At 39.9% G+C, this 288,358-nt stretch overlaps 2 protein-coding genes across 2 annotated transcripts; both read left to right on the top strand.

The window, feature by feature from the left end:
* The first annotated feature begins 102,737 nt into the window (after positions 1-102,737).
* On the top strand, positions 102,738-143,580 carry LOC137503164 (zinc finger protein 26-like). Its single transcript, XM_068230639.1, has 5 exons — positions 102,738-103,257; positions 103,342-103,761; positions 103,846-104,197; positions 104,350-104,585; positions 143,468-143,580. Exons 1-5 carry the CDS (start codon positions 102,738-102,740, stop codon positions 143,578-143,580), a joined length of 1,641 nt encoding a protein of 546 aa, XP_068086740.1.
* A 687-nt stretch (positions 143,581-144,267) lies between these two features.
* On the top strand, positions 144,268-227,859 carry LOC136886626 (zinc finger protein ZFP2-like). Its single transcript, XM_068230640.1, has 6 exons — positions 144,268-144,344; positions 197,419-197,471; positions 197,996-198,075; positions 226,417-226,662; positions 226,966-227,075; positions 227,160-227,859. Exons 1-6 carry the CDS (start codon positions 144,268-144,270, stop codon positions 227,857-227,859), a joined length of 1,266 nt encoding a protein of 421 aa, XP_068086741.1.
* Positions 227,860-288,358: the final 60,499 nt, after the last annotated feature.

The raw sequence follows: 288,358 nt of genomic DNA on the forward strand, positions 1-288,358 counted from the left end.
GAGCTGGAATAACCAGGCCGTAGACATTTGTGAAGACTCCTCTGCCATTATATTCCGTTAAATATGCACACTGCTCATTCGAGTCAGTGCCTCAGAGTAGGGATTGAACAGCTCGAATGCTATGATGAACCAGTGCGTTATGTACCAGTAGTATCAGAAAATTTATAAACCAGAGGAATAGCATGCTAAAGAAGAAAGTTATATAACTTCCCAGCTACTTTCCGCCAATATTCAGCTAGGCTGTTACACTCGATACGACCGGGCGAGTTGGCCGTGTGGTTAGGGGTGCACAGCTGTGAGTTTGCATCTGGGAGATAGTGGATTCGAACCCTACTATCGGCAGCCCTGAAGATGGTATTCCGTGGTTTCCCATTTTCACACCAGACAAATGCTGGGGCTGTACCTTAATTTAGGCCAAGAACGCTTCCTTCACACTCCTAGCTCTTTCATATCCCATCGTCGCCATAAGACCTATCTGTTTCGTTGCGACGTAAAATAAATTTTAAAAAATACTCGGTACGCAGCAGCAATCCTATCTATCGGAGATGGGTGGCAACAGAAGACACAAAGCACGTCACAACAAACAATGGTCAATGTAATGTTATTGTTGATCAATTGTATGAGCTTTCTATATTGTAGCCCTTCACATTTAGTTTTTTTCCGACTCTGCTATATTAGGGCATCTTATAAAATTATTTATACCGTAGACTATAGTTCCTTATTCTCCGAATTTACATACCTATTTTCATTACATTCTTAGTAACAAAAATCCAAATTCATGAATATATCTGTGATGATAGCCGGTACGGTAACAATATATAAGGCATAAATGATCGGAAATTTAACACTATATATAACTTTAGTTATGCAGTATTTATCGATACGACCACTATTAACATACATATTTGAGAATTAAATTGTAGGCCTTCCCCTAAACTACCATCTCACTCAGCGTGCGTAAAATTATTTATGGCCTAGATTATAGGGACTTATTTCCCGATTTTGCAAACCGCTTTTCAGGGAGATGGGACCTCTAATAAATATTTGAGAATTGAATTTTAGGCCTTCCCCTAAACTACCATTATTCTCAGCAAGAATACAATTATTTATAGCCTAGATTGTAGCGACTTATTCCCCGACTTTTCTTACCGATTTCCATTAAGATACGACCAGTAATAACAATAAATATTTGAGAATTAAATGTTAGGCCTTCCCTCAAACTACCATTTCATTCAGCGTGTATAAAATTATTTATGGCCTAGATTGTAGCTACTTATTCCCCGACTTTGCATGCCGATTTTCATTAAACTCTCTTCAGCGGTTTTCTCGTGATGTGTGTATATACATGCAACTGCGACTTTGGTGTGGGTCACAGACATTTGAGTGTGATGCTGTGATACAGACAGACATTACGGAAAATTAAAAAGTGCATTTCCTTGTTACTGTGGTCATGACTGATAAAGAAATACCATCCTTTTTAAATTCTGTTCAATGTAAAGAAAAAAACCTCTTATAGATTTGAGGGTTAACCAGTTGTCTTTTATCAAACTCATTGGTATAATTATATTGGAATTATAGAGCTGCTCATTAAGGAAGAAAATCAGGGAGTGAGGAGGAAATGACTTCTTCTTCTGACATTTTTCCCACACCTGTGAGGTCGTGAGTGCGAACTGCGTCGCACATGTGGATTTGGCCCTGTTTTACGACCGGATGACCTTCCTGACACCAACCCTATATGTTGTTGTTGTTGTTGTTGTTGTTGTTGTTTGAGTCATCAGTCCATAGACTGGTTTGATGCAGCTCTCCATGTCACTCTATCCTGTGCTAACCTTTTCATTCCTACGTAACTATTGCATCCTACATCTGCTCTAATCTGCTTGTCATATTCATACCTTGGTCTACCCCTACCTTTCTTACCACCTACACTTCCTTCAAAAACCAACTGAACAAGTCCTGAGTGTCTTAAGATGTGTCCTATCATTCCATCTCTTCATTTCGTCAAATTTAGCCAAATCGATATCCTCTCACCAATTCGAATCAGTATCTCTTCATTCGTGATTCGATCTATCCATCTCACCTTCAGCATTCTTCTGTAACACCACATTTCAAAAGCTCCTATTCTCTTTCTTTCTGAGCTAGTTATCGTCCATGTTTCACTTCCATACAATGCCACGCTCCACACGAAAGTCTTCAAAAACATCTTTCTAATTCCGATATCAATGTTTGAAGTGAGCAAATTTCTTTTCTTAAGAAAGCTCTTCCTTGCTTGTGCTAGTCTGCATTTTATGTCCTCCTTACTTCTACCATCGTTAGTTATTTTACTACCCAAGTAACAATATTCATCTACTTCCTTTAAGACTTCATTTCCTAATCTAATATTTCCTACATCACCTGCCTTCGTTCGACTGCACTCCATTACTTCTCGAGATCTTCTGCAGTCTCAGATAAAATAACAATATCATCGGCAAATCTCAAGGATTTGATTTCCTCTCCTTGGACTGTGATTCCCTTTCCGAATTTCTCTTGTATACCTTTACTGCCTGTTCTATGTAAACACTGAAAAGGAGACGGGACAAACTGCAGCCTTGCCTCACTCCTTTCTGGATTGCTGCTTCTTCTTCTTCAAAGCCCTCGATTCTTATCACTGCAGACTGATTTTTATACAGATTGTAGATAATTCTTCGTTCTCGTTATCTGATCCCTATCATGCGGCCAGTATCCAGTATTCGGGAGATAGTAGGTTCGAACCCCACTATCGGCAGCCCTGAAAATGGTTTTCAGTGGTTTCCCATTTTCACACCAGGCAAATGCTGGGGCTGTACCTTAATTAAGGCCACAGCCGCTTCCGTCCCACTCCTAGCCATTTCCTGTCCCATCGTCGCCATAAGACCTATCTGTGTCGGTGCGACGTAAAGCAATTAGCAAAAAAAAAAAAGATCCCTATCATCTTCAGAATCATGAATAGCTTGGTCCAATCAACATTATCGAATGCCTTTTCTAGATCTACGAATGCCATGTACGTGGACTTGTCCTTCTTGATTCGATCCTCTAAGATCAGACGTAAAGTCAGTATTGCTTCACGTGTGCCTACATTTTTTCTGAAGCCAAACTGATCTTCTCCCAACTCAGCTTCAACTTGTTTTTCCATTCTTCTGTAAATAATACGTGTTAAAATTTTGCAGGCATGAGATACTAAACTTATGGTGCGGTAGTTTTCACACCTGTCAGCACCGGCACACAAGAACAGGGGTAATGATACCCAACCTACTGAGGCTTATTCAATAAAGAAACAGGACAATTACATGGCCCCAAAATACCAACTAGAGTGGAGGCGTAACTTGCACTCCTGATACACCTTTTTAAAAACCTATTTGGCTCTAGGCCGCTTATGCAAGGGCTAATCCCATACTAAGGAGGTGACACGATAGGAAAATTTTATTACATTATGAAACGAAGAAAAACGGTTGTGAAAACGTGGTCACCTCAAAAACAATATGAGAGGGAGCTCGAGAGGGTTAGGCACTCTCTATCCCGATTTGTAGTTAAAGAGATGGAATTTTATACCGAGTGTCTTTTACATTTTAAAGGAAGGTTACATGATAAAAGTTTCGAACCTGCCCCGAGGGTTAAACTGCTGAGCTAGTAAGCAAAGAAGTTATTAAAAGGCCATTACCTGATGGATGAACTGCTGCCCGAAGAAAGAGGCGCTTCCCGCCCCCTGCTACATAATCACACTAGGAAAGATGTTACTGAAGTGGCCAGGAGACAAGAAAATCGGCAGTTTATATATCCTCGCGGAAAATTCGAGACGTTTCATGAATGGGAACCAACACCCCCAACAACTTTATTGGCTAGGATCAAGCAACATATCCATATCGGAGAAGACACACATTATTGGTTAGAAATTAATTAAAGAAATTCGGGATTGGCTAAATTCAAAACAAGCGGAAAGAGAAGGGTTACACTGCCAACCCAAAAAATGACTGAAAGAAATTTAACAAAGAACAAACTTATGAACACAAAATTTCTCAAAAAACTGTGCTTTCACTTCGCACCAGGGTGCACAATTGTAGTTCTTCAGTAGTGCCATCTAGAAGAGAAAACTACAGAGAAAACAAATATAAATCGAAAAAGACACTGTTCAGAACTCTTCAAAATTTACAATAGTGACATCTTCTGAGAAACTTTACAATTAACATGGTGGTTAAAGTTCAGGCTTCCTCCAGTAGAGGAGTTTCAACAGGCGCAATGTTCGGCGCGGAGGTGTACCGCCCGGTACAAACCTCCCCCCCCAAAAAAAAAGTGCCTCCAAGCGGTAACACAGAAGAACACGAGATTTTGTTTTAAAACAAGGTTCAAGTTATGATGTTGATGTAAAAATTAATTGCAGAAGGATTTACAAACATGTTTTCTTAAATTGGTTGGATCCAATTTCAAAATTCTTTGTAGTAGCTTTTGATGTAATGTCTTTATGCTTGTAGTAGTTGAATACAGAAGGAAAAACTTTTAATTCTTGAAAGGAAAAAAAATTCTAAGTCCACCAAATGATGCAGTTGAATCCAAAAATGTAGTAATTGTTGATATGAAATGTCCATGTAGCTGATTAAGTATATTACTTGAGGGCGAGACCAGCCGCAGCAGCTTGTGTCCAGAGGAGGCCGCTCGGACACCTCAAGTACCCTGAGATACCGCTCTCCCGCACTATGAGAGGGGTAGTGGTGCTGAAGCACGCCGCACACGCAGCGAATGTTTACAGACCGCGGGCAAGTTGCAGGAGGTGCGCCGCACATCAGCCTTGGCCGGGAGGAGGGCTCCGGCTCGCCGTACACTGGTTGACCTCACTGAAGTAGATCGGGCCCGTGCTCTTCTCCAGTAGCGGCACGGCGCCGCGCGGCTGCGGGGGCAGAATGTGTTGGACCAAAATAATTTTCGGGTACAGTACTTGTGGTGGAGCTGAGGGGCCAGCGGCGTGGAAATATTTATCTCATTTTAATTAGCCACTGTGTGTGGTCGAGCAGGAGACGGGAGCGTGGTAATGGCCATGGCAAGGACAGGATAGCAGTTTAACTGTTAGGGGGAGGTTGTACAATGAACATTAGGAAACAAAGAACATAATTCCAAGGGCAGAAGGCCTCAAAATGAAACCAAAAATATAACCTTCAGATTTCTTTCAAAATGTAACAAGAAATAAAACGAGCTAAGTTAGTGCGGAAATTACACAGGTTTCACCTGGGACAGGTGAACCCTAAATATCCTCTCGGTGGCTGGATTGCTTAGCAACAACGTGACCGGCGTGAGAAAATCTACAATTACGCACGGCCCATGAAATCTGGGGGCAAGCTTGCCCGCGGGAACAAAGTTCTTGACCATCACCTGGTCACCTACCTTCAAATGGGTGGGTCTCCGTCCACGATCTTATCATTCCCTAACCTTTTCATGAGACACCTTAAGATTGGCTTTAGCCTTCCTTCAAAGATCTTTAATATTATCTGGATCTATTGTCTCAGGTAGAATATCACTAAGAGACCAATGGTTAGAGAGCGGCGTGTTGGGTACAAACATGAACATCAAGGAAGCTGGAGTAAACTTATGAGATTCATGAACCGCCGAATTCAAAGCAAAAGCTAACCAATGCAAGGACGTGTCCCACCTAGAATGATCCTCGTGATGATTGGCAATAAGGGCCGACCTCAGATTACGAGTGACCCGTTCAGCTAGAGATGGTTGAGGATAATAAGCCGAAGTAGTCACATGAGACAGATCAAAACAGAATTTACGAAAGAGATTGGATGTGAAAGCTTTAGCATTATCAGATACAATATATTGACACGGACCGAAAGAAGCAAAAATGGAATTTAAACAAGTAATGGTGGACTGAGTGGTAGCCAGATTAGTTGGAAATAACCAAGAAAATCTCGTAAAACCATCTACACATACAAGGATGAACTTGTTGGCGTTCCCCTTTGACAGGGGGAATGGTCCTACGTAATCGATGTAGAGACGTTCCATTGGGCGTGATGCTTGCTGAGAAGACAATAGACCTACCTTGGTGGACATGGTGGGTTTACTAAGCCAACATGATTTACAAGATTTTACTAATTCACGGATTTCTCCGTCCATACCCTTCCAGATGAACATTTCACGAATCTTTTCTCGGGTTTTGAAGATGCCTAAATGCCCCACCAATGGGGTCTCATGGGAGTACTTGAAGATCGTTGGTACAAGAACAGCTGGAACTACAACTTTCATTTTTTGATCATGCCTCGACGGGCAACATAAAACACCATTCCTCAATACATAAGGGGCGACATGTTCCCCCGAAGAAAGGGTTTCCATGATCGGAGCCAGCGTCGGATCTTCACGTTGATATTTTTCAATATACCTAAACAACATGGGAGCATCAGTCAGAATGGCATTAACCTCAGATAGTATGGACTCGGGAGGTGAAGAACCATAATCCAGATCCGGGGTCTCTACATCATTAGAAAACATACGGCTTAGTCCGTCAGCCACCACGTTTTCAGTACCTCTGATATGCCTAACATCAGATTGGAAGGCAGAAATTCGGATGGCCCACCGGGCTATACGACCAGTACAACGCGGCCTACCTAAGACCCAACTTAAGGCTTGGTTATCGGTTTCCAAGTCAAATTTGACATGTTCCAGATAGAGACGGAACTTTTCTAAAGCAAATAAGACTGCCAAACCTTCGAGCTCATAGATGGAATATTTGGCTTCTTGAGCCGATATAGTCCTAGATGCATAGGCGACGGGTCGCCTCCCTAGTTCAGTCTCTTGGAGAAGGACTGCAGCTAGCGCCGGCGACGACGCGTCGGTTTGGACGATGAATTTCTTTCAGAAATCGGGCATGGCCAGAACAGGGGCGTTACACAGAGCTAATTTGAGATCTTCAAAAGCGGCTTGTTGAGAAGGTCCCCACTCAAATTTGACGCCTTTCCTACGAAGTAAGTTCAAGGGCGCCGCTCTATTGGCGAAATTTGGAATAAATTTCCTGAAGAAATTCACCATACCAATGAACCTAGCAATACCTTTGATGTCCTTGGGAGGCTTGAAATCACGGATGACCTGTGTTCTAGAGTGATCGACTGCGACACCATCGGGTGACACAATATGCCCTAGGAATGACATGGAGGGCTTAGCGAAGGCAACTTTGGACAACTTCACAGTTAACCCAGCCTTACAGAGGCGATTGAGAACTTCTTCCAGATGATCTAGATGTTCTTCGAAGGTCTCCGAAAATACGACGACATCATCAAGATAGTGGTACAAGTACTCGAATTTGATGTCGGAGAAGACCCTATCTAGCAGTCTAGTGAGTACAGCTGCTCCCGTGTGGAGCCCGAAAGGTACGCGGTTGTATTCATACAAATTCCAATCCGTGGCAAACGCTGTAAGATGTTTCGATTCTTCAGCCAGTGGAATTTGATTATAGGCCTGATTCAGATCCAATATGGTAAAGAACTTAGCCTTCCGAAACGGTGAAAAACAAGAGTGAAGGTCTGGAAGGGGCACAGATTGTAACACCACCTTCCGATTGAGAGCCCTATAATCAATCACGGGCCTGAAGCCACCTTGGGGTTTCGGGACTAGAAAAATAGGCGAAGAATACGCCGACTTAGAGAGCCGAATAATACCGTCCTTCACCATCTGATCAATGATTTCTTTCAGCGCCTTCTTTTTAGGTGGAAATAGCCTATAAGGTGGGAAATGGACAGGAATCGAATCCGTAACCTCAATCTTATATTCAATGAGGTCTTAACACCAAGAGTATCCGAGAACACCTCTGGAAACGACTAACACAACTTACGAATACTATCAGCCTGCTCCTCAGGTAGATGGCTAAGATCTAACAACATCTCATCCTGGGTATGCGAAACAGATGAACATGATACAGAATTACATTTCAATAAGGTGATTTTACAATTAGAAGCAAATTTGAATGTGCACGACTTACTTTGAAGATCGAGCACTAGGCCAGTATGGGACATGAATTCGGCTCCCAATATAATGGGGCAAGAAGTGCTTTTACCACAAACAATATAACTTTCCAAGTAAATTTAGGTATACGAATTTTGGCATACAGAAAACCAAAAGTTTCTAATGGAGAGGAATTTGCGGAAATATATTGAACCGAAGTCGAACAAAAATCAGGAAGACTACAAACAGTTTTCAATTTGGAGTACCATTCAGCCGAAATAATAGAACAAACACTGCCAGAATCTAATAGATCTGTTACAGGTTCATTATTTAATTCAATTTTGAGAAAAGGCACAGGTGCGGGGGTATCCGCCGCTATCCTAAGATATCCTTTGGGACCTTCGAAAGATAAATTTGAAGCCTGAGATTTCCCTGAAATTGCGATGTGTTTACTTGGGGCTGAGCCTCGGGAAGAAGGGTTCGCTGACTCAGCCGAAGCCCCTAGTCACTTATTATTATTGGCCTTGGTAGAAGTTGCACCAGAAGTTGAGCAGGAGGGAGTGCTGTTAGCATTAGGGCAGTTCTTGGCAATATGTGAAAACGCGCCGCATTTAAAGCAACCTTGAGATGACCGTGCTCCATTCCTTCTCCCACAAGACTTGATCAATGGACATGTATTGCGAAGATGGTCAGGCGACCCGCAAGCATAACATTTACGGGGTGTGATGGGTCGGCGAGGTGGAGGCCGAAAACTACTAGAGGATGGAGGGGGTTCTTTCGCGACACGCAACGTATCGGCGTATCTGACTCCTTCGGCTGAGACAGCCATAGCCTCTAACTCAGCGAAAGTTTGTGGACGCGACGCAAAACACAAGTATGATCTGTGAGGAGGTGAAATACCTTCTACAATAGCCTGAACAATTTGATCTTCAGGTAAATGAAGGGCAAATACCCTAGTATAGAACTTGATGGCTTCTATGAAGTCCGCCAGGTTTTCATCAAGTCGCTGCACTCTATAATAATACTTCTGAATTAGAGATGACCTAGCTCGAGCTGGAATAAAATTAGCTAACAGATGGGCGTGGAAGTCTTCTATGGATGACTGTTCAGCGATTGCCCTAACTATCTTGTCGGAGAGAACACCAATTGCATAGGGATAGATGATTTGCAAAATCTGACAAGCAGAAAGAGAAAAAACAAGGGCATGATCCTGGAATTCAACTAAAAGCCTTAAGAAACCAATGTCATCGGTTGTGTAGTTAACAGAAAACTTAGAAGTACCCCTAAGTAACATAGCTAATGGATGGGGTAAACTGCTGAAACCACGTGACATAGTAGAAAGGGTCTAAGTGGGGGAGAAGCAGATTCCGAAGGTGCCCTATTTAACACAAAGGGTGGAATGGACGTGCGACGATCGGACTCGGTTCCTAATGGGGCAGATGTTCGTTGTGTAGTCGCCTCAGTACAACTTCCTTCCTCTTTAGAGGAATCCTCCACACTTACAATATTTACTACCATAGGTTGGTCGACTTTACGGATAGCAGGTCCAGATAACAACTGACTAACTTTACTAGACATTTGGGGCAAGTTTTCGGCAAGGGCACTAGCTTCCTTACCCTGAAGGTCATTTAACTTCAGAGACAATAGATCACACACCCTATTATAAAAGTGGTACAACCTAGCCTGTACTCTTTTGAGTTGATTAGGAGATGGATCACTTACTTCAAAAAAACTAACTACAGATGCTAGCTCAGCAGTATTATCATTGATCGTGGAGAGAGCGTCGTCAATCTCTTTCTCTCCCAAAGTCGGGATGGTAATAGGCAAATCAAGGGAATCTTTTAGCTTATTGGAGTCGACTGCAACCGTGCCTCCAGATTGAACGTTTCTGAGAGATAGTTCATAGATTAATTCCTCTTTACGCAAATAGAAAGGATGGAGAACCTCGTGAGGGCCGGACATGATGACAGAAAATTGTTAGAAAGAAAAGTAAAAAAAATTCCAGCAACTGAGAAAATTGTTAGAGTTCGAATCAAAGCAATTTTTAGCCGTCAAACGGGGCTAAATTGAGACCCATTCAACCACGCTCTGCTACCACTTGTTACGGAGTTATCCGTGGTAGTTAGAGGTGAAAGAAGGTGCTGGGATGAATAGGTCTCAACTTACGAAATTAAAGTTAATTTAAATTTTAACAAAGGTTATATTTGCTTTTCAAGATCAAGAAATGACAAGTATGACAGGAACTCAGTTATATATCAACAAGTTAAGAACGTACAATTACAATTTGTTAATGGACTTGGGCTTCGAGTCCTCCAGACACACAATCCTTGAACAATGAGCCCAGCTTTACCAACGTATAAGGTTCAACAAAGGGACAAAAACCCCAATCATACCAAGGAGCACTAGCTCCCAATTACTCAGTTAAGCCTGCTCGAGGCACACAAAAACCAAATTTGAGAAAGAGCAACCCGCTCTCAAACTTCAAGTCAATGCAAAGGCCACACCAAACTCCACGTTCAAGCTGCCCTACGGGCACCCAAGAACAGGGGTAATGATACCCAACCTACTGAGGCCTATTCAATAAAGAAACAGGACAATTACATGGCCCCAAAATACCAACTAGAGTGGAGGCGTACCTTGCACTCCTGATACACCTTTTTAAAAACCTATTTGGTTCTAGGCCGCTTATGCAAGGGCTAATCCTCTCACAACTTAAGGTAAATGTCAAGAGTGTTAGCACGACCAGGGATAAAATAAGTAAAAGGACTACTTACGAATTATCCCAACAAAAGGCCGTCGCTGACTGAGGAAGCTCTGGACACAAGAGGCCTAGCGAATCAACTAAAATAAGCTTAATTAACTAATTGTCTGAAATAATAACTCAAATTAAATTGATCAAACAAAATTTAATTAGGTAAATAATTTATGAATTTTCGACCTCAAACTAATTAACAAAAATCAATTACCACTGCACAATGAACATGAACACCATTCAGAATAATAAATTAAGGATATCAATTGAAAATAAATTATTTTAACACTGACTCAAATTGCCAGGAGGTAGAAAATCTTTTTGAAAAATAAACAAACGTAGACCAATAGAAGATTAAAATCTTAAGACAACTATTATTGAAAGAAAGCTGAAATTTTCCCTAATGAATTTCTCGGTTACTCCAGGGCTGCATTAAAATTAAATCAAATCGAAGAAAAAGCATAACTTCAGTTAATACCAAGAAATCATTCGAAACATTGACATAAATCCATAAATAGGATAAATAACCCTAATATTCTCCAAGGAACGGTAGCTTAAACCAAATGAGTTAATCAAACTCATCAGAAAAACCTTCCACATGCACAAAGATCCACACCAAAATCAGCTGAAAATCAAGTTACCAATAATAAGTCGATACCCAAATGTCAAATTCAACACGGCATGGCCACGGTAAGTTTTCATTCTGTTACACAGAGTGTAACAGATGACGAGCACCGAAATCAAAACAAGCACTTGAAGTACCGAGGAAGTCATTAGAAGCCCTACATTAAAGGCACACTGTTTCTCTATTAGTAGCCCGACATTGGCTTGAAAATATTATAATAATAAACATAACTTGTTTTGTGCACCAAACCAAAATTAACTAAAGTCAAACAGGTAAACAAATGCCATAATAACCATTACAACTGGAAGCCCGAAAATATTACCATATTACAAGATTATTATGAGGACCTGTCTTAGGAAGTCAATTTCTTTTAAAACCACATGCAGAATTTCAATTTTCAGGTTAAATATCTCCGCGTATTAACACTATTAACTAATCCATTCCTTGGTAGCTTAGTTCAGTACAGAAGATGGATGCAACTTACTTACGAGGTCGAAGGAAACAAGATATATTAAATATTCTAAAAGGATAACCAAATGTTCAAGGCCTATCGCCTAGATGGACAATCCATCACCCAGGGTCTAATTTCGAGACCATCTCCTCTTCTTGCATCATGATGTTGTACTCTTCTTAAGGCACAATCAGCAGAGAATTGGTTCCAGCGTCTTCAGGTTAAGAAGCAATAATCAGAACAACTGCTATCTGCATTGTCGACTGACTACGACTGAGAAAACTTCACATCTAGCGCCCAGATAGCAGCACAACTTAGCTACCTCGCTGCTTAAATTCCAAGTCGACCGCTAGATAGCACACCATCACCAATTAGAGAAAGTCCATGGAATCCAGAAGTTTGAATACACGGTAGGCCAGACAAGAAAATAGACACATAACCAATATGCATCGTACCATCGCGAATAATAATTTTAAATCCATTACAGCCTCCTTCTCGAAAGCATCAACATGGGGTGGGGTATAACAAGCAGTCATAGATTAAAACCATCTGTTGTCTCAAGAATATATGTAAGAAAAGTTCCATCTTCAATAATTTAACATAAACACTTCTCTAGGTGACCAGAGGTATACTTGGGTGATGCATAACAGGGATACAGACCACTCGCAGTTGTTTAGTGTTCAATTAAGTCCTGTTTTAACGCGCAATATCATCAGCACGCCAATTTTCCTCGAAATGTTCAGATAATACCAAGGTTACTAAGGTAATCGAAGTTCGCATAATTACAATAAATTTTCAGAGGCACAACCTACACAAGAAGACAGGTCTTACAATGTTTTAAACATAGCAAAATTCTCATTTGAAATTAATTCCGGGGCTACAATTATAGGGGAAGACAAGACTTCATGAGTGATAACCATATTACCACATAAATACCCCAAAAAAGAAACACAAGAAGAAGAAAGAAAATAGAAAAATAATTTGGAAAACATAAGCCTCTACGAGAAATAAGTCAGTGCAACAAACATTAGATAATTCTTTAAGTAACTTATCGCACCAATCGCTTTATCATCAGTTACTTCCAATCAGTACAGAATACAACTGCAAGAGGCATAAACAGAGTATCAAATCACTCACGATAAATTACCACATCAAGGTAATAGTAGCGAATAAATCAATACATGAATAAAGATAAAATTTTAACAGACATATCTGTGAAATCAAAACCCCCCTATCAATAGATGATAAACCTTTTTTAATTTTCAAATCATTTCTTGGCTTAAATTAATACTCCATTCACACAGCTTCAACTTCCATAGGCCTACTACACATATACTCATTCCATGTAGTAGGTGAAAACAAGAAACAATTATAAATAGAAGGATACTGAATAACACGTTTAGAACAGGAAGCTAAGCAAGAGTAGAAGATATGAATGTTTAGAGCAATGGTAAAAGGTTAATTACAGTTGGAGACATATGTACAATTCAGATGTAGGGTACGCGTAAGGTGGGTCATCAACAACCGAACTATCAGCAATTACCAGGCAATCAACACACAATATCAACACTTACACCGGGATAGAAAATGACCAGGAGAAACACCGGAGACAAACTAGCCTGTAAACACATAGTCCAACTACAATCTCCCATATGCAAGTAGAGGATCGATGACTGCAATACCGACTGTACAAGGAGAATAATCCCATACTTATTCTTCTACATAACAGAACGATAAGTTACGATACCAACGACACTAATGCAGGAAAGGCTCCATTAAAAAAAAGCGCTAGACAGGCAGGTTAATCGAAATGAAAATTAAGATCGTAGGATTAACAAGATGACTTCAGAAGAACGGGTTATGGCAGAGAATATAAGAAGTTGAACCAAGAACAAGACGACAGTCACCAAGGTACCAATTAGCTAATAAAAATTCCCAAAAGAGTTGTAGATGCATAGATTAGTTCTATTTAAATCCCACTCGACACCAAGAAATCACATCAAAGGTCATGTCCAACCTTCTCTTGATGTCCATCGAAAACTCCCCCAAACTAGATTACCACAACAACAATCCAACACCACTCTAATGATTACCAGTGCCGATGTGTCAGCCACAAGGGTAAAGGACATACAAATCCTCGACAGCATCCCACAAATCACAGAGTGCCCACCCAATATCATTACAACAACCGCAATAACCACCATTATGACTTCAGAGGAACACAGTTACCTCTCAACGAAACCATAATGCCACCCCAACATAATTCCCAAAATCAAACCCATAATTCCAAACTTCACCGATACACAAGGATCAGAAACCATACCATAAGGTCAAAAGGATGTACACTCCTTAGGTCATGAATCCTATATTACCCAAACCAAAATCTCACAATAACCCATGAAGCCGACGAATTCCAAACCTCTAACATGACTCTACAACTCTACACCAAATCAGTACAGCAAAATAGGTTTAAATTTCCCTAAAACCCTCAGCAGAGAGAAAACAGTGATGTACAGGCAGGATACTCGACTGCAATTCAAAATAAGGCCACCCGATTACAACTTGCATAGGCTCAGAAGTAACGCTTCAAGATTTAACGGACCACCTACCTTAGTAATTCACATGCCAAACCAAATTAAAGAACAGCAACAAGAGATTCATGAAATAAACGCGATGTATACTGAGAACCAAATTACTTCAAAGAAAAACGTGAAGTTCATTTACCCCAAAAAATCCATTCTTCCCCAGAAACCAAGAATTAAGATACAGTAAGAGCACAAGGCTCATGCACACAGCAACCAGTAACTCTTCTCCAGCTCCGGGCGACAGGATTTCATCCAATTAACTTCACTCGGATAAAGGCAGAGTATCCAATATCCTCAACACCTTTCCTCAAGTTTTCATAACAAAACCTTTAAGACCCATAGCTCCAGAGAAACACATTTTTCTTATTATCACCGCAAGTAAGTACCCAGACAAGGAAAAATCTCGAGATTACAAGATACATCAGAAATTTTACTGTACTACGTTATGGAACGCAAACACCCAACATAGGTAATTAAAATCATAGAATTTTTCTAATAGACACTATATCAATACCAATATCACCAAAAAAAATGTTTTAACACGGAAGGTTCTCTTATAGACCTCCATCCTGCACACCGCTGAATCATACTACCAAGGCCACATTACCAAAACTGGGAACCACCTCAATTCTCAAATTTCAATCTCCCACCACAACAGGTTCCAATTAAATTCACACCGATCAGACTTAACAATGATAATAATAACATTATTTTAAACTTCCATCCATTGATCACTGAGTATTAATTTCACAGATTTCCCTACTTAAACATGATGAAACATCTAATACAGTCTTTCTTACATTTGTCCACTTCAACAAGATTCATACTCACCAAGGATGAAAATTATCAAGATACACACGCCCCAATACATAACTTCCCAACCTCCATATGGACAGCACAATTTCCGCACTTCCATTACCCATTTTAATCAAACAATAACCCGATCCATTATTACCAATCACAAATAAGATTTTGAACTCAACCAACCCCCCACAATATATCCATTCGCTTTCACTTGGGATAAATGAACTCTCCGAATCCTTTCCGCCACAGGATCACTGACAAGCATAGATACAGGGCTCAAAAACTGCAATATCGTACAAGGTCCCTGAAATCTAGGAGCTAATTTTGAAGTAAATTTATTTATAGCCTTGCTGACAGGATAACATTTTACGAAAACTTGGTCTCCAACACTTAGCTTGGTGGGTTTTCGGCCTTTGTCATAGTTCTTTCGTACCTTTTCATACGACACAGCCAACCTCGTTTTGGCCTCATCCCACACCTTTCGCACATCGCGAGGAGTAGAGACTTCAGGAAGCAGTTCCTCAATTCGAAGGAGATTTGATAGAGGAGAAAATGGAACAAAACTCAACATTAATTCCATAGGAGTTTTGCCCTGAGACTCATGAACAGCAGTATTAAATGCATATGACAACCAATGAAGACAGGTGTCCCACTTGGTATGATTCGAGTGGTGGTAAGCTATGAGAGCAGATTTTAAATTTCTATTCATTCTCTCGGAATATGATGGATTGGGATAATATGGAGTAGTGGTCACATGGGAGATGCACAAATCAGACAAGTACTTCCTGAATAAATGACTAGTAAACCCAGCAGCATTGTCAGATACAAGAAACTTAGGAGTTCCAAAGGAGGCAAAAATAGAATTTAAACAAGAAATAGTGGACTGCGAATTGGTCGATCTAGTCGGGAAGATCCAGCAAAACCTGGTAAACCCATCAATGCACACCAATGCATGAGTATTTCCTCGACTGGAACGTGGAAAGGGTCCAACATGATCGATAAACAATCGCTCCATAGCTCTGGAAGCTTGAGTCGATGACAACAACCCCGCACGTTTGTTTAGATTAGGTTTACTAATGGCGCAACTTTTACAAGACTTAACCATGGATGTGATATCCCGATCCATGTTTTTCCAAATAAAGAACTCCCTTATTTTTGACCTAGTTTTGAAGTTTCCCACGTGTCCACCAACAGGACTATCATGGTAATACTGAAATATGACAGGAATTAAAACCTTGGGGACAACAATCTTTATCCTTTTATCATAACGAGATTGACAACAGAGTACCCCTTTCACCAAGGAATAGGGTTTGATAATTTTACCAGAATTAATCTTTTCCAGAATTTCCTTTAACTGAGGATCATCGTTTTGATGCAGAGCAATATCTTGATACAACATTGGAAGATTAGTCAAGATAGAATTCACATTTACCGAACCAACTTGAGGTACATTCTTCGCTTCCAAGTTTTCAAAACCATCCTCCTCATCAAACATGCGACTAAGCCCATCAGCGATTACATTTTCCGTTCCACGAATGTGCCGAACATTAAATTTAAAAGCAGAAATTCTCAGCGCCCACCTAGTTAGTCTTCCAGTTCTTTTGGGTCTTTTCAGAACCCAGGAAAGAGCTTCATTGTCTGTCTCTAAATCAAAATTAACGTGCTCCACATAAACACGGATTTTCTCCAACGAAAATAGTACCGCTAAACACTCTATTTCATAGACAGAATATTTCCTTTCCAGAGGAGAGAGAGCTCTAGATGCGTAAGCGATAGGACGTCTACCCATTTCCGACTCTTGCAATAAGACTCCTGCAATAGCCTTGCCTGAGGCATCAGTCTGGATAATGAACCTTTTATTAAAATCAGGAATAGCAAGTATAGGAGCATTACTGAGAGCTCTCTTCAAGGTTTCAAAGGCTCTTTGTTGAGGGTCTTCCCACACAAATTTGACATTCTTTCTACGTAAGGAATTCAAAGGGGCAGCAATTTTAGCATAATTCGGAACGAATTTTCTAAAGAAATTAGTCATACCAATGAATCTGGCAATCCCTTTCACATCTTTAGGTGGTTTAAAATCGTGAATAGCTTGAGTTCGTGCATGATCAATTGAAATACCCTGTGACGATACTATATGTCCCAAGAAGGAGATCTGAGATTTGGCAAAATTGGTCTTGGAAAGCTTGACAGTTAAACCTGCTTTCTTCAATCTTTCAACTACCTCCTGTACTTGCTTGAGATGATCTTCAAAATTTGCAGAATATACGACAAGATCATCAAGATAATGAATAACGTACTTAAATTTCACATCCCCAAACACAGAATCCAGTAATCGAGTTAACACAGCCGCTCCCGTCGAAAGCCCAAAAGGTATAAACGTGTATTCATACAGATTCCAGTCAGTGGCAAAAGCAGTGAGATGAATAGATTCCTCATCAAGAGGTATTTGGTTGTATGCCTGATTTAAATCAAAGGTCGAAAAATAATTAGCACCATGGAACCAAGAGAAGCAAGTATGCAAATCCGGTAGGGGCACAGACTGCATGACGATCTTACGGTTCAACTCTCTATAATCCGTCACTGGCCTGAAACCTCCAGATGACTTGGGCACCAGAAACATCGGAGACGAGTATGGAGAGATAGAAGGTCGAATAACACCATCCTGAAGCATCTTATCGATGATTTTCTTTAATTCAACCATCTTAGGTGGTGATAACCTATAGGGCGGAGATCTAATAGGAATCTTGTCCGTAATATCAATGTGGTATTTAAGCACATTAGTCAATCCCAATTTATCAGTGAAAACTTCAGGATACCTAGCACAAAGATCACGAATTTTACGAGCTTGATCGAGAGGCAGGTGATCAAGATCTAATTTATTACCTTCGCTTTCCTCAACATCCTCATCCAATGCACAAGCAGAATACCCTTGAAACACTACATCTTCATGAAATTTGAAAATTCTATTAGGAGAAAAATTTGAAACTAAAGTTCCTATCTTGTAAATTCAAAATCATTCCAACCTTGCCCATAAAATCCGTCCCTAAAATTACTTGATAAGATAAATCAGAAGCCACGAGACAATCTGTTTTCCAAGTAAACTCGGCAATTCTAATTTTGACAGATAAACAACGTAGAATTCTTAATCTGCCTCCATTAGCAGTCACACAATTAAGTTTAGAAGTCCTAATTTCAGGTAATTTGCAACAAACCTTCATCCTCGAATACCAAGTCTCACTCATAAGTGACACAGCACTACCGGAATCATTCAATCCCAATGCAGGTTCGTTATTCACTTCAAGACAAATGGTCGAGGTTTTAGAAACAACATTACTAGAAATACCTAACATTCCCGGAAAAGAACACTCATTATTCACATGACCTTCAACCGACCAGCTCTCATTATCTGTATTGGGCATACCACACGGTCATTGAAAATTACTATTGTTTACCTTAGGGCACTGCCTTTTCATATGTGACTTAGATCCGCAAACATAACAACTACCATTTTGTCTACGACTCAATGTATCTTTTCTTCTCTCGGAAGGGCAATTATTCCTCAGGTGATCTCTAGATCCACAAGCGTAACATTTTTTGAAGGAAGAAGAAGGCACAGGATGAGCGGAGACATTGTTAGTGCGAAATGAAACACAGCGAGGGGGATACCTAGTGTGCCGGGATGCATCTCCATGTTTTACATCCTCGGCAAATGTACAAGCTTCCTCGAGTTCTGCAAAACTACTCGGGCTCTTAGTCAAGGATAAAAAGGACCGATATTGAGGAGTAATGCCTTTGATTATACGAGCTACCATCTCTTCTTCCGGTACCATGATTTTAAAAACCTCGCAATAAAATTTCAAATCCAAGACATAGGCCAATAGATTTTCATGCAAGAACTGCGTCCTATAACAATGTTTTGGAACCAGACTTTGTAACGCAAGGGACGGAATAAACCTTGCCAAGATTAACTCGTGAAATTCATTTACACTTAAATTACTGCTAATAGCCTTAGAAATTTATCTTTTAAGAACACCTTGACAGTTGGGAAATAACACTCTAAAAATCCCCAGAGCATCCATGCAATACACATCAGCCCACTCAGATAATTCTACCAGAAACCGCAGGAATCTAATGGTTTCGTCAATGGAATCTACAGAAAAGGTCATTACATTTTTGAAAAGATCCTTAATAGAATTGGGAGCTGAACATGACCTAATCAACAAAGTCTCAATCGCAGGACTAAGTCCACAGCAATGAGATGAGGACGGATTAGTGACGGTCTGAGAAGTAATTAACTCATTAGTGGCACCAAGGTTGTTACCTTCATTAGTTTCAATCTCATCACTTAATGACAACTGACCAACCTTCTTCATATTAATCATAAAATCGAGTTCAACCGAAACATTAATTACTGAAGTCAACAACGAAGTGCACTTGAGACATCAATTCACCTTCAGGTCCAAGAGAAATCAAATCTTGCACCCTGTTAATAAAGTGATTGGTACGGGATTTTAATCTTCTCAATTGGTAATCTGATGGACTACACTCTTTTAACTGTTTTATAAACACTAATAATTCGTTAATAGAACTGGACATTGCATGCACTGACTTACCCACGTCGATGCTCATGTTACCTTGATTTACAGGGGAATCAAGGAAGGCCGGAAGCAAGTTAACATCGCCTTCCATAGAACCAGTGGACACCAAACCCCGAATATCGAGCTCGTACAACAGCTCACCCTCAGCATTCTTGGCAACAACACGGCACGTGCACTCATATTGATATGAAACAGAAAACGCCAAGGTTAGCACTCAACACAAGCCTGTCTTTCCCTTCACAAGTTTAATTTCCTAGTCTCAGTTGACTTATTATTTCAGCCAAGGTGATATCAATGGTCTGACGAAATAGCCAACAGTCACAAAAAACAAGAAAGAAAAATATGCTTTCACAAGATATCAGAACGTAGCTGTACAGAAAACCACGCAATCTGATACCAAACACACTCTCACAACATAAGGTAACGGTCAAGAGTGTTAGCACGACCAGGGATAAATAAGCAAATTTAAAGGAAATACTTACAAATTATCCCAACAAAAGGCCGTCGCTGATTGAGGAAGCACTGGACACAAGAGGCCAAGCGAATCAACTTAAAATAAGCTTAACTAATTGGCTGAAATAATAATTCCTTGATCAATTTAAAGAAAAACTTTAATAAGCCAAAATCATTTAAGAACATCTGACCTCCATAATAATAATTTAAATTTCCGAGCAATTAATGAAAGAAAAATCAATTCAAAATTATAATATTAAAATCAAGTTTTAAGAATGAGCGCTGAAAATCTTCCAGAACAATAAATCAATGTAGTTCAGTTCAAAATTAAAATGCTAAAACAATCCAAATCATTTAAGGTAAGTACCACCTTCCAATCTGTAATTCAAATTCTGATCCCTTAAGTAATGGGAGGTCAACTCAAAATAAGAAAACTTGAATCAAATATTTCAATATGCAGGCTGAAAACTTCTCCAATGGGTTATCTCGGTCACTCCAAATGGTATAAGAAACAGTCATAACCCACAACACACATTACTTCAGAAATGAGCCAGAAATAATGCAATGACATGCAATAAATCCACAAGTAGCACCATAATAAAATATCCTCAATGAACAGTAACTTCAATTAAATCAGTCACACAAGAGTGAAGAAAGGTAACCAACACGGGCAAACAATCCTTCCCAAAAATCAGATGACGGTCAAGACATAATAATTAGCCGACACTCATGTGTCAGACACAAAGGAGCAACGCCCCCTTTACGTTTGCATTCTGTTACACGGTTGGTGTAACAGAGTGACAACCACCATGAACAAATCCCAACTCATGTACCGAGTAATTCATCAGAAAAGCCTTCATCCTAAAACTTATTCTTTTCCTCTTACTTGCTCGGAAGAGCTTGAATATATTTAAATAATAACATAATTATTACGATTTAAAGGAGGAAATGAAGTTAACCACCATAAGCTTAAGCAGACACTTCGTATATGGTAGTTAGTTGGGAGCTCCGCAACGTAAATATACTTTTACTAACATGGAACCTTAAATAACAGCATTAAAGGAAACATTAATATCTTTCATACACTCGAATTGAAATCCCAAAGGTATGAGTATTACATAAAAGTATTACATAGATATGATGAAGTCCAGATTTTTTTAAATTCCTAAAAATTTTAAGCTCGAAAAGTCCGAAAGATCAGCTGTAGAAAATCTCACATATCGTAGCGTTTAGTAGTGTACATGTCTCTTAACACAATAATTAGCAGCCTTCGATGGGGTAGGTTAACCATTATAGATATGCTTGAAGCTACTTACAAGGTCAGACGCAAGAAGAAATGAAATCTCTTTAAGATAACAAACCAGTTCTTCAGGCCCTTACGCCCTGATGGAGAAATGGTTATCCGGGATCAAATCCCTCAATCATTTTCCTTCTCTTCACGGATAATTTATCCTCAAACCAGGACAGAAGCGTAGTTTTCAAGGCGTCTTCTTCCAATTCAGCAACAAGAATTAAAAAAAATCTGCTATCGATTTCATTAATGACAAGCCACGATCACCGGCCTAGCAGGGTTAACTACTTCCCGGCTAGATAGCAGCACCGCTTGGTCACCTCGTACGACTGGTTCCAACTCGACCGCCAGATGGCTCACCATTACCAAATCAGAGAAAGTTCAAGGAATCTTGAGATTTGAATTCACCGTGAGGCTGACAGTAAGGGACGCATGAATAAAATGCTGAACAGATCGTACCATAGCGAGGAATAATTCTAAATCCATTACAATTTATATCACCTAACAATTTATTTTAAATATATTTTCCGGAAGATAATTTTAAATTTATTTTACTAGCATCAATAATTCAACGTTGCATTCTAGTTTTCCTATGACGTGTGAAAGAAAGTTCCACTCTATGCATACGTCATCTCACTGAACCCACTGTCACCCTCATCCAAGAAGTTCAACTCTTGTTCTATTGTTATCCGCGTGACTTTCAATTTTAACCCTAGGAATGCCAACCTTATTTTTAATGTTATTGTATACCAACCGGGGTGTGCTTTGTGACCACCACTTAAAGTCAAGTCCCTGGGAATCTCTGATGTTTATTATTGGAGATATTTACCAACGTATTTTATATTCCTTACAATCAACTAAAGAGATCATTATTTCAACTTGGTAATATTATCAGCTGTCAACCCCATAAATAAACAGCTGACTGAGCTATTGTTAAAATAAAAATATTTTCAATGTTCTACTTTCAGTCTGTTGAATCATTTCTATGCGTTTGGCGGTTAACGGTTTTGGAACTCTGTTTCTCTGTGTATCTCTTGCATGATGGTAATCCAGCTCGTTTTCTTATACATTCTTATACATATATTCTCAATTGCATCTTTGTTTTCACTAACTGCAATATCACTGTCGTCACCTTCGGAAGAATTAGCTATCTCGGAGAGTATTCCAGCATCCATCAGGTGCAATGCTCTTGGAGAACACATAGAACTATCCAGTTAGTAATGTCTAGTAGCAGTCAACAAAGAAACTATTTCAATTTTACTGTGAGTAGCCAACAACGTTATAAATCCGGCCAAAACTAAGTATGTGGTGGGGGTGGGGATTACTTCTTACTTACTGATGTTTGAATGACTGTGCCGCCTTCAGACGGTAAAAATTAGCAAACCTACTACACCATTCAGAGTCATTTTTGGTTGGTAACTATAAACAAATCTTACAGCCTTTTAATATCAAGTTTAAAAAAGAACAGAGCAAGAAATAGCAGGTGGTGGGCACAAAGTACCCCCGTTAGTGTTACAGGGGTTAACTATAAGAAACGACCACGAATCCAGACCTCACCGTTGCTAATGAGATGTAAAAAATATACAGTAAGATAAAATAAACCCAGAAAAATAGAAAAGGTACAATTTCAGCAATAGTATTGCATATATTTGTTATTTGCTTACGTACCACTATCTACTGTTCATTTACAGTTTTCGGAGATGCCGAGGTGCCGGAATTTAGTCCCTAAAGACCACTTTACGTGCCCGTAAATCAATCAGCATTGGTATGACGTATTTGAACACCTTCAAATACCACCGGAGTGAGCCAGGATCGAACCTGCCAAGTTGGGGTCAGAAAATTCAATGGAAAATATACGCTCGGAGAACCATGTAACAAAGTCAAGAGTGTGAATTTAAATCGTTATTTGGGGTCCAAAACAGAGAGATGTTAATCCGTCTAACGGTATCCCACATGGTCCTGTGGTTTACACTATCAAAGGCTTTCTGATGACCAACTCCTATGCTCTATTTATCATTCAAGCGCATATTATTAATGATATCTATCCTAAAGCCAGCTTGAGTTTTAGACAATTAAGTTTCTAATCTTCGTTGCATGATCTTTAGCAACACCTTACTAACATGTGACATTAAGACAAGCGTACAGTAGTTTGTGCAGTCCAATAGTTCGCCCTTTTGGTATAGGAACGTAGATGATGGATCGTTTCCAGTCAGTGGGTATTGTTGCAGTTTTCCAGTCTGCTGACATAATACTCTTAAAACTTTGACCTAACCTTCTAGCATAGCTTCATTTTGATATTAGAGTGATCTCAAAGCAACTGAATCAGATGTTCCCGTTACTGATTTGTGTGTATCTTGCGATGGTATTGGGCACAATCACTTTATGATGTTTCATCAGTCATCAGCATTGACACTGGCAGAATACTTGATCTGCCCTTAGAAAGAATGTGATAGTGTAGAGGAAGAGCTGAAATGGCAAAGTGAATATAAAAATATCTGCTGTGCAAATTAATCCGGTTCCAATTGTGGGATGGAGCAAGCTGGGATGAAACTTATTCTTCAAAGAAGTGTTGAAAAATATGGAGTCAGGTATGTGAAATATCTTGACGATCGTGACTCAAGTTCGTTCAAAACTGTCTTAGAATGTGAACCTTATTGCCCAGATTGTAAGATTGTAAAGCCAGAATTTGTTGGGCATATTCAGAAGATAATGTGGGGAAGATTTTTAAAATCGAAGGAGGTACTCAGGGGTCAAAAAATTGGAGATGACAAGTCTGTACGAGGTAATAATAGGCGTACTGATAAATAAATACTTACTTTGCAGGTATATTATGGGAGGGCTCTAAGAGAGAAGTATGGAAATGTGACGGATATGCAAAGAACAGTTTGGGACATTTATCTTCACAAACTGTCAACTGACCAAAATCCTGTTCATAACCTATGTAATATTTCACGGAGTAAATTCAAACAAGCTGAGCAAGGTGGAACTCCTTATTCACACAAGCATAGTCTACCTGAAGCTGTCATGAATGTAGTAAAACCTACCTTTAGCGTTCTGGCCAATCCAATTCGTTACAGAACTGTTTGCGTGGCAGAACTCAGAATCGTAATGAAATATTCAACTCCCTTATATGGACGAGATGTCCCAAAACCTTATTTGCCTCTTCAAATGTGATCAAAATAGCAGCATATGATGCTTGTTTAATGTTTAGCAATGGAACTGTCGGCAGGATAAAGACTTGAATAGACTAGGATTGCAGCCAGGAGCTTTCACAGTGCCAATGCTAAAGGGCATAGATGACAGTCGAATTGCTACAGCTGACTCTACAATGATGATATTGTAAACTATTGCTCATCAAATGAGAAATTCAAATAGGAAACAGCTGGAGGAGGAATATGGATATGGTCTGCACTAATTCATTAGATGAATCGTAAAACATTATAAACAATCTCAAAATTATATTTTTGTTAGTTTAATGTACCTTTCCTCCCAACGTTTTTCGAGATACTGTGATGAAACCTGGTATGTTTCTATAAAACTTTGAAGAACACTTCGCTCGTCTAGATAAAGTTCTAAAACGCCTGTGTAAAGCTGGATTGACAGTCAAGTTGTCAAAGGTACCTTTCGCTAAACAATCTATGTCCTTCATGGGCCATACTGTGTCACCTTTTGGAGTTTCGGTCGATCATTCCAGAACTCACACAGTCCGTAACTTCGAGCCCCCTAAAAATGCTAAATGGGTTGCCAGATTCATCAGCGTGGTGAATTCCCAAACTTCCCTAGTAGGATGGCACCCCTAAACGTTTTCCGCAGGGAAGTTGTACAGTTGGAATTGGCTCAGTTGCACCAAGCTGCGTTTGAGGATCTGAAATTAGCTCTGGGTAACGCCCCGGTTTTGGCAATGCCAGATTTCTCCAAGAAGTTCATTTTACAAACAGACGCATCTTCAACTGCGGTTGCGGCGGTTCTTAATCAGCAATATGAAATCGAAATGCGGACAATTGCCTATACGTCTAGAACCTTGTCACCTCAAGAGGCCATGTACTGTATACACGTGTTAAAATGACTGGCCGCTTATTTGCCTTCGAAAAATTCCATCTTTACTTTGAGCACGTTATATTTTAATTGGAGACCAAAAATCAGGCTCTGAGTTGGATTTTGTCTGTGTCCTGTTGTACCGGATGCATTACCCAATGGTCAACTGGGATTTCAGCTTTTCAGTTTGACGTGCGACACATTCGAGGGTCCGAGGACGTAGTCGCAGGTGGCTCAAGCCGAATATTTTCCGGCGATTCTAATTCTGTTGATCCCGAGGCAAAATTATTTTACTTTTAGCACTATTTTACTAAATTATTGCAAGTTTTAGCAGTATTTTACTAAATATTTATACTTTTAGCACTGTTTTACTAAATTATTGTACATTTTAGCAGTATTTTACTATTTTCAAACCACCTAGCATAAGTGCAATTTCGACTGATACCTCTTTGTTATTTCACGATATAGCCAAATACCGACGTGGAGATCCGGTGCACGCTCCTCTTATGGAAACCCTTTCTTCTGGGGAACATATCGTCCTTTATGTTTCGAGGAATGGAGTTCTGTGTGCCCATTCGAGCCACGATCAGGAGACGAAAATTTTCGTTTCAGCTGTGCTAGTACATATGATTTTCAAGTATTACCATGAAACCGCATTAGGGGGAAATCTAGGCATCTACAGAAGCAGAGAGAAGATAAGAGGGACGTTTATCTGGAAGAGTATGAATGGCGATAGTAGGGAACTGGTTTAAGCATGTACGGTAAGTCATGTATGATTAGCAATCCCACGTTGTCTACCAGTTAAGGACTATTGTACTCACACCAAGCATCTCGCCCTATGGAGCGATTGTACATGGATTACGTCGATTAATTCTCTCAATATAAAGGGAGTGGGAATTAATTCATTGTTGTGTTTGTGGATGGTTTCACACGGTTCTCATGGCTGTTTTCGACTAGGCTTGCCACTACTCGGTCCACTATTTCTTGTCTCAGTGCTGTTTTGTCATCTTTTGGGCCCGGTCACTATATTGTTCCTGATAACGCTAAGCCGTTCCTCTCTAATTAACTTCGTATGTTCCCTTTCGATCTCTCTATCTCGCATTGCACGACGTCTGCGTACCACCCACAACCATCTCTAGCTGAGTGGGTTAATCATAATCCTCGACCTGCCCTGGTTATCATTAGCCTTTAACTCGGCCGTTCATTAGTCGCAAAAGTGTATCCAATTTCTCTTATGTTTATGTTTGTCCCAAAAACTCATTTGTCAAATTCGTAGTCGATCAACGAGCTTTTGCCACAGGCAATAGATCCTGATAATATCCGGGATTTATGGAGAAAAGCTAGAAATAATCTTAAGGCCTCTCATCAGAGAGTAAAAATGAGGTATGACCGTGGAAAAAAACCCACCATTTAAAATCATTGGAGATCAGGTAATGGTTAAAAACTTTGTTCCCGCGGGCAAGCTTGCCCCCAGATTTCATTGACCCTGCATTAGCCTTGATTTCCTTACTCCTGTCAAACTTTCCGGGAGTAACGCGGGAAATAATAGGATTTTAGGGCTACACCTGTGTCAAGTAATACCTGTGTGAAGGCATTTTCTTCTTCAGTATATGCCACCAAGTGATGATGTTGCTGATTTAAATATATTTCTTTCCTTAGTATCTTATTAGTTTAAGATTTATATAATCAAGTTAGAATAAGGAGACCTTCTGCCCCTGTTGGCTGTGCAATATTGTATGAATTTAAGTTACATCCTAACCTAAATTTCATTTTTTCTTTAAACCCTTTTTTGAAAACCTTCCCTTCAATGATTTCATTACCATTCTGCCATTAAGGACCCTGCCTCTAAACCTGTGTCGAAACTCCGTGCACTATCCCTCCAAAGTTGCCAACCGTACCTGCACCACATGTAACACTGTCTGTGAGTACGTTACAGTTGCCCCAAAAATCAATATTACAGTGCCATACTTCCACCTGAGGCCACGTCGTATCAATGAGCGAGAGATGCCGGCGCGGGGTATGGACCCGCCTCGTTTCGGCCGAGAGTCCGGCTAAATTGACTCCTTTGGGAGTATCATCCTTTGGAGTGGCTTGGATGCTGGACTCCAACCGCCCACTCTATCCTTGGCCCGAACAATGCTACTTGGTACTTTATGACCATAGCCTTGGTTGCTCCTCAAAATATACAGGAGGATGATATCTCAGGGTACCTTTGGGGTCCGAGTGACCCCATCCTGACATCGTCACCGGCGGCCGTTCTTGCCATCGACTCTGGACGCAACACCCCGACCTTCTACTACTTCGCAAACACTATCTAAGCTACTTTACTTGAACAACTAAACATGAACGGCCTCTCTATCAAGTGATACTCCAACTTTTACTTTTATCAAAAATTATGTACGGCAAGATTCAAAATTTCAAAGCTGTTCATACCGTGGCAAAACCTTAGGGGTACCGGGGGTGCACCTTCTCCGTCCAGTCAGACTGTGTGCCTTCTATAAGGCCATCTGTGTCATTGAACTTGAATTAATGTTATGCAATACACTTGGATTTTCAACTATTAGATGTCTCTACCATCGGCCTAAGTGTCCTCCCTGCCAGGATTAAAGATAATTTTTGTATATTTTCTCTAGCCAAATAAATTTTGTTTTGGGGTATGTACAAGCATCCAGCCTATCTGTAAAGAATCCTGGAACTTCCCCTCCAGATACTTTAAAAGCTGAGCGCTATAAGGCCGTATTGTCATTGTCATGGTTCCAGTTCATTGTGTGCGGCCTATACTAAAGTGGCAGATGTCGCAAATCGACGTTCAGAAGGCCCAGCAACTCAAGGTAATTGCAGAATTTTCTTAACATATGAAAGGATTCAAAACTCTTTTATTTCATGTACATTACTAAACCTGGTTGTTTAAATGTAAAATTTTCGCAAGTCTAGGAATCTGTTTTATTCGCTACTGGGAAATATATCATGTAATGGGACAAGCGGGATTACCCTCTGTTGACTACCACTCAACTTGGTATGAGGTTGAGTACCACTCAACTCGGTATGAGGTGAATAAAGTTTCTTATCCCCTAAAATTATTAACAGATTTCGGTATTTAATGTTTATCATTTATTCTCCCCGGCTTAGCCTCTGTATGTTGGGGCCATAAACCCACTTAGGGTTTTAAGAGTTTTCTACAAGGAGCGCAGGTTTTCGCCTCCATGGACTTTGTTTTTCCCCGATCGTTATCAACCTTTTCGTTTTTACACCATAGCCATTTACTATGGACACTCGTTGCCCCTGTTTATGTTTCCGGAAACAAATGAAATTAATTGAGCAGAAGTGACTGTAAATACCTCATTTGAAGATTGCCATTGTATAACCTTCTGCGCTATAAGAAAGTTATGCCTCTGAGTTTGGAGCTCATACTCTTAGGTTATGGAAGTTAATGGATCAAACCTGCTATTATAAAATAGTGTAACTGTTTCAGAGCTTATAATTCTCTTCCCTCGTATATTATCATCCTGATAATTCTCTCTACTTTTGTACCTGATTTTGGACTTTATGCCATTGTTGTTTGGAACTAACGAGTTCATTTTTGTATTGTTATTGTTTTTTCTCACATGTTAAATAAGAGAACAAGAAGGAAGGAATACAGTTTCAAAATTTAGGGCATTATATTATAATCTTGTCAATTCCTTGTCCATCCATTCAGCCCAACACCTTCCTACACCTCTGTGATGCACGGTATTTCCGGAATAATAATATTTGATGGCTCATGATGTAGGTTACTGCAGTCATGTCCTAGTTCGTGAAGCATGGGCAACAGCTGAGTGGCCTAGTAAGTGGTCCTGAGTGTCGGGATACCAGTTGGAATGGAACAGGTGTGGATCCTCAGACATATTCTGTGTAATGGCCCTTCTTACGCTCATGCGGCTAGGACTACACAATCCACCGGTGGTCCCTAACCCATTAGAGGAAAGATCCTCACTTGGACTATGTGTAAGTAGGGTAACATTCTGCTTCATGGATTTACCAAGTTTGGTACGTTTTAAGCAAGCCTCGGACCGATAGGAGTAATGGAGCCTCACTCTCGTTTGACAGGCGAGGTTCTCCTTGCAAACAACTTGACGGACGAAATGGAATTCGATGGGGAGCTATCAATATTTACGGGGCCTATGGAAGAAAGAAAGTAGAACTCGCTGAGTCAGAAAAGAGGATGCATCTGGATGTACTAGGGGTAAGTTATATTCGGGTAAGAAGAAATAACGATGAAGGGACAGGAGATTATAAAGTGTACTTGATTTGTGTTAAAAAGGGAAAGGCAGAGTATGGGGTAGGACTGTTTATCACGAATACTATTGTACGCAATATAGTTTCTGATAGGCATGTAAATGAGCAAACGATGTGGGTAGATTTGGCAGTTGGAGGAATAAGGATGAGAATTGCCAGAGGGTTTTCACCATGTGAGGGTGCATATGAGGATGAAGTTGACACGTTTTATGAAATATTGAGTGACATCGCAGTCAGGGTCAACAGCAAAGATAGGATAGTGTTAACGGGCGATACCAGTGCGAGAGTTGGGAAGAGAACTGAAGTATTCGAAAGGGTGATTGCTAAATGTGGAGAAGACATGGACGCTAATGGGAAAGGGAAGCGTTTGCTGGACTTCTGTGCTAGTATGTGTTTGGCAGTTACGAATACATTCTTTAAGCATAAGACTATTAACCGCTACACGTGGGAGGCTAGGGGTACCAAATTCATAAAGTAGACTATATATTAACCGACTTCAAATTCAGGAAGTATGTTAGGAATGTACGAGTTCTTCGGGGATTTGTCGGTGTTACAGACCACTATCTGATCTCTAGTGAAGTAAGTAGGAGTATCTCAAGGTTCTAGGTGAGAGAAAGTGAAATCTGTCTGCAAACTAATAAGAGTAGAAAATCTCCAGGACGAGGAAATTAGACAGAAGTACATAGATATTATTAGTGAGAAGTTTCGAACAGTGGACTGTGAGCAGTTTCAGGATATAGAAAGAGAATAGGTGGTATACAGGGATGTTGTAGTAGAAACAGCAAGGGAACGACTAGGAACAACTGTGTGTAAAGATGGGCAAAAGCGAACATCTTGGTGGAATGATGAAGTGACAGCAGCTTCTAAACGTAAAAAGAAGGCTTATCAGAAATAGCTCCAAGCAAGGGCCGATGCAGACATTGAATTGTACGTAGAAGAATGAAACAGAGCGAAAGAAATTGTTGTTGAATCCAAAAAGAATACCGTGGGAAGATTTTGGTTATAACCTGGAAAGGCTATTTAAAGCATTAGGGGAAACCTTTCTGGGCAGTAATAAATAATCTTAGGAAAGGAAGGAAAAAGGAAATGAGCTGTGTTTTGGTTAATTCAGGTGAACTCATATTAGATCCCAGGGAACCACTGGACAGGTGGAGGGAATATTCTGAAAATCGTCTCAACGTAAAAGGAAATCTTCCTGGTGGTGTCGTGAACAACCAAGCTCATGGGGAGGAAGAAAATGATGTTGGTGAAATTACGCTTGAGGAAGTGGAAAGGATGGTAAATAAACTTCATTGTCATAAAGCAGCAGGGATAGGTGAAATTAGACCTGATATAGTGAAGTATAGTGGCAATGCAGGGATGAAATTGCTTAATAGAATAGTAGGATTAGAATGGAGTGTTGGTGAGGTACCTTCAGATTGGAGAACAGCAGTAATTGCACCTATCTATAAGCAAGGGAACAGGAAGGATTGCAACAACTATCGAGGTATCCCGTTGATTACTATACTAGGCAAACTATACACTGGCATCTTGGAAGGGAGGGTGCGTTAATTGGTTGAGAGGAAGTTGGATGAAAACAAGTGTGGTTACAGACCACAGAGGGGCTGTCAGGATCCGACTTTCAGTATGCGCCTGGTAATTGAAAAATATTACAAGATGAATAGACAGTTGTGCTTACGTTTCGTAGATCTAGAGAAAGCATATGACAGGGTAACGAGGGAAAAGATACTCACCATACTGAGGGGCTAGGGAGTGAAGGGTAGATTATTAAAATCAATCAAAGGCATTTATGATTACAATTGGTCTGCAGTGAGAACTGATGGTAGAATGAGTTTTTGGTTCTGGATACTTACAGGGGTTAGACGAGGCTGTAAACTTTCTCATTTGCTCTTCGTAATTTACGTGGATCATCTGCTGAAAGGTATAAATTGGCAGGGAGTGATTCAGGCAGGTGGAAATCTAGAAAGCAGTCTGGCCTCTGCTGTCGTCTTCGTCTTAACGGCAGATTGTGCCAAAAGCCTGCAGTCTGAAGTGTTGGACCTTGAAAATAGGTGCAATGAGTATGGTCAAATAGCTTAATATGATAATAGTGGAAACTCCAGCGAGAAACTGGCGACACCGCTTCTGCGTGCCATCTAGCGGTTCGAGAGGCTAACTACTCTTGCTACTGCTGTCAGCTGTGTACGCCAGAAGTGAATTATTTGTACTTCAGATAGTTTTATGCTTGTTATGCATCACGATTTTGGAAATGGCAGGAAGAGGAGTTATTTGTGCTGTGCATGGTTGTTTTCATTACAGAAGACAAAGTGATTGCAAGCCGTTTTACAGATTTCCTAACAACAAAGTGCTGTGAGTATAGGCCTACCTGTTAATGTTTACGTGCCGGTATTTTTTTTCTATTCATGAGAACATACTTTCTTTAAAATATTGTTATGATTAAACCTATGAATTTAATCGATTTTTAGGTGTACTCAGTGGGTGAAGAGCAGAAGGGAAGATTTAGATGAAAGGTATGAGGGTATGTTTAGCCACCAGGGTCCTCAGCCATTCTGTAGCTTCTGGAATGCTAGTTTATGTGTCATTCAATTCTTTGCAATCAAGTGCTGCAAACACTGCAGAGTTTATAGAAATGTGTGATATTTTGTCTGATATTTTTAATTCTTGAAGTCTCAGTAGCCCCAAAGAGTACAGGAGACCCTTAAACAATGACTCAGGGCATATGAAAAAGCTGGATGAAATTTGTGATTGTCTAAAACAACTCAAAGTTTTGAATAACCGCAAAGGCAACCTTCTCTGTATTCAGGGTTGGATAGACAATATTTCTGCACTGAAACTGTTGTGGTCTGAATTATATAGTGATTATGGTTTTCATTATTTGCTAACAAGGAGGCTCACACAGAACTGCATTGAAAACATTTTTTCCATCATCAGAGCAAGAGGAGGTAGCAATGTAACTCCAGATGCAACAAAATTTCGCAGTGCCATAAGGAGTGTTATGATAAATCAATTGATCTGTGCTTCTGATGACAGCAATTGTGAATCTGATGTTGCAGACTTTCTACTAACTCATAATGATGTGATGAAGTGCAAGTTTGATGCTAATGTCACTCGACAGTGTGAGTTAAGTGATCAGGTAACTGATTATGACTATGATATAATACAGGAAAAATGCAGACAATTATGTCATGGGCTGGGCATGTAGCAAATTTTTCCATGCTGAGTGTAGGGATGTATTGTCATCTTATGATAATGATAGCCGCCTCTGTGGTGTAGTGGTTAGCGTGATTAGCTGCCACCCTCGGAGGTCCGGGTTCGATTCCCGGCTCTGCCACGAAATTTGAAAAGTGGTACGAGGGCTGGAACGGGGTCCACTCAGCCTCGGGAGGTCAACTGAGTAGAGGTGGGTTCGATTCCCACCTCAGCCATCCTCGAAGTGGTTTTCCGTGGTTTCCCACTTCACCTCCAGGCGAATGCCGGGATGGTACCTAGCTTAAGGCCACGGCCGCTTCCTTCCCTCATCCTTGCCTATCCCTTCCAATCTTCCCATCCCCCTACAAGGCTCCTGTTCACCATAGCAGGTGAGGCCGCCTGGGCGAGGTACTGGTCATACTCCCCAGTTGTATCCCCCGACCACGAGTCTAAAGCTCCAGGACACTGCCCTTGAGGCGGTAGAGTCCGAGGGAAAAACCGAACCTGGAGGGTAAACAGATGATGATGATGATGATAATGATTATAGCATGGGAAAAGAAATGAAAAAGTATGACAATTCTAAAATTATGTTTCCGAATATTTGTGGGGGAAAGTTAGATGCTAAAATATCAAGAACATTTGAAGATAGTTTCTTTTTAGTTTTTGTTAGAAAGCAAAGATGGGATTAGAAGAAAATTAAATGACAGGTTTTTGTCATTGATGTAGGCTTATGTAACAGCTGTGTAAAATTACTGACTGACAAGTATTTCAAAGTCCTTATAAAGGCACATGTGAATATAACCTATGATTCAACAGTGAAAAATATTGCCTGTAAAAATACCAAGTTTAAAAAGATATTGCATGTGTGATTTGCTCTTGAAGACTGTAGGCCCTAGTCATAACATGACGATCTAATGTTTTAATTTGATAATACATTTGTTTTATTCTTATCACTGGTTCATTCAGATCAACATCCACCTTTTTCCTTCCCTATATTATGTTACAAGAACGACGCAACGTCTTAAAATCAGTATTTCGTTGAGTTGGAAGTCGAAATGTGTAGTGTTTGAATGGCGCGTTATGTTAGTGTTCCCTGCGAGCCGCTAGATGGCAGCACTACAAGCTGTCGCCGCTGCTCTGCGTGCTAAGTGAGGAGAGTTTCCACTATTATCATATTAAGCTATTTGGTATGGTATGACAATTAGCCCCTCCAAACCTAAATTGATGTCAGTAGGTAAGAAACTCAACAGAATTGAATGTCAGATTGGTGATACAAAGCCGGAAGGGGTAGGTAATTTTATGTATTTTTGTTGTGTGTTCCCCCAGGATGGTACGGTAATATAGCAGGTAAGTGAGATTGAGTCAAGGTGTAGTAAAGCTAATGCAGTGTGCTGGCAGTTGCGATCAACAGTGTTCTGTGATAAGGAAGTCAGCTACCGGACGAATCTGTCTATACATCGGTGTGTCTCCAGACCCTCTTTGCTTTACGAGAGCGAAAGCCTGGTGGACTCAGGATATCGTATTCATTAGAAGTAAAATACATGAAAGTAGCGAGAATTATTGCTTTTACAAACCGGTGGGAACAATGGCATGTAAGTTCACGGAACAAGCAGATAAAGGCTAATTTATGAATGAACTCGATGGACGAAGCTGTACGAGTAAACCGTCTTTGGTGGTGGGGCATGTGCGAGGATAGGTTACCTAGGAGAATAATAGTCTCTATAACGGAGAGTAAGAGGAGTTGAGGGAGACCAAGATGATAATATTTTGACTCATTTTGTAACAACTTAAGGATAAGGGGTATGGAATTAAATGAGGCCACCTCACTAGTTGCAAATAGACGATTGTCGCGACGTGCCGTTTTGGTATTTTCACAGAGGCTTGCAGACTGATCACTGAAGGACATAACGGACTATAATGGTAATGCATGTATATATGTATAAAAAACCGTACAATTTTATTTCCCTTAGTGTACGAAGAATTGGATCGTAAAGTTCCGTCAGTTGATCCCTCCTTCCATGGCTGTCCACATACGTTAAGACTTATGGACCTGCTTTCGTATTCTTTTTTTCACCCGGAGAGGTTCCGGTTCCTTCTCTCTTATACATCCTCTTTAAGCCATTGGGACATTGCAGCCATTGTCGCATACTACAATTGTAGACATTACGGATATGTTAAACTACAACTCTCCCCACAGTTGTGTATTTTGGTCTATATGAGTGTTACAGTGTGATGTATTACAAGTATTGGAACTGGGTGATATAACAAGCCCATTCACATTTCAAGCAAAGCAGGAGAAGTGTCGCATACTCTTTAGTTGTCAATAGTAATACATCCTTTTCTAAATTCAGCATGTTCTACTGACTGTTGCAAATCAAATTTGTTCTTCAAGAGTTTGTTTCAAGTGATTAAACTACATTCAAACACCCGGTTTTGTTTCGAAGTGGTTGGAATGTTGTTATACAAGGCGCGTAATAGGCTATTCACCAGCTTATACCGTTCAGTGATTTACGGACTTTCTTCATTGAGGAATTGTTATTTCTATCATTTTACACTGTGTCCACAATCTCTAACGTACTGTCGGTAATGTTCAAGTTCAATCATTTACTTTTGCTAAATATATAGATTTCAATTGAGAATATTATAAGTTAATAATAATCTTTCTCAGTTCCAGCATTCTACTAATTTTTACTATTTAATGTTATTAATTTTATTAAATTTTTATTTTTAATTAAGCATTAAAAATGAGTACGCATATAACTAGCTTGCCTTTTGAAAACTGCCAGCCTGTGCGTTGAAAGTGCCCGCAAGTTGTGTGTAGTAGCAATATATATCTACATTTAGTGAAATGAGGATTTTTTTCTGAAGAGCTACGCAGATGAAGAAATGCGGATGGTAGTTTCAGAAAGAAATTGCAATATATAGTGTGTAATTTTAATTATTGCTTTGCTGTATTATTTACCTTTATTTGCAATTTTATAGTGACGCTGTGAATGTTGAATTGTTCTTTACACTGTATGCTGCGACAAGTGGCATTAGGGTTCGAAATCTTGAGAGGTTTCCATTTAGGATATCTGTATCTTGTTATATAGCCTAGGTGTTGTTATGGAGATTCTTGTGTATCACATCATTATCCTACAGCTACACTGCTATCGGGTGAAATGAATGCTCTGAGGCACTACTCGAGGTATTCAACATAGACAATTTTCGTACCACGTGGGGAATAATAAACCGTTGTTGGTTTCAAGGATGATGTCCAGATAGGGGAGGAGACTAATGCCAAATAAGTATTAAAATTTACATATGAAAACAATGACATTTACAATAAGATACAAGGTTGAAAACTAGAAAAGCGGCTAGAATTGATAATATTTCTGGGGATATACTAAAGACTATGGGTTGGGATTAGTACCATATCTGAAGTACTTATTTGATTATTGTTCGGTTGAAGGAGCTATACCAAATGAATGGAGAGTTGCTATAGTAGTAGCCCCTGGGTATAAAGGAAAGGGTTGTAGACATAAAGCTGAAAATTACAGGCCAGTAATTTTCACATGCATTGTTTATAAGCTATGAAAGGCATTCTTTCTGATTATATTAGATATGTTTGCGAAATTGATAACTGGTTCGATAGAAGGCAGTTCGGTTTTAGGTAAGATTATTCCACTGAAGCTCAACTTGTAGGATTCCAGCAACGTATAGCAGATATCTTGGATTCAGAAGGTCAGATGGACTGTATTGTGATTGACCTGTCTAAAGCATTTGATAGGGTGGATCATGGGAGACTACTGGCAAAAATGAGTATAGTTCAACTAGACAAAACAGTGACTGAATTGGTGGCTATATTTCTAGTAAATAGATCTCAGAGAATTAGAGAAGGCAAAGCTTTATCTGACCCTGTAATAACTAAGAGGGGAATTCCTCAATTCAGTATTATTGGACCTGTATGTTTTCTTATATATATAAATGATATGAGTAAACAAGTGGAATCATAGGTAAGGCTTTTTACGGATGATGCTATTCTGTATAGAGTAATAAATAAGTTACAAGATTGTGAGCAACTGCAACATGACTTAGATAATGTTGTGAGATGGACAGCAGGCTGATAAACGGGGTTGAAAGTCAGGTTTCGAGTTTCATAAATAGGAAAAGTCCTCTGAGTTTTAATTACTGCATTGATGGGGTGAAAGTTCCTTTTGGGCATCATTGTAAGTATCTGGGTGTTAATATTAGGAAAGATCTTAATTGGGGTAATCACATAAATGGGATTGTAAATAAAGGGTACAGATCTCTGCACATGGTTATGAGGGTGTTTAGGGGTTGTGGTAAGGATGTAAAGGAGAGGGCATATAAATCTCTGGCAAGACCCTAACTAGAGTATGGTTCGAGTGTATGGGACCCTCACCAGGATTACCTGACTCAAGAGCTGCAAAAAATCCAAGGAAAAGCAGCTCAGTTTGTTCTGGGTGATTTCTGACAATAGATTACCGTTACAAAAGTGCTGCAAAGTTTGGGCTGGGAAGAATTGGGAGAAAGAAGACAAGCTCTTCTACTAAGTGGTATGTCACTTAGTTTACAAAAGGAGTCTGTTTATTACCCCATCTATTCAATACAATTAATACCACGCTTTTTAGTTAAATAATCATAGAAATTCTAAATTTTAAGGGGACACGTTTCACCCCTTCCTTTATTGGGCATCATCAGCCTTATTTAATCTTAAAACAAACATTATTTAGAGGACTTTGACATTTATGATTTATAAAAATTGAACTGTGTTTTCCTAAGGTTAAAAAGACTAAGGAATAGTATGATGTTGAGACATGACATATACAACACATGCTAAGATCATTGTAAACAATTTTAAAATCTTTGGCCAAAAGAATGTCATGTAAAATTCTAAAACCAACTCTTGTCTGGAACTGAAGTGGATCTTCTTCGTCAGAAAATTCGAGCATATGTTAGCTTGAGGCAGTGGTCAATACAAGTCTTCAATAAACTAGATTGGTTGAAACGTTGAGGTTTAATTTTGTTTATTTTTGCGAACAGGAGGTAAAGAATGTACGCCAGGAGAGAAGGCGAATGTTTTAAATTACCTTATTAAGTTGGTTGATCCATAAATTACCATAATATAATCAATGCAAAAAATATGTTGATATGCTGGTTGATGCTGCTTTTGAGACGAGTATATCTGGTATTTGACAGGTATATTTGACTGTTTCGTGAAAGTGTAGTCCCTCTAGAAGATGTAGAGCATCGTGGGAAAGGATGTGGTTATACTGTAATGAAACAAGAAAAAAGAGTGTTTAAATCGTATGTTAATATCTAAGAGTTATGTATTATATAAAACGGGTATTTACTTATTCGCCGTAACTATGTATATCTTAGTGTATTAGCAGCGTTATTCTGTCCGGAATTCCTACTCTTCGTGTTGTATCGATGCGGTAGGGGAGGAGAGGAAGATTGAGGGGAAGGTTAAACACACACCGTGATACACGCCTATCTTTTTTGTTTCATTACAGTATAACCACATCCTTTTCCATGATGCTCTACATTTTCTAGAGGGACTACACTTTCACGAGACAGTCAAACATACCTGTCAAATACCAGATATACTCGTCTCAAAAGCAGCTTCAACCAGCATATCAACATATTGTTTGCATTGATTATATTATGGTAATTTATGGATCAACCAACTTAATAAGGTAATTTAAAACATTCGCCTTCTCTCCTGGCGTACATTCTTTACCTCCTGTTCGCAAAAATAAACAAAATTAAACCTCAACGTTTCAACCAATCTAGTTTATTGAAGACTTGTATTGACAATTGCTTCAAGCTAACATATGCTCGAATTTTCTTACGAAGAAGATCCACTTCAGTTCCAGACAAGAGTTGTTTTTAGAATTTCATATGACACAAATTTTCCTTTTGACAAAGATTTTAAAATTGTGTACAATGATTTTAACATGTGTTGTATATGTCGTGTCTCGTGGTGATGATGATGCTTGTTGTTTCAAGGGACCTAATATCGAAGGTCATCGGCCCCATGTCATATATCAACATCATATTTTATACCTACTATTCCTCAGTGTTTTTAACCTTAAGACATCACAGTTCAATTTTTGTAAATCATAAATATCAATGTCCTCTAAATAATGTTTGTTTTAAGATTAGATAAGGCTGATGATGCCCAATAAAAGAAGGGCGGGACATGTCCCCTTAAAAGTTAGAACTTCTATGTTTATTTAACCACATAACGTGGTATTAATTGTATTGAATAGGTGGGGGTAATAAATATACTCCTTTTGTAAACTAAGTGTTTTCAATATCGAACAAAAATGAGAGTGATGGTTTGTAAGAAGTGGTATGTTCCGAGCTGTTAGCGGAGAGATGGCGTGGAATGACATTAGTAGACGAATACGTTTGAATGGCGTCCTTAAAAGTTGGAAAGATCACAATGTGAAGATAAAGTTGGAAAAGAGGACAAACTGGGGCAAATATTCATTTGTAGGAAGGGGAGTTTTGGATTGGTATAAGTTACCAAGGTAGATGTTCAATACATTTCCAGTTTCTTTGCAATAATTTAAGAAAATATTAGTAAAACAACAGATAGGGAATCTGCCACTTTGGTGACTGCCCTAAATGCAGATCAGTATTGATTGATTGAAACTGCTAAACATTTAAACCAATTGTTTGACATGGAACTCCCTACAAGGGGCGCTCTGGTAAACTCCACTCGGTTGTGTCATTAGACGTGACATGCACAGAGAAATAAAGAAAGGACACTTAAGTAATTGTTGATGGCATAGCTCAGTGCAATGAGCTGATAGGACAATTGTATAAATTTTGGTTTTCATATCAGTAGAATTTTCTTCATTTTCCATTTCCAGTCTTTTGCATTGAAATGTGAATCAAGTACCTCCTCAGTTTTTCTCCACCACTCCCTTCCTTCCTCGAATATTTTTTCTACATTTACTCCATTCTTCTCTGTACTCTCCTTACTATATCCATTCACCCCTTTCTGGGCATTCCCTGATGTCTTTCTCCTATGACTTTCTCTGTAAATACTTAATTTGGTACTCTATCCTCTTCCATTCTCATCATGTGTCCATACCATTTTAGCTTACGGGACTCTGTCTTGCCTTTCAGTTCAGGGAATCCAATCCTCTCCCTGATGTCTATGTTTCTGACTTTATCCCTTCATGCCCACCCTATTATTTCTCTTAAGTAATTTCATCTTGGCCTCTTGCATTCTGCTTTCGTCATGTTTTATTGTTGTCCATGTGCCTGATGCATATGTCAAAATTGTTGTGTAATACATTGGGTGTAGAATTTTCTCACATGCCTTTCCGACGTCCCAGTTACAGACTATACATCTCACACATTAGTAAAACTCATTGGCTTGTTCAATTCTCTTTCTAATTTCTTAGTTTATTTTCCCATCTTCTGCAATTATTCTCCCCAAATACTTGAAGCTTTTTCCACAACTTCTAATGGTCTTCCATTTACTTCAATATTCCCACTTCCTTCTCTATTACCTCTCGACACCACTACTATCATACACTTTTCCACACTTATTTTCATTTCATATTCCTCTATCTCCTGATTCCATACAGTATCTTGTTCTTGTGCTTCCATTTCATCTTCTCTGCATATTATTGTGTCATCTGCAAAGATGCCTTCTTGGTTCCCATTTTTTGTACACTTTTGTGGATTTCATCCATGTCTGAAGTGAAGATTGGAGGGGATAAAAAATATCTTTCTGAAGTTCTTTTTCTAGTTTCAACCAGTTAGACTGTTCCATCGTAGTATTCATAATACTTACTCACTTATCGTTCATGGCTTTTATAATTGGTTCTCTCCTCTCCCTGCCTTCTTTTTTATCAATGCATCCGAGACCACTTGCCATGGTATACTGACATATGCCTTCTAAATATTGGTAAATATCATCACTGAATCCAGCCTAAATTCCCATCTTTTCTCCATCACATTGTTTAGGTTCACAGATTGAAAAAATTGAAAATTATATTTACACTGAATATGGAGTACGACACCATATGGAAGTGAAACATAGATAATAACTGGTGCCAAAAAAACAGAGTTGAAGCCTTTGAATGGCCATGATATCAGAAGTTCTTGATGATCAGATGGATAGAACATGTCTCAAATAAAGGTGTACCGGGCGGTACACCTCCACGTCGCTAATTTAAAATGTGCGCCAGTTGAAACTCCTCTGCTGGAGGAAGTTTGAACTTTATTGACGGTATTAATTTTCAAGTTTCTCAGAAGATGTCACTACCTGGAAATTTTAGAGTTTTTGAACTGTGTCATTTTCGACGTATTTTTGTTTTGCTTGTAGTAAGAAATGTGAACTTTCTCTTCTAGAGGACACTACTGCAGATCAACAATAGTGCACCCTAGTGCGGAGTGAAAGAACTATTTTTTTTGGAGAAATTTTTATTTCAAAAGTTTGTTTCTTGTTAAATTTCCTTCTGTTATTGTTTAAGTTGGCTGTATACTCCTCTCTTTCCCCTTGTTTTGTATTTAGCCAATCCCGAATTTATTTTATTAATTTCTGACCAATCGGATGTATCTTCCCCCAACTTGAATATGTTGCTGTATCCTACCCAATAAAGTGATTGTGGGCGGGTGTTTTCTTCCCTAAAACGCCTCGAACCTTCCGCGAGAGTATATAAACTGCTGATTTTTGGGTCTCTGGGCCACTTCTGTTCCATCTTTCGGTGTGTAAAGTACATAGCAGGGGGCGGGAAGCGCCTCTTTCTCCGGCAGCGGTCAACAACCAGGTAATGGCCGATTAATTACTTCTTTTCTTGCTTGCTCAGCAGTTTAACTCTCGGGGCGGGTCCGAAGTTTTTCCATTATGTAACCTTCCTTAAAATGTAAAGAAACTTGTATCTATTCTATCTTTTAAACTACATATTGGGATAGAGAGTGCTTAACCCTCTCGAGCTCCCACTCATATTGTTTTGAGGTGAACTTATTTTCTCAACCTATTCTTCCTTAACATTATGTAAATTTGTTTATTTTCTAAAGTCACCTCCGTAGTATGGGATTAGCCCTTGCATCAGTGGCCTAGAGCCAAATGAGGTTTTGAAACAAATACATTAGGAGTGCAGATCGCCTCCTCTCAATTTGTTTCTTTAGAGGTCATTGTAATTACCCTTTTTCATTTAATTGACCTCAGTAGGTTGGGTATGTTACCCCTGTGTCTATGTCCTGAGAAGACAACTTGAAGGTGGAGTTTGGTGTGGCCTTTGAGAGGCTTAAAGTTGAGAGCGAGTGGCTCTTTTTCGAAAATTGAGTGTTGTATGCCTCGTGGAGGCTTTTCAGTGAAATTTGGAGCAAGTGCTCCTGAGCATGAATGGGGTTTTCTGCCCCTCTGTTAATACTTATTTTGAAGTAAGGTTGGGCTGATTGCCCAAGCATTGTGAAGTCGGGGCGCGAAGCCCAAATCCTGTAAATATTGTAACTACCTTTTTTGAACTTGCTACTCTGTACCTGCCATGCTTGTTATTTCTTTATTTTGAAAAGAAAATATAACCTTGTTAAATTTTAAATTAATTTTACTTCCGTAGCTTGAGACCTGTTCACCACCCCGCTCCTTCTTTCACGCATAACTACCACTTAAACACTGTAACAAGTGGTAGCAGAGCGTGGTTGAATGGGTCTCATTTTAGCCCCTTTTGACGGCTAAACATTGTTTTGATCCGAACTCTAACCATTTTCTCAGTTGCTGGAATTTTTTGAGTTTTTCAAAATTGTTCTGTCATCATGCCCGGCCCTCGCGATGTTCTCCATCTTAACTATTTGCTTAAGGGGGAGTTGATCTATGAATTGACTATTAGAAATGTGCAATCTGGAGGCACGGTTGCGGTAGACACAAACAAGCTTAGAGAGTCCCTTGATTTGCCCATTTCCATCCCCACCTTGGCAGAGAAAGAAATTGACGACTCTCTTTCCACGATCGTCGAGAATATTACTGGGCTAGCATCTGTAGTTAGTTTTTTTTTGATGAAAATGATCCTTCTCCTAATCAAATTAAGCGTGTGCAAGCCAGGCTGTTTCATTTCTCAAATAGAGTTAACGATCTGTTGTCTCTAAAGCTGAATGACGTTCAGAAGAAGGAAGCTAGTACCCTGCTTGAAAATATTTCTGAATTATCTAGCAAAGTCACTCAATTGTTAACTGGGGAGGTTCCTCCCAAAAGCGATCTACCCACCACAGTGAATGTAGATAGCGAGGAAGAGCCTCCTAAGGGAGAAGTAAATAGGAAAACCATCGCTGCTCAAACAACCTCTGCCCCATTGGACGAGTCTGAACGCCGTGCATCGTTGAATAATATACGTTCGGAATTAACTTCCTTGCCATTGAAACCTTTACCTACTATGTCACCCGGGTTTAGCAGCTTGCCTCATCCATTGGTAATGTTGCTCAGAGGTATCTCTAAGTTTTCCGTTAATACCACCAGTGACGTAATTTCATTTTTAAGATTTCTAGTTGAATTTCAGGATCATGCCCTTGTGTTTTCTCTTTCTCCATGTCAAATTTTGCAAATCATCTATCCTTATGCAATTGGTATTCTCTCTGACAAAATAGTAAGAGCCATAGCCGAACAGTCATCTATTGAAGATTTTCATGCACACTTGCTTGCAAATTTTATTCCCGCCCGCGCGAGGTCATCTCTGATTCAGAAGTACTATTATCGAGTACAGAGATTGGATGAAAATCTGGCTGATTTCATATAAGACATTAAGTTTTATACTAGGGTGTTTGCCCTTCATTTTCCTGAAGATCAGATTGTACAGGCTATTGTAGAAGGAATTTCACCACCCTATAGGTCATATTTGTGTTTCGCGGCGTGCCCGCAAACTTTCTCTGAACTTGAAGCGTTGGCCGTCTCAGCGGAAGGAGTGAGATACGCCGATTCCTTGCGTGTCGCGAAAGAACCCCCGCCTTCTTTTAGTAATACTCGGCCTCCACCTCGCCGATCAGTCACACCTCGTAAATGTTATGCTTGCGGGTCGCCTGACCATCTTCGCAATAAGTGTCCACTGATCAAGTCTAGTAGGGCAAATAATGGAGCTGGTTCATCGCAAGGCTGTTTTAAATGTGGGGCTTTCTCACATATCGCCAAGAATTGCCCAAACTCAAATAGCACCCCCTCCTGCTCAACTTCTGGTGCAAATTCCACCAATGCCAATAATAAAATGTGACTAGCGGCTTCGGCTGAGTCGACTAATTCTGCTTCCCAAGGCTCAGCCCCTGGCAAAAAGGTCGTGAATTCAGGGAACGTTCAATTTGCAAATCCATCTTTCGAATGCCCCAAAGAATGTCTTAGGATTGCGGCGGATACCCCCGCACCTGTTCCTTTTCTTAAGATTGAGTTAAATAACGAGCCTATAACCGCTCTATTAGATTCAGGCAGTGTTTGTTCATTTATTTCGGACCAATGGTATTCAAAATTGAAGTCTGTTTGTAAACTACCTGACTATGACTCATCTCCTGTTCAATATGTTTCGGCTAATTCATCTCCATTAGAAATTCTAGGTTCTGTACAGGTCAAAATTCGTATTTTTAAATTTACATGGAAAACCAAACTGTTTGTGGCTAAGCACTTGTCTTGCCCCATCATACTGGGAGCGGACTTCATGTCTCACACTGGTCTTGTGCTCGATCTCCAGAGTAGGTCGTGCACATTTAAATTTGCGTCCAATTGTAAAATTCCCTTGTTAAAGTGTAATTCTGTATCATGTTCATCTATTTCGCCTACCCAGGATGAGATGTTGTTAGACCTTAGACATCTACCTGAGGAGCAGGCTGATAGTATTCGTAAATTATGTCAGTCATTTCCAGAGGTGTTCTCGGATACTCTTGGTGTTACGGACCTTATTGAATACAAAATTGAGGTCACGGATTCGATTCCTGTCCGTTTTCCACCTTATAGGCTATCTCCACCTAAAATGAAGGCTCTGAAAGAAATCATCGATCAGATGTTGAAGGACGGTATTATTAGGCCCTCTAAGTCGGCGTATTCGTCACCTATTTTTCTAGTCCCGAAACCCCAAGGAGGCTTCAGGCCTGTCATTGATTATAGGGCTCTCAATCGGAAGGTGGTGTTGCAATCTGTGCCCCTTCCTGACCTTCATTCTTGTTTTTCATGGTTTCGTAAGGCCAAGTTCTTTACTATCTTGGACTTGAATCAGGCCTATAATCAAATTCCCCTTGCCGAAGAGTCTAAACATCTTACAGCGTTTGCCACGGACTGGAATTTATACGAATACAACCGCGTGCCTTTCGGGCTCCCCACGGGAGCAGCTGTACTCACTAGGCTACTAGATAGGGTCTTCTCCGACATCAAATTTGAGTACTTACATCACTACTTGGATGATGTCGTCGTATTTTCAGAGACTTTTGAAGAACATCTAGATCATCTGCGAGAAGTTCTCGATCGCCTTCGTAAGGCTGGGTTAACTGTCAAGTTGTCCAAGGTTGCCTTTGCTAAGCCCTCTATGTCATTCCTAGGGCATATTGTGTCACCTGATGGTGTAGCAGTCGATCATTCTAGAACACAGGCCACACGTGATTTTAAACCTCCCAAGGACATTAAAGGTATCGCCAGGTTCATTGGTATGGTGAATTTCTTCAGGAAGTTTATTCTTAACTTCGCTAATAGAGCGGCGCCCTTAAACCTTCTTCGTAGGAAAGGCATCAAATTCGAGTGGGGACCTTCTCAACAAGCCGCCTTTGAAGATCTTAAATTAGCTCTCTGTAATGCCCCTGTCCTTGCTATGCCTGATTTCTCAAAGAAATTCATCGTCCAAACCGGCGCGTCGTCGTCAGCAGTAGCTGCAGTCCTTCTTCAAGAGACTGAAGTAGGGAGGCGACCCATCGCCTATGCATCTAGGACCTTGTCGGCTCAAGAAGCTAAGTATTCTATCTATGAGCTCGAAGGTTTGGCAGTCTTATTTGCCTTAGAAAAGTTCCGTCTCTATCTTGAACATGTCAAATTTGACCTGGAGACAGATAATCAAGCCTTAAGCTGGGTCTTAGGTAGGCCGCGTCGTACTGGTCGTATAGCCCGTTGGGCCATCCGTGTTTCTGCCTTCCAATTCGATGTCCGGCATATCAGAGGTACCGAAAATGTTGTTGCTGATGGACTCAGCCATATGTTTTCCAACGACGTTGAGAACCATGAACCGGTCGATAGTTCATCTCCTCCCGAGTCCATGCTATCTGATGTTAATGCAATCTTAACAGATGCTCCCATGCTCTTTAGGGATATCGAGAAATACCAACGTGAAGATCCGACGCTGGCTCCGATATTGGAAACCCTTTCTTCTGGGGAACATGTTGTCCCTTATGTTCTGAGGAATGGTGTTCTATGTTGCCCTTCGAGGCATGATAAGATGATGAAGGTTGTCGTTCCAGCTGTTCTTGTGCCTATGATCTTCAAATACTATCATGAGACCCCATTAGGGGGGCATCTTGGAATCTTTAAAACTCGTGAAAAGATTCGTGAAAGGTTCATCTGGAAGGGTATGGACGGTGAAATCCGTGAACTAGTAAAAGCTTGTAAATCTTGTTTGCTCAGTAAACCAACCTTGTCCACCAAGGTAGGCCTTTTGTCTTCGCATCAAGCGTCGCGCCCCATGGAACGCCTGTATATTGATTATGTAGGACCCTTCCCCCAGTCAAAGGGAAACGCCAACAAGTTCATCCTTGTATGCGTAGATGGTTTCACAAGATTTTCCTGGTTATTTCCGACGAAGCTGGCTACCGCTCAGTCCACCATTACTTGCTTAAATTCTATTTTTGCCTCTTTTGGTCCGTGCCAATATATTGTGTCTGATAATGCTAAGGCGTTCACATCAAATCTTTTTCGTAAATTCTGTTTTGACTTGTCCATCTCTCATGTAACTACTTCTGCTTATTACCCTCAACCATCTCTGGCTGAACGAGTTAACCGTAATCTTAGGTCCGCGCTTATTGCCTATCATCATGAAGATCATTCCAGGTGGGACACGTCCCTGCATTGGTTATCTTTTGCTTTGAATTCGGCGGTTCATGAATCACATAAATTTACTCCAGCCTCTTTGATGTTCAAGTTTGTTCGCAACACGCCGCTCTCTAACCTCTGGTCTCTGAGTGACATTCTACCTGAGACAATAGATCCGGACAACATTAAAGATCTTTGGAAGAAGGCTAAAGCCAATCTTAAAGTGTCTCATGAAAAGGTTAGGGAAAGGTATGATCGTGGACGGAGACCCACCCCTTTGAAGGTAGGAGACCAAGTAATGGTCAAGAATTTTGTTCCCGCGGGCAAGCTTGCCCCCAGATTCCATGGGCCGTGTGTCATTCTCGATTTCCTTACGCCGGTTACGTTGTTATTAATCTATCCAGCCACCGAGAGGATATTTAGGGTTCACTTGTGGCAGGTGAAACCTGTATAATTTCTGTGCTAACTTGCCTCATATAATCGTGAAAGGATCATGAAGGTTATATATTTTTTTTTGAGTTTTCACCTTTAAGGCATTCTGCCCCTTCTATAATATTTTGTTTCATATGTAAGTTTTTTGTAAACCTTCCCCGCAGCGTTAAACTGCCATTCTGTCCTTACCACGGCCATTACCACGCTCCCGTCTCCTGCTATACACACTGTGGCTTGCTTATATTAAATGCCATGGATATCTGCACGCCGCTGGCCCCTCAACCTCTCCACCAAGCCTGTGCCCTCAAAAAAGATGATGGTCCAACAAATTCTGCCGCCTAGTTTTAATGTTTCAGTGCCCCCGCAGCCGCGCGGCGCCGTGCCGCGACTGGGCTAGAGGAAGGGCCCCCTCGACCCCAGCGAGGACGACATGTGCACGGCGAGCCGGAGCTCTCCTCCCGGCCAAGGCTGATGTGCGGCGCACGACCTGCTTCTTGCCCGCAGCCTGTATATGTTCACCGCGGGCGCGGCGTGCTTCTACACCACTGCTCCCCTCATAGTGAGGGCGAGCTGTATCTCAGGGTACTTGTGGGGTCCGAGCGGCCGCCTTTGGACGCAAGCTGCAACGGCCGGTCTGGCCATCCAACTTAATCAACATCAACTACATGGACAGTTACTATAAGCAATTACTATACCTGAGAATTCAACAACTATATCTGGTGGACTTAGAAAATTTTTCCTCCACTTTAAAACTAAAGTTTTCCTTCTCAATTCAACCTTCTACAAACATTAAGACAGTACTTCCGCTGTTACTACAAGATTTCTTGAAACTGAATCAAACCAAATTAAGAAAATCTTATAAATGCTTCTGCAATCAATCTTATCCACATCATAACTTGGACCTTGTTTCAAACAGATTTCATGTGTCACCCCAGGAGGAACTTTTGGGGGGGAGGTCTGTACCGGGCGGTACACCTCCACGCCGCTAATTTAAAATGTGCGCCAGTTGAAACTCCTCTGCTGGAGGAAGTTTGAACTTTATTGACGGTATTAATTTTCAAGTTTCTCAGAAGATGTCACTACCTGGAAATTTTAGAGTTTTTGAACTGTGTCATTTTCGACGTATTTTTGTTTTGCTTGTAGTAAGAAATGTGAACTTTCTCTTCTAGAGGACACTTCTGCAGATCACCAATAGTGCACCCTAGTGCGGAGTGAAAGAACTATTTTTTTGGAGAAATTTTTATTTCAAAAGTTTGTTTCTTGTTAAATTTCCGTCTGTTATTGTTTAAGTTGGCTGTATACCCCTCTCTTTCCCCTTGTTTTGTATTTAGCCAATCCCGAATTTCTTTTATTAATTTCTGACCAATCGGATGTATCTTCCCCCAACTTGAATATGTTGCTGTATCCTACCCAATAAAGTGATTGTGGGCGGGTGTTTTCTTCCCTAAAACGCCTCGAACCTTCCGCGAGAGTATATAAACTGCTGATTTTTGGGTCTCTGGGCCACTTCTGTTCCATCTTTCGGTGTGTAAAGTACATAGCAGTTGGCGGGAAGCGCCTCTTTCTCCGGCAGCGGTCAACAACCAGGTAATGGCCGATTAATTACTTCTTTTCTTGCTTGCTCAGCAGTTTAACTCTCGGGGCGGGTCCGAAGTTTTTCCATTATGTAACCTTCCTTAAAATGTAAAGAAACTTGTATCTATTCTATCTTTTAAACTACATATTGGGATAGAGAGTGCTTAACCCTCTCGAGCTCCCACTCATATTGTTTTGAGGTGAACTTATTTTCTCAACCTATTCTTCCTTAACATTATGTAAATTTGTTTATTTTCTAAAGTCACCTCCGTAGTATGGGATTAGCCCTTGCATCAGTGGCCTAGAGCCAAATGAGGTTTTGAAACAAATACATTAGGAGTGCAGATCACCTCCTCTCAATTTGTTTCTTTAGAGGTCATTGTAATTACCCTTCTTCATTTAATTGACCTCAGTAGGTTGGGTATGTTACCCCTGTGTCTATGTCCTGAGAGGACAACTTGAAGGTGGAGTTTGGTGTGGCCTTTGAGAGGCTTAAAGTTGAGAGCGAGTGGCTCTTTTTCGAAAATTGAGTGTTGTATGCCTCGTGGAGGCTTTTCAGTGAAATTTGGAGCAAGTGCTCCTGAGCATGATGGGGTTTTCTGCCCCTCTGTTAATACTTATTTTGAAGTAAGGTTGGGCTGATTGCCCAAGCATTGTAAAGTCGGGGCGCGAAGCCCAAATCCTGTAAATATTGTAACTACCTTTTTTGAACTTGCTACTCTGTACCTGCCATGCTTGTTATTTCCTTATTTTGAAAAGAAAATATAACCTTGTTAAATTTTAAATTAATTTTACTTCCGTAGCTTGAGACCTGTTCACCACCCCGCTCCTTCTTTCACGCATAACTACCACTAAAACACGGTAACAAAAGGGATAGTCAATCAGCTAGATGAGAGGAGAATGTTTTGAGAGAATTTGATCCTGAGAATGAAAATTTTGATAGAACAAATCTCAAGGAGCTGTGATCTTGTTCACTTAGTTTTGACGCTAATTGCAAAGAATATAAAGTGTAGGAAGGGAGCCTCCTTGGCTCAGACGGCAGCGCGACTGCCTCTCACCGCTGGATACCGTGGTTCATAACTCCATGTGAGATTTGTGCCGGACAAAGCAGTGGCATGACAGGTTTTCCTCCGGGTACTCCGGTCTTCCCTGTCATCTTTCATTCCAGAAACACTCCCCATTCTCATTTCATAGCATCTATCAGTCATTAATAAATCACTTTGGGAGTGGCAACCCCATCATACTAATAGCCTATATCTTCTTCATTCATTCCATCCCTGACCCGGTCAATGACTGGAAAAGAGGTTATAGGTTTTCATAAATTGTAGGAAGATTCCAAGATATTGACCCAGGTGATCAGAGTGATATGCAAACGGAATAGTCACTGAATTTGCAAGAAGTTTTGTGCATTTCGATCACAAGCAATGCACGTTGGATTTTTAATAAGAAAGGTCATCTTGTTGCGGTTTCAGTTCCGTATAAAACTGTATGTTATATACCTATTGATACGATATATGGTGTCATATAATACTAGGGGTCCTTTGACTATGATCCTGATATTGACAGGTATGTTAACTTATATTTCCCATGGAAGTGATCACTGTTTTAGAAGTTGCGTAAAACTAGACATCCTTAGCTATTATCGAAGTATCAGGCATAGAAAACTTGATGTCCTTAGCTTTGATCACAATATCAACAGTCATGTCAAATTTTGAGTTCTTCAGTATGATTATAATAATGATGGTCATGTAAAATTACAAGTTTGTTGCTTAGTCTATTGACAAGCAACATAAATAGCAATGACATCAATATGGTAATATATTTTTCTGGCTTATGTTTCAGTTTAAGGTCATTGGAACTAATCAACAATCCCAGTACCTTCTAACTACTTCAGTTGTAGTACAAAATGAACCTGGAAGTAAAGATCAAAGAGGAACCTCCCGGGCTTGAAGGAACAACAAATGCATCACTTGTAAGTCTCATTCCTAAAATTGTAAGTCTCATTCCAGATAACATTTGAGGGATCAGAATTTTACCCTTAGTAGTTCAGTAAGTTTGGCAGGGGCATAATTTACTATGTGCTTCCCCGATATTAACACCAGCAGTCACCATTTGCTGCATGGGCATCTAAGCATAGTACGACTCTGTTTTGTTTCTCTGTCTGGGAACACACCACAACGTGCTAAACAAAGCTGCCAACTCTTAGCAACTTAAGGTTGGGGTTGGATTAGTCTGTACTTTTTACTGTCAGTATCGAAATTACTTTTGTTTAGGGGATGCACCTCTTCTATTTTCCCCCACCGATTATAATAGAGGATGGTTGGCCCATTGTACTGATTTTAAAACTAATATTCTCCAACACTACTGCACCACCATTAGCACCACGTGTTAAAAATTATTACTCCTACCATAATTAATGTAGAAGAAGTTAAATCACAAATCATTTGTTAGTGTTTTTGAGATGATATGCCAGTCTGCTAAACCAAATATCAACACAGGTGTGATTATTCTTGGTTATCCTCACATCCACAATGTGCTGGAAGATATTATGTGTGTTAAAGAAAGAGCAGATTTGCCTATGACATGTGAGGGATAAAATAGCTCAAAATCTGAATATTTATTATCTCAAAATAAGTATTTTGCTCAGGCGTTGAATTCATTTAGAAAGGCAGAGTAGTGATTAGCTCATTTTATTCCTCAAATGCAGGTCAGCCTATGCTACATAGAGAACAATGTCTAAGGGCTCTAGAATGCAGGATTTCTGAGAATAATTTCTTAAGGCACTTAAGGCACATTAAACAGAGTTTTTCTTTCCTCATTTTCATTATTTCCCTGTGCTTTTTGTGCATCCTTTTCATCCATTCCTTAGTTCAGCTACTGTTTTCTTCTATATTGAATGCATTAAGTTTGTATCTTGTAGAACTTGATACTTTAATTCACTTTTAGTAGTAGGTTAACTTATATTAAAACGTGAGCTTTTATTCACAGTCCCTTCCCCCCTTTAATGCTGACAAGGTTTTATGAATCCAAATGAAAAATTTAAATATTTTGTTGTAGATCATAAAGTATCTTCTGAAACTGAAGATGTACACTCCAACACTGCTGACTCTGCACTGACAGTGTTCTCATCCCCACAGTTCTTCACAGAATGCTACATAACATGCTTGCAGTAGTAAAATATTTCATTGCTAGTTGCTTTGACTTTGGGCTTCATCACATATTTTGCTGTTATATGACTGTCATAAGTCTGCTTCTTTCATGTTTATGTTTCTTCATTTTATACTTGGAAGCATTGAAATATGCTGTTTGAAACAGAACTGCCTTAATGGTTTATGTAGCCCCTGTGATCTCAGCAAAACCAGAGTAGAGAATATGATTCCATTATTTCAAGTTATTTTAATATGTCTATAAACAAACTCTATGCTGAGAACAAAAATTTATTTAGAACAGTTGTAACGTTTCTAATTGGTTCACACAACTTTTAAGATTTGATTGATATGATTGTACATATGAAAACAGTTCATACAATTTAGTGTTGATGCGTATGGCTGCTTCCTTCCAAATTCTGTGTGAGATGGCCCCAATTCCATCCCTGGTATTATATCTTCTGATATGGCTAGAAAATATTTCGCATTTTATATTCTGTTCTCAGTCTCATCCTTTCTCTGACATAAGGAGTGGGCAAGAATAGTAACACCATTCTCAGGACAGCCTTTGGTTATAACAGTTCTCTGCTGGTAGAAATCTTTCTTAAACATTAGTGAAATTCTGAAAGTAACTGTGATACTGGAAATCAATTAACTAACATGCTCATTTGTTAGTGACTGTATTTGTAGATGTGTGTTATGAGCATACCAAATATATCTTATTTTCCACAGGAAAATTTTGAACACGTATCAGAAGTGATAGCTCTGAAAGAAGAAGTTAAATCGGAGTTAACAGAGCCAGGGTCATCGCAGGAAAACTCTCTTGAGGTAATGTACATAATTTGATAAGCCATCATCAGGAAATGGAAATGGGTAGAAAATTGCTCAACAGATACCAGGGTTTGATCCTTCATTTCAGGGCACATGATTGATAGTCCTACAGAAAATATACTTTTTTATGAGATTGACTGTTTACTTACCTAGTTTTCAATTTTCCTTTAAGTTGTTCCACAACCTTGCGTTGTGATTTGTGCAGCAGTTAGGATTTTTCCAAAGACCTCTATTCTATTCTATTCTATTCTATGTTATTTGGGGTCTGCTATCATTCCTACTAATACTTTTGAATTCGTAAATAGTTTTGAACACAAGGTAGCTAAAAGATACATTGTATTGTTACTGTTACATGATATTTTACTAGTTGATTCCAAATGAAACAACTTTGTTATCTTATTGATTATATTAATTATTGATTTATAGATAATTTGTTCATACAAGCTGTAGGTTATATGCTTGTTTACTGTCAGCATTCGCTTGTATACCACACACATTGCAGTCATCTCTTGGGAAGTGAAAAATATTGTTATTCTCCCTAATGTGGTCTGTGGTGTTACTAGTCCATTTTGACTTATAATATTTGTACCGGGAAGTACACCTCAACCCCGCACATTTCATAGAAGTGCCTTAAGGAACACTATCTATCGAACAAAACTTGAAACTGCTAATGGATAAAGTAGTAATCAGAAGATGTCACTACTGAATAACTGAGTAATATTTTATTTTAAAGTTACCTAAACTGACTGGATTTCCTTGTTTTTTTTGTGTACATCAAGAAGTTTGAACTTTTCTCCATAGATGTCTGTACAAAAAACTGAAGTCATGCACTCTGGTGCAAGGTGTAATAATTAACGATTTAAAGAAGTCTTGTGTTTAAAGTTTTCTCAACTAAATTGACTTGCATGTATTTTGATAGTTCATGGTTTGCAACACTTCCTTCTCATCCTGTCAGCTTTGGAGTCTGGCCAATCACAAAGTTACTGTATTTATTTTTCAGCCAATCATAAGCTTCTTGTATCTCCTTGAGTATCCAATAAATTGAGAGGGTGTGGTCGGATTTAGTCTGATGCCTTCTCGAACCCTGCCCTCGGGTATAAAAGCCGCAGCTTTTTCTAGTTACCTCATCTAAACTCGTGAAATTTCTGAGTGTGTGTGTTAATAGAGGAGGCGGTGTTCCTAATTGTTCGGCAGGAAATACATCAGCCCAGGTAAAAGCCACCAGTTTTCTATCTCTCTCTCTATCTCCACAAACTCACCCGAGGGGTGGGTTCTTATATTTAACTATGTAACCATGTGTTTTCTATAATGTAAACTTTCTTTCTGCTAATGTAAAATTTCATAGACTTAAACTGTAAATTGATGAATAGAGAGTTCTTTACCATCTCGACCATGATTTTGTAACTTTTCTTTCTCCTGTAAATCATTCATTAACTTCTCTTTCGAGTCACATCAGTAGTGTGGGATTCCCTAGCCTCTGCATCATCGGGCCACAAGCCCAAGTAGGATTTTAAATCTTGGTTTTAAAGGAGCGCAAGTGTACGGCTGCATACATTTTGAGTTTGGGCCAGTATTTTATCCTGTTCTTCTTTTCCACAAAGGCCCAGTAGTATGGGTAATAGATACCCCTGTGTAAAGGAATTGTAAATTTTAGGTTGTGCCTAGAGAGGCAAGAAATTGTAAGGTATGTGTAGTGTTGCCTTGAGTAGCCTATAAGGAATTGGGAGCACAGCCTCCTTGGTTGAATTTAAAGAGCATGTAAACTCTTTTGTGATAATGGTGTAATATTGAGTTTGGCCTTCGGAATGCTGTACGTGTAACCTTTGGAGCAAGGTGCTCTTGAACTGTATCTTGGAAGATATCTCTCCTTATCTAACCAAACACAACCTTTGTGACGTTGTAAACTTGTAAATTGGAGCTGGAAGCTCAAAACTTGTAATTTCCAAACCTTGGGTTTCTATTCTTGTTTGCTATTTTGTACCTGACATTTTGTTCCTTCACCTAGTGAAAATTTTTGTTAAGTTTGAGATCTGAAAATAAATATAACCTTTATTTTAATGTTTATATTAATCTTTGATATAATTCAAGTCGACACCTTTTTTCACCTCTCTGCGTTCCACAGATAATCTCGGAACAATATTACTTCAACATGCAATGAATAGATAAGCAATTCAAGAGTTATCTTGCCCTTCTGTTTCATACTTTGTAAGGGATAGTGTTTGTGAATAGGGCTAGTAATTTCACCGTTACTCACCTGAACTTTCGTTATGTGAATGAATTCGTCATTACCAGGATACACATTTGATCACTGTCATCGCCCACTTCATAGCATGCGTGTCATCTTCTTTCAGTTTGACTATGTTGCTATGGGATATTTCATTGCCCATTTATTGAGATATTCGTTTCACCATCTCTTCCGGTAGTTCTGGGTTAGCTGCTGAAAATATAGCCTTGTGGGCAAGGTTGTGATGGGAGAGGAAGTATAATCATGATCAGAGATTGTAGTAATTGGCTCTCCTATAAGGAAATGGGATGTTGTTAGGTAAGAAGTGTCAAAAGGGTCATCATTTAGCTTTGGTGAGGGTATGTGAGTATGTGTTGTAATAATGGTCCCTTCCTTGTTGGTGAAGGGATACGAATCCATCACTCGTCTGAGCTGATATATCAGACTCCTGACAGCTGCTTCCCAGTTTCCACCAAAGTGTGGTGCTGCAGAAGGGATGAAATGCCACATGAGTCCCATGCCTGCAATTGTGTGAAAAGTAGGTTTTCTGAGGGTTGTTTTGTAGAAAGGCCTTGATTTCTGTAGCTGCTCCAAAGAAGTTTGTCCCGTTATTGCTGTAAATATTCAGGAGTTGACCTCTATGACAACTAAGTCGATAAAGTGCGGAGAGAAATGTTGTTGTGGTGAGATCAGGTATCATGTCTATTTAGACAGCCTTGATAGCTAGGTGGTCTAGTCTTGTTCAATTTCACACGATCTTTTACAAGAATTGGGCAAGCATAGTCTATGCTAGTTTTAACAAATGGGTATGTCAGGGTTAGAGGCACCATTTGTGTATTTTGCATTAATTGTTCTGAGTTATCTGCATTCAACTTAGAACACTTGAGATGTGTATGAGTGTGGCTTCTTTCAGTCCCCCTTGCTGATGAGATCATAAACTTTTCTCTCAGTGTGTTGAGTGCCAGTATGAAATAGTTGAAGGTGTTCTGCCATCTTAATTATATTTGTGAGATGAAGCAGAATTTCTAATGCTTCCACTCCACTATTATTGGCGCATTGTGCAGTCTTCCACCAACATGAAGATGGCTTTCTTGATGTATGATTGGATATTAATAATAATAATAATAATAATAATAATAATAATAATAATAATAATAATAATAATAATAGTAATAATAATAATCGTATGGCCTCAGCTACAGTGTGCAGACATTTTGATTTGACGCCATCTGGCTGTCTGATCGTCAATTTTGACGTTCCGTTTTACTCTAGGCCCACTAGATGGCAGACAGAGTAAACCGGATCTCTCTTGAGCGTCTGTGGCTGAGATTTAATTAATTTTGTTGGGTAAATACCAAATGTATCACCAGAGATCTTTTACATGCTGACATCGTATGACATGGAGTGTCGAATGGACTTTTTTCTGCCCTTCAAAAATCCGACTAGCTCTGCCGGGTTTGAACCCACTATCTTGCGATCCAGAGGCCAACACTCTACCATGATAGTTTCCTACACAATATTAGTCTAACATTTGTATACAGGGTTCATCTCCAATACAATCAGTGGACTTTAATTTCACTCCATGGGTTGTTTACAATCTCAGGTAATTATATGTTACAAATCTCATGACTGGTCCATATTGAAATGTACATTAATTCAACAATGTTACAAAAGTTTATTGCAATCCATGTATTCAGTACACATTGGGTTCTTAATATTAAGATTTTGATCTTGTCATACTAATTTAAGGGGACATGTTTTGCCCATTGCATGGGCATCATCAGCCGTGATCTCATTCTTAAAGGATAAAAATCACGATCCTGATCACTCTAGTCAAAGTGTTACATAGAGGAACGTGTGTTATAATTATGAGGAGACTTGTTGTAAGTTCGCAAATGACAATTTGCACAATTAAGACATGTCTAAATTCACAAATTCCAATTTACACAATTAAGGCACGTCCAAAAGATGTTTGGTGAAACGATGTGAATATGTGTTATGAGAGTGGTCCATTCTTTGTTGGTGAAGCGATAAGAATCCATCACTCTTCTAAGGTGATATATCAGACTCTTGACAGCTGCTTCCCAGATTCCACCAAAGTGTGTTGCTGCAGGAGGGATGAAATGCCGTGTCAGTCTCATGCCTGCAGTTTTGTGAAGAGTTCGTTTTCTGAGGGTGGTTTTGCAGGAAGGCCTTGATTTCTTTAGCTGCTCCGAAGAAGTTTGTGCCATTATCGGCGTAAATGTTCAGTCTACAGCCAACAGCGCATAAACTCAATGCTCCGCCCATCTCCTCTCCTCCACCAAACCCCCTTCCCTAAATGCCACACAGATACAATACAAGATGTGCAAGTGTCATTTGTTCTGATGGTGCAAAGGCAACTAGTTCACACCAGAAAGGTCGAGGGGGTAAGTAAATATATACACAGTGTTTTTCGTCAAATTTAACCGTTATTTCCTAATCTTGAATATCTTTCTACTCTCCTCTTGTTAGAGATTCTTTACCACACATCCCTCAATAGTAGATTTCAACATTGAAACCATACAACATTGAAGACATACACGGCAACACACAGTCGTGAACACCTTTTCACTTTTATAAGAAAATACAGGTTTAACAGAGTGTCGCCCATACGGGAAACCGGGGAATGACAGGGAATTCAATAAATAGCAGGAAATCCAGGAAATATCAGGGAATTCAGAAAAAAACTCAAAATTCGTTCTTCTGCCAGATGAAATGGTCATACAATATTTATCCGTTAATAGAAGCACATATTTCAAATTTTATAAAATTAATCTTGGGCATGTCTTTTGTGCCAGGAATAAATTGTAAGTAAATCTGAATAAACATTAAAGAAAACAAGTGTGATCTCGAATGTGAAGTAACCAAAAGCATCAGTAACTATATGGATAGGCTATGGCAAGCAGTAGTGACTATGATCGATCGATTGATCGATCGAATTTTCAATGATTTGATCTGCTTACTATTGTATATTCTGTGTTGGGGAGTTGCAAGGCCTATATTGTGTTCTCAATTTTCTAATCGCTTAAATATATTGCTTCCACAACAAAATTTGCTTATAGACAAAATGCCACAACCCAACGGATGACTGTTTACTTTGAAATGACATGTGCGATGGTCACTACCTCGTAAAATGTATATACCGACAAAAAACACTGACTGAATGCAGGAAAGTGTGAAATTCGCTGAAACTGAATTCTCAATTGAGTGCTCATTATTATTATTATTATTGTTATTTTTTATTATTATTATTATTAATATCATTAAAATTATTAAACGTACTGGTGTATTTACACCTTGTGTAAATGTATAATGCATCGGGACACCGTTCGGGCCGTGAGTTTCTAACCCATCTGTTGAAATGTTTGGTGACGGACGTGAGTGAATGAGGCTCCACAGTAATCAACTGATTTGAAGGTGTTATACAGCAGTGGAAGTGATAAAAACTTGCAGAAGTGTTACATTTGTATATACCCACATGTTTTGTCGATATTGACCTTCCTTTTCTTCCAAATTTTCATTGTAAAGAAAATGGCCCACCGAAACAACGGATTTGGAAGCACAGCCACTACCAGTGCTGCCAACATACACCGCCTCGTGAAGTGTGTGCTGGACGACTTCATTAATTCAGAGAGCTTCCTTGAAAAAATTGTGCAGGCCATTTTGACACGCATAACAGAAGTGGTCATAAAACAACTTGAAAAAAGTTCAAAATTTAATATCAGAACATTTTCAGAGTTACCTAAAAAACTTGATAAGAAGGAGGCAGAAATCCGCAAACTGAAGGAGGTATGGATGCCAAGTGTGATTCATTGTAGCAATACAGCAAGAGAAGTAATGTAAGTATTTTCGGCATCCCCGAATGTTCGAACGAAAGCTGTGATGAACCAGTGCTGAATGTGTGCAAAGCAGTAGGTGCAGATGTTAGACTTAATGGCATTGATAGGTGTCATGGAGTAGGACCTCGATTACCAGGGAAAATGAGACCTATCGTAGTGAAATTTTTGTCTTATCGCTCATGTCAGGATATCTTCACTAGGAAAAGGAAACTGAAACGCTCATCCATGAAATTCCATGAAAATCTAATGGCTATCAGAATGTCCATCTTGAAGATGGCAATCCAGCATTTTGATCGTACAAACACTTCGTCTTAGTCAGGAGACATCATAATCAAAAATGCTGACGGGATGAAATTAAGAGTGTGCCAGTTAATGGAACTTCCTATGGCATAAGCTTCTGTTGCAGTGCTGCCTTATCACTTGGCAATATGAGTCCACTCCCATTGTTTTTCGTAAGTCACAGCTGAGAACGTAGTTTTTTTCAAGTAACTTTATCTATGTATCTAGCTATCTGCCTATCTATCCATTTACTGTATTTATTTATCTATTCATCTAAATATTTATTTGCTTATCTCTCTCCTTATCCTACCACCTGTCCACCTACTTACCCTTTTTATTAATTTTCCTAACTGGTTCTAACTTAAGTCAGGCCTCCATATTACGTCCACATAGATCTCACATCAATACTACGTACAATAAGCTCCTACTTGTGTATCCTGTATGCCTAATCTGTTGTTGCACATTATCATTATTATTATTATTTTTATTATTATTATTATTAATATTAATATTATTATCACTACTACGGGCAATTTCACTATCTAAAATACGTTAATTGCTGACCATTCATAGGATATAGTCGCATGCTGTGTTCTAGTTAATTTCATTTTAGTAATTGGCAATGCATACCACAAACAGCTGGATTCCATATGACCACAGCAATACTTTCCCTTGTCACACTTCCCCTTCCCAACCCATCCCTTCAACCTGTCTACCTGCTAGTCCATTGACCCAATCCCCACTCCTTGAAGCTGCAACACACATTCTCCAGTCAGCCCTAAACAGACATAAAAGCGCACTTCACATATGTCACCTTAATGCCCAGAGTTTAGTTTCTCAAGCTCGTATACATGAACTAAAAGCGATTTTCATATACTGTCCTTTGATATAATCTTATGCAGTGAAAGTTGGTTCAAAGTCAAATATCAGGCTAAGAATCTGGAATTACCTGGCTACTGCCTTCTGAGGAATGAGAGACTTGGCAAAGGGAGAGGTGCGGTCTGTGCTTTGTCTCTTCGTACTTGAAACCTCAAATTATCTGTATCTCCTCAACAGTATGTGCAAAAACCTGAGTACATGTTCATAGAGATACAGGTCTCTACTGTGAAATGCTTAGTAAGTGCTGTATACAAGCCGGCTAAAGCTTGCCGTCTGAATGACTTAGAGACAGATCTTAACAGAACATATGTACAAACATGTTATAATGATGGGAGAATTCAATACAAACCTTCTAGATTCATATCGTTCCAAAACCACCCATCTATTGAATATGTTTTTGGCATGCGGTATGGCGATCCTCATACTTTCTCCCACTCACCACACTAAAACTTCACACACACTACTGAACCAATAGTAAGGAACAACCCTGACAGAGTATTAAATCATGGCCAGACATCTCCTCCCGGACTGTCAGCCTATGACATTATCTTTATGTCTTACGCACTGCAATACCCCAAACATAAACCTAAATATGTGACTTACAGAGACTATTGCCATATTGACATCGAAAAATTATTGAACGACGCTATTTCGATGCTGTGGCAAGAGATAACTCATAAAACTAACATTGACAACATGGTCAACACTTTCAATAACATGATACTACATATTTTGACAAACACGCCCCTCTATGAACAGCACGCATCTTTAAAAGACTCCTCCGTTGATAAAAAATATTAGAAGTAATGATGGCCAAGCGGGATGCAGCTCATATGAAATATAAACATTACCCTACAGAGGAAAACTTTATCTATTACAAATGACTATGTAATAAAACGACTCAAACAGTAAGAAACGCTCGACTATCGTACACCCATGACCTTATAAAACCTGACGTAAGACCCGGTACCTATGCTAGTCAATCCGACAATTCGGACTAAATAAACCGGACAAGTTAGACGATTTGGAGTTTTCTGTTGATGAATTCAATAATCACTTAATGTCTTCCCATGTTCAATTAAACGAAGATGCAAAAGAAAATCTTTTGAGTGCAAATTACAACCTACTACCCATAGGCAGAGACAAATTTTACTGTAGTTATGTCTCACCTCTGCAAGTGAAAGCGGTTTTCTTGCAAATTAAAACTAAATCCACAGGGGTGAACAACATATCCCCTCCGTTGTTCGCGGGGTGAGCGCGGCGCTCACTTTCCTATTTAAAGATGTGCCGTGCGAAGCTAAGTAGCACTATACTTCTTAATCACCGAGTAGCTGACTTTTGGAATGTTCTGAGCAAGTCCAACAATGTTTCAAGGTGCAGCGTGACTTTCATTACCAGCCAGGCAACCGTTAATGACCGTTAAGTGAACGAGTCGCTCACCCGCGACCATTGGCATTACATTTTTTCCAACTTCCACATTATTCCTATCATATTAGCCTACAAGTCATGAATCAATATTTCATGATTTGTAATTGGTTATTAGAGGAATCGGATGATGAAGCAGTTCTCTTAGCTGAATGCAATAATGAAGATTCTGAGTACTCAGATACAGAGCAACCCGCCAACAGCGATCACGACAGCGCATCTGATGTTTCTGTGGACGAAGCCGTTCCTGGTCAGCCAGTCGAGCCTGATCCTCAATACGTTGGTCGTAACAACATTACTCTGTGGAATATTCATCCCTCTAGCCCCAACAAACGTAGGAAGGAAAGAAACATTGTGATTCATCCACCAGGTGTCACACGTATTACACAGAATGCGAAGACATTGTGGGCGACGGATGGGACAGCTACAGAAATATTTCGCGTAGTGATGTCATACCGGAGATTTTACTTACTTTTGAGATGTCTCCGATTTGATGATGCTCAGACGAGAAATGAAAGGAAATCCGTCGATAAATTGGCAGCGATACGAGAAGTATTTGAGGGCTTTGTACAGCGCTGTAAAGTTTGCTATTCCATAGGAGAGTAAGTCACCATGGTGTTTGCATAATTATGTGTATTCTGTTTCAATGAATATTGTACGTAACTTAACCTGTCAACAAAAAAGTAATTAAAGAATAAAAAGTATCAAAATTAAAACAATAACACCAAAAATAATAACAATAAAGGCCTCAAAATCATATTACATTAATGCTGAGCGCTCCGCGACCAGCGATGTTAAGAAATGAGGCGCGACCAACGGAGGGATATACATTATAATGCTAAACAAAATTATCGACACTATTATTCCGGTATTGACATTCATATACAACATCTTCCTTCAAAACAGTGTATTTCAAACTGTCTGTAAAATGGCCTTGGTACATCCTTTACAAAAAACAAAATCTCCTAGACTAAACAGTGACTACAGACCTATTAATATACTGTCTATAATAGCCAAAGGACTTGAACACATTGTGCATAATCAAATCACGAACTATCTCAACAACCACGACATACTAGACCCACACCAGTCAGCTTTCCGACGAAATCACAGTACATGTACTACCTTACTAAGCATGAGTGATGATATAAGGCAGGCTATTGATAAGCAAAGTGCCGGCCCCCTGGTGTAGGGGTAGCGTGCCTGCCTCTTGCCCGGAGGCCCCGGGTTCGATTCCCGGCCAGGTCAGGGATTTTTACCTGGACCTGAGGGCTGGTTCGAGGTCCACTCAGCCTACGTGATTAGAATTGAGGAGCTATCTGACGGTGAGATGGCGGCCCCGGTCTAGAACGCCAAGAATAACGGCCGAGAGGATTCGTCGTGTTGACCACACGACACCTCGTAATCTGCAGGCCCTCGGGCTGAGCAGCGGTCGCTTGGTAGGCCAAGGCCCTCCAAGGGCTGTAGTGCCATGGGGTTTGGTTTGGTTTGTTTGTTTTTTATTTATAAGCAAAAGCTGACAATTCTAGTATTGTTGGACTTCAGCAAAGCATTTGACTCTGTAGACCATGAGTTGCTTCTACCCAAACTTTATCGCCTAGGGTTCTCCTACAGTACTCTGAAATGGATGGGAGCCTATTTACGCGAACGTCACCAAAGTGTCGTCAATCAGGGTACCTTTTCTTCGTGGCAATGTATGAAAACAGGTGTCCCACTAGGGTCAACCCTAGCTCCCTTGCCATTTTCTGTCTATATCAATGACTTAGCTAAACAACTGACACATTGTAAATGTCACATTTTGCTGACGACGTACAATTGTACATCCATGCAAAACCAACAGACGTTTCGAAAGCAATCGAAGAAATTAACATTGATCTAGAGGCCATAAGCTAAAGGTCTTCCCAGCATGGACTTATTTTAAACCTAAAAAATCCCAAACCATAGCAGTTGCCCACTCAAGACTTATTTCCACTAATTACTGCATGTCCACTCCTGATGTATGAGTTCAAAAGCAAGCTTTACTCTGAAAAGTCTCGGAGTGATCATTGACCAGCATTTCTCGTGGATGGATCAGACAGTATCTGTGAGTAGACTATTTTTTGCAATGCTGCACATATTGAACAATTTCAAATTTACTTTCCCCATTCAGTTCAAAGAAGAAACTAGTTGAAACCCTCATTCTTCCAATATTCGATTATTGTGACGTAGTTTACAAAGGCGCGAAAACCGAGCTTCGGGATAAACTACGATGTGCACAGAATGCCTGTGTAAGATTTATATTTAATCTGCAATTTTCAGATCTTTTTACCCAGACTTACATCGACCTCGGATGGCTACGCCTTAAAGAAATATGCAAGCTGCATACCCTAACTTCATTGCATCAAATCCTTACCTTACAATTGTATGAACAATTTCATAGCCTTTCTGAACACCATGATAAAAACACCAGAGCGCTGAGCTCGACATTGCTCGCTATTCTAAGCAAAAATCTTTAACCTACAATAATTCCTTCACTGTTGTGGCCAGCCGTAAATGGAAATTCCTTCTGCAGGAGGTCAGAGGGATATCAAACCGAGCAAGATTTAAAAGTATGTGCTCAAAATATCTCTATGAAACGAGCTTGTAGTGCGACAGATTTCTTCTTCTTCACCTTCTTCTCCTCATCCTGGCCTTTCCTCCTCCTCTTCTTCTTATTCTTCTTCTCTTCTTCTTATATCATTCATCAGTAGTGTTAGAGAGTACTCAGCTGTTGTTCCCTGCATAGTTAACCTTATCCCCATCCTCATTTTGTAATGTTTTTCGCCAACAATAAAAACACGAAAACTGTAACATTTGTTAGTGGGTTGGATTCTCCAAATTATTATTATTATTATTATTATTATCATCATTATTAGTGTGTGTTTTTATGGTACTTAATAGTTGAAAAGCCGAGCTGAGTAGCTCAGACAGTTAAGGCGCTAGCCTTCTAACCCCAACTTGGCAGGTTTTATTCTAGCTCAGCCCAATGGTATTTGAAGGTGTTCAAATACGTCCGCCTTGTTTCGTTAGATTTACTGGCACATGAAAGAAAGCTTGCAGGACTAAATTCCTGCACACTGGCATCTTGAAACATTGTTTGAAGCGGGGATTTAAATTTCTGCACTTAGCAAATTCATTGCGGAGCTGAGTAGCTCAAGCGGTTAAAGTGCTGGCCTTATGTTTCTTATTGTGCGTGAACGTTGAGTATTCAGCATGAAAGCAGTTTTGTTCTTCAAAATTATTATTGCAGACTTTTCAAACTTTCCAGTGTAGTTAGTAACACGTAAAGAGAATATTATTATTGCCCCCGCCCCCCCCCCGTGAAAGGAACTCGAATTTGATGTGTTTCAATTACACAAACAAGCTTTTAATGTACAGTCATTTAGTTAGCATCCTTTTTTCTTGCCAATGTAAAGAAGCCACTGGTTCGATTCCTAGTCTGGTCGGTGATTTTTAATTTCTTTTAGCTCGATGGTTGTGTGTATTGAATCCTTTAGCTATTATGATAGTCAACAGTCCAAGGGAAAGTGTGCTGAATTTGATTACCCGGTGGCCTGGGGATTTTTTAATTGCTCCCTGCTCTAATGTTAGGTGCCATGTGATGTAAACATTTCAGCAGGAAATTACACATCTCCAGGTTTCAAATCTGCAGCCCACAGTTCGATGCGCGAACAATAAACTTTGTATTCCCTGTCTTAGCAATTAAGTTACTTCCAAGTCTGGTCAACTTGCTCGTACCGCCAATGTTCTTTTTCTAAGATGTGCATGCTAGGCTAATTGCAAAACAGTAAACTTAGTATTTCATGTCACAGCAAATATTTCCAAGTCTAATCAGAATATTCCTACAATCAATTTCATTTTTGCTGAGACGTACATGTGTCACGACCTTACTTAATACAAAATGTGTTGCATTCTCTTTCCACATTCAGTTAACATAGTTTGTGCCAATCGTCCACACTTAGTCTTCAGTGAAAGAAAAGCTTGTCATTGACTCCGGGTCAGGTTGAGGTCTTTCAACATTTTTTCTTCTTATGAACTTACGACCTTTAGTTTTGAGTCGAAGTTAGCTCCAGGTTTGAGAACCCAAATCAGCGATTGTTTTCTTTGCTCAGAATTAGAAGTTTGAATTTTTGGAGTTAGATATTTGAATAGCACTTCAGCTTTGGGTCCAAGCGTGCTCCATGTTCAAATCCTAGTATTGCTAGTGATATTTCCTTTGAATCTTGTAACGCTAAACTAGGTGCTTCAGTGAAACACATAAGCTGTTAATGTACAGTCATTTAGTTAGCATGGTTGTTTGTTTCCCAAGTAAATGAGTCCCGGGTTCAAATCCTAGTCGGGTCGGCGAAATTTTCATTTCTTGTAGCTCAAAAGTTGGGTGTTTCTGTACTTAACACACAATAATTTAGTTACTATGGTAGACAGCAGTCCAACGGAAAGATTGCTGAGTTAGATTTCCAGTCGGTGTGGGGAATTTTTTAATTTCAAGCAGCTCAAATGTTAGGTGTTTAGAATTAAATAGAAACTTTCAGCGGGCAGTCATTTACTTAGCATGATACTCAGCAGTCCCAGTCACATGTAGTGAACATTTTTTTGATGTTCTGAACGCTTAAGTTTTAATCTCTTAAGTGATATCAACAATATTATATTTCTAGAATTCTAGAAAATGTTTTTCCGTGGTTTCCCATTTTCACACCAGGCAAATGCTGGGGCTGTACCTTAATAAAGGCCACGGCCGCTTCCTTCCCACTCCTAGCTCTTTCCTGTCCCATCGTCGCCATAAGACCTATCTGAGTCGGTGCGACGTAAAACAACTAGCAAAAAAAAAAGAATTCTAGAATAAGTCTAAAATTCAAATTTCTGAGCTCGAATTGTTACAATAAACATTTAGAGTTCCAAACGCTAAAAACCAGCAGTACATTACGCAACAACATCTGTGACTCTGCAGCCGCTCAGCTTGAGGACCTTGAAATAGCTTTATAGAGGTATGTCCCTATGAATAGTGCACATGTGTTAAACCTTTCACCATCTCCACAGTCCCATACCATCATCTTGTTCCACATTCAGATCTGAGCGCTAGACCATACCTCATTCCCTTTTGCCCTTTAGTTTGTAGCCCTTTTGGCCTTTTGCAGTCACTCAGCTCCATGACCTGATGTCAACTTTCCGCGTTATGCCCCCATGAATAAAGCACATGTATTAAGCTTTACACCATCTGTCTTGTCTTTTTAAAATAATGTGAATGGCCGCCATGCACTACGAAGCTCAGCTCCTAAAGCCCATGCACCATGTCTCATCTTGTCTAGTTACGTTAAGCCTGGGGTTGAATGTCAAACTCGAGTTTGTAACGCCCTTGTAAGGTTAAGCCAGGCAGCTAATCCGTGCTTGATAGCTTAAGCCAGCACTCTTGGACATCAAACTTGAGTCTGTAAAGCTAATGACCTTGTAAGGTTAAGCCTAGGGTTGAGTCCATGGCCTGTGATGTTAGGCCTCGAGTTGAATCCATGCATGTTAAGTTAAGTTTGCATTCTTGGCTAAGCCCTACTTTTCAAATACCCCCACCCTCCAAATGTTAGGTCATGTGAGGTTAATCATTTTAGTTAGGCATGATTATTACATTACGAGTGTTCTTCATTATTTATTGAACATTCGAGAAGTTATGTCTCTCTCGCTATAAGAATCATGATCGAATAACTAGAAGAATGATCACTTTAGCACATTAAGATGATTTGTCAATCTATCTTCCCACATTATAGATGATAGCCTAATAATGGTTTAATATTTGCATTAATTAGATACGTTTCCTTAATTAGACAAGCTTGGTGTTGTTGAGTGAGCACAGAGAGTGATTTATTACCTTAAACTGTGCTGTTCGCTTCATATGCTCAATAATATACTCTCCATAATGCAATATTGGTTGCTACTTCCTCACTGTTCATAAATATGAGCTATCATTCCATTCTGTCACTTAAGAAGGCTAGGCTATTTCCATTGAGCACTAACCGCCTTCTTAAATAGAGCATCGTATGTTATTAAAGCCTATTATTAACACTCCTTCATTTACATCCACGTTCATTACTTTTAGCATAACTTACCTTTATATCATAAGTTTAGTTCCTAATGTACATAAGTAACATTTGGGTGACAATTTATACTTCATTGATGAAATTATGCAAGATGAGGTGTAATATTATGTAAAAAATGCACAAAGGAATGCACCGTATCCATCCCTGTTAGTGTTTTAGGTTCTAAGTTAAACAAATTGGTCTGTGATTTTTAACACTTAATTGTTAGTGCACTACGTTGTTAATGAAATTCAAATAATAGAACTATTACAATATCAACACATTTCAACTCTTAGAAGTACACTCATCTTCATAAACAACAGAATACCTTGAAAGACTAGAGGTAGGAAGTTCATATTCACAGGACATGTTCATTAATATTTTCTGCAGAAACGATTAGCATTTCAGTACCCCAGGTTCGGCATGTGCCCCGTTGCCTAGTAGGCGCTGAGTCCTCCAGGGGCACTGATAACTTATTCCATGTGTGATGGCATCAACACGTATAAGGCACAGATGTGGTCCTGGGTTATAGTCATCCATGCTGCATTCACCTGGCTCCACAGTTCATCTTTGGTGGTTGGCATTGGGTCAGAGCTCCATACCCGTCCTTTCACCATATCTCACACATTTTCAATTAGCGCCAAGTCCGATGATCAGGTGGGCCAGGGCAACCGTCTGACATTCTGTGACAACAAGAAAGCACGTGCTCATGCAGCGACATGTGGTCGCGCATTGACCTGCTCAAATAAGGCGTCTGGGGTGTTGTGCAGAAAGGGTGTGGCTAAGTTCGCAGGATGCCATTCACGTAGGTCAAACTGGTAACATTGACCTGGACACACACCAACTCTGATTTGTGATTGTACCCAATAGCACCCCACACCATAACGCCTTTAGTTGGCGCTGTATGTCTTGTGTGAAAGCAGTCAGTGTGATGCCTCTCCCCCTGTCTGCGGCGACCCAAAATGCGGCCATTATTTTCAAACAGAAAGGACCTGGATTCGTCCGAAAACACTATCTGCTGCCATTCCTGTCCCCAGTGACGTCGTTTCATACATCATTGCAGTCTAGCATGTTTATGCACATTGGTCAAAGTTAGGCGGAGAAGTGGAAGACGCGCTGGTAACCCATATCGTAATCAACGGGGACGGATTGTCACTCCTGGTAGTGAACGATGTGTTCCACTGTTCCACTGTTGCGCCAGAGCCGAGGAAGACGCAAATCTGTTCTGCAATGCCATCCGGATGAGGTGTCGATCTTCTCTGGTTGGTGTGACCGGACCCATCTCGTTGTGATCTACGGCCTTCTATGAACGTTCTGTACACAACCGCTGCACTGCCGACACACTTCGCACACAAGCTGCAATTTACCAGATAGATGTATCACGTTCTCTCATGCCAATAATTCGCCTTCTTTCAAACTCACTAACTTGTCAATACTTTTCTTGCATACGTCTGCGTGGCATCAGGCACGTCTGCTCAAGTCACGCTGATCCATTACCTTTGGTTTATAGTGACAACGAGAGCCGCAGGCACAATTTACGAGTCCGTGGTTGTGCGCAGGGATATCGATGTGGACCTTGAACCTGAGGATCGGCATGTTTCAAATGCTAATCGTTTCTTCAGAACATACTAATGCATATGTCCTGTGAATATGAACTTCCTATTCCTAGTCTTTCAAGGTGCTCTGGATTTTATGGACATGAGTGTATTTCAATCATTCACAAAATTTACCAACACCAATAAGTAGATGAGAAGCGGTAAGAATCTGTAACAACACAAAATAATAGAAGATATTATTTCAAGAATAAAGTCCTTCTGAAAAGGAAATTAATATTATAAAGGTTCTCTACCTTTTATGATGGAAGTTGATTAAGTCCTGGCTGGCAACGTCTCACGATTGGTCCCTTTAGCACCCTTTAGGGTGTTGTGGGATCTCCCCTTTTAGTGGCACATTCCGGAAGTAATATCCCTTGCAAGGTGCACCATGATGAAAGTAGAGATTCCTCTTGCAAGCGGCATGATGATTCCCCTTGTTCACGTTTTGCAGGCTTCTTGTAACAGTAGGCTTCCACTCACACACATATACACATACTGACACATACTGAAACTAAAATGGCACATTAATATGTGTTCCAACCATGCCTATTTAAATGTCAGTCGACACGTAACTTGCGGGTTCAGATGATTTGCACACCACATGTGTTCTGGAATTAATATTGTAGTGGTTATGCCGCGCAGAAGACGAAATAATGTGTTCCCTTTGTAAGACATCACGGCTAATAAACGACGTTTGGCATTGAATATCTTGTCGAATTATAGTCGGAAAGCGAAGTGAAGTTGTGCTTTAAAGTAGAGCAGTTTGAAAACAGTAGAGTAAAATCTGAGTAAGTTGAGCGTCGGTTTCACACTGATTTTATCAGTCCTCAGTCTAGAAGGTTTGATTAGTAGGAAACCAATCATACATTTCTTCACGTCTTCTTATAGTATCATGGTTCAAAACTGGTCTTGTGAAGAATTCTGAAAGCTTGCCGGGCGGTGTTAGCCTAAAAATTTTTACTGTTCATATCTGTCGCATGTTAACCTCCTGACCAATAAGAAAATAGGGACGGGTCGCCACACGACCATGCAGCTATGAGCTTAAAGGCGAATTTCTCCAAGGTTATCAGATCTTGGCCTTCACCAGAGCTGTTATAAATGACACATTGACCGAATTAAATTAAGCTTTTGCGGCAATCTCAATTTTAACTCCAATTATGCCATTTTCGGGTGCAGTGTGTTGTAGATGAAAGATTTATTTCCACAGTATATACTGCTGTATTAATTATACAGAAGTATTAAAAGTGCATTATTTTGATTTATTGATGCCTTGTTGAATTAGTAAAATTGGTTTGCAGAAATCCTGTGTGTGGTGTGAAAATCGCATTTTCAGTATAGATTGTTGTGTAGAACTTTAAGGTGAAATTATCTGTAGACTTGTACAGTGCTTACGCAGTGTCATTCTACATTATTAACAGTTAACTTCTCTGAGATGCCCAGCTATCGTTTAGCTGTTAATGTTAATACTATAATTGGTTTTACAGTAAAATAATGATAATAATTACATTTACTATTTCTTAATTGATATTTCACCCATGTGTCATTGAAATGTGTTTGTTCCAACCCAGTCTCCTCATTTTGGAGACAAATTGACCCGTGAGTATTTCTCTTTGCCCAGATACATTTGATGCATGATTCCCGTTTACAGCATATACCCTGCAATTTACTAGTATTTTCGTACACTTCTCTGAGTATTAGCTTCCAAATATTCCATGCGATAATTCTGGACGTCGGTTTATCTTCACATAAATTCGTACTTTGTTTCTTAATATGGATAGATCTGTGTTGATGTAGGACAGTCAAAGTTCATAGAACTATTGTGATAAACCTTTTTCTTGATTGTTGTCTCTTTTCCTTTGTCCCTCAGTGAGAGACTTTGCTTGTTGTATCGTTGGAAGATGAGGCAGTTTAAAGAACTCATTATCAACTGGCTGACAAGCTTATTCAGTGCCAGAGTTGACTCTGGCTCTGTTCCCAGTCATTGGGCTGTAAACATCCTTGTGCCTATTTTTGAGCAAAATGACGATTCAGCAGAATGTGCAAATTACCATCCAAATTGCACCCAATTGTACATGAGATGATCTTTTAGAGTAGCCTTCATTATTGACTGGGTGAAATCGCCGGCATTATTGCTATACAATGCATCTTCATTAAGGGTGTTGGAACAACTCATGCAATTTTCACTGCCAAAATGCTAATTGAAAAGCACTGAGAGCACCAGCCGGCAGTGTACATTGTCTTCCCTGATACTGGAATTACTTTCAGCCGTGTTACTACGGCTTGTTGCTGTGTACGGTGTTGAATGTTGACAGATTTAGAAAGGTATGAAGTAGCAATTACACAGCATGAGAATGTGTATACTACATTAGTCGGTGGGCATCGCAGCTGTCACTCGTGACGCATAGGATATGTCACCAATGGTATGATCATGTCCTTTTGCAGTACCTGACGCAGTTGAGAATTTCACCTAATCCTTTGAAATTACTTTACAATATCCACTATACTGAACATTGAATGTAATACACAAAAATTTTAAACTAGAAATGCTGCTGGGATGGGTAAAATTTCTGGGCATATACGAAAGTCAGTTCTTTGAGATATTGATTAGAGTATGTATGAAACAGCTATACCAGATGAATGAATGCTTAGTATAATAGCACTCTGTGTATAGAGAAAATGTGCTAAACTTAGGGCTAGTAATTATACAATAGTCGTCTTGACTTGTGTTGCATGCAAGCTCTTGGAATGCATTCTTTCTGATTATGTTATACACATTTAAGAAATTACCAACTGGCTCGATATAAGTTAGTTCAGATTTAGGAAACACTATTCCACTGAAGCTCATCTTGTGGATTCCAGCATGATATAGCAGATATATTAGATTCAGGAAGTCAAATGTATCACGATTGACATATCCAAGGATTTTCTTAGGGTAGATCTCGGGAAACTACTGACAAAAAATTAGTGCGTTCGGGATAGATAAAACAGTGGCTAAATGGGTGACTATAAAGATATGGCCAAATTATTAAACATAAAAAATTCGAGAATTGAACAGATAAGATGTTACCAATTTTAAAGTTGATGACATTAGCACTTTTTATGCACCCCCTTAGCTTTCATGAGCGACTTGATTAGACTGGGCATACCCTCAAACAGTATTTTACACTGACTCTTTAAATCGTCATCATGACACCAGATCTGACCGAGCTTCTCAATCAAGCCAATTTCTGTCGTTATACTTTTTTGGACTTTTCTTTGCTATTTTTAAGGATATTCTACGGGGTTCATGTCTGGACTGTTTCTAGGCTTTGTTCTTGCATAAAAATCTTTTCTTGCATAAAAATAAATTCACTTTGGCCGAATTACTCTTGCACCTGAGCTACCAAACGGGTTCTTAATACTATACTGTTCACGTCTCATAGTTCTTCTACAATATATAATCGTCCACAGCCATACCAAAAAAACACACTGCAGACCATCACTAAAGTTGGATGCTTCACTCAATCTGGATGGAATGCTTCTCCTTATCTTCTGACATATTGACTTGTCTCTTCTATGACAGGAAATACCGATTCGTCACTAAAGCAAACCTGAAATAAATAAAACAAATAAGCCTAGCATTATATGCAATAAGCTGTATGGTTTAAAAGAAGAATTTCATACATTTACTGTGCTGTACGGTTACATCACTTAGATTGGGTTATAATGGAATAATGAATGGTAATTTAGGAATTACAGTAATTGTCATGGACTTGCCTGTTTCCATTCATCAGATGACCAATTCTGGAGAGTCGTGGCACACTGGAACCTCTTTACAGCCATAGCAGGAGTAAACTTCGCTTTGCCTTGAGGTCATCTTGCTTTCATTCCAGCATTCAACAGCTCTCGCCTCAGAGTCCTGGCTAATACAAATGACCCATACTCTTCTAATTTCTTACGTAAATCCAAACTAGTAACCTTGCGGTTGTTTACTGACAAATTAATCAGTTTTTGCTTCCTCCTTGGGGTTGGTTTCTTCTTCTGCACACAGTTTCCAACACGTTGTTGACATTTTGTCTTGGGCCGATGACTTTCGATGTTAGGCCCCTTAAAACAACAAGCATATCAGTAGTATAATTGGACAGTTCGGCGGCCTCCGCCGCATCCTCCGCCGCCTCCTCCGCCGCCGCCCGCGGGAAATTTGAATTTTGGCGGGAAATTTGAATTTTGGCGGGAGATTTAAATTTGTAAACAAAGCCACGTGCTTTTTGACAGCTGTCATCGACAACAACGCATCGCTAACCTCACTGCTGCCATCTTGACGGGCCTAAACCTCACTAGTGCCAACTTAACCTCACTAGCGTGAGGTAAACAAAGCCACGTGTTTTTTGACAGCCACGTGCTTTTTGACAGACAACAACGCATCGCTAACCTCAGTACTGTCATCTTGACGGGCCTAAACCTCAGTAGTGCCAACTTAACCTAACTAGCGCGAGGTAAACAAAGCCACGTGCTTTTTGACAGCCACGTGCTTTTTGACAGATTTGTAAACAAAGCCACGTGCTTTTGACAGACAACAACGCATCGCTGACCTCAGTACTGCCATCTTGACGGGCCTAAACCTTAGTGGTACCAACTTAACCTAACTAGCATGAGGTAAACAAAGCCACGTGCTTTTTGACAGCCACGTGCTTTTTGACAGATTTGTAAACAAAGCCACGTGCTTTTTGACAGACAACAACGCATCGCTAACCTCAGTACTGCCATCTTGACGGGCCTAAACCTCAGTGGTACCAACTTAACCTAACTAGCGCGAGATAAACAAAGCCACGTGCTTTTTGACAGCCACGTGCTTTTTTGACAGCTGTCATCCGCCATCTTTGAGCACTGTGCTGCCCTCTATATCGTAGTAGCTGCAAAATTCATCACCTGTCATCGGCAGTGCTGCCATCTTGACGGGTCTAAACCTTAGTGCTACCAACTTAACCTAACTAGCGCGAGGTAAACAAAGCCACGTGCAGCTGTCATCCACCATCTTTAATCTATAGAGCACAGTGCTGCCCTCTTTAGCTACTTACCTTTGAAATGCGGTGGCGGATAATTTGAAAAATGCTTTTTTGACAGCAGCCATCTTGCATCGCAAACCTCAGTGCTGCCCTCTTTAGCTAGTTACCTGTGGTTTCAGGCAATTCCACATGACAGCAGTCATCTTTAATCAAGAGAGCACCGTGCTGCCCTCTATGTGGTGGCGGCAAATAGAAAAATTCTACATGCTCTTGTTTGGAAACAAACTCACGCGCTTTTTTGACAGCCGTCATCCACCATCTTTAATCAACAGAGCACAGTGCTGTACTCTTTAGCTAGATACCTTTGAAATGTGGTGGCGGCAATTTGAAAAATTCTATGTGCTCTTGTTGGGAAACAAAGCCACGTGCTTTTTTGACAGCTGTCATCCGCCATCTTTAATCAATAGAGCACTGTGCTGCTATCATGCGGGCAATTTCGTCAGCTGTCATCCGCCATATTTAATCCAGAGAGAACAGTGCTGCACTCTATGTGGTGGCGGTAAATTCCATGTGCTTTACAAACCTATGTGCTTTTCTGACAGCTGTCATCCGCCATCTTTAATCCAGAGAGAACAGTGCTGCACTCTATGTGGTGGCGGTAAATTCCACGTGCTTTACAAACCCATGTGCTTTTCTGACAGCTGTCATCCGCCATCTTTAATCCAGAGAGAACAGTGCTGCACTCTATGTGGTAGCGGCAAATTCTACGTGCTTTACAAACCTATACGCTTTTCTGTCATCCGCCATCTTTAATCTAGAGAGAACAGTGCTGCACTCTATGTGGTGGTGGCAAATTCTACGTGCTCTTATTTGGAAACAAATTCTACTCACTCTTCAGCTGTCATCCACCATCTTTAATCAAAAGAGCACCGTGCTGCCCTCTTTGTGGTGGCGGATAATTTGAAAAAATTCAGCAGCCATCTTTAATCCAGAGAGAACAGTGCTGCCCTCTTTAGCTACTTACCTTTGAGGCGGTTAATTTGAAAAATTCTTTTCGACAAGCAGCCATCTTTAATCCAGAGAGAACAGTGCTGCCCTCTTTGTGGTGGCGGTTAATTTGAAAAATTCAGCTGCCATCTTTAATCCAGAGAGAACAGTGCTGCCCTCTTTAGCTACTTACCTTTGAGGCGGTTAATTTGAAAAATTCTAGCTGCCATCTTTAATGAAAAGGGCATCGTGGTGCTATCTTGCGGGTAATATTTTACGTCACAGCTGTCATCCACCATCTTGTATTGCTAACCTTAGTGCTGCCCTCTTTAGCTACTTACCTTTGACAAGCTGTCACCCGCCATCCTGCATCGCAAACCTCAGTGCTGCACTCTATGTGGTGGCGGATAACTTGAAAAAATATTTTTGACAAGCAGCTATCTTTAATCAACAGAGCACCGTGCTGACATCTTTAGCTACCGCCATCTTACATCGCTTACCTCGCTGCTGCACTCTATGTGGTGACGGTTAATTCGAACAAGTTTAATCACGCACCGGGCAAGCTAGAGTAAGCACGTGCTGTTGTGATGACATCATCATGCATGTTTAGACTTGTCCGTTTTCTTAAGAGTAAGTCGATGTAAAGGAATGTGGTAGCGGTAAATTCGAACGAGTTTAAACATGCATCGGGAAAGCTAGAGTAAGCACGTGCTGTTGTGATGATGTCATTGTGCATGTTTAGACCTGATCGTTTTTCTTAAGGTAAGTCGGAGTAAAGCAATGCAATAAGTACAACATTTTTGAATGCGATCAAATATTTATTTACGAATGTACTACAACAGTGTTCGTTTTTTTTTTGCTGCTGATAAGGTTGGTGTGCTTCTTAACAACGTATGCTTCTGAAATGCCTCCTGCAACATTCAAATTAAACAAAGCATTTAGAAATATATTATACTAAGTATGTTATGCTTTACAGAGAAGATCATGTACTTCTTACCTTGCTGTTATTCCTTTTCGGAATCATCATCATCATCATGAAGTACTAGAGAAAGTTCATTCATACACTGTGTACAGTGTTCAATCCTCGGATTTGGTCCATCCCAATCATCATCACCATTTTCTCCTAGATGCTTGTAATGTCGTTCACAAGTTCTGCATAAAGCTACTTCGATTGACATCTTACTGTGTAGAGGAAGGATGTCCCAAAAATTATGTACGTAAGAGGCAGCGTACGTATATAAAAATCCTGGTGGTAAGTATTGAATAAGATGTTTCGGCATCGACGATCTACGTTTATAGAACATCTTAATAGCCTCACTCACTCGTGAAACATAAATAAGATGTTGCGTATGAGCATGCAAACAGCATGCACATTTACAGTTTTGTTCCATAGCGTACGATGTCGAAGCACACACTAATGAAAATGATAAAGATCTATTCTTATTTATAGTCTCGTAACAATATTCGTTAGCGGATGGTAAGTAACATCACTCATATGAATAATAAGACAATAGGCTGCTGTGTTAGCAGGAATGTTTTCAGATGTTTCAAATTCTAAACGAATATCAACTGGAGATTCTTTTATAGATTCTTCATGATAAGAGCAGTCTATAACTACAATCGGTGCTTTATTTTTAAATTCTTGAGGTGTAAATAGCGGACGATCTTCTTTCTGATAATACGATGATTGAAATTTACAAAACATGTCATAGAGCATCCCAAACTTATTTTTCTCAAAGTTAATGTCGATGTTTTCGTAGGGATACGTAATTCCATTGAGATATAGTCTAACGTGTCTTAATTTGCAGTGATCAAACAGTGAGCTATCTTTTTCGTGATTGAATTTACGATTAGTTTGAAATCCAAAAATAATGTACAAGGGCTTCTCAGTAAAACGTGATGTTTTAACAGCCCAGATATGCTTGTTTGTAGGTGGTAACACAGGATATTCATGCAGCTCCCAACTTCTAAAACGTATAGGTAATGGTGTATCATTTTCTACAATCTTGAGCAATCGAAGTTTTTCACGATCAGATAAGGTTACATGTGGGATCCGCCACAGTATACGATGCAGTGTTATTTTCGATTCTACAGGTGTTTCTACTGCTTTATGAGAATTGTAATCACTTCGTTCACGGATTAGAATAAGCTCTTGTTTTACGTTGATTATAATACGTGTAAAGTCTTCTGCGAATCCAAAAATATGTTTCAGTGATAACATACCCGTAAAAGTTCCATCCTCATTAATCATCCAGTTGTTAGTAGCTTTTGGACACCATCCAGCCATCCGCAAAAGATTACTTTCTTCATCACAGAAAGAAGGGTAGAGTTTCATTGCGCTTGTAATACCAACATTCTTCGTTCGATCTATTTCAACATTATTTACTTCATATCGCGCTTCAGAAAAGAGAAAAGCTAGAGCATGGTTGTTTAGTTGTGAAGTGCTTGGTCCACTTCCATCAGACTTTTCTAATCGTCCTTCAATATAGAGGTAGCTTTCGTGTGGTAAGGTGTAAACATCTTGTTGATTAATAATAAAATGAATTTCATCATTGTTATTTAATCCAAACGTAAAAGGTTGATAGGAATGAAGCTCACTTCGTACTACACCTTCACGACTTTCTACTGTATTCGTAATGTCTAGCATTTCTTCCATTCTGTTGTAGTAGTGTATATCCTAAATCTTGGAGTATCTGCTTATGGGTATCTGTTAACTCGATGAGTCTCTGCACACATGTAGTATGCCTTCGGAATGTACACCGTGTTTTATAGATGGTTTTCATACTGGTTTAAGATGTAGTTTGTAAGCTACGTACGCGTGCTGATCTAAATGAATAAGCTGATTATGTTTATTTACAAGTCTAAGAGTAATGTTGCTAATGTGTTTTACAGACACAGGATGATAAGGAACTACTGCTGGTTTCTCACAAATAGTATATCCACGTTCCTCTGTAACAATAAAGTCGTGCAGGACGTGCGAAGGTTGTAGATTACTATTCAAGTCTGTAATAATATTACAAGTAATGTTCACATTATAATCATCGAAGAGTTTTATAGGTTGATCAGACTCGTAACGTACGTTCGGTAGGAGCTCCCTCGATGAAAATCCAAGCAGTGGACCAATCGAATCAGGTTGTGATTTGAAGTCAATCTTAAATGATGATTCAAAAACACATTTATGCGTAATGTTGCTTATAGTGATTGAGAACTTGTAATTATGATTACTAAAACTATCTTCCCCAAACTGATCAATTAACGTACTTTCAATATAGTCGTGAATATCATCTACTGTATAACTACCTGAGGGTAGTGTTAGCACATACTCATCGTAATAGAACTTATTTAAACCATCACGCACATTATAGATTTTATTGTAGCTTTCAAACGATACTAGTCCAAGACTATGCGGCTGATAACCAAGTTCGATTGGCGGATTAAAATAGACGGTTGTTTCAGGTCCTTCTCCACGTACAGCAAACGTTCTTTCACTGTTCGTCATCACGTAGACACTAATACACTTTCTCTACTGTCTGGGTTTGATATAAGAACATAAGACATAATCGTCCGCACATGCGTGTATTAAAGTTTTGCACACAGTTTTTATTGTAAACAATGTCTGCACTGCTCCCGAAATAACGTATGAGCTCAAAAGGAGGAGGTAAATCTCCATAGCTATCAAAATACCATACTTTAGATTTACGTTTTACATAAGCAACGTAATGAGTTCCAGGTCCACGACTGTCGTCCAAGTTAATTACGGCACTTTCACGTTCACGTGGACGTGCTGGTAGTTGATCGCGCATATACACTCCTCGAAAATAATGAATTCCTAGTTGTTTAGCAAACGTAAAAACTTCATCATGCGTTAGAGCTCGATATGGCAGTGCATTCAGTAGACGTTTTTTGGAGAAATGTAGATACCAAGCCCTTTCTTGTATGGCGCTAGCTTCATGTTCACACCTTTGCCTCGTAACGCAATTGCCTCCATCGTCTTGTTATGACGTTCACTCTCTTTCAACTGTTGTTTGGCTTCTTCTACAGCTTTGACAGTTCTCGCTACAGCACTAGCACCACCTAGCAATGACCCTAAAGCTGCTAAGCCAGCAAACAGCGCAGGAAGAAATCCTCCTCGTTTTGGTACAGGAATAATTCGCGCACGTTTACTAAATATTGCTCTGCACTTTGGAGAAATTCTCGCTCTTGCTGCGCGTAACGCCTTAGTAATAGCTACACGAGGATTGTATTCCCCTCGAATAGCTTTTTGCGCAGCCTTTATAACATCTTTCCATCCAACAGTTTTTACTTTCTTCTTCTTCTTCATGTCGTTTGGATATCGTTGTTTCACCATGCTGGACACGACTTTACTAGTCAAGAGCAAATCATAAACTAACCGTTGCCTCTTGTTTCGTTTAAGATATATATTACTATTACGTACTTTATGATTCAGTTATCATGAAGATTATAAAGCAACAAGACGCGCTACCTGTTACCGACATTGTACCACATCTCTTACCTAGTTCTAGTACAACTACAAGAAAACGTCATGGAACGTTGTTTCCTTTTACTGTTCGATGTATTATATCAGGTCCGTCGGGATGTGGTAAAACAAATCTTTTACTCACACTTATTACTTCTGTAAATGGTGTACGCTTCGAGAATATTTACGTTTTCGCAAAGTCACTCTATCAGCCGCTATATACTATTCTACAAACTGTAATGCACGATCTAGTTAAAGATGGAATAAGATATTTTAAATTTAATTCACATGAGCAAGTACCATCACCAGACGATGTGCTTCCTAATTCTCTAATGATATTTGATGATGTCGCAACAGAACAGCAAAACGTTATTCGTGCATTCTTTAGTATGGGTCGACATAAATATGTTGATTGCATCTATTTGTGCCAAACCTATTCTCGTGTGCCTAAGCAGTTGATACGCGACAATGCAAATGTTATTGTGCTTTTTCGGCAAGATGAGCGCAACATGCGACATGTGTATAACGATCATGTTAACACTGATATGACATTCGATGACTTTAAACGTATGTGTGCTAAATGTTGGTCATTACACCGTTACAGCTTTTTAGTTATTGATAAAGAAAGTGATGTACAGCATGGACGATATCGCATGGGTTTCGATCATTTTATATGCATTAACACAGAATTACAGTAACTACTTGATTTAAAACCACCATCATGTTAACATCTAGCAAGGAGATCACAAAACATATCATCCAAGCTCGAAACAATATTCGACGGAAATTTAAAGAGCTTAAACGTATTCAAGCAGACACGGATTTATTTTTAAAAACACAACTAAGTACACCACTCAAAGAAATTTTTAATTCTACTTCATTACCGCAGTCTACTTCAAGTTTTGCTTCTATGCAAACATCATATCATAAAGAGAAGCATGAAGAAGAAAAGCATGAAGAAGATACGGAAGAGAAGAAGCAGGATGTAGATCAAGAAGAGGAAGATAAGGATGAAGAAGAAGAAGAACTTAATGATGCATCACCATCTAAGCGTGTTGAGTTTTTAACTACAGATGTTATTGCAGAAACACCTACTACATCGACGCAAAATCTACCATCTTTGTCTGAGGTTATGATTACACCAGAGTATCGCAATCAGTTTAGAACTTTTATTCAAGATACCTATGGATCTCTCTTTGCACCTTATATAGAAAAACTTTTTACAGGACAAACTGACACTACCTATGGTATTCGCTACGAAGATGACTGTTTCCGGATAGGAAATTCAAATGTTAAGATTAATAGCAACAAACTCATAGTAAAAGGTGTTACATATAAACCTACGAAAGGACTCTTAGAACTTCTTTTCTCACGAATACCTGACAAGGATATTATTTTACAAGATGATCTTAAAAAGTATAAAGCAATACTTTTTGCTACTGATGCAACACGACGTAATTACAAGAGAACAGAAGCTGTAAATGCGAATAAGAGTTACAAGTATCGTGAGTTTATTTCTAAGCTGTTTCCGTCTGCACGTAGTCTAGACGTTATCTACAAGCCTTTGTTGCCGTATGTGGATGTAAGATACTGGAATGACCCAAACTTACTCGTTGAACGATTACAACTTTTAAGAGCATCGCAAGAGGCTGGTCACACGGGTCACGGATCAGAAATTCTAGAAATAGAAAGAGAACTACGTTATGCCGGTATTATTTTGTAATGGTTCGTCAAGAGAAGATCTCACCTGTAAAGGTAAACATCGCACATGAGTTACATAAACCAGCACGTCGCACCTACTGTCGCAGACGCGTTATTACACGAGGAAAAGATGATCTCTGGCAAGCAGACTTAGTAGAAATGATTCCATATGCTTCTAGTAATAAGGGCTATAAGTATCTACTTACTGTTATCGATGTGTACTCAAAGTTTGCTTTTGCACAACCCGTGCGTTCTAAAACAGCAGCTCAAGTTAAAGAAGCATTTAAACATATTGTTGAAGAATCGAAACGCTGCCCAAGGCTTCTTCAAACTGATCAAGGTAAAGAGTTTTACAACAAGGATTTTTCTTCTTACCTCAAGTTACTTGGCATTCAACACTACTCTACGTTCAGTAATCTCAAGGCAAGTGTTGTAGAACGCTTTAATCGTACACTCAAAACAATGATGTGGCGAGAATTTACAGCGCAAGGTTCATATCGTTGGATTGATCTGCTACCTAGACTTTTATCTACCTACAACGATACACCTCATCGCACTATCGGAACAAAGCCACGTCTTGTTACAAAGAATACACCTCGTCTAGATGCTATTCATCTTGTAATCAAAACAGCTGATCCACGTCGCTATCGCTTTAAAGAAGGTGATTTCGTTCGCATCAGCAAACACAAGTCTATCTTTGCAAAAGGATACACACCTAACTGGAGCACTGAAATTTTTCAAATCAGAAGTGTTAAGCTTACTAATCCAGTTACGTATTTACTTCGCGATCTCAGAGGACAGCCTATTGAAGGTGGATTCTACATCGAAGAACTGCAGAAAACAAAATATCCTGATCACTATTTAGTTGAACGTGTTATTCGACGTCGTGGTAATAAACTGTATGTTAAATGGCTTGGTTTTAATAACAGCTTTAATTCATGGATTAATAAAGAGGATGTACTTTAAATCTTATGTGTGTTTTCTTTTAATCCTCTACGTTTCCTTTCTTCTAAGTCACTAGGACATGCTGTAGGATTAAACAACACCTGTAATATGTTTTGACAATTCATATTTATTTTAGACTATATACATACATTTTTATCCTTTGTTTATGTTACGGTCTTTGACACTCAGTTTTCGTTTTATTGCACCAACAACGACAAGTGCTGCTATATTCTTCTGAGCAGCTAAAGCACTAGGTAATAACACACACACACACACACACACACACACACACACACACACACACACACAGCATAACTTTACGAAGCAGATTTTAACAGCTACACTCTATGCAGGCAGCATGTAACTACGTATCAGGCGAATGTGTTCTAGGGCCGCAGGGGGGATGAAGCACGAAGAAAAGAAGATCAATCACTCTATTGATGAGTCCACGCCCAACATGCTTCCTCATCTTTCTCCCAGCACGTTTCTTCACCTTTTCCTTCTTTACTCTCTCCACAGCCATGATAAGTGTTTATAAGCGAAGACAACTCGTTAGTTTTAGGTCCGTGATACAGTTTAATTAGTTGACATGTACGGCACTGTCTCACAGAAGGTCTTCTAGCTAAACTCACGTGTTCATGATGTAAACTACACGTTTGAAGCTCTGACAAAACAGGATCTTGAGTCCACTCACGGGGCACCTTTTCCCAAATCTTCTTTACAGCATTCGCAGCTACATTAACCAAAAATGCCTTTGGTAATGCATTTAGCTCTTCTTCAGTAAAAGTGTTTAGTTTCTTTTAGCATGCATAAAACTTTACGATCGCCTTTTCAACTGCGTTACACTTAGTATCTGTTAGAAATGACATGATGTCTTTACTCTACAAATGTTTCTTTTACACTAAGGTTATTTCGACACTGCACTTTACATATGTTGTTCACTTCCCGACATGCACTGCGACACAACCAATCAAAGAGCATACCTACATGTTGTAAAGACTGTTTACTTGTTTCTCTGCTATGCTCTTTCGGAAGAGTTTTAAATGATGGGCACCCCAATTCATGCATGTCGATAACTTCACATGATGATGGTAGAAAATCACGCAACCATTCTTTCTTTTCACAACCCTTTAAAAGAACAAGATCTGCTCTTGACAAATGTGCATTCATCATTAAAGGTAGAAAACGATAAGGTATTCCTTTTTCTTCCCACTTCAAACCTAAATTGTTTTCAATCCACTGAGTCTGCTTTTTATCTTCATCTGTTTGCAAACAGTAAGGGAACGGTGGACTAAATACTAAACTAACAAGTTTTGGTGCCCACAACACACTGCAATCTAACACAGCCACCTCTTTAAACACAAATTTGTTTCCGTTTACTTTAAAGCCTTGCACATCAACTATTAATGTTTTCGTCATGTTTGCACTCTACACTCTATCACTGTTTCTCGAAGACTAAAGCTTTTAGTCAACGAACGGGTTTAAACATACACAATGACATCATCACTGCAGCACGTGCTTACTCTAGCTTGCCCGATGCGTGATTAAACTTGTTCGAATTAACCGTCACCACATAGAGTGCAGCAGCGAGGTAAGCGATGTAAGATGGCGGTAGCTAAAGATGTCAGCACGGTGCTCTGTTGATTAAAGATAGCTGCTTGTCAAAAATATTTTTTCAAGTTATCCACCACCACATAGAGTGCAGCACTGAGGTTTGCGATGCAAGATGGCGGGTGACAGCTTGTCAAAGGTAAGTAGCTAAAGAGGGCAGCACTAAGGTTAGCAATGCAAGATGGTGGATGACAGCTGTGACGTAAAATATTACCCGCAAGATAGCACCACGATGCCCTTTTCATTAAAGATGGCAGCTAGAATTTTTCAAATTAACCGCCTCAAAGGTAAGTAGCTAAAGAGGGCAGCACTGTTCTCTCTGGATTAAAGATGGCAGCTGAATTTTTCAAATTAACCGCCACCACAAAGAGGGCAGCACTGTTCTCTCTGGATTAAAGATGGCTGCTTGTCGAAAAGAATTTTTCAAATTAATCGCCTCAAAGGTAAGTAGCTAAAGAGGGCAGCACTGTTCTCTCTGGATTAAAGATGGCTGCTGAATTTTTTCAAATTATCCGCCACCACAAAGAGGGCAACACGGTGCTCTTTTGATTAAAGATGGTGGATGACAGCTGAAGAGCGAGTAGAATTTGTTTCCAAATAAGAGCACGTAGAATTTGCCGCCACCACATAGAGTGCAGCACTGTTCTCTCTAGATTAAAGATGGCGGATGACAGAAAAGCATATAGGTTCGTAAAGCACGTAGAATTTGCCGCTACCACATAGAGTGCAGCACTGTTCTCTCTGGATTAAAGATGGCGGATGACAGCTGTCAGAAAAGCACATGGGTTTGTAAAGCACGTGGAATTTACCGCCACCACATAGAGTGCAGCACTGTTCTCTCTGGATTAAAGATGGCGGATGACAGCTGTCAGAAAAGCACATAGGTTTGTAAAGCACATGGAATTTACCGCCACCACATAGAGTGCAGCACTGTTCTCTCTGGATTAAATATGGCGGATGACAGCTGACGAAATTGCCCGCATGATAGCAGCACAGTGCTCTATTGATTAAAGATGGTGGATGACAGCTGTCAAAAAAGCACGTGGCTTTGTTTCCCAACAAGAGCACATAGAATTTTTCAAATTGCCGCCACCACATTTCAAAGGTATCTAGCTAAAGAGTACAGCACTGTGCTCTGTTGATTAAAGATGGTGGATGACGGCTGTCAAAAAAGCGCGTGAGTTTGTTTCCAAACAAGAGCATGTAGAATTTTTCTATTTGCCGCCACCACATAGAGGGCAGCACGGTGCTCTCTTGATTAAAGATGACTGCTGTCATGTGGAATTGCCTGCCACCACAGGTAACTAGCTAAAGAGGGCAGCACTGAGGTTTGCGATGCAAGATGGCTGCTGTCAAAAAATCATTTTTCAAATTATCCGCCACCGCATTTCAAAGGTAAGTAGCTAAAGAGGGCAGCACTGTGCTCTATAGATTAAAGATGGTGGATGACAGCTGCACGTGGCTTTGTTTACCTCGCGCTAGTTAGGTTAAGTTGGTAGCACTAAGGTTTAGACCCGTCAAGATGGCAGCACTGCCGATGACAGGTGATGAATTTTGCAGCTACTACGATATAGAGGGCAGCACAGTGCTCAAAGATGGCGGATGACAGCTGTCAAAAAAGCACGTGGCTGTCAAAAAGCACGTGGCTTTGTTTATCTCGCGCTAGTTAGGTTAAGTTGGTACCACTGAGGTTTAGGCCCGTCAAGATGGCAGTACTGAGGTTAGCGATGCGTTGTTGTCTGTCAAAAAGCACGTGGCTTTGTTTACAAATCTGTCAAAAAGCACGTGGCTGTCAAAAAGCACGTGGCTTTGTTTACCTCATGCTAGTTAGGTTAAGTTGGTACCACTAAGGTTTAGGCCCGTCAAGATATCAGTACTGAGGTTAGCGATGCGTTGTTGTCTGTCAAAAGCACGTGGCTTTGTTTACAAATCTGTCAAAAAGCACGTGGCTGTCAAAAAGCACGTGGCTTTGTTTACCTCGCGCTAGTTAGGTTAAGTTGGCACTACTGAGGTTTAGGCCCGTCAAGGTGACAGTACTGAGGTTAGCGATGCGTTGTTGTTTGTCAAAAAGCACGTGGCTGTCAAAAAACACGTGGCTTTGTTTACCTCACGCTAGTGAGGTTAATTTGGCACTAGTGAGGTTTAGGCCCGTCAAGATGGCAGCAGTGAGGTTAGCGATGCGTTGTTGTCGATGACAGCTGTCAAAAAGCGCGTGGCTTTGTTTACAAATTCAAATTTCCCGCCAAAATTCAAATTTCCCGCCAAAATTCAAATTTCCCGCGGGCGGCGGCGGCGGAGGAGGAGGCGGCGGAGGATGCGGCGGAGGCCGCCGAACTGTCCAATTATACTACTCATATCATCATCACATTTTGTCTTCCCGTTATCTTCACATTTTAAAATTCTACTTACAGATTGCTGTAGTATTTGCAATCTAGAAGCTATTTCTTGTTGTGATTGACGTTTCTCAAGAAATAGCTCTCTGACAATGCCTTCCTTGGCGAAAGGTCTCTTCGTCTCCCCATAACCTCAAATTTTGACAGTTCTCTAGAACCACTCTTAAGAAATATCAACTGAACTCCTGAATAGTATCAATAATACATGTAATTTACAGAATGTACAGTCTTAATAATAGGTCACATTATTTACTTCCAAACAGCAACAATATGCAGGTAATAAAGATAAACAACAGAACATGCTCAGTAACAAAAATGACACAAAACCATGTGAATAATGAAATTGCATTGTGGTTCTCACTGTAGCCACTGTATGAAAAACATACAATAGTGTGGACCAGGATATCCCAAGTGGAAACTTTGCCTCCAAACAAGTTCAAGGATTAGGCTATAAAGGTCGATAGTTTACATAAAGGTAGAAATATAACTTTTACCATCAAAATTTGGCCACGTCTGGTGTATTTCTACAAAATAGGACTCAGAGCATTAGAGTAGGTGAAGCTTTATTTGATCCTGTAACAATTATGGGATTGGGTCCCACAGGGCAGTATTATGAGACCTTTATTTTCTGATATATTAAACAATATGAATAATGAACTGAAAAAAGTGATGAGGCTCTGTGTAATAAATAAGATTCAGGATTATGACTAACTGAAAAAGACCTTGACAATATTGTAAGATGGACATCGGGCAATGCTATATTTGTAAACATGGTGAAAAGTCAGTTTCTTTGTTTCACATATAGAAAGAGTCCTCTCCGGTTTTATTATTGTATTGATGGGTGAAATTTCTTCATGGGGATCTCTGTAAGTACCTAGCTATTCATAATAAGGATATAGCTTCATTATGGTAATCATTTAAACATATTGAAAATAAAATTTACAGATCTCTTAATATGATTATGAGGTTATTTAGGGGTTGTAAAGGAGAAGGCATATAAATCTCCAGCAAAGCCACAATGAGAGTGTGAGACCATCACCAGTATTACTTGAGTAGAGAACAGGAAATGATCCACAGAATTATCTCCATTTCTTGCAGGTGATTTCTAACAAAAGAGTTGTGTTACAGAGATGTTGCAAAGTTTCAGCTGGGGAGACTTGGAGAAAGGAGACAAGTTGTTTGATTAAGCAGTATATTCTGAGATGTCATTGGAGAGATGCCTTGGAATGACATTAGTTGATGAATACATTTAAGTCATGTTCTTTAACTGTAGGAAAGGTCACAACATGAAGATAAGTTTGAATTGAAGGGTACAAATTTTGGCAAATGTTCACTTATAGGAAAATGATTTAGTGATTGTAATAATATGTTTCATATATTTGCACAATCTTTTTTCTATATAAACAACCAACAGCCCTAATTGCTGTTATTTGATTGATTCATTGATTGATTCATTCATTGATTGGGACATTAACTGATTTATGCTTTTGGTCTTAATGTGATGTACAGATGGGGGATGATGGATATTTCTATGCTTATGATTTAAGCATTGTCCACTTGTTGGGAAAGTGGTTATTTGATATTACAGTAAAGTGTTTTTGGAAAGAAAGTATATAGGAACATGGAAATGAACAAGAGGTGACAAGTCAACTCATATGTAGGAAGATGGGAACAGGGCAGTGTGAATATAAGAGGATGAAGAAAATGGCTAGTCATTGTGGAATTAGGGATCAACAGAAAGAGAAACAGAAGCAAGGAATGGTATTGGGTAATGATTCGGAGATACTGCTTACTATTATTTATTTTCCTAAAATTGTACATGTTCACATACATGTATGTGTACATATACTCTGCTGAATATTCACAAATATGTAGGTGATTTTAAATTTACAAGTTTGCAATGTTCCTCCCTTTCTATGCTACTGTGTTTACTGCTGTTCAACAGTGTGTTCCTTTTCATGTTCTTATATCTCATCAATTGTTTGAAAATCAGTGCCAAAGGGACTCAGGTTAAAACACAGCAGGTCATTGTGCAAGTTAGGTTCCAAAAAGGGTAAAAAATTAAATAAGTAAATGCAATGTAAATTTTAACCTAATAGAATTTGTATAGTATTATTTGAAGTAGTTGCACAAGTGGTATGTGTGTTGATTATGTTTGTAAAACAGAAAACATTATGAGTAAGAGTTTGTAAATTCTATACATTTATTAAGGATGAGCTGTGTGCTTAATAGAAAAAAATAGCAAAAATTGTAGAATACTGTTTTTAGGAAATTGTCTTCTTCTCTGTCCTTTTAAAATTTAGTGCTTGATAATAATGTATTTTTGTGTACCATTTACCACCAAGGTAGACACCTCTCTTGCATTTCATGGGATTTTCATTTGATTGTTCCTTTCCATTATATATTTTTTAAATGGGGGATAAATTAATTATACTCTTCTTGTGCCACTATGAAATTTATTTTCTCAGGTGTTTCTATTTTAGGCCTATATAGTTTTATTCCTTACTTCTTTATTCTACTTGTCTTATTTCTTACTGACAGCCTTCCGAAGATACTAAGGAAGTATTCATAGAGGAACAAACTGATGATCAGCTGTTGCCATACATCAAAGGAGAAACAAAGTACGTACACTACAAGTCCTATACAATATGGAATATGTTGTACCTATTCATAGTTGTGTTCAGTATTGGTTGGTTTATCTCCAGAAGTGGCCATTTTCATCATTTCAATCCTGTCTTTACAAGGTTACATTTAAACACTAATATGTGAAAATTCTATTGGTTAAAATTATCTAAAATATTCAGGAACTTTAAGGTCATATTTAATTTTCCATCATGTACTCGTAGTTTTATTCAATATATATCTACAAAAAGAATCTCTGGTAAAGCTAGATATTTTTGAAGTGTATTTGTTTACAATACCTTTAAGCAACCATGAAAAAGTGTTCTTTCTTTCACTTTCTCTGCATCATTTGTTCATCACATTCGTATCATCTGAAATGCTATCTGAAACTATTGCTTCCAGATATTCTGAGTAATATTTTTATACGTTCATGCCAACAGTGACACACAGAAAAAGCTATACTTGTAGATTAGAAATTAAATCTTCTAATTCGAAATTGTTAAGTTTTATGTACATTGTAAACAATAAATATTTCAAACTAACATAATCAGTTTCATTCATCAATATAATGATGGCTCAGTTCAATAATGTGATAACTCGAAGAATGTCATTTTGAAATTATTTGGTTAGATTCCTTTTTTCTGATCATTTCTGTTCTCTTGTGTGTTAAGTCAGATTCCTCCATTTGTGGACGCCAAAGCAGATAATGTGTTGTAGAAATGAAACTTTGAGGTCAGTTATACTACATCTTCGGTATCATAGTTTTCAAATAAAACTTGTGCATTGTTGTAAGCATAAAAAATTGTGCTATAGATTTATGGTCATTCCAGTGATGTGGTCACACTTTCTGATTCATTTTAGTGTTCGTTGTCAGTCAGGTGCTTCTAGTGTTATGATTGCAAACATACTTACACAATTAGTATTAACTAATAAAATGGACAGGTACAAGTGGAATTTTAAATTTGTTCAGGTTGCCTAAAAAAATTCAGAATTCTTCAAGTAAGTGAATTTATTACCTCATAAAAGTTGATAAATAGGCGGTACATTATTGCTTCACGTCCGTAGGTTTACCCTCAAAGTGCCCTACACGTGACCCCCGGGTGGTGCTAAGAAAGCAATAACTGTTGCTGCTGGACCTATCTTTTTTAAGATCCTCCAGCAATAGCAGAAGTATTTCATGGAAATGGCTCTTCTCAGAGCTACCAGACAAGAAACATCGTACCTTTCATCCATGTTTTCGAGCTTAACGTAGAAAGCATCAGCAGAGCGAAATGTGACTACCTATCCAAAGTTATCCTGAATAATAATATAGATGTTGTGGGTATACATGAAATCCATACAGCCGATGAAGAAGAGTTTCCGAAAAGGGGCGTCATTAATGGTTTCACAGCTCTTGGTGCAACATATCACAGTGCACATGGTATAGCTACTTATGTTCGTAATAATATCCAAGATGCCTCACTGCTCTTTCAAATAGACGAAGACATCCATTGTGTTACTGTGCGAGTGGCACATGTTACTATTTTTAACATTTATAAACCCCCAAACGCACAGTGGTCAGGTACCGTACTCCCGACTGCTCAACACCCTGCAGTTTATATAGGCGACTTCAACAGCCATCACGAACTATGGAAGTACTCCAATAACAATGAATGTGGAAATAAACTCGTAGAATGGACAGAAATGAATAATCTCCACCTGATTTTTTACCCAAAAGATCTTGGTACTTTCCAATGAGCTGCATGAAATAGGGATTTCAATCCTGACTTGTGATTTGTTAGCTGCAATGAGGCAGGACAGCCCTTACATACCAGTCGTAAAGTGTTAAGACATTTTCCCCACAGTCAACATGGCCCCATTGTAGTGGACATTGGCATCAAAATTCCTGTTGTACGGTCAATACCACATGCTCGGAGGAACTTCAGAAAAAGAAACTTTTCAACATTCACCACTGAACTGGATAAATGTGTTCGGTGGATTGCTCCCAAGCACAATTACAAGCGTTTCGTAGATGCAGTTATGATGGAGGCTAAGAAGAAGAGTATGTCATAGAAAAGAATACATCCCTGGTTGGAATGCAGAGACTGATGCACTCTATAACGAATATCTGCATACTGGTGATGAAGACATAGCTGATGAACTTCTTTCCGGCATGGATACTACCCGGAGAGAACGGTGGATTGAAACAGTGGAGAATATCGACCTAACTCATTCCAGTAGAAGATCTTGGGGGCACCGCAGAAAACTTGGAGGAAGGACACATTTGGTGAAGGAACAGCCTGGAGTTACTCCGGATGAAGTAGCATCTCACATCGTCACAACTTGCCAAACTCCGCCGGGGTGAGTGGCTCAGACGGTTGAGGCGCTGGCCTCTGACCCCAACTTGGCATATTCGATCCTGGCTCAGTCCGGTGGTATTTGAAGGTGCTCAAATACGTCAGCCTCGTGTCGGTAGATTTACTGGCACGTAAAAGAACTCCCGCGGGACAAAGTTCCGGCACCTCGCCGTCTCCGAAAACCGTAAAAGAATAGTTAGTGGGACGTAAAGCAAATAACATTATTATTAACTTCCCAAACTCCATCAGATAAGAAACATACCAAATACATACGGCGCCAGCTCCAAACTCTGGAATCAAGAACACCACGCACATCAAGGTATTCACAACCGCTTACGGTGCAAGACATCAATGCTGCTCTCAATGACGTTAAACCAAGTACAGCTCCAGATTTTGACGACATTCATCCAGAATTTCGCATTCATTTAGGGAAGAATGCAAGAAGTTGGCTGTTAAGGTTTTTTACCGACCTTCTACAGAACAGACAAATCCCGGCAGAATTCAAACGAACGAAAGTGATTTCCATCTTGAAACCAAGTAAGCCTGCCAATGACCCAAGCAGTTATAGACCAGTTGCCCTTTTTTTGAGAGGCTATTCCACAACAGAATCAGCGCAACTATTTTTCAGCGTATTACAGTTGATCAAGCTGGATTCAGGCCAAATCGCAACTGCTGCGATCAAGTGCTTTCACTGACATTCCACTTGGAAGCAGGTTTCCAGAAACAACTCAAGACCTCAGCTGTATTCATTGATCTTACAGCGGCATTTGACGCAGTCTGGAGGGAAGGATTAATTTACTTGCTTCTCAGAATTGTACCCTGTAGGACCATCGTGCAGGTTATAAGCAATATGCTCGATGACAGAAGATGTCGAATGTGTATGGGAAATAGTACGAGTAGAGAAAGGAAGCTGAAAAATGGATTTCCTGAAGGATCGGTACTGTCTCCCCTACTGTTCAATTTGTATATCTGATCTCCCAGAAATATCATCACAAACATTTTGTTATGCTGATATCATTACACTAGCTACTCAAATTCGAGACCTTAGTGTGACAGAAGAAGTGCTACAAAGAGACCTGATTTCACTTGAAACGTACTTCAAGAAATGGCAACTGTGTCCTAACCCTAACAAAACAGAAGTGTCATGTTTTCACCTGAATAATCGCCAAGCTGGCATTAAACTTCACATACGTTTTTGTCACCAAGAACTTCGGCATAGCAACTATCCCATATATTTAGGGATTACACTTGATCGCACACTATCTTACAAACAACATCTTATGAATCTGTCCAGAAAGCTCAAAACACGTAATATTATCCTTCAGGAATTGTATGGCTCAAATTGGGGTTCATCAGCAAAGACTTCATGATCTTCTGCTTTGGGACTGGTTTTCTCGTGTGCTGAGTACTGTGCACCAGTTTGGCTGGATAGCCCATATACAAGACTAATTGATACTCAACTGAATGCTAGCTTGCGGTTAATATCTGGTACTATCCAGTCCACATCCCTTTATTGGCTCCCAATTCTGTCAGGTAAAATGCCACCTGTTTTAAAAAGATGAAATGCTACCATCCGAAAGTTCAAGAAGATAGACATGAACCCTCAACTGCCTGTTTTGGATGATATTCCTGTTCTCAAGGTAACGAGGCTCGAGTCACGACATCCATCTTTGCATGATGCTGTCGCATTGGCTGATGGGAATTTTCACCCTTTAGAAGAATGGAGAAGTCGCTGAAAAGTTGCCACAGACAGTTCCTTACACAACATCTTTTCTGGTGAACATCATCTACCGCGTATGATTTGGTCCACTCTGAATCGGGTGAGAACAAATCATTGTTGATGCAGGGATGCCCTTTATAAGTGGAAATATATCTCATCACCAGAGTGCGACTGTGCATCTCGGCAGATGATCCCCATATTGTAAGTGAATGTACACGACGTTCCTACACAGGTAGCCCGAGTGACTTTTTGGAACCAACAGAGGAAGCCATACAGTGGATCACTCAACTGGACATTCTGCTATAAAACATGTTTCTTGTCTGTGTATATTTGTAAATACTATATATTTGTATATATGTATCTAACTTGTTGCCCTATGCTAATAATAATAATAATAATAATAATAATAATAATAATAATAATAATAATAATAATAATAATAATAGGTAAATAACGTAGTGATATAATATTATTTCAAAATTGTAATTATTGTCACTGACCTTACAAAGTACCACAAGTGTATGTCCTGTTTTAAAACATTTAATGCAGTAGTGTTTTTGAACTGTAGTTGTGACATTGCTAATTAATTTTTTGCTGTCACACCTTTGTTGGTTACTGTGTGAAATGATCTTTGATAATCCCTGGGAAATGATTCTATAGTCTCGGATTGGTGCTCTTAACCAAGCCCTTGTATCAGCAGGTCATGCAATGGCTAGTCGTAGCCTAAGGTTTGACTTCAAACAAGATTTGTGATGGAAACTACGAATTCTGTATGGTTTATTTGATTTTGTGAGTGGTTAGAGTCTTCTCGGCTCTTATGTGATGCACTGACTTGTTCCTACTGTACTTTCACAACTAGTGGCAAGAAATATTCATGTCGGTCCTCAGAACTACCCAGTACCAGCTCACACTCTCTGTTTCTTTGTAATTCATATGTAACAGGACACAATAGGCTACGTTAGAGAACAATCTTGTGTTATGACCACCAGTAAAAATGTTGCTTATGAACCCTTTTCACACACAAAATCATATTTCTATTTTTGATGGAGTCTAAATTAGCTTTCTACTTTATAAACATATTTTGTGCAGAGACCAGCAAAGCGACATGCATTTTATGTGTCTTCTTTTTTCTTGGCATATATGTCAGAGGACAGTCCATTGTCTACGTAGCTTAGTCCATTTTACATCATAGATTTTAGATGCTTCTGAAGGATTCAGTCGACCGGATCTTATCTACTACTTCCCACTTTGTTTTATATCTCACCTCAGGCGCTATTGTTTCCTCACTCTCATTTCAGCAATCTACAAATATCATGCCGCAACTTAAATGACTTCCTTTAAAATGTCTAAAGTATTTGTCATGCCAGTTGGGTATTGAATTACATAAGAAAAGATTTTAAAATTCATAAAATTTCCTAATTGCTTACTTGTGGAAATACACGTATTTCTGAGGTTACCAATTAGTGTTGAGATTACCTTCCATTTGTGGAGAGACACATCGTCCTGAGCTAGCTAGTGATGAGGCTTACTTCCGTTTGTGTAGAGACACATGGTCCTGAACTAACCACTTAGTTATGTGGCTTCCTTCCAGCTTTAGAGTGTTGAGTGTCACATGGCCCTGAGCTGACCACTTTGTGCCACACCTCCATGGTCTTCATATTTATAGGCGTGATCGGAGTGAAAATAACAAACTGATTAATATGATCGTCTGCTGTCTATGACGTATGTATGCAGAAATATGAATTGCAAAATTCTATTCAGGCTAGAATACACTGACGGACTCCCCTCTTGTAGGTAGTGAGACAGTATTACGGATTTAAAACTGCTTTCCCAAGGAACGGTTTTGATTTGGCCAATTAGCCGTAGAAAACAGTGTCACGTTTATATTCTCAACTTGGATTTCTCCTACTTGTAAACCATCATATTTCTTAAATAATTAATTTATTCTCTGGGACTTGCTCTCGGTACTTAACTGTCATTCTGCTGTGTGCTGCCATCTGTTATGGTGTGGTCGAAACGTGACCTCGCCTCCGACCAATCAGGGAGCTCCTCGCCATCTTTTTGAACTGCTCTCTTCCAGCGGGAGTAATCGGCCATTATGAAATGAGAAGAAGCTTGACCATGATGGAGGAAGGACATGCTACTCACTCGCTCCGGCTTTTGGCCTTAACGCACATTATGGATCCGACATAATATATTAGTGCGATGGCTTTCAGCCATTCTAAAGGTTTAATTTTTAAATTTTGAAGACCGTCCTCCTTTCTGCAGTAAATGCAATATTTTGTGATATAATTACGTGAGTATGGAGCAACTGACGCTTTGATGTTACTACAAGCCTGATTCTGCAACTGTAAGTTTCTTCTTCATTTAAATTGAACTTAGTCGCCGGAGACCGGAATGATGTTTTGGAAAACATGCCCTCTTCTAGAACTTTCGTGTGTTTAAGACCTTTGAAAAAGCCATAATGCTAGTTGTTGGTTCAAAAATTTAAAAGGGAGTAACTGTTCAAGTTTTTCGGGTTTCCTCTGTAAAAATTTATATATAGTATACATATCCTAATGATCTGGATATGTGTGGTATGAAGGTGTATTACGTTTCATCTAGTTTGGGAAATTATGAAAAGTTATGAATATTATTAATGTGGAGTTTTGGGAGATAAGGTGTATCTCCTCTATATGTACTTCAAAGGAACTCTACCTCTTGGAAAGGTTTTAGGACCATGTGAGTTTTCTCCAGAGTATCAGAAATTTAGTTTGGGTCTCTTTTAATTTTATTCCTGCTTTTCCTTTTATTTTTTTGTTGTAAAATGTAAATGAATGAGTTTTGGAATTTTCGGGTTCCTTATGTTTCGACCATTGTTATGCTTTTGCTTTGTGATTGGTCATTGCCAACTCTTGATGGCGAATGTTGGTTACAATAGCTACTCTGTAGGGATGGTAGTGGTTGGTTTTGGGATTCTATCGCTTTTGTAAATATTTTATTTTGGTGTCTGTGTGACTTTAACACTTTATCCAAACTTTCTTGACTTGATATTTTCCCGGTTTGTGTTTGTTCGGCTGTCTTAACGTCTGTTTATTCTACTTGTGTTTATGTCGCTCGAGACGTAATTACCCTGATCCCCTTGCGAAAGCTCCATGATCACACTATCCGAACGAATATAATAAGTTAAATGAAAGTAAGAGTAAATTAAGAGAAAACTTGTACTTTGAAGGTCACCCTTTGTAAAGCACCCCAAAGGCACTACTCACTTAAAGTAATTATCATGTAGTCATGTACCTTTTACACTTATTTCTGGTTGGCCGACCTCAGTTTTTCAGGAGTTTTCCTCAGTTGTTAATTACCTCATATTATTGTTTGTTTTTCTCTTCTATGGACGGTTTTATTTAATTTTGTTTTTATATTTAAAAAAGGTTGTTCTACTTTGGGTATCAAGATTAAATTATTTTACCTTCTTAAAGGTATGTTGTTGTTCTTTCTTTCACTTTTTGGTGTTGTGATGTCCAGTACAGGGGTTAATTTAAATTATCCACGGTTTGTTGTGACACTTCTCCACTTGTTAAGGTAAGTTTTTCTTGTTCTCTTGTTGTTGGAAGGAGTGTATAGTGTCTGATTAACCTTCCACTTATTTCTTACAAACTGGTGCTGTTGTGTAACTGCTAGTTCATACCTTGGGCTGGCCGTTATGGTTGTTGTTGTGGTGTTTGGCAATGTAACGGCACAGTACTCATAGAATTTCGCCGGATATTCAAACTGTCCTTCCCATTTAACACAGATATACCCATTTTTTACTTTGTTGAGTTATACATTTTTCTTCACAATGCATTTATAGGAGTCACTTAAACACGAAATCGAGAAGCTTTCAGCCATTCAAACACTATTTTGTGAAAATACGTTTTTATAGATATCGGACATAGGCTTTAGGGGAGAAAATTTGAACATACAATAAACTAATTTGAATGTTAGGATGTGTAAAATATCCTTTGCACTCCATTTTTGTAACAGAATATTCATCAGTCTGCATCTGGTGGCAGGGTCCGGTGTTGTGGTTCATTGACTCCAGTTAGTTCGGTCTCGGGCCATGTCTGCATGCAGTCTTCCAACTTTCAGGCCGTTGTGCACTTTATCAGTCTATGCTGTTTGGTTCGTCCCTAGCGCCTCTTTTCACGGACTTTCTGTGTAATACTCTGACTTTCCCAATGTATCGTCCTCTACACGCAACACTTGCCCAAACCAGCGCACACGCCTTTCCCCAATTTTCTTCTGGATCGCTGCAATGCCAAAACGTTTTCTAATAACATCATTTGAAATGTGATGTAGTCTAGTTATGCCAGCCTTCCACCTAAGCAACTTCGTATCCATGATGCATATTTGGCGTTCTACCTCTAGAGCTGGGCAGCATTCGTTGCCGTAGAAAACGACAGGATGGATATCGATAGGACAGATATCAGTTCTGTAGAACTTAGTTTAGAGATGGCCCTTCGTCCAAAGTTCGGAAGGGCGCCTGTTGTCATTCTCCACTTCAGTCAGGCTTTGTATATCCTTAAGTTGACTTCAGTAAGTTGGCCATAATCATAGATTGTGGAGCCAATATACTTAAATATCTCTACTCGTGCTATATCTTCAACGTCAACATGCATGGTTCCAACTTCTCGACGATTTAATGCAATGTATTCTGTCTTGTTCTTGTTGAGGCGCGGGGCTTATTGCGCTAGTCGATTGTTCCAGTCTTCTGTTTGACGCTGCAGGTCTAGCTTATTCTCTTCAGCCAAATGATATCATTTGCTTAGAGAAGTGTCCATGGTATTGGACTGCGCAGGTTTGTGGTAATTATGTCCATCACAAGAATAAGCTGCAGTGGTGATAAGCCGGGGCCTTGATGGACTCCTACAGTTATGCGGAAGTCATGAGACGCTCCTGCGGCAGCTTGAACACAACTCATTTGTTCTTTGTAGAGCAATTATACCCTCTCAGCAAGGTGCTCTGGAATGCCATGTACTTGTAGGGCTGACTGATTAGGTCATGAAGTACCCGATGGAAGGGCTTCTAAGGGTCCAGAAATTTGTCATGAAGCCTGTTATTTTTTTCACAGTGTTTCTCAAGTAATAGTCCGGCAACATGGGTTTCTCCTATTGCGCAACAATTTTACACAAATCCAGCTTGGCTTGTTGTATGTTTGGCTAAATCGCTAATCCTTTTGTCGAAGATTTGTTGTAAGTCTCTCGTTGCGAGGCTCAGAAGTATGTTCGGGCCGTGATTAGAAAAATCGGCAGGGCTTCCCTTATTTCTGAATTGATACTCCGTCGCCAGTCTGTTTGTTTATGACGTTCTTTGATGATTTGGCTGAAAAGCTTGCTTTAGCCACACTGCTGCATCCCCCCATTGAGAGAAACAAAACTCTGCTGGAAGATAATCGGGGCAGATGGCTTTCCCTGATTTCATTTCCTTCCGCATAGTCTGGACTTTAGTGACGTCATTTTCCTACGTTGGACCTTCCCAGCGGAGGTGATTAGGATTGGTAGATACGGAAATTCCATGATTGAAATGTTGTCAAAATAGTTCCGCCAGTGTACTCGCGCTTCCCGCCTGTCCAGTAGCAAATCGTCTGTTTCCTCATTGATGCCGTAAAAACGTTGGACTTCTGACGTTTTGCGTTGGCTCGATTCGACTAGCCGTTAAAATTCCGCTCGAATTCGCGCATGTCATGTTTCACATATAGACCTGCCTACCGGTTTGATTTTGTTACGGCAAATGCCTCCTTCATTTTACGAGTGGCTACCTTGTAGGCATTCCAACGAGCAAGAAACTCGTGGTACAGCTGCTTCTTCAACCGTACTGCATATTTAACATCTTCATTCCTTAGCCATATGTCATGTTTAATCCTTCGTTGTCGTCGCCCTGACTGAATTGTTCCAGGAATAGAGCGAGAGGCGTCTTTCAGTTTAGTCCGGCTCACTTCAACTATGGTGATTTGTGACTCTGTAACTTTAGCAACGACGTTAGTCTCCTTCTTCAGGGGCAACCATTTGATCCCAATTTGTCTATTTCCTGTGAAGTATTGGGCTCTTGGTGACTTTATCCACAGCTTAGATGAGTGGTCGTTGTTGCATCGCAAGGATTTAATAAGGGACAACTGTTATCTCTAGAACATCTCCGAGATTTCACTCTCTCACAAGGATGTAGTCAATGCGAATTGGATGGGAGCCACTGTAGTACTGAGTAGATGAATATCACTCTTTTTGAACCGTGTGTTTGCGATGATCAGTTTCTGCATAATCGCGAATTTGTTGGGCATCTTCGTTCTTTTCGCTAGTCCATGAACGGCATGGACTGTTTGTTATTCTTTCCTCGGTCCGACACGTCCATTCAGATCAGCGGCAGCGATATGATAGTCAGCGGTCTTCTTGTCAGGCAGTGCCCAGAACGCATCTTTGGTTTCCATGAGCACGTCAGTTTGTGGAGCGTTGCTGTGAAAAATTGGAATTTCCTTCTTTCCCCAGTGCGGATGAGTTCCATCAAGCGATTGTCAAACTTTTGCACCTCGGAGACTGAACCGACAAATTTAGCTGATATGACAATGTCAACACCATGAACTGTCCTTCGGTTTCTGTTGTACACCAGTTAGTAACCACACCTCTTTTCACATGACTTTTCTCCAATCCATCTTTTTTTCCGCACCTCTCAGGTGCCTACAAGCCTTCTCTCAAGTGCAGTCGCGTATTCGTTACTTCACCCAGGCATAATTCAATGATGGGATACAAAATGGGGGTACTAGCATGGTTAGCCGTCACAGCCCGTGCGACGGTAACCCTAGCATACTTTTCATGCTGACTGGGCCCTGCCAATGCGCGTCCCTTCCAGGGGCTGCACTAACCTTGGCTCCGATACCATGAGAAATATTTCTGTAATGATATAACGGTATTATTTTACGGCCGGCTTGTCTTGAGCATTTTAGAGCTCATGACAGAAGGGAGTAACGCAGCTCCGGACATGGAGAACAGTTGCCTTTTGCAGCCACTCCTCTAGAGAAGAAACGCTACCCTCTTTTCTGCATTAACTTCCAGAAATTTAGTGTACCTCTTCCGCGACCTGGTCCCTACTGAACGTCTCCGTCTCCGCCAAAGTTGCCATTAAAGACTTTGTACATGTTTGGTACGCGAGAGCTTTTATATTTTGCTCAAGTTCATCGGCAGGCCAGCGGGGAACGCGTATCCGTCACCTGGGACGTGCCACGAGTTTCAGCAATATAGCTGGTTCGTATAGAATATTTATCAATGCAAAATGAAACATTATTTTACTGAAAACTAATTGTGAACCTGATGAATTACTTGTCACAAGAATCACGTATTCACGTAAAGAAGAAGGGTTACAGACGTTTGCACCTTTGCTTGGTGTGATATGCCACAGAACGCATGACATACCATCCAGTGTCGTATTTTCTGCCCCCTGTTGTCTAGTGGTGTCAACATCAATATCTTGTTTGATGATCAAGAGGTTTAGTCTGTCATATCTGGAATCAATGTCCCCCTTTCATTTGTCCACTTATTTTCTCCAAAGAGTGCAGTAACAATACATGGTCGAGCCTCCCATTACTTTGCTTGTGAGCGAGTCATGCATTCGACTGGGCCATGAGAATTCATTTCATACAGCATAAATTGGAAAGTACCTGTTCATGTTACGATATATTTTAGCCTGCGTGATCGTTTTTCCCATGTGGCAGTTGTAAGCGGATCTCACCTATAACCGTTCTTCCGTAGAATATGTAGAACTACTCTGTGGTGGGGAGACAGGCACAGAATTGGATGCTATCCAACTATGTTTTCAATCCACTAAAAATAATCACGTTGCCGGTGAACTTTTGAAATAAATAGAATAACATTCCTTCCTTTACATAGCAGCAATATCCACTACAGTGCAATTCAACGTCTTGTCATCTCGAATTTTGGCTCAAGCCTTTGATTTTCATGCTCCTTCTATCCGGATTGTTAAAGTAATACTTGTAAGAATATTCAAGGGCATGATAGGTTGCGTTTGGATTCAAAATCAGGATATTAGAACATTGTAATAAAACGCTACCACCAAAGCCATATTCTGTGTTGCCTTCATAATGTCTATAACAGCAGTGTCTTGAGGACAAAAGACAGTATCAATGCTAGGGAGAGAGCCGTCGTATACTTGTTATATTTCAGCTTTTCCAGGATTTCATCAGTATTAGTGGTTTCCGTGTTAAATACAGCAATTAAGACGTAGAGTGATGTAGTACATGGTAGTAATTATGAACGTCCTTGTATAAACCTACCGTCCTATATATAGGTTGGCTATGTTTGATTGCACATCAAAGATACATATTTCGGAAAAGCGACACAGTGACATAATAAAATGCTATAGTGATATGATAACAATGTACAAATACAATATGTATATTTGTGTGACAAAATAACATTCATAAAAAATTAGCCATGTTTCAACAGATCTTGCTGAATGTCGGCAAACGTTCTCAACTTTATTAATATCTACAACACAGACATTCTCTCAGACAACCTCAAGAACAAGGTCGTTTAAAAATTTATTACTTGCCTGCGACAAAGCGCAGAGTGGTTCAACAAGATCAAGACTCCAAAGCATATGCCGTTCTTTATGTAGGAGAACAGACTACGGATTTCGGTAGAATAATATGTGCTGGATTAAAGAGCTTGTATGAGTATTTACACTTTTAGGCTGGACCACTTCTCATGCTTTCTTCAAATGAGGTCTATTAACTCGTACATTTCTAAACCGTGACAAGTTTCTTGCGCGTGATGTCGTGATTAAGAAAAAACGCAACACATTCTCGTTACAAGTGAGAGGTTTTGAATTTTAACCTCAGATGATGTTTACTCTCAGGAATGTAATGTTTATCAGTAACGAGCTCTCTGCACTGGATATCAGTGATTGGAATGTTCAGTAGCAAATCTCCTGTATGAGAGTTGTAGTGGAGTTGGCTGTTGAACTATTGGTCACATGGTTTTAATTTGTCACTGTAGATCGAGACCCGAGGTGAGCTATAGAGATCATCAACCTCCGGAAGACGGATCAGGTAGTTTTAGGTGTAGTGTGTGCAGTGACATCCTGGCTGGGAAGTTGGACCTCTTGCGACATCTGAAGAGACACAAGGAAGATCGACCCTTCAAGTGCGATCACTGCCGAAAGGTGTTATGTAGCCGAAGCAGTTTGTCGGAACACCTCAGGATCCACCCGCTCCAAGTGTGCGTATTATCTGATAAATGCTTTACAAAGAGGAAAATGCTGACAGAGGACACGCGATTGCATACAGGTGCGATTATAAACCAATGCTCAGTATCTCATAAAAATTTCAGGAAAAGGCCGGACGTTATGCGGTCCCACACAGGCGAGAAGCCATACCGCTGCAATGTCTGTAGCAAATCATTCATACTGAAAGGCAATCTCACCAAACATATGCGGACCCATACAGGTGAGAAGCCAAACAGGTGCAGTGTCTGTGGCAAATTATTCATAAAGGAAGGCAGTCTAACCGATCATATGCGGACCCATACAGGCGAGAGGCCATACAGGTGCGGTGTCTGTGGCAAATCCTTCATTCAGAAAGGCAAACTAACCGATCATATGCGGACCCATACAGGCGTGAAGCTTTACAACTGCAAAGTCTGTGGCAAATCATTCGCAACGATTGGCATTCTAACTGCTCATATGCGGACCCATACAGGCGAGAAGCCATACAGTTGCAGTGTCTGTGGCAAATCATTTATAAAGAGAGGCAAACTAACCGATCATATGCTGACCCATACAGGCGAGAAGCCATACAGCTGCCATGTCTGTAGCAAATCATTCATACTGAAAGGCAATCTCACCAAACATATGCGGACCCATACAGGTGAGAAGCCATACAGCTGCCATGTCTGTAGCAAATCATTTATACATAAAGGCAATCTAACCGTACATCTGCGGACCCATACAGGTGAGAGGCCATACAGGTGCGGTGTCTGTGCCAAATCCTTCATTCAGAAAGGCAAATTAACCGATCATATGCGGACCCATACAGGCGAGAAGCCTTACAGCTGCAATGTCTGTGGCAAATCATTCGCAACGATAGGCATTCTAACTGCTCATATGCGGACCCATACAGGCAAGAAGCCAAACAGGTGCAGTGTCTGTGGCAAATCATTTATAAAGAGAGGCAAACTAACCGATCATATGCGGACCCATACAGGCGAGAAGCCATACAGCTGCCATGTCTGTAGCAAATCATTCATACTGAAAGGCAATCTCACCAAACATATGCCGACCCATAAAGGTGAGAGGCCATACAAGTGCGGTGTCTGTGGCAAATCGTTCATTCAGAAAGGCAAACTAACCGATCATATGCGGACCCATACAGGCGAGAAGCCTTACAGATGCAATGTCTGTGCCAAATCATTCGCAACGATAGGCATTCTAACCGCTCATATGCGTACCCATACAGGAGAGAGGCAATACAGCTGCGGTGTCTGTGGCAAATCCTTCATTCAGAAAGGCAAACTAACCGATCATATGCGGACCCATACAGGTGAGAAGCCATACAGCTGCCATGTCTGTAGCAATTCATTTATACATAAAGGCAATCTAACCGATCATCTGCGGACCCATACAGGTGAGAGGCCATACAGGTGCGGTGTCTGTGCCAAATCTTTCATTCAGAAAGGCAAATTAACCGATCATATGCGGACCCATACAGGCGAGAAGCCATACAGCTGCAATGTCTGTGGAAAATCATTTATACATAAAGGCAATCTAACTGATCATCTGCGGACCCATACAGGTGAGAGGCCATACAGGTGCGGTGTCTGTGCCAAATCCTTCATTCAGAAAGGCAAATTAACCGATCATATGCGGACCCATACAGGCGAGAAGCCATACAGCTGCAATGTCTGTGGCAAATCATTTATACATAAAGGCAATCTAACCGCTCATATGCGGACCCATACAGGAGAGAGGCCATACAGGTGCGGTGTCTGTGGCAAATCCTTCGTTCAGAAAGGCAAACTAACCGATCATATGCGGACCCATACAGGCGAGAAGCCTTACAGGTGCAATATCTGCGGCAAATCATTCGCAACGATAGGCATTCTAACCGCTCATATGCGGACTCATATAGGCGGGAAGCCATACAGGTGCCATGTCTGTAGCAAATCATTCATACATAAAGGCAATCTAACCGAACATCTGCAGACCCATACAGGTGCGGTGTCTGTGGCAAATCCTTCATTCAGAAAGGCAAACTAACCGATCATATGCGGACCCATACAGGCGAGAAGCCTTACAGGTGCAATATCTGTGGCAAATCATTCGCAACGATAGGCATTCTAACCGCTCATATGCGGACTCATACAGGCGAGAAGCCATACAGCTGCCATGTCTGTAGCAAATCATTCATACATAAAGGCAATCTAACCGAACATCTGCAGACCCATACAGGTCTGTGGCAAATCCTTCATTCAGAAAGGCAAACTAACCGATCATATGCGGACCCATACAGGCGAGAAGCCATACAGGTGCAGTGTCTGTGGCAAATCATTCATAAAGAGAGGCAAACTAACCGATCATATGCGGACTCACACAGGCCAGAAGCTATACTGGTGTTATGTCTGTGACATATATACAGCAAAGAAGGTCCCTTTAACATTTCAGATCAGAACACACACGAGTGCTCTGTTTTGCGATAAAGTGTTAAGAGAATCATTTAAGTTAACCACGCACATGTAAACCACACTGGTGAGATGCCGCACTCCACCGTGTTTCTTGGCAAATCGTTCGCACGCAGCACCACGCTGTCGGTTCACACGGGCGATACGGCGCACGAGCGTCACGTCACGTCGTGATTAAGCCGCACGTGATTTAATAACAATGTTATTTTGCTTAACGTCCCACTAACTACTACACAAGTGTCCGGAGTTCCACAAGACCTCCAATTCCGGAGATGTAGCAAGGCGCATGCGATCGCACACAGCAGAGAAGTAGTAAGCTCTTCAGCTAGAACAGCACTTTTTCTGTGACCTCATAACATACATCGGGGAGCGGTCCATCCTTTTATACCATTTTCCCTGAGAGAGAATTTTCAGGTAAAATAATGCTAGGTCCGTGTACGAAAAGAGCAAAGGTCATTTCATGAATTATCTCCTCATCAACCACAGATATATACAACCGCTTGTTCTCAACCATGGACGACCCTTCTTATGTTTTCGGACCAAAGTAGAAGTGTGCTCATCAACAATCGTTTGGGAGCCGTCCAGGAATTAATTCGGATGAACACGGAAGGATCCTATGACAAAGAAAACTGGTAAAAGACTAAAAGCGCATGAAAGAAGTATTCAGACTTATGAATAAACAATTCAAGGGAATTAGCAAGTGCCGAATCAAGTCATAATACGACGCAATTTAAGAAATTGTTGCTGAAACCTGAGCATATCTGTGCTCCCGTTTCCTACATGTCGTGTTTTCTTTTAATTATGAGTAGACCAGTAGCTCAAAACTGTACATGCTCCCTCGGCACTTGTACGATAATATTGTGTCTGTTAGCCGGTTCTGAACGCAAATTGTAAGTTCAACTGCAGTGCCCATAGCTATTCATGAATGTCACGTAATTCTCGAGGGGCGTCTTTAAGTAGGGACTCGTATGTTGACAGCTGCAGTATACTTTTCTCCATTTTAGTTTACCTGGGGCCAGTTAATTGGCCTCTCTCTTTTCTCTAACGGGGCCACAAGGAAGTTACTAAATATCTCTTATATCTCAACGTTGCAAGTGTTGAAGAGACATAGTGAGCAATGAACCCTTTTCGTCATGTCAAACTGGTGTTTGCCTGTTCCAGGTCTTCAGCATGAATTGTTAACTCTTGTATCTCAGGGGGTGTTAATGGCTCTTCGTCACTTCCAGTCATGAATATTGGGGTATCAAGGAAGGCCTACATAAATTAAAAGCCTACATAATCTAACTATTTTATTCAATAAAATACAATGAAAAATGATGGCGGGTTTGTTAACAAATATGGCCATAAACAGTGTTCTGCGGTCAGTGATATTAATATAACGCTGCGGCTGGACGATTTCGAGTTGAAATTAATATCCACCACAAAAAAGTCTGAAGGGCTATTCACAGAAAACCAGTTTATGGTTAACTAGAAAACAACATGAGATTCAATCTGCTCAGCTCCATAAACGACTGTGCGTTATGCATCCGATTTCTCGATCGTCTAAATATGAGGAAGTGTTTTCGATACCTTTTCAATTTAGGCCATCCACTGACTGTCCATCAGCATAGGACGAGATACCTGGACCCTCAATGGAATCTGAGAAACGTCGAAATGTACATCACTGAGCTATCATGGTCACCCACTATATTAATGTTTAAGGTTGAGGACCAAAGTGACCTATCGTTGAAGTTAATGGAATGTGCGTGATGACCACAGTGAACCTCGAAACAAGTGGACTTCAAGTGCCAGTGAATAATAGCGTAAAATTATCCAACATAAAATAGTGTTATTTGTATTGACTGAATGATGTTTCATGAACCGAAATAATAGGTTGAAGTCAGCGATTGGAATAAATTCATGAAAACCTGTGAAAAGAAATTCTGTTAACATTTAGTTATAACCTTCATTCAAATCCCAAAATAAACTCGACTCATCCGTAACCCTTACATATTTTAGGTCACGGAGTTCAACTGCATCCACTTATAGTCCTGCTAAAATATAAACACACAAAATATTACAACTCCTTTATAAACAACATGGCAAAAATCATGGGTATCCCATGGACTAATGGCAGGGTGCTACTACACCCTATGGAATACTATGTGGTACTGACTCATTGTGTCAAACAAACCTGTCATCTAGGAGCAGTTGGCTAGCTACGTAATTTCACGATCCTAGCATGGGAGAGCAATCCCAAGAATCCCTTCCATGCACTTCAACCACCATCCTGCTTTCCACTGAAGGACACGCCATCGGCAGTCCTTAACACCTAGCTACACTACGAATATATCAAGAAAAGGAAATCTTAATATCTAAGGACAACCTTCTGACACCAAAGTAATTATTTAAACGCTCAGTGGCAATACGAACTATGACTGTGTTATGGAAACATCGAAACTAGATTACATAGTCAAGTGTTCGGGAATGTTACTGAGAATCCACTCTTGTCATTTGACTATGCAGTAGAATTGAAATTCAAATTACTCCCCATTTATTGTAACATAAATAATGTTATAACACGGGCCTCTATTTCCTAAGAGGTTCCGCCGCATATAAATGTGAACACCTGTTATCTCGTCAAGCAGGTTTATACCTGCCGCTCTCCACTGGCTTACACAAGTGAGCAAACCGATCTCGCCACGGATGACCTTTTACTACAGCACAAATCTTCGTCCAAATCCTTGTATTATCACAATATATCGGTCAACATTATTGCCATCACGAATAATTTCAAGTCTAATGGGATCTGTAGATTTTGATATGCATTTCACTGGTACTAATGGAGTAATTGGATGAACAAAGAATCCCTCTGGATATACGAACTTGTTCTGTGTTCAAACCATGGACCTTACCATATTTCAAAACACTCTGTCCTGATTTTTCCCTCGAGCATTTTTACAAAGAAACCTCGGCATTATCTACACCATTACCTCTGGAGAATCTACTTGGAGCATGTCTCACAAACTGAGTCGCATGGTTTCATAACTACATGGACAAATAGAACTTATCTACCACCGACAGTTATGGACAGTTACGAAGTTTCTCACTTCACTTTGAAACACAATAGTCCAGACGCATATGACACTGACTTCAACATAGACCCCAAACCTCAATACACCGAACCCCGAGCTATCACCTCCTGACAAATGTATCGCAGACTGACACTTCACAAAAAAGCATACCACATGGATGGTAACTATTACTCATTCCATTACTTATTATTATTATTATTTCAAAATGTTTTGCCCCACTAAGGAGCGTGATTGTACTTATTTTGCAGATGGTTGTGCTTTCTTCTCTTGCCAGAGTTTCTTCCCTCTTTGTTCTTTATTATCTGTTCTTCCTTCTGTGTAACTGTGTACTAATCATGGGTTCTCAGCAAAATGATGTTTGTTCACCAACGTTCTAAAGCTAGGCGTGTCCCATATAATTTCATCTGGGATGTTGATTTCTTGAAGGTCCTTTTCAATTTCGATTATCCAGTTATTCTGACTTTAAGCGAGGAGGCATTATTAAATTTTTTAGTGAGTCTTTCATCATCTATTCTTTGAATATGGCAATCAAACTTCAATCACCTTTTCCAAAGATTGTATCTGATATTTCCTCAATATGTTGATATAATTCCGGAGACCTCCTATTCATCCACACTCCTATGCATACTGGGCCATGGTTTCCCTGAGGACTTCCCTATCTTGTTTTTCGATCATTTTAGATAATGATCTTTCTCGACTGATCAAGGTTTCTGACGTGTGTAATGTTTGAGGCTTAATTACGGTGTTATAATGCTTTAATATAGCGTTGCTTGATACTGATATTTAGTCGTACTTTTCCATGTGGTTCTATGGCCTACTTGTAATATAGAAATCTCTCTCTGTTTTCCTCATGATTTAATGCAGATTGTTGGATGATTTCCCCAAATATTTGAAATGATTTACCTGAGTTATTTTGCGAAAATGAGTTACCAGATTTTGTTTGTGTAATTATCGAGTAGATCCTCCCATGTATTGGGTTTTCTTATATGAGTTTTAGATTCGTTTTAGATGCATTTGCACGAAGTTTTCCAGGGACTGAATTCATTCCTGCCTATTGTTGGATAAAATAATGAGACCTTTTGTGAAGGCCGAACATTTGATATGAATTTTATGATTAACTAGCTTCACGGAAAGTGTCTTGAGGCAACCTCAGATGCTAAATATCTTAGTTATACTGCTGAGATACATTAAAATCGAACTCTCCCCTGTCTTCAACTTATTAGCGTTATGAAATCAATTATTGTTATTAGTATGAGATAATATTTGTAAATATTATTTGTTTTAGTGATGTAGCCACACGCCAAATAAATAAATAAATAAATAAATAAATAAATAAATAAATAAATAAATAAATATTGGAATTACTGACATGTACAAATTAGAAGTTGACCAGAACTTTCCAATTTGCATACTCAACTGATCCTACGTCTGTGGACATAAAATCTCACAAATTAACATACTTAAAATTCCTCTAAATTTCACTGCTATACTGCAAACATGTTCCTCATTACGTCTGAACAAATTTTATGAGAAATGCACTCAATCTAACGTCCCATCCTTAAAAAAATATGAATAAATGTCGGTTATAACACAGTGACACTTCTACCATACGCAAGCATCGTAAATTTCTACTTGTGTCTTTTCAGCACAAAAATTAATAGCTGAAACTGTGATAAACATCCACTAAAATATTACAAGGTCAAATCAGACCTACACATAGCAAAATACACCATACTACGTTGTAGAAGTTACTATAAAAATAATTTCGTGTGGCTATTTCTAGCCGAGTGCAGCCCTTGTAAGGCAGACCCTCCGATGAGGGTGGGCGGCATCTGCCACGTGTAGGGAACTGCGTGTTATTGTGTTATGTGTGGTGTGTGAGATGCAGGGATATTGGGGACAGCACAGACACCCACCCCCGGGCCATTGGAATTAACTAATGAAGGTTAAATTCCCCGACCCGGCCGGGAATCGAACCCGGGGCCCTCTGAACCGAAGGCCAGTACGTTGACCATTCAGCCAACGAGTCGGACTGTAGAATTTACTGGAATACACAGACTATATTTAACTCTTATCAGCTCCCATTTTCTGCTCAACTTCGTCCTCTGTATGTACAGGTTTACTGGTTTATGTTACGCAAGTTTTCATAATAATATTTTGCACTTTGATAATTTTATTTCTATTATTCACTTAATTTTAAGAATCTGAAAGACAACACAAAATATATAGCCTTGCAATTTACTGGACACTCTAATAATATGCATTCAGGAAAGTCGCCGAGACTAGAATCTTCGCCGTCCAAAAATCAAGGTCATGTGTTTAGTGGTTGAACACCCTCAGTGCTATCCAACATCCAGATCATCTCCCGTGATGACATTGAGACTCTCACAGTAGAGCTCAATCAATAAGCCACCAGTTACTGTATTTAAATTTGTGGAGCCTTCCAGCATCAACATGTGAATTTTTTGGTTGGTGACATGAAGAGTCATAATACAACATGGGGCTACCCAGGTACCGAAGAAATAGGAGAGGCTGGCGTAGAATGGACAGATTCGTGCAATCTATTTCTACAGCATGATAACAAACTTCCAGTATCATTCAACAGTGCGAGATGCAGGATGGATATTATCCAGATATTAAATTACAGTATCTGCGTAAGCAAACACATATCTCGGTTTTCAGCGAAATCAGTGGGGCAAACAATCCCTCATCGTCCTGTTATATGCCAGATATATGCTGCAATCTGACCGCAGACAGTTCCTTTTCATACATACATCTTCATTACAGACTTTTATGCCTTTCATCGTTCAGTCTGCGACTCTCTGTGAATTTACAAAACGCCACCACAAAATTCTGTTTGCAACTAGTTCTGTGGCCTCGTGTTAGTTCAGTACATCTTACCTTTAAATCGTTAGAATCTGAGTGCCTTTTCGAAGATGATGTCATTTTAAGAAGGCTGATTGGGGGAAATGTATTATTTCACTGCACGAGAACATTTTGAATATGGAGCATTTTCCTTAATGTGATGATTATGTAAATATCGTGAAATTTTCCTCGTATCTCAATTCGCTGACGGTGAACACTATATACAAAAACTATTGAAATATTGAGAAACTATCGTGATCTCTTTGACAACGATCATTTGAGATCCGATCCCGTCCAAGCTGGGGAAGATTTCTTAAAAGCGATATCTAATAACAGGAGCGATGGGGACACTGATCTAAGGAAGGATAGCCAGAAAGGCTGGAGGTTTCTTAAACTTCTGAGTTGTAACCAACCAGTTACAGAGGGTCATGCGAATGTTACAGCTAAACAGATTGCCCACCAGCTCGTGGAAAATGGTAAACCTCACCAACATACTTCAAAATGTTACGGTCAGAAGAATTAGAGTCTAGTCTTCTTATGCGGCTTTTCTGTATGGCAGCCATTGGCAGTTGTAAGAGCGGTAAGGGAGTGGGGACACACGACGTCAAGTAACAGCAGATTATCCACGAACCTACTACGCTGCCGTAGCATGGGGAGAGGTGTTACTCCCACGTGCTGCGTCCCAGGTGGCGTGTAGGGGGTTCTTACCTGGCTTTCCAGTCGACGTGAGCGAAATAATATAGCTCTCGCGGACCAAACACACAGATCTCTGTGCGTGGAAGACGAGACCAAGGGATGCTGAATTTTGAACCAAATTACTTGTGCTTAGTTCCACTATCCTTGTGATTAGTACCACAAACTGAGGAATACCATGGGTCTGTTAGAGGATCACTGTGTATTCATAGTACCCATCACTATGACGGAGGCTAACCCTTTGCCTAGATTCGGTTAGAGGATCCCAGGGAGATAAAAGAAGCTAACGTCGCTCGGGTGTTTCAGCATCTGGTTGTGGAAACATGGGTGTGCGTTCCGAGGAACTCCACCGGATAGTACGAGTCCCAGAGATTTGTACAACTATATGACGAACACCATGGGTTGCGTTCCATGGAACATCTGAAGTCTAGGTTTTATCTCTCATCAGTACCCACTATGTGAGGAAAATAACGGGAATGTACGGGTCCCTCAGATTAGTAACACAATGTGAGGGATACCATGGGATGGTACGGGTCCCCGTAATTAGTTCGCACTCTGTGATGAACATTACGGGATACTACGGATCCCTGTGAATAGTACAAATGTGTGAGGAGCACCACGGTATAATACGGCTCCCTATTATTAGTACCGCCATATGAGGAACACCAGGGTATAGTACGGGTCCCTGTGATTAGTACCACTATGAGAGGAACACCACGGGATAGTACGGGTCCCTGAGATTTGAACAACTATGTGAGGAAGACCATGTGCTTCGTTCCGAGGAGCACCACGGTATAGTACGGGTTCCTGTGATTAGTTACGCTATGTGATGAACATCATGGGTCCGCGTTGCATAGAACACCACTGGTCTAGGATTCACCTGAAATTAGTACCCACTATGAGAGGAACACCACGGGATAGTACGGGTCCCTGAGATTTGAACAACTATGTGAGGAAGACCATGTGGTTCGTTCCGAGGAGCACCACGGTATAGTACGCGTTCCTGTGATTAGTTACGCTATGTGATGAACATCATGGGTCCGCGTTGCATGGAACACCACTGGTCTAAAATTAGTACCCACTATGTGAGGAACACCACCGGATAATACGGGTCCATGTGATTAGTACCACTATGTGATGAATTCCAGGGGTTTGCGTTTTGAGGAAAACCACAGGTCTGCCGTTTACCTGTCATTAGTACCACAATATGAGGAACACCATGGGTCCGCGTTGCATATAACACCACTGGTCTAGGATTTACCTGAAATTAGTACCCACTTTGTGAGGGACACCATGCGCTTCGTTCCGAGGAGCACGACGGTATAGTACGGGTCCCTGTGATTAGTTACGTTTTGTGAGGAACATCATGGGCCCGCGTTGCATGTAACACCACTGGTCTAGGATTTACCTGTGATTAGTACCCACTTTGTGAGGAACACCCCTGTATAGTTCGTGTCACTGAGATTTGTACAACTATGTGAGAAACACCATGGGTTTTCATTCCGAGGAAAACCCCGGGATAGAACGGGTCCCTGTGATTAGTACCCACTTTGTGAGGAACACCCCTGTATAGTTCGTGTCACTGAGATTTGTACAACTATGTGATGAATACCATGGGTTTGCGTTCCTAGGAAAACCACGGGTCTCGTTTTCTCCTGTCATTAGTACCACAATGTGAGGAACACCATGGAGAATCACGGGTCTGGGATTTACCTGGCATTAGTACCCACTATGTGACGAACACTACGCGATAGTACGAGTCCCTGAGATTTGTATAACTATGTGACGATCACCGTGGGTTCGCGTTCCCAGGAACACCATGGGTCTGGGGGTCACCTGTCATTAGTACCCACTATATGAGGAACATCACGGGATTGTACGGGGTCCTGTGATTAGTACCACTATGTGATGAACACAATGGGTTTGTGTTTCGAGGAACACCACGGGTCTGGGTTTTATCTGTCATTCGTACAACTATGTGAACCGCACGACGGATAGTACTGTTCCCTGAGATTTGTACAACTGTGTGAGGTACATTTTGGGTTTGCCTCCGAGGAACACTACGGGTCTGGGTTTTACTTCTCATTAATGCCCATTATGTGAGGAACACCACATGTGTGAGTTTTACCTCTCATTAATACCACAGTGTGAGGAACACCGCGGGATAATACGGGTCCCGGTGATTAGTACCAACTATGTGGGTAACACCACGGTATAGTACGGGTCACTGTGATTACTATTCAGTATGTCAAGGAATACCGCGGCGTAGAACGGGTCCCTGTGAATAGTACCCACTATGTGGGGAACACTATGGTTTTGAGTTGCCTATGGGTTGCGCCCTTTTGTGTGGAACACCGAATGTTTACGTTATTTTCTAGAAATACCGTTCTCACAACATAAGGTAAATGTCAAGAGTGTTAGCACGACCAGGGATGAAATAAGCAAAAGGACGACTTACGAATTATCCCAACAGAAGGCCGTCGCTGATTGAGGAAGCTCTGGACACAAGAGGCCTAGCGGATCAACTAAAATAAGCTTAATTAACTAATTGGCTGAAATAATAACTCAAATTAAATTGATCAAACAAAATTTAATTAGGTAAATAATTTAAGAATTTTCGACCTCAAAACTAATTTTTTTAAAAAATCAATTACCACTGCACAATGAACGTGAACACCTTTCAGAATAATTAATCAAGGATATCAATTGAAAATAAATTATTTTAACACTAACTCAAATTGCCAGGAGGCAGAAAATCTTTTTGAACAATAAACAAACGTAGATCAATAGAAGATTAAAATCTTAAGACAACTATTACGGAAAGAAAGCTGAAATTTCCGTAATGAATTTCTCGGTTACTCCAGAGCTGCATTAAAATTAAATTAAATCCACCAAGAAGCATAACTTCAGTTAACACCATGAAATCATCCGAAACATGGACATAAATCCATAAATAGGATAAATAACCCTAATATTCTCCAAGGAACGGTAGCTTAAACCAAATGAGTTAATCAAACTCATCAGAAAAACATTCCATATGCACGACGATCCACACCAAAAATCAGCTGAAAATCAAGTTACCAACAATAATTCGATACTCAAATGTCAAATTCAACACAGCATGGCCACGGTATGTTTTCATTCTGTTACACAGAGTGTAACAGATGACGAGCACCGAAATCAAAACAAGCACTTGAAGTACCGAGGAAGTCATTAGAAGCCCTACATTAAAGGCACAATGTTTCTCTATTAGTAGCCCGACATTTGATTGAAAATATTATTATAATAAACATAACTTGTTTTGTGCACAAAACCTTAATTAACTAAAGTCAAGAAGATAAACAAATGCCGTAATGACCATTACAACTTGAAGCCCGAAAATATTACCATATTACAAGATTATTATGAGGACCTGTTTTAGGAAGTCAATTTCTTTTAAAACCACATGCAGAATTTCAATTTTGAGGTTAAATATCTCCGCGTATTAACACTATTAACTAATCCATTCCTTGGTAGCTTAGTTCAGTACAGAAGATGGATGCAACTTACTTACGAGGTCGAAGGAAACAAGATATATTAAATATTCTAAAAGGATAACCAAATGTTCAGGCCTATCGCCTAGATGGACAATCCATCATCCAGGGTCTAATTTCTCAACCATCTCCTCTTCTTGCATCATGATTTTCTACTCTTCTTAAGGCACAATCAGCAGAGAGTAGGTTCCAGCGTCTTCAGGTTAAGAAGCAAAGATCAGAACAACTGCTATCTGCATTGTCGACTGACTACGACTGAGAAAGCTTCACTTCTAGCGCCCAGATAGCAACACAACTTAGCTACCTCGCTGCTTAAATTCCAAGTCGACCGCTAGATAGCACACCATCACCAATTAGAGAAAGTCCATGGAATCCTGAAGTTTGAATACACGGTGGGCCAGACAAGAAACTGGACACATAATCAATATGCATCGTATCATCGCAAAGATTAATTTTAAATCCATTACACTGTGGTTCTCCTTTACTAGCGATAGGTACCTTTATGAGGGGCCAATCACCTAGATTTTCGACCTCTTTAGACACAAAGCATAATCGACTCAAGAATGTGCTTTGGAAGCAGCTCCTTGGTCAGTATATACCATTGTTATAAGTTAGCTTCTGGATAGGTGCGCCATTTCGGAGCGGATCCGCCGATTGTTTTAAGTTCATAATAATTGTTCATCGTCGTGTTTATATTTGTATTCGTAGGATTGATTATTGGAATTCTTCTTAATGTTTAATATTCGAGTTGGATCCGCTGATTATCTTGGTTTCGTATTAGTCCATTCATTATTCACAATCAAGATATGAATTCCGGTCAGAGGTTGAATATTTGGACATTTAAATTGTTTTTACATTTCGTATCATTAGGGGCCAAAGAGCTAGATGCTAGGCCTCTTTAAACAATAATCATCATCACATCACGAAGATATGGAGTATACTTGGCTAATTGTTACTCACGTTGCAGTTCCGTCATGAGGAAGGTAATCACTATACAGCTCAGGAGATTTCTGGGTGTGGCTGTTGTATGTTGAGTGCAGATTGAAGTATGTATAGATGGCCGAGTAGTAAACAGTCCTCCCTCTGTTATACATAACGGAAAGGCGAGGTAAGCTGAGCCACAGCTTGTAGGAACACGTCATTCCACTCGACGGCCACAAGCGTTACCAGATTCCCACTTTCACGGCAGTTTCACTTTGCTACATCTTCAGAGCTACACCGACAAAGTGTTTTATGTTTCCTTTCAGGTAAATTTCTTGCCGCTTTGGATTGCTCTTCCATTTACTGGATGCCACACCTTCAGTACTCTACCGACCTTCATACGGACCGGATTCCTGGGAATGCCCCGCTCAGTTTCCGGTGGGACATAGGCAACTACTAACGCAATTCGACCACGGCATACAGCCAGGACACCGGCCGTGAAAAGCTGAACCGAGAGTCTCAAAGAGATCAGAAAGCTCTGGAGCCTAAGGAGCAGGCAGTGGTGAAGTGACTGCCCGCATCACTAAGGACATCTTAAAATATCTTCCTTCCAACATATTTACACAAAACTCTAAATTCTCTTGGTTTCTTGCCTGTAGCTCCACATCTCCCTTGCTAGTGTCCTGGCCAGGCATAGTTCACCATCTTTCGGGTCCCAACGTGTACGCTCTGGATGCGCCTCAACTCGCAATGAGAACGAGACGCCCCGGGAATGCGGAGCCGCACAGCAGCGCGACCCATCTTCCCTCGGTCCGCACGAGGCGGGACCTTCACTTTCATTGCGCCTTTAGGTTTAGTGTCAACCCAATGACTCGCGCACATGTTAGACTCCTTGGTCCGTGTTTCAAGACGGGTCGTGAAATTAGCCGAAGCTTTTGCACCGCTGACGCGAGTCTAAAAGATTCTTTTGTCCGAGGCATCCCCAAACCAACAGCTGAGCGGGGCCGGAGTCGGGCCGGGGGTCCGTCGTCCATGCCACGCGCCCTCGCTTGTCAGGGGCTGGACGTCTGCCCCGAAGGGCGTCAAATCAACTCCGCGCACACACACACACACCGTCGAGCCGTCGGCCGGAACACCTGGGGTCTGTCCGACGAACACGCCTTGCGTCGCGGACGAACAGGCTACACACCCAGGCCTTAGACCGACACCCAACGGGTCGCGACGTCCAACGAGGGGAGAAGTGCGGCCCACCGACCTCCCCACCACTACCCGGCCGAGTAGAAACCCGTTACCATCCTGACGCCGGATTGCTCCGTGCAGGGGGACAGACCCATCTGGCCAAAGCAGGGGAAGAGGCGCGGATAAGGCTTGAATCTCCTCGGTTGAGGTATTTTCGGGTTTCTCACGTTTACCCCCGAACGGTTTCACGTACTCTTGAACTCTCTCTTCAAAGTTCTTTTCAGCTTTCCCTCACGGTACTTGTTCGCTATCGGTCTCGTGGTCATATTTAGCCTTAGATGGAGTTTACCACCCACTTACGGGTGCATTCTCAAGCAACCCGACTCTAAGGAGAGATCCTCCCGGAAGCCGCAGCGGTCTCTACGGGCCTTGCACCCTCTGCGGAGCGTGGCCCCATTCAAGAAGGACTTGAACTCGCCGCAGGTTCCCGGTTAAGTGGACCCTCCCAAACACCACATTTCCCGGCAGGGTGAACCTGCGAGATTCGGTGCTGGGCTCTTCCCTGTTCGCTACTAAGGGAATCCTTGTTAGTTTCTTTTCCTCCGCTTAATAATATGCTTAAAATTCAGCGGGTAGTCTCGCCTGCTCTGAGGTCGTGTTTGGCTTGTGCGTGTCGCACAAAATGTTCGGTCGCTGCACACACAGCACACACTTCCGAGCTTGGTCGCGTGGCAAGGGCGGCGAACCGGCGTCAGCAGACACAAAGACGCTGCGCGGACCAACCCTCCCGTCTCACACACTCTCAGTGGTGGTGTCGACCGGTCCAGCTCCACCGGGGTGAAGCTCTCTTCAGGAGACGCGGCGGCGGCCGTGGCCGCACGAACCGCGACGCTCCCACCCTTCGAACGCAATGTCGCGTTCAGTTTTAGCAGCCGACCCTAAGCCAGGCGTGGTCCGGGAACGGAATCCATCGAAATGGTGCCTTAAATGAAGACATCCAATTTTGACACAAAGTAGAGGCCTATTTCAACCAGGACCGATGTTCCTATCATAAGGGTATTGCTGACTTAATTTGACGATAAAGATCAGGGGGCTTGATAGCCTATTATCATTGTCGCTGAGCTGGCTGCGGTTGGAGTTCTGGTCACGGAATTCGGGAGTTATACGAAGTACGTCCAGAAAGTAAGTTCCGTTTGGTAATAAAATTAAATTGTGTACAGATACAGAAAAAATATTTATTGCACAAAATTCCACAACTCTTAAACTACTTTTCCCCATAACTGCAGACATTTGTCATAGCGGGGCACACGTTTTTGTATACCTTCTTCATAGAAGTTTGCCGCCTGTGTCTTCAACCAGTTCTTTCAGCACTAATTGTAAACCTGCGGCTTTCCCGGATCTTGTCATCAATCGCGTGAACCAGTTCTTCTGTAACCAAAGATGGACGCCCACTTCGTTCTTCATCGTGCACGTCACTACGTCCTTCATTGAACTGTCGGACCCACCTTCTCACCATTGAATCACTCATCGCATTTTGTCCGTAAACGTCGCAAATTTGCCGATATATTTCAATTGGTTTCACTTTCCTAGCATTCAGAAAACCAATCACAGATCTGATTTCACAAGCGGCGGGATGTTCAATCAACACCGACATTGTAAACAAGCACAACAAAGCGTACGTGGCTGACAGCGATCTCAAAATGGCACACGCTTCTTCTCCTTGATACAGAGCGTCTACCGTGCATGTGCGGACCTGCGATCGCAGCGCTGCAGCGGAGATAAATTGAAACGGAACTTACTTTCTGGACGTGCCTCGTAAAATGAAGACATCCTCTGGTTCGGATTCCACATTACACTAGAAACCCTTGGTCATGATCAATGTATATATGTTCATGAAAGACAGGAAGTTTCCTTGCAGAAGAGACTAATTCATCTTGGTGTTGCTTTATTCCCAGTTGTCCAGAGACTTCTTTGGTTACATGGTAAATTGACTATACTATATGATATTGGTCTGGATGGAAAATGTATACGAAACGTTGCTAACCTGTATTAGCATCAGTTCGCATCTCTTAAGGTTGATAACACCAACGCCTGTGCTATTGAAATAAAGCAAGGCTCGGTTATAACTCCACTCCTCTTCAATAACTTCTATGAAAGGGTGCTTTTCTGATATCAGTATTGTTAAAGGAATCGTAATAAATAATCTGCCATATGCGGATGATACCCTTCGGTTTGCAATAAGTGCTGAAAGTCCAGAGATATTAGCGAGCTGTATGGTCAAACAGAGTTGTGCGTTTAAACACGAAACATACTAACTTAATGATCGTAAGAAAACATGTAATTCAACCTATAAACTTAAGAGTAGCGGGCACATCACTAAAGCAAGTCCAGTACTTTAGGTCTCTCACCTGCGTACTTGATCACAGCTTGAGCAGCCCTGTTGAAACTGGGTCCAAAGGACTGCCTTCAAGAGATTTATTAAAATCCTCTGTAACAGGGACTTCATTTTCTCCGTCCATGTTTACTTCGGTGTTGTGTATCTCCTGTCTTACTTAATGTTGTTGAGGCCTGAACACCATCCTTTGAGATGTGAGGCTACAGTACTCCGAGCTGGAGGTCACGTACAATATCATTCAAAATTATGAGGTAGTGCAGTAGTTTATACGTTTAGAGAATTATAAGTTAAAACCAAATCCATCAAAAACCCAGATCCATGCTTTTCACGTGAGGAATGAAGAAGCATCTTGAAACTTGCAGGTCAAGTAAGTGGGAGAGCTACTGGAACACAGTGATACACCTATGTACCTGTGGCCACACTTTGCAGGTATCACTGCGCCAACTCCGAGGCAAAATTCCTCTCTCACGATGCTTTGACATGATCAGGCAGGGCTGCTCATCCAGCTCGCCTGAAACTTGCGAAACTTGAATAGAAGTTGCTCCGTAACTACGGAGAGCCCTGGACGACGTGGAAGTCTTCAAAGAGAGTGCGAATTGCGACAACGTAAAGAATAACATCCACCTGATACTAGTGCTCATATCTGGCACTAGGCAGCACCACTGTAATATGTATAATCTCTCTTGTAATTTTTACTGTATTATGCGACTGACACAAATAAATAAATGACCTCCTTCAGTTTATCTCAAAGATATACTTTAAGGAAAGAGGTGTAGGAGAAGAAGGAGAAAATCTTGGCTACGGACTGTACGAGAATGGTATGGACTCGGTACCCCAACTTGCTGAGGACAAGGGTCAGATCGCCCCGATGACAGCCGACATATGATAAGGATATTGTAGAAAAAGAACAAGAAGATGAATCATTGCTAGATTTATATTGTGAATATATATGTACAACGTAGAATGGAATAAGCCTGAATTATTCCTCCTCGTGTGGCTTAAATACTGTTTTAATAATAGACATGGCCTAACAGTCACTGATGAATGTTTCATACGGCACAGCGACACACGGCGCACTTCCGTCTCGGAATCCAAGAGAAACTGCTTCGCGATGGCGTGGTGGAACATGAACCACGTTTCATAGCTAAGTCTAATTCACGGACTAAAATGTTCGACGTTCTAATACAGATAAAATATGACGATCATAAAGTATTTAATGAGCAAATGTACAACGTACAGTATGATAAATATATGACGTACAGTATTGTAGTGCCAGTATATAGTACCAGTAATATACAGCGTTTCCTTCCTCATTACGCGATTACAATGGTACTAAAAGCAATCAATTTTTCCGTTAAATGCACATTAAACAGCAACTAATGTGAATAATTATAGTTATGTATACGTAATCCAGTTGCAAAAGTAGTCTAAGTAAGTGGACCAACTTGAATAATTATAAAATGAGTAATTAAATCTCAGAAGAGCCCAAGATCGGTATTATGTGTATAGTAACAGACTTAGTTTATTCCAGTTTAAAATTTTACTTCAAACTGAAGTTTTAAAAATAATTTTAGAAACATTTGCACTTGGAAGCGACTTTCTCTTATAATATGACCCTGATTTGAGAACAATAATGTAATGTTTCCGTGTGAAAGACCTTACATTGTGGAGTGCACTTGACTCGCGATTCGGAATATAAAGGGTCTCGGTTTATCTTCAGGGAAATGCCACGCGGAGTGAGGCGAGGAGATGAACAAAGCACCGTCACTGTTTCAAAGCTCTGCTGTTCCGAAGCATCGATGTAGCTGACGTGTGTGGGTTCCTGTTCACTCGACACGACACACGAAGTGATCTCAATGCTTCGAAACAGTGAAGCCTTGATGTGTTGATGGCGCCGGCACAGTCTGGGTCTACGGTATAAATGCAAGGTAATCTAGAGGCACCTTCTCTGAAAAATAAATGGAAATGTTTCGCTTATGAACATTCAGAGTGTATGGCAGATGTTCATACATCCCTGTAGTTTGTACCGTCACGCAGGAGTGTTGGCAGATATCCACCTCGTTAATAGCTCGGAACACGAGGCGCATGAGTGTACCTCGAAGTGTTTCGTCGTAGATAAGTACAGAAATATTACGGCAATCACCTCACAACACGATGACAGCTGCTTTAAAATTGGAGGGATATTTCTTTCTATTGTTTCTTTTCAAATATTAAATTTTACACTTTGCTAAACAAATAACGATTCAGGTACAGATCTAGCTTGTTAGCTTGGGTACAATGTTGGAAAAATTAGATAACAATAAATTAACAATATGAGCGTGAAGCTCCCTAATTACAATTTTTAAATCAGCGCTACTGATCCTTTCAATCAATTGTCAAGGAGACGGATCTTCCAATTTCTACCTAAGTGGAAGAGCTTTTTGTTCTACAAATTCACATTTTTGTAGACTATTCTCGAAATTTACAAGTTCCTGGCCCATCCAGGCAAACCTACAATTAACAAAATTTAACAGTAGTCACTGCCCTAACTGCTTAACAGTTTAATTGCCTAAAAATGAAGTGAATGATGTTAACTGTAACAGAGCTAACAAGTGCCCATTCTACCTTGCCTTTGGTAAAAGCGATAGGTAAAGTTACTGGCCGAAAATCAAAATGGTAAGGCAAACATATTCACTACTTGATATTTACATGAAATTCTTAAAACCCTATTTGGGCTTATGGCCCGACGTTAGAGAGGTGACTACATGGAGAAAATATTTAATTACAGAAATGCCAGGTGGATTTTAACGGTTACAAAATCATGGTCACCTCAATGTCAACTTGAGAGGGAATACATGAAAGTTACTCATTCTCCATTCCCTGATTTTGGTTAAGTACTTTGACTTGTTTGAATTTTACATTTAAAGTTTGAAATTTACATTTGACAAAATAAAAGTTACATTGCTAACGGTTTGAAACTTTCCTCTCAAGCTAGCTCTCAAAACTATCACATAGTTAAGACGAAACTGCCATTATCTCGAGCTTGTGGACCTCCAGAAGATGGACGAGGGAGCCTCCGTTACGTACACGCTCTAGACTGGAGCGGTCACAAAGGACATCATGGCTCATCAGCCCTCGGCTTTTATAGCGGAGAGGAAAGGCCAGGCCCTGACACACTCCGAATTCTTACTGGTTAATTTAATAAATATCAGAATATTTTTTATTTATCGATAAATAAATATACATCATTTTTCAGTGGCCAACGCTTTAAGCGTGTGGGAAGAGATAGCAGTGTTGATAACCTTTGAACATCTAAAACAAACACTAAATATTCCAGTTTAGGAAACCTTAACGCACACATTTTATCCTGAATTTTAATAGTTCATCTTCACCCCAGAGGGCAAAACATAAGTCGATAGTAGTGACATATGTCGAGAAACGTTCACACTATTTCCAAACTGGGTTTCAGATTTCATGATCTTCATGGACTTCTACAAGTCGCTAGTTCTAAATGCACGGGTCGGGCATACCTCTGGTATGGTAACCATGGCATGGATCTGTTACGTTCTACCACAGCAGTGGGTGCGAGATTTGTCGCACATGTGGATTTTACTTTTTTTGCGATCTGATGCTTTTCCCGGCGCTAAGCCTAGGCGATGGGATGTAATCCCTATTGCGTGTTGGTAGTATTGCGTAAATGTCTGTCTGTTAGGTCATCAGCCCAGAGGTTGGTTGGATCCTCAAATTGCGCCACCAAAGATTATGCGGTTATACGGAAACCACAAAAACCAATGGCAGCACCAAAATGAGGCGTACTAGGCAAGATAAGGAGTGAGGTAGTTTCCCATTGATTTCCTCACTGGGTCAGGAAATACTATTGCAGCACGACTGACCCTATAAGCAGCACCTTTCATAACACTCAGATGCACTAGTCATGCTCTGAATGTCATTACTCAGCACTATCCATACCCCAGCAACTTCCATATTGTCACAGCCATGGATGTTGACTGGGACTTCGGTGGAAGCTATACTTTACTCTGGCCTGCGCCAAGAGATGGATGCAAAAGTACTGTATCCGTCAAGAAATGACAGCAGGCAGAATTGCGTAAATATGAAGGAGAGAATTCCGGGACAAACACAAACACCCAGTCCCCGAGTGTGAACCAAGACCAATTACAATATTATCAGACCTGAATGCATACAGTGGTGGCTCATGATCAATTCCGCCAGTGGGGCCCAATATAGAGTTTCTGGCCTTGGAAATGGGATTCAGGCGGGTATTTTTGAAACATGGGCATCTATACTCTACCACATAGACTCCAAAGACACATTACTTATACAGCGGTTGAGCACGCCTGTTCTTCTGGCTGGCAAATATTTCAATGACTCTGTTGAAATTGGGCATTTCACCAGTTTCCTCCTTATGTATTGAACAAACAGTGAGTGAATTCAGTGTGTTTTGACCCATATTATTCAAAGATAATTATTGACTCATTTTAATGTGCTGTAACTTCGCTCTGCTTTCGCTGTTGAAACTGGCATAGTTAGTGCAATTGTAGAATTCGGTGTACCTCAGAGAACGATTCTTCCGATCAATGCTTCATGAAGAATGTGAACAAATCGCAGGCAGAAGGAAATGTCCTTAGAGTATAATTGCGATAAATCACTTAAAGTTCATTTCTCAATTTATCTTGCTAGATAAATGGACTGAAACTTAATGAAAAAGTATTGACTAAATTCGTTGGGAAAATTCATCTAACCGTAGCAAACTTTTCGGAACAAAATTTCGAAACTACTTAATATATGAGACTCTTGGAATTGGTCTTTCATTTGGTTGATCACTATATCCCACACTTCTTTGGCATCTACAATGAGATTTAAACCAGAAGTCTATTTAGAGCTTTTTGTTGCTGGAGTAGAACATTTATCCTCTCCTACCTGATAACTTTCATTATTCTCTCTTATTTCAGAAACAGCTCATTCAAAACGGTGTAATGCATTGGATATGGCAACTGCATTGGAATTGTGTTATAAAAATTATCAATATGTTTCATCGTCTCATAGAAGAATTCCAGAACAAAACACAAATTCTGAATTGTTAAGTAATTTTTAAAACCAAAATACCCCCTTATTGTTACATCATCCTAACCATCTTCGATCTCAATCTTCTCAAAACATTCCAATAAATGTGATTTCTTTTAAACCCATACGGCATGTAGTTGAACTGAAATAGTCCAAAAGGGGTGATTAGGGCTGAGTTTTCTTTATCTTCATCTGCTAAGCATATCTGGCAGAAGGCTTGTCACGTGTCTAATTTAAAAAACACTGGTTTACCTTGAAGAAAGTAACTGAAGTCATCAGTGTGAGGTATAGTACACTCGTTGAGTCTGCGATAGTTACCACCCACCCACACACACACACACACACACACACACACACACACACACACACACACACACACACACACACACACACACACACACACACACACACACACACACACACACCATGTTAACCCGTCAAAGCCCAAATACAATGTACAAAATAGATCTATGTATTTCATTTTAGATTATGTTAGCTACATTACGAAAAACAAAGCAAAACTAAAAAACTAGAGGGAAAGTGTTCCACAAAAAAAAAATACAGGGGTGCCACCTGTAGGTTACATTGGTCAGTATAGTTACAGTTTGCAGCCTGCTGGTAGCCTACTTTCAATTGCGAAGACAACTATTGCTCCTAACGCATATTGGTCTGTCGTGAATGCTGGGCTGGTTTAGATCCTTGTTAAGGCTCAAAGGATACGAGGTAAGCAAATCGCGTAGGAATTGATCACAGTTTAAGGCCGAACCTTGGAGGTTTCCCCTTGCTTGGCGCTGTGACGGCTGTAATAGGAAACCATTGCTTCATCCACTACAAGATCACGTGAACCGATTCCCTCAAATTACTGCCCAAAGTTTTGATTAAGAAATTTGGAGTATTTTTGTACCTTGCTAAGTTCGTTATTGAGGGGAAGATTCATATTTTCTGAAGGATACAAATACTGATTAATTTTTGGAAGTGTATTTCTTCTCATGGTTTGGAAAGTAAGTTATTGTAAACATTAATTTTATTTCCAAAAATATTCTTATGTTTTCCAGATGTGTTTTGCCAGTCAAAAATAATACAGTGATATAAACCCTTATGTCATCTGAATTTATGTCTAACATATGGTTCCTGTGCACAACGTTAAATTTTGACATTTTCACAATGATATTCTTCTACAATGAACAGTAACTCAAAACACTGAACTGGAGACAGTTGCGGTCCGTCATATTCTGAAGGTTCCTCATGCCCGTCCCTCACACAATCGGAAAATAAAATTCTCCTCCGTAGCTGCCCACAACTTATTGTATTTTTCCTTAGAAGGTTCTCGTTTATTTGCCCCAGAAAAACCAGGCGCCTGCTTCATTTCATTAGGAGGTACCGGCGTACCATCATCTGCTGATATATTTATTTCCACTGTCAACTTCAACATTCTACCGGGAAGGGGATTGAGATCGACAGAATTAGTTGCCTCATCGCAACTTCTCTCATCTGTAAAATATCTGTCATTTTGTAGAAACACAGTAATATAATCTATAGGTATATAGATCTTCCAACTTTTCTAGTACCTCATCCAATGTGAGACTGAAAAGGGAGAGAAAACATGAAATGAATATCAGATACTCTTCTTAACAGAAACTGGACAAAAAGCCTACTTTATGTGACCAATGACACATAAAGGTAACATCATGCCCTTCATGTCAATAACACATGTTTAAATTATAATATTATGCTTAAGAATGTATCACATTCATTTCTGATCCTTTAAGCGATATACATGCATGAACTGCAAAATATAATTACCTTTTATCACACGCTTTCCATGACATAATAACGCGCAGTTACTTCTCCATTTCAATCCAGTCAGTTTCCTCTTGTACTTGAGCGTGAGCTGACTGACCAGTGCAGGCTGCGAATTAAAATTGGTCCATTTCAAATTCCAAGACCTTTCTTTGAGTACTTCCAACAGTCAGAGAAGTTTAAACAGGAAATTTGATTAATATTAGGTGCCACCTGTAGGTGACATTGGGCTTTGACAAGTTAAGAAAGGATTTCAGCTTTGTCTTTCCACAAAGAGAAATGACTCTCCCTGAATGATTCCTTTTTGAAAACTCGTTGAGAACTTGCTTCACAATTTGTTATTCCAAATGCAATGTAGAGTAATAGAGAGCCTCAATCTTGATTCGCTTTGTAGCAATTTTCTTCACTTTTGAAGGGAATTTGACGATGCACACTTTCTAAGTCAGCGGGATGGGTTTTAGAGGTCGATAGTCATTGGGTTCTTAACCAAAATTGCCGAGCTGTTAATCTCTGTGGTGTATGTTAAGAATTATTGAATGAAAAATCGTGTACGTGTTGTTTGAAACCCACATAAATCTGTAGCTCTCAAGGTTATCACTCCCTTCACCAAAAGCAATAAGGTAAGTAAGAGACTAACATCATCACCCTAAATCGAATTGGTGAGAGTTGATCGATTTGGCTAAATTTGATGAGAGGGAGAGATAAAATGATAGCACCCAGCACTTGTTCAGCGTGTGTAGCCAGTAAGAACGGTAGGGGTAGGCCAAGGTGTGAATATGACAGGCAGAATAGAGCAGAAGTAGGGTGAAGCAGATATGTACAATTAAAAGGTTGGTGCAGAATAGGATGGCACGGAGGGCTGCATCAAACCAGTCAATGGGCTGATGATTCAAACAAAAACAACAACAAATGTAGAAGGACATCGCAGAATTGTCGGCACATGTGTTGAAAAGTAGAGGTGACAATTTTCAGAAATTATGGAGGACTCCATCCCAATGGTTTGGTGACTGCCCGGACCCTACCCATCCACGCCAGTGGTCTTGTCACTATCCAGACCAGTGGTCTTGTCACTATCCAGACCAGTGGTCTTGTCATTAGCCAGACTAGTGGTCACGTAACTATCCAGACCAGTGGTCTTGTCACTATCCAGACCAGTGGTCTTGTCACTATCCAGAGCAGTGGTCTTTTCACTAGCCATACCAGTGGTGATGTAACGTAGGGTACTAGAATCCTGGGGGCAGCTTCCCGGCTTTAAACTAGTGCTATGCCCCCCACCCCCTCCCCAGGCCGCCTTGGTGAGCAGTCATCCCTAAGCTTTTCTCACCAGCCGGACCTAACCCATCCAGCCAAATGGTCTTGTAAAGATTCCTAAGTTGGCAGCCTTGTGTTGCCACTGTTCAAGCCACGCCATATTGGACATGTTCGTGAATGGTGGAGATGGAGATGTGTTTAAACATAACCATCCTAATATATTCATTGGGCTGTATAAAATGAACCCATTCATCTTGTTGCCTGTAAATTATCCTGTGCCTTTCGTCGGAAGGAAGATGATCGGGATCTCCTTAAGTGTTCTTCGCACAACATTGATCGAGGATGCCATTCAACCTACCAGTAAATATTGGCTGTATTGGATTTGCACAAGTTGCTTCATAAATTGTGTTTCTCCAGATGGCATATCATCTCAGTTCTTGTATGAATGGTATGTAGTTGGAGCAGAATGAGTGTTGTCCTTTAGTAAGTGTGCAACACAGTAAGAAGCTGAACCACAGCTTATAATTTACTTTTGTTATACTGAATAACGCTGCTTTAAGGGCTCATTTGTTCATAGACTGTCTGAGCTTGGCTCCTTACTCTTTATATTTCCCCCATATTATTCTCTTGGAATCCTGAAAGTTAACTGTGAATTATCCGGTTTTAGAAAACAAGACGGCAGGAAGTGGATAATTTAGGTGTGACTCAACTTTTGTTGTAATTTTCAAAATGAATTGATTATAATTTCTACGTTAAAATTTAATTAATGAATTAACCTTTCCCGCAGTATCAAAAATGTGTTTGGAATAAATAAATCTGTATAAACAAATTAACTTAAATTAACATGACATGCATTGTGAGTTTTTAGAAGTCTACTCAATAATCTCGTATGGTAAAATACAATCGATCATGAAGTTTATTGTCTTAACTTACTTTTCCATATCCTCGTCTACGGACTCAGTGCCACAAACAAGACAAATCATGAAGGTATGTAATATATATGTAATATGTATCACTCAAATGTCCTCATTTTCCATATCATACCAATATTATGTGTTATTTACCTGTAACAATACTTAACAATCTTATAAGTAAAAACTCTCCCTTCGGCAAACTCGTGCCAGTGTATATGCTTCATAGAGATTTTGAGAAGAGGTGAAGCTCGTTATTTAATGAAACCGATCTCCGCTGGAAATAGTTCCCCCTACACGTGACAGCTTACACTGATAAAGAGAAGGATCATGGTGGATCAGAGCTATCCACGGGATTTTGTCTCTCTGTGTCTCTGCTCGTCTGATAGCGATCACATGATTTCATTGGTACAAATTGAAACACACAAAGCTCGGAGTTTCCATGGCATGGTGTAGCTGGTCTGAGCGCAGTTGCTGTATCAAAATGGACAGCAATGCTGAGAGACATGTTAATTAGCAAAGTAGAGATGAGACCCTGGTTATGGCAGCTTTCCAATAAAGGCATGTAGAGAAGTGTAAAAGCACCCTTAACTCTTCGTTGGACAACACGCTGATGTATCCGAAAAAGTCTCCTTCGCTTATTCCACCTCCTCATATGTTTGGATAGGCACTGAACAGTTGTTACTTCATTTTGGAACACTGGCACGGACTGATACACACTTCGCTGTGCAACTCCGTCAAAATGTGCAGCGCAATGCAACACGCCTTGTTCATAAGATTGCTGTGGATTGTGGAACATGTGTATGAACACTGGTTGCTGCAGACAGTCTTCTCTCGTAATTCATGTGCATTCCTAGACAGAGTCGTCTGACTGGTAAACAAATTCTTTCAGCACGTCCTGTATGTAGGTGTCTACAGGTGTGAGATCTGGAGTGCCGAACAAAGGACCATTGAGAGGTAACACGTGCTGTACCAAGGCACATAGACATGTGACCCAGTGGACACCTTTCGTGTTACAACGACAAACCTGATGTTCATAGCTTGTTTGTAATTTCAGCACTGTTTGTTTCTTTCTACTCAAAATGTATTTGTTAGTTCTTTTACGTCTGAAGTTGTCTACCAAGTGATAGAGACTGATCCACACGTTCATCTTATAGGTTTTTACACAAGTCTACGTACTTGTGAATGTAACAGTTATTGCGAGGGAAGCAATTAGCTCTGTGACACGTGACCTAGCTGTGTATCGGCCATCACTTCCTGCAGCTTGTCACACTCTCTCTTCTCCGTATAACTTGGAAGGAGTGATAAGGTAAGGTAAGTCTGTAAGGCTTCGAGGCCTCATTAAATTTCATACCTTTAATGTTTACCTCATTAGAAACTGAGTCTAACCATCGTCGTCTTAGTCTGCTACTTCACTTACCTCTGTGGCTGAGTCCATTATTCCCCTCGATAACACATCATCCTCCATTCGCCTTACATGATCCCAAAATACGCAGGTTTACACATTTATCGAATGAGTTCATTCATAACTTGGCCTTTATCTCCCTTCATTCTGAATAATCTCCTGCCATTGTCTCCACCTGTTTGAACCAGCAATCATTCTCACTCATTTCATGTCTGTTACTTAAAACTCATGAATAAGATATCCCACTTCCACCAATTTTACTCCCTTGCAGCAATGTTCCTCTGAAAACAGACCGATGTAGAGATACTGTCTCACAACTGCGAGCTACTTGCAGTAACTTTTCACAAGCAGGGCCGTGACTCACAGTTTTCTCGAGATGTCCACTCATATTCTGTAGCAACTGGTATCCAGAGTCTCAGTTCCATTTACCGGGTCATTCAGCTGTTGTTCCTGATTCATAAACTGACTACAGTAACCTACACCACGAACTATTAATATAAATTTTATACCATGGTAACAGGTTTAAGACTTAGCAGGATAACTGCAAGGACTCTGTAGAAAGTAGGCCTAATTTTCACAAGCCCACAATTCAGTAAAAGTGGTTGTTAACATACTGAGTATCCGTTCCCATTAAAAATATTAAAATCGTATGATCATCATGCCAATATTTATATTAAATTTTTGTGTATTCTCAGTGTAAATTCAGTTTGTTCAAAAGCTTGTTTGAGGAGAAATATTCTCTTCTCTTGCGTGTATACTTTATTTTATTGATAAACAAATTTTTGAGTGCCTGTAGATAATTGTCGATGCTCGTTCTAAAGGTTTATTTATTTATTTAATCGTATGGTGATTATAACTACAAATGTATAAGTCCAGGTCCAAGTGTTTCAGCCACTCTACAGCACTTTCTGAAAGAGTAAACAGGTCGCTGGGGCTTCCGGAGTAGGCATGAAGAGGGCAGCGCGGGATGACATGGTCCATGGTCTGCTCCTCTTCATTGCATTCACTAATTGGAGAAACCATCCAATCCCACTTATGGCATAAGAAATTACAACGTCCATGCCCAGTCCTCAGTCTGTTGAGGCGACACCATAATTTTCTTGGGAGGTCGAATCCCTTCATTTTCAGGGTTGGATTTAGGTCATGAGCATTTGTTCCAGATGTTGAAATTGACCACTCATCCCGCCAGCTGTCGTTTAGATTAAAATTATCCCTCAAGAGTCGGACAGCGAGTATACTTGCTGGTCTCCTAGAACGAAGTCGTCGTGGCGATGGGTAACAAAATTTCTGGTGAACTGGTAATAAGGGAGATGACCAGATCTTCACTGCTTCTCTCAGCAGAGCTTCCTTTCTCCTCAGGTGGGGTGGTGGGATATGATTAAGTACGGGTAACCGGTGGCGAGGTGTTGACTTTACAGTACCAGTTATGCAGCGCATGGCATCATCCAACTTAGTATCCACTTTATGCACATGTGCACTTTCTAGCCATACTGGGGCACAGTATTCCGCTGCAGAGTAGACAAGACTGATGCCCGTTAATCGTAAGCAGTCAGCCCAGGCTCCCCAGGAACTGCCACAAAGCTTGTGTAGGATGTTATTCCTTGTAGCGAATTTGTGAGAGCTTGGTGAGATGTTCTTTGTAGCTCAGAGTTCTATCCAGTGTGACTCCTAGATATTTCAGGAACGGTTTGTACTTTAGTTTTTCACCAAGGAATAAGACAGATGGCTCATAGTTTGCGAGTCGGTTGCTGAGATGAAAACATGAAACCTCGGTCTTAGAAGCACTTGGGATCAAACGCCAAGACTTGAACAAAGTTGCCATTTGACCAAGTCTGCTGAAAGAATGCCTTCTCCATCCTCGAAATTTCTGCTTTGAGCTACCAATGCAATATCGTCTGCATAGATGAACTTAGTAGCTGTGGTTCGTGGTAAGTCCTGGATGTATAGGTTGAAGAGAACTGCGGCCAATTCTGATCCCTGTGGCAGACCGTTATTTAATTTTCATTTGCGACTTTTAGAATCACATAGGAATACTACAAACTATCTCTCACAGAGCATGTTGGAAATTAGGTTTGCAATTTCGAAGCAGGGAATTACTCCCAGCACTTTAAGAATTAGTCCATGTCGCCAGACAGTATCATATGCACTTGTCGGATCAATAAAGACAGCTGTTGATTTTAACTTCCTGTGGAAGCGTGCCTCGATATGAGTGGTAAGAGACAAAACTTGATCAGTGCAGCTACGATTTCTTCTGAAACCAGCTTGCTCTGGGGGAATTACAGCGTCAATGAGTGGTGCTATCCTAGTGAGGAGGACTCGCTCCAAGAGTTTATAAGTGCAACTGAGAAGTGCTATTGGGCGGTAGTTTTCAGGTCTCTGCTCCGGCTTTCCAGGTTTAGGAAGGGCGATCACCTTTGACCGTTTGAACTGCTTGGGCAGGTTATTAGTCTGAAGGATGTAAGTAAAAAGAGAAGTGATCCATTTTATGCTATGTGGACCCATATTTCGAAGGAATTCGTTGAAGATATTATCTGGGCCAGCAGCCTTACCGATTTTCAGCATTTTTATAGCAGTTTCAACTTCCTGAATAGAGAATGGTCTAGACACTTCCTCATTCTTCTTTGTTCCATGTTTGAGCTCGGTGAGCTTACGCTTCACAGTTTTCGTATGGCATTTATCTCTCTTGTCTCAGGTGACTTCTACCATTCTATTTGCAATGGCATCTGGACTCAAGTTAGTGCACTGCTCTTTAGAATAATGTTTTCCAGTAAGTCGATTTAAGACCCTCCAAGCTTTTCTGCTCGATTTTGCAAAGTCCATATCTTTCACTGTTGCTTCTCACTTTTCTCTCCCATTCTTGTCTAATGACCGTAGAAGCTGTGAACCTATTTCATGGCTGCCTGTTGTTAAAAGCGTCAGAATAATGGAGAAGGTTTCATCGAAGTTAATAGAGCACTGTCAATGATAATGATTCCGCCTGTAAGTAAATTATTTATATGTGGCTAAGGTTGTGTGTAATCTGTTCATGGGTATCAGACTCAATTTATAATTAGTTTAGCAACTTCAGGCGATTGTTATCCAAACGCAATTTTTGTTTTATCAAAAAATTTAGGTCCACAATTTGTGAATGTTTATGTGTAGTGTACCATAATTGTGAATTTTGATACTACTGTACCGTATATCTAGATTATTTCAAACTCAGTACAATACAATCTGTACCTCAAATGTCCATAAAGAATGACCGAAACATGCTTGTTCTTTTAAGTAAACTTGAAATGAATTTGTAACCCCCCTCCGGAGGTTGAATAAGGTTTTGAATAGGAGGGAAAAAACAAAGACTTATAATTTGCACAGTTCAGCACTGACAATACAGATCATGAAGTTTATACTGTTTAGTCGAGATTATTTTCAGACGTTTACAGAAGAGACTGAAAATAATGTAGTTTACATTAACTTTGTATTTACCTTGATAGTTTAGTAATAGGGAAGGGACCTTCCGCATTTGTACACAATGAAAGTGACGTTCTTGTATTTGCCTGGGATGTTTCTCAATGCAGTGAAACTACGGTAATCGTTGTCTCAGTAACTGAGTGGAAGAACTGAGAACAATAGTTCGAAGATTTATTTGGCACCAATCCCAGGTTAATGGGTCGAACAGTTCATGAGAAAGAGGGCGTATACTTTGGCGTGTTTCGTCGTCCGTTACTTTGCTGCGCACCATGCACTCCCATTTCTTTTGTTAATACGCCCATTCTCTCTTCGCTCAGTTTAGTCTGGTGTAGTGCTGATATCGTCTGATTTATTAAACCTGTATTACTTCCCTTTCATTCAAACTGCACCGTGACATTCTTCTGCTCCACGCAATGTCATTTCAAATTGACAGCGGATCAATTAATTATGATAATCAGTTCATATTGGCCGTATTGACTTTGTAATTGATTTTTCTCAACTAATAAGGTGTCATAGGAGATTTCAAGGCACTGAAAGAATTACGGTATATGAATTCACCAGATGATGTCAACACTCATATCACTGAAGAGATTGCGATTTCTACTATCAATCTACATCCCGTAATGAAACGTACATCTGCTAGATTCGACTTCGTGCTCTCAAGCTGATAGGGATCAGACTATTTCAAACACTTCAGAGAGAAAGACAGAGACACTGATTAGGGATGATTCATACATACAAGCAAGGTAGAGATCTTTACCGTCAAAGATATGCCACTTCCATCTCTACAACATTTATTACTTTAAGAGCAACAACAAAATGATATTGGTCCTGCAGGTGTCTATACCACGTATGGAGGTCGGCAGCGTGTGTAGAAAAGGAGTCGTATATGATATATGGATGTCGGCGTCAAAGAGTTAATGTGGGGCTGTTGACAGTTGCCTCAATGAAGGAGATTAAGATAGAGTAATTAAGTTAAAAGTCTGCAGGGAGTATGACTTACCCTTTGTTCTAATTCATGTAATGAATTGATTACAGTTTTCACTTAATTTACTGTAACTATTAAATATCACCTTTCCTGAAGTATCACAAATGTAATTAAAATAAGGAAATAGGTATAAATAAATTTACAGTAAATTTTTGTGACGTACATGGTCAGTTTTTATAATTCAACTCAATAAACTCGAATAAAATATAAAATAATTCATTATGTTTATTAACTTACTCTTGTCACCCTCTCGTCTGTAAATTCACTGCCAGAACTAAGACAAATCACGAAATTATTTAATGTTTATGTTACATATATCACTGAAATATTCTCCTTGTCCATATCGTACTAATGTTATGTATTATTTACTTGTAATCATAGTTAGTATTTTAAGGGAACATGTACGCGAATTTAAAAAAAATCTAAAACATTACTCTCATAATATCCCCCAGTCTTTCCTGAATCTAACCATATACAATAAGTACATATTATTAATGTTTTACGACCTTTTACAGCCCTAATCTTAAATATCTGCAGAACTCTGCCACACCCCTTTACATTTCAAATGTATTTAAACTTCATAATATTTCCTGAACAAGTCACTTTGGGGCAGTAAATATAATATCTGTGTAAAAATTGTAAATTTAACTTTCAAAAGTTGGCTAACCTGCACGATGTTCATCTTTCTCCACATCAGTAATAAATAAACTATAGTGTTGATCACAACAGTTTTTCTTAAAATATAAGTAGCAAATATTTCCATAGATATGCCGAGGACAAGGAAATTTGGTGCAGGCATGCGCAAGTTCTACGGAAATAGATTTACATCTAAGGAGCAAGAAACACAAATTAGTACCAGTAATGGTTCTGGTGAGAGTGAGGTTAAGGTGCAATCAAGTGCTTCAAAAAAGAAACTGAAATATTTGGACGATTCATACAGCAGTAACTTTAGTGAAGAAAAGATTCGAAACATACATCCTGGGTCTGTGATAATTTAACTGAGTGTTGTGTGCAGTTTACTGAACAAATATTTAAAGTGTAAATATTGTGAAAGTGAAAGTAGTATTGAACTGCTTGAAGATGTAAATAGTAGAAAGAGTTTAGTCTCAAAACTTATCATTATGTGCAGTGTCTGTGGTCATGGTCTCAGGGGTAAATAACAAGAGGCTCTATAATATGAACACAAGACTAGCCTATGGTATGCGCTGTATAGGCAAAGGGTATAAATCAACACAAACTTTCTGTGCAATTATGGATCTTCCTCTCCCTCCTCACTGCTATTGACAGAATAGTTGCCGAGGCAGAGAGAATGTTCAAGGTGACTTCCAAGGACGCAAGAACCAGAAAAAGGAATATAAGGAGGAAGAAAGAGGATGAAGAACTTCTGAACCAAGATGAGTATGGGGCCGGAATGCATTAAACACATCAGGTTACGCCACAACTTTCATGAAAAGCGAAGTTAAACTTTTTCCCGAAAGTTTAGTTTTCTTACATATTTAGTTTAATAGACCAAAAACTGCTCAAGCTAGAAGGCTGAAACTTCGTGCATAGAATCAGTACGATGATTGAAGAAAAGTAGACTACAATCATGGACCTATCTTAAAATATTAGGACTTGACTTCAGCTACACCCAACAAAAAATTGCTGTACTTTTATGTATCAAATTTTAATTAATTCTGTTCATTCATTTCTTTCTGTATGTTCTCCGTAGTAGTCTACTTTATGCACACACACACATTCTCTGTATACAGTTAAAAATGGTGGATTTTATTGATAAGTTTCAGAGATAAAGGTTTCTAAAAACTGTCTACACTCCCAAAAAGTAAATTACATACAAAGGATGAAGTAGGCTAATTATTAAAATACTTGACTAACTAATTTGTCTTTCTTGTTTTATGGTTCTAAAGGTTAATTCCAATTGTACAGTGAATTTCGGGTGTATATGAAGCATACTACTGGTGATATCTTGTGTGTGATTTGTAGTTAAAATGATGGTCCTTCACAGAGATGTACCCTTAAGTTCTCCCTTAAGCATGACTGGTACCAGTGTGCATCCTTCATAATGATAATTGTAGAGGTTTTAATAAGAAATTAGGCTTGTTGTGAAGTGAAGTGAGTCTCCCCAATACCTGGAAATAGTTGCCATATACAAGACAGCTTAATGGGATAACAGAGGGAGCACTTTGGATCACAGATATCCATGAGCACTTGTCTCTACATTCCTCAAATTCTCCCATAGGAATCACATGATTTCATTGGTACAAATTGAAGCCTACAATGCTCAGCCTTTCCCTGGCATGGAGTAGCCGGTCTGAGTGCAATCGCTGTTGCTGTATGAAGATTAACAGCAACACTGAGAAGCATAATAATTAGCAAAATGGAGCTGAGACCCTGGCTATGGGAGCTTCCCACTAAAGACATGTAGAGAATTGTAAAAACGCCCGGAATTGTTCGTTGGATAAATGGCCGATGTCTCCTTCGCTTATTCCGTTTCCTCATATGTTTGCGTGGGCAGTGTGTAATGTGTTCTTTTTGAAGCACTGGCATGAACTGGTATGCACTTTGCTGTGCAAGTCTGTGAAAAGTGTGGCCTAATGCGTCATGCATAGATCATAAGATTCCTGTAGATCGTCGAACATATTTGTGAATACTGGTTGCAGCAGACAGTTTTATCTTTTAATTCATGTACATTTATAGATAGAGTCGTCTTTACTGGAAAACAAATTCTTTCAGTATGCTCCATATGTGGCCATCTACAGGTGTGACTTCCGGGGAACAGAACAATCTCCAAAGGACTAAGGTGCATAGATATGTGACTCCGTGGTCACCTTTCAGGTTATAATAACGAATCCTGATGTTCATAGCTTGTCTGTAATTTCAATATTGTTTATTTTACCCCAGACTTTATTTGATATTTCTTCCCGAACGGTGCAGGCCTTCGTTTCTGGGTGGATGGTGGCTATACGGTAAGGCGTATTAAAAACGGATAGCACAATCGCCGTTCAATTTGGAGAGATCTAGAACTTTGGTCCTATGGTTTATTTTCGTGTCCCAATTGATACGTTAGCGCTGCATTTCTCGATTTTTATGAAATCCCTCCAACTCGATTGTGACTGGCATGAGGAAAAGGGGCCTGCCTTTATAATGAAAACTCTCCATCTCTACTGTGAATGGTAGCTGCCAAATGAGCCTGTCATTATAGTAGAAATTACCGAACTCGATTGTGATTGGCGGTAGGATATGTGGCCTGCCATTATCAAGGAAATTTCCACAATGCCTACCTCACATCGGAAACAACGTATGGTGTCCTCCCTGTTTTCTTTCTCGGACTCGCTAAGAGACATGCAATTTAATATAATCTTACTAACTGCCTTTAGAGTAATGTACAGAGAAATCCGTATACAATGTTGAATATCACAGCGAAGCATGGGTACATTTTCTTATCATTATATAAACTGTGTTATAATTATGTGTTAATGTTATAATTAGAAATTTTCAGCATCTCAAATTTTACCCTGTATCTTTACATTATCTTCTCGACTTTATATTATGGAAAAGTCTGCGAATTTCTTCTGAACACTCCCAGACACAAACGAATATTCAAGGCAGTCAGCAACCACTGCACGTGAATTTAACAGAGATTCTGGCACATCACTTCATGCCAGAAGAAAATCCTGAAGACTACGTGCCATGTTTGCTGCCTGCACAAGAGTCAAAGTCTATTGAACACTTTGAGGCACATCTTCCTCTTGCAACTCATCATCATAAGGATTCCCATCACTTACAATATCTATTGCTTTAGAAATTGGTAATTTGGCATATATGTCTTTTATGTTACTTGTATGCTACTTTGTGTTACTTTCCTCTAATTCAGAACCCTCGTTTCTATTGCAAAATTCATTTTTGTTGTTCAGTACAGCTGTCAAAGTGAACTTAAAATATTTCTTAAAAAACTGGATAAAATTTGCCATCATGTAGGTTGGACTATTTCTAATATTTACTATAAACTTACGGATGTGTTCATTTTATGAACTATGAATAGGGTAGTTTAAATATTCTTTTATGACATTTATGACAGCAAAACCACGTTAAGACATTCCTACAGGGGACAACAAAAAAGAACGTGCTAAGCAAGGAAACCTACTTCTCTATATACGAATAAAAACTATCCAACAAGGATACAGAAACAATAAATACGACTTTTCCCGACATGGGGGTACTTTACGTTGTGTAGCCGCGGGTACAGTGTAAACTATACCATATCTAAAGATGAGAGGAAAGTATTATTCAAAGGTGTGAAAAACGCGAGAAAACAAATATGAAAAACTTTTCTGCTGGGGCTCATAAAATACCAAATGCCCTGAGTAGGGAAAATAGGCGGAGCTGGCACAGGGGCTAATGCGCAAGCTGGCGGACATACATGGGCTCTTATGGGACTAACTCCTGGGAGCTGGCCCAGGGGCTACTGCGCAAGATGGCCGCGACGCGAAATCCACCTCTAGCCACGCGTTACGTCCTCTGAAACCTCCAGACAATAGGATACCGTTATCTTATGGAATACTGTCGAAAGAGGCTACTGAAAAGGGCGCTTGACTTGAGAGAGCATGTGTTAGCGAACACGGGGTCTTTAGCTGAGTCTAGACATGTTGTGTGCTAAGATGTTGTCTGTCCAACCACCTGGGCCAACTCTTGGACACTTCATTCCGATGTGGTGGGGTTCTAGAATAGTAAAGCTCCTCCAGGGGCACCCTTGCCTTAGGTAGGAGTCGAATAACCTGTGCTGTTGTTTTGTCTGCATTGGCGGAATCGCGGGGGTCTCTAGCTGAGTCTAGGCATGTTGTGTGCTAAGCTGTCGTCTATCTAACCTCCTTGGCTAACTCTTGTAGGGGGCACTTCAGCCCTAGGTGAGCAGAGTAAATGCCACTCCTAAGGATTCGAACGTGGAGTTGACATAAACTCAAAAACTAAAGAGGTTAATTGCATTTCAAATATCCTCACCCTTATTGAAATATGTTTACGATGGAGGTATACTAACTACAGTAAATGACTACAGTGTACATGTCAGCGGAAAATATGACTTTGCGAGCTAAACGGTACTTTTCCAATCTGGTGTTGTAAAGGAATGCGACAACGTGTTATGACGCAAGACATCTGACTTGAGAGAACCCGGAGTTTTCAGCTACAGGTCAAAGCTTGTTCGGTTACGTCTCAAAACTCACGAGTCTCAGAACACACGGGCTATAATTAGTAACAAATAGTATCGAAACTGACGACTACAAACTGGTAGCTAAAGTAAACATTCTAATGAGTCTCAAAATTCACGAATCCTGACAGCAGGTGCTTGCGATGACTGCAGGAGGGATGAGGTGCGCGGTGACTCACGCTTCCCTTCAACCCATGTTTTTCCATCGACTTAAGGCAGTCACCCTGGTGGCAGGTTGCCTATCAGTTGTTTATCTAGTCTTTTCTTAAATAATTTAAGAGCCCCTGGGAGCCCTTTTTAGTCGCTTCTTACGACAGGCAGGGGATACTGTGAATGTTATTCTGCCACCCCAACCCAGGTGGAAAAATAATGTTAGTGAATGAAAGAGACCGAGGTGTATTAATATCATTATTTTAAAAATATTTTGCTGTTGTCTTAAAGTTAATATAATACGTTTCTTACCTTTCACATAAATTTATAATACTGGCATGAGGCCTCCGGGGAGGTCAGGTGCAGGTCTTTAGAGTTGACACCGTATAGGTGACCTGCACGTCTGTGAGGATGAAGTCCTACCTAAGATGAAGTCTAATGCTGAAGACGGCACGAATACCAGTCCCCGAGCCATAGGAATTAACTAATGAAAGTTAAAATCTCACACCCCGACCGGAAACCGAATTCGGGACCCCCTGGACCCCTTGGACCAAAGGCCAGCATGCTAACCATTTATGCATGCAGCTGGACGACATAAAATTAAAGTAGGTATATTTCCCACTGCTAGTTAAAAAGAATTGTCAGTTGTTAGTACTGGGGCTTAGCTCCATAATGCGCCAGAAGGCGGCATTTGTTTGAATAAGGAATTATATTTAGAGATATTAGATGTTAAGCCAGTTAATTCACTCATTTAGTTTCAACATTTGGAGATTCATTTGGAAAAAGGCGTATTTCTAATTTTCGTAAGCGTTCATCTATTTGCTTACTTCAATCGGTTATCTACCAGATACATTTAAACCGAAAAAATATCCGTGTCGCATCCCATTATTCCGCGCGATATAAATGAATGATATTTGAAACTCATTCGATTATTTAAATAATCGGATGGAAGTTATTTGATTATTAAAAGTATTCGATTAACCCATCACTAATAGGGTGGACATTTAACCATTCAAAGGACTGGCCTTGCTCGTGAGTTTTGAGACTAGCGCAGGTAGATATACTTACTCTTTATAATCCTCTCCAGGAATTCGTGAGTTTTGAAACTCGTGAGTTTTGAGACTGGCGCAGGTAGAGAAACTTACTCTTTGTAATCCTCTTCCAGGAATTCGTGAGTTTTGAGACTGGCCGAGGTAGAGGAACTTACTCTTTCTAATCCTCTTCCAGGAATTCGTGAGTTTTGAGACTGGCGCATGTAGAGAAACTTACTCTTTCTAATCCTCTTCCAGGAATTCGTGAGTTTTGAAACTCGTGAGTTTTGAGACTGGCGCAGGTAGAGAAACTTACTCTTTCTAATCCTCTTCCAGGAATTCGTGAGTTTTGAGACTGGTGCAGGTAGAGAAACCTGTTCTTACTAATCCTCTTCCTGGAATTCGTGAATTTTGAGACTCGTGAGTTTTGAGACTGGTGCAGGTAGAGAAACCTGTTCTTACTAATCCTCTTCCTGGAATTCATGAGTTTTGAGACTGGCCCAGGTAGAGAAACTTGTTCTTACTAATCCTCTTCCTGGAATTCGTCAGTTTTGAGACTCGTCAGTTTTGAAACTCGTGAGTTTTGAGACGACACGGCTTGTTCGTGATGTCGTTACTACAACTCTTGCTACTATGATGACGTCACTCCACCCAGATCCTCATTTTTTTATGAGGTGAGGTGGAGGGGTAGAATTGCGTCAATGGTATACTGCCAGTCGTAAGGGTGACTAAAAGGGAGGGCTAACTCTGGCGAGAGCTGTGTTAGGACACAGTGGTAAATAGGCATAGACAGAGCCTTATAGATGCATTCCCTAATTTCTTTTTCTTCTTCCTCTTCTTCTTCTTTATCTGTTTACGCTCCAGAGTCGGTTTTTCCATCGAACTTAGCGAGGGATCCTACCTCTACCGCCTCAAGGGCAGTGTCTTGGAACTAAAGAGTGGGGGTCGGAGGATACAACTGAGGAGGATGGCCAGTACCTCACCCCGCCTCGCCCGTGCGTTAACCTCTCAAAACCTAACTGCTGACGTGATTATGGTCAAAAGTGTTAGGTTGACCGATGCATTTGACACCAGACTTAACTTTACAAGGGCGTTACAGTCTCAAGTTTGAGATTCGATCCTACGCTCAACCTAAATAGACGAGATGGGACATGATCCAGGGATTTTGATGCTGAGATTGATGGAAGCTGATGGCTACACATAGGACTATGAATATGATGTAAGGTGTAATACAAATGCTTTATTCATAGGGGGCGTATATTGGGAAGCATCTTCGAAGTTCTAGAAACGGAGAGCCTGGCATGCACATATCAGCAAGAAATAACTGCACGTGCAAGTTGACTAGCTTTGGATGTATTTGCTGACACATGGAATGCAAAGTTAATTTTTTCCACAAGTTCGCAACTTAGGTACAGTACAATCATACAGGAAGACCTAAACTATCTTCAGACTAAATACCCAATATAATACGTAAAAAATAATGTGCTGCTGGAATTTAGCCCTGCAGGAGTTCGCGTATTATCAGAATTCCCGAATACAGAATAAGATCCCTACCTACACTTCACGTTCTATGCCCCTGCAGGCCTAACGTTGCATTGACCACGCGGTAACCTCGCGGGACTTGACATGGTACCAGGGAGATGGTGTAAGACTTAATACATATTCTTTATTCATTGAGGCGTAACGCTGAAAAGTGACTTTAGGTCTTGGAGAGTTGCGCGACCGCGCAAGGTATAAGCCAAAGAAAGACAAAGGCTACGAAAGGCGTGAAAATTAAACACTCCTTAGCCCTCGTAAACCTAATAGCGTGGGAGCTCGGAAAAGAACCAGAGTTAACCGTGGTAGGTCGGATAGGATAGATAAAATTGAGTGGCCTAACACAAGTAAGTAGAAGCACGCGTGTACATGGGCTCTTATTGCACTAACCCGGCGGGGGCTGTGCTAGGGCTTTTTTCACGTATTACCCTAATTCGAGGTTCTATCCTCCTAACCGGATGCCCTTCCTAACTTGCGACTCTCGGTGGAGTGATGTAACAAAGGTTGGAGGGTGATGGAATACTGCTGTAAGAAACGACTAAGAAGGGGTGTTATGGGTTCTTAGCTTCCAAGCGTGGTAATAGCTGCTAGAGGACCACAAGCTGAGTCTGGCATTAATTGTATTTGTTTAAGTTGCTTTGAATAGGGAATTGAGGGTTGCTATTAATTTGAAAGGATGAATTATCCCCTAGAAAAACTGATCGACCAAAAAGAACTAAGACGGAATAATAGAATTTTTAAATTAAAAATATAATAAGTTTGAAACTAAAATTAAAAAGTGAAGAATATTAATTACTCTCACAGTAAAGAAATCTGCAAAAGTTCACATCATAGATAATTGATAGGTCGTAACAATACTAGAAGTAAGCATTGAACCGTCAACATTGAGAAATACAGGTAGTTTAATACAAAACGTGTGGTATTCAAAATGACAGGCGAGGACTCTATATAACAAAAAAGTTCAACGTTTAAAGCATCCTTTTCGCGTGCAATTTATTCTTTCTTTCTTTCTTTCTTTGTTGGCAACCTGACTACAGTGCCACTCAGCTGACGAAGTAAGTCTCCAGAACATTATAACAGGGTTGCCATGTCTACAGCACTTGGTAACTGAATCAATTTCCCTTCAGGTAATTCTTATGGTGGCCTGTTTCACTAAAATTTATCCCATGTAAACCAGCTCTAAGGAGGTGTTATTGTGTGTTCCAGCCTCGGTGCGAACTCTGTGCGGCACTCTGCGGATCACTGGCGTAACATGCGGAGATAAGGTAATTGCAGCTGAAAGAAGATACCAGAGTGGTGGAAGAATTGGAGAGAACTAATGAGGAGACAGGGAACAGCCCGAGTTTATGGGAAGAAGTGCTGAAATACATTGAGATGGTGATAGAACTGAGGGAGGAGGCATTTGAGAAGAAAGCAATGGATGTGGAGAAAGCACGTAAGGACAGAGAAGAGGAGGTGGAGAGAGCATGAAAGAAGAGAGAGGAGGAAATGGAAAGAGCCTGTAAGGACGGAGAGAAGTTTGTTGAGAAGAGAGAGAGCTGGCGTGCGGGATGAGAGAGAAACTTCCTCTCCAGAGAGACAGAGAAAGTGGCGGAACAGAGAGGAAGGTCCACGGTGGCGGGAACTGATCGTCCAGTACGAACCAGGTCAAGAAATCCTTCAGCAAATTCTACATTGGGCCTCTGATCAGGGATATATCAATTCGGTGAATTTCCTACTTGCAAGAAATCCCTGTGTGGACTGGATGAGCACCGATTTGAACAATGCTGCAGATAGGGGACAGCTGCATGTTTTGGATGCTCTGGTAGGAAAGGAGAAAATCGAGGTCGAGTGGACTATCTCTCCTTTGGAAAGAGTGACATTGATGTGAACATTGGTACCCACAGACAAGGAGTGCCTGCACTGACCTTGTCAGCCATAGAGGGCCAACTGGAGGTGGTGATGTACCTGGTGGAGGAGGGAGGTATTACTGGGGATTTGCTCAGTGGGGTCACCTCGATATAGTGATGAACCTCACCACACTAGACCCCACTAGTCTCAATGCTGAGGCTAATAGTTGCACATCTCTGTCCCTTGCCAAACGGTGAGGGGAAGCCACCATGAGGTGGTACGCTTCCTAGAGCAGTGCTCACTGAGCAAGTAAGTTAATTGGACACACAACAGTAATGTAGTGTGTCTCCCTCTATCGACACTATGATCCTTACCTGCGCCGTGGAGGTGAGGAGGAGCCCTTCCTCCTCTCAGGAGGTTCAGTGCTACAACAGTGAGGGATCCTACCGGTAACAAAGAACTCTGTGTTGTGTCGTTGCCTAGAAGCGAATGGTATTCTGTGCTAAGGTTTGTACCAATGCAAATAAATTGTTCCAAGGTAATAAAACGGTTAAATGTGAGTTAGTGTTGGCCCCAGAACCATCTTCCTTGTGATTAAATTAGCAGCTCTCTGCAGACCATATGCCGCTCTCTAATTGGGAGTTGAGTAGAGTAATATACTTACACAGTATCGTACAATTAAGTGATTGAGGCTGTTGACAGTGTGGATAGTCAGCACCATAGATCATCCAGGTAAGTGACCTCGAGAAACGTTTCCGTTGAAGACACCGGCAATGAAATATGTCGCATGATCTCAGATAGGTAGGTGGCCTTCAGATGTGGCACAGATGGGAAACTTGAGATATCGTACGTAAATTTCCCATCACACAGGTGACAAGCACTTCAGTCATCTTATAATTTTCATGTTTTCCCTCCTCACCACTACATTTGTGCTTTCAGTAGTTCCTGCATTGAGCCCTGCAGAAGTATTTGAATTACCTTTTAAACAAGGGTGAAGGTGAGAGTCGATGCAAGTGGCTGTGTCAGCGGAAAATAAGGCAGACTACTGATTCACTTATCCCAGTGCTTGAAATGCGATTTTACCAGAGTATGAAATCAGACTTGAAATTAGAAACTACATTCTAAGTTTAATTGTATTCATCAAAATAATCATTAATGATCTCAATTAACTTATGACTATAAATATATCTTTTGCAGTAAATATTTGGTTTGAAAAGCCGTTGGCTTAATAAACTCGCGTCCTCTCCCTGAAGTAGTGCAGCTAATTTCAGGTGCACCCCAGTGGAGATGCATATACCTTTTTAACTACGTACCTGGAATCGAACCCTAGCAGAATGTTATGATGCCGTGGTTTCATTGAATTGGCAGAATGGGTTTGAATATAACACAGGTTGAAAGGAGGAAGCTGACGGCTGTCATACTGAGCCATGTACAGGGGGAGAACGGCCAATGACATAAGAGGCCTGTCGCTACAAAGCAACTATTGATCCCATAAGGAACTTCAGTAGGTCACTAGTTGCACTATGCGATATTATGCAATTCAATCTAAACATTTAAACTCTTACTTCCAACAAATAATTTACGAATCTCCCCACAAGAAATGCCGCATTTGATTCCTTGATGCATTTAGGAATAACCGTGGTATTGGAACAGGAGGGAGCAACCTTCAGTCAGTCGCCACTGATCTGCATTTAGGGCAGTCACCAGGTGGCAGGTTCACTATTAGATGTGGACAGGTCTTACGGTGACAATGCGATAGCGAGGGAAGTTACTCTGGCCTTAGTTTGCCTGGTGGGGAATTTGGTAACCACAGAAATCAATATTCAAGTTTGCTAAGGTGGGGTTTGATCCCATTTTCTCCCGACAATTATGTGGTCGTTAGCTCTGTGGAAACATTTTCGTTATGCTGTAACTAAGCTGTGACGGGAAAAGTGAGAAAAAAGTGATTGGGCTCAATTAGTTACCCGAGCAGAAATTAATTTCTGAATGTAATCAGTAAAGTTACAATCATCGCAGAACGCGAGTCTTCAGAGAATCACTGACTTATTTCCAGTGGGTATACCAGGGGGAAATGCATTAGTCTGTTTTGTACCTTTTAGTAAAAGGACATTAACTGGCTACCATTGCTGCGTTAGACTAAACAGACATTCAAAATGATAGCTCCCGAGCGAAAATAGAATGTCACTTTCGAGTTTTCAGGGTAACTTATTCAAATATGGGAGTGGAAGTGCCTTAACCCGTTCACTGTCACGTGTTTATTCCGGCTCAGTTCTCCACGACGTGGGGGCTGTATTCCCTGCCTGTAGTATGAGGCGACTTTAAGAGAGACCAAGGACAGTCAACTTGGGAGTGTCGTTTGGTGACCACGGTTCCGCTAGCTGAGTCTGGTATTTGGCTCCTCCACGGTTTGAGGTGCTCGAGTCCTAGGGAGTCTTCCCTCTATTTTGACGATACCTTCACTTCTCCTCCAGGTGTACTTCCTGTTAGAACAATAATCATCACCAACGTCTCACGATTACCTAAATATCAACAAGCTGTGAGTAAATGAACGGGTGCTGGGGGCCAAAGTTACCAAGCTCTCGATGCGATGTGTATCGTTTACTACAATGTATCGATTACAATTTTATTTGCAGAAGTAAATTACGAGTAAAAGTTACTAAGAAAGTAGTCGTTACATGTAATTCAATTACTTGCCAACTGTATAAGTAAGATATTCGTGCTCATGACACAAGCTCGTATTACTACGTGTTAACGGTACTGATGTCGGACCAGAGTACAGTTTACTGTATTGTTACATCCTGATTGTTATTGAGCACTTCATAGGCAAGTAATACCTGTTAGCGCTTGTCCCGCAGTGGAGCAGGGTGTGCTGTTTTTTGTAAGCCAATCTTCACTTGGTTCTATAAGAGCTTCATTTGAAACAAGATAAACATCCCCCATGTCTTCTTGAAGGTGTTTCTAGGACCGACCACGTGACCTGTTTCCAGATGGTGTGATGCGAAGTGCCCTCTGTACGCATTACATGGCCATACCAAGTAGGTTATAAAGATAATAGCAGAAACACTCTCGAAAGTGCAGCCACTACCACAATCTAGCGGCTCGCTGTCGACTGCTCCTTGTGGCTGCTATGACATAATACCTGAACCAGGATTCTCAAAATTTTTTATTGTATTGTATTGATTTTAAGTTTTAATTTTTAAACGAATTATGGAATAGCTTTTCAAGTACAATATGCTTGATCTGCGGTTATAACATTTTATTCGTCACGAAATACCCGAAGGCATGGAAAGTAACATCAATTTTAGGGCTACGCCTAGACCAAAACTACTGGATCTTTCATGTGATAGCCTACCGTCCACTTTTTTACATATGTCATATACATTCAAAAGTATATTTTCCTACTGTACACATGCTATTTTCCACAAATTGAAGTTAAGTCATGACAAATTTCTGTAACAATTTGCATATAACTACAGGATAGGCAACCATATGTACTGAAAATCATGCACATACCATAATTATATATATATATATATATACTATATTATGTACATATCAGTGCACTTGAACATGAAATTACATATATGTTACATTCTGTAATTTGACATTTTTCTTTTTCTGCTGAGATAAAGAAATGGAGTATGGCATTTAGTGCCTGGAGTGTCCAAGGACAAGTTCGGCTCGCCAGGTGCAGGTCTTTTGATTTCACTCCCATAGGCGACCTGCGCGTCATGATGAGGATGAAATGATGATGAAAACGACACATACACCCAGCTTCCGTGGCAGAGAAATTAACGAATGATGGTTAAAATTCCCGACGCTGCCGTGAATCGAACCCAGGGCCCCTGTGACCAAAGGCCAGCACGCTAACCATTTAGCCGTGGAGCCGGACTCTGCTGATATGTGTATAAACCATTTTTTTATTTACAAAAGCTGTATTGTGGACTGCAAAGTATTTATGTGCCAGCAACTGTCACACATACCTTCTACACTAACATATTCATTCATTATGGTCTTCACTAAATTGTTCTTGACATCCTGAGTTATTTCACATATGAATTAATTTAGATTATTCTAAAAAACACGGTACATTTTAGAACACAACATGTGAGAACAATCATTGCGGAAAATCATGTTACATGATTCATATTTCTTCACTAGTAAGAGGAAGTTTTCTGGGTCATTGGAATTAAGGTCAAGGGACATCAAAACATTTTCACACTCACTGTGTGGCAGTCTTCTGATTGCCCAAACAATAACATGATTGTCTGCATTTGCCGGTGTAGTTTGCACATTACTGTCGACGATCTCACTTTTTCATTACAATTAGATCTCTTATCACTAATATTTAATCTTTCGTTCACAGCGTAACTCATTTTCAAAGAATTGTATTTGGTTAGGAATACTGCAGCATCAGCCTCACAATTGCTACCCTGTTATGGGAATAGTAAGTTATTTATCTAACAGTTCTTAATGCACTGTGAATATTGGATGCACCTGGAGCTGTATTATTGCTCTCTTTACTTCTGACAATGACAAATGAATTTTCCAGACAATCTTGTGTCAGTCTTCTAGTGAAGAGAAATTGAAAATCCATTGCTCCATCAATTCTGACCACAAAATCTTAAGAGCAGTGATATTATCTACCCAACATTGAATACACATTGGTTGAGTTTACTATTAGCACCTCTGTTTAACACAATGTTCTGCCTCAGATATTTTCAATTTCTACCATTATGTTCTAAATGATTAGAATTACTGCAAAGGTGTTGTCTATACTGCTTAGGGCCTGTGATACTACATTTTGAGGAATTCAAGATGTCAAATAGTATGTCACATATATCAATTAAATCAGCTCTAATAGCTGCAGAGGGTGATAGTGAATTAAATAGAACATGCACCTTTATACCACAAGCAACAGAATGACTCACAGTCCGAACAGCTAAACACACTCTCATTGGTGAAAGGAGGGAAGTGAAATACATTGTTTTATTAATTTTGGGGCTAGGCTGGGAACAATGGTTGAATATTTATTATAAAATTCTTCAGTATGAGACTAGCTACAAATTTTATCTCCTACATTTAAATCATACTTCTTTAGATTGTATTTGAGTGATTTAATCAAGTGAGGGGCATCATAGAAAATGGACAGAGAAAGTTCGGACATGAATGGGTCTATCCACAACAATCAAAAGATTAATTAAAAGATTAGAAATTAGAGGTATATTAATTTTTTGGCTGTTTTTATGCTCTGTTTTTACAAAACATGTCGCTCAGCAACAGAACAAGATTTCGGGGTCAGAACTAGCTAGTTAGCTAGGTGGGAGAAATCAGAAAATCAACCAAAATTGCTAATTAACAATACGAGCTTAAAGCTCCCAATTTTACAAATGTTACTTGAGCACTGTTGCTCCATCCCCTCAGTGGTCAAGGAGACAGGTCTCCCAATTTCATTTACAGATAACTCACACCGTACAATCTGCCGAGAGCACCTTTTGCTCCACAACGTTACCGCCTTCCAAAAGGCACCATTCAATATTTACACTAACACCTCTACAAGAATAGAAAGAACGTCTATGCTCTATGAATATATCTAGGAGGCTGCGCTCCGAACTTTATATCCTTACTGCCTTCTCAAGGCAACCTTCAACTTTTACATTCACAACCACAGCATCTTTGCCCAATAAAATTAACACTTTCCAGGCCTCTCGAGGCACAACCTACATTTTACAATTCAAACCGTATTCACTGTCTTAAACACTCAACAGTCTAACATCTTAAATAATCAATTTTACAGAAGTATGGAATACCCATTCTACCGGAACTTGGTGGGAGACAAAAGACAGATTAAAGTTACTGGCCCAAAAATCAAAATGATGCGGAGGCGGACACTTGCACTCCTTGAAATTTGCACTCAAAATATTAAAACACTATTTGGACTTCGGCCCGAAGTTACAGAGGCTAAGCCTATACTACTGAGGTGACTAGATGGAGAAAATGTAAGTTACGAAAGCTGCAGACAGAAAACAGTTACAAAGTCATAGTCACCTCTATGTCAAGCTGACAGGGAACTCAAGAGGTATCACTCTCTCTAGTCCCGAATTTTCACTAAGTGCTTTTCGGCTCGTTTAAAATTTACATTAGAAGTAGAAATTTACTTTTTAGAAGACTGGAAATTTAATGTTACATTATTAAACATAGGAAACCCTACCCTCGAGTTAGCTTTCAGAGGCTATCACATAGTTATTAAAGGGCTGCCATTACCTTAATCTGCTGGAATACTCGATGAAGGGCGAGACGCCGCCGCTTCCTCTATTAACACTCACTCAGTAGACTGGACGATCAATAAGGCAAGGTAGCTCGAAAATGTACTAGATTTTATACCCGAGAGGAAGGTTCTAAAGAGCTCTGGGGTAAGGCCCAATACACCTCCAAATTTTATTAGATAATCAAAAAGGTACAAGACGGATCGTATTGCCTAAAAAGAAAATTTAAAAAAAATTATATTGGTCGATATTTGAAGTTAGTGGACAGAGATAGAAGTGTTGAAAACTGGAATACACCAAAAACAAAGCATAATCAACTCAGTTTAGGAAACCTCAAAATAAAAAAATTACTTTAAGATTTGAATAGTTCCTCTTCACACTAGAGGGCATAACATAAGTTTTTGGGTAGAGACATCTGTAGATAAAAGTCCAAACTTCTTGCGCTAGTAGTTGCGACATTCATATATCAGATGGCATTCTTCAAGACGCTTCATTTAAATGAACGGGGCGGGTGTACCTCGCGGTATGGACCTTCCCTCCCTTAAAGTCTCTCCTCACAGTTAAAGTCTGACATTTTACTTGTTAGAAGAAAATATACCAAGTTGTATTTTACAGCCAGAAATTTTCTTGAAAAAGTTCATTTTTAAGAAATTACGTTAAAAAAAAGTCTTTAAGTCTTCTTTCAACCGTACCAGTACAAGATATACAGTTCAAGTTTTGACGGCAAGAGCAGCCGCCGCAGCCTGTTGCCTGGTGGGGTCGCCCGGATCCCCAAGTACCTCTCAGATATATCTCTCCCGCTACCTTGAGAGGGGTAGAAATGGTGTTGGTCGCCACAGACCAAATATAGTGATAATGCTTCAAGATGGGTGGGCACCACATCCCTCGCCGGAAAGGATGGTGTTCCAGTACGCCGTTATGCAGGAGACTGGGCCAGAGCAGAGTGGGCCGTTACCACTCGCCGGAATCCCTCGCCAGATGTTGAGACACGGCCGCAGATGAAAGAGAGGGCACTGAAACTGTCATTTATTTGGCGGAAGAAATTGTTTTTGTGGGGAGCGAGCGTTGTGTTTTTTTCTAAGTTGCAGTTTCAGATCAGGCCGGCTGCATGTGTGACTAGCAGGCTTGGGCTTAGAGGCGGGCAACGGGATAAAATAAACCTAACTAGAGGGGAAGTATGTACAGGATGAAGTATATGCAAAAGATACTGCCGTCAGGTGGATATGTGAGGGACAGAATGCCTCCCCATATACCTTACAAGCTGATATTTAAAAAAAATTACAGAACTGACGCCGAATAAATATAGCTGATTTCTTACTGCCATGACTTATGGGCCTATACTGCAAAACAAAATATTATGCCGGTTTAATCTGCGAAAGTGTTCTCTAAATATCCTCTCAGTGGCTGGGTAACTGACCAAAAGAATAACAGGAGTAAAGAAGTCCAAAAACTATATATGGCCCATGAAATCTGGGGGCAAGACTTCCTGCAGGTACGAAATTCTTAACCATAACTTGAACTCCAACCTTTAAATTGGTAGGCCTACGTCCACGATCATATCTCTCTCTAACCTTTTCATGAGAAGCCTTCAGATTACTTTCAGCCTTCTTCCATATGTCTCTGATATTATCAAGACCTATTGTCTCTGGTAATCTGTCATTGAGTGACCAAAGATTAGACAGCGGCGTGTTGGGAACAAATTTCAACATGAGAGAGGCGGGAGTGAACTTGTGGGACTCATGAACAGCCGAATTTAAAGCAAAACATAACCAATGCAGAGAAGTATCCCACTTGGAATGATCTCCATGATGAAGAGCGATCAACGCAGGTCGAAAATTACGATTGATCCTCTCAGGCAAAGATGATTGAGGCTGAAGTTTTTACATGGGATATGGACAGATTGAAACTGAATTTCCGGAATAAGTTAGAAGTGAAAGCCTTTGCATTATCTGAAACTATATACTGACAGGGACCAAAAGAAGCAAAGATAGTATTAAGACAAGAAATGGTAGACTGAGCTGTAGTCAGCTTAGTGGGAAACTACCATGAAAATCTAGTGAAGCCGTCTACACATACAATAATGAATTTATTCCCGTTCCTCTTTGATCCCTAATGGGGTCTCATGATAATATTTGAAGATCATTGGCACAAGAAAGGTTGGAACCATAACTTTCTGATCATGCCTTGAAGGACATCACAAAACCCCGTTCCTCAATACGTAAGGGACAACATGTTCCCCAGAAGAAAGTGTTTCCATTATCGGATCCAGCACGGGATCTTCTGGTTGATAATTCTCAGTGTCACGAAACAGAGTAGGGACATCCGTCAAAATAGCATTAATACTAGGAGGTGTGGGCATAGAAAGAGAAGAACTAACTTCCTGTTCACTGGTCTCAATATCACTAGAAAACATGTGGCTTAGTCCATACATTTTCTGATCCCCTAATGTGTCGTACATCATATTGGAAAGCTGAGATCCTGATAGCCCGACGGGCGTTACGTCCGTTACCACGAGGCCACATTAAGACTGCTTGTGTATTTCCAATTCAAATTTGACATGTTCCAGATAAAGGCGTAACTTCTATAGGGCAAGCAAGACTGCCAAAGCCTCTAATTCATAGGTAGAATACTTTACTTCTCGACCCGATAGGTCCTAGACGCATAGAAGGTATGCTGCCTTCCGAGTTCCGTCTCCTGAAAAAGGACAGCAGCCACAGCAGATGAACAGGCATCACTTTCGACAATGAATTTCTTAGACAAATCAGGCATGGTTTGTACAGGGACGTTACAAAGAGCTAATTTAAGGTCTTCAAAAGCGGCTGGCTGCGACGGCCCCCATTCAAATTTCACACCTTTCTTGCGAAGTAAGTTCAAGGGCGCCGCCCTAATAGCAAAGTTAGGAATACATTAGCTGAAAAAATCACTATGCCTATGAATCTAGCGATTCCCTTTATGTCCTTCGGAGGCTTGAAGTCTGTGTTCTGGAATGGTCAATATATACACCATCGGGCGACACAGTATGCCCTAAGAACGACATAGAAGGATTAGCAAAGGCTACCTTAGATAATTTAACAGTCAACCCAGCCTTCCGAAGGCGATTGAGGACTTCCGTCAGATGATCTAAGTGCTCTTCGGAGGTCACTGAAAACATGACGACATCATCGAGTTAATGTGTCAGATATTCGAATTTGATATCGGAGAAGACCCTCTCCAGCTGTCTAGTAAGGACAGCTGCACACGTGTGGATCCCGAAGGTAGTATTGATACAGATTCCAATCCGTGGCAAAAGCCGTCAGGTGTTTGGATTCTTCTGCCAGAGGTATTTTATTATATGCCTGGTTAAGATCTAATATGGTAAAGAACATAGTCTTGCGAAACCATGAAAAATAAGAATGAACATTCAGAAGGGGTACAGATTGTAACAAAACCGACATATAAGGCCCTCAGGCCTCCCCTTCCATCTAACCATGAGGTGAAATATACATATATTACATTGTATTACATACAATAAGTAGATCTAATACAAATTAAATTAATAAAAATACAAGGATGGTGAGATTACATTAAGATGAAATAAATTAAGATTAAATTAAGATGAAATAAATCAGATATAATAAAAGGATAAATTCTTCAAACTAATATTCTACATGTAAAAGAAAGAGGCAGTACATAAAACTTGATTTTAAAAACAAATCGGATAAGAATTTTAGACTCTCTACCAGGACATCCATAACAAGAGAATGGTTGTAAGTAGCAGCATCAATTTTACAGATGATCCTTACTAGTGCATAAAATGTCTCCAAAGTGCTTCCTTGAAAGTGCGAGTAGCGCTTAACCCCTGATACTTTCGGTAAGGAGGTTCCACTCACGGCAGGCAATTACTATGAAGGAGTTACGTGGTCCTAGTACCGTAGGTTACAGACGTATCTCACACATGCATTTTGACCACGTTGTAATCTGCTCAATAACATGTTCCGAGTGTCTCTATAAATCGCGTCACAATAGTCGAAATGAGGGAAAACCAGAGCTTCTACCAGTATTTTTTGAGTTTTTCAGGAAAATAAGTATTTATATCCGAGCAGCATGTGCAATGCAGAGAATGTTTTCTGGGTGATGTTTGTAATATGCGTTTTCCATGACATGTCATCATCGAAAGTAACACCTAGGACTTTTACTGATGACATGAATGGTATGTTAGTATTACACAAACTTATAGATGGAATCTCTGGTGGATTGACCTTCGCAAGTATTTTCGGGTATCCAAGGATGATGGCTTGCGTTTTTGCTGGATTTAACCTAAGACCACATCTCAATGACCAAGCAGAAAACGATGTTAAATCCTGATTGATTTTGTCTACAGCCAAAAATATTAGATTTGGAGATGCATGGAGGTACATTTGTACACCATCAGCATAAATATGGTATTTGCAGTGTGTTAGGATTTGGGAGACATCATTAATGTAAATAGAAAAAGGAAGGGGTCCTAACACCGACCCTTGGGGTACACAACACTGCGAAGACCGCCAAACTGATTTGTTTATTCTATCTCTAACACACTGCCGACGGCCTTATAAGTAGGAATGTAACCAAAGGAGGGCGCTGTCCGAGTAATAGAGGAAATACAATTTCGAGAGCAAAATGTCAATTTCAACAGAGTCAAAAGCTTTGCTCGAGTCTAGGAGTATTAAAACTGTCACTTCCTTGTTGTCCATAGCTTCTCGGATGTCTTCTGTGACCTTCAGTAGTGCCGTTGTAGTACTGTGTGCTTGACGAAAACCAGATTGTAGTGGATCAAGTATGTTGTAAGTCGTCATGTAGTCTGTTATTTGTCTATGAGCGATGAACTCTAGCGCTTTGGATAAAGCAGAAAGTATGCAGATGACTCTGTAGTCAGATGGTTCAGAAGGGGATGCTACTTTTTAGAGGACGTATAATGCCCACTTTCCATATTACGGGAAATGTGCTCTCTACAAGGGAAGAGTTAAATTTGCTAATTAGTGCGAGTAATATCACATCCAGAATAATTTTTGTCATTTCTATTCCTATAATGTCATTTCCTTTTGCCCCTGATGTTATCCTATTTATAGCAAACCTGACTTGTGAGTGGGTTGTTGGACGGAAGTAGAAGTTTTGTCTATCTGTTCGCGTCTTTGCATAATTCCCGTCTAGAACTTCCTCTTTCAGGGCTGCATTTAATGTGTAGTTAGATGAAAAATAATAGTTCAGTTTTTCCAAGGGTATATTTTTTTCGTCGTCGTCTCGTCCTTTGGTAATTCCAAAGCTCTTTATGGATTTCCACAATACAGCTGTTGAAGCATTTGTTTGATTTAAACTGTGAGCGTGTCGTAGTTTCGCGTTTCTAATCTGTTGGGTCGTAGCGTTTCTTAGTCTCTTAGAGTTCAGTAGATTGTCAGGAGTGCAATGTTTCTTAACTCGTCTATAAGCAGCATCGCATTCAGCCATTAGTGCTCTAATCTCATCTGAGAGCCAGGGAGCTGGCTTTCGCGTAACTCGAGCCTTTTTTCATGGGCATGTCTATCGTACAGTTCAGTCATATGTTGATTGAAGAGAGTGACTTTGTCATTTATGTCTTTAAGTTTAAATATGTCATGCCATGGCACTGCAACTGTGTCTTGTAAAAGTTTATTCTTATCAATTCTTCGTAGATCTCTATATGAAATTATTTTCGGTTTGAACTTGGGATTTTTAATAGAATAGGCCATAAATATAGCATCATGTCGCGATATGCCTGGGGCACTAATTTGACAGCGATGAAGAACTAATTCAGGTTGGTTAGTGGTAATGAGATCAATTAAGGTGTGTGATGTGTCTGTGTAATGTGTAGCGTTGAGAAGGAGAAACGTTAAATCGCAAGCTTTAAAATAAGTTAATAGGTGGGTTGTCTGAGGAGCGTTAGGTTCAAGAAGTTTTATGTTGAAGTCGCCCGTTATAATTATATTTGAGTAATCAGGGACTTAATATTGTATTTGAGTCTCTAGATCGCATAAAAAACCCGCTTTCGGTGGTTTATACACTACACCCAGAAGACATTTTACTTCACTCACAGTTATTTCCAGGAACATGAACTCAGGTTTTCGCTCGTACGGACCTGGAGACCTACAGATTATTTTAGGGCGTAAGCTGGTCGTAACATATGCGGCAGTACCCCCGGAGGGATTACTTAATCTGTCGGATCTAAGAAATGTATAACCCGCCAGCTGAAGTCTTTCTATTGCGTGGTGTGGTTTTAACCAAGATTCAGTGATTAATATTGCGTGGAAACTGGGAGGCATAAATAGGGCTTTTATTTCATCCATTCGCGCCTCCGCAAGGAAGCTTTGAGCGTTTATATTGCAAATATTTAAAGCATTACTGTACGCAGAAAGCTGGTGGTTAATGGTGTCCCTTGTCGACTGGGAATGGCAAGAAAGCTCAGATGACAATATGTGTGTGTTGCCTGCACAGCTGGTTCCAGCGACAGTGTGGGAGGGTGGAGTAAATGAAAGGTTTTGAGGAATGTTTGCAAGGAAGATGGGAGCCTGTTCGTTTGTCTCAAGTTCATCAGGGGGACTGTAACTTACGTTGTTCTCAGTTACGTTGGAGATGATTATGACAATAATGGGAATGGAAATAACAGTTTACAGAGATCAATACGATAATGGCAATGTGTCCATAATGTAAGTGGAAATAAACACGACAAAAATAAGGCACTGAACCAAGTCTGCTGCTACTAACACCAATCTACCACTACGGCAAGCAAAAGTAAACTATATTACTTATTACGCTCTAATAGAGAGTTAAAAAATTACGATATACTACAAGGATAACTCTAAAATTAAACTACAATAGGAAGTTACAAAATGTTGTGACCATTTCTCCCGCATATCACTTTAGTTCATTCAACTGTTCCATAGTGCACACTTTATACTTATTTGATCCTATTTTTATATTAATTAGCCCATCAATGGTCCATACCTGGCACAGAATAACGCGAAACACAAACAGACAGTTCTTGATTTAAAATAGAACGGAGTGTTTTAGGCAAGTAGAAATAATAAGTTAGGAGTATGGCCCCCAGTAACTTAGAAGTAGTCGTAGAAAACCAGTTAGAAAGATGAGCATGATGTGACACTAATTTTTACAGCGATAGCCAGTCCAAAACATAAATGGGGAAGGCTAAAAAAGTTACCTCGGTAACGGTGTGAGACACCTCCACGGTTCTGCTAGCTCAGTCTTGTGTGAGCCCCTCCATGGTTCCGCTAGCTGAGTCTTGTGTGAGACACCTCCACGGTTCTGCTAGCTCAGTCTTGTGTGAGCCCCTCCATGGTTCCGCTAGCTGGCTCTTGTGTGAGGTTCCTCCACGATTCCGCTAGCTCAGTCTTGTGTGAGGCTCCTCCCAGGTTCCGCTAGCTGGCTCTTGTGTGAGGATCATGCACGGTTCCGCTAATTGAGTCTTGTGTGTGGTACCTCCCAGGTTCCACTAGCTGGCTCTTGTGTGAGGCTCCTCACCTGTTCCACTAGCTCAGCCTTGTGTGAGGCTCCTCCCAGGTTCCGCTAACTGGCTCTTGTGTGAGGCTCCTCCACGGTTCCGCTAGCTGGCTTTCGTGTGAGTCTCCTCCACGATTCCGCTAGCTGGCTCTTGTGTGAGGCTCCTCCACTGATCCGCGAGCTGAGCCTTGTGTGAGGCTCTTCCACAATTCCGCTACCTGGCTCTTGTATGAGGCACCTCCACGGTTCCGCTAGCTGAGTCTTGTGTGAGCCCCTCCACTGTTCCCCTAGCTGGCTCTTGTATGAGACACCTCCACGGTTCCGCTAGCTGAGTCTTGTGTGAGGCTCTTCCACGGTTCCGCTAGCTGGCTCTTGTATGAGACACCTCCACGGCTCCGCTAGCTGGCTCTTGTATGAGGCTCCTCCACGGCTCCGCTACCTCAGTCTTGTGTGAGCCCCTCCACTGTTCCGCTAGCTGAGTCCTGTGTGAGCCCCTCCACTGTTCCGCTAGCTGGCTCTTGTATGAGGCTCCTTCACGGTTCCACTACCTCAGTCTTGTGTGAGTCTCCTCCACGGTTCCGCTAGCTGAGTCTTGTGTGAGTCTCCTCCACGATTCCGCTAGCTGGCTCTTGTATGAGTCTCCTCCACGGTTCCGCTAGCTGAGTCTTGTGTGAGTCTCCGCCACGGTTCCGCTAGCTGGCTCTTTTATGAGGCTCCTCCACGGTTCCGCCACCTCAGTCTTGTGTGAGCCCCTCCACTGTTCCGCTAGCTGGCTCTTGTGTAAGGCTCCTCCGCGGTTCCGCTACCTCAGTCTTGTGTGAGTCTCCTCCACGGTTTTTTGAGGTGCTCGAGTCCTATGGAGTCCACTCTTTCTTTTGCCTATACCTTTAAATGTCATATCTCCTCCATTTTCCCTCTGCTTAGTGTTAATAGAGGATGGTTGTCCAGTTGTACTTCCTCTGAAAACAATAATCACCACCACCGTCTGAACAATGTAGTACACGATTACCTAAATGTAGTACAAGCTGCGAGTGCTGGGGCTCCAAAGTTACCAAGCTCTTGTTGCGATGTATCTCGATTACTACAATGTAACGATTGCAATTTTAATTTGAGAAGTGAATTACGAGTAAAAATTACAAATAAAGTAATTTTTACATGTAATTCAATAACTTGCCAATTTTGGAAGCGAGCTCTTCATAAATGTAGTGTTCGTGCTCCTTACAAAGTATGGATTGTGACCAGGACGGTACAGCGCGCAGGTAAAACAAAAGAGAAAATAGAATGCAATGAAGACATGTCCACATAAAATGGGGGATTCACTGTGCGTCAGAAGAGACCAGGACTTTACCAAGAGATATCGGACAGGGAGAGGGGAAACATTGTCTTACCCAGCTCGTGATTCCACGGTCGCCACTCTGACCTAACACCCCTTCTCTGGCTACAATACGAAGCTCATCATTTTAAATGTGGTATACAAACAACCAGACTGAACAGAATCACCCTGAGCGCGGTCGTAAGAAAGGACTTAAAAGGGTGCCTAACTCTATGTAACCACCAAGTTATCTGATTAGTGATGCGACATGTTGAACTGATAGGGGACAGCTGTAGAAAAGATCGTCCGTCTCTGAATCACATAATCCTAAGTAGGAGAAAGAAGAGGTAACCTCTCCTTGACTCTACGCTTGGTGACCACGAAACTCGTAGCTGAGTCTAACACACTATCTAGTTATTTTTGTGAGCCTCCTAACTTTCGTATTCACTGTCCGATCTTCCTTAGTCAACTCCTAATCTTTTCCGACTATGACGCTATTAGTTTTGTGTCTTCCCTTCCTTTTATCGATAGCTTCATTGTCCTCTGATTGGTGTTAAGAGAGGAAGGTTGTCATCAGTTCTGTAAGAATCTGTTCCCGATCTCCTGGTGCTCTGCCATGAGCATAACTATCTCTTCCTATCGTTCAATTACTTGACTGATACTGACAATCTTGTGCTCTCAGCCCACACACTGCCTGTGACTGATCAACGAAATATCTTCCCTCCATCTCCCTTGCTCATGGATTGGTGTTCGCTAGAGGATCTCTTTCCAAATGCCCAATACAAAGGGCACTAGAAAAATTCTGCAATGTGAGTGAACGCTTTAGACTTTTTCAAAATAAATTCCACCCCACTCAATTTACTTCTACATACGTCGAAACCAGTCACTGAACCAACTCTGCCACTTTTCTTCGATTACATTTTCACACTCTTGATCCCATGCTGCCAGAAGCTCCTGGTCGGCTAGAAAACGCCGCCCTTTCAGCTTCATCTTCATTTCTGGGAAGAGTGCGAAGTCACAAGGGTAAGATCAAGGCTCTATGGAGGGCGATCAAGCACAGTCAACCCTGATCTGGCAAGAAAATCCATTGTTGCATTAGCACGATGTCCCTCTTGCTGCAACATTTTCCTCACAGCTTCAATGTTTTCCTCAGTCACTGATTCAGACATTCGTCCAGAATGAGGATCGTCTTCAACCCCAAAATTTCCCCACTGGAACTCCTTATACCAGCGGAAAATTGTATGTGCTGGAGCATTGTCGTGATGCAAGAGCCAAGTGTTGAGCCGTGACCTTGGACGGAGCTGCTTCAGAGCCTGGGTGACCTGAGGCAGACTAGTCTCACTGTACCACTTCGCAGTAACTGCCCTTTGTGTTTCTAGCACAACCCGAGTCAGGATGACCCCTTTAGTGAAGATTACTGCGATCATCCTTTTCTTCACTGACCTTGACTTTCGTTCAGTCACAGGAGTACCCTCATCTTCAAACAGGCACACCTTGTTCTGGGATTTTGTTGGGGCATCGTAATAATAGAGTCAAGTTTAGTCACCTGTAACGATGCTATTGGCGTTACGCGAAGTCTCATTTTCAAACTGTTTTAGCATTTTTCGGTACCATTTCACTCGATGTGCCCTTTGCTCTGAAAGTGAATGGGGCACCCAAAGGGAACAAACCTTTCTAACATGGAGATGGTCGTGTAGAATTGAATGAGTAGCTGGTGCAGGGATGTGGAAGGTCTCACCAACCTGCCGATATGTCATCCGCCCCTCTTGCTGCAACGTTTTCCTCAGAGCTTCAATGTTTTCCTCAGTCACTGATTCAAAGGGTCGCCCAGAACGAGGATCGTCTTGAACCCCAAAATTTCCCCTCTGGAACTCCTTATACCAGCGGAAAATTGGTGTCCGATGTGGACAGTCTTTCCCCAGCACCGGAGTCATTTCCTCCAGGCACTGGTCAAGAGTTAATACACGAGCAAAGTTGTAGCGGATATTTGCGCGATATTTACCCTTAGACCACACTGACACATTAACATGCTATCAATCCCACTACCTGGAAACAACTGGTGTGAAGGTCGCGCCTTGCTGTCTTCTAGACCGGTTTTCACCCTCTTTTCATCCCTCACCATAAATGCGGTGTCCAGCCAACTGGTTCTGCGTATTGCAAAACTTTCCTAGTGCCCACTACTAAGTTCATGATCCGAGTGAGTGTTTCTATTATTCGTATCAGAAATGCTTACAATCGAGTAATATAACTAATATAACACGAAAATAAACAATGTGGACCATTACGGGATTTAGAAGTAGTTAATTATATTCTAAGTGGTTAAAACAAGCAATTGCCGTACCTGCTCAATGTCCGCTGTGCTATGAATATCTTGTTATTGTTTTCATTGTGATGTATTACTGCTACTTTCAAGAGATGAGTAGCTCGTGCGGTAAAACGTACCTGAGTTGCAGTTTCTTCAACGTTTGTTAGATGAATATATCTGGATATACTTGGTAGTTCTCATTCCTCTCACGATAAAAACAGATCTACACATTTTCTCATTACAGATACCGTAATGTCAGCTACTTTAAGAAGTACAATCACACCTGCGACGTACAATTGTTTATTACCAACGCCTTTCTTATGACAACGCTGGGGATGTTTTCTAAAACACCTGTTTGCTCTTGTAACTGCTAAACGCGCAGAGTAAAGTTAAACATTCTTTCAATGTCAAATTACGACGAATAAAATGCAGTTTTATTGTCTATGAACACTTGTGTTGCCGTTAGGCACGCATATTAAATCGCTTAACACTTGGATGTAACTCATTGGTCGTCCGAGAGAGGGAGAAATATCCTGAATTTACACCAGTCACCTGTCTTCACAGAATTGAGACTCACCCTTACAGTAAGACCTCTATTTAACAAGGGCTAGTAGTTATCAGAACGAACTGAGTTCTCTCATCTCTGGAGCCTGTTTCTGTTGTGTACAGCAAAGTTCTACTGCTAGTTGTTAACAGAAAGAACTGAGTTCTCTCATGTCTGGAGTCAGTTGTTGTGGTGCACAGCAAAGTTCTACTGCTAGTAGGTATCAGAAAGAACTGAGTTCTCTCATCTCTGGAGTCTGTTTCTGTTGTGTACAGCAAAGTTCTACTGCTAGTAGTTAACAGAAAGAACTGAGTTCTCTCATGTCTGGAGTCAGTTCTTGTGGTACACAGCAAAGTTCTACTGCTAGTAGTTAACAGAAAGAACTGAGTTCTCTCATGTCTGGAGTCAGTTCTTGTGGTACACAGCAAAGTTCTACTGCTAGTAGTTATCAGAAAGAACTGAGTTATCTCACCTCTGGAGTCAGTTCCTGTGGTGCGCAACAAAGTTCTACTGCTAGTAGTTATCAGAAAGAACTGAGTTCTCTCACCTCTGGAGTCAGTTCTTGTGGTACACAGCAAAGTTCTACTGCTAGTAGTTATCAGAAAGAACTGAGTTCTCTCAGCTCTGGAGTCTGTTTCTGTTGTGTACAGCAAAGTTCTACTGCTAGTAGTTAACAGAAAGAACTGAGTTCTCTCATGTCTGGAGTCAGTTCTTGTGGTACACAGCAAAGTTCTACTGCTAGTAGTTATCAGAAAGAACTGAGTTCTCTCATCTCTGGAGTCTGTTCCTGTGGTGCACAGCAAAGTTCTACTGCTAGTAGTTATCAGAAGTAACTGAGTTCACTCAGCTCTGGAGTCTGTTTCTGTTGTGTACAGCAAAGTTCTACTGCTAGTAGTTAACAGAAAGAACTGAGTTCTCTCATGTCTGGAGTCAGTTCTTGTGGTACACAGCAAAGTTCTACTGCTAGTAGTTATCAGAAAGAACTGAGTTCTCTCACCTCTGGAGCCTGTTTCTGTTGTGTACAGCAAAGTTCTACTGCTAGTAGTTATCAGAAAGAACTGAGTTCTCTCACCTCTGGAGTCTGTTTCTGTGGTGAACAGCAACTTTCTCCTGGCGTAAGTCAGGCTGAGCGATTGGCACTGACTGAGTCGGTCATCTGGAAAAGGGGACACGTCCAAAATATTGCATTTAACAGGAGAGATACAAAATGGAATTAACAAACGAAATTTTCAAATTTGCATATAATTAGTAAAGGGCCATTTATTCCTATAATACGGATTTCAGATCCCATCCCTGAAGGTAAAAAAAATCAAATTTTGTTTTCGGGATGCGTACAGTTTCCAAGTGAACTGACTTTTGTTAGAAAATATAAACGAAATTTTCATCCCTGTCCTTTAGTTTTGATTTTAATTTGAGTTTCCGTCACAATGTCGCATTTCAATCAATCTATAACATTTAGAAATCAGAGAATTATGAAGTGATCTAAACCACGAACATATTATAGTTTTAACGAAAAAAAAGCAAACATATTCATTCCGTCTTATAGGACATTACATTTTTCAATACGGTTCATGTTCTCTCATCGAGAACTGACCTTGTAACAATTGTAATGAACATATTGTAGTCCCTGGCCGTAGGTTAAGAATATAAAACAATAACTGCAAGTAGCTTCTCTTTAAGGGGATCAGAATTCTTCTTCATGCAGAGCTTCCTGCTCAGTAATTGGACAGTTGTTGACAGTGTTATGGTAGACTTAGTATACCGTATACTGAGAGAACGAATGGAGAATAACATAAAATAATTGAAGTATTATAAGAAAATTAAGTATCACACTTGGCAACTGTTTTGACAACACCAAGTATGTCGTACTTTTCGTAAGAATGAAAGTGTATTTTGCACAATTACATCTTCTGACAGGGCACACTTACATTCAGTGAATTCATCTAGGCCGTATATCAGTAAGTGTATTTTCAGCTTCCGCAGTGGACTTCAACTTCGAAGACTGTGTCAATCAGCGGTAAAGGACTAACAGATCCTTGTACTTTTGCATGGAAATCGGAAGTGCAGTGATGAAAAAATGTTCGGCTGTAGTTTCTTCGATACAAGCAGGTTTGTGTCATCATTCAGTGTGTATTCTGATTTCAGTCGAAATGAAGGATTCACCTGATGAAGAGAAATTTCATTTTTGATCTCTTGTTCTTCTTAATCCTTGGCTAGCTTGAATTTCATTTGTAGAGTTCCACACTTGTGACATGTTTGAAAGATATTCCCTAGAATATAGAGTGCGACCGACACGGAGTACATAGTGAGATTCAAAGGAACGAACCTCAGCCACACATCGCATCACCAGGTGACTTTAATATAGAAAACATTTCTCAGCTGACAATGTAGGGTCCCCATACTGCGAAAACCATAAAAGTAGGGAATATCCTCAATTGTGCCGAGCGTTGAGGGGCTAACGTGTTATGTTGTAAGCACTGGAGAGCGCTATCAAACTAAAAAAGCAAATTTCGAAAATCACTTCGAGCCTAAAACTGCTTCGTCATTATTCGTTTTCTATCTTATTCAAATCCTAGCTGAAATATTCTTTCTGTAATGCGTTCCTTGGTTCAGCACTCTCAGGGATCTTTGATTTTTTTTGAAAAATGGATCACGCCCAACGCAGGTTTTTCTATACCGGGGCATCGATCCTGTACTACGCACTAACCAAGGGGTGGAGCATGGCTGTCCAGGTGGACAACGCCACCGCTGATGACCTGGTCAACTTGCCGCCCGGTTTCCAGTTTCAGAACCTCACCAGGCTACCCGCGGTCAGTCGCGGCAAGGGTCGTGGCGCTCGCGGGGCCCGTGGGGCGCCATCTGGAGGAACAACCTAGTGACGACGTCTGGGAAGTGCCTGCCGCCCACCACGCCGTACATTAGCCATCACCAGTTGTGTCATGGATTTGTGGAGTGATTCTGTGTATTGTTTTGTTCATTACAGCCTATGCAGCCTTGATCTTATTCTTTGTTAATGGTATTCTCATGCATAATTTGTTGGTACTAGATCTTCGGACCGCCCTCCTGTATTCTTTCTTATTGTACCGGGCGGTACACCTCCGCGCCGCTAATTTAAAACTTGCGCCAGTTGAAACTCTCCTACTGGAGGAAGCCTGAACTTTAACTACAGTGCTAATTCTCAAGTTTTTCAGAAGATGTCACTACTTGTAAATTTTGAAGTTTCTGAACTGGGTCGTTTTCGATGTATTTTTGTTTTGCCTGTAGAAAGAAGTGTGGACATTCTCTTCCAGATGGCACTACTGAAGAACTACAATTGTGCACCCTAGTGCGAAGTGAAAGAACTATGTTTTTGGAGAAATTTTGAATTCATAAGTTTGCTCTTTGTTAAATTTCTTTCAGTCATTGTTTAAGTTGGCAATATTAACCCTTTCTTTCCCCTTGTTTTGAATTTACCAATCCCGAATTTCTCGAATCAATTTTCCACCAATAATGTGTTTCTTCTTCATCTAGTGTAGGGGTTTTCGTTATTAACCAATAAAATGATTGTGGGCGGGTGTTATCATTCCTGAAACGCCTCGAACTTTCCACGAGGGTATATCAACTGCTGATTTTCGGGTCTCCGGGCCACTTCAGTAACAGCTATCAGTGTGTAAATTATGTAGCAGGGGGCGTGTAGCGCCTCTTTCTTCGGGCAGCAGTTCAACCACCTGGTAATGGCCGTTTAATAACTTCTTTTCTTGCTAGCTCAGCAGTTTAACTCTCGGGGCAGGTCCGAAGCGTTTTACCATGTAACATTCCCCTAAAATGTAAAATCACTTGGTATCTATTCTATCTTTTTAAACTACATATTGGGATAGAGAGTGCTTAACCCTCTCGAGCTCCCACTCATATTGCTTTGAGGTGAACTTATTTTCACAACCGTTTCTTCCCTTCTAATGTAATGTAAATCATTTTCTTATATAAGTCACCTCTTTAGTATGGGATTAGCCCTTGCATAAGCGGCCTAGTGCCAAGTAGGGTTTAGTAAAATATATTAGGAGTGCAGTTGTGCCTCCCCTCAAGTTGGTGTTTTCGAGGCCATGTAATATTTCTGTTTCTTCACTTAATAGGCCTCAGTAGGTTGGGTATTTGTACCCCTGTGTCTATGTCCTTGGAGGACAGCTTGAAGGTGGAATTTGGTGTGGCCTTTGATAGGCTAGAACTTTGAGAGCGGGTTGCTCTTTCCAAAATAAAAATTTGTTTTTGCGTGCCTCGAGGAGGCTTTACTGTGTAAAGGGGAGCAAGTGCTCCTAGGCATGATTGGGGTTTTCTGCCCTTTGTTGAACCTTGTATAGAAGGAAAGTTGGGCTCATTGCTCAAGAATTGTGTGTCTGGCTCTCGGAGCCCAAATCCTGTAACTCTGTAATTGTACATTCTCGAATAGTTGCTTTGCTACTCTGTACCTGCCATTCTTGTTATTTCTTGATTTTGCACAGAAAATATAACATGGTTAAATTTTAAATTAACTTTAATTTCGTAGCTTGAGACCTGTTCATCCCAGCACCTTCTTTCACCTCTACCTACCACGGACAACTCCGTAATAAGTGGTAGCAGAGCGTGGTTGAATGGGTCTCAATTTAGCCCCTTTTGACGGCTAAACATTGCTTTGTTTTCGAACTCTAACAATTTTCTCAGTTGCTGGAATTTTTTATTTTTGCTTTTTCATAATTGTTCTGTCATCATGTCCGGCCCTCGCGAGGTTCTTCATCCTTTCTATTTGCGTAAAGAGGAATTAATTTATGAACTATCTCTTAGAAACGTTCAATCTGGAGGCACGGTTGCAGTCGACTCCAATAAACTAAAAGATTCCCTTGATTTGCCTATTACCATCCCGACTTTGGGAGAGAAAGAAATTGACGACGCTCTCTCCACGATCAATGATAATACTACTGAGCTAGCATCTGTAGTTAGTTTTTTGAAGAAAATGACCCTTCTCCTAATCAAATTAAACGTGTGCAAGTAAGGTTATTTCATTTTTCTAATAGAGTTAACGATCTATTGTCTCTGAAGTTGAATGACATTCAAAGGAAGGAAGCTAGTGTTATTCTGGAAAATCTTTCCGAATTGTCTAGTAAGGTGACCCAATTGTTAACTGGGGAAGTTCCTCCCAAAACCGATCAACCCTCTACGGCGAATGTAGGTAGCGAGGAAGAGTCTCCTAAGGGAGAAGTCCATAGGAAAACTGTTGGAGCTCAACAAATCTCTGCCCCATTAGACAACGAATCTGAGCGTCGTACCTCGTTGAACCATGCACGTTCTGAATTAGCTTCTTCACCCCTTAAACCTCTACCTACTATGTCACCAGGGTTCAGTAGTTTGCCTCATCCATTAGCCATGCTGCTTAGAGGTATTTCGAAGTTTTCTGTTAACACTACCAGTGACGTAATTTCATTCTTAAGGTTTTTAGTTGAGTTTCAGGACCATGCTCTTGTTTTTTCTCTTTCTCCATGTCAAATTTTGCAGATAATTTATCCCTATGCCATTGGTGTTCTCTCGGACAAAATTGTTAGGGCAATAGCGGAACAATCATCTACTGAAGATTTTCATGCACACCTTCTTGCAAATTTCATTCCTGCTCGTGCGAGGTCATCTCTGATTCAGAAGTACTATTATCGTGTACACCGGTTGGATGAAAACTTGGCAGATTTCATCCAAGATATTAAGTTCTATACCAGGGTGTTTGCTCTTCATTTTCCTGAAGATCAGATTGTACAGGCTATTGTAGAAGGTATTTCACCTCCTTACCGATCATACTTGTGTTTTGCGTCGCGTCCGCAAACTTTCGGTGAGCTAGTAGCTATGGCTGTATCGGCCGAAGGAGTTAGATACGCCGATACCTTGCGTGTTGCGAAAGAACCCCCTCCATCCTCTAGTAGTTTTCGGCCTCCACCTCGCCGACCCGTCACACCCCGTAAATGTTATGCTTGCGGGTCGCCTGAGCATCTTCGCAATAAATGTCCATTGGTCAAATCTAGTAGGACAAATAATGGAGCAAGTTCATCCCAACGCTGTTTTAAATGTGGGGCTTTCTCACATATCGCCAAGAATTGCCCAAATTTGAATAGCACCCCCTCCTGCTCAACTTCTGGTGCAACTTCCACCAATGCCAATAATAATAAGTGACTAGTGGCTTCGGCTGAGTCGACTAATCCATCTTCTCGAGGCTCAGCCCTAAGCAAACATGTCGAAAGATCGGGGAAATGTCAGTCTTCTAATCTATCATTTGAAGGCCCTAGAGAATGTCTTAGGATTGCGGCGGATACTCCCGCACCTGTTCCTTTTCTTAAGATTGAATTAAATAATGAACCTGTAACAGCTCTTTTAGATTCAGGCAGTGTTTGTTCAATTATTTCGGCTCAATGGTATTCAAAATTAAAAACTATTTGTAAACTTCCTGACTATTGCTCATCTCCTGTTCAATATGTTTCGGCTAATTCTTCTCCATTAGAAATTTTAGGCTCTTTAAATGTCAAAATTCGTATTTTTAAATTTACGTGGAAAGTTAAATTGTTTGTGGCCTAGCACTTGTCTTGCCCCATTATATTGGGAGCTGCCTTCATTTCTTACTCTGGTCTTGTGCTCGATCTTCAGAGTAGGCCGTGCACTTTCAAATTTGCGTCTAATTGTAAAATCCCATTATTGAAATGTAATTCTGCATCATGTTCATCTATTTCGCCTACCCGGGATGAGATGTTGTTAGACCTTAGACATCTACCTGAGGAGCAGGCTGATAGTATTCGTAAGTTGTGTCAGTCGTTTCCAGAGGTGTTCTCTGATACTATTGGTGTTACTGACCTTATTGAATACAACATTGAGGTGACGGATTCGGTTCCTGTCCGTTTGCCACCTTATAGGCTATCTCCACCTAAAATGAAGGCACTGAAAGAAATCATCGATCAGATGTTAAAAGATGGTATTATTAGGCCCTCTAAGTCGGCGTATTCATCGCCTATTTTTCTAGTCCCGAAACCCCAAGGTGGCTTCAGGCCTGTCATTGATTATAGGGCTCTCAATAGGAAGGTGGTGTTACAATCTGTGCCCCTTCCTGACCTTCATTCTTGCTTTTCGTGGTTTCGTAAAGCTAAATTCTTCACCATCTTGGACCTGAATCAGGCCTATAATCAAATTCCCCTAGCGGAAGAGTCTAAACATCTTACAGCGTTTGCCACAGATTGGAACTTGTATGAATACAACCGCGTGCCTTTCGGGCTCCCCACGGGAGCAGCTGTACTCACTAGACTGCTAGATAGGGTCTTCTCCGACATCAAATTCGAGTACTTGTACCACTATCTTGATGATGTCGTCGTATTTTCGGAGACTTTTGAAGAACATCTAGATCATCTAAAGGAAGTTCTCAATCGCCTTCGTAAGGCTGGGTTAACTGTGAAATTGTCCAAGGTCGCCTTCGCTAAACCCTCCATGTCATTCCTAGGGCATATTGTCTCGCCCGATGGTGTTGCTGTCGATCACTCTAGAACACAGGCCATCCGTGATTTTAAACCTCCCAAGGACATCAAAGGTATCGCCAGGTTCATTGGTATGGTGAATTTCTTCGGGAAGTTTATTCCTAACTTCGCTAATAGAGCGGCGCCGTTGAACCTTCTTCGTAGGAAAGGCATCAAATTTGAGTGGGGACCTCCTCAACAAGCCGCTTTTGAAGATCTTAAATTAGCTCTCTGTAACGCCCCTGTCCTTGCTATGCCTGATTTCTCGAAGAAATTCATCGTCCAAACCGACGCGTCGTCGTCGGCGGTAGCTGCAGTCCTTCTTCAAGAGACTGAACTAGGGAGGCGACCCATCGCCTATGCATCTAGGACTCTATCGTCTCAAGAAGCCAAGTATTCCATCTATGAGCTCGAAGGTTTGGCAGTCTTATTTGCCTTAGAAAAGTTCCGTCTCTATCTGGAACATGTGAAATTCGACCTGGAGACGGATAATCAAGCCCTAAGCTGGGTCTTAGGTAGGCCGCGTCGTACTGGTTGTATAGCCCGTTGGGCCATCCGAATTTCTGCCTTCCAATTTGATGTTAGGCATATCAGAGGTACTGAAAATGTTGTTGCAGACGGACTCAGCCGTATGTTTTCCAACGACGTCGAGACCCATTAACCGGTCGATAGTTCATCACCTCCCGAGTCCATACTATCTGAGGTTAATGCCATCTTAACAGATGCTCCCATGCTCTTTAGGGACATTGAGAAATATCAACGTGAAGATCCGACGCTGGCTCCGATAATGGAAACCCTTTCTTCTGGGTAACATGTTGTCCCTTATGTACTGAGGAATGGTGTTTTATGTTGCCCTTCGAGGCATGATAAGATGATGAAAGTTGTCGTTCCAGCTGTTCTTTCTTGTACCTATGATCTTCAAGTACTATCATGAGACCCCATTAGGGGGGCATCTAGGAATCTTTAAAACTCGTGAAAAGATTCGTGAAAGGTTCATCTGGAAGGGTATGGACGGTGAAATTCGTGAACTAGTAAAGGCTTGTAAATCGTGTTTGCTTAGTAAACCAACCATGTCCACCAAGGTAGGCCTGTTGTCTTCTCATCAAGCGTCGCGCCCTATGGAACGCCTGTATATTGATTATGTAGGACCCTTCCCCCAGTTAAAGGGAAATGCCCACAAGTTCATCTTTGTATGTGTAGATGGTTTTTACTAGATTTTCCTGGTTATTTCCAACTAAGCTGGATACCGCTCAGTCCACCATTACTTGTTTAAATTCAATCTTTGCTTCTTTTGGTCCGTGTCAATATATTGTGTCTGACAATGCCAAGGCTTTCACATCTAATCTATTTCGTAAATTTTGTTTTGACCTGTCCATCTCTCATGTGACAACTTCTGCTTATTATCCTCAACCATCTCTGGCTGAACGGGTTAATCGTAATCTGAGGTCCGCGTCGATTGCCTATCATCATGAAGATCATTCTAGGTGGGACACATCCCTGCATTGGTTAGCTTTTGCTTTCAATTCAAGCGGTTCATGAATCTCATAATTTTACTCCAGCTTCGCTGATGTTCAAGTTTGTTCCCAACACGCCGCTCTCTAACCTCTGTCTCTGAGTGACATTTTACCTGAGACAATAGATCCAGATAACATTAAAGATCTTTGGAAGAAGGCTAAAGCCAATCTTAAAGTGTCTCATGAAAAAGTTAGGGAAAGATATGATCGTGGACGGAGACCCACCCATTTGAAGGTAGGCGTCCAGGTGATGGTCAAAAATTTTGTTCCCGCGGGCAAGCTTGCCCCCAGATTTCATGGGCCGTGCGTAATTCTAGATTTCCTTACGCCGGTCACATTGTTATTAAGCAATCCAGCCACCGAGAGGATATTTAGGGTTCACCTGTCGCAGGTGAAACCTGTGTAGCTTCCGCGCTAACGTAGCTGATTTTATGTTTGCTTTAACATTTTTGAAAGAATTCGGAAGGTTATATTTTTCTCTTTTTTTTGGTTACATTTTGAGGCCTTCTGCCCTTGGAGTCAGGTTCTCTAAGCATTTACTGTATACCTGTATACTGCCATCCTGTCCTTGCCATGGCCATTACATTGTTCCCGTCTCCTGCTTACATAAAACAGTGGCTGAGTGAAATGAAAATAATATCTCCACGCCGCTGGCCCCTCAGTTCCACCACTATGAATGTGCCCTAAAATCATCTGGTCCAACAAAATTCTGCCGCCGAGCTTTAATGTTTCAGTGCTCCCGCACCAGCGCGGCGCCGTACCGCCACTGAGGTGGGGTATGGGCCCGCTCCTCTTCAGTGAGGCCAACCAGTGTACGGCGAGCCGGAGCCCTCCTCCCGGCCAAGGCTGATGTGCGGCGCACAACCTGCAACTTGCCAGCGACCTGCATGTTCGCCGCGGGCGCGGTGTGCTTCAACTCCACGGCTCTTCTCATAGTGCGGGCGAGCGGTATCTCAGGGTACTTGAGGGGTCCGAGCGGCCTCCTCTGGACTCAGCAGCGGCGGCTGGTCTGGCCGTCAAAGTCATCAGCAGCTGATATACTTAATCAGTTACATGGACATTTAATCTCAACAATTACTACAATTTTGAATCCAACTGCAATATTTGGTGGACTTAGAAAATTTTTCTTCACTTTCAGGTATTAAAAGTTTTTCCTTCTGAATTCAACTTCTACAAACATAAAGGCATTACTTCAAAAGTTACTACAAGAAATCTGAAACTGGATCCGATCATATACGATTTATTTCTTCTTCTGCAATTAATTACTATATCAACATCATAACTTGAACTTTGTTTTCAAACAAATTTGATGTGTTACCCCTTGGAGGGACTTTTTGGGGGGGGGAGGTCTGTACCGGGCGGTACACCTCCGCGCCGCTAATTTAAAATTTGCACCAGTTGAAACTCTCCTACTGGAGGAAGCCTGAACTTTAACTACAGTGCTAATTCTCAAGTTTTTCAGAAGATGTCACTACTTGTAAATTTTGAAGTTTCTGAACTGGGTCGTTTTCGATGTATTTTTGTTTTGCCTGTAGTAAGAAGTGTGGACATTCTCTTCCAGATGACACTACTGAAGAACTACAATTGTGCACCCTAGTGCGAAGTGAAAGAACTATGTTTTTGGAGAAATTTTGAATTCATAAGTTTGCTCTTTGTTAAATTTCTTTCAGTCATTGTTTAAGTTGGCAATATTAACCCTTTCTTTCCCCTTGTTTTGAATTTACCAATCCCGAATTTCTCGAATTAATTTTCCACCAATAATGTGTTTCTTCTTCATCTAGTGTAGGGGTTTTCGTTATTAACCAATAAAATGATTGTGGGCGGGTGTTATCATTCCTGAAACGCCTCGAACTTTCCACGAGGGTATATAAACTGGTTTTTCTCGGGTCTCCGGGCCACTTCAGTAACAGCTATCAGTGTGTAAATTATGTAGCAGGGGGCGGGTAGCGCCTCTTTCTTCGGGCAGCAGTTCAACCACCTGGTAATGGCCGTTTAATAACTTCTTTTCTTGCTAGCTCAGCAGTTTAACTCGCGGGGCAGGTCCGAAGCGTTTTACCATGTAACTTTCCCCTAAAATGTAAAAACACTTGGTATCTATTCTATCTTTTTAAACTACATATTGTGATAGAGAGTGCTTAACCCTCTCGAGCTCCCACTCATATTGCTTTGAGGTGAACTTATTTTCACAACCGCTTCTTCCCTTTTAATATAATGTAAATCATTTTCTTATATAAGTCACCTCTTTAGTAAAGGATTAGGCCTTGCATAAGCGGCCTAGTGCCAAGTAGGTTTTAGTAAAATATATTAGGAATGCAGTTGTGCCTCCCCTCAAGTTGGTGTTGTCGAGGCCATGTAATATTTCTGTTTCTTCACTTAATAGGCTTCAGTAGGTTGGGTATTTGTACCCCTGTGTCTATGCCCTTGGAGGACAGCTTGAAGGTGGAATTTGGTGTGGCCTTTGATAGGCTAGAACTTTGAGAGCGGGTTGCTCTTTCCAAAATAAAAATTTGTTTTTGCGTGCCTCGAGGAGGCTTTACTGTGTAAAGGGGAGCAAGTGCTCCTAGGCATGATTGGGGTTTTCTGCCCCTTTGTTGAACCTTGTATATAAGGAAAGTTGGGCTCATTGCTCAAGAATTGTGTGTCTGGCTCTCGGAGCCCAAATCCTGTAACTCTGTAATTGTACATTCTCGAATAGGTCCTTTGCTACTCTGTACCTGCCATTCTTGTTATTTCTTGATTTTGCAAAGAAAATATAACATGGTTAAATTTTAAATTAACTTTAATTTCGTAGCTTGAGACCTGTTCATCCCAGCACCTTCTTTCACCTCTACCTACCACGGACAACTCCGTAACACTTATTAATAAAGCACTCGATGGTTCCTGCTTAACGCCGCAATCGAGGTGCCGACTAAGCGAGTTTTGGGGAGTACCCTCTGGTCGGACGCCCGATTGTAGGTCTCCAGCGGAGCCTCTCGCCACCGTCGCCCGGACGCGCGCGGCTGCACCGAATGCTGCCCGGCGATGGAAAGGTGACGCCCCATCGCCCCGAACCGACAGCCGACTGACGTCCCTCCCGGGGCGAGTCTCCTTATATAGAACTGAGGCTCGCGTGTACTGAGGACAGCACTTCCCGGGAGGGAGCGTCAGCAGGATTATCGGCCGACGCGATGGGCCGCCATGAGAGCCGAACGCCTCTCTGTGCTGCTTTATTGAGAACTTGTACGTACAAATCAAGAAGAAATACATTATAATGGAGGGCAGGTCCGCGCCCTGACTGCAAAGTGTATCGGGCCACGGAACTGTCCGTATACACAGGAACATGATCATAGCCCAAGTGGGCAAAGTCCTGTACGAAGTGATGCACTGCCACGACCGCGGCCACATTGATCCGATGAGGCTGGTGGAATGCCTGTGCCCAGGCCTGGTTCACTGCAGGGCAGACTGCTGCAACGCTTTGTGGGGTGGCGTCGCTGTAGAGAGCCACCGGACATCTGGCGGGGCGTCGACAGGAACTGAGGGGTGAAGAGTCGTCGTACCCAGAAGAACTCGCCTGAAAGAATGTGCTTAGCACGGAATACCGGCCACCCCATGACCCAGCAGAGCCAAGAATAGCCGGCAGCCTGTTGGAGTTGATGTGGGGACTGGTCGGGCAGTTCGCGCACAAGGGAGAGGGCGCGCTGCTGGGTGACATGATGCATGGTCACCTCTTGGCTGGGGATGTCGATGGTGACGCCAGGATACGTCAGTATGGGAGTCGGGTGCAGCACCAACTTGGAATAGTTGAGGGTGATGCCCAGAATCTGGGTAAGATAGACATCGATCTCGCGCATGAGAGCGTCCGTGAGATCGGGGCTATGGATGAGCCAGTCGTCGAGATAAGGGATCATCTGAACACCGAACTCAAGGGACAGAAGTTGCTGCACTGCAACACCCCAGCGTTGCATGACGGATGGGGCCAGGCTATGTCCCATCGGCAGGCGGGTCCAGCGATACCGAACCCCGCGGTAGAGTATACCGTAGGGGTGTCGGTTGTCGTGGGAGATCGGGCTCCATGTGGGACCATATGGACGAAGGCTTAAGTGAAACTCTGCATAGGCTCACATTAGCGCTCGTAGTGGTAGACAAAGGCAAACTGCTAAACTAATCGACCAGGTAACGATGATTAAACAAATGGTTGCAGTTTTGGGAATCAGTATAGAATATATTCTCATAGTTTATTATATTTTATTTACTTAACAGTCGTAGCTCATATCCCTAGGATATGGATATTTTCAGCATTGAGTTGCTTGCCACAGACCTAGAACTGTGGATTTTCCTCCCTTTTCTTCTTGCGTTATGCCAGATGTGGAAGCATCTTTGTTCATTACTGCCGATGTGTTTATAAAACATCCTCCGCACACGTTTACTCATACCCCATCTGTCTTAAGATATGAAACATATGACACAATTCTAAATGTCCCCTCATCAGGATCTCCTGTTCTGTATCAACATGTGGTGTTCTCCCCTACGCACTTTTACTCATACTACATCTGTCTTAAGATATGAAACACATGACACAATTCTAAATGTCTCCTTATCAGTATCAACATGTGGTGTTCTCTTACCTCTGCTGCCAAGAGACCAATATTCTTTCAATAATGTTTCTCGTACGTCTTCACGAAGTCTCTCTTTACACTTTGATCGATAGTCGCTAAGTGATTCCATTACTATGGCTCTAAGGTGGTATAAGATTTTCCCTTTCCGCTGTTTTTAACCTGCGAACAGCATTCTTCTTGCGAGAAACCTGATGGAAAACATTAACATCTTCTCCCCTTGAGCTTTCAACTTACACAGGCAGAGAATCTGGATCGTTTCCCTGTTGTCATTCACTTCTTCACTTTCATCTCTGGCCATTGGCTGCAACACTCAAATGACCATTGTTGTACTCCTGAGCACGTAAGCCCGTGCACTAAGGGTGCAACCTCCTGTAATGTAAAGATAGTGATTTATAGTTATCTTTCTAACTGTTGGCTTTCTATTCAGTGTCGCTAACCATACAGTTTAGGGACCCTACTTTCCGATACGACGTCCGGCACTATACAGTCAGGATTTATCTCGTGAATTGCCTGAATTACGTATTGCCACTGCAGTCACTAGTCTTACGTTTGCGGGTGTCATTGTAAATCTGTTTGGCTAATACTAGGTGGCATTTGATAACGTAGTTTATGACGAATGACGAACGCAGCATTTTATTAATTTTGGTTTATAAATTTGCTTTTATTTCGTCCAATACTTACGTACAGAAATCAGTTAGGATGTCTAACGAGCACGAAATGTCATCAAGGACTCCTACGAAATGAAAGCAACGTTACCTCGTTCACAGAACACTTCAGACCGTGCTACGGGGTATTGAAAAAGGAAGGCGATGAGTTGTCACTCTTAATGATAGGGACTTTATGGCAAGAGTTTCACAAGTGTTAATTTTAACTTTATTCCTGTGATAAGTTTCTGACAATGAGAATCAGTTGAAATGGAAAAATACTTCGTTATGAACCTATCCTAACCAAACCTAACCTAAACATGTCTTGTCTCGAATTTTAATGCGGTTTGCAGACCTACCTTTGTGTATTCTTATTGACTTACGGCATATGTGTATGCAATATATCTGCTCATGTGTATTATTACAGCGAGGTTTCATTTAGATTTCTATTCTGTTTACTGGGTAACATCTGCCGCCTGGGCGACTGTCCTAAATGCTTCCAGTAATGCTGGGTGGTTTGCACACCATTCCTAGTGGTGAAATCCTCCACTCTCTAGTAAATTAATAGTTTCCGACTGCAACTGAAGAGCATCCTCTATATTTTCACAGCCGCTTACTCGGTCATCAGTATAAAAATCTCTACGAACAACTTGTGCATCTCTGGGCAAACCTTGATTCTTCATCTTCAGCAAGTTGCTTCTGTGATCTGGTAGCTAGAAAGGCTGCTGCTGCTGAACCATATGCTACAGTTGTCAGTCCATAATGACAGGATGGGTCCCTAGGAGGTTCACTCCAGATAATACGCTGAGCGTTCCTATCATCTGCATGAACCATGACTTGCCGATACTTTTCAGCAATACCTGCAGTGAAGGCAAAGATATGATTTCTAAATCTTAGAAGAATGGAGTAATGATCATCTTGTATTGTCGTTCCAGCCATTAATATATCATTAAATAAAATATTGTTAGAAGTTTTAGCAGGTAAATCAAATACAATCGTCGTTTTTGTAGTTGAGCTACTAAGCTTAAAAACTGCATGATGTGATAGATAATAGTTTCCACCTTCATTCCCTGACCTTAGCCATATACCACATGGCCTCATACTAGTGAAGAAGGTTACAGAACTCGTGCTTAAGTGAGGGCTGCCTACTGAAATGCAGTTCTAGTTGTGCTAGTCTTGACATGGCATGAATGAAGGAGTTTCCCAGAATCTCAGGTTTGTGCTTGAGGGGTAACTAAACTATAAATCTACCTGTAGATTCCCTAGTGGTACTGTAAAGTGCCTTTTTGTTGCTCTCTCTTCTCTTGTCATGACTGGGGACGTAATCTCTTCTATTTCCCAGGACTGCTGTAGTTGCGTGTCTAACCTGTCCTCTGACTTCGAGAAACATGTGATTAATGTAAGACATTATTATCTTCCCCTGATGGTAGTGTCCAGCAATAATCCATCCTAGTTCAGTGTCTTGAGGAATAGGATAATCTGGCGATCGAGTTCTGTGACCAAGTTTCAATAATGAAAAGAAATGTTCTGTACCCATTAACAAATCAATGTCACTTGGCGGGAAGAACTTGCGGTCAGTGAGCAAGTTCCAATGTTCATGCTGAATGTAGAGCTAACACTCTACACAACAAGTTCCAATTTTCATGCTGAATGTAGAGCTAACACTCTACACAACAAGTTCCAATTTTCATGCTGAATGTAGAGCTAACACTCTACCCCACCAAGTTCCAATGTTCATGCTGAATGTAGAGCTAACACTCTACACAACAAGTTCCAATTTTCATGCTGAATGTAGAGCTAACACTGTACCCCACCAAGTTCCAATGCTCATGCTGAATGTAGAGCTAACACTCTACACAACAAGTTCCAATGTTCATGCTGAATGTAGAGCTAACACTCTACACAACAAGTTCCAATTTTCATGCTGAATGTAGAGCTAACACTCTACACAACAAGTTCCAATGTTCATGCTGAATGTAGAGCTAACACTCTACACAACAAGTTCCAATTTTCATGCTGAATGTAGAGCTAACACTCTACACAACAAGTTCCAATGTTCATGCTGAATGTAGAGCTAACACTCTACACAACAACTTCCAATTTTCATGCTGAATGTAGAGCTAACACTCTACCCCACCAAGTTCCAATGCTCATGCTGAATGTGGAGCTAACACTCTACCCCACCAAGTGCCAATGTTCATGCTGAATGTAGAGCTAACACTCTACCCCACCAAGTTCCAATGTTCATGCTGAATGTAGAGCTAACACTCTACACAACAAGTTCCAATTTTCATGCTGAATGTAGAGCTAACACTCTACCCCACCAAGTTCCAATGTTCATGCTGAATGTAGAACTAAAACTCTACACAACAAGTTCCAATGTTCATGCTGAATGTAGAGCTAACACTCTACACAACAAGTTCCAATGTTCATGCTGAATGTAGAGCTAACACTCTACCCCACGAAGTGCCAATGTTCATGCTGAATGTAGAGCTAACTCTCTACCCCACCAAGTGCCAATGTTCATGCTGAATGTAGAGCTAACACTCTACCCCACCAAGTGCCAATGTTCATGCTGAATGTAGAGCTAACACTCTACCCCACCAAGTGCCAAAGTTATGAACAGTGGAAGCCTTTACCTTTCACCCTTCCAATGGCCCCCATTGCTTGTACAGAGATGATTTTGTTTTTTCCTTTTTAAATACAAAATTCTCATGTTTATTATGTTTGTTTATTCACACTCCCTGCTCTGTAGGTAATTCAGTGTCCATGGAATGGCTCTTGACGTTGTAAATTATCGTTAATTTATTTTGTATTGCATACTTTTGTTGTTATTATTATTAATAATATTACACACGGTATCTCTTAAAATGTAAATAAACTCATATTTAATAAAGTAAATTATGCTTATATCTTTGGATTCATTTATTTTATTGCATATTGTTATCGCTATGGCAACATGACTTCTTTATGATGTAGACACAGTATAAAAGTATTTCTTCCCAAATAGATTTGTTATACACCCCGTGTGGTTGAGGGACGAAGATGAAGAATACACCCACGATGTACTCTGTCTGTTATAGGAGGCGACTATAAGGGACGACTAAGGGATGATATTGTTAGGGCCATGAATATAATTGTGATTAGTAGCATCATGCGGGGAACTCCATGGGTCACCTTTACTTGCGAGTGGTACCACTATGTTAGGTACACAATAGGTTGGTGATTAGTAGCAACATAAGGTGAGTATGTATGGGTTTTCCAGTACCCGTGATTGGTGCCATTGTGCGAAACACCACGGGTCTGGGCGTTGTCTGCGATTAGCACCACAATATCAGCGACACCGTGGGTCTGCGTTGCCTGTAATTAGTACCCACTATATGAAGAAGACCAAGGGAATACTGGAACCCGTGATTAGTACACCTAGGTGAGGAACACTATGGGTTTGCGTTGCCTATAAGTAGCGTCATAATGTGAGAAACACCATTGGTCTCCGTTACATGTGCGAAGTAAAATACTTTTGAGTCATACCATAATGTGTGGAACACTATGAGTCTACACTATTTTTTACTAGTACAGCAACATTACAAATACTATGATTTTACTTTACTAGCGATACGTGTCATTATGACGGGCCATTGACCAGCTTTTCGGACCCCTTTAGAAAACAAGCATCCTCGATTCAGGATTATGCTTTAGAAGTAGTCCCCTGGTCAGTAATACTATCGTATATGATAGTTTCTGGATCGGATCCACCGATTGTTTTAAATTCATATCCACCCATTTATTCTTCATCGTCACGTTTTTATTCTGCTCTGTGGACGATTTTGAATTTTAAATTGTCATTCTATTTCGTCTCATTTCATACTATTAGGGACTGATGACCTAGATGTTAGGCCCCTTCAAGCAAAAAGAACCACCATCATCATCACTCGGTTAATTATACCCGCACCAATTAGACTACAGACTAGGGAAATGCTTTTTATTGCAGTACATAACGTTCTTACTTATTTGTATAATTAAAGATCTGAAGATCCATATACGGTTATAACTGGTATAAATGGAAACTGTGTAATTTGGGAGAGAGTAAGCCCATGTGGTATTGCGCGTCACAAGAAACTGAGTGAATTGGCTGTGCAGTTCGATTACACTGCTGTGAGCTTGCTTTCAGGAGGTGGTGGATTCCAACCCCTCAGTCGGTAGATCTGAAGTTATATTTGTTTTTTCCTTAGTTCCCTCGTTTTCACTTTAGGCTAATTCTGTGGCTGTACCTTTATGAAGGCAAAGACCGCTTCCTTTCATTTTAGTATTAGCCCTCTTTCCTATCCCATTCTTGCCTTACAACCTGTCCTCTATCAGTGTGACTTAGGAAAATATATTTAAAAAATCTGGTAATTTTGTTTGACTCATCAGTGCCCCTGGAGAATTCCTGGGCTTCCCGAATGTAGTAAGCTTGAGATACACCAAATTGTAAGTTCAAAACATGTTTAAAATTACCCTCCTTTCCCCTACTGCTTATTGAAGACAGACGAAGAATAAAACAACATGCAAGCCAAAGGAAGGATGTATAGGTCCTACGTGGTAAGTCCATGAACTTATGGAATTTGCAATAAAATATACAATCTAGATCTCTCTCCTTTTCCTTCTCGCTCCCCCCTCCCGTTGACAATACGGTTATACTAATGCCTAAATCAAAATAAAGGCAGGAAATATTTACATTTAATTTAAGCTGATGAAGGAGGTAACGTATGACTAGCTCGGGTTGGCAGGTTCGAGTCCGGCAGTATTAGAGGGTGTTCATATACGCCAGTCTCATGTCTGCAGACATACCGGTACCTAAAATAATTCTTGTGGGACGAAATTCTGGCTCCTCGTCCTTTATAAAAACCATAGATTTAGTTAGTAGAAATATTAACATTATTATTCTCAATTCAGAAATGAGCTTGAAAGCTGACATAATTTCCGTTCACATAGCTTAGCACATTAGTTCTCCTCTATGTTTCCTGGATAAGCTTGAAGACATAACCAGCCTGTAAACTGAAAATATGACGAATAATCTCTCTTACAGGTTATTGATGAGAGAAAGAAACTGAGAAAATCGAAAAGAAAGCAGCTTGATTTGTTCTGGGTGATATGTGACAAAGAATAGCGTTACAAAAGTGTTGCAAAGTTTGGGCTGGGAAGAATTGGAATAAAGGAGACGAGCTGCTCGACTAAGTGGTATGTTCCGAGCTATCAGTGGAGAGATAGCGCGGAATGACATCAGTAGACGAATAAGTTTGAGTGGTTTCTTTAAAGTAGGAAAGGCTGGAATTCAAGAGGAAAAATTGGGGCAAATGTTCGTTCATAGCATGTGGAGTTAGGGATTGGAATAACTTACCAAGGGAAACGTTCAATAAATTTCCAACTTCTTAATAATCATTTGAGGAAACGCTAGGAGAACAACAGATAGGGAATTTGCAACCTGGCCGACTGTTGTAAATGCAGATCAGTATTGATTGATTGACTGATTGGTTTAATGATTGATTGATTGATTGATTGATTGATTGATTGATTGATTGATTGATTGATTGATTGATTGATTGATTGATTGATTGATTGATTGATTGATTGATTGATTGATTGATTGATTGATTGATTGATTGATTGATTGATTGATTGATTGATTGATTGATTGATTGATTGATTGACGCTCGTACAAAAGAAAGTAAAGGCACTAAGTAATTTCTGGAACTTTCGAAAATCACACTGCAAAGACTTCTCGCAGAATCCCAAGGAATGTAATGCTATTCTTCAAAAGATGCTCAGCGAGCGGTTAGCTACAGAAGTTGTAGTAGCTGGTCAAGTTTCTAAGTAAGGATGCGTATATTTTATATTATGACAAAAGTTTTATAGTATGTACTTATTTGTATTAGACATTAATAATTTTATAGTTAATGTCGTTAAAAACACCTATTTACAAAGCAATTCACAAAACAAAATAATAATAACATACACTTACATTGTGACCAAGAGCTGAGACACACTGGCTAACGTGCGCCAGACAGCCGCCGATCTGACACCTATGAACTTAGAAGACACACAGGGCGCCTCCTTGTCGTGGAGACTTCTGGAAACCGTGCTGCCTAATGGGGAAGGGTGTAACTTAGGAATACTGGCTCCTTCCATTACACTGTGATGCGGCGAGACGAATCGGCGAGTTGGTTTCAAATTTTGCGGCCAACAGCCGCATACGTTAGCCGATGAAGGACGGGCGATATCAATGCGAGAGTTGGAAACAGAACTGAAGTATTCGAAAGGGTAATTGGTAAATGTGGGGAATACATGGAAGCTAATGGGAACGGGAAGCGTTTGTTCGACTTCTATGCTATTTTTTGTTTAGCTGTTACGAATATATTCTTCAAGCATAAGGCTATTCAGTTGGGGAGCTAAGGGTAACAGGTCCACAAAATATATTATATCTTAACCGATTTTAAATTCTGGAAGTCTGGTAGGAAAGTATGAGTTTTACGGGGATTTTTCGGTTATACAGACCACTATACGATCTGTAGTGAACTAAGTATCTCTAAGCCTAGAATACAGAAAATGAAATCTATCTGCAAACGAACAAGAGTAGAAAATCTCCAGGACGAGGAGATTAGACAGAAGTACATGGATATGATTAGTGAGAAGCTTCGAACAGTGGACGGTAAGCAGGTTCAGGATATAGAAAGAGAATAGGTGGCATACAGGGATGCTGTAGCAGGAACAGTAAGGGAATGCCTAGGAACGCGTATGTGTAAAGGTGGGGAAAAGCGAACATTTTGGTGGATTGATGAAGTGACGGCAGCTTGTAAACGTAAAAAGAAGGCTTATCAGAAATGGCTCCACACAACGGCTGATGCAGACAGGGAATTGCACGTAGTTGAATGAAACAGAGCGAAACAAATATTTGTTGAATCCAAAAAGAAACCGTGGGAGAAATTTGGTAATAACCTGGAAAGACTATGTCAAGCAGCAGCGAAACCTTTCCGGACAGTAATAAAGAATCTTAGGAAGTAAAGGAAAAAAGGAAATGAGCAGTGTTTTCGGTAATTCAGGTGAACTCATAATAGATCCCAGGGAATCACTGGAGAGGTGGAGGGAATATTTTGAACATCTTCTTAATGTAAAAGGAAATCTTCCTGGTGGTGTCGCGAACAACCTAGCTAATGGGCAGGAAGAAAGTGATGTTGGTGAAATTACGCTTGATGAAGTGGAAAGGATGGTAAATAAACTCCATTGTCATAAGGCAGCAGGAATAGATGAACTTAGACCCAAAATGGTGAAGAATACTGCTAAGGCAGGAATGAAATGGCTTTATAGAGTAGTAGGAATAGAATGGAGTGTTGGTCAGGTACCTTCAGATTGGACAAAGCAGTAATTGCACCTATCTATAAGCAATGGAACAGGAAGGATTCCAACAACTATCGAGGTATCTCATTGATTAGCAGGGAACGGATTTATATGTAAATGCATATCTCTTTAGGTAGATAAAATTAATTATATTTTTCATTACCTTTACGAATCATGACGCGTGGAGTTGAAAAATGGAGTATTCATTTTCCATATTTTTCCATATTTCGGAGTTTGGTACATATGTTCCATATTCTTCGTCATTAAAATCAATATAGTCCATATTTCGGTTAAAAAGTATTAAATTATATTAAATTAGCAGTCATCTCAATAATGAGGAAATAAATTAAAAATCAATATTAAAATTAATATTTTAAGTGGTGTGCAGGTAATTATTACGCCTGGCCAGGTCTGGGCTGATAAAGTAAGCTGAAAAGCGGTGCGAAGGAAGAGAGAGGTTGAGCCCGGAAGTGGTGGAGATCAGATGGTCAGTACCGTGACTATCTGAATCACACTTACACCACTGATAAGCTGCATTACATAACATCGACTGTGTCTGTGCCATGCTTTCGTAACTAGGGAAATCTCATTCAACGACGATGTGCTAGTGGTTTCCGGATTAGTTAATTCGGGCATTCCCGTCGATTGCTTCATAACTCCATCTAGTTCACTACCAGTCTTCACAGTTTGAATTAGCAGTGAGACGGATCATAGTGTTCTAGTACGTTCAGTGTGTGCAGTTGTATATTGATATTCATTGAAGACATTAACATTGTTACAATATGCCTAAAGTAGCTCAGTCAACCAGTTTAAAATAGAAAAGTTACGTATCAGAATTTAAAGAAGATATTTTATCAACTGACAGTAAGATATTATTTTGTGATTTGTGTCATTGTGCAGTGACATCTACTCAAATGTTCCTAGTGCAACAGCACGTTTCAACCAGTAAACACCAGGCTAACAAACAAGGAGATTCCAAGCAGAGACAGTTGTTTCTGACACAACCAGCAACTTCCAGTGCAACGGTCGAGTTCAACACCGATCTCTGCCGTGCTCTCATCTCTGCTGACATACCTCTCTTATAATCAGCGCTTCAGGGAATTCCTCGAGAAATATACCAAACGATCCATCCCGGATGAGTCAACGTTCCGAAAAACGTACTGTTCAGCCATATACGATGAAACAGTTCGGAAGATATGGCAAGAGATTAAAGACGGTCCAATTTCGGTTTCCATTGATGAGACAACAGACAAAGAAGGCAGGCTAATTGGCAACGTAATCGTTGGCTTTTTAAGCGAAGATTATTGTAAACGGATTCTCTTACACTGTGATGTTCTAGAAAAGCGCGATAACAAAACTATAGCAAAACTGTTCAGTGAGGCTATGTGTAACCTCTGGCCACAGGGCGTTAAGTATAATAAAGTGTTAATTTTATTAGCGAGTCTGCACCTTATATGATGAACGACGGAGAAGCATTATGTGCTGTACATCCAAAGATGACTCATTTAACATGTGTACCACATGCCTTTCATCGTGTGGCTGAAGTGGTAAAAGGCAGTTACCCCAAGGTAAATTTATTGATTTCCTCAGTGAAAACAGTTTTTCTCAAAGTCCACCGAAGTGTTCATCTTTTGAAAGAAATGTACCCAGAGATTCCAGTGCCGCCTAAGCCGATTCTAACTAGGTGGGGTACGTGGCTGCAAGCGATTTAATATAATGTTGAATATATATAGACTGTATTAAGAACGTTCTGCATACCATGGACTCTGAAGATGCAGCCTCAATTAAAGCCGCGAAAATAGTTGTTTGCGACATATATGTGGAAAATGACTTATGTTACATTCAGCATAATTTTTTATGCATCAAAAAAAACGCTGAAAAGGCTCCAAAACTCGCATCTCCCACTTTCTGAAAGTTGTGAAATTGTGAATGAAACTGTGGAACAACTAAATCCTGCAAATGAAGCAAACTGTGCTTTCAAATAACCCCGGATATGATGAAATGACAAAGGTTGCTGCAATGCTGTGTGGAGATTTAAGTGTAAAATTAACACTGGATTTAACGCCAGCAGATATTGTGAAGTTAATTATGCCCCCATTACGTCTTCCGATGTTGAACGCAGTTTCAGTCAATATAAAACTGTCCTTACAGATAATAGATAGAGATTTACTTTGCAGCACTTAAAAGAACATTTTTTAATCCATTCTTTTTGTAACAGAGAATAAAATATTGTGTGTTCTTCAAATATATTAAAATGCGAAGTGCAACATTATGTTGCATGTCGATCTACTTTGTTTAGCTTCTTTGAACTTAGATAAAATTTGAAATGAATGTTATACGTGCAATTTTAAGTCCATATATAATTCCATATTTGAATAAAAATAACTAAATATATATGTACATATTTCAATAAATATTAGTACATATAAATCCGTTCCTTGTATGATTACTATACCAAGCAAAGTATTCACCGGCATCTCGGAAGAGAGGGTGCGATCAGAGAGGAAGTTGCATGAGATCCAGTGTGGTTACAGAGCACGGAGGGTCTGTCAAGATCCAATTTCCAGTACGCACCAGGTGAATGTAAAGTGTTAGGAAATGAATAGAGAGCTGTGTATTGGTTTAGTAGATTTAGAGAAAGCATATGACGGGGTACCGAGGGAAATGATGTTCACAATACTCCGGGGGGGATGACATTAAGGGTAGATTATTAAAATCAATCAAAGGCATTCGTGATGACTATTGGGCTCCAGTAAGAATTGATGGTAGAACGGGTTCAGGATACTTACAGGGGTTAGGCAAGGCTGTAATCTTTCACATTTGCTCTACGTATTTTACGTGGATCATCTGATGAAAGGTATAAATTGGCAAGGAGTGATTCAGGCGGGTGGAAATTTAGTATGCCGTCTGGCCTCTACTGACGACTTCGTCTTAATGGCAGATTGTGCCGAAAGCCTGCAGTCTAATGTCCTGCAACTTGAAAATAGGTGCAGTGAGTATGGAATAACAATAACAATTAGCCTCTCCAATGTAGTGAGTTGGCAGTTGCGATCAACATTGTTCTGTAAGAAGGAAGTCATCTCCCGGACGAAACTGTATTTACATCGGTGTGTTTCCAGACCATCTTTGCTTTACGAGAACGAAAGCTGGGTGGGCTCAGGATATATTATTCATAAAATTGAAGTAACAGACATGAAAGTAGCGAGAATTGTTGCTTTTAATACAGGTGGGAATAATGGCAGGATAGTAGGCCTACTCGGAACTAGCAGATAAAGGCTAAGTTAGGAATGAACTCGATGGATGAAGCTGCACGCGTAAATCGTCTTTGGTGGTGGGCACATGTGCGACGAATGCAGGAGGATAGGTTACCCAGAAAAATAGTAGTCTCTATTATGGTGGGTAAGAGTAGTAGAGGGAGACCAAGATGACAATGGTTTCATTCAGTTTTTAACGATTTAATGATAAGAGGTATAGAACTAAATGAGGCCACGGCACTGGTTGCAAATAGAGGATTGTCGCGACGTGCCGTTTTGGTAAATTCACAGAGGCTTGCAGACTGTACGCTGAATGGCATAACGGACTTTAATGATAATACATGTATATACGTATTAAAACCGTATGATTTTATTTCCGTTAGTGTACGAAGAATTGGATCGTAAAGTTCAGGCAGTTGATTCCTCCTTCCATGGCTGTCCACATTCGTTTAGACTTACGGACCTGCTTTCGTATTCTCTTTCTTTCACCCGAAGAGGTTCCTTCTCCCTTATATATACCCTTTGTGCTAGACATAGCGGGACACAAGGTTCTTAAACTCTACTCGTTTCACTCAGTGCCAACAGTGCACTTTTCAGTAAGTGCCTCATACTACAATTGTAGACATTACGGATGTGTTCAACTACACCTCTCCCCACAGTTGTGTATTTTAGTATATATGAGTGTTGCAGTGTGATTTATTACAATTATTGGAACTGGGTGATATAACAAGCCCATTCACATTTCAAGTAGCGGAAGAAGTGTCTCATACTCTGTAGTTGTCTTAAGTAATACAGTCTACGCTGTGCTGCGAATCAGTTCGGTTGTACAGTGTGCACGGTATTTACTTGGTGGTCGCGAGGAGTTTGTTCGTGCTTTGTGTCTTGTGAAGTTAGCGTGTGATGGTTGCCGCCAGTGATGGGAGATCCCTTCTGGATATCTCCAAGTTACCAGTTGAAAAGGAGATTGAGGTGGAAATGGACGATGTTTCTCTAAATAGTCAATCTAATAATCAAAGTTCTCAAGATCCAATACCTAACAAACAAACCACTCAGAATACTCAAAAGTCGACATCTTTGATTAGTTCGGACGAATACACTCGAGAACATTCTGGACCTTACATTGTTCTAGTAGAATCTGTAACGGACAAAAATGTTGGAGAGCTGCATCCTATGACCTTAGGTCGTTTATTTTATGATCGAAATTTACCAGTAAAATCCATCATACGTAAGGGCAGAAATCGTCTTCAGGTGCAATTTGAGCATGCTACCCAAGCAAATAAATTTTTGAGTCACCCGTTATTAGAATCTATTTGTGCACGGGCATATATTCCAAGCACAAGCATATTCCGTGTTGGTATCATAAGAGGGGTTGATAAAAATTTGACTGAGGAATCTATACTCCAACATCTCAAATCTGACTACATTGTTAAATCTGTCCAGTGATTAAAACGTAAAGCGGTTGTTAATGAGGCTATCGAAATCCTTCCTACTGGATCAGTAAAAGTAGTTTTCCGATCCCAGCAGTTGCCACGATATGTCTCTCTATATAGTGTCTTTCTGGAGGTGGAACCATTTATCTTTAATCCCATAATTTGTAAAAAATGCCTGCGATACGGCCATACAGTACGTCAGTGTCGTTCGCAAACGTTCCGATGCGGCAAATGCACCTTGTCGCATGCTACGGATAAGTGTACGGAGCAGTATACCAAATGTGCTCATTATAATGGGGACCATCCCACAGGACATGAGTCATGCCCCGAGCACAAACAACAACAGCTTATTAAGAAAATAATGAGCACCGAGCATGTATCATTTCTTGAGACTAAGTCCAAGATTTCACCACCTAGCTACTGCCCAGCGCAACACCCCCAACAATTTCCCCCTCTTGTTGCTGAACACTCCCCTCCTCCTGTTTCAAATCCGAGAAAACGAAAGTTTACTCAGATTATTACTCAATCACCCAGACCGCAACCCGCTCAGGGGTATGATCGAGCTGCACACATGGCTATCCTTCGGGATACCCCTAATCCACTTACTGTGCCTATGAACATAATGCTCCCCCCACCCCTTTCACAGCCGCAATTCCCGGCTCCTTTGGCAAATGTAATTTCCCCCCTTCCATCTTCTGACCAGCCACAACATCCCGTTTATCGCCAAAAAGACGACTTACAACAGGACATACATAAAATTCTTATCCTCCTACTGCAGGCGGTAGGCGGTAACCCTTCTTTACAGCATGTTATTTACCAATTACGTGACAGGTTAAGTGATATTTTTTCGTTATATGATCAATATCATCCAATGGAATGCTAGGAGTGTCCTTCATAAGAAGAGTGATATTCAGTAAATAATTAATGAAACTCATGCACATGTTATTGCTTTACAGGAAACATAGTTTTCCGAACAAACAAATTTTCTACTTCCCGGATATGATCTTGTGCGGCATGATGGCCCGGGGTATGGAGGGGCTGCATTTCTTATTCATTCTACGATCTCATATCAATCATTACCTATACAGTATTACATTCCACATACCTTTCTTGTCGCCATTTCTTATCGGCAACTACACCTTATTAACTTGTATTGCCCCCCTAATATTTATATTTCGAGTACGAGTTGGTCTCGCTTTTTCCAACAATTTCATCATTTGTCTCATATTATCATCTTTGGGGACTTCAATCCGCACCATACAGCATGGGGTGGCATTAGTGATACCCCACGAGGCTTATATCTCCTCATAGCGTCTCAGCAGCATGACCTAACTCTTCTTAATGATGGGTCCCCCACTCGCCTCACTGTACCTGGATCCCCACCTAGTGCGGTTGATTTAACATTCTGTCGATCAATTTTGACCCCTATAATTACGTGGTCAAGACTCTCAGATACCTACACCAGCAATCATTATCCAATATGGATTACGTATGGGGTTGGTAGACCCATACAAGACCAGCCCACTTCAATGTCATCCAGCAATGTACGTTCAATACGATCATTTGATGAACAGACACATATATCTTATAGGCAATATCATCTTCGTCATAGCTCCGAGCGCATCAACACGTACTCTTCCCTTATGTCACTTCTTCATCAGTGTCTTGATATCTATCATCGTCCCAAACCATTCGCCTCTTCTACTCCTCGCCCGTTCCAATATATCCATTGGTGGGATAAGGAATGTCACCAATTAATATTAACCCGCAAGGCTTTATTCCGCACATATCGTCGTTCTCTAACGCGAGATAATTATTTACGTTTAAAGAATCATATTGCCAAAACTAAACTTATCTTTAATCAGAAAAGACGCGCTGCGTGGAAGTCGTTCATCTCCTCTCTCAATTCTCATATGTCAGCTCTGCATTTATGGAACGCTATTCGTATGTTGTCGTGTGCCTCTCAACATCAAGTACATCGAATCATCCCCCGTGATATCATCAATAAGTTTCTGCATTCTCTGACCCCCGACTATGTGATACCTTATTTTGAACTTCCCTCGTATAATGTTCGCTCACAGTACTCCACTCTAATTCAACCCATTCAATTAAGTGAAATATCAGCTGTCCTTCATTCCGCCTCTAAATCCACCCCAAGCCCGGACTATATTTCATACACTATGCTCCGGCTCTTACCCTTACGAGCACAAAATGCACTTCTAAATTCTTATAATGATATTTTACTGAATAAGCATATTCCACCGCATTGGACTGATTTTTTTCTGATACCGATCCTCAAACCACAAAAATCCCCAACAGATCCAAACAGTTATCGTGGTATTGTACTTGGATCTTGTATTCGTAAGACATTCTTAAAAGTATTATTACAAAGACTATTATGGACTATTGAGTATTATCAGTTAATACCTAAATATCAATATGCTTTCCTTAAAGGCAAAAGCACCCAAGATCCTATAAATATTTTTACTATTGACCTGCTCCTAGCCAAAAATCGAAAGCAAAGTACTCTTTCTATATTTTTAGATATCAAAGGTGCATATGACTCCACTGTCTTTGGGAAAAATTAGCGGTAAAAGGCATACCTCCCGCCTTTATTGTTATCCTGCAAAAATTATATACATATCGCTCATTAAATATTAAATAATCGTATCATCACGTACCCAGCCGCTCTGCTTGTAATGGTTTGTCTCAGGGTGATATATGAAGCGGAATTTTATTTGCCCTTTATATCAGTGAATTGGAACATCTCATTTCACAATATGCCCGAGTACTTATTTATGCAGATGATATAGTTCTTTACACATCGCAAGACAACATTGATGTTGCCCGACAGCTGATGAACCAGGTCATGAGTCACGTGTATATATGGTTTCAACTATCCATCGAAAAATGTGCGGCAATGATATTTACTCATAAGCGTTCATATGATCACTCTCCCTTTACTTTTGAGGGATATAGTATCCCTCTCACTACTCATCATAAATACCTTGGCATAATCTTTGATCACAAACTCACCTGGCAACGTCATATTACTTTGATACGTCAAAAAGTTGATGGATTTATCAAAATTCTTAAAACTGTAGTTCGTCGTAACTGGGCGCCGACCCCAATACTGCTCTTTCCTTATACAAAGCATCTATACGCTCCATTTTTTATTATTCAGCTCACATAATAGACATCGCTTCAGTTACCTCGCTTATTCCACTCAATACCCTCCAATTTCAAGCCTTACGCCTTTGTATTGGAGCACTTAAGACTACCCCAACCAATGCATTATTAGTGGAAACGAGTGAAGTCCCACTTGTGATAAGGCGTTTACTGCTCTCACAAAAGTATCTGATTAAAAGGCTTGCTTTTTCATCTTCCCCTTTAACTCCAAAGCTACAGCTCTTACATGACTACTATCAACAATGTCCGCCTAGATCGGGACGCGTGCCAGCTATATATACTGCATATACCATTATAAACAGATTCTGCACTTCGATCCTTAGAACTCCTTCCATACCCAAGTATTCTACTCCATTTGCAAGCTTACACTACACACCCACAACAATTTTCTCTCATACATCTTTATTAACAGGATCGTCAGCTATCGCTGATTGCGCCTACCCCATGTCAAAAAGAATGCGCATATCTCCCTCTGTTATCGGTGTAGACTTTTACACAGATGGGGCAAAACACCCCCAAGGAGTCGGTGCTGCTTTTGTTATTAGAGACTCCAATACAATTGAACGTTTTCATCTTCCGACTACTTTCTCCATCTCTTCTGCAGAGTTATTTGCCATTCAACAAGCATTAATTTACATACAACAACATTCCTTGTCAAAAGCTACTATTTTTACCGACGCTAAAAGTGTATTACAGGCATTATCCTCTGTTACTCCATCCTTAAATTTATATATTTATACTGTTAAATCCCTACTTTATCACCTTAACAAAATGGCATATATATTACACTCCAATATTCTTGGTAATGATCTAGCGGACACTGCTGCTAAAGAAGCTAGTCGACTCCCCACGCCCCCTCTCACAGTAGCCATACCCCCTCTTGATTTCTATCCCAGTCTTAAGGACACCGCCTACAGCTCCTGGCAAGATGACTGGAATTAAACTGCACGTTCTAGAGGCACGTATTATTATCAACTACAACCACATATTACCACAAAACCCTGGTTTGCCAAGGGTTCATACACACGTCGACATATCACTAACATAATTCGATTACGTTTCAATCATTCCCTTACGCCGCAATACAAGTTTCGTTTTCATTTAGTTAATCATCCTAACTGTGTATGTGGTGAATTAGAAGGGGATAGTAACCATCTCTTTTTTCAATGTCCTGTCTATTCTGCACCCCGGCGTAAGTTACTCGCTAGCCTGACACGAACGAAAATTCCCTTTCCTACAAGTCTTACTTGTCTATTAGTTGATCTCTCATCTGATATCATTGCAGTTCTTAATCAATTTATTGACGATGCACATTTGACCCTCTAATCATTCCACGCTTTTGGTCCTTTAATTACATATTTCACTGGTATATACGTTTATTCACTCATTTTCATTTGATCTTAGTTTTCATTTGGCTCCCATTATACTTCACTTAATTGCTACTGCTTGTCTCGCTACTTTCCACAGCTACAGTCTTTTGTTACTCCCGTTCCTCGTGCTTCAAACATTACTATACGTAATTCCGGTGCATTCGTCTTTCACCAACTAAATCAGAACATTGCGCACTACTGTTTTTAGGATAGTATTCTCATTTCTGCACTAAATTCTCTGGTATAGGCTTATACCTCAACTCATCCATATTCCTTCAATTAATACTCCTATTAGCTTTAATTTTTTTCTTTCTCTCTACTACATTTTTCCTAAGTGTTTGTCTATCCCAATTGTAGGCCCGGTGTTGTGTTTGAGTAGTAGACAAGTCGCCAAGACAGGCCACTTCGGCGTGAAGTTTAGTACCTTTGTGTCCCTGTGCTTTATTCTGTGTCACACACCCTTATTTTCCCCCTTCTCACCTGCTTTACATTGTTACGTTCCATACAAGAATTTACATGACATGTTCGCAGTTCGATCATATTTACTGGTGCTCCATATATTTTGTTCTCTCCACAAGTTTATACCTATCATTATTGCGTGCTGTTCTGGCTTCCATCTTTGAATCCAGTGCAAGTTTTGGTTGTATGTGAACAGTGAACCCTTAGACTGCTTTCAACACATATGTTTTTTGAACCCTCTATAATATGTGCAAAATGCACTTATCCTATGTTTTTTGGACTCTATTTGGCGTGTGATCTCCTTTTTATACGCATAGTGGCTGGACGACAGTAAAAAAGTCCATAAGTATCAAGAAGAAGAAGAAGAAGTCTTAGGTAATACATCCTTTCCTAAATTCAGCCTGTTCTACCTTAGCCTACAAGGAATACAAAGCCTGCTCACTCGCAGTGCTCTCTTCAGAAACAGTGTCCGCCTGGCAGTGCGCGCCTTGACCACTGTAGCGCTAGTATACCACCTCAAATCAGCACTCACTAGCATTGCTAACGGGAGTTAAAACCATACTTCCTGTATATTATACACCTTACTGAACAGAATGAAGTAGAAAATAATAAATGTTCACCTTTTACCCCTAGGAGTTCAATTCAGCTGTGTATTTTAATTTCAGATAACACACATAACTGTCGAAATTTATGTCTGGCATTTAAAAGGATATAAGGTCTGCACTAGGTATTTTTACTTCCGCACCGTAGATTTTCACTGAAAAGGAACGACTTTAACCATTTTTCTTGATATTTTCTTCTCATAGATTGTTTTTCTTCTCAAGAAATATTCTCGGCGATACTCATCTGTCATGTCATTATCGTAGTTAGTGACAGAGGGGCCCAGAAACTTGTGCAGTATTATTCTGCTTAGTTCCACATGATGATCACTTTTCTCACACTGTAGAATATGATTTTTAGCAACATGGGGCAACAATATTTCGGTTAATGTTTGTGCTATTTTTGGACCGCCCAGCGTTACCGATATAATTTCGTCCGTTACTTTCCCCAGTTTCATCAGCAGTGAGACAAACCTTGGCTTTGGATACCTGAGACCACCTCTGTCTTTGATTTTTATTAATGACGTTAGTGGAGATCGACTCTTGATACTACTAATTTCATCAACACACTCTTGACATGGCATGTAATCTTTGACGACTTTTGCCAAATACCCTCCAACATATGCCATTGCAGCACTCGACATAGAAACTCATGGTGCTCCTTCGGCTTCCTTTTCGATGCTTTCCAGTTGTGTTTAAAAATTTCTTGCTAACTCAGGATTCGTTGCTGCCGGTTCATCCGCGTGTGTGATTTGTTCATTAACTAACGGTTACAAAAGTTGGAAAAGACACATTTTATTTATTTTGTTCCGAAAAATAAGACGAAAGCCATTTAGAAACTTATAGGAGACCATTTATTCCTTTTCTGGTTGTTTTTCACGAAAAATTGAAAGGTAAAAAGGAACTACTTGTACAGTATATTGTGTCACTTTACGTTCCACAACTATTCCTCTCTTCCTCCTGCATAGACGAGCACATTAACTTACGCTCCATGATAAGAATGGGCAGCTGCACACTTCGAATATTCCAAGTTTCAAATCACAGTTTCGACACTGGCAATTCTCAGTGTGAGTTTCATGTAGAGTATACCACGGAAATAATGGAAGCATGAGAGAGCCTTCAAGTCCGGCGTACCTACTCCAATATTTGTGCCAAATACGATGGCCATGACACCCTAGGAGTTTGGCATTGCTTATACCTTCCCAAATAAAATGCTAATCAGGGGCGTATTCTCCTTGAATGCAAGGCATTCATTGCATGCGTTATGATAACACAAAGAACTGTCTGATTTACGATTTTAGGTTGTTTCAGGTCAAATATTGAAGATTTCATCTCTCAGAAGTTTAAAAGGTCCGCACAACTGTACTAGTTCCGTTGCTTGCTTACGTGTGGTGCTGGTGTAGTCTCGCCGACTACTCCACTCTCGGAAGTAAGAGACAGCAAATGGAGGAGTTAACGACGTAAGGCATTCAATCTTAAAATTGCATTCAGTGGCAGACGTAGTTCTGAAACCCTCCGAACGATGTCGCTGCAATTGAAACTTGGTCAGAATTTGTCACCCCATACCCGTGCTACCCTCTGCCTACTGTTAGCAACTTGGAGAAAGTCGACATGTTTACAGCGAACGGGACACAAAGATTACCCCCTACCGAGAACCCAACGTGACGAAACTGACCAATGCCACTGGGGTGACTTACCTCCAGTGCTTGAGTTGTGGCTAACTAGTGAGTTAATTCATTGTGTGTTTTGCTGATTAGTGAGTTCATTCTGTGTGCGCTGTTCCTGTGCTATTCGTCGTTTTCGTTGTTTTATTATATTTTGCGCAATGTGGTATTAACGATGGATGAGTCAAAAACGGATATAATTGTAAATCAGTTTGAATGCAAATAGTTACAGCCGCGAGACCTCTACCTTCCCTCGTAAATTTCTTCTTCTTCTTCTTAATCTGCTTACCCTCCAGGGTTGGCTTCTCCCTCGGACTCAGCGAGGGATCCCTCCTCTACCACCTTAAGGGCAGTGTCCTGGAGCCTCAGACTCTGGGTCGGGGATACAACTGGGGAGGATGACCAGTACCTCGCTCAGGCTGCCTCACCTGCTATGCTGAACAGGGGCCTTGCGGGGGATGGGAAGATTGGAAGGGATAGACAAGGAAGAGGGAAGGAAGCGGCAGTGGCCTGAAGTTAGGTACCATCCCGGCATTTGCCTGGGGGAGAAGTGGGAAAACACGGAAAACCACTTCGAGGATGGCTGAGGTGGGAATCGAATCCACCTCTACTCAGTTGACCTCCCGAGGCTGAGTGGACCCCGTTCCAGCCCTCGTACCACTTTTCAAATTTCGTGGCAGGGCCGGGAAGCGAACCCGGTCCTCCGGGCGTGGCAGCTAATTACATTAACTACTACACCACAGAGGCGGACCCTCGTAAATTTAGAAAGAGAAAACAAGAATTGTGTACGCACGTTCAATCCAGAAACTTACAGTAAAACTGTTTGGCTCGAGTTCACCTACATGTAATTAGGGTTAGTAGAATTCAAATTTACTTAATACATTGTGTTAACTGCATGGTTACTAGTTGCATGCCTCAGTGGAGATTCCAGGATACGCCACTGATGCTAATGTTGGCGGATCATGTAACTACTAAATACTTTCATTCCTCCCCTGAAGAGGGAGGTTGGCTTCCTAGACGGTGACACTGTCTCTCGAGCCAGGAGATGTATATCGAAGATAATATTATTATCATCAGAACAGGAGCAATAGCCTAATAATAACTAACCTAACTTTTGCCGTCACATGGTCTGCGTATTTACTGTACCATACCTTGTCTGCTTATCGCTTTAACCCATAATTCCAGGAACTATATTTCTAGAGCCTTGTTTACAAAGCGGTACGCAACAGTACACCATTGTCATATAATTGAGGTATTTTATCAAAACGACGTCGCCAGTAGGCAAACAACGTGTAGAAATTCCGCCAACCAAGGTATTGATGTGAGGTTGAATTGCGGCGAAGAATTTTTGGATAATTGTAACATTAAACTCTAACTTCTTTTGACTAGAGAGTCTTATGAGTTACTTAACTCGCATCCTCCTCTACATAACTGTAACCAAATAGCTTAATATGATAATAGTGGAAACTCCAGCGAGAAACTGGCGACACCGCTTCTGCGTGCCATCTAGCGGTACGAGAGGCTAACTACTCTTGCTACTGTTGTCAGCTGTGTACGCCAGAAGTGAATTATTTGTACTTCAGATAGTTTTGTGCTTGTTATGTATCACGATTTTGGAAATGGCAGGAAGAGGAGTTATTTGTGCTGTGTATGGGTGTTTTCATTATAGAAGACAAAGTGATCGCAAGCCGTTTTACAGATTTCCTAACAACAAAGTGCTGTGAGTATAGGCCTACCTGTTAAATGTTTACGTGCCGGTATTTTTTTCTATTTATGAGAACATACTTTCTTTAAAATATTGTTATGATTAAACCTATGAATTTTATCGATTTTTAGGTGTACTCAGTGGGTGACGAGCAGAAGGACAGATTTAGATGAAAGGTATAAGGGTATGTTTAGCCACCAGGGTCCTCAGCCATTCCGTAGCTTCTGGAATGCTAGTTCATGTGTCATTCAATTCTTTGCAATCAAGTGCTGCAAACACTGCAGAGTTTATAGAAATGTGTGATATTTTTAATTCTTGAAGTCTCAGTAGCCCCAAAGAGTACAGGAGACCCTTAAAAAATGACTCAGGGCATATGAAAAAGCTGGAAGAAAATTTGTGATTGTCTAAAACAACTCAAAGTTTTGAATAACCGCAAAGGCAACACTCTTTGTATTCAGGGTTGGATAGACAATATTTCTGCACTGAAACTATTGTGGTCTGAATTATATAGTGATTATGGTTTTCATTATTTGCTAACAAGGAGGCTCACACACAACTGCATTGAAAACATTTTTTCCATCATCAGAGCAAGAGGAGGTAACAATGTAACTCCAGATGCAACAAAATTTCGCAGTGCCATAAGGAGTGTTATGATAAGTCAATTGATCTGTGCTTCTGATGACAGCAATTGTGAATCTGATGTTGCAGACTTTCTACTGACTCCTAATGATGTGATAAAGTGCAAGTTTGATGCTAATGTCACTCGACAGTGTGAGTTAAGTGATCAGGTAACTGATTATGACTATGATATAATACAGGAAAAATGCAGACAATTATGTCATGGGCTGGGTATGTAGCAAATTTCTCCATGCTGAGTGTAGGGATGTATTGTCATCTTATGATAATGATAGCCGCCTCTGTAGTGTAGTGGTTAGCGTGATTAGCTGCCACCCCCGGAGGTCCGGGTTCGATTCCCGGCACTGCCACGAAATTTGAAAAGTGGTACGAGGGCTGGAACGGGGTCCACTCAGCCTCGGGAGGTCAACTGAGTAGAGGTGGGTTCGATTCCCACCTCAGCCATCCTCGAAGTGGTTTTCCGTGGTTTCCCACTTCACCTCCAGGCGAATGCCGGGATGGTACCTAACTTAGGCCACGGCCGCTTCCTTCCCTCATCCCCCTACAAGGCCCCTGTTCACCATAGTAGGTGAGGCCGCCTGGGCGAGATACTGGTCATACTCCCCAGTTGTATCCCCCGACCACGAGTCTGAAGCTCCAGGACACTGCCCTTGAGGGAAAAACCGAACCTGGAGGGTAAACAGATGATGATGATGATGATGATAATGATTATAGATGCTAAAATATCAAGAACATTTGAAGATAGTTTCTTTTTAGTTTTTGTTAGAAAGCAAAGATGGGATTAGAAGAAAATTAAATGACAGGTTTTTGTCATTGAATGAATGTAGTGTAGGCTTATGTAACAGCTGTGTAAAATTACTGACTGACAAGTATTTCAAAGTCCTTATAAAGGCATATGTGAATATAACCTATGATTCAACAGTGAAAAATATTGCCTGTAAAAATGCCAAGTTTAAAAAGATATTGCATGTGTGATTTGCTCTTGAAGACTGTAGGTCCTAGTCATAACATGACGATCTAATGCTTTAATTTGATAATACATTTGTTTTATTCTTATCACTGGTTCATTCAGATCAACATCCACCTTTTTCCTTCCCTATATTATGTTACAAGAACGACGCAAACGTCTTAAAATCAGTATTTCGTTGGGTTGGAAGTCGAAATGTGTAGTGTTTGAATAGCGCGTTATGTTAGTGTTCCCTGCGAGCCGCTAGATGGCAGCACTACGTGCTGTCGCCGCTGCTCTGCGTGCTAAGTGAGGAGAGTTTCCACTATTATCATATTAAGCTATTTGCTGTAACTCAATCGCTTTGCTGTAACCTATGAAGACGTCACGTTCTCGACCTGTAACCCTAGTGTTTCTTGAGTGTTTCTACAAGTGTTGATCAACTCTATCAGTCATAAGTAAAACTCAGTATAAATTTCTATTGAAGATTAGTAATAAAAAAGTGTTGCGACTGGGTAATGGCTTTTTAGCAGCGCCCAAGAAAATCCCAAGAAGTAGAAGGAGAAGAAGAATTGCGGCGCCTCTAGCGGCAAATATAGCATCCACAGGGCGGACAGCTATGAGTGGCTATCGGGCAGGCTTTGTATTCCATCGTAGGCTAAGGTTCTACTGACTGTTTGAAATCAAATTTGTACTTCAAGAGTTTGTTTTAAGTGGTTGAACAACATTCAAATATCCGGTTTGGTTTCGAAGTGGCTGGTATGTTGTTATATAAGGCCAATTCTACAGCTTATTCCGTTAAGAAAGTTACGGATTTTCTTCATTGAGGAATTGTGATTTGTGTCTTTTTACACTGCGTCCACAACCTCTAACATATTGCCGGTAATGTTCAAGTTCAATAATGTACATTTGCTAAATGTATAGATCTCAAGTAAGAATATTAGAAGTTAATATTAATTTAGCATTAAAAATGAATACGCATATAACTAGCATGCTTTTTAGAAAACTCCCAGCCTTTGCGTTGCAAGTGCCTGCAAGTTGTGTGTAGTAGCAATCTATCATGTATCTACATTTTGTGGAATGATGATTTTTTTTTTCTGAAGAGCATCGCAGATGAAGAAATGCGGATGGTAGTTAGACAGAAAATTGCAATATTTAGTGTGTAATTTTAATTACCGATATTGTTTTGCTGTGTTATTTACCTCTGTGCAATTTTATAGTGAGGCTGTGAATGTTGAGTTGTTCATTACTCTGTATGATGTGACATATGGAAGTAGGGTTCAAATTCCTGAGAGGTTTCCATTTAGGATATCTGTATCTTGTTTTATCAGTGTTGTTATGGAGATTCTTCTGTGTCACATCAATACCCCTTAGCAGCTATTTCTGGTATTTTTTTGTGATGATTTAGGTTACTGTCGGCTGTCTTTCTGATTTATTGCTGTGTAAAAGATTTTCAGGAGTGAGTGGTGGTCAGATTGCGTGGGGTCGAATACTAGTATCTGCAGCCCTGAAAAACGTTTCCGTGGTTTCCCCATTTTATCATTAATTAACCTTAATTAATGCCACTGCATACCTAATCTTAACCCTTTACTTTGGAGTTGTTAGTGCAACATTAAACTGCTTTCAGGAATGGAAGAACAATCTTCAGGAATAAATTCTGGCTGTAGAAACTGTAAACGGTAGTCAGAACAAGTAAACACGGCACATTTCAGTATTGTCCCCTACATTAAAATATACAAAATACAAATGAGCATAGTTTCCTGAATAGATATGTGTTTACATAGAAATGTATTCCCTGGCAGTGTGTAAGAATCTACAAAATTAGCCACAGGAACGAAGCTTGTATTACCTGTAGGAGAAATTGTAGTATTCATTGTTTGTGCAGTATGTTTACATTTACAGTAAAATATCACTAAGTGACTAATGAACACTGCAATTGGGTGAAATGAATTCTCTGGGGCACTACTCGAGGTATTCAACATATAAAGTTAAAAATTTCATGATTTTCCCGTATTGAATAGAGAAACACACAATATTAAACAGAAGGAAGGATCCACTTTTCAATACTCCGTTGTTAAGTTGTGATCACTGTGTTAGTTATTTTTAGACATTTATGACTTAATTTTTGCACTGCTTGGCCAATTGGCTGATGATGACACTTCAAATGTGTTGAAACCGGTCCCAAATGAACAAGTTGTAACCTCTATTTGGTTCAACTTAAAATTGAGTATTGAAAGGTGGATCCTTCCTTCTGTTTAATATTGTGTGTATTCAACATAGACAATTTTCGTACCACCTGCGAAAAATAAAAACTGCTTAACATTTAAACTACTCGTTTGACATGGAACTCCCTACAAGGGGCTCTCTGTTAAACACCACTTGGTTGTGTCATTAGACATGACATGCATAGAAAAATAAAGAAAAGGCACTTAAGTAAAGTTTGCTGGCATTGTTCGATGAAATGAGCTGATAGCAGTATTGTATAAACTTTTGTCTTCATTTCAACAGAATTTTCTTCATTTTCCATTTCCAGTCTTCTGGGTAGAAATGTGAATCAAGAACCTCCTCAGTTTTTCTCTCTCCACCACTCCTTTCCTTCCTTGAATATTTTTTCTAATTTTACTCCACTCTTCTCTGTACTCTCCTTACCGTATCCATTCACCTCTTTCTGGGCATTCTCCGATGTCATTCCCCTATGACTTTCTCTGTAAATACTTACTGTGGAACTCTATCCTCTTCCATTCTCATCATGTGTCCATACCCTTTCAGCTTATGTGTCTCTATCTTGCCTTTCAGTTCAGGGAATCCAATTCACTCCCTCATTTCTATGTTTCTGACTTTATCCCTTTTTGCCCTCCCTATTACTTCTCTAAATAATTTCATCTTGGCCTCTTGGAGGGGTATGTATAGGTATTTTAAGGCAGAAACAGGTTCCAAGAAGGACATTCCAGGAATAATTAATGAACAAGGGGAGTGTGTATGTGATGATCTTCAAAAGGCAGAAGTATTCAGTCAGCAGTATGTAAAGATTGTTGGTTACAAGGATGATGTCGAGATAGAGGAGGAGACTAAGGCCAAAGAAGTAATAAAATTTACGTATGATAACAATGACATTTACAATAAGATACAAAAGTTGAAAACTAGAAAAGCGGCTGGAATTGATCAGATTTCTGGGGATATACTAAAGACAATGGGTTGGGATATAGTACCATATCTGAAGTACTTATTTGATTATTGTTTGGTCGGAGGAGCTATACCAGATGAATGGAGAGTTGCTATTGTAGCCCCGGTGTATAAAGGAAAGGGTGATAGACATAAAGCTGAAAATTACAGGCCAGTAAGTTTGACATGCATTGTATGTAAGCTTTGGGAAGGCATTCTTTCTAATTATATTAGACATGTTTGTGAAATTAATAACTGGTTCGATAGAAGGCAATTCGGTTTTAGGAAGGGTTATTCCACTGAAGCTCAACTTGTAGGATTCCAGCAAGATATAGCAGATATCTTGGATTCTGGAGGTCAAATGGACTGTATTGCGATTGACCTGTCTAAAGCATTTGATAGGGTGGATCATGGGAGACTACTGGCAAAAATGAGTGCAATTGGACTAGACAAAAGAGTGACTGAATGGATTGCTATATTTCTAGAAAATAGATCTCAGAGAATTAGAGTAGGCAAAGCTTTATCTGACACTGTAATAATTAAGAGGGGAATTCCTCAAGGCAGTATTATTGGACCTTTATGTTTTCTTATATATATATATAAATGATATGAGTAAAGGAGTGGAATCGGAGCTAAGGCTTTTTGCGGATGATGTTATTCTCTGTAGAGTGATAAATAAGTTACAAGATTGTGAGCAACTGCAACGTGACCTCGAAAATGTTGTGAGATGGAGAGCAGGCAATGGTATGATGATAAACGGGGTTAAAAGTCAGGTTGTGAGTTTCACAAATAGGAAAAGTCCTCTCAGTTTTAATTACTGCGTTGATGGAGTGAAAGTTCCTTTTGGGGATCATTGTAAGTATCTAGGTGTTAATATAAGGAAAGATCTTCATTGGGGTAATCACATAAATGAGATTGTAAATAAAGGGTACAGATCTCTGCACATGGTTATGAGGGTGTTTAGGGGTTGTAGTAAGGATGTAAAGGAGAGTGCATATAAGTCTCTGGTAAGGCCCCAACTAGAGTATGGTTCCAGTGTATGGGACCCTCACCAGGATTACCTGATTCAAGAACTGGAAAAAATCCAAAGAAAAGCAGCTCGATTTGTTCTGGGTGATTTCCGACAAAAGAGTAGCGTTACAAAAATGTTGCAATGTTTGGGTTGGGAAGAATTGAGAGAAAGAAGAAGAGCTGCTCGACTAAGTGGTATGTAAACTGTATATAGGATAATATCTTTTGTTTATTTCCACCTATTCAATACATTACAAGATGTTGGCATTTACTTTAAAACATTATTCAGATGAGACATGTTTCGCCTCCTACTGTGAGGCATCTTCAGTCATGATCAAAAACCTTATTATTTTACCAGGCATCTGGTTAAAGATATTCAAAAATGTGTTTGATGATTATAAGAGAGGTAAGATTTACGTTTGTTATAAAGATGTTCATGAAGTAACTAAAAATCTAATATATTGATAAAAACATATGTAGTTCTTTGTTGAATAGGACTTGTTTGATAGTACTATAGTAAAAGAAGGTGGCTTGAAGCCGTAGTCATTAATAGATGTCTAATACATAGTGGAAGGCATAAAATATCAGTTCTATGAGAATATACATTACATTCAAATGATACTAGGGCATATAAAATGTTCAATGAAATAACTAAAGATCTAATAAAATGATAAACACATATGTAGTTCTTTGTTGATTAGGACGTCGTATGATTGTAGTATCCTAATAGCGCCTCACACAGCTTTTCAAACGGGCCTACAACGCCATAGAACCAATCTATAACAACAATAATTCACCAGCCTCATCAAACTTCCATAATACTCTTCAATAGTATAAATTATTACAATCAACGTTTTATAAAATATATTGTTATCGAAGAAGAACACAACAGCTCTCCAACCTTCACGTCAAGAAAACCATACCAACGTTGAGATTTTCCACCCATCATCATCTCTGCAATTTTCTTGATGACTTAATACAAATTAGGCCAACTATAAACATCTGGTGAACTTCTTGTCAACGCAATCTTGCCGAATCAATCTAAAATAACCTACGAACTGTTGACCAATAAATATCACGGACAAATGCATGCCAACGTCAAGTAACTTTTGTCAAGCAATTGGAATGTTTTTCCTTCATATTTTTTATACTAAGCTTTATATTTTGACTTATATCCTTTTACCATATATTAGCAGTTATTTGACCTATACTTCAAACTTTGACTACGGCTTTAAGCCATCAACTGTCATTTATAGTCACATGACGCCTTCATTTTTAAATGTACTGCTTACGAATCTACAAGTTTTTATGTATCAATTGATTGTATTATATATTCTCATTGAACTGATTTCATATGCCTTCCACTATGTATTAGGCATCTATTAATGACCACGGCTTTAAGCCGTACAATCATACGACGTCCTAATCAACAAAGAACTACATATGTGTTTATCATTTTATTAGATCCTTAGTTATTTCATTGAACATTTTATATGTACTACCTATGAATCCACTAGTTTTTAGTATCATTTGAATGTAATGTATATTCTCATAGAACTGATATTTTATGCCTTCCACTATGTATTAGACATCTATTAATGACTACGGCTTCAAGCCACCTTCTTTAACTATAGTACTATCAAACAAGTCCTATTCAACAAAGAACTACATATGTTTTTATCAATATATTAAATTTTTAGTTACTTCATGAACATGTTTATAACAAACGTAAATCTTACCTCTCTTATAATCATCAAACACATTTTTGAATATCTTTAACCAGATGCCTGGTAAAATAATAAGGTTTTTGTTAATGACTGAAGATGCCTCACAGTAGGAGGCGAAACATGTCTCATCTGAATAATGTTTTAAAGTAAATGCCAACATCTTGTAATGTATTGAATAGGTGGAAATAAACAAAATATATTATCCTATATACAGATTATGAAACTTTCAATACGGACGAAAAATGATTTTCATCACTTGTAATAAGTGGTATGTTCCGAGCTGTCAGCGGAGAGATGGCGTGGAATGACATTAGTAGACGAATAAGTTTGAATGGCGTTTATAAAAGTAGGAAAGATCACAATAAAGTTGGAATTCAAGAGGACAATCTGGGGCAAATAATCATTTATAGGAAGGGGAGTTAGGGATTGGAATAACTTACCAAGGGAGATGTTCAATAAATTTCCTATTTCTTTGAAATCATGTAGGAAAAGGCTAGGAAAACAACAGATAGGGAATCTGCCACCTGGGCGACTGCCCTAAATGCAGATCAGTATTGATTGATTGATTGATTGCATTCTGTGTTCATCATGTATTTTTGTTGTCCATGGTGTGTAATACATTGGGTGCAAAATTTTCTTGCATTCCGTTGGATGTCCCAGCTACATATACATCTCACACATTGGTAAAACTCATTGGCTTGTTCAAGTCTCTATCCAGTTTCTTAATTTATTTTCCCACCTTCTTCAATTATTCTCCCAGAATACTTGAAGCTTTCCACAACTTCTAATGGTCTTCCATTTACTTCAATATTCCCAATTCCTTCTCTATTACCTTTCGTCACCACTACTATCGTACTCTTTTCCACGCTGATTTTCGTTCCATATTCCTCCATCTCCTGATTCTTTACATTATCTTGTTCTTGTACTTCCATTTCATCTTCTCCACATATTACTGTCTAATCTGCAAAGAGTGAGGCCTTTGCCTCCTTGTTTCCCATTTTTCTGTTGTATACTCTTATGGATTTCATCAATGATTGTAATTAAGATTGGAGGGGGTAAAACACATCCATTTTGAAGTTCGGTTTCTACTTTGAACCAGTTTGTTTGTCCTATCTTAGTATTCATACTACTTACTCACTTTTCGTTCATGGCTTTTATAATATGTTCTTCACCTCTCCCTGCCTCTACACTGACATATGCCTTCTCAATATCGATAATTATCATCACTAGTCCGACTCGTTGGCTGAACGGTCAGCGTACTGGCCTTCGGTTCAGAGGGTCCCGGGTTCGATTCCCGGCCGGGTCGGGGATTTTAAGCTTAATTGGTTAATTCCAATGGCACGGGGGCTGGATGTATGTGTTGTCTTCATCATCATTTCATCCTCATCACGACGCGCAGGTCACCTACGGGTGTCAAATAGAAAGACCTGCACCTGGCGAGCCGAACCTGTCCTGGGATATCCCGGCACTAAAAGCCATACGACATTTCATTTCATTTCATTATCATCACTGAATCCAGCCTAAATTCCCATCTGTTCAATATCATGTTATTTAGGTTGAACAGATTGAAAACTTTTAAAATTATATTTACACTGAGTAAGGAGTATGACACCGTGTGGAAGTGAAACACAGATAATAACTGGTGCCAAGAAAAACAGAGTTTGAAGCCTTTTAAATGCCGTGTTATCAGAAGTTCTTGAAGATCATTTTGATAGAACATGTCTCAAATAAAGAGATAGTGAATAAGTTTAATGAGACGAGAATGGTATGAGAGAATTTGATCCTGGGAAGGAAAATTTTGATAGAACACTTCTGAAGGAACTGTGAACTTGTTCAGTTAGTTTTTAAGCCGATTGCAAAGGATAAAAATGGTAGGAAGATTCCAGTATATGGAACCCGGTGATCAGAGTGATATGCAAACCGTACAGTCACTGAATTTTCAAGAAAGGTCATCTTGTTGCGGTTTCAGTTGCATATAAAACTGTATGTTAGATAGCTATTAATACGATATAAGGTGTCATGTAATACTATTTTTTTTGCTATTGGCTTTATGTTGCACCAACACAGATATGTCTTATGACGACGATGGGACAGAAAATGGCTGGGAGTGGGAAGGAAGCGGCCGTGGCCTTAATAAAGGTACAGCCCCAGCATTTGCCTGGTGTGAAAATGGGAAACCATGGAAAACCATCTTCAGGACTGCCGACCGTGGGGTTCGAACCCACTATCTCCCGAATACTGGATACTGTCCGCACTTATGCGACTGCAGCTATCAAGCTCGGTCATGTAATACCAGGGGTCCTTTGACTATGATCTTGATATCGACAGATAAGTTAAATTATATTTCCTACGAAAGTGATCACTGTTTTAGAAATCATATAAAACTGCAGGTCCTTAGCTTTGATTGAAGTACTATAGGTATGATCATAATATCAACTGTCATGTAAAATTTCAGGTTTTTTGGTATGATCATAATATTGATGGTCATATAAAATGACACGATTGTTGCTTAGTTTGTTGACAAACACCATAAGTATCAATGACATCAATAAGGTAATAAATTTTTCTGGCTTATGTTTCAGTGTAAGGTCAGTGGAAGTAATCAACCATACCAGTGCCTTCTAACTACTACAGTTTGCAGTGCAAAATGGACCTGGAAGCAAAGATCAAAGCGGAACCAGCCTGGCTTGAAGGAGAAACAACTGCATCACTTGTAAGTCTCATTCCAGATAACTTCATAGAGGTCAGAAATTAACCCTTAACAGCTGAATAAGTTTGGCAGGGGCATAATTTTCTATGTGCTTCCTCAGTATTAACACCAGCAGTCACCAATTGCTGAATGAGCATCTATGCGTAGTACAACTCTGTTTTGCTTATTTGTCTGGGAATACACCACAACGCACTACACAAAGCTGCTAACTGTTAGGAACTTAAGGTTGGGCTTGGATTAGTCTGTACTTTTTACTGTCAGTATCGAAATTACTTTGGTTTAGGGGTTGCACTTTTTTATTTTTCCCCTCTGATTAAAATGGTGGAAGGTTGGCCAATTGTACTTTAAAAAACTAATATCCTCCTACACTACTGCACCAGTATTAGCACCACATGTTAAAAATTATTACTCCTACCATAATTAGTGCAGAAGAAGTTAAATCACAAATCTTTCATTAGTGTTTTAGAGCTTGGATACACCAGTCTGCTAAACGAAATGTCAATACAGGTGTGATTATTCTGGGTTACCCTCACATCCACAATGTGCTGGAAGATATTATGTGTTTTAAGGAACGAGCAGATTTGCCTATGACATATGAGGGATGAAATAGCTCAAAATCTGAATGTACGTTCTCTCAAAATAAGTATTTTGCTCAGATGTTGAATTCTTCTAGAAAGACAGAATAGTGATTAGTTAATTTTATTCCTCAAATACAGGTCAGATTCTATGTTATATAGAGAACCGTGTCTAAGGGCTCTAGAATGTATGGTTTCTGAGAATGATTTCTTTTATATGCCCCTTCTTAGTGGGCTCTGACACTTTAAGGACTTAGGGCACATTAAACAGATTTTTTTCTTTCCTCTTTGTCATTATTTCCCTGTCCTTTTTGTGCATCCTTTTCATCCGTTCCTTAGTTCAGCTACTCTTCTCTTCTGTATTGAATGTGTTAAGTTGGCATATTCTAGAACTTGTTACTTTAATTCACTTTTATTAGTTACTTAATTTACATGAGAACATAAGCTTTTAATCACAGTCCCCCCTGGAATACTGACAAGGTTTTATGAATCTAAGAGTGAAATTTAAATGTCTCGTAGTAGATCATAAAAGATCTTCTGAAACTGCAGATATTAACTCCAACACTGCTGATTCTCCACTGACGGTATCCTCATCCCCTCAGCTCCTCACAGAACACTAGATAACATGCTTATATTAGTGCAATGTTTCATTTCTAGCTGCTTTGACTTTGGGTTACATCACATCTTTCACTGTTATATGACTGTGATAAGTCTGCTTCTTTCATGTTTATGTTTTTTATTTTACACTTGGAAGCATTGAAATATGCTGTTTCAAACAGAACTGTATTAATGTTTTATGTAGCCCCTGTGATCTCAGCAAAACCATAGTAGAGAATGTGATTCCATTATTTCAAGTAATTTTTATCTGTCTATAAACAAACTCTATGCTGAGAACAAAAAAATCATATAGAAATGTAACGCTTCTAATTGGTTCAAACAACTTTTATCATTTGATTGATATGATTGAACATATAAAAACAGTTCATACAATTTAGTGTTTATGCCTGTGGCTGTGTCCATCCTAATTCTGTGTAAGATAGCCCCCATTCCATCTCTGGTATTATATCTTCTGGTATGGCTAGAAAACGTTTGGCATTTTATATTTTGTTCTCAGTCTCATCCTTTCTCTGACATAAGGAGTGAGCAAGAATAGTAACACCATTCTCAGTACAGCCTTTGGTTATAACAATCCTCTGCTGGTAGAAATCTTCCTTAAACATTAGTGAAATTCTGAAAGAAACTGTAATACTGGAAATTAATGAATTAAGATGCTCATTTGTTGGTGACGGTATTTGTAGATGCGTGTTATGAGCATACCTAATATTTCTTATTTTCCACAGGAAAATTTTGAACATGTATCAGAAGTGATAGCTCTGAAAGAAGAAGTTAAATCAGAGTTAACCGAGCCAGAGTCATCGCAGGAAGACTCTCTTGAGGTAATGTATATAATTTGATAATCCATCGTCAGATAATGGAAATGGGTGGAAAATAGCTCAATAGATACCAGGGTTTGATCCATCTTTTTAGTGCACATGATTGATAGTCCTACCGATAATATACTTTTTTATGAGATTGACTGTTTACATATCTAGTTTTCACTTTTCCTTCAAGTTGTTCCACGATCTTGCGTTATGAATTGTGCAGCAGTTAGGATTATTCCAAAGAACTGTACTCTATGTCATTTAGTAGCTGGTATCATTCCTACTAATACTTTTGAATTCGTTTATTAGTTTTGAACACAAAGTAGCTGAAAGGTACATTCTTTTGTTACTGTTACAGAGTATTTTACTAGTCGTTTACAAATGAAACACATTTGTTATCTTATTGATTATATTAATTATTGTTTTCTAAATAATGCAGTAATTTATTGATACAAGTTGCAGGTGATATGCTTGTTTACTGTGATTGTTCGCCTGTATACTACACACATTCTAGCCATCTCTTGGCAAGTGAAAAATATTCTTTTTTTCCCTAATGTGGTCTGTGATGGTACTAGTCCAATGTGACTTATAATATTTGTACCGGGAGGTGCACCTCAACTGCGCACATTGAAAAGAAGTGCCTTAGGGATCACTATCTATCAAACAAAACTTGAAACCACTAATGCATAAAGTTGGGACATTGATCAGAAGATGTCACTACTGAATAACTGAGTATGTTATTTTAACGTTTCCTAAACTGACTGGATTTGATTGTTTTGTTTTGGTGTACATCAAAAAGTTTGAATTTTTCTCCATAGATGTCCCCACAAAAAGCTACGATCATGCACTCTGGTGCAAGGTGGAATAATTACCGATTTAAAGAAGTTTTGGGTTTATAAGTCTTTTCAACTAAATTTACTTTCATTTATTTTGATACTTCAATGTTTTGCAACACTTCCTTCTCATCTCACCAGCTTTGAAGTCTGGCCAATCACAAATTTTCTGTATTTATTTTTCAGCCAATCGTAAGCTTCTTGTAACTTTTTGAGTATCAAATAAAATGAGAGGGTGTGGTCAGATTTTGCCCAGAGCCTTCTCGAACCCTCCCCTCGGGTATAAAAGCCGTGACTTTTTCTAGTTACCTTGTCTTATTCTCGTCAAATTTCTGAGTGTGTGTTAAGACAGGAGGCCTATTCTTTGGCAGGCAGAACGTCAGCTCAGGTAATGGCCACCAGTTTTCTATATCTGTAGCTATCTCCTTAAACTCACAGGAGGGGAAGCTTCTAATTTTTAACTATGTAATCATCTGTTTCAAAAATGTAAGCTTTCATTCTGCTAATGTAAAATTTCATACAGACTTAAACTGTAAATTGGGGATAGAGAGTGTGTTACCCTCTCGAATTCCCCTTCAGTTTATCTTGAGGTGACTATGATTTTGTAACCTTTTTCTTCTGTAAATCACTCATTAACTTCTCTTTCGAGTCACCTCAGTTGTGTGGAATTAGCCTCGGCATCATCGGGCCACAAGCCCAAGTAGGGTTTCAAAAGTTGGTTTTCAATTAGTGCAAGTTTACGACTGCATACATTTTGAGTTTGGACCAGTAATATAACCTGTTGTTCTCTTCCATGAAGGTCCAGAAGTATGGGTACTAGATACCGCTGTGTAAAGGAATTGTAGGTTGTGCCTAGAGATGCCAGAAATTGTATAGTTTTGTGTAATGTTTCCTTGAGTAGGCTGTAATGAATTCCGAGCACAGCATCCTTGGTTGAATTTAAAGAGCATGTAAACTCTTGTCTGATATTGGTGCAATTTTCAGTCGGGCCTTTGGAAGGCCGTATATGTAACGTTTGGAGCAAGGTGCTCTGGAACTGTGTCTTGGGAGATATCTCTCGTTATCTAACCAAACGCAACATTTGTGACGTTGTAAACTTGTAAATTGGAGCTGGAAGCTCAAAACTTGTAATTTCTAACCCTTGGATTTCTATTCTTGTTTGCTATTTTGTACCTGATATTTTGTTCCTTGACCTAGTTAAGAATTTTTTTAAATTTGAGATCTGAAAAGAAATATAACCTTTGTTTTAAAGTTTAAATTAATCTTTGATATCGTAGATAGACCCATTAATGCTGACACCTTCTTTCACCTCTCTGCGTTCCACAGATAACCTCGGAACAATATTACTTAAACATGCAATGAATAAATAAGCCATTGAAGAGGTATCTTGCCTTTCTGTTTCATACTTCGTAAGGGATAGTGTTTGTCACTGTCATCGTGCACTTCATAGCATGCGTGTCATCTTCTTTTACTATGACTATGTTGCTATGGGGTATTTCATTGCCCATTTATTGAGATATTCATTTCACCATCTCATCCAGGAGTTCTGGGTTAGTTGCTGAAAATATAGCCATGTGGGCAAGGTTGTAATGAGAGAGGAAGTATAATCATGACCAGAGAGTGTAGTAATTGGCTCTCCTATAAGGAAATTGGTTGTAGTTAGGTAAGAAGTGTCAAAAGGTTCATCATTTAGCTTTGGTGAGAGGATGTATGTGTTTCAAGAATGGTACACTCTTTGTTGGTGAAGCGATAAGAATCCATCACTTATCTGGGGCGTTAAATCAGACTCATGACAGCTACTTCCTAGATTCCACGAAAGTGTGGTGTTGCAGGAGGGATGAAATGCCACATCAGTCCCATGCCTGCAGTTGTGCAAAGAGTTGGTTTTCTGAGGGTTATTTTGCAGGAAGGCCTTGATTTTTGTAGCTGCTCCGTTGAAGTATGTGCCATTATTGCTGTAAATGTTTTGGGGTTGACCTCTATGAGAACTAAGTTGATAAAGTGCGGAGAGAAATGTTGTTGTGCTGAGATCGGGTATCATGTCTAAGTAGAGAGCCTTATTAGCTAGCAGTCTGGTCTTGTTCGATTTCACACAATTTTTTTATTAGATTTGGGCCAGCATAGTCTGTCTAGTTTTAAGGAATGGGTATGTCAAGGTTAAAGGCACCATTTGTGTATTTCTCATTAATTATTCCTCTATGTATCACTTTGCATGGAGTAATCAGGATCCTGATTTTTATTCCCCCAGGCATGAGATCACGGCTGATGATGCCTATGCAATGGGCGAAACATAAATTAGTATGACACGATGTAACACCTGAGATGTGTATGAGTGTGGCTTCTTTCTGTTCCCCTTTCTGAAGAGATCCTAAACTTGTCTCTCAGAGTGTTGAGTGCCAGGATGAAGTGGTCCAAGGTGTTCTGCCATCATAATTTTTTTTGTGAGGTGATACAGAATTTCTAATGTTTCCAGTCCGCTAGTATTGGAGTATTGTGCAGTCATCCACTGGCAAGAAGATGGCCTCTTGATCTATGATTGGATTAATAGTCTTTATACGAGTTGTTAGTTTCCTGCACAACATTAATATAATATTTGTGTAAAGGGTTCAACTCCGATACAAACAGTGAACTTTAATTTCACTCCGTGGGTTGTTTACAACAATCTCAGATAATTATATGTTACAAATCTCATGACTGGTCCATATTGAAATGTACATTAATTCAACGAGGTTACAAAAGTTTATTGAAATCCTCGTATTCAATACACATTGGGTTCTTAAAATTAAGAATTTCATCTTGTCATACTAATTTAAGGGGACATGTTTCACCCATTGCATGTGCATCATCAGCCACGATCCTGATTACTCTAGTCAAAGTGTTACATAGAGGACCATGTGTTATAAAAAGGAGGAAACTTAGTCCCATGCCTGCAGTTGTGTGAAGAGTTGGTTTTCTAAAGGTTGTTTTACTGAATGGTCTTGATTTCTTTAGCTACCCTGAAGAAGTTTGTGCCATTATCGTTGTAAATGTTCAGCCTACAGCCAACAGCGCATAAGCTCAATGCTATGCCCATCTCCTCTCCTCCGCCACACCCCCTTCCCTCAATACTACACAGATACAATACAAGAAGTGCAAGTGTCATTTGTTCTGACGCTACAAAGGCAACTAGTTCATACCAGAAAGGTTGACGGTGTAGGTAAATGTATACACAGTGTTTTTCACAAAATTTAACCCTTTTTTCTCTGATCATAAATATCGTTCTACCCTCCTCTCATTACTGATTCTTCATTACACATCCCTCAGTAGTCGATTTGAACATTGAAGCTGTAGCCAACTTCAAGCATGAGCATCTCCACTTGACGAATTCGACAAAAGGAGGTTACCACATCAACTAGTAAAAACATACACAGCAACACACGGTCATGAACCTTTTTTCACTTCAACGAAAATAAAAAGTGAGTGGCCTCCCCATACAAATATGGGTTTGATGCAGCTTGTTGTTTTAAGGGGCCTAACATCGAAGGCCATCGGCCCAAATAAGGGTTTAACAGGGTGTCCACCTGCATGGAAAACCGCAAATTGAGAATCTCAGAGAATTCGATTAATAGCGCGAAAACCAGGAAATGTCAGGGAATTCAGAAGAAATCTGGAAATTCATTCTTTGGCCAGATAAAATGGACATACCTTATTTATCCCTTAATAGAAGCACATTTTTAAATTTTTATAACACTAATCTTGGGTAGGCTTATGTCTTTTATGCCAGGAATAAATTGTAAAGGAAATTGAATAAACATTCAAACAAAGCCAAGTGTGATATTGAATGTGAAGTAACCAATAGCTTCAGAAGCTATATGGGTAGCCTATAGCGCTCTGATTGGTTGATCCAATTTTCAATGTTTTGATTTGCTTACTATTGTATATTCTGTGTTGTTGCTGAATGGAGAGGTCTATATTGCGTTTTCAGCTTTCTAATAGCTTAAATATATGGCTTCCACAGCAAAATATGCACATAGACAACAGATGACTCTGTTTGTTTATTATGTAATGACGTGTGCGATAGTCACTGCCTTGTAAAATGTAAAAAGAGACAAAAAACACTGACTGAATGCAGGTAAGTGTGAAAATCACTTGAACTTAATACTCATTCAAGTGCTCATTGCTATTGCGATTATTATTATTATTATTATTATTATTATTATTATTATTATTATTATTATTATTATTACAATTATTAAATGTGCTGATGTAGGTAAACCTTTGTGTAAATGCGTAATGCATCGTGACACTATTCGGGCCGCACCATGTTGAGTTTCTAACCTATCTGATGAAATGGTTCGTCACGGACGTGGGTGAGTGAGGCTCCTCAGTAATCAAGTGATTTGGAGGTGTTATACAGCAGTGGAAGTGAAAAAACTTGCGGCAGTGTTACGTTTGTATTTATGAATCGTACCAACACATTTTGTCGTTATTGTTCTTTTTCTTCCAAATTTGCATTGTAAACAAAATGGACCGCCAAAACAACAGACTTAGAAGCCCAGCCACTACCAATGATGCCAACGTAGACCACCTCATGAAGTGCACGCTGGACGACTTTATTAACTCGGACAGCTTCCTTAAAAAAATTGTGCAGGCCATTTTGACCTGCATAACAGAAATGGTTATAAGAGAACTTCAAAAAAGTTTAATATTTAATGTCGAAGCATTTTCAGAGTTAACTGAAAATCTTGATGAAAAGGAGGTGGAAATCCACAAAATGAAGGAGGATATGGACTCCAAATGTTATTCATTGTAGCAATACAGCAGGAGGAATAATGTAAGATTTTCTGTATCCCCGAATGTTTGAATGAAAACTGAGATGAACTAGTGCTCAGCGTGTGCAAAGCAGTAGGTGCATATGTTACACTTAATGATGTTGATAGGTGTCACAGACTAGGTCCGTGATCACCATGGAAAACAAGACCTATCCTATTCAAATTTGTGACTTATCACTCATGGCAGAATGTCTTCACTAGGAAAAGGAAACTGAAAGGCTCATCCACAACAATCTGTGAAGATCTTACAGCTACCAGAATGTCCACCATGACGACAGAAATCCAGTGTTTTGGTCTTAGAAACACTTGGACTGACTCAGAAGACATCATAATCAAGAAGGCTGACGGGATGAAATTAAAAGTGTGCCAGTTAAAGGAACTTCCTATGGCATAAGCTTCTCTTGCAGTGCTATTTGATCACTTGACTATGTGAGTCCAAACCCATCGTTTACCGTAAGTCACAGCTGAGGAGCTAGCTTTTTTATTTTTTCAAGTAAATTTGTCTATCTATCTGTCTATCCATTTACTGTATTTATCTATCTGTCTAAATATCTATTCACTTAATCTGTCTTTTATCCTACCACCTGTCGATGTACGTACTCTTTAATAAAATTTTCCTAACTCGTTCTCTTTTAAGTCAGGCCTCCATATTACGTGTACATAGTTCTAACGTCAACACTACATAGAAAAAGCTCCTACTTGAGTATTCTGTATGCCTTATCTGCTGTTGCACATTATCACTATTATTATTACTGACAATTTAATTACCTAAAATATGTTAATTGCTGACCATTAATAGGGTGTAGTCACATGCTGTGTTTTAGTTTCATTTTAGCAGTTGGCAATGCATACAACAAACAGCCATAATCCCTCTGATCATAGCAATATTTTCCCTTGCCACACTTCCCCTTCCCCACCTATCCCATCAGCCTGTCTACCTGCTAGTCCATTCACCCTAATCTCCCCCTCCTTGAAGTTACAACTCACATTGTCCAGTCAGCCCTAAATAGACATAAAAGCACACTTCACTTATGTCACCTTAGTGCCAAGAGTTTAGTTTTTCAACTCATATAGATGAACTAAGTATGTCATAGAAAGAAAGAGATCCACCTAATCAATACTAATTTATTAAAATTTTCTTCTTAATAACAGGACCTGTTTTGACTATTCACAAGTCATCCTCAGCTGTCGTGTACATTCAGATTAGAATACATTTTTTTAATAGCTGTACCTTGCCCATAAACATTTCATATTTGACTGTCATTAGGTAATATGTTTCAGAGTGAATAATACTGTGTTTTATGTCTAAGTTTAGAAAACTATTATATATTAAAAAGAGACCACTTTTTGAACACATTAAAAGGATCACAACGTATGATAAAACTTTGCTATGTACATATGACCTTGAATTATATCATTAACGTTCAAGTTCTACGAGTAAAACAAGTTCCTAGAATGACTTTGTCATATTGCGTTGTTTTTAGTCTTAAGGTCTATATTACTTAATTTGACAAGGTATAAGCCTAATATAAAGTATATTATAAAAGCATACACAGCTACATTTAAGCACATTTTATAGACCTTAAGACTAAAAACACAGCAGGCACAATTTACCAGTCGGTGTTGCACAGAGATATTGATGTGGACCTGTCTTCAGAACATACTAATGCACATGTCCTATGAATATAGATTTCCTATCTCTAGTCTTTCAAGGTGTTCTGGATTTTATGGACATGAGTGTATTTCAATCATTCACAAAATTTACCAACATCAATAAGTAGATCAGAAGCGATAAGAATATGCAACAGCAGAAAGTAATAGAAAATATTATTTCAAGAATGAAGTCCCTCTGGAAATGAAATTAATATTAAAAAAAGTTACTTAAAAATTGATTTATTCCTGGCTGGCAACGCCTCACGATTGGTCCCTTTACCACCCTTTAGGGTTTGGTGGGATCTCCCCTTCAAGTTAGACATTCCAGAAGGAATATCCCTTGCAAGGTGCACCATGATGAAAGTAAAGATTCCTCTTGCAAGCAGCGTGATGATTCCCCTTGTTCCTTGTCTTGCAGGCTTTCTCTCTCTCTCACACACACACACACACACACACACACACACACACACACACACTCACTCACTCACTCTCTCTCTCTCTCTCACTCTCTCTCTCTCTGAAGCGGCACATTGATATGTGTTCCAACCATGCCTATTTAAATGTCATTCGACACTTAACTTGCGGGTTCAGATGATTTATGCATACCACACGTGTTCTGGAATTAATATAGTCGTGGTTATGTCTTGTAGAAGACGAAATAAAGTGTTCCCTTTATGAGACATCATGACTAATAAACGTCTCTTGGCGAAGAATATCTTGTAGAATTGTAGTGGGAAAGCGAAGTGAAGTTGTGCTCTAAAGTAGAGCAGTATGAAATCAGTAGTGTAGGAGCTGAGTAAGTTGAGTGTCGATTACACACTGCTTTTTGTCAGTTCTCGGCCTAGAAAGTGTGATTAGTTGGAAACCAATCATAATTTTTTTCACGTCTTAAAGTATCATGGTTCAAAACTGTTCTTCTGAAGAGTTCTGAAAACTTGCCGGCCGGTGTTAGCCTTGAAAATGTTAACTGTTCATATCTGTCGCATGCTAACCTCCTAACCAATAAGAGAAAAGGAGTGGATCGCCACGCGGCCATGCAGCAATGAGCCTAAAGGCGAATTTCTCCAATGTTATCACATCCCTGCCTTCACCACAGCTGTTGTAAATGACCCACTGACTGAATTAAATTAGGCTTTTTTGGCAATCTTAATTTTAACTCCACTTATGCCATTTTTGGTTACAATATGTTGTAGGTGAAAGATCTCTTTCCACAGTATACACTGCTGTATAAATGATGCAGAAGTATTAAAAGTGTATTATTTCGATATATTGATGCGGAATTAGTAAAATTGGTTTGTAGAAATCCTGTGTGTGGTGTGAAAACTGCATTTGCACTATAAAGTGTAGTGTAGAACTTTAAGGTGAAACTATCTGTAGACTTGTACAGTGCTTATGTAGTGTCATTCTACATTGTTAACAGTTAACTTCTCTGAGATGCCCAGCTATCTTTTAGCTGTTAATGTTAATACTATAATTGGTTTTACAGTAAAATAATGATAATCGTTACATTTACTATTTCTTAATTGATATTTCACCCAAGTGTCATTGAAATGTGTTTGATCCAACCCTGTCTCCTCACTTTTGGAGATAAATTGACCTGTGAGTATTTCTCTATGCCCAGATTCCTTTGATCTGTTCTTCTGAGCAGGAGATCTTTCATGGGGTTACTTCGGAATGTGTTGCAAGAATATAAGCATAAATTTGGAAGCATTGTCTATCGTAATTACAATGCCGATAGGCTTGATAAGTCTCTTAAAGGGATTCTTGGTGAAGGGCATACATAGAAGCTGCGAAGAAGTAAGGGCCACCTCGATCCTAGATCCGAAGAGCATACGTAGGCAGCCCATCTTGACTTCAAGGGAGGAAAGCATGCTCTGCATAGAATTTTGGGATTCTACTTTACTCTTTACTTTTCCAAAGTAACCCCATGTATCGTAAAATTTTGGACATGTATATGAAAACTTATGTCCAAATGTGCATGTACATCTGGGGAACTGTGAAAGCTGAATTTCTAAAATAAAAACTTTCTTTTTAACGTATTGTTTGAAATTACATATTAATATACTCTCACAGTATGTATTGGAAGAGAAGGAATTCAAGCAATTGCTTCCTTGTTGTACTGAATAACTGGCCATGTAGCTCTTGGCCTGCATTTATAAGATCCTGGGCTCGAACCCACCGTCGACAGCCCTGAAGTGCATGTTTCACATTTTCACAGCAAACAAATTGTGCGAATGTACCTTAATTAAGGCCACAATTGCTTCCTTCTCATTCCTAGCCATTTTTAGCTCATCATCGGCATATGACCCATCTGTGTCGGTGTGAAAGAGAAATGGTAGAAACCATCAAATAAACAATATGCCGTAGGTTATGTTCAATTAACTTTCATTAATATGGCTTAAATTTATGATTATAACTGGCCACTGTTCTTTGACTGATAATTACATTCAAACTATTCACCTTTTTGTCTCTTTGATGAATCAAGAAAACTAAATTTTATGTACATGGTCAATAAATATTTACATTCTCATAAGTTCCATAAATTCATACTTTAGGAATATTTGTTGCTTCAGTTGAACTATTGTAGTTAGGATACATCTAAATGTGGCTTAGAATTATTGTAGAATAATTATTTTATTAGTAAATATCATTCTTGCTTTATTATTACTTAATCTTTTCATTCTATTGTTCCTGTTAACCTGTTGCAATTTGGATAATGTAAGTCCGGTTTAGAATTGAAGTGTAGCTATGTAATTAGATTTTAAGTTGCTCGCTTTGGAAAGGCCAGAAATCTCATGACATCAAAGATGTCTGTGAACTTATCTGCCAGGTTACATCCAGCAGGAATGGTGTTGATTTCATTGTGTGCGCAAGCATGCAAGATTGAGTTGCTGAGGTTCAGTGCTATTCCAACAGCCTTATGTGAATTACATTCAATGTTGCATCCTCTCGAACTTGTGTTTTCTATGTCACAATCTGGCTGTGATGACCTGGATAAGGAAGAGCATTGGTAGGAACTACGAGGTCATGTTGCAGCGTATCCTTAAGATGAGTTTCCACTTCTCTGTGATGACCTTAATGCGCATGATGGTCACTAAGAATTTGTATAGCTGCCATGGTGGTAATACTTTCGGTACCTGATATGATGATGGAGCTCATATTTGAGGTTTCACTTGTGGTGACTGCAGCAAGCAAATTTACCTGATTGTCGTTCAGCACCGTGATCTACGACGAAGAAAGGGTGTGAATGTCATATCATCTGACTGTATTCCACCTCTGCATAAGGTAGGCATAGCGGATTTAAGGACCTCTATGCCCCTGAGAACATCAAGTGGTGGAAGCTTAAAGACTAGAAGGAGACCCTAGCAACAACATAAATTTTCCTCTTGTTGATCTTAATGCATTTGAAAACATGTAGACACATTCTACAGATCTTTCACTGCAACCATGACAGTAAACTTGGGTACGATATAACCTAGTTCCTCTTGTATTGAATATCTAACGTTCCTGTGGATGATTGCAGTCCAAGAAGTTGTAGGATAAGATGAAGGCATACTGTATATAAATCTCAATCGAGACGCACTCACTGTAATGACCTGTGTACAAGGTGTATCAGAACTATACTGACAGAGAAATCAGGGATGCTCTTCGTGGAATGTTGAGAATGATGGTGCAGTCAGATTCTCTTGGAAATGTTTCCTTTTGAGGAAATTAAAGTGACCTGGTTACTTCCGGTCATGCAGTTCAGATTGATGAACTTGCTCTATTTGCTATGTCAGAGAGTCAGCCGCAGTGCATGAGAAAAGAGAAAGGGAGGGGAAGTGAAATTTGGAGAAATAGGTAATTCTCGATGCGAATGCACAAGTTTCTCGTTCTATTCGCATAGTCGCTTCCACACTCCGGTAGGCACTGTACAGTTTGTTCTACTGTACATGAATTGACTACTATGTGAACCCTATAGAAAGAGAAGACATCTTGTAACAAGAATAGAAGCAGCTTTCCGAACTGTTCGCCGCACACTACACATCCTGGACATAGTCCATAGTCACTCACTACTACGCCATAGTGAACTATACACCAAAGTAGGAGGGGGCCTTATTGAACATACACTGTAATCAAATCACTCGGCGTGTTGATTCCTTCATTCAGTATTTCATTGAGTTTACAATGTTATGAAGGAAGGAATACACAATCTTCGAGCATGTTAATTAATATAGAATATTACTGCGACAAACAGACGAGAGGAGAAACAATCTGGTGCTTTCCTTGACTAACATGTGTGTCTTAAATACAGTGTGTTCTTTAACTGTGTGTGCAGTTACAGTTATTAGATAAATGGACTGTGGATATTGCCTGTTAGAGACAATAATATTGAAGTCGTATGAGGAAGCATTATCTCTGTCTGCGCATACACTCCACAACGCCTCCTTACCCTTATCTTCCCTGAAAGGCGGCAGCAGCTCTTCAAATTCAATCGCGCACCAGGAAGTAACAATTTAACCTCATTTTCTCAAAAATATTATTTTTCCCGACACAAGTATTGAGCACACTGTCTGCATTAGAGACAAAGATGACCAGTGATTAGAGGACAAACAAGAAATCCTCAATCATTGGCAACAACATTTGTAGATATTTCCTGCATTGAATTACCACATCACCCTATTCCTGATGGTAAGTCCCATCTTATGCATCACATCAAAGGAAGTGGAGTTTGCCATTAGGAGTATGAAGGACCAAAAAGCGCCAGGACCGGATGACCATCCAGCAAACTTCTGGAAGATGAGGCAGTTTAAAGAACTCATTATGAACTGGCTGACAAGCTTATTCAGTGCCAGAGTTGACTCTGGCTCTGTTCCCAGTCATTGGACTGTAAACATCCTTGTGCCTATTTTTGAGCAAAATGAAGATTCAGCATAATGTGCATATTACCATCCAAATTGCACCCAATTGTACATGAGAAGTTCTTTTAGAGTAGCCTTCATTATTGACTGGGTGAAATCGCCGGCATTATTGCTATCCAATGCATCTTCATTAAGGGTGTTGGAACAACTCATGCAATTTTCACTGCCAGAATGCTAATTGAAAAGCACTGAGAGCACCAGCCGGCAGTGTACATTGTCTTCCTTGATACTGGAATTACTTTCAGCCGTGTTACTACGGCTTGTTGCTGTGTACGGTATTGAATGTTGACAGATTTAGAAAGGTATGAAGTAGCAATTACACAACATGGGAATGTGTATACTTCATTAGTCGATGGGCATCGCAGCTGTCACTCGTGATGCATAGGATATGTCACCAATGGTTTGATCATGTCCTTTTGCAGTACGTGACGCAGTTGACAATTTCACTTAATCCTTTGAAATTACTTTACAATATCCACTATAAGGAACATTGAAGGTAATATACAAAAAAATTTAAACTAGAATCGCTGCTGGGATGGGTAAAATGTCTGGGCATATACGAAAGTCAGTTCTTTGAGATATTGATTCGAGTATGTATGAAACAGCTATACCAGATGAATGAATACTTAGTGTAGTAGCAATCTGTGTATAGAGAAAATGTGCTAAACTTAAAGCTAGTAATTACACAATAGTCGTCTTGACTTGTGTTGTTTGCAAGCACTTGGAATGCATTCTTTCTGATTATGTTATACACATTTAAGAAATTACCAACTGGCTCGATAGAAGGTAGTTCAGGTTTAGGAAATATTATTCCACTGAAGCTCATCTTGTGGATTCCAGCAGGATGTAGCAGATATATTAGATTCAGGAAGTCAAAAGTATCATGATTGACATATCCAAGGATTTTCTTAGGGTAGATCTCGGGAAACTACTGACAAAAAATTAGTGCGTTTGGGATAGATAAAACGATGGCTAAATGGGTGACTATAAAGATATGGCCAAATTATTAAACATTAAAAATTTGAGAATTGAACACATGAGATGTTACCAATTTTTTAGTTCATGACATTAGTACTTGGAATGCACCCCCTTAACTTTCATGAGCGACTTGATTAGACTGGGCATACCCTCAAACAGTATTTTACACTGACTCTTTAAATCGTCATCATGACGCCACATCTGACCGAGCTTCTCAATCAAGCCAATTTTTGTCGTTATTTTTCTTTGGACTTTTCTTTGCTATCGGCTAAGGATATTCTATGGGGTTCATGTCTGGACTGTTTCTAGGCTTTGTGGCAAGGAGGCCCATCTTGCATAACAATAAATTCACTTTGGCCAAACTACTCTTGCACCTGAGCTACCAAAGGGTTCTTAATACTACACTGTTCACGTCTGATAGTTCCTTCTACAATATATAATCTTCCACGGCCATACCAAGAAAACACACTCCAGACCATCACTGAAGTTGGATGCCTCACTCAATCTGGATGGAATGCTTCTCCTTATCTTTTGACATATTGACTTGTCTCTTCTCCGACAGGAAATACCAATTCGTCACTAAAGCAAACCCGAAATAAATAAAGCAAATAAGCCTAGCATTAAATGCAATAAGCTGTAAGGTTTAAGAGAAGAATTTCATACATTTACTGTGCTGTACGGTTACATCACTTAGATTGGGTTATAATGGAATAATGAATGATAATTTAGGAATTACAGTAATTGTCATGGACGTGCCTGTTTCCATTCATCAGATGACCATTTCTGGAGAGTCTTGCACACTGGAACCTCTTTGCAGCCATAGCAGGAGTAAACTTTGCTTTGCCTTGAGATCATCTTGCTTTCATTCCAGCATTAAACAGCTCTCGCCTCAGAGTCCTGGCTAATACAAATGACCCATACTCTTCTAATTTCTTACGTAAATCCAAACTAGTAACCTTGCGGTTGTTTACTGACAAATTAATCAGTTTTGCTTCCTCCTTGGGGTTGGTTTCTTCTTTTGCCCACAGTTTCCAACACGTTGTTGACATTTTGTCTTGGGCCGATGACCTTCGATGTTAGGCCCCTTAAAACAACAATCATCATCATCATATTTTGTCTTCCCGTTATCTTCACATTTTAAAATTCTACTTACAGATTGCTGTGGTATTTGCAATCTAGAATCTATTTCTTGTTGTGAATGACGTTTCTCAAGAAGTAGCTCTCTGACAGTGCCTTTCTTGGCGAAAGGTATCTTCGTCTTCCCATAACCTCAAAATTTGACAGTTCTCTAGGACCACTCTTAAGAAATACAACTGAACTCCTGAATAGTATCAATAATACATGTAATTTACAGAATGCACAGTCTTAACAATAGGTCACTTTATTTACTTCCAAACAGCAACAATATGTAGATAATAAAGATAAACAACAGAAAATGCTCACTAACAAAAATGACACAAAGCCATGTGAATAATGAAATTACATTGTGGTTCTCATTGTAGCCACTGTATGAAAAAATACAATAGTGTGGACCAGGATATCCCAAGTGGAAACTTGGCCTCCAAACAAGTTCAAGGATTAGGCTATAAAGGTCGATAGTTTACATAAAGGTAGAAATATACCTTTTACCATTAAAATTTGGCCACGTCTGGTGTATTTCTACAAAATAGAACTCAGAGCATAAGAGTAGGTGCAGCTTTATTTGATCCTGTAACAATTATGGGATTGGGTCCCACAGGGCAGTATTATGAGACCTTTATTCTCTGATATATATAAACAATATGAATAATGAACTGAAAAAAGTGATGAGGCTCTTTGTAATAAATAAGTTTCAGGATTATGAGTAATTGAAGAAGACCTTGACAATATTGTAAGATGGACATCGGGCAATGCTATATTTGTAAAAGTGTTGAAAAGTCAGTTTCTTTGTTTCACAAATAGAAAGAGTCCTCTCCAGTTTTATTATCATATTGATGGGTGAAATTTCTTCATGGGGATCTCTGTAAGTACCTAGCTATTCATAATAAGGATATAGCTTCATTATGGTAATCATTTAAACATATTGAGAATAAAATTTACAGATCTCTTAATATGATTATGAGGTTTTTTAGGGGTTGTAAAGGAGAGGGCATATAAATCTCCAGCAAAGCCACAATGAGAGTGTGAGACCATCACCAGTATTACTTGAGTAGAGAACAGGAAATGATCAACAGAAATAGCTCCATTTCTTGCGGGTGATTTCTAACAAAAGAGTTGTGTTACAGAGATGTTGCAAAGTTTCAGCTGGGGAGACTTGGAGAAAGGAGACAAGTTGTTTGATTAAGCAGTATATTCTGAGATATCATTTGAGAGATGGCTTGGAATGACTTTAGTTGATGAATACATTTAAATCATGTATTTTAAGTCTAGGAAAGGTCGCAACATGAAGATAAATTTCAAGTCAAGGGGAGAAATTTTGGCAAATGTTCACTTATAGGAAGATGATTTAGTGATTGAAATAATTTGTTTCATATATTTCCACATTTTTTTTCTATTTAAACAACCAACAGCCCTAATTGCTGTGGTTTGATTGATTCATTGATTGATTCATTCATTGATTGGGACATTAACTGATTTATGCTTTTGGTCTTAATGTGATGTACAGAGGGGGATGATGGATATTTCTATGCTTATGATATAAGCATTGTCCACTTGTTCCGAAAGTGGTGGGAGTACTGTGGGATTATTTGATATTACAGTGAAGTGTTTTTGGAAAGAAAGTATATAGGAACATGGAAATGAACAAAGAGGTGACAAGTCAAGTCATATGTAGGAAGATGGGAACAGGGGAATATGAATATAAGAGGATGAAGAAAATGGCTAGTCATTGTGGAATTAGGGATCAACAGAAAGAGAAACAGAAGCAAGGAATGGTATTGGGCAATGATTTGGAGATACTGCTTACTATTACTTAATTTCCTAAAATTGTACATCGTCGCCATAAGACCTATCTGTGTCGGTGCGACGTCAAGCCCCTAGCAAAAAAAAAAAATTGTACATGTTCACATACACGTATGTGTACAGATGCTCTGCTGAATATTCACAAATATGTAGGTGATTTTAAATTTACAAATTTGCAATGTTCCTCCCTTTCTATGCTATTGTGTCTACTGCTGTCCAACAGTGTGTTCCTTTTCATGTTCTTATATCTCATCAATTGTTTGAAAAGCAGTGGCAAAAGGGACTCAGGTTAAAACACAGCAGGTCATTGTGCAAGTTAGGTTCCAAAGAGGGTAAAAATTAAAATAAATAAGTAAATGCAATGTAAATTTTAACCGAATATAATTTGTGTAGTATTATTTGGAGTAGTTGCACAAGTGGTATGTGTGTTGATTATGTTTGTAAAACAGAAAATATTATGAGTAAGAGTTTGTAAATTCTTTGCATTTATTAAGGATGAGCTGTGTGCTTAATAGAAAAAAAAAGCAAAAATTGTATAATACTGTTTTTAGGAAATTGTCTCCTGCTCTGTTCTTTTAAAATTTAGTGCTTGATAATAATGTATTTTTGTGTACCATTTGCCACCATGGTAGACACCTCTCTTGCATTCAATGGGATTTTCATTTGATTGTTCCTTTCCATTATATATTTTTTAAATGGGAGATAAATTAATCATAGTCTTCTTGTGCCGCTATGAAATTTATTTTCTCAGCTGTTTCTATTTTAGGCCTATATATTTTTGTTTCCTTACTTCTTTATTCTACTTTTCTTATTTCTTTTTGACAGCCTTCCGAAGATACTAAGGAGGAAATATTCATAGAGGAACAAACTGGTGATCAGCTGTTGCATAAAGGTGTGATTATAAACGAATGCTCAGTATCTCATAAAAATTTCAGGAAAAGCCCGGACGTTATGCGGTCTCACACGAGCGAGAACCGATACTGCTGCAACGTCGGTGGTAAATCCTTCAGCCGGGAAAAACAAGCAGGTCACATGGGTAATCACACAGGCAACAAGCCTCATTTTTGCACTGTATGTTGCAAATCATTTGTCAAGAAAAGTAGTTTATCTTATCACAAGCTGACTAGAACAGGAGAGAAGCCATACAGGTGCAATGTCTGTAGCATGTCATTCAGACAGAAAGGCAGTCTAACCGATCATATGCGGACTCATACAGGCGAGAAGCCATACAGTTGCAATGTCTGTGGCAAATCATTCATACAAAGAGGTAAACTAACCGCACATATGCGGACCCATACAGGCGAGAAGCCGTACAGGTGCAACGTCTGTAGCAAATCATTCATACTGAAAAGCATTCTAACCGGTCATATGCAGACCCATACACTCGAGAAGCCATACAGTTGCAATGTCTGTGGCAAATCATTCATACAAAGAAGTAAACTAACCGCACATATGCGGACCCATACAGGCGAGAAGCCGTACAGGTGCAACGTCTGTAGCAAATCATTCATACTGAAAAGCATTCTAACCGGTCATATGCAGACCCATACACTCGAGAAGCCATACAGTTGTAATGTCTGTGGCAAATCATTCATACACAGAGTTAAACTAACCGCACATATGTTGACCCATACAGGCGAGAATCCGTACAAGTGCAACGTCTGTAGCAAATCATTCATACTGAAAAGCATCCTAAGCGGTCATATGAAGACCCATACAGGCGAGAAGCCATACTGTTGCAACGTCTGTGGCAAATCATTCATACGGAGAGGTAGACTGACCGAACATATGCGGACCCATACAGGTGAGAAGCCGTACAGGTGCAATGTTTGTAGCAAATCATTCGTACAAAAAGGAATTTTAACCGGTCATATGCGGACCCATACAGGCGAGAAGCCATACAGTTGCAATGTCTGTGGCAAATCATTCACAAGAAAAGGCGGTCTGACCGGTCATATGCGGATCCATACAGGCGAGAAGCCATACAGGTGCAATGTGTGTGGCAAATCATTCATACTGAGAGTTAGACTAACCGAACATATGCCGACGCATACAGGCGAGAAGCCTTTCAGTTGCAATGTCTGTGGCAAATCATTCACAAGGAAAGGTAGTCTGACCGATCATATGCGGACCCATACAGGCGAGAAGCCATACCGCTGCAATGTCTGTGGCAAATCATTCACACAGAAAGGCATACTAACCGGTCATATGTGGACCCATACAGGCGAGAAGTCATACAGTGCAATGTCTGTGGCAAATCATTCATAAAGAGAGGCAAACTTACCGATCATATGCGGAGACATACTGGCGAGTCATAAAGAGAGGCAAACTAACCGAACATATGCGGACCAATACAGGCGAGAAACCTTACAGCTGCAATGTTTGTGGCAAATCATTCACGAGGAAAGGCAGTCTGACCGATCATATGCGGACCCATACAGGCGAGAAGCCAACAGTTGCAATGTCTGTGGCAAATCATTCAGAAAGAAAGGCAGTCTGACCTAACTGTTCATATGCGGACACAAACAGAAGAGAAGCCATACTGTTGCAAAGTTTATTCCACTGGAGCACAACTTGTAGGTTTCCGGCAAGATATAGCAGATATCCTGGATTCAGAAGGTCAATTGGTCTGTATCGCGACTGACCTGTCTAAGGCATTTGATAGGGTAGATCATGAGAGAGTACAAGTAAAAATGAGTGCAATTGGACTAGATAGAAGAGTGACTGAATGGGTGGCTCTGTTTTTAGAAAATAGAACTCAGAGAATTAGAGTAGGTGAAGCTTTATCGTGCCCTGTAAAAATTAAGAGGGGAATTCCTCAAGGCAGTGTTATTGGACCTTTATGTTTTCTTATATATATCAATGATATGTGTAAAGAAGTGGAATCAGAGATAAGGCTTTTCGCAGATGATGTTATTCTGTACAGAGTACAGCAACTGCAAAATGATCTCTATAATGTTCTCGGGTTGTTGCATTTTCAGATTAAAGCTCGCAAATGGGCTGTTTTTACACCTTGAGTGCCACGTGAGACCAACGTTGACTCACAGAGCTTAATGCCATTCGGGCCGCGTGAGTCCGCTTTGGACTCACGCGCACTCTCAAAGTCTCAGGCCCCTTGGTGCTATACTGTCATCACATTTGACATGTAAACGTACGTTAAATGAAAGTAGGTGGCCAGTACGTAATGAATTATTCTTGGCCTGTTCGATGCGGCACCATGTCACTGTAATATATCAACCACAATATGATGACATTATTTATGGTTTTCTGATCGTGTCACGTGTACTAATAACACAATATTGTACTGTATAGTGTACTCATTGTTCATTGTCTCATATCAGGGTCTAGGCCTATAGGCAAATTGAAAACATAGGACAAAAAAGTTACATGAAGTTTCTAGAAAAAATATTTGTAACTGTCTCATTCGCAATTGGTACACTTTTTGCATCTGAATTTAAAGTTTAAGAAATGAGACTTTCTGAAGAAATATGATTCAAACTGTGTTTTACAATCACACAACAAATCTGTGCACTTTGAAGAAACAGTCCAAACAGAAGAAATTTTCACAGGTTGGTCATTTTAACTTAGACTGTAGAGTCTTCCTCATGGCAAATGGCCTTCTTGATTCCTGATGGATCTCTTCATAACAATTACTGCATCTCTGTCTTCCCTGCCAGCCTACATCCTCCAGTCAGTGGGGTAATACCTGTTTCTTTGGTACTTGTGAGGGAACGTGAAAATTTTTGATACCAGTACCTGTTAACTGTTCAACAATGTCCTCTTAGAACTGGGTAACAGATATACTCTCATTCCCAAGTTGATTGGAAATATAGATGGCGTTTACTATACTTGTGCCGATCAATATCTCTATAGCTATTTTTTGTACCATTTTACTCCGTCTCAGGGAAGTACTATAGCTCTTTTTATGATCTGATAAATCAATGTACGGTTTTCATGTGTTATACTCTATAACACTCCGTGGTTTTTGCTCTTCACCATCCCTCCTCTGAATAGTGACCATCTCACCAGTGTGTTTAGTTGTCAAAATTAAAACGTCTCTTTTATTGTGCCATTTCTGAACATAAACATCAGTGTTACTTTCCTGGGCTCTTGTCTTTCCTCTTGCTAACTTCATTTTAGTAACATCGGTTGGATTATACTTCCGATTAGATTTCAGTGTTCCAAATATAAGAGTTTTATTCTTTAGTAGTTCATGAGCTAATGAGACAGACGTATACCAGTGTGTCAGGAAGGTGAGAACTGTGCTAGGATACGTGGTGACACATTGGTCTCACGCGGCCTATACAGCTGGAAGGTAGTGTCAGTGACTGCGTGAGACCAATGTGTCACCACAATTTTGACACAATGTTATGACTACAATTTTGGCCCAAGGTGACTAAAAGGTACATTTCTGTAATAAGGTGCACCATTTTATACTCTATAGTAAAAAAGAAAGAATGGCCTGGATGGAATTTTTTTACTGCATATGTGGCACTTAAGGTGTTAATTCAGTAATGGCTACTATACCCCACCCATATCCAATCCCTCCTTCAACGCTAACGCCCCTTCCTCCCCAACATCAATAACCGAACCACCGCCGTCTCAATCTATATATGTAGGATTGAGACGGCAGTGAACCGAACTGCCGAACCTTACCCCCACCACTACCACGTGCAAGGGTTTGACAGCGGCATAGATCCTACCCTTCCGAGGGCCCGGCTCAGACTGAATACTTTTGCCCTCCACCCGCGTGGGCGCGCTGTTGTACATCACGTCACTCACCCTAAGCCCACGTGACGAATACGGCAGCTCCTATTGGTAGAAACATCTTCCGATTGCTATTGGTCGATTTGAGTTTGGCAACTTGGACCACGTGGGACGACCACGTTTTTGACGTTTGTGACATTTTGCTTTACTTTGATATGTATGCGTATATCTGTTATATTCGCTTGCGTGTTTGAAGAAAAAGTACAAGATATTTGAGGTAAGCATCTTTACTGTTCTTGTTTTACTAATCTCCTGAGGCCAGAACATGAAAACATACCACACCAAGGCAAATGAATTTCGGATAATTTGAAACATAAGTACGGCCAGTATCCAGTATTCGGGAGATAGTAGGTTCGAACCCACTATCGGCAGCCCGGAAAATGGTTTTCTGTGGTTTCCCATTTTCACACCAGGCAAATGCTGGGGCTGTACCTTAACTAAGGCCATGGCTGCTTCCTTCCCATTCCTATGCCTTTCCTGTCCCATCATCGCCATTAGACCTATCTGTGTCGGTGCAACGTAAAGCAACTAGCCTTATCATATTTGTCCCCCTGTGGGTAGGGCCAGTAGAATAACAACCACAGCATCCTCTGCCTGCTGTAAGAGACGACTAAAAGGGGTCGCATGTGTTCTATGCACTTGGGAGCTTGGGTAGGCTACCACGGAGCCCTTAATTGAATTTTGGCACTGCTTCCGCTTACTTGTGCCAGGCTCCCCACTTTCATCTATCCTATTTGATCTACCTCGATCACGACCTGTTCTTTTCTGCCCCCGATTGTATTATGTATGGAGGCCTAGGGAGTCTTATTTTCCCTCCATGGCCCTGGTCCTGCTTAGCTGATACCATCATTTTCCTAGTGTCAACCCCCTTCCATTTCTTCTCTCCGATTACTAATATATATAGGGGATGGTTGCCTAGTTGTACTTTCTCTTAAAACAATGAACTAGATTTTAGGCCCTTTTAATCAACAAGCATCATCATCTTAAGCAAGGAGATTTGTGGTGAGGGCAAGATGTTTGGTGGCCATGACATATACTAGGAACTGTCCCATCATTCGCCTTACTGCAGGCGAAAGGAAAAAACATTCTCAGGACAGCCAGTGGTAGGGGAACAGCCCGTTTCTGTGTCCCAAATGCAGGGGTGTAGAAACACGGTGGAACCATAGCCACCCCTCCTCTGCTTGGTTGGCCGGTTGGAGTGCATGCTGTCAGACCACAGATCAGCCTACTATGCAACCACCAACATAGATTTCTGCCTTCGATATACAGTAGGTACAAATGGCACTGTCTGAAGTGAGTTTCCACTGTCTTCAACTGGCATTTCGTCTAGGTCACAGCAAAGTCCCTTGCACACCGTAATGTTGTGGAAGTAGCAGCATATTGTTCATAATACTGTACTAAATTAGCAAGCAATTCCTTGGACATAGCTCTTAATAGGTGGAGCTATGTTGTGACTTGGCATGGGAATGTTTTGTGCTGGATCAGCTGCCATATTATTGTATGTAGATCCTGTTGCTACATATTTCTGTAAATTTATTAGAACTCTTCACCTGCGGATGGACTGAAAGGAAGCATTATTTGTACCTCCTGCATGTTGTAAGAGGGAGCAATCACTGAATCTGTAAGCTCTCTCTTGTCTTTTAAACCCTCAAATATATTCATGATTCCATCCTTTTCCATGTAGCAGAAAAAATATGATATATCCTACTGTCACATAAAATAGAACATTTTTTATTGTAAATAGTGTAGCTTAATGAATACAAGGAATGCATACAATTTTGTAGCTTGACATTGTTTATCATCTAAATGCAGATGACTGATTGAATGATATTTTGTGTTTTGGTGCAGTATGTAGGAATAGAGTATGTGCTATCATGTCTTGGTTTTTTTCAAACACTACTCTGCCAGAGATTTGCCATCCTCTAGTAGATGCAAAAGAAGTACAAATCTCAATATTTTTCAGTGTGTGGCCCTAGGTGCCTCTTTTGACAGACTGAAAGATGTATCATATAGTAAGTTCCTTGGGAAAATACAAATGGTGTTGCTGAAAACTTTTGCAGTGTCAGTGCAACGTTAAACTGCAATAAGAGAGAAAAGTATTATGTTGTACCTTGTCAGTTCCAGTCTCTCTTTCATAAATGAATGATCTTGTATTTGTGTTGTATTTGGATAGTTTTCTGTCTGATGAATATTAATTGATGATTAACACTGCTGAATATAATGTCATGCAATTATGATATACTATGATCACTAAAACTTTTGTTCAAATTTCTACACGATTTTATACCTGTAACACTGTGGATAGTAGTGGATATCTCCATAAATCAAAAGATCATGTTTCATTTCAATTTACCTTTGAATCCTACAAACTTCCTCCTTAGCATATGAGTTTCCTTTCATCATTTTGGTTCCTGAGTATGATTTTCTTTCTTACGTTGTATTTATATTTTATTTCCTGCATAAGTGGCATATCTTAATACTATTGACTCTTACAGTTGGCTTAAGTAGTGTTAAAGAGGACTGATGTACGAGGGGATGTTAGTGTCTATTTCTGTCATAGGTCTTAATCTGAGATAAGTATTGCCAATCCCACTCACCTTCAGGTCACTTCTTTCCTCCCTTTGTGAGTTAGCTTCCTTTTTCCTCAGCAGCACAGGCAAGGCCAGTCACTCCGATCCTTCAAGGCTTTGTGGATTAGTAAAAATAAAATATAGCTCCATAATTGAAATAATTATAATAAGCAGCACAAGTGGTAAGCTTCTTTTCTCCAGCAAAAAAATTATTAATAATAATAATAAAGCACAGGCCAACCTCCAGGTGTATTGTTGTTCAGAATGCAGTATTTCAGGAAGAGGTAACAGAAAGAAGGAAAGAAAGAAAAGGAAATGAAAGAAAAATATAAGAGAAATAAAAAAAGAAAAAATATATTTAATGTAATATTTAAGAGTGGTGGGGGGACGAGAACCTGGGGACCCTCCGCGCGCTAAACGATTTAAATCACCCGCCCGGTAATTTTAGTTCAGCCCTGTTTACACTAGAGGCGCTGGTGTGCAATTCCTGGCGATCTTTGCGCAGCCGTTGCGTTCAGAAGTGAAAAATAACGTTGAGTCATCTCTTACTCATTCTCTTTGACCACGTGTAAAGCCCACTAGAGCAGGACTGTATTGATAGTTGATAGTTAGAAATATAACGGGACATTGCACCCAGTGCTGTTTTCAAGAAGTGTCGTGTACTCTGGAGTTGTCACTGGTAATTCATCCTTTCCTAAATTCAGCCCGTTCTACTGACTGATACAAATCAAATCCGTTCTTTAAGTGTTTGTTTTAAGTGGTTACACTGAATTAAAATATCATGTTTTGTCTCTAGGTGTGAGGTATGTGTTACATAAGACGCGTATTAGCCATTTGTACAGCATATTCCGTTAATTTATTGTGCTACAGATTTTCTTCATTGAGAAATTGTGATTTCTATCATTTACACTGTGTCCACAATCTCTATTGTCGGCAAGGTTCAAGTTCTATAATTTACTTTTGCGAAAATTATAGATCTCAATTGGGAACAGTAAGAAGTTAATACTAATCTTTCTCAGTTTCAGCATTCTACATATTTTTAACATTTAATATTTTTAATTTTCTTAAATTTAATTTCTACTTAAGCATTAAAACTGTATACACATATAACTGGCATTCTTTTTGAAAACTCCTGGCCTTTGTGTCACAAGTGCCGGCAAATCTGTTCCTTGTGTGTTGTAGCAATATAACGTAACTTACCTTACCTATCGAAATTTTTTGGAGTGAAGAATATTTCTGAAGGGCTACGCAGGTGAAGAATCGCGGATATTAGTTTCAGAAAGAAATTACAATATGTAGTGCATAATTTTAATTATTGCGTTGCTGTGTTATTTACCTATGTTTGCAATTTAATAGTGACGCTGTGAATGTTGAGTTGTTCTTTACACTGTAGGCTGCGACATATGGTAGTAGGGTTCGAAATTTTGAGAAGTTTCCGTTTAGGATATCATATGTAGAATTCTTGTTATGGTTATCAGTGTTGTTATGGAGATTCTTCTGCATTGTATCAGTCATAGAAAACTTGAGGTCCAATAGGTATGATCACAATATTAACAGTCATGTAAAATTTTGAGTCTTTTTGGTATGTTCATAATATTGACGGTCATGTAAAATTTCAAGCAAAATGCTTAGTCTGTTGACAGACAACCCAAGTAGCAATGACATAAATAAGGTAATATGTTTCTCTGGCCTATGTTTTAGTGTAAAATCATTGGAAGTAATCAAGAACCCCAGTACCTTCTAACTACTTCAATTGCAGTGTGAAATGGACCTGCAAGTAAAAATCAAAGAGGAACCAGCCTGGCTTGAAAGAACAACAAATGCATCACTTGTGAGTCTCATGGCAAATAACTTTATAGAGGTCAGAATTTAACCCTTAGTAGCTGAATAAGTTTGGCAGGGGCATAATTTACTATGTGCTTCCCCAGTATTAACCCCAGCAGTCGCCATTTGCTACATGGGCATCTAGGAAAAGTATGTCTCTCTTTTGTTTCTTTGTCTGGGAGTATGTGATAATGCACTACGCAAGGCAGCCAACTCTTAGGAAGTACAAACAACAGTATTTATATACATCTATAGGTCCAACTAGTGACAGAAACTTTGTTCATGGGGCAAGGAAAGGGGTTCTGGTGGCACATGCCCCCAGATGATGGTCGCCAAGTGGACAATTGGCCTCTAGCATTTACTAGGGAGATGGCAGTGCATGCTATGTTTGATAGTGGCAAAAAGCTGAATTAAAGTTGTGGACTTGATAGTGAAGGAACCTTGGTTAGGTCCAGCTACCAATGAAGTTGTGACAGGCAGCGTTTCAAGATCGAGGCATCAGGACATTTCATGAACTAAGTACCCATCAAATGACTGTTTATTGTTTATTGATTACCTCTGGCGTTTATTGAAATGGATTTCTGTAGGTTGTATGGTTATGTTTTTATTCTCCATGGTTTGGTAATGGTATTGTTGTGGGATTGACATCATCTCCTATCATACATTATCCAATTTTAGTGCTAGTAGCTGCTGAAATGAAGGACAATTGTGGGTGCTGGATTTAATTCGGTTATGGCCAGTAGGTCTTTGAATCTCATAGTGAACATATTTTTCCTCCAAAAGAAATTCCAGGTAAGATTTGCATCATTTAAACTTCTTTACAATGTTACTAATGTTGGGTGATCTCATAGTAAAACTCTGCCTTGGCGGAGAAGCTGTGAAATAATTTTGGAGAAGAAGCGACTTATTGTCATCATCTTTCCTTGCTCTGTCTGTTGCTGCTGTAAACACAGTCCATTGTAATCTTCTGAATGCTTGGCTTACAGTTCAGTCTCTCTTCATCTGATAGCTTACATGGTGATGTGATATCATTCTACTTTCATGTTGGGGAGTGTAATTTGGGTCCATTCTAGAGGTATTTGATGAAGCTGAATATCCCAGCACACGTCTGTAGTTATACTGGCATAAAAGTGAATTCCTGCACATCATTCTTACACCTCAGAGTCTTTGAAAACCTTGAGAGTTGGAAGAGGGATATTCAATGAATAATTGTGACTCGGCAGCAAAAATCTACTCCCAACACTGTGAACTGCTAATTTATAGATGTGATATTGTCCAGGAGTTGCTTAAAGGTGAAATTCTGCAGCTTATGCACACTGTTCTCTGAATAAATGTTTGCTGGTTGAGTTCTAAATTATAGACACTACAGAAGAGAACGGTGTCTGAACATATCTGAGATGCGAGTGCACTGCTATTCAAGATCTATACTCTTGACACTTCTTGTCATGTTCTATTCTTGGGTATATAGAAAAAAACAATAGCTGTCATCAACAACAACGGAATTCCATAACTACAATGTGACCCTACAAATAAATTTCAAAACAAAATAAAACAAGCTATCCTGCAAACAGACTTTATTCTCACAGAACAAGAAAAGGAAAGCCTCACTATCAAAAAATCCCAAACTCCCCACAGTAAGAGCCATCCCCAAAATACACAAAAGCTCATGTCCCATTAGACCAATAGTAAATTATGATGTGCCAACTTACAATTTAAGCTAACAACTGAAAAAATCCTAAAAGAGAAAATCTCACTTAATGAAGACAGATAAATTAAAACCAGCCTATAACTAATCAACCCCTTCCCGCCCGAAAGCGCCCGACTGTTCACTTTGCCTTACGGTCCGTATTGCCCGAAAACACCCAGCTGCATTATCTGCATACGTGTGCAATCTATGCAATAGTTTTGTATTTTTTGGTAGTGAATTGTTTATTAGGCTTTGATGAACATGCAGTACAATATACAAGGCTTAGGAAATAAAAGAAGAGTGAGAATTCGTGTTGAAGTTGTCTAGGCAACGGACTTGAACTTCCGCGAGTGCTGGTCAGCTGTTTAGTTCGTAAACATGACGGGATTGAATACTGCGGATATTGAGACTGAGCTGAATAACGGTATAAGAAATGACACAGAATTGTTGAGCAGGGGTGGAGGTAAATTTTTAGTGAGTAAATAACATATCAGCAAAGATAATTTTACTGATAACTGTGATATAAGTGAAAACGGATATCTAGAAATCGGACCTGCAATTCAGGTAACACAAACATTTTGTTTCATTACTCAATGATTATATGGATGATGTTGAACCTATCAATAATTTCAAAAGAGTATAATGAGAAATAGGTTATATTTTTACATATGTTAGGCAGAGACAATCTATTCAGTGACATTACCGATTGCGTATATATCAATGCAGCAATCAAACAGGCGCATTTCAGTAAAATAGAAACAGAATGGGAAGACACTTGCTAGAGGAAATGAAAGTTGATATACGATGTTACCATTACACTTCCAGAATCTCATCTTTATTGGCTTAGGGGGGTTTAGACAACATGAGAATATGACAAATACAGCCTACCACAGTGTTGAGTATCTCCAGCACGGGTGGGGGTATGAACCGACAAACTTATGACTCAATGAATAGAGAAATGGACATGATGGTATGTTAAATGTTGTAAATGATGGCATGTTTTCTGATATTATTGAAAATGAAACGGTGTGCTCTGCTTGAATGTTTCCTAATTAATAGGTTGAAACCTGGGGATAACTGGAGCAAAAATGTGGGTGGTAAAAGGTTAAAGATACCCTTTGACATCACTAACATGTACACCAACGTAACAATAGATGAATCCATTAAAATTATCGAAAATCATCATAAAGAAAATACTTCACTGCAGGAAACCAAAGAAATAATTAGCCTCATTAGAACAATGCTACACCAAAATTGCTTTGCATTCACTGACAAGATCTATTGCACAAAGAAGGGTTAGCCATGGGCTCACCATTATAAGGTATAATAGCAAACATTTTTTGAATAACTTTGAAAACATCTTCTGAACGTATCAGCATTCAAAAGGAATATTATACTGGAGCAGGTATGTAGGCGACATCATGTGCATATGATAATGACTTCACTAATGCACACCAGTTATTAAACACACTAAACTATTTACAAAATTCCACCAGCTTCACAATGGAGCAAAATAGTAATAAGAAAATAACACCACAATCAGCAGGAATAATGGAAAACCTGTCTTACAAAGTGTACAGAAAGCCCACTCAGGTGTTGCATGCTATTGACGAGTCTAACCATTAATACACACTAAAAATAGCTGGATTGAATACAATGATACACAGAGCTGTTTCCATACCAATGAGCACAATGGAGTTCAATGAAGAGGCACAAATTGTTAAACAAATCATGAAAGAAGACAACCACCCTCCAGGCACAGTAGATAAAATATTAAACAAACAAAAGAAAAGTCCCTGGAAAACCACCACACTTGGTTCTCAACTACATTAATAATAACACAAAAAAATTAGGTTATATCTTTAGGAAACAGGGTTTTAATTAACCTTTAGGATGAACAACACACTGCAGAGACACATCAACAAGTGCACCTATACAAAAAAGACCCTTTCTCAAAGTCACGAGTCTATGAACTCAAGTGCCAAGAACTTAACTGCAATGCCACCTATATAGGTCAGACAAAACAAAATTTCCACACAAAATTCAAAGAACACAATAAACGATCAGATATAATCAGCATTCAGCCTTTGGGGAGCACATATACGACAGTTCACACTATTTCACAGACATCAACACAGATCTAAAAATTTTACACATTGAAAATAAAATAAAATCTTTGAATATGAGGGAAGCAATCGAGATCTACATCGCAAAAAGTGCTAACGTAACCAACTTAAATGACCATACACACTTAAAAAATTCCCCGCACATTGCTCTACTCACATAATATCTGGACCATACTTACTCATTAAATTGGCATTTATCACAATAATATCCTATAGATATTCTCTATTTCAATTCCATACATTATTCATCTAAAATCATTCAGTTGCATTCATCCATCTTACATAAAAGTACATTATAACATGAAGTAGGTTATAAACCTTCTCTCCCCTCTCCAGTGTGGAAAGAGTATTCCACAGTGCTCCACTCGTTCCATCCTACTTCCCCCTCTCCTCTCCATGGTACAGTGTACTAGATTTTAACATCCAGTAGGAGGGATCCACAATGTTCGGCACTCCCCTCTCATGCTACCCTTCCCCTCTCTGTAAGGTTTGTGCTATACTCAAAACTTTCCATTTACCTCTCCATGACCACAGTCCTGAAATAGTATTTGGTGACAACAAAGTTGGCATTGGCAGTCTAGATAAGTTCAGGAGTTTTCTCGATATATTAATACTTGTAAATTTCTTATTTGTCAGTACTGGCTCATATTATCACTGAACTCTCTATCATTGACAAGTTTATACAACGTAAACAATGCTGTACATATATGCATATTTTGTGTGATTTCATAGAGTCTGAGGATGTTCTTGTAGAATGAAACATGTCATTCTTTGTATAATAGAGTGTTTATTTTTTTCGGGTATGTTTATAGTGTAATAATTTATGTTAAAATCGTATGTTTGACAAACTATAAAGTTTTTTATTACATTTAACTAAGTCTACAATGGAAAGTATGGCTTCATCTTTAACAAACTCTCCATTTTGTGCGTCATTTTATCTTCCTTTCCTTAGTTCAGCTACTGTTCGATTTCTTCTGTATTAAATGGGATAAGTGAGTATATTCTGGAATTTCATACTTTAATTCGCTTTTATTAGTAAACTAACTTGTAATAGAATGTAAGCTTTTGATCACAGTCCCTCCTGCACCCCTGTAGTGTCAAAATGTTTCATGAATCTAAGTGAAAAATTTAAAGGTCTCGTAGTACGAGGGCCATCCGATAAATAGGTTTCCCTATTTTACAAAAAATACAAGCAGGCTATTTACACTTGTGCTGGCCCTGCAATGTGGGGGTAGCATGCCTGCCTCTTACCCAGAGGCCCCAGGTTCAATTCCTGGCCAGGTCAGGGATTTTTACCTGCATCTGAGGGCTGGTTGGAGGTCTACTCAGCCTATGTGATTAAAATTGAGGAGCTGTCTGACAGTGAGATGGTGGCCCTGGTCTAAGAAGTCTAGAATAACGACGGAGAGGATTGTTCGTACTCACTACATGACACATCGTAATCTGTAGGCCTTTGGGCTGAGCAGTGGTCACTTGGTAAGCCATGGCCCTACGGGGGCTGTTGCCCCATGGTGATTGGTTTTATTTACCTTTGAGAAATATTTAATTTTCATTTTACAACTCGTACACTACTTTTCCACGTAGTCACTATTTCAGTCCAAACATTTTGTTATCTTGGCAGCAGTTTCTTGATACCTTCATCATACCGGGTCGGGTCCCATCTCTGTAGACAGCGGTGCACTTCCTCTTCCACCTCTTCATCAGTTGCAAACCGCTTACCTCCAAGGTGCAACTTGAGTTGTGGATAGAGATGGAAATCACTCGGGGCAAGTTCCGCAGAATAAGGTGGATGGGGAAAAAGGTCCCTTTTGAAGTTCTGCAGCAAATCCTGTATCCTTTGAGCTGAATGGGCAATATTTTCTGAGACAAGACCAGAACGTTTTCATTGGATTTCAACTCTGAGCTTCGTTAGGACCGTGCAGGACCTCTCATGTGTGACCACAGTGCATTGGGGCAGTCAGTCAACCAATACAACATCATTACAGTCCCAAAAGGCAGTAGCCAAAACTATGCCTACAGAGGCTGAGGTCTAACCGGGCAAGTTGGCCATGCGGTTAAGGCCGCGCAGCTGTGAGCTTGCATCTGGGAGATAGTGCGTTCGAACCCCACTGTCGGCAGCCCTGAAGATGGTTTTCTGTGGTTTCCCATTTTCATACCAGGTAAGTATTGGGGATGTACCCTAATTGATGCCACAGCTGCTTCCTTCCCACTCCTAGGCTCTTGCTCTCCAATTGTCAACATAAGACCTATTTGTGTCGGTGCGATAGTAAATTGTAAAAAAGAGTCTGAGGTCTTGGCCCTTTTTTATGAGCATGTTCGCCAAGTTTCTTCCATAGCATGCTTTGTGGTTTTGTTTTTAGAGTTGAATAATGCACCCTGCTTTCATCTGCAGTAACAATGCAGGAAAACATTTGATCTCCCTCTCTTTGAAGCATTTGCAGGAAAGCTCAGGCTACTTCGTTCTGTTATTGCTTGTGAGCATCAGTAAGAAAACTTGGGACCCATCTTGCACAGACTTTTCAATACTGCAAGACATTCAACAATATCATTGCAATAAAGGACTGCCCAGTTTCCGTGCCGGGAGGCAGTAGATTCATTATCTCATCAGTGCTGACGCATTAATCTTTGTCCACCACATTCTGACCAACAGTGTCTGTAATGGGCCTGGCGCTGCGCTGTCATCATGTACATCTTGCTGCCATTCCAGGAACCATGAATGCCAGCATGCATCTTTCACTATAAACTCACACCAAATGGCAATGAATATTGGTAGCCATTTCATTTTTTGCCGTGGAAAAGCGAATAACAGAACAGTGTTCACAAGTGGACACGCTTTCAAGTGGTAGCTCCATGGCAGGTAGCGCCGTACTGGTGAACACAGAGCAAGCACGTGCGGTTCAAGATCACCTTACCCCAGCCATACGCCAGTGGAAGTTCCTACAGTACCAACTTAATTCTAAAACATGTGGTTTGCAGAGAGAAAACAAGGAAAATTATTTATTGGATGACCTTCGTAGATCATGAAAGAGCTTCTGTAACTGCTGATGTACACTCCAACACTGATGGTGTTCTCATCCCCACAGTTCTTCACAGAACACTGCATAACATCCTTGTAGTAGTAAAACATTTCATTTGTAATTGCTTTATGTTTGACCTGCATCACATCTTTCCCTGGTCTATGACTGTGATAAGCCTGCTTCTTTCATGTTCGTTTTTTATTTTTACACTTGGATGAACAGAACTGTCTCAATGCAGTGTTTATCCCCTGTGAGCTTGGCAAAACCAGATTATAGAAAGTGATTAAAATGTTTCAAGGGATTTTGATCTGTCTGTCTAAACAAAATGTATGTTAAGAGCATAGTATTAATATTTCTCACTGTATGGCAAAAGATTTAGAACAGTTTTAATACTTGGATGTGATTCAAACAACCTCAATGATTTGATGGACGTAATTGGATACATAAAATCAATTAATATAATTTAGTGTTTATGTCTGTGGCAGATTCCTTCCAAAATTTTGTGCAAGATGGTCCCAATTCCATCTCTGGTAGGATATCTTCTGATATGGCTAGAAAATGCTTCTCACTTTATATTTGGTTCTCAGTCTCATGCTTTCTCTGACATTAGGTTTGAGCAAGGATGATAACACCATTCTTAGTGCAGCCTTTGGTTTTGAAATCCTCTGCTGGTAGAAATCTCTCTTAAACAGTAGTAAAATTTTGAAAGTAACTGTAATACTTGGAAGTAGTAAATTATCATGCTCATTTGTTGGTGTGTTACGTGCATAACTTATGTATCTTATTTTCCACAGGAAAATATTGAAAATGTATCAGAAATGATACCACTGAAAAAAGAAGCCAAATCAGAGTTAACAGAGCCAGGGCCAATGCAGGAAAACTCACTTGAGGTAATGTACATAATTTGATAAGCCATTGTTAGGTACTGAAAATAGAAAATTGCTGAACAGATATCTGTGGTTGACCCTTCAATTCAATACATATGATTGATACACTTTTTTATGAGATTGACTGTTTACTTACCTAATTTTCACCTTTCCTTCATGTTCTTTAAGATCTTGCATTATGTATCACGCAGCAGTTGGGATAGATCCAAAGACCTCTACTGTATATCATTTGGGAGGTGGTATCATTGCTACTAATATTTTTGACAGTGAATATTTTCAAACACGGAGTTGCTATAAGGAGCACTGTATTGTTACTGTTCCTGGGTAATTTACTAGTTGTTCCAAATGAAACACCATTGTAATCTTGTTGATTATATTAATTATTGACTTCTAGATAATACAATTATTTGTAGATACTAGTTGCAGGTGATTGCTTGCTTACTGTCAGAATTCACTTACGTACTACACACATTGTAGCCATCTTGTGGCAAGTAGAAAACATTCTTATCCTTCCTAATGGGGTCTGTGATGATACTAGTCTATGGTGACTTATATTATTACTTAAACTTTCAATGAATAAATGAGCCCTTTAAGAGTGATCTTGCCTTTCTGTTTCATATGTGGTAAAGGACAGTGTTTGTGAATAGGCTTTGTATGTTCCCCATTACTCACCTGAACATTTGTTACATGAATTAGGATCACTGCCATCGTCCACTGCATAGCATGTGACTATGTTGTTATGGGCTATTTATTGGGATACTTAATTGACAGTCTCTTTCAGGAATTCTGGGTTGGCTGCTCAATATACAGCCATCTGGATAATGAGAGAGGAAGTATAATCATGATCAGGGAGTGTAGTATTTTTCTCTCCTACAAGGAAATTGGATGTAGTAAGGTAAGAAGTGTCAAAAGGGTCGTCATTTAACTTTAGTGAGGAGATGTGAGTATGTGTTGTAAGAGTGGTCCATTCTTTGTTGGTCAAGAAATAAGAATTCATCACTCTTCTAAGGTGATATATCAGACTGTTGACAGCTGCTTCTCGTTTTCTATCAAAGTGTAGTGCTGCAGGAGGGATGGAATGCTGTATCAGTCCCACACCTGCAGTTGCAGGGAAGAGCTGGTTTTTCTCAGGATTGTTTTTCAGAAAGGCCTTGATTTTAGAGATGGCTGAAAAATAACGTAGCAGTTACTTTGTCCGAGTTACATGTCTGTCACTGTTACAAATGTAACGAGGATGAGAAATAACAGGTTATCGAGTAACGACAACAGAAAAACATACTAGGTGAAAACAGTAACTGGGAAGTGGGGACCAGTCACTAGTAGCAGCTTGCACACTAGTAGCACCTTACAGACACAGAATGTGACCCTCAGATAGTACGCATGTCTTCCAAGTGAGAGCGGTTTCGTAGGAGATTGCTTTAAGTTCCTGCTGTCATCTGGTAGTGGTAACTAAAGTGTAAACTGTTATCACACATTCAACTGTTCGTGCAAGACTACCTACATTATAATATTATAAGTTTCACCCGTATAATTTTTCTTGTACCATAAATAAATTATTATGCTAACTTTCCATACTGAACTGATATTATAGAATGAACGTAGATAAAATGCATTTTGTAATACTATTTCACTTTGACAGGCGGGCGCGTTGCCCCCCTACACCGTGGAACACAATGAGCACAATTGTTTGAATATTCATAACAAGTACAATAAACATTTCAGATTGTCATGAATGAAAAGAACGTGATAACGTCTCTTCACCCACTTAAGTTTTTATTAATTCATTTCACACAATCTATTATAACAAAATAACACATTATCGGTTCTTCCTCTAGATTTCAGAAAAAAATGCTATGTTGTCTTCTCATTTCATCCCCTGTCTGCCTTTTGATAACTTTATAGCAAATTGGAATGCGTGTTTTGCTGTTCAACAGTGTGTGTAGTGATGCGTGCGCGCATGTGTGAGTGAATGAATGGCAATTTGCAACACAGCTGTAAGGGGACAAGCTTGAAGCCGTGACCAGGCTGTGACCAGTAAAAGGTGAGTAACGTTGGACGTTAAACGGGGACAAGCTTGAAGCCGTGACCAGGCTGTGACCGCACAGAACACCAATGTGTGACCGGTAAAAGGTGAGTAACGGTGGACGTTATTTTTCACTGATACTTTTCACAATTACTTTATTGTAGCAGTGACAGATGTAGCAGTTACACAAAAATAACCGTTTGTCACACCTCTACTTGATTTCCTTAGCTGCTCTGAAGAAGTTTGTGCCATTATCACTGTAAATGTTCAGGGGGTGACCTCTGTGAAAATAAGTGAACAAAGAGAGGCGAGCAATTTAGTTGTTGTGAGATCAGGTATCATGTCTATGTAGAGAGACTTGGTAGCTAGGCAGTCTGGTCTTGTTTCATCTCACGCCAATGTTTATGAGAATTGAGCCAGCATAGTCTATTCTAGTGTTAAGAAATGGGTACACACACACTGTGTGTATTTCGCGTTAATTGTTCAGAAGTATCTGCATTCAACTTACGACCCTTGAGACGTGCATAAATGTTGCTTCTTTACCGCCCCCCTTGCTGATGGGATCCGAAACTTGCCTCTCAGAGATGTGATTAAGGGTTGAGTGCCATGATGAAGTAGTCGAAGTTGTTCCGCAATGATAATTAGATTAGTGAGATGATGATATATATACAGAATGATCTAATATTTCCTCCCCACTACAATTAAGGTACTGTGCAGTCTTCTGCCGACAAGGGGATGGCTTCTTGATCTATGATTATGGTTATAATCAATATGATTTAATATTTTCCACAGAACATTAATGCAACATTTGAGTGGAGGGTTCAACTCCGATATGAACAGTGGACTTGAATTTCACTCTTGTTTATAACAATCTGAGATAAATCAAAAACAATATGCTGCTACTCTCTGTACCTTTTTTAATCTTGAAACTTTTGTTATGAATAAGTCATCATCAAGTCTCTAAGAAGCATTTGTAGCATTTTTTGAACTGGGAGATTAATTCGAACATCACGTTTTCATTTATTCCTATTCAAAGGATCTCGATTCAACCATCCAGAACTATGTCAACAAACTGTATTGTTGACAATTGTGTTCATTTGTGGTCGTCTGGACACTAAGTCAGCGGGTTTCTCTTTGGAAGGCACATGGTGCCACTCATTTGTATCTTTAGCAACTTCAAACTGGGAGCCTTTAATATTTTCTTTGAGTAGTCTTGTCAATAGAAAGGCTCCGCAAATCTCAGACTTTGAAGGGAGAGTTATGAAAAACCAATTTTTTTGTAAAGCTTTGCTGCCTTGCATTTTACACAGAACAACATTTTATTGCTAAACAATCTGACATACACACGTAAATGCTATTTGTTGAGCCCGCAGTCAGATGATTATAGAGAAGAGATGTTCTTGAGTGGATGACCCTTCATGGTGTATGTAGTTGAGACTAATGCCATTGTCAGTCTTGACTGAAGCGTTGATTTTAACAAGTGTTTTTGCTGTTTTACTTGAATGATTTATGACAGGATAGTGATTTTCTTCCTGCAGGTTTCCACATTCCTCTCATGTTATCAAGTGATTTGAATTCTCACATGAATTTAATATATTCCTGGCAAAACTTCTTATTTTTCAGACTTTTTTTCCAGGGACAGGACATGCTTAATTTCCATTTGTTTAGATCAACCAAGTTTTAAAGCATTTCTTCACAGGGAGTTATACTGTGTATCTAACTGATGTGTCTGTCATCATGTGTTGCTGGAAGTTTGCTTCATGCTGTTTTTCCATTGGTGTTGTTCTCTTATGTTATCCAAAATAGTGAATTTTGTTTTGTAGGTTGCATACGAGTAGAGATTGATGAGGCATAGGTTTTATCTTGTCAACTCACCTCTGCCGCATTCGTCATTTACCACTGCTTTCTTCCTGGCATTTGACATGTGCACACTGCTGCAGTTACGGGACTGCAGTCATCCGATTACCTGCATCAAACATGGATGGCATCATCGGTTTTAGATTCTACACTCTACACTCTTCATGGATGTTTTCGGCGTTTCTAGTGCCATGTGTCATGACTTTTCCTCTACCTCCCCTCTTCATGTCGTCTTTACCTGTTACCTTGATGCACTCTTTGGCTGTTGGACAGAGGGCAAAATCTTTGTGTTATGCTGGTGTAAATTTTCACACTGGTATGGGACTTATTCTTGACCATAAGGTTTTGTAAACTGCGCTTGATTCTCGAGTGAGCTGATGACCGTAGATGTTAGGCCCCTTTAAACAACAAGCATCGTCGTCATCATCATCATCATCATCATCACCATCATCATCATCATCATCATCATCAAGACGAGTGGTAATATTTGATTATGTATCCATAAAGGTGCAGCTGTATGTCTAATTCCTTTATTTGGAACGCTTTTGGAATTTATGTGAAAATGAACTTTCTGTGTGTCAATTCTCTCAAAAATCCTGGAATTAAAAATTTGTTTATATTCCTGAACTGCATAATAGTCTTATCTTGAACTTGCTTTCGCTTATATTTTCTAGTTATTTCAATTCTTACTGTATGCCCAGATTTTGTAATTGAAAATGCTGATCTTTTATTCAGTCACCTGTTCTTTTTTTTTCTATTTGTTACATAATATTCCTTTATTTCTCATTGTACAGTTGGTTAGGAAATGTCTGTTCTGTTTAATGAAACTAATTGTAAATGTTGGTGACACTCTCACTGATCTTTGTAGTATTTCCTTTGTGTTTGGTTGTGAATTACCTTTTGATTTTTTTTTGTGTTGTACTGTTTGTAAGTTGTTGTGCCTTGTCTTTCAATACATCTGAAGTAGCCAGTTCTTGTTCATGCACTAGTGTCCTTGTATTTTCCTGACTGCTTTTGCATTATTTATATCTTACCCCTGTGTACAATCCATAGTATAACCTTTCTTGGCCAGCCCATGCATATGTCTCTTTGATGTTCACCTTTTATCTGTCGTAAGTAAGTTTACTAACCTGTCCATCAGATATTCATCTCAATTTTGTGTTTTGGAGAACTGGTTAGTTTTTATGAGTTTGCTGATACATTATTAAACGGTGTATGAAAATATGAGTTCTTGGGAATAGGTCCATTTGAGGAGTATGCAAAATGGGATCAGCAAGTGTTAACCCGTTAAGTGGGGAGAGAGCTCTTCCTCTTTACACACTACGGTGGGGAGGTGTTTTCATCATTTTTTTTTCTTTAAATACTTGGATTTATGCAACCCGACATGTATCTATCTAATATTACTTGTATATTGTGACAATAAGACACATTAATTTCGATACTGCACCGCATATTCACGATAAAGAATGATTTTTAAGCGCTACTTTTTTAGCGCAACAAACGCATAAGTCTCATATTTCCCGTTTTTTCTCTTATGGGCATTGTAATAATTACTTTCTGAAACTTGTACATAAGCAGTAAACATTTTCGAATCAAACTGTCATTGTAGTCCCACAAGCACTATAATATATTGTTATACTTTACTATTATTACACTATTGAAGAATATAAAAATGATCAGAGAAAAATGTACTCACCGAATATCTACTTTCTTCTCTTGTTCTGGATATGAAACTGCCGAGTCACTAATTTCACTCATAGAGATTTTAACTAGTCTATATATCCACACACGCAGTGGCGGTGACAATGGGGGGGAGGGGGTTAGCGGTTAAGGGTAGTGCTCCTCCACATTTTGGGGAAAAATAACATTTTTATTGCATTTTAGCCGTATAAAAAAGAAATTAAATTCGCAGTTCAAATGTAGGTCCTACCCTTTTGTTTCTAATTTCTTTATCTGCTAGTCGCCGTCACTGTCTACACGCACGCACACACATGAGTAATTTGTTGGAAATCTTGCTCGCTTACAACCCCGCACATCCCATTCACCCTGTACAGCAGCAGGATTACCGTCATTCGCAGTTTCAGTTTCACTGCTTTCACTGGAACTCGAACTCCGCACCGATTGAACCAGTCTTGGAACACTACTAGAAAAGCTACTTCCTGGAATATTTACTAATAACGGAGATTCATCGTCACTTTCCGAGCTGAAGTCACTACAACTTTCATCTTCGCTATTTTCAAGGATATCACGAATAGTACAATCACTTGGAATATCCCCCGCCCTTTTAAACATACTGTATTATGATATAAAACAAAATAAACATTTCAAAAACGCAAAAGGAACACACTGAAGCTTCTATTTATCGTGAACTTAGTACAGCGCAGGGCCAGTCATGCGGCCTACTGACGAATGCACGGGCTGAAAGTGATGCGGCGCTTAAGCGATTTTTGCACTGAACAAATACGAACGAAACAGAAAGGGGATTCCCTGTCGCAATACCGTTCTTACTACGTAGTTCGAAAACAATCGTCAAGATGGCAGCACCTTCCAAAGCATGTGTGGAAAGTTTCAAGGCTCGCGCCTGATATTGAAGATAAGAAAAAAATTAAAACAGTCCCGCGTCTGGAGCCGCATCGCCCACCCTAGCGCAGAGTTTGAAGTGCGGATGGAGATGCAAGCCCCGCTCTACGGGTTAAGTCTCTAGGAACGTTCCAGTAGGAAATTGTCATTGTTGAAATTGAGGTTCTTTTTCAGAAGCTCACTAACCAGGGTAAAGTCGGTGATGAAATTGTCTGTAGTGACGTTTCTCCCTGTTCCCTCAATATCTTTGACAAGTCTCAATACCACATTCCTTCCATTGTTCATTTCTCTCTCTCTGTTTACTGGTGTAGCGTTGTCAACTGCAGAGGCGCACACATAAACCGTCCAAATCCGAGAGGAGCCATCATTTTGTTCCATACTTTCCTCTTGGTTTGGTAGATAAATACTGCTTAAAGAGGCATTTTACCTAAAGGAAGCCAGCTGTTCATCCACAGTACTATTTTCATATGGAACAAACACTTTAGGTAGTTGTGAAACGAACATGTCATGAACATCTCTTGTTGCTGTTAACTTGCCATTACATCTATGGGCTGGTCTCTCTTCCTTATTATCGAAGCTCAAAACTGGGTTATCATTTGGGACCGTTGAAGTGATATTGTAGCTCGAAGGATAGGGTGACCGTCTGCTTCATTCCATTCTTCTCGAAGTGATTTGCCCACTGATTTGTAGACTCCAGCAAAATCAAGCCTGCAAATATAGATAACTGCATGTTATTGTTAATTGTGATTATTAGCAGTTAACAAAAGACAGAAACTGCTATTGTTTCCAAATTGTGTAAATCGTACATATCTAGAAATGCTTCAAACTCTATGAAAGAAATGGGCTTGTAGCTTTCCCTTTATCTGCAAAAGCCCTCTTCATGTCAAAATTTGTTTCCCATAAAGTGGTTTCCAGCATTTTATCAATGATGAATAAGTTCATTGCCAACATCTGGGATCACCTGTCCTCTGAAGAGCATATCTCGTGGGTCCAGGTGCAATTCTCATTATGTTACTCAATCTGGAATACGCATAATTGAAATTTACGTTTCTCTGAAGTATTATTGATATAAACAACTAAAATATTGAAGAGCATATAGGCCTATAGATATAGGTCCATGATGTAAATGAAGCAATAGCATTGTGCATATTACAGTGCAACCCCAGTTTTGTGTGACCTCGATTTAACATAAACCTGCATTTAATGGAAGAAATTTCAGGTCCTGAAAATTATTCCATAAGAGCAATGCAATTTTATATTCAATTTTACATAATTCAAAATACTGTAGGGCAAAACTCGCATTTAGCATTAAGGAAATGTTAAAATTTTCCTATATTTCTATTCATTTTGGTTATGGGACATTAAGAACCACTGCAAAAGACGTCATAAGCTTGCTAAGGATGATTCAAGGCAGAAGAGGAATTTGGAGCATGGGAACTTAGAGCTAAAGTGAGATGTCTGACTCCGATTAACATCTGTTCGCAGCCGATGTAGTAGAACAGAACCCCCGTTTTAATGACAATGTTATTATTATCTATGAAAATTCCTGTATTAATGTGTGCAATATCCTTTAGTTACAATACAGTGAGAATACTTTTACCGTTTCATCCATTATCACAAGCAAATTCAGGCATGCTAGTTTTCATCCATTACCAATATTCATACACTCTACTCCAGGGTTTATATTGAATGTGATCAATCGTCTTCTGTGTTGATTCGTTGCTACGCGTGAGTGAATTGATCTTGAGTGAGTCTGAGGTCTCCTCACAACACAGACTGGTGTATGAAACATCGGGATAACATATTTTTGCAGTAAGTGCAATGACAGCACTTGTTAACTCTTAGAAATAAAAGCTGAAGTAAATGATTGCTTAATTTACTATGTTCTGAAATAAAATTAGAATGTGATACTTCTCAAGATGCAGTCGTGTGCATAACTAATTTCAGAGGTTAGGTTATGTACTTTCGCATCTTGTTAAATTTCAGAATAGCTTTTCCCATGTATATTTATAGTAAAATTGTTATTATTCTACAGGGAGCTTGAAATTTATTTTTATAAAATGTGCGTGGTAAACCTATGTTACAGAGAAACAATAACAGTAAAAATGTTCACCTATTTGATACTTATATTTGCATTAAGCAAATCAATTAATCATACACAGTACATGTTTCATTCCATTTTGGAACATTTTCAGGTGTATTAGTGTGCTTAGGTGAAAACACTAAGTATTTATCTTTTTAAGAATATCTCAAACAGGTACCTTGTTTTTCTTAAAATCTAAATAAATTTAAAATTTACAATAAATTAAAATGAATGAGGATGGTTGAATGGGGTCGAAGGATGTATTAGCTGTGCTCCTCCAAGGACATAGTAGATTTTAGCAACAAGATTATGGGGAAGTAAAACAGCAATCAGCTTCAGGGATATTTTTGTAAATTTAAAACAAATAGCAATCACCTTTGAAGGAGCAAACGAAGAGAACACCTTGTAATATTCAGAACAGTGACAAAGGAAAGTTATAGATTTAGATTTAGATTTAGATTTATTATTTTTCTTTAGATCTACAGTAATAATACCCATTTGATCCGTTATAAAGAAAAATAACAATGTCCAGCCTAAGCCAAATTACATACTACTAACTTGGTGGACCCTACACAGGCAGAATACCGGACAACCATGCAAGGTTCCACCCCTAGCTAAATCTGTTAAGCTGCCTCTAACATGGACGGATGACCGGCTCACATGCTAGGGCACCCCCTATCTCTAAATTAAGCCTATAACTAATTACAACATTAAATCTATACTAGTTCTAAATCTATACTAATCTATCCTAAACTGCCTCTAACATGGACGGATGACCAGCTCACATGCTAGGGCACCCCCTACATCTGAATTAAGCCTATAACTAATTACAACATTAAATCTATACTAATTCTATCCTAGTACCTCTTATCATTAACTAATAAATCAAAAACCAATACTGTCTCAATACACATAAATACACCTTCACTTGGATAAATACCCTCTAAACTTCGCTATCTTTCCTAATATCCATAAATACACCTTCACTTGAAAAAATACCCTCTAAACTTCGCTATCTCTTTTAATATCCATCCATCGAACTCAACAATCATTCACTTCATTTCCATGCCACATATCATTACATATCTACCTCTTATCATAAGACACCTTTACTAGAATAAATACCCACTAAACTTCGCTATCTTTCTTATCATCCATTCGCCACCATGCCCCTGCTGAACATACACACAAACCTTTGTACATTCCATTCCTCCTACATTTCCTGTACTTGTCTCTCTCAGGGTTGCTGATTCCATGCTTCAGCGGTATTATGAATGTCACAGACCCCATACACGCTAACCTTAGCACATTCCATTCCTACTACATTTCCTCTACTTGACTCCCTCGTGGTTGCTGATTCCATACTTCCGTTGCACTCACATTCTGCTAATACGTATTCTACTCATGTTGCAACTTTATCACTGCACTACCTATCTATTCCTGCTCATCTTATTCAACCATGCTTAATCTAATTAAATAATCATCTAAAACCAACTTTGCTTGCCGATTTACCATTAACTAATAAATCACTTACCAATACCATTTAAACTTCGCTACCTCTCTTAACATTCATCCATCATCGTCATACTTAACACTTCAATTCCAGTCTTCATTCACTTTACAATTATAATACACATTAAGACATCTTTACTTGAATAAATACCATCTAGACTTCGCTACCCCTCTTCTCATCCATCCATCGAATTCAACAATCTATCCATCTTATATCTCAAGTCTCATTACTTGAATAAGTACCATACAATTACAGTACACTTAAAAACACCTTATCACCTCGCTACCTCTCTTATCATTCATCCATCATACCATACACATGCAGATACCATCACTTCTTTACTTTAACCATTACAATGCCCTTCGAACTCAACAATCCATCCATCTTATATCTCAAGACACCATTATATGAATAAGTGCCATACAATTACAGTACACTTAAAAACACCTTATCACCTCGCTACCTCTCTTGTCATTCATCCATCATATATCTATTATCATCACCTTTCATATTTAACACTTCAATTCCAGTAGATACCATCCAATCTCCTTTATATCTCCAAACTCGTAACAATTACACTACACATATAGACATCATTACTTGAGTAAGTACCATCTAAACTTCGCTACCTCTCTTATCATCCATCCATCTAAACTCTGATCCAACTTCTAAACATCAATACATATCTACCTCTTATCATTCTTCACTTGAATAAATACCCTCTAAGCTTCACTACCTCTCTTATCATCCATCCATCGCACTCCACAATCATTCTCTTCAATTCCATACCACATATCCGTACATATATACCTCTTATCATTAACTAATAAATCACTCACCAATACGATCTCCGTCATGTCATCACTTGAATAAATACCATACACTTGGTCTATCCATCTTCTACCTAAAGACACCATCACTTCAATTACAATTATACTACACATACAGGCACCATTACTTGAGTAAATACACACATACAAACACCACCATAACTACGCTTCTGTCCTCCATCATAGGCAAACTATGTTACTTACTACTGTTACTTGACTTTTTACTTCTCGTAATTATTCCTTCCATTTTTCCTTTTTTTGTCCCATAGGTCCTTCAAACTCAAGCTTCTCCCTTTGATCACGGCACTTCTTACTTCTGCTTCCTCCCTCAAACCATTATTCTCGCTCCGATTCTGTCCGCTTGTCTTCCCCTGTGGTTCTTTTTCTTCCCTCGCGCAGACTTCCGACACTAATTCGTCCATTAAATTCCTGACTACTTCCATCCTTCTTGCATTTACTTTTTCTTCAGCTCTTTTCATGATCTCTTCCCAGGAACCCCATCTACTCAGTGTTCCTTCATTTACAGTATGTACATCAGCCCTGGTAGTTTCTTCTTGCCTCGAACTGTCAGCCCTGCTAGTTTCTTCTTGCCTCAAACTCTCATCCATTAATTTCAGTTTCGATATTGTCCACTTTCGGGTCCAATTCCTGTCGCTCACCACGAGTATCTGACCACTAATATACGCTTTCAATCCCTGAATTTTTGCTTTCACAAGATGTTTCTTAAGAATTTTAAAATTTCTACTCTCTTCTCTTCCGAAATCTCTCTTAATTCTAATGTTCTCACACTGTAGATTACCAGCGTTCCTTATCACTATGTCTGCCATCAATGAAGATAGCAGCGACACTTTTATGGGCCTGTGCCCTCCCACCTTGCCAACTCTCTCCACATTGTCTATATCTACCTCACTGAAATTTATTTTCATTTTTTTTGTATAACATCTACCACTTTGTAAATAATGTCCACTTTAGATTCTGCCTTGTCTTCCTCCACCCCATAAATAAATATGGATTTCTTCTTGCGCTCCTGTCTGCAGAATTCGATTTCTTTCTTCAGGTTTACCATCTCTTCATCCATATTTTTTATTTTCTCTCTTAGTGACACCAGTTCTTTCTCGCTGCCTTCTATCATCGCCTTCGTATTCTTCATATAATCCTGGATCCACTGTCTCGTCTTTTCTTGCTCCTGGCCTTGTTCTTGAAGCATTTTCTTTAATTGTTCAAACGGACATACCTCCTGTATTACTTCTCTTACTACTTTCCTCATAACCTCTACGTCTACCCAATTCATCGTATCTATCTCCTTGCCGACCGCTTGACCTTACCGCTTCCTCACTCTTAATCCACTCCACTCAGCAGGCGCACGCCACACGACACGTCCGTCCTCCTCACTGGCTTAAGCTAGACTGGAAAGTTATATTTTCAAAAAACTTTTTATTAGAAGACAAGCAGAATATTTTGGTGATAAAAGTACTGGAAACATTTTTTACAACATCTGTTCAAGTGAATAGATTTTTTTTAAATAGGCTAACCATAAGCAGATCCATTTCCCTCTCATTTCACCACCCCATTCAACCATCCACATTGATTTTAATCTATTTCAAATTTTAAATTTATGTAGATTTTAAGAAAAACAAGGTACCGGTACCTGTTTGAGATGTTCTTAAAAAGATAAATACTTAATGTTTTCACCTAAGCAATGTAATACAGCTGAAGATGTTTCAAAATGGAATGAAACATGTACTGTGTGTGATTAATTGATTTGCTTAATGCAAATATAAGTATCAAATAGGTGGAAATTTTTACTGTTACTGTTTCTTGGTAAATAGGATTTGATACGGGAAATGAAGCTGATTTCTTGCAATTGAAACCTAGGTTAGGTGATGCCGCTTGAAATATGAAACTGGCAATGTTTGCAACAATCCTCTGGACTGATGCTGTTGCAGTTCTTAAGAAGGAAATGTATAATGGGTGTTCAGTTTATTGGAATTAGAAAATACATGCTAATGAGTCAGCTGCTGCTTGGAAAACATCCGCAATAATGTTTAAACAAACTGATTGCTGTTCTGTAGTAATTTTAATAGGTTTGTGTGAGTTCAGTATCTTTCCTGCCTTTTATGAAAAATCATGCATAACCGTATAAGAAAAACCTTAAACTGAAGAGATTTGCATTCACCAACAAAAAATTGTCAAAATGAAGCACAAACTGTAACTACAGTACAGTGTATAATGTAGATATCTCCTTCTTTTATTGCTGTCATTGTGTAAATAATGTATGATGGCACAATTTATGTTAACCCCCATTTAACAATAAAAATTCAGGTGTCTGTAAAACCGTTAAATAAGGGTTCTGCTGAATGTGCAACGTACCTTACACCTGATAGTCAGTATGGTTGTTTTCTCCGTTCCGTCCCATTTTGAGATATGTACCCTTCTTTTTGTACAGAGTCAGTCTCATCTTGTAGTTTATAACCAGATACTTGGAGCTCGTCATTTTCTTCTCCCTCCAGAGAAACGTGATCGTCATCAGTTTTTTGGAAAACACACATTCAGGATCAGCCAATGCATCATCAGCTTCCTCTTCATGTTTACTCTCACTAATTTCGTATAATATATTTCATATAGATTTCTCATTAACCGCTGATGACCAGCCATATTTGATCACAGCTACAATGCAGAACTCCCTAGTCATGGAGGTAGTCGAACATTGTTTGTGTAGTGACCAGCAGGTAGGGCAGCATTGATATTAATGGATATGTCCATTTGATCCATTCATCATATATGTAATTTTTTGAACTGGTAGAGTAGTCAGCAACTGAAAAATATTTTTAAATCATGTCAATACCTACTAAAGGAGATGAACAAATACACAAGTTTTTTGGCATATACAGTTCATATTTTGTCAGTTACAAGCAATTGAATATTAAATCTGGGTCGATGCAACCCATTCAGATTAGAAGGATTAAATGGGGTAGAGACGAGCCTTAATGAACATGTCGAGATGCTGATAATAATGTCTAACTTAATTATAATGCTACAAGTGGGGCAAAGCTTATTTGTACTTTCAAAGATGTGCTTCGCATACTCCAATGCAATCAGCTTAGGGCAGTGGTAGTGGTTATGAATTAAGTTCTACAGTATGGTTATATTTGGTTCAATCATGGCAATTTTTTTCGAGGGTTTTCTTTGTCTAAACATTCAGGGACAAGGTGATATTTTGAAACTTTTGATTCCAGTTAGGCCTTGATTTCTAGTGATGTTATTTCAAAAATTGCCCTTGAAGTATAGTCACAACATTATGTCTCTGTCGAAACTTGGTAATTTTAATTTTTGGAAGGCATTTTGTCTGTTTGACCAATTCTCTTGATTTAAATAAATATTTGCTTCAGTTTCATTATAATTAGCTACTGGTTTTAGGGAGGTTATCATTTTTGATTCCAGTAAGTCTTAAAAGACTTTGAAACCTTTTTCATATGTGTCATGTCCATGTCAGTGAAACACTCCCTCTTTTAGAGAATGGTTATATAGTTGTACTTAAATAGTGATTTTCTTGATACCGAAACGTTATTTGGGGTATATTCTAAGGAGCTCCCACAAGGAAGGGTGGAATATTACGATCAATTTTCCAAGAATTAGTTTACCCCAAAATAATAATAATAATAACGTCCACGACACAGGGTAGGAAAATATGCCAACAGGGAGACAAAAATGCCAAAATTAATTAAAAGAAAAACAGGTTAAACAACTCACAATACTAAATTCATAAGAGGGAAATCAATTCATTTCCACCAACATCCATCAACAATCAGCATCACCATCAATTAACATAATATTCCCATGGCAACGAAAACACGCTAGGTAGTTAAGGAAAATGGCCAATCATAGGCCACCAAACAATAGGCTTGTACATATTAAGAGACAAAAGAAAAACAGGACGTCGAAAAAACACGAAAATACCAAACAAATTAATGTAATAATATAACCCAGAAGTAGGAAAATTAAGATGGAAAACGAACGTTTGTTCCACATCCTTGCAGCAACTCGCTTAGTTAATAACCCTGCCAAAACATTGCATTAACCCCTACTTATTAGGGCTAGAAAGCCGCTACCAAACATTGAGTATTAAATTTACAATTTCCAAGAATAAGAATTAATATTAATTCACAGCAGGTGCAAGTCCCTAGTAAACAAAAGTATATATATAAGTTTTTTGACTCGAATAATGTTCAAACACCGCAGGGCTAAAACATACAGTTAAGTTGATGCAAAGTTACATCCTGTCGTGGTACGCACTTCACATTTTGAAATATTCAGTTCACCAGTTGGAACATCTTAAAGATGAGTTAAAAAACACTTACAGTGTAGTATCTTGCCATAGTCGTGAGTTCACTTCAGCGTCATATCCTTACTTACGTATGGTAAAGGTAATCCTTAGAGTGCACTCCAAAATTCCAGGCGAGGTACATAAAATGGTAATAAAACTTAAAATTAACTTTCACAGTTCACGAGTGCATAAGCCGTATCAAGCGAACGTCACCCTGGGTCCATGATAATCGCTCTATCCATCCCGGCAAGTGGAGAAGCACGCCGTCCTTCCATCACAGCTCACTAGCAAAACCTTAATGGCGACTGGCCAGAAGCCTACATGTCAGACCACAGTCGCAATGTTTACGTGCGCATACTCGCTCGGTGGAGGTGGAGAGTGGCGAGATGGTTTATACAGACGACACTAGAATGCAGGAGAATACTGGAAAAGGCACTGTCTGGCCATACACCACAGATGGGCATATTAATAACTTTAAAGCCGGTGGAAGTTAATGTTTATAAATATTGAAAACCATGGTATCTGTGACCATGAATCACTTGATGAATAACGCAGCGGCAAACCACATTAAAGACACGAATTTCAATGACCATGCAGCCAGCACTAATGTATTCACAGAGAGGTATAAATTCTTAATCCGGTAATAGTCTCCCTCCCCGAAGCTCCACTTATACAACATATGACGACTTTCATAAGGTGGTGGTCTGGATACAAGCTGAGTTTTTGATGGAATAGTCCGAAGAAGAAAATGACAACCAATCACATGTCCCAGTTTATGCACCACCAGCAAGATGAATCCAATAGTCAATTAAGAACCAAAACATATATGAATTGAGTAAAAAACAATTGAGTGCATTTAAATGACACTAGCTGTCCAGTTACTTTCAATCATTAAGAAGTCCCATGCATTAAAGTGGTGCTACACGCAAGTCGCAGGTAAATCTGTTTATGTTCTAGATAAATGGTGACACTCATGCTCCAGATCATTTGCTAAGTTTTAATTCCAATGAACAAGTCTCGCAAGTTCATATGTATCAACTGTTCAAAGATTTCGTTACTTTGTGGTACACACACAACTGAACAACTTCCTAAATGTTCACTGGTATAATAATAAACCTTCTTAGATTTAAATGCACGCGATTATACACCCAAATTGAGTTTATCGCATGTTAGACATTCATTTTAGTATTGTTTATCGGACTTGCGTAAGTTAAGAAACGCATTCATTTGGTTTCCATTTTATTATTATTGCCAGGGTGGCATAAACCAATTTAACAAATGAAAAACGCCCAGAAGGGCAAGGAAAAGAAATGAACAAATATAGGAAAACAAAATTGGTGAGCATGTAATAAGATCACAAGATCCAACAGGTAAATCATTTACATAATCTTAAACTGGATTAACTTGACTTAAGACTACAGTATGACATTGGATACAACAACTAGTAAAAACAAAAGGAGAACAGGATTACAATAGAATACAACAATTACCTAAACAACCCTTGACCAGGTACTAGGAAATATATAACCATAAATATATCATGCTAAATTAAATATATCGGCAGAAATTTGATGCACAACATATAAGGAAAAGAATTAACTTGAAAATTAAAGATAGTCATCTCCTCAAATTAGTTTTCTGTGCACGTCAACAAACCTATCGGAATGCCACATAATAAAGGCACCACCAGCAACAATGAAAACGAGAAGCTACTACGACATACAACTTCAAACATACGCAATACACACAAATAAGTTAAGCTTAGGAAAGAAAATACTGACAGAATAGAACAAACCACAAACATGGTAAGTTCAATAAGTCCAGGCATCAATCAAGTAAGAACATGCTACAGATCATAACACCTTATCCAGCAATGCATGATAACACAGCAAGAAACACATCAAATTATCGATCACAGCCACACCGACAGTACTCTTCATATAGATAACCTTCCCAGAGATGTCAAATCATTTCCAGAATTGAAATACTAAGAGAACAGCAATCCATACATAATTTCAAAATAACCAGACGTTGACCAAGAGAGAACATGTTGCGAAGCAATAACACATTACACAGTAATCCAAGTTAATTAAAATTATAATTAATTTTTTTAATCAGTGGAGTAGAACCACTAATCAGTGAGCCAATAAATAAATTTTTAAACCCATTAAATACACGACCAAAATCTAGAAATTATATTTTGCAATTAATCAATTGTAATGCTACGTATACACTCCATGCATAACCCGTCTAAAGAAGAGATAAGATCAGATATAGTTATACTCACAAATAAGAGAAACACTGAGAAACTGGATATGAGAAAAGATCAAAATCCATGGGTTACGGTAAATAATTACTCAAGGCAAGATGAATATAGTTAGTTTGCAGTTTGAGACTTCAAGATCTTTCAGATGGTGGATATGCGTATCAGCAACGAGCTATCAGCAACACCAAGTCAAGAATAGTATTAGGATATAGGAACTCATAATAACACAATCATTAACACCATGGTGGAGCAGGACACAAAATGGCAGAAAGAAATTCAGAAGTGTCACCCAATCTTAAATTATATTCCTCACAACTTCACCGAATTTTCAAACATATACATCAACAATGGAATACTCATTTAAATAAATGGTTTAGAAATACCCCTCAATTAAGTGGTCAATTTGGAAATGAGAGCAGAGACCTGACACGATTCTCTACCGCTTATCCACAAGGGATCTCGGACAAATCCGGAATAGTAACAAGTGACATCCGTAGACTCACACTCTAGCCACACAGCCACAGGTAGCGTGCGAAATATATATGAAACAAGGTAAATAACATATAAATGGTAGATCATGGACTAGGACGACGGAAAACGCTCAATACAACGGTGAAGAAGGAGAAAACTCCACGAAAAGACCCGATCATCGAATAGTGGGAGGCTTCAATACCACCTATGAAGCACTAGTTAATCCCATACTCAACTGGCGCCCCGCAGAACGGCAAGATGACCAAAAATTAATAGCAACGGATACTAACACTCTGGAGAGAAAAGGACCAATAGACTGGCAGGTTAATCCAAAATGAACTTTATAATACAGGATAAATACGTGATGACGTCAGATTACCTGGGTATGCAGAGAATTAAAACAAAAAAAATAATAGACCAGGTCATACAGGAATCACAAATTACATGCAAGCAGACCAGGTTTTTCTAAGAAGAGCAGTAAACCCATGCCAGAATTTATTTCCCAATCTACGGGCACACAGGGGTAAATTAAATGCAATACCGACCATACCGAAGTGTTATAACCATTTAATTATATAACACAATAACAATACAACCTTAATGAATCTCTACGGACATGCGTTAGCAAAAAAGGGGGGAAGGGAGCACTAACCATCCTCAACGACATGCCGTGAAGCCATCATGCCACCTCACAATGCAAGCTTAAAACAAAATCACGTACCGTTACAACATAACTAACTCAGGACCAAAACCATTACCTACTAGGTTCGAAAGTAGAGGATCCATTGTTGCAATTTGTGAAAAATAACACCACCATAACAAGTAGACGAGGTAGGGCGACATGGACGTTACAACTCAATAGTTTAACACACTTCATGAATAATACACCAATTTAGAGACAGAAACCAGGCAAGTAAGGTCTGTAGAAGAATGCAGAATTAATAGCACATGCGCCCCAAAAATACAAGAAGTAACAACGTAGTTAACCACCATTACCAGAATGGAAAACCCAGATGCCTAATTTTGAGAAGGTAGATAGGGTAAAATTTTACTCACTCCAGAAAATCAAAAGGACAGGAATGTCTAGATATACATCACTCAGTTAACGGGTAATTCACAACTGATTACAGAAATGATTAAGAGGTGGGTATGAGACCAATCGGAAATTAGGAAATCGTACCACCAGAAGTTGGAGACCGAAAGCAGTGAAGACAGTTAAGTCCATGCCGTAAAGGCAAACAGCCAACCACCACCAAGTCCGATCGACAGAGTTCCGCAATAATCAATATCCACAGGCAAATCCAAAACTCAACAAATAGGATCTAACATCGGGTACTAACCAGTTCCTAGTCAACCCCCCAAATAAAGAAACTAACCTAACAGATTACTCGGTTCGTTTAATGCACACCTAACAATACCACAACCGGAATAGACAGTAGTTATATCACCAAAATAAAGTCGGATAACAAGACATAGGCAATAGAATACTAGAACAGTTAAAGATAAATACAGGTTAGGACACCTTAACAGTTTTCATGCCAGTGAACAACAATGCACAGACCTAATATTATATACAATTTTCCAAAATTTGCTACAAGACAAAGGCTACTACATAATACATAATTAAATTTTTGCTAGTTGCTTTACGTCGCACCGACACAGATAGGTCTTATGGCGACGATGGGACAGGAAAGGCCTAGGAGTTGGAAGGAAGCGGCCGTGGCCTTAATTAAGGTACAGCCCCAGCATTTGCCTGGTGTGAAAATGGGAAACCACGGAAAACCATCTTCAGGGCTGCCGACCGTGGGGCTCGAACCCACGATCTCCCGGATGCAAGCTCACAGCCGCGTGCCTCTACGCGCACGGCCAACTCGCCCGGTCATAATTAAATTAATGATCAAAATTTAGTAATCTTCAATGATCAGGATAGAATCAATTAATGATGGACAGAGCAGGCATGCACCCAAACCAAAGGAGCAATGAGATATTAACGATTAAATAAATAGGTGCCAATAGCGCAAGTGAAAGGATCCACACGCCACGAACCACAATCACATGTTAAAATGCAATGGTAACAAGTACACGGTAGTAAGCTACTACACAGTGATATTAAGATTCACATGAGACATGAATGCAGAAGATTTGGTGCAGAAAATCTTAACACGTTGTAATTAATTCGCACACTACTAAACGACAATTTCTGGAGAGGAAAAGGTCATACGGTCAGGAAGCAATACTCAAAACAAAAATACTATACATGGGAAAGTTACTAAATAAAATTCACACGCAACGAGAATAGTTACAAAATAATCTAAAGATAATTAAACAAATTTTCTCACTGAAATGTAACCCTCATCCGCAGATCCAAACTACGTACCATACGTATTATCAAGAAGCCCTTAAGAGAGAAGAGGGATCACACATTAACCTGATTTTAACTGGGAAAAGTGAACTCGCCTAATCCTCTTGGTGATGGGGTCACTCCCCAGTACCGATACTGGAGACAAAAACTGTAAAATAGTACAGGGACTTTGATACCTAGGAGCAAGCTTAGCATAAAATTTGTTAATTTCTTTACTAATGGGACAGGACATGACAAAAACTTGATCACCAACTTTCAACCTAGTTGACTTTCTACATTCGTTATACTTATCTCTGCCTGTCTTACAGGATACCGACAGTTTCTTCTTCTGAACATCGTTGGGTTTAGACAGGTCGGGAAGATCATCAATACAAAGTTCGTTGGACATAGAAGAATACGGGGTGTAACAGAACATAAGGAACATGGGAGTTTTACTATGAGATTCGTGTGTGGCAGAACTGAAGGCATGGGCTAACCAGTGTTGGCAAGAATCCCACATGGATTGGTTATTGTGATGATATGCAATCAGGGAAGAATTCAGGTTCCTGTTCATTCTCTCGGCGTAAGTTGGGTTTGGATAGTTTGGATTTGTAGTAGCATGGGAAATGCTCAACTCGAATAGGTACTTCTTAAACAAGTGGCTAGTGAATGCACTGGCATTGTCATAAACCAGAAACTTGGGAGGACCAAAGGATGCGAAGATAGAATTAAGGAAACTTATAGACGTACGAGAAGTCATAGATTTAGTGGGAATACTCCCGGAAAACCGAGAGAACGCATCAATACACACAAAGATATGAATGTTTCCCAAGGTAGAGCGAGGGTTCGGACCTACAAAATCGATGAATGACCTTTCCATCTGCCGATAGGCTTCTGAAGATGAAAATAAACCAACACGGTTCTTCAGGTTGGGTTTACTGATAGCACAAGTTTTACAGCACTTAACCATGTTTCGGATATCACTATCCATCTTTTTGCAAATGAAGAAATTTATAATTTTCTGCCTAGTTTTAAATGTGCCTAAGTGACCACCAATGCGTTAACAGTGACAATACTTGAAGGTGATTGGCACTAGGACTTTGAGAACAACAATAATGAAAGCATCAATTCGACCTTCAACATTCACCAGAGAATAAGGTTTTACTACCATTCCGTCACTAATCTTGTCGGTGATTTCATTCAACTCAGGATCAGCTTTTTGATCGCCAAACTCATGGTATAACAAAGGTAGATCCGGAAGAATGGCGCCCACACTAACATTAGTTTCATCAATTTCTTCAACTTCAGATTTTACATCAAGGCCAAAGCTCCCGTCAAACATTCTACTTAAGCAGTCAGCGAACCTCTGATACGCTTAACCTGAAAACTAAAGCGGGAATCCTAAGTGCCCATCTAGTGATTCTGCCCGTTCTTTTGGGTCGGTTCAAGGTCGAAATTTACATGTCCAATAAATGGTCGGAATTTCTCAAGTGCAAACAGCACACCCAAACATTCCAACTCATAGATTGAGTACTTACTCTCCAGATTATTGAGTATCCTAAACACATAGGCAACGAGTCTACGACCGTCCTCATGTTCCTGAAAGAGTGCACCAGAAACAGCTTCTCCAGAGGCATCAGTTTGTGCAATGAAACGTTTACTAAAGTCGGGTATGGCCAACACAGGAGCATTCGATAAGGCAAGTTTCAGAGTTTCAAAGGCTTCTTGCTGGGAGGGACCTAGATGAACTCGACATCCTTACGCCTCTGATAGTTAAGGGGTGAGGTACCACAGCAAAATTCGGGATAAACTTGCGGAAGAAATTTACCGTGCCCACAAAGCGTGCAACACCTTTTACGTCCTTAGGTGGTTGGAATTCCCTGATAGCCTGGGTCCTAGATTGATCAACGGAGACTCCGTCGGGCGACACGACATGGCCAGGAAAGGATATACTTAGCTTGGCGAAGGTTTCTTTGGATAATTTCACAGTAAGACCAGCCTTTTTCAAACGCTCAAGGACTTCCGTGACATGATCCACGTGTTCTTAAAAGGTATTCGAGAAGATCACAAGTCATCAAGGTAATTGAAAGCAAACTTAAACTTGATATCCCCTAGAATAGAATTCAGAAATCTAGTTAAAACAGCTGCTCCGCAAGATAGTCCGAACGTCAACCTGAGGTACTCATAAATATTCCAGTCTGTGATGAAGGCGGTTCAGCGAAATATAAGTTTTAGAGAGAGGAATCTGAAAATAGGATTGATTTAGATCTAACACGGTAAAGAACTTGGGCGGAGAACCACCCAAAACATGTAAATCTGGCGAAGGAATAGATTGCAGGGTGATTGTGCGATTCAGGGATCTGTAATCGATAACGGCATGGTATCCTCCAGAGGGTTTAGGTACCAGATAAACCAGAGAGGCATAAGGAGAAATGGACGGTCTGATGACACCATCGGCAAGCATTTGGTCGATAATACTTTTGAGTTCTAGCTTGCGAGGAAGTGAAAGAGGTAAGGAGGGGTTCTAACAAGTTGGTTGTCAGACAGTTCAGTATCGTACTCCAATACATCCGTCAGTCCTAACTTGTTGGTAAATACCTCAGGAAATTGATGGCACAAGTTACGGACTTTATTAGCTTGTTGATAATCCAAATGATCAAGATCCAACTGGTCGATTTCATTGTTCTTCCCTGGTAGCGGCCTGCCTACACAAGAAATTCTGAAGGTACCCAAAGGAGCATCAATAATATCGACGTTACAATTTGAGGAAAATTTAAAGTAGAATTTTCTAGCCTGGAGGTCTAAAACGAATCCGGTCCTTGACAAGAAGTCAATGCCTAAAACACCAAGCAATGAACCTTCCAAGTAAAATTACCAATACGCAATATCACGTCAACAGATCCAAAAATCTCCATATTATCCTTATTAGCCGTGACACATGCAATTTTGACTTTCTAAAACTGAGGCAGTTTACAAGAGGACCTTATTTCATCATACCAACTGGCATCAATTAAAGGGGGCCGTTGGCCTTCGATGTGAGGAGGTGAAAGACGGTAAGCACCGAGCTCGATAGCTGCAGTTGCTTAAGTGCGGCCAGTATCCAGTAATCGGGAGATAGTGGGTTCGAGCCCCACTGTCGGCAGCCCTGAAGATGGTTTTCCGAGGTTTCCCGTTTTCACACCAGGCAAATGCTGGAGCTGTACCTTAAATAAAGCCACGACCTCTTCCACGTCCTAGACCTTTCCTATCCTATCGTCGCCATAAGACATATCTCTGTCGGTGCGACGTTAAGCAAATAGAAAAAACAACAAGCATCATCATATATTAAAGTGACAACGTTACGCGAGTCCTTTAAAGCAACAATCGGTTCATTATTCACCTCTGCCTTCGCGAAGGTACTTTTAGACTCAACCAAATCGAAGATTTTATTACATTACTGCCGACAAATAACTTTCTAAATCTACAGAAAATTCAGGGGCAAGATTCACAAGTATTACTATTACCCTTTAGTCATTGATTGGGTTTTTTGAAAGAAGTTAGGCAATTATTCTTAATATGCTGCCTCGACCCACACAAATAAGAGCAAGGACCAGTACTACGCTTTATTGACGGGCGAGCATTCCGAAGGTGGTCACGTAATCCACAATTATACCGTTTTTAAGATTTCCACTATCCCTAGATTGAGGCGAGGCCGGGTTAAACGGAGGAGGGTGGCAGATGGGTCTGCCCGCGTCCCCGTGCTTCACATATTCAGCAAAGGTACAAGCAACCTCTAATTCCACAAAATTAGTCGGGCTCTTCCTGAGGAAGAGGTAGGATCGGTTGTAGGGAGGAAAACCTTTCAGAATATGTGCCACCATTTCTTCTTCTGGCACCGAAATTCGAAATACCATGCAATAAAACCTCGAGTCTAAGATATAGTTGAGTCCTAAAACAATATTGAGGAAACAAATTTTGCAGTTCTAAAGAGGGGATAAATGTTGATAGTACAAGCTCATGAAATTCCGTAATCCTTATATTCTTCGAAATAGCTTCAGAAATTTCCCGTTTCAAGATTCCCTCACAATGGCGGAACAAGGCATTTAGAAATATTCAGTTCACCAGTTGGAACAAGTTAAAGATGAGTTAAAAAACCACTTACAGTGTAGTATCTTGCCGTAGTCGTCAGTACGCTTCAGCATAATATCCTTACTTACGTATGGTAAAGGTAACCCTTAGAGTGCACTCAAAAATTCCAGGCGAGGTGCATTAAATGATAACAGAATTTGAAATTAAATTGCAAAGTTGCCGAGGGCGTAAGCCCTATCAAACCAACTTCACCCTGGGTCTATCCACCCCGTCAAGCGGAGAAGCACGCCGTCCTTCCATCACAGAACCTTATTGGCGACAACCCAGAAGCCTGAAGTCAGACCACAGTCGCAATGTTTACGTGCGCATACTCGCTCGGTGGAGGGGGAGAGTGGCGAGATGGTTCATACCGACGACACTAGAATGCAGAAGAATACTGGAAAAGGCACTGTCTGGCCATACACCACAGATGGGCTCAATAATAACTTTAAAGCCGGTGGAAGTTAATGTTTATAAATATTGAAAACCATAGTATCTGTGACCATGAATCACTTGATGAATAACGCAGCGGCAAACCACATTAAAGACACGAATTTCAATGGCCATGCCGCCAGCACTGAAGTATTCACAGAGAGGATATACATTATTACTCCGGTAATAAGAGGATAAATAAAATAGCTAGTCATTGTTGAAATAGGGATCAGCAGAAAGGAAAAAGGAAGCAAGGAATAGTATTGGGTACTATTTTGGAGATAGTATTTATTATTAATACTATTATTTATTTACTTTCCTAAAATTGTACATGTACAAATACACGGAAGTGCCTCCATCCCCGTATGTATGTGTGCATATTCTCTGCTGAATATTCACAAATATATAGGTAATTTTAAATTTACATATTTACAAATGTTCCGCTTTTTCTACGCTAAGTTGTCTACTGCTATCCTACAGTGTGTCCCTTTTCACATTCCTATCTCTTATCAATTGTCTAAAAAGCAGTGGCGAAAGGACTTGGGTTAAGACGCAGCAGGTCACTATGCAAGTTAGGTTCCAAAAAGTATAAGAAAATAAAATATATAAATGCAACGTAAATTTTAATCTAATAGCAGTTGTATATTATTGTTTGAAATAACTCCACATGTTGTATATGAGTTGATAATGTTTTTAAATACAGAGGATATTATGAGTAAAATTTCCACGAACCTACTACGCTGGCGTAGCAGGGGGAGAAGTGATACTCCCACGTGGCGCGTCCCAGGTGGCGGATAGGGGGTCCTAAGCGGCTTGCTGGCGGACTTGAGGGATATAAAATACCTCTCGCGGACCAAACACACAACCCCCCTGTGGGTTGGGGGACGCAGACCAAGAATACACACACGTTATTCCCTGCCTGTCGTAAGGGGCGACCAAGGAACCACGAAACTACTTGTGATTAGTACCACCATGCGGAGAACATCATGGTTCGCTTTTACTTGCGCGTAGTACCACTATATTAGGTACCAAATAGGTTTGTGATTAGTATCATAGGAGCACCGTGCGATCGGCTTCTGCAGTACCTGTGATTAGTACCACCATATGAGCGGGACCATGTGATGATAGCTACCATGGTCCTGCCTTGTCTTTGATTAGTACCCACTCTATGAGGAACACCGCAGGATAGTGCAGGTCCCTGTGGCTAGTACTCTTATGTGATGAACACCATAGGTTTTGCGTTGCCTGTAAATGGCGCCGCAAGGTGAGAAAACCCATAGGTCTGTATTACATGTCGAATTTCATAACCATAATGTGTGGAATACCGCAAGTCTCTGCTACTTTTGATTAGTACCGCAACATGACAAATACCATATTCTACCTTCCTAGAGGTAAGTAGCGTTATGCGGGGCCGATAACTTCAATTTTCGACCCCCTTTAGACTGCATGCATCATCCATTCAGTGTTACGCTATAGCAACAGTCCCTTGGTCAGTAATCCTATTGTTTTACGTCAGTTTCTGTGAATGTAAGGCATTGCGGGTCGCATCCACTGATTGCTTTAAATTCATGTCCATTCATTCATTCTTCGTCCTCACGTATTGAGTTCTGGTCAGTGGAGAATTTTGGACTTTTAATTTGTCATACCATTTCGTACCATTAGGGGCCGATGACCTCGATGTTAGGCCCCATTAAACAACAAGCATCATCATCATCATGAGTTAAATTTTGTAAATATTGTAAATTTATTAATGATGAGCTGTGTGTTTAAAAGAAAAAAGTTAGTGTAAATTGTATAATACTGTATTTTAGGAAATTGTCTTCCTGTCTGTTCATTGACAATTTAATGCTTGATAGTAAGGTATTTTTGTGTGCCATTTGCCACCAAGGTAGACACCTCCATTGCATTTGAAGTGATTTTGATTTGATTGTTCATTTCCGCTCTTATATTTTTAAAATGGGAGATAAATTAATTATACTCTCCTTGTGCCACTGTGAAATTTATTTTCTCAGCTGTTTCTTGTTTAGGCCTGTATATTTTATTCCCTTACTTCTTTATTCTACTTTTCTTATCTCTTACTTACAGCCTTCTGAAGATATTAAGGAGGAAATATTCATAGAATATTCATCAAAGAAGAAACAAAGTACGTACACTACGAATCATATATGGAATATATTGTACCTATTCACAGTTGTGTTCAGTAGTGGTTGGTTTATGTCCAAAAGCTGGCCATTTTCATCAGTTTAATCGTTTCTTTACAAAGTTTCATTTAAACGCTAATATCTTAAAATTCTGTTGGTTATATTTATCTAAAATATTCAGGAAATGTAAGATCATATTTTGTTCCGTCATGTTGTTATACTGAATATATATATATATATATATATATATATATATATATATATATATACAAAAATAATCTCTGGGAAAGCTAGATATTTTTGTAGTGTATTTCTTTACAATACCTTTAAGCAACCTTGTAAAATGTGTTCTTTCCTTCACTGTCAATGCATCATTTGTTCATCACATTCTTATTATCTGAAATGCCGCCTGCAACTATTACCTCCAGATAGTCTCAGTAATTTTGTACGTTCGTACTGTACCAGGAACCTTGTGTGGCCTGGAACATAATTTTATTTAATGGACGTCAGCGCAGCGGGGGGACCCTAGCATGCGATGTAGCGCAACAGACCGGTTCGAGCATGCATACAGCAAGCAAGATACGTCACGCAGAACGTGATGCAGCTATCACGTGAACACCTCCTGATATTGTCGAACATACTACAAGAAATTGTACTAACTTTGGAACCCACTGATATATCAATTAATGAGATACGCCATCGTATAGCCCATTATTTAAAGGCAAACATACTGCAATTTCATTAATGTCGTCCCTCGGACTTAAAGAGTAATTCAGGTATAAAAAACTTGATTTTTCCACGAGAGGAGGAAGCTGAGCTCGGCAGATTGCTATAAAAGAGCGGGGTTTTGCTAGGTCAAGTCAGTTCAATTCTCAAATCGCTGCCGTCGTGTAGTCATGCTGTCTCACATGAACGGGTTCGCGAGGTTCGAACTTAAAACATCACATCGTACGAACTCTACGGTAAAGTTTTTGCCAAGACTTATACAACAATAACTCGTGTTGGAACTTAGAAACTTTTCTAGTGATATGATACTAACATAATAATTTCAAAGTGTTGTCAAAGATTTATGATATTTAATCACTGTACAGACGTAGTACTTTCCACTGCAAATCGAACAAATTTAATTGATTTAAACTTCTATTCATATTGAAATGAAACTGACTTTAAACATTCAAGAGAAATAAGCGTATGAATATTAAGACGATTTTCAAGTGAAATAATTAAACATTTAATCTGTCAAACTAATCTATTTCATGAAGTTACCTTAAGTACGTGTGTAATAATTACTGGTTGAAGTTTTAATACGGTTAAACCTTCATCACAAGTGAACAGTATTTGACATTGTATGACATTGCCGTCATAGGAACTTGTAAATATCCGCGAATTAAGTATTTCGTTATGGCGAATAAGACTGATTTTCGTGTGTAAATATGTTATAACTGTGCTTCAACATAAACAGTGAATCCAATCTAATGAGCAATAACAATCATCTACCAGTGATTAAATATTAGAGGATATTCACGTAGTAAAATACAGTGCCAATTGTACGACTTACAAGCATAGAACACTCACAAGTTAATCCTGTCAGTTGAACGTTTTCATGTTTATAAATTTTATAAGTGACATCTGAAACCGTGACTTCGCCTATTTTGTCATATAAAGCTGCTGTCATCATGACTACGTGGGAGTTGGAACGTGGTGACTTCATAGAATTTAAACGTGGTTACTACGCGGGACATGGAACGCGGTTTGAGGTTCGATTCGGAACGTGGTTACTACGCGGGAATCAGACGTGGTACCGTGGGGATAGCATCACAACACCAGCTGTCGAGGACTTCATATGATGTTCGTTGAACCGCATTTCTCTACATTTTCAGTTTGATATTTGGATTTTTCTGGTGACATGAGTGCCACTGTAAACAAACTTGAGATTTAAACAGACTATATTACAAGTTGAACTGTAAAATCTGTGATTTCATTCATAATTCAACAAACTATTTCTCTCATTGGATTTCACATTAAATTTTATAAATGTTGAGTGACAGTTATAAAATAGACTATAGCACCGAACTTTAGAAGAAGATAAAATTTGCCAAATTTTGAAGTGTTTAAATATTGAAAGTGGTGTAGGGAAATTCATTTTACACGTGTAAGGGTGTTACATTCATTTTCAGTTTTTGTCATTTGAATCAATACTTGAAGAACTTTATGAAATTTATCAGGAAAGAACTTATTGATTTTCAACGAAAGATAATCGTTTCATGTTAAAAGATGGACAATCATAAATATTTATTTTGTTTCAATTAGCCAGGCGACATGAACTTGCTCAGACAATATTTTAATTTGGTTTAATGCTACGAGTCAGAAATAATAGGGAACTTATTCATCAAATTCTCCAGGTGAATAAATTAAGTTTTAAAATATATCCATTATTTCGCTCTGCATCTAAATCCCTCTGTATCTGCTCCCTAAGGACCTTTCCCCCTTCACAAGATTCTCATGCCCATATCCTTAATTTTTCGTGGTACAGTACCAACAGTGACACACAGAAATAGCCATTTTTGTAGATTATAAACAAAATATACAAATTTGAAGCTGTTAAGTTTTATGTACATTGTAAACAGTACAATAATTTTAAACCAACATAATTAGGTTCATTAATCAATATAATGATGCCTGAGTTCATTAGTGTGATAACTCAAAAATGCAATTTTCAAGTATTTATTTGGATAGATTCCTTTCTAATGATCTTTTCTGTTCTCTTGTGTGTTAATTAATATTCCTCCATTTGTAGATCCCAAAACAGATAAGTTGTAGTAGAAATGAAACGTTGAGGTCAGTTGTGCTACATCTTAGGTATCATAGTTTTCAATTAAAACGTCCACATTTTTGTAAGCAAAGGAAATTTGTGGCATTTAATTTATGTTTTTTTCCAGTGTTGTGGTCACACTAGCTGATTGTTGCCAATTCCCACTTTTCATTTTAGTGCTCATTGTCAGTCAAGTGCTTGTAGCATGTTGATTGCAGACACATTTACACAATAAGTATAAACTAATAAAATGGACAGCTACAAGTTAACTATAAATTTGTGCAGGTTGCCTAAAAAATTCAGAATACTTCAAGTAAGTGAATTTATTATCTCCTAAAAGTAGGTAAATAATAATGGAATGATATAATATTATTTCAAAATTGTAATTTTTATCACTGAGGTTAAAAAGTAGCACAAGTGTACATCCTGTTTTCAAACATTTAATGCAGTAGTTTGTTTGAACTGTAGGTGTGTCTTTGGACTATATGCTAATTAATTTTGTGCTGTCACACCTTTGTTCGTTACTGTGCGCAACGATCTTTGATAATACCTGGGAGATGATGGTATAATCTCGGATTGGTAATCTTAACTGAGCCCCTGTATCGGGAGGTCATGCAATGGCTAGTCATAGCTTATGATTTGATTTCAGACCAGATTAGTGATGGAAACTATGAATTCTGAAAGGTTTATTTTATTTTGTGCGTGGTTAGAGTCTTCTTGACTGTCATATGACGCATTGATTTCTTCTTACTGTACACTTGCAACCAGTAGCAAAAAATCTTCATTTCAGTCCTCAGAACTACCCAGTACCAGCTTACATGCTTTCATTAGTCAGAGTAGAACCATGCACACAACTGAAGATCGACCAAATACAACTCTTTGAGGAGAAAATTCTGCTGTTTCTTAGTAATTTTTATGTGACTGGACACAATAGGCTGTTAGAGAACAATCATATAATATGGCCACCAATAAAAATGTTCCTTATGAATACTTTTCACATGCAAAATGCACATTTCTGTTTTTGGATGGAGTTTAAATAGCTTTCTTCTTCCTAAACATATCTTGTGCAGATGCAGTCTCGAACCAGCAAAGCGACAAGCATTTTGTGAGTATGCTTTTTCCTTGGTATATAAGGCTCTGAATGATTCAGTTGACCGGATCTTATCTACTGCATACCACTTTGTTTTATATCTCACCTCATGTGCTATGTTATCCTGACTCATTTCAGCATTCTACAAATATCAAGCAGCAACTTTAATGACTTCTTGCCTTGTCAGTTACGAACTGAACTACATATGGACAGGTTTTAAGGTTCATAAAATTTCCTAATTCCTGACATGTGGAAAGGCACATGTTTATGAGCTTATCAATTACTGATGAGATTTCCTTCCATTTCCATAATTAGTGATGAGGCTAACTTAAGTTTGTGTAGACACATAGTCCTGAACTAAACATGTAGTGATGCGGTGTCCTTTCACTTGTAGATGTCGAGTGTCACAAGGCCCTGAGCCGACCTCTTTTTGTCTCTCCTCCATAGTCTTCATATTTATAGACGTGATTACGGTGAAAATAAATTATTATGATCGTCTGCTATCTATGACGGATGTCAGCAGAAATATGAATTGCAAAATTCCAATCAGGCTAGAATACACTGAAGGTCTCCCGTCTTGTTGTTACTCGTACAATTTCACCGGATATTCAAACTGTCACTCCCGATAAAAACAGATACTCCTGATTTTTTTATTTTGTTGAGTTATATATTATTCTTTATAATGCGTTTATAGGAGTCACTTAAACTCGTAATCCAGAGGTGTTCTGCCATTCAAACACTATTTTGTGGAAATAAGGCATAGATATTAGACATAGGCTTTAAGGGAGAAAATTTGAACATAGTAAGTTATATGTTAGGATGTGCAAAATATCCATTGTATCCCATTTCTCTAACAGATTATTCATCAACCTGCTTCTTGTTATTCTGCTCTTTTAATATTAGTCCTGCCTGGTGTTGTGATTCATTGTCTCCAGTTAGTTCAGTCACGGGCCATGTTTCTACGTAGTCTCACAGCTTTCAGGTCATTTGTTCTATGCTGTCTTGTTTGTCCCCGGTATTCATGTTCGCTTCATTACAAAATCCATAATTTGACACAAAAATTTTAAAATTGTGTTAGTAGTTAACAGGAAGGTAAATGAAGACTGTTATACTATAGGATTGCCCACTTTATCATTTAAGGGCTGTCCAAGAATTTTTTGTTAACAAAATTAGCACTTTTTCAGACTATCTAGCAACTACAAAAATGCATTTATTTTAATGTTTCTTTCGCCGAACTATCATCATTAGTGTTCTTGATGTCTCCTACTAAATGTATTAGTCTATCACCATTTCACAAACAATTATAACACCTTCTTTCAAAAATTCAAAATTTCTAAAATTATTATTCATTTCTTCGTTCTCAGTTTTTGAACGGGGATATATTTTTCTCAGTTCTAGTACAAGATATTCCTAAATTAATTATCATCAATTTGAGACCTTTTCGAGGTAGATATCCCATTTAGAACTCGACTCATTGTTGTTAGAACCTGAAAAGAAAACATAGTTTTTAGTTTTGAGTAAATTTAAAGGGTTGTATTATGATTAGACGTCTTTCTTTTTACCTGAAAGTATTAGAATTCTCCCGCTGCATAGGTGCGACCTTCCCCTTCAAGTTCCTTGTCCTATTTCAGTTTTCTTCTTCCCCTGAGGTACCTTCTTCGCTGTCTTTGTTCAGAAGTGCTCTGAGGCTGACTTATGCGTACACATGCCTCATCAGCTTGTGACACTCCTGATGCTGAGTACATATCAGGCACAACCTTAATTCTTCCTAAAACCTCTATTTGAACCTTGTTTCCACAATTAAAGTGTAAAACTGCATCCATGACACCTAGTTTGAGAGTGGATAGCCCCACATATGTATCTTTTCTACACCTCTTCCACACCGTACCGTTGCATGACTCATTGGTATTTTGAGTCAAACCATGAAAACATTTCAATAACATTTTTAGATTACAGATTCTTTCATACACAGTCTTCATTGCATGTGCCAACGGCCGTAGCCGTTTTGAAGCACCGGATCCTGTGAGATCTCCGAAGTTATGCAACATTGGGCGTGGTCAGGAGTTGGATGGGGTGTCACACGCTGTTGGTGGGGGTAAGAGAATGGAGGAGCAGAAAGGAACTGGCCACCTTTCTGCATGTAAACTCCAGCTCAGGAACACCTCTGCGGAGGTTCGAACCTGCCTTTAGGCAGAATAACCCTTACCTTACCATTGCATTAGGACTTTCTGTGGTATTCCTGCTTTATGCTTATAATTTTCAAGTAGTTTGCCAGCTGTGGCTCGTTGGTATAAACACCAGCTGTCTGTTCCTATAGGGCACCTGTGGTGGGGAGGCACTTTATGGGCGGTCAAATGATACAATGTTGCCCATAGAGCATTTGTCATATCTTTTATGAAACTGTTGTTGGAACACAAAGCAATTCCAAAATAATTCTGACACTTGTCTCTCAGCGTTCCAGTTGATTTGCCTCTACCACCCATGGTTTGTTATGTTGTACAATTTTTCTAAGAGCTGTTCCTAAATGCTTTTGGTAGTGGCCCACACATTCCAGTTTATAGACTTCTTTACCATTGTATGGATTGGAATCACACACTACCTTGTAACTTTTGGAATCCCCATCCCCATAGAAATCTACATACTCCAGACCTCTACTCTCACCTGAGCGAGAAAATATTTTACTGTTCCATATTAGGCGAAGACTCACTGCAATTTTTGGCAAAGACTGTAGCATGATCCAGCTTTTCAACCTAAATAGAATGGGGAATGCATATAATCATTTGAATGCTTCTTACATCCAATACAGTTTCTGGACATTATCTCAACAACGAATATACATCCAAAGGCACACAGGCAAACAGGCAACATGACAATAGTTTCACTAAAAACACGCAGTTATGGAAACCATGGAAGCTCTCAATACCAAATAGTATTACTGCTGCATACAAAGAATACGCATGTGGAGCCATCTATGGAAAGCTGTTCTGCAGCAACGAGCGCCAAACTTGAATTAAATCGAAAGGAACCATGAAATTCTCCGTGCAGCGAAGCCACGCCCATCTTAGACCGAGACACGCGTGCGCTGTTCCCTTTATATCAATTTCTGAGCATATTTATGCACGAAAGATGTAAGTACTATACATTTTCTTAAAGTAGAAGAATAAATCTTTCATCAGAAAACAAAAATGAAAAAAAGAAAATTCTGTCTAAATACGCCATTTCAAACGTTTATGAATACCTTAAACACGTAATCCAGAGGTGCTCTGTCATTCAAACACTATTTAATAGAAATAAGAACATAGATATTAGACATAGGCTTTAAGGGAAAAAATTTGAACATAGTAAGTTAAATGTTAGGATGAGCAAAATATCCATTGTATCCCATTTCTATAACAGATCATTCATCAACCTGCTTCTTGTTATTCTGCTCTTTTAAAATTAGTCCTGCCTGGTGTGAGTCTCCAGTTAGTTCGGTCACGGGCCATGTTTCTATGTAGTCTCACAGCTTTCAGGTCATTCGTCTTATGCTGTCTTGTTTGTCCCTTGGGCCTCTTTTCACCTACTTTCTGTGTATACGCTAAATTTCTCAATATATCGTCCTCTGCACGCAAATATACCCAAACCAGCGCACACGCCTTTCCTAAATTTTCTTCTTTATCGGTGCAATGCTGGAACGTTTTCTAATAACATCATTTGAAATGTGATCTAGTCTAGTTATGTCAGCCGTTCACCTAAGCGTCTTCGTATCCATGATGCTTAGTCGGCGTTTACCTCCTCTCTAGCTGGCCAGCAATAGTTGCCATAGAAAACGACAGGACGGATAACAGTTCAGTAGATATTAGATTTCAGGTGGTCCTTCATCCGACGGTCGCAAGGGCGCCCCTTGTCATTCTCAACTTCAGCCAGGGTTTGCTTATCCTTAAGTTGACTTCATCAGTAAGTCGACCATAATCAGAGATTTTGGAACCAAGATACTTAAATTTCTCTTCTCGTACTATATTTTCACCGTCATCATGCATGCTTCCAACTTCTCGGCGATGAAATGTCATGTATTCTCTATCCTTTTTGTTGAGGCGCGGGACGTATTGCGCTAGTGGATTGTGCCAATCTTCCGTTTGGCGCTTATTCTCTGCACCATTATCATACACATGTGTCCATGGTATTGGAATGTGCAGGTCTTATGTAATGGTGTCCTTCAAAAGAATGAACAGCAGTGGTGATACGGAAGGGCCTTGGTGGAATTGTACAGTTTCGCGAACGTCATCAGACGCTCTTGCGACAGCTTCAGCATAACTCCTCGGTTCTACATAGATCAATTATTCCCTCTCAACAAGGTGCTCTGTAATGCCATGCTCTTGTTGCGCTGACTGATTAGGTTATGATGTACCGGATGGAAGTCCTTCTCAGGGTCCAGAAAGTCATGATGAAGCCTCTTATTCTTTTCGAAATACCTCTCACGTAACAGCCTTGCAGAGTGTGTTGCTCGTGTTGCGCCACAATTTTACACAAAACCAGCTTGGCTTGTTGTGTGTTCGTTTAAATCGCTAATTCTTTTGTCGATGATTTGTTCGAAATGTGCTACTGCGTGGCTGAGAAGTATGATCGGACGGTAATTAGAAAAATCGGCAGGACTTCTCTTATTTTTGAATGGATACTCCGTCGTCAGTTTGTTGGTTCTTGACCTTCTTTGATGATCTGGTTGAAAAGCTTGGTTTAGCCACACTGCTGCATCCACCCATTGAGAGAAACAAAACTCTGCCGGAAGATAATCAGGACAGATGGCTTTCCCTGGTGTCATTTCTTTCAACATAGCCTGGACTTGGGTGACGTCAATTTCCTATATTGGACCTTCAACAGCGGCGGTGATTGGGATTGGTAGATACGGAAATTCCAAGATTGAAATTTTGTCAAAGTAGTTAAGCCAGTGTACTCGCGCTTCCCGCCAGTCGAGTAGAAAACCGTCTGTTTCCTAATTGATGATGTAGAACGTTCCGTGTTTCGATGCCCCGATTTGACTAGCCGTTAAATATTCCGCTCGTTTTAGCGCATGTCAAGTTTCATATATAGACCTGCTTACCGCTTTGCTTTTGTTACAGCGACAACCTCCTTCACTTTACTACTGGCTGCTTTGTAGGCATTCCAACGAGCAAGAAACTCGTTTTACAGCTGTTTCTTCAACCGTATTGCATACATAACATCGTCATTCCGAAACCACGTGTCATTGGTAATCCTTCATTGTCGTCGCCCTGACTTATTTGTTCCAGGAATGGAGCATGCGGCGCCTTTCAGTTTAGTCCAGCTCGCTTCTAATATGGTGACTTGTGGCACTGCGACGTTTGCAACAACGTTGGCCTCCTTCTTCAGGCGTCACCGTTTGATCCAATTTGGTCCATTTCCTGCGAAGTATTGAGCTTTTGGTGACTATCCGCATCTTACAGGTAACTGGTAGATGTCGCATCGCAGCGGTTTCGTAAGGAACAACTGTTGTCTCTAGAACATTTTTGAGATTCCTTCGTCTGACAAGGATGTAGTCAGTGTGCGTTGGATGGGAGCGATTGTAGTACGTGACAAGGTGAATATCACGCTCTTTGAACTGTGCGTTCGCGATGATCAGTTTCTGCATAATCGGAAAATTGTTGGCAATCATCTTTCTTCTGAACATATCCATGAAGGCCATGGACTGTGTGTGCTTGTTTTCTCCTTCCGACACGTCCATTCAGAGAAACCGGCCACGATAAGATAGTAAGCAGTGTTCTAGTCAGATAGTGCTCAGAAGGGATCTTTGGTTTCCTTGCCAACACCATTAGTTTTTCTTCGGCTTCCATTGTACATCAGTTAGTAATCGCACCCCGCTTCGCATGACTTCTCTCCCCTCAATCTTTTTTTTGCACCTCACAGATGCCTATATGCCTTATCTCATGTGCTGTGGCTAATTTGCTAATTCATCCAGACATAGTTCAGTGATGGGTTACAGAATGGTGGTACTCGCATGCCTAGCCGTCACTGTCCGCGCGACGGTAACCCATGCATACGTTTCATGCTGACTGGGCCCTGCCAAAGCGCGTCCCTTCCAGAGGACGCCCGAACCTTGGTTCCGATTCCATGAGACATATTTCTGTAAACATGTGACAGTATTATTTTACGGCCGGCTTGTCTTGAAGCATTTTAGAGCTCATGACAGCAGATAATTACGCCGTTCTGGACATGGGGAACAGACACCTTGTGCAGCCCCTCCTCTAGGGTTGAAACGCTATGCTGCTTTCTGCAATAACTTCCAGAAAGGTAGAGTAACTCTTCTGCCAACTGCTCCTTACCGAACGTCTCCATCTCCTCCAAAATCGCCATTAGAGACTTTGTGCGTGTTTCGTCCGCGAGATCTATCATATTTTGCTCAATTCTGCCGGCAGGCAAGTAGGCAACCCTTGTCCATCTCCTGGGAATTGCCACATGTTCCAGCAATATAGCTGATTCGTGGAGAATATTTATCAATGCAAAATGAAATACCATTTTACTGAAAAACTAATTGTTAACCTGATAAATCACTTGTCACAAAAATGCGTTATCACGTAAAGAAGAATGGCCAGTCCTTTGCACCTTCTACTTGGCGTGATATGCCACTGAACGTATGACATAAAATCCGGTGTCATATTGTTTGTGCCTTGTTGCCTAGTGGTATCAACATCAATATCCTGTGTGATAATCATGAGGTCTAGCATGTCGTATCTTGAATCAATGTCCCCCTTTTATTTGTCCACTTATTTTCTCCTAAGTGTGCAGTAACAACACGTGGTCGAGCATGCCGTTACTTTGCTTGTGACGAAGTTATGCATTCGACTGGGCCATGAGAATTCAGTGCATCAAACCATGAGTTGAGAAGTACCAGTTCTTTTTACTATATGCTTTGGCGTGCGTTATCAACTTTTCCCATGTGCATGTTGTAAACGGATCTGACCTTTAACCAATAAATTTTTATTTCTCGCTCTTCTTTCATAGAATATGCGGTGGGAAGACAGGCTTAGACTTAGATGCTATCCAACTATGTCATCAAGACACTAAAATATTCACGTTGTCCGCGATCTTTTGAAATAAAAAGAATCCCATTCCTTCCTTTACATAGGAGCAATATCCACTATTGTGCAATTCAACGTCTTGTCTTCACGAGTTTTGGCTCAAGCCTTGATTTTCATGTTCCTTCTAGCCGTAGTGTTAAAGGAACACTTGTAAGAATATTCAGACATGATAGCTTGAATTTGGTTTCAAATTCAGGATATCAGAACATAGTAATGAAACACTACCAAAGCCATATTCATTGTTGACTGCATAATGTCTGTGACAAAGTTATCTGGAGGAGAAAAGAAAGCGTCACTGATAGGGAAAGAGCTGTCATGTGCTTGTTATATTTCATCTTGCACAGTATTTCATCAGGATGAGTGGTTTCCATTTTGTATATGGCCTCTATTAAAGACATGGTAGTAAGTATGAACTTCCTTGTATAAACCTACCGTCCTATATGCGGGTTGGCTCTGTTTGATTGCACATCAGTGCTACGTAATTAGAAATGACCAGACTCTGACGTATAGACTGCTACATAGATGTGATAACAATGTACAAATTCAATAAGTATGTTTTGCGTGACAGTAAGTGACATTCATAGAAGATTAGCCCTGCTTCAGCAGATCTTGCTGACTGTTGGCAAAAAATGTTCTCAATTTTATTAATATCTACAACAGAGAGATTTTCCCAAACACCCTCAACAACAAGGGCTTTTACAAAAATTATTACTTGACTGCCACAAAGTGCAGAGCACTTGAACAACATCAAAACTCCTAAGCTAATGCCGTCATTATGTAGCAGAACAGATATACACGGATTTCAGTATATAAATGTGTGCCGGATTAAAGAGCTTGTTATCCTCCTTTTAGACTATACCTCTTCTTATCATTGATTTTTTTAAATGAGGTTGTCTATGAATTTGTACATTCCCACATCGTCACAAGTTTCTTGCGCGTGATATCGTAATTCGAGAGAAAAGACGCAACACATCTTCATAACAAGTGAGAGCTTTTTAAATTTAACTCTACACTCTGAATATAATCTCAGATTATGTTTACCCTAGAAATAAGATGTTCACGTGTAATTAAATTCTCTGCATGGGATACTAGTGAGTGGCATGTACAGTAACATTTCCTTTGTATGAAAGTTTTGGTTGAGTTGGTGGTTAAACTATTCGTCACATGGTTTTAATTTGTCTATATACGTAGATCAAGAGCCGAGATGAGCTATGCAGATCATCAACCTCCGGACGGCGGAGCAACCTGTTTGAGATGGAAAGTGTGTAGCAAGACATTCAGCAATAGATGCCACCTTTCACGACAGATTCAGGCGCAGACGGCCCAAAGGCCACATGAGTGCATAGTATGTGGTAAGTCGTTCATCACGAAATCCTACCTAGCCTCTCGCATGCATACACACATAGGCGCGAAGCATTTCTGGTGCGATATATGCTACAAGTCATTCCGTAGGAAATCCCACTTAGCACTTCACCTACAGACTCACATGGACGACAAACTACACCGCTGCCATCTATGTGGCAAATCCTTCATCCGAAGAGAAAACGTAGTCGCTCACATGTGAATTCACACGTGTGACGAGCCATAACGGTATGATGTCTGTTACTATTCCTTCAGCAGTAAAACACGTCTAGGTTATCATGTGTGGGAAGCAATTCATCTATAAAAGTGGACTTGCGGTACATAGGCGGACTCATACTGACGTGAGGCCATATTCCTGTAATGTTTGTGGCAAGTCTTTTTGCTAGAAAGTTGGGTTAACATATCACATACATACTCATACGGGAGACAAGACACTGCAATGCATTGCGTGTGGCAAGTTATTCAGTACAAAAAGCCATTTAGCACGTCACATCAAACCACACACAGACCACAGGCCGCACGAATGCAATGTATGTGGAAAATGCTACATACAAAAAGTACAGCTAACAGGTCACTCGGGGAGTCATACGGGTGAAAAGCCACACTGGTGCAAATTCTGCGGCAAATCCTACCTTGGTCGTCACATTCGGATTCACACCGGCGAGAAGTCATTTTGGTGCTTTATCTGTGGGAAACTCTTCACCGAACGAGGTATACTCATAACATGTGCGGACTTACAGGTACGTGAGGCCATACAGCTGTAATGTCTCCGGCAAATGCTTCAGCGGGCAAGTCGTTCTAAAATATCATCTGCGGGCTCACATGGACAATAAGCCGCATTCCTCTAATGAGTGTGGGAATTTATTCACCACGAAATCCCGAGTTCCAGGTCACATGAGATCTCACACGTGCGAGAAGCCATTATCTGCACTATATGTGGGAAGGCTTTCCGCAGTAGATCACACTTGGCACGTCATATACATACACACACACCGGCGAGTCGCCGTTCAAATGCCGTATATGTGGCACGTCATTCATCACTAAATCCTGCCTGGTTTGTCATATGCGAACTCTCACTGTTGAGAAGCCGAACCCTTGCATCATCTGTAGCAAGTCATTCTGTGTGCAAACCGCCTTGTCACGTCACATGCGACCTCATACTGGGGAGATGGCCTTCGCTTGTATTTTCTGTGGCAAATCATTGAGCAGAAAATCTCAACCAGTACGTCACATACTAACTCACACGAGAGAATAGCCACATCAAAGCAGTATCTGTAGTAAGCACTTCAACGGAAGAATCGCACTTCTAAAACGCTTACGGCGAGAAGCCATACCATGAAATATCAGTCGCATATCTTCAACCAGAAAGTCAGTCTAACAGTTCAGGTCCGAACACACACTGGTGTAAAAGCACACGTGTTCTCAGTAATATGATAAAATGTTTAGAGATTCATGTAACTTAACGCTGCACAGCTGAACCACACTCGCGAGATGCCGATCTGTGCCGTGTTTTGTGGCAAATCTTCGCTCGCAGCACCATGCTGTCGGTGCATGAGCGGCGCTTCTCGCCGGGATGAAGCCGCACGTGATTTAATACTGTGGTTTTGTTTCAAGTCACACCAACTACTGAACGAATAGGACCATCTCAAATTCTGGAGATGTAGCCAGGCACATGCGGTCGCACACAGTAGAGATGTAATAAGTTCTTCAGCCACAACGGCGCCTCCTCGACACACCTCATGGTGTATACCGGAGAGCGGTCCATGCCTTTGTTTTCATCCTGGCTTTTTATCATAATGCTTCGCTTTGTCCCATGAACTTTAATCTGGAATACTGATTTCTCGAAGTCCTTTTCTTGTCGATAATCCAATTATTCTTGCCTTTTAGCGAGGAGGCATACTTAAATATCTTTTTAGTTTGTCATTCATCAACCATTCTTTGAATATAGTCATCAAATTTCAATCGCCTTTTTCCAATTTTGTCCGATATTTTCTCAATATGTTGGTATAATTCCAAAGTCCTCCTATTCATCCACACCCCTACTATGCATACCTTGCCAAAGATGTCCCTCAGGACATTTCCTTTTAGTTTTGCGATAATTTTAGGTAGTGATCTTTCTCCAGTCTGATCAATGTTTCTGACATGTTGGATGCTTCAGACCTAATTACGTGTTATAATATATTAATTTAGCGTTCCAGGATATTAATTTTTGTACCTCTTCCGTATAGAAAACTTTTCCTGTTTTCTTCATGTTTTAATGTGGATTGCTGGAGAATTTCCCCAAGTATTTGAAATTATTTACGTGAGGAATTTTGCCAAACTGAGTTACACGGTTTTGTTTGTACGAGTAGATATTTCCGTGTATCGGGTTTTCTATTATGAGATTTGGATTCATTTTAGATGCAGTTTCATGAAGTCTTTCTAGGGACTGAATTTATTGCCTATTGCTGGATAAATCAGCTAGATAATATGTGATGGCCAAACATTTGATGTGAATGTTATCATTAACCAGCTTGCCAGGAAATGCCTTGAGGCAACCTCTAATGCTAAATACCATAGTTATACTGCTGAGATAGATTAAAATCTAACTCTCCCCTGTCTTCAACTTACTAGCGTGATGGAATCAAATTTGTTGTTATTAGTATGAAATCATTATTGTAAATATTAATCTATTTTAGTTATGTAGCCATACGCCAAGTAAATAATTTTTATTACCATTATTGACGTTTATAAATTACAAGTTGACCAAAACTTTTCAATTTGTATACACAACTGATTGTACGTCTGTGCTCATGAAATCTCGCAAATTAACTTACTTAAAACTCCTCTAAATTTCACTGCTCTAATGCGAACACGTGCTTCATTACGTCTGAAAGAATTCGATGAGAAATGCACTAAATTTAACGTCCCATGCCGAATAATAATTATTGACAAAATTTTCTAACGCACGCAAGCATCGTACTTTTCGCCTCGTGTCCTCTCAACACAGAAATTAATAAAATGTCATAATGTTCCATATTGAACTGTATCACAAATTAAATTGAAACAAGAAATTAAGTGGTTCAACCTATTAAATGCAAGTAAATTTGAAATGTATTGTTACATACTTATTTGGTTAAAAACAGTGCCGGACATTGCGTGTGTTGTGCCACTCTTCAGGGACTTGCGCTTTGACACAAATAAGTGACTGTTCTTCGAGTTCATCTGGATTTTATGATTTAAAATTGGGCAGTCCTAACCCCTATTGTCTTATAATGCTTCATGAACTGCTTTTGTGAAAGACATATCCTTTAATTTTTTGTTTCCCTGTGCATTGTTTTTATATTTTTAATTGGCTGATGATGGCCCAGATTGATGGTCGAAACCGGTACCTCTTTTAACCAAATAAGAATGTAACACTACATTTCTTATTTACTTGCATTGAATAGGTTGAACCACTTAATTTCTTGCTTCAATTTAATTTCAGAAATTAATAGTTGAAGCTGTGATAAACTTCTCCTAAAATAATACAAGGTCTTATCAGCCCTACACATAGCAAAGTGCACCGGACGACATTGTAGAAGTTACTGGAATAAACCGACCGTATTTAACTTTTGTCATCACTCAATTTCTGCTCTTCGTCGTCCTCTGTATGTATGGATATACTGGTTTATTTTACGAACTTTTGCATAATAATATTTTGCATTCTGATTATTTTATTTCTATTAGTGACTGAATTCCAAGAATCTGAAAAAGAACACAAAATATATACCCTCGCAATTTTCTCCGCACGCTAATATTATGCATTCAAGAAACTCACCGAGACTAGAATCTTCGCCGTTCAAAAATCAAGGGCATGAGTTTAGTGGTTGAAGATACTCAGTGCTATCCAACATCCAGATCCTCCCCCGTAATGACATTGAAACTCCCACAGTAGAGCTCAATTAATAAGCCATCAGATACTGTGTTTAGATTTGTGGAGCCTTCCGGCATCAATATGAGAATTTTGTGTTTGGTGATTTCAACAGCCAGAATACAATATGGGGCTACCCAGGTACCGACAAAAGAGAAGAGGCTGGCGTAGAATGGGCAGATTCGTGCGATCTAATTATACTGCATAACAAACTTCCAGCATCATTCAACAGTGCGAGATGGAACATGGATATAATCCAGATATTAACTTACAGTATCCGCGTAAGCAAACATATCTCAGTTATCAGCGAAATAAGTGGGGCAAAAATCCCTCATCGTCCTTCATTACAGACTGTTATGCCCTCCAGCGATCAACCGCCGACCCTCTGTGAATTTACTAAACGCCTCCATAATTCTCTATTTGCAACCAGTTCTGTGGCTTCGTCTTAGATTCATACGTCTTACCTTTTAAATCTTTAGAATCTGAGTTCCTCTTCGCAGAAGATATCATTTTATGAAGGCTGATTAGGAGAAATGTGCCATATCACTGGACGAGAACATTCTGAACATAGAGCTTTTTACTGAATCATATGATTATTTTGCAATTATCGTGAAGCATTGTTCCCGTATCTCAATTCCCTGAGGCTGCACACTATATACAGAAACTAGGGGAATATTGTGAAACTATCGTGATCTCCTTGACAATGATCCTTTGAGCTCCGAAACCGTCCAAGCTGCTGAAGTTCCCTTAGAAGCGATATCTAATAACAGGAGGGATGGAGGAGACTGATATAAGGAAGAGCAGCCACAATGCCTGGAGGATTCTTAAGCATCTGAGTTGTAAACCTAACAGCTAGAGAGGGTCATGCAAATGTAATATCTAAAAATATTGTCCGCCACCTCGTTGAGAATGGTAAACCTCACCATCACACTTCAAAATTTTACGGTCAGAAGAATTAGAGTTTAGTCACCTTATGCGGCTTTTCACCGAGCTCGATAGCTGCAGTCGCTTAAGTGCGGTCAGTATCCACTGTCGGCAGCCCTGAAAATGTTTTTCCGTGGTTTCCCAATTTCACACCAGGCAAATGCTGGGGCTGTACCTTCATTAAGGCCACGGCCGCTTCCTTCCCACTTCTAGCCCTTTCCTGTACCATTGTCGCCATAAGACCTATCTGTGTCGGTGCAACGTAAAGCAACTAGCAAAAAAATATATGCGGCTTTTCTAGCGGTGAGCCGGGAGGGATAGACGATATCAGATTAAAGCAGATTAACCTCGAACATACTACGCTGTCGTGATAACTCCAACATGGCGCGTCCCAGGTGGCAGATAGGGAGAGTCCTACCCGATTTTCCGGCCGACTTGAGCGAAATCAAATTTATCTCGCGGACCAAACACTCAAACCTCTGTGGGTGGGGGACGAGTCCAAGGGATGCTGAATTTTCAACCAAATTACCTGTGTTTATTTCCATCATCCTTGTGATTAGACCCACTATGAAGGAAACCTATGGGAATGCGTTCCGAGAAATAACACGGGTCTAGGTTTTAGTTATCATTAGTACCCACTATTTGAAGAACACAACAGGATAGTACGGGTCCCTGAGATATGTAGAACTATGTGACGAACACCATGGATTTGTGTTCTGGGGAACACCACGGGTCTGGTTTATTTATTTATTTACTCGTGTCAGAATCATACTTAATCATACAGTAAAAGTAAAATATGTACAAACTACGAAAATTGCAAAAATTAACAAACATAGGAAATTGACCAAATTTACTGTACATCTAGATGCTGTTTTCCAAAACTGAGCCACACCTAGGGCATTGTAATCACCAAGCATTAAATCATGCTCTGAGAATGAAAATGGGCTGAAAGGACATTGATACATATGGTTCACTGTTTTATTTTCTTCACCGCAGTCGCACTTGCTGTCCTCTGATGTGAAGCCCCATAACTTAAGTGATTACTTCGCCCTGCTGACACCAGTTCTTAATCGCTTAAGGGACCTCCAAACACTCCAGTCTTCATTACACCCAGCCGGAAGATATTCACGTGGCCTCATCCATTATTGCTGCTTAGATTTCCATAAGGAATGTCTTGCCTTTTCTGGTGGTCCTTTCAAGGGATTTGATGTCTGGAGGGAACTTTTCCTGGATTTCAGCCTAGATTGAGATTGTTGATGACCAAACACCGGGTGAGCTTCAACATTCTCAATCTTTACTCGTTCTTGATCAGCAGCGATTTCTCGACGATTACTTGGAGGTGCAACCCCGGCAAGTCAGTGTATCTTCTCAACAGGGGTAGGTTTCAGGCATCCTGTGATTAATCTACAAGCTTCATTCAGGGCAGGTCCACAGTCTTAGCGTGTGTTGATCTATACCACACAGCGGATGCGTATTACGCAGCAGTGTAACACAGAACCAATGCAGTGGTTCTAAGAACTTGTGGCTTTGCATCCCAGTTTGTACCTCTCAGCCTCCTCAGGATGTTGTTTCTGGCATTGACTTTGTGATTGATGTTGAAACAGTGCTTTCTGAAAGTAAGTGAGCGGTCCAGCGCTACGCCTAGGTACTTTGGGGTGAAAGAATGTTCCAGGAGGGTTCCATTCCAAGAGACGTGTAATTTCCTTGATGCCTCTCTGTTCTTGAGGTGGAAAGCACAAAGCAGAGATTTTGACGGATTCGGCTTTAGGAA

Source organism: Anabrus simplex, chromosome X (assembly GCF_040414725.1).
Source record: "Anabrus simplex isolate iqAnaSimp1 chromosome X, ASM4041472v1, whole genome shotgun sequence".
Classification (NCBI taxonomy): domain Eukaryota; kingdom Metazoa; phylum Arthropoda; class Insecta; order Orthoptera; family Tettigoniidae; genus Anabrus; species Anabrus simplex.

Coding starts and splice junctions, on each gene's coding strand:
- LOC137503164 (XM_068230639.1), top strand. CDS start 102,738: ATGCGGACCCATACAGGCGTGAAGCTTTACAACTGCAAAGTCTGTGGC. Junction 104,198..104,349: donor ACAGGCGAGAAGCCTTACAG/GTGCAATATCTG, acceptor AGACCCATACAG/GTGCGGTGTCTGTGGCAAAT. Junction 104,586..143,467: donor ACATCTGCAGACCCATACAG/GTCTGTGGCAAA, acceptor TGTGTGTTCCAG/CCTCGGTGCGAACTCTGTGC.
- LOC136886626 (XM_068230640.1), top strand. CDS start 144,268: ATGAACCTCACCACACTAGACCCCACTAGTCTCAATGCTGAGGCTAAT. Junction 198,076..226,416: donor AGTGTGAGTTAAGTGATCAG/GTAACTGATTAT, acceptor TCTTTTTGACAG/CCTTCCGAAGATACTAAGGA. Junction 226,663..226,965: donor ACAAGCCTCATTTTTGCACT/GTATGTTGCAAA, acceptor GGTCATATGCAG/ACCCATACACTCGAGAAGCC.